General features: G+C 31.5%; 20 protein-coding genes, 1 long non-coding RNA gene, 2 other non-coding genes and 6 pseudogenes across 40 annotated transcripts; 11 read left to right on the top strand and 18 right to left on the bottom strand.

The window, feature by feature from the left end:
• Nucleotides 1–1,800: 1,800 nt before the first annotated feature.
• Nucleotides 1,801–3,906, bottom strand: LOC111287356 (dof zinc finger protein DOF4.6). Its single transcript, XM_022877869.2, has 2 exons — nucleotides 3,683–3,906; nucleotides 1,801–3,130 (listed from the first exon to the last, which is right to left on the bottom strand). Exons 1-2 carry the CDS (start codon nucleotides 3,704–3,706, stop codon nucleotides 2,327–2,329), a joined length of 828 nt encoding a protein of 275 aa, XP_022733604.1. The 5' UTR covers nucleotides 3,707–3,906; the 3' UTR covers nucleotides 1,801–2,326.
• A 15,065-nt stretch (nucleotides 3,907–18,971) lies between these two features.
• LOC111287350 (uncharacterized) lies at nucleotides 18,972–20,200 on the top strand. The gene is made up of 2 exons (XM_022877856.2): nucleotides 18,972–19,177; nucleotides 19,331–20,200. The coding sequence occupies exons 1-2, from the start codon at nucleotides 19,045–19,047 to the stop codon at nucleotides 20,023–20,025; spliced, it is 828 nt and encodes a 275-aa protein (XP_022733591.2). The 5' UTR covers nucleotides 18,972–19,044; the 3' UTR covers nucleotides 20,026–20,200.
• Nucleotides 20,201–25,323: 5,123 nt separating this feature from the next.
• Nucleotides 25,324–27,982, bottom strand: LOC111287346 (short-chain dehydrogenase TIC 32 A, chloroplastic-like). Its single transcript, XM_022877843.2, has 8 exons — nucleotides 27,514–27,982; nucleotides 27,192–27,423; nucleotides 26,894–26,973; nucleotides 26,637–26,793; nucleotides 26,378–26,459; nucleotides 26,144–26,231; nucleotides 25,994–26,040; nucleotides 25,324–25,895 (listed from the first exon to the last, which is right to left on the bottom strand). Exons 1-8 carry the CDS (start codon nucleotides 27,635–27,637, stop codon nucleotides 25,728–25,730), a joined length of 978 nt encoding a protein of 325 aa, XP_022733578.2. The 5' UTR covers nucleotides 27,638–27,982; the 3' UTR covers nucleotides 25,324–25,727.
• Nucleotides 27,983–50,852: 22,870 nt separating this feature from the next.
• On the top strand, nucleotides 50,853–50,923 carry TRNAG-CCC (transfer RNA glycine (anticodon CCC)). Its single transcript has one exon. It is a non-coding gene; the product is annotated as a tRNA-Gly (tRNA).
• Nucleotides 50,924–51,803: 880 nt separating this feature from the next.
• On the top strand, nucleotides 51,804–53,727 carry LOC111279167 (protein kinase C-like zinc finger protein). Its single transcript, XM_022866061.2, has 3 exons — nucleotides 51,804–52,156; nucleotides 52,387–52,875; nucleotides 52,952–53,727. The coding sequence occupies exons 1-3, from the start codon at nucleotides 52,055–52,057 to the stop codon at nucleotides 53,531–53,533; spliced, it is 1,173 nt and encodes a 390-aa protein (XP_022721796.2). The 5' UTR covers nucleotides 51,804–52,054; the 3' UTR covers nucleotides 53,534–53,727.
• Nucleotides 53,728–53,875: 148 nt separating this feature from the next.
• LOC111279179 (ABC transporter F family member 3-like) lies at nucleotides 53,876–60,492 on the bottom strand (annotated as a pseudogene). The gene is made up of 18 exons (XR_016329100.1): nucleotides 60,289–60,492; nucleotides 59,966–60,176; nucleotides 59,607–59,795; nucleotides 59,216–59,424; nucleotides 58,939–59,095; nucleotides 58,354–58,482; nucleotides 58,170–58,271; nucleotides 57,898–58,044; nucleotides 57,342–57,404; nucleotides 57,176–57,222; nucleotides 57,006–57,065; nucleotides 56,697–56,779; nucleotides 56,246–56,340; nucleotides 55,104–55,190; nucleotides 54,833–54,920; nucleotides 54,483–54,568; nucleotides 54,271–54,333; nucleotides 53,876–54,157 (listed from the first exon to the last, which is right to left on the bottom strand). The product of XR_016329100.1 is annotated as an ABC transporter F family member 3-like (transcript).
• Nucleotides 60,493–60,566: 74 nt separating this feature from the next.
• On the top strand, nucleotides 60,567–67,607 carry LOC111279148 (glutamine-dependent NAD(+) synthetase). 3 transcript variants are annotated; one of them, XM_089746226.1, is made up of 14 exons: nucleotides 60,567–60,700; nucleotides 62,224–62,433; nucleotides 62,817–63,122; nucleotides 63,386–63,609; nucleotides 63,842–63,945; nucleotides 64,257–64,391; nucleotides 64,487–64,655; nucleotides 64,851–64,986; nucleotides 65,389–65,527; nucleotides 65,807–65,983; nucleotides 66,139–66,306; nucleotides 66,437–66,532; nucleotides 66,972–67,100; nucleotides 67,195–67,607. In XM_089746226.1, exons 2-14 carry the CDS (start codon nucleotides 62,240–62,242, stop codon nucleotides 67,414–67,416), a joined length of 2,199 nt encoding a protein of 732 aa, XP_089602352.1. In that variant the 5' UTR covers nucleotides 60,567–60,700; nucleotides 62,224–62,239; the 3' UTR covers nucleotides 67,417–67,607. The 3 variants fall into 3 exon arrangements, with proteins under 3 accessions (XP_089602352.1, XP_089602353.1, XP_022721778.2); XM_089746227.1 differs by lacking the exon at nucleotides 60,567–60,700 and adding an exon at nucleotides 60,876–61,113; XM_022866043.2 differs by lacking the exon at nucleotides 60,567–60,700 and adding an exon at nucleotides 62,085–62,139.
• Nucleotides 67,608–67,892: 285 nt separating this feature from the next.
• Nucleotides 67,893–71,525, bottom strand: LOC111279157 (luminal-binding protein 5-like). Its single transcript, XM_022866052.2, has 8 exons — nucleotides 71,347–71,525; nucleotides 70,368–70,635; nucleotides 70,064–70,278; nucleotides 69,724–69,966; nucleotides 69,161–69,640; nucleotides 68,891–69,045; nucleotides 68,695–68,777; nucleotides 67,893–68,602 (listed from the first exon to the last, which is right to left on the bottom strand). The coding sequence occupies exons 1-8, from the start codon at nucleotides 71,402–71,404 to the stop codon at nucleotides 68,107–68,109; spliced, it is 1,998 nt and encodes a 665-aa protein (XP_022721787.2). The 5' UTR covers nucleotides 71,405–71,525; the 3' UTR covers nucleotides 67,893–68,106.
• Nucleotides 71,526–96,097: 24,572 nt separating this feature from the next.
• Nucleotides 96,098–97,049, top strand: LOC149513975 (uncharacterized). The gene is made up of 3 exons (XR_016328953.1): nucleotides 96,098–96,254; nucleotides 96,349–96,404; nucleotides 96,684–97,049. It is a non-coding gene; the product is annotated as an uncharacterized LOC149513975 (long non-coding RNA).
• Nucleotides 97,050–98,898: 1,849 nt separating this feature from the next.
• Nucleotides 98,899–102,247, top strand: LOC111279135 (protein KINESIN LIGHT CHAIN-RELATED 1-like). The gene is made up of 3 exons (XM_022866034.2): nucleotides 98,899–99,712; nucleotides 100,499–101,407; nucleotides 101,781–102,247. Exons 1-3 carry the CDS (start codon nucleotides 99,093–99,095, stop codon nucleotides 102,004–102,006), a joined length of 1,755 nt encoding a protein of 584 aa, XP_022721769.2. The 5' UTR covers nucleotides 98,899–99,092; the 3' UTR covers nucleotides 102,007–102,247.
• Nucleotides 102,248–102,779: 532 nt separating this feature from the next.
• On the bottom strand, nucleotides 102,780–107,539 carry LOC111279128 (protein NLP6-like). The gene is given in 6 exon segments (XM_022866024.2): nucleotides 102,780–104,013; nucleotides 104,016–104,048; nucleotides 104,193–105,126; nucleotides 105,243–105,290; nucleotides 105,489–106,060; nucleotides 107,187–107,539. Coding segments are annotated over 6 exon segments (2,949 nt in total). The 5' UTR covers nucleotides 107,449–107,539; the 3' UTR covers nucleotides 102,780–102,913.
• A 2,578-nt stretch (nucleotides 107,540–110,117) lies between these two features.
• Nucleotides 110,118–112,545, bottom strand: LOC111287332 (protein ABIL3-like). 3 transcript variants are annotated; one of them, XM_089746224.1, is made up of 10 exons: nucleotides 112,405–112,545; nucleotides 112,107–112,241; nucleotides 111,843–111,925; nucleotides 111,608–111,758; nucleotides 111,333–111,432; nucleotides 111,135–111,230; nucleotides 111,000–111,042; nucleotides 110,813–110,901; nucleotides 110,623–110,720; nucleotides 110,118–110,454 (listed from the first exon to the last, which is right to left on the bottom strand). In XM_089746224.1, exons 2-10 carry the CDS (start codon nucleotides 112,200–112,202, stop codon nucleotides 110,290–110,292), a joined length of 921 nt encoding a protein of 306 aa, XP_089602350.1. In that variant the 5' UTR covers nucleotides 112,203–112,241; nucleotides 112,405–112,545; the 3' UTR covers nucleotides 110,118–110,289. The 3 variants fall into 3 exon arrangements, with proteins under 3 accessions (XP_089602350.1, XP_089602351.1, XP_022733556.2); XM_089746225.1 differs by having other exon boundaries at nucleotides 112,107–112,223; nucleotides 112,405–112,540; XM_022877821.2 differs by lacking the exon at nucleotides 112,405–112,545 and having other exon boundaries at nucleotides 112,107–112,336.
• A 2,067-nt stretch (nucleotides 112,546–114,612) lies between these two features.
• LOC111279107 (small ribosomal subunit protein bS6c-like) lies at nucleotides 114,613–115,819 on the top strand. Its single transcript, XM_022866011.2, has 2 exons — nucleotides 114,613–115,099; nucleotides 115,406–115,819. The coding sequence occupies exons 1-2, from the start codon at nucleotides 114,725–114,727 to the stop codon at nucleotides 115,643–115,645; spliced, it is 615 nt and encodes a 204-aa protein (XP_022721746.1). The 5' UTR covers nucleotides 114,613–114,724; the 3' UTR covers nucleotides 115,646–115,819.
• A 438-nt stretch (nucleotides 115,820–116,257) lies between these two features.
• On the bottom strand, nucleotides 116,258–120,722 carry LOC111279117 (cellulose synthase-like protein G3). The gene is made up of 6 exons (XM_022866018.2): nucleotides 119,913–120,722; nucleotides 118,268–118,417; nucleotides 118,048–118,173; nucleotides 117,504–117,948; nucleotides 117,049–117,395; nucleotides 116,258–116,889 (listed from the first exon to the last, which is right to left on the bottom strand). Exons 1-6 carry the CDS (start codon nucleotides 120,645–120,647, stop codon nucleotides 116,344–116,346), a joined length of 2,349 nt encoding a protein of 782 aa, XP_022721753.1. The 5' UTR covers nucleotides 120,648–120,722; the 3' UTR covers nucleotides 116,258–116,343.
• A 1,699-nt stretch (nucleotides 120,723–122,421) lies between these two features.
• On the bottom strand, nucleotides 122,422–129,328 carry LOC111287325 (cellulose synthase-like protein G3; annotated as a pseudogene).
• Nucleotides 129,329–131,080: 1,752 nt separating this feature from the next.
• LOC111274044 (small ribosomal subunit protein bS6c pseudogene) lies at nucleotides 131,081–132,320 on the top strand (annotated as a pseudogene). The gene is made up of 3 exons (XR_016328925.1): nucleotides 131,081–131,084; nucleotides 131,205–131,596; nucleotides 131,902–132,320. The product of XR_016328925.1 is annotated as a small ribosomal subunit protein bS6c pseudogene (transcript).
• Nucleotides 132,321–132,701: 381 nt separating this feature from the next.
• LOC111279067 (cellulose synthase-like protein G3) lies at nucleotides 132,702–137,211 on the bottom strand. Its single transcript, XM_022865978.2, has 6 exons — nucleotides 136,422–137,211; nucleotides 134,766–134,915; nucleotides 134,546–134,671; nucleotides 134,003–134,446; nucleotides 133,549–133,896; nucleotides 132,702–133,391 (listed from the first exon to the last, which is right to left on the bottom strand). The coding sequence occupies exons 1-6, from the start codon at nucleotides 137,154–137,156 to the stop codon at nucleotides 132,846–132,848; spliced, it is 2,349 nt and encodes a 782-aa protein (XP_022721713.2). The 5' UTR covers nucleotides 137,157–137,211; the 3' UTR covers nucleotides 132,702–132,845.
• A 1,720-nt stretch (nucleotides 137,212–138,931) lies between these two features.
• LOC149513974 (cellulose synthase-like protein G3) lies at nucleotides 138,932–145,689 on the bottom strand (annotated as a pseudogene).
• A 2,024-nt stretch (nucleotides 145,690–147,713) lies between these two features.
• On the top strand, nucleotides 147,714–148,816 carry LOC111279058 (small ribosomal subunit protein bS6c-like). The gene is made up of 2 exons (XM_022865965.2): nucleotides 147,714–148,136; nucleotides 148,448–148,816. Exons 1-2 carry the CDS (start codon nucleotides 148,071–148,073, stop codon nucleotides 148,685–148,687), a joined length of 306 nt encoding a protein of 101 aa, XP_022721700.2. The 5' UTR covers nucleotides 147,714–148,070; the 3' UTR covers nucleotides 148,688–148,816.
• A 271-nt stretch (nucleotides 148,817–149,087) lies between these two features.
• On the bottom strand, nucleotides 149,088–196,129 carry LOC111279048 (cellulose synthase-like protein G3). Of its 9 annotated transcripts, none has more exons than XM_089746221.1 (8): nucleotides 162,723–162,859; nucleotides 153,208–153,397; nucleotides 153,036–153,117; nucleotides 151,300–151,449; nucleotides 151,080–151,205; nucleotides 150,537–150,980; nucleotides 150,090–150,437; nucleotides 149,088–149,932 (listed from the first exon to the last, which is right to left on the bottom strand). In XM_089746221.1, the coding sequence occupies exons 2-8, from the start codon at nucleotides 153,387–153,389 to the stop codon at nucleotides 149,384–149,386; spliced, it is 1,881 nt and encodes a 626-aa protein (XP_089602347.1). In that variant the 5' UTR covers nucleotides 153,390–153,397; nucleotides 162,723–162,859; the 3' UTR covers nucleotides 149,088–149,383. The 9 variants fall into 9 exon arrangements, with proteins under 9 accessions (XP_089602347.1, XP_089602348.1, XP_089602344.1 ...); XM_089746222.1 differs by lacking the exon at nucleotides 162,723–162,859 and adding an exon at nucleotides 153,543–153,860; XM_089746218.1 differs by lacking the exons at nucleotides 153,036–153,117; nucleotides 153,208–153,397 and adding an exon at nucleotides 164,640–164,903 and having other exon boundaries at nucleotides 162,723–163,123.
• Nucleotides 196,130–197,489: 1,360 nt separating this feature from the next.
• On the bottom strand, nucleotides 197,490–204,502 carry LOC111287308 (cellulose synthase-like protein G3). Its single transcript, XM_022877784.2, has 6 exons — nucleotides 203,776–204,502; nucleotides 199,538–199,687; nucleotides 199,277–199,402; nucleotides 198,748–199,191; nucleotides 198,296–198,643; nucleotides 197,490–198,205 (listed from the first exon to the last, which is right to left on the bottom strand). Exons 1-6 carry the CDS (start codon nucleotides 204,400–204,402, stop codon nucleotides 197,642–197,644), a joined length of 2,259 nt encoding a protein of 752 aa, XP_022733519.2. The 5' UTR covers nucleotides 204,403–204,502; the 3' UTR covers nucleotides 197,490–197,641.
• A 2,742-nt stretch (nucleotides 204,503–207,244) lies between these two features.
• LOC111279043 (cellulose synthase-like protein G3) lies at nucleotides 207,245–211,764 on the bottom strand. The gene is made up of 6 exons (XM_022865934.2): nucleotides 211,114–211,764; nucleotides 209,228–209,377; nucleotides 208,998–209,123; nucleotides 208,431–208,874; nucleotides 207,995–208,342; nucleotides 207,245–207,901 (listed from the first exon to the last, which is right to left on the bottom strand). The coding sequence occupies exons 1-6, from the start codon at nucleotides 211,729–211,731 to the stop codon at nucleotides 207,356–207,358; spliced, it is 2,232 nt and encodes a 743-aa protein (XP_022721669.2). The 5' UTR covers nucleotides 211,732–211,764; the 3' UTR covers nucleotides 207,245–207,355.
• TRNAS-UGA (transfer RNA serine (anticodon UGA)) lies at nucleotides 209,458–209,539 on the bottom strand. The gene has a single exon. It is a non-coding gene; the product is annotated as a tRNA-Ser (tRNA).
• Nucleotides 211,765–214,042: 2,278 nt separating the features above from the next.
• LOC111279030 (auxin response factor 9-like) lies at nucleotides 214,043–219,602 on the bottom strand. Of its 4 annotated transcripts, XM_089746216.1 has the most exons (16): nucleotides 219,077–219,602; nucleotides 218,847–218,962; nucleotides 218,594–218,689; nucleotides 217,655–217,711; nucleotides 217,375–217,527; nucleotides 217,198–217,282; nucleotides 216,923–217,013; nucleotides 216,623–216,787; nucleotides 216,429–216,542; nucleotides 216,268–216,340; nucleotides 216,049–216,202; nucleotides 215,787–215,960; nucleotides 215,350–215,687; nucleotides 215,056–215,243; nucleotides 214,860–214,957; nucleotides 214,368–214,751 (listed from the first exon to the last, which is right to left on the bottom strand). In XM_089746216.1, the coding sequence occupies exons 1-16, from the start codon at nucleotides 219,129–219,131 to the stop codon at nucleotides 214,717–214,719; spliced, it is 1,992 nt and encodes a 663-aa protein (XP_089602342.1). In that variant the 5' UTR covers nucleotides 219,132–219,602; the 3' UTR covers nucleotides 214,368–214,716. The 4 variants fall into 4 exon arrangements, with proteins under 4 accessions (XP_089602341.1, XP_022721647.2, XP_089602342.1 ...); XM_089746215.1 differs by lacking the exon at nucleotides 214,368–214,751 and adding an exon at nucleotides 214,043–214,342 and having other exon boundaries at nucleotides 215,350–215,960; XM_022865912.2 differs by having other exon boundaries at nucleotides 214,047–214,754; nucleotides 215,350–215,960.
• An 8,476-nt stretch (nucleotides 219,603–228,078) lies between these two features.
• On the bottom strand, nucleotides 228,079–229,185 carry LOC111274034 (3-oxoacyl-[acyl-carrier-protein] synthase I, chloroplastic pseudogene; annotated as a pseudogene).
• Nucleotides 229,186–230,775: 1,590 nt separating this feature from the next.
• LOC111279022 (DCD domain-containing protein NRP-B-like) lies at nucleotides 230,776–233,006 on the top strand. The gene is made up of 5 exons (XM_022865889.2): nucleotides 230,776–231,612; nucleotides 231,806–231,906; nucleotides 232,281–232,364; nucleotides 232,474–232,584; nucleotides 232,682–233,006. Exons 1-5 carry the CDS (start codon nucleotides 230,985–230,987, stop codon nucleotides 232,721–232,723), a joined length of 966 nt encoding a protein of 321 aa, XP_022721624.1. The 5' UTR covers nucleotides 230,776–230,984; the 3' UTR covers nucleotides 232,724–233,006.
• Nucleotides 233,007–234,182: 1,176 nt separating this feature from the next.
• LOC111279018 (Glutaredoxin family protein) lies at nucleotides 234,183–235,670 on the bottom strand. The gene has a single exon (XM_022865875.2). The coding sequence runs from the start codon at nucleotides 235,534–235,536 to the stop codon at nucleotides 234,448–234,450; it is 1,089 nt and encodes a 362-aa protein (XP_022721610.2). The 5' UTR covers nucleotides 235,537–235,670; the 3' UTR covers nucleotides 234,183–234,447.
• A 2,254-nt stretch (nucleotides 235,671–237,924) lies between these two features.
• LOC149513973 (uncharacterized) lies at nucleotides 237,925–238,549 on the top strand (annotated as a pseudogene).
• Nucleotides 238,547–240,894, bottom strand: KELP (transcriptional coactivator p15 (PC4) family protein (KELP)). Its single transcript, XM_022865856.2, has 3 exons — nucleotides 240,480–240,894; nucleotides 240,254–240,359; nucleotides 238,547–238,961 (listed from the first exon to the last, which is right to left on the bottom strand). The coding sequence occupies exons 1-3, from the start codon at nucleotides 240,759–240,761 to the stop codon at nucleotides 238,867–238,869; spliced, it is 483 nt and encodes a 160-aa protein (XP_022721591.1). The 5' UTR covers nucleotides 240,762–240,894; the 3' UTR covers nucleotides 238,547–238,866.
• Between the last annotated feature and the right edge of the window lie 14,023 nt (nucleotides 240,895–254,917).

The raw sequence follows: 254,917 nt of genomic DNA, 5'->3' as shown, positions 1-254,917 counted from the left end.
GCACTAGGTTTCATTGTTTTGTCCTTCCAAGTATAATTATAATATCCCTGTACAGATAATGGATCTGAAAAGGACATTGTTATTTCTCTTTAATGAAGTGAATACATATACCTCTCACCCTTTATGCCAGGGAAAAATACATTCACATAGAGTAATTTCTCTTTTGCAAGCCAGAACTCTTCTACTTCATTCGAACTTATCCTCCCCAATATTACTTTTTTTTTTAAATAAAACTGAGGTTTAGGATTCGATCTTTTTCTTTCATATTTACAATAAAAAAAAAAAAAAAGAAGGAAAAGCAAGGTCTTCATGAATAGTGCCATCCAACCTTTTCACTTCAAGGGTACATGAACATGTCGGCAGTGGGTCACTCCCTCACTCACTTGTCCACGAAGCCTTGAGTGAAACACAGTGTGACTTGAATTACACGCTAAATTAGTACACGGTACTCCTTCTGGTCGTAGATCATACATAAAAAAAATTTAAAACTCGATTTAATTAATTCATGTAACTATTTTAAAAGATAATTTATAATATAATTAAAAATTAAATTTTAATACTTATAATTTTGATTTTTTATCTTCATATTTCAACCTTTTAATACATAAAAATGAATCCTGTATTTGTCGAATAGACATCGAGCAATGCTCTAAATTCTCCCCTTTTGGCTTCGTTTCTAAGTATTGTTTACTTCATATATAGCTCAGACAAGATATATATATATATATATATATATATATATATATAAAGCTACCGTCTTTTGAATAAAAAAGAGTTGAAATAAGTTTAGAATATGCATGTAACATTTGGATATTGCAGGTACTTAGTTATACTATATGAATTCGAATATCCATGTTAGGGCATGGAAAATGAGTTTTATATAATTGCCAACCTCCTCCAAGTAGATCAAAGTCTTACACCAGATGACCTATCCGGGAACAAATAAACGAGCCTTTTTCATCACTTTACCTTTTCCTTTTTCTCTATGATGTTTTCCAAAAATAGCTTCTTTGGGTAAGGAAATATTTTGAATCTGAGCTCCATCCTTGTTGTTCAAGGAAAAATGTTTTTGTCAGGCATTCTTGTTGTTTAGACTAAAATGTAACATGGGGTGGTTTGATGGGTATTCTGGTTTCTAAACAGCACATGGAGAAAGTAAAGCAGGATCAACAGGTCATTAACTTAAAATAAAAGAGAGCCAGTTTAATTTGGGCAGGGGAAAGAGACTTCCATGATAGAGAGAGGAGTGGGTACAGGAGGAGAATTAACACATTTGCCAGATATTATGCACACTTAAGTGGCTTACAGCAAAGAGCAAAATTGAAATAACATATAATAAAAGGGGTGTAGATCTGGATTGATCAACCTTAGTGGGGTGCATTATTCTTCAGCGCACTTGTCGAGGGGAATGTTTGTGGGTCCCTTCTCAAGACCAAAAGAAATTAAGGAGGCTCTCTCAGATCTTTCTCAATCTTTCAATTAGAAAAAGGAAAAGAGGGTGGCTCTCTCACTGGAAATGGGGATAATGTGAAGGAGCCTTCAAAACTGTTTGGATATAGAAAATCAGTAGGTGACCTTTTGGATTGATCAGGCAGGTTTCAATATAGCCTTCCAGAATAGCACAAAACTTTCAATTACTATCCTTATTATTCATTTAGGCATTCTGTAATACAAATTTTCAATGGCATGTGGAAGGATCAGATTTCTTACCTGGCATAACTCTTCTCCCTAAGCTCCCATCCTGTCTACAACATAAAAGAAGAGATGGAGAAAATTTCAAAGTCCCAGAGCAGTAACCAATTTGAGATTATTAACAACAACAATTTGTTTGATAAATCGAAATTAGAAACTTTATGAACAAAGTCTTTTTTCCAACCAGGAATTCCTTACAAACTTGAACATTATACATTATTTTTTGTACTTATACCAAGTCAACCAATGACGCATATGGTTGCTCTTTCTGCTCTCTTGATAGGAGAAGATCAACCTATAATGAAGGACGTAGGGCATGCCTCTCCTCTCCTACATTTTTACCCCAAAAAATTCTGGCTTAGCTTTGATCTCTTCTACCATAACAAAGTATCTGACGTCACCCTTAGTGAAGCCAACCTAAAAAATGCTTCAAATTCCCAGCATAACTAAATAGTAAAGAAGATAACAAAGGGGAAAAAAGAAGGATATGTAGAGGCAAAGAAACCCGTGTATTCCTATTTGTTAGTCACGAAGAAATCCAAACAAGTCACCCACCTTAACAAATTAATAAAAAGTTAAAAAGAAAACCCAGGAAAAGAAAAGGAAAAAAGACCCATTATACTTTTCATCTTCTTTACCATGATCCTCCACCTAACATTCCAGTCCAATATCCAGCTGAATCTCCTTGCTCTTTATTTTGCTCAAGATCAGTTGTGCTTGAGACTTGCTTCATATCTTCAAATGGAAACAAAAGCCTCCCAGCTGTCTCTTGAACCCCCTGGAGACTCCCATAACCACTCCCAAGCCCATCCAGGGAGAAATTTAGCGTTGGTTTAAACTCTTGCATAGGAAACCCAGATGTATAAACTGTATTTGGATCTGGAACTGGAATGGGAATGAAAGAATTTAACCCCCTAGAAGAGATTCCAGTAAACAACTCCAAAGCTGAAAGTTGAGATGTAGGGGATGAAGAAGAAGGAATTTGGTTCTTATTGTTTTCTACGCTATTGGGAACTTGAACCAATTCTGAGATACTTCTATAACCTTGACTATTTGGGAAAGCTAGGTTGAGATCTTGTCCATCCTGGATCTTAGGGTTTTGGGTAGAAGACTGTGACAAGCTTGGTGGTGTAACCAGATCAGGATGTTTTTTTGCTGATGATGAAGAAGAAGCTAATCTCTTGTTCTTTCTTGAACCACCTCCAACAGGAATATTTCTGAGGGAACCGCCTTCAGTCCAGTACCTTCTACAAGTCTTGCAAAAGTACCTAGGCTGTGTGAGACTGTAGTTATTGTAATAGCAGAACTTGGTGTTAGTTGAATTGCACCTGGGACAGTTCAAAGCTTGTTCCTTTTGAGGCCTTGCCTTCCTCTCTAAAGCTGCAGGCTTTGGACATGTATTTGTGACTATCTCTTCTATTGGTTTCACCACAATCTCCTAGAAACATAAACAACGAAAAAGCAAAAGAAGATAAATGAAAACACACACACAAAAAAAAAAAAAAAGTAGGCAAGCAATAACTTCAAGATCAAACAAAGATGATCAGCAGTGAAAAAACTGAAGATTAAAAAGATGATAGCAGACAAACGGAAAAAACCAAACGAGTTAACAGCTTTACACTTTCCAAGATTATAACAAGCCAAATATAAAAGAGAAAAGTAGAAAAGAAAGGTGAAAATAAAAGATTAAAAAAAAGCAGCCTCCTTCCTTTATCTCATAAGCAAAAGATAGATAAAGTGCAAAATGTTGAAAAACTGATAAAAACTAAATTCAATTGAGTGGGGACTTCAACTATAGCCATGAACACCATCATCCTGTTTTTTTTTTTTTTTTTTCTTTTGTACAACATGAACACCATCATCTTTTGCAAAGAAGAGTACCCAATAAACAAGCAAAAAAAATACAATTGACTCTAAATTATTCCTTTGAAAAGCCAAAAGGTCTCATAGAGAGAGCAAGAGCTAGCAGTTAGGTGATAGATCTCTCTACCTGTGGCCATTCAGCAGTATCCATGGATGGAGCTGAAGAGAAGAAAAATCAATAGTAAAACGTTTTTTCCTCTTGAAACTTGTTTGAAAAGCAGTGGAAAATGAAATGTTTGCTGGTTTTTAAGGACGTTCGATGTATGTATCACCTTGCTTTTATGGGTTGTTTGTATATTAGAGAGTGAAAGAAAGAGATGGGGCGTTTGTCTAATAATTTACTAAATATATAATCGATGTCTATTTTATTCTATAAATAACTCCAAAGTGGGAATATTTGTTTCTGCAAATATATATAATAATTCTATATAGTATGTGAATAAAAATTTGGGCGGTTTATGTTACATATATCCTTATGGTTGATGGCCTTCACCTTTCTGATAAAATTTTTTTACATATACAGCTTGTTTAATACGAGGACGGATCAGTTTATTTTAATGTAATTTTTTTTAATTATTAATTTTAATAAATCAAAAAATAAGAAAGATAATTCAAAAAGAGAAAAAATGAGTTAATCTTAATTTTTAAATTTATTAAAATCAATGATTAAAAAAATATGAAATATTTTTGTTTTATACTGATATTAATTAGTTCATTCTCATGATATATATAATTAGAATTTGGTTCCATTACAGAGGTTACCTATTTTTCATAAAAATTTTAATTATTTTTTAATATAATTATGATTTTTTTAACATGCAAATAATAATTTTAATCCAACCTTGAATATTATAAATATATCAAAATTAAAAAATATGTAATATATTATAGTCATGTTTTTGTTATTGGCTTTTGTGCTATATTGTGAAGGTTGTGTTTTTCATTTTTCAAAATTATCATTTATTTAATTACATTTATTATTTATTTAATTTATTTTAAATTATAAACTTTTTTTAAAAAACATTTAGAACAAAAGGAAAGAAAGATTTTTAAAATACAATTAAATCTTTTATGATGATTTTGATTTGATTTTTAAATTTTTTGATCTTTTAAAAATTTTTATTATTATATTTTTTAAAATTTGATAAACAAAAATTAAAAAAAAAAAAAAAAAACTATATAAAATTTGGCTAAAAGACTATCGCGCTTGATTTATTCATGGGTCAGTGGTTCGGAGTGTATGTCGTTTTAACACCTAAAAAATCTAACCTAAAATATAAAAGATAATTTTCTTTCTTATTTTCCTTCTACTTCTTTTTCTCCCTCTAACCCATCTTTCCCCTATCTTTCTCTAAAATCCAATCGTCGATTGCCACCGTGAACTACTGCCCCAGTCACCGTTAGCCGTCATCTTTTTTATATAGTTGTTGATTCCATCCTTAAAGGCAATTTGTTTTGTTGATTCTTCTCATTGACTTAGGTTTGACTAATTTTAGAGAAAAAAAAAAAGACTCATTAAAGAAACTATATGAAAGGTTCATTGATTGCTGCTTAAGCTTGGGTAGGGATGCATCAGGAGTTAAAGCATATTTAATGAATAATTTTGAGTGAAGAAAGAGGCAAAAATCATTAAAACAAAATTTGGGTCCCAACTCTTATAAATGCAGAATGGTGAATTGGTCCATGGAACATGTAATCGAATGAGACCCCATAAGATTGATAAGATTGAGAGAGAAAATAATTTAATTTGATCGAGTACGTACCTTTTCAGAGAGTGGAGCTAGCTAGCAATGCACGTACAGTGACTCAGGATCCACATTTGTTTCGTGCAAATCTTGGTAAATGTGAGGCAATATGAGCTCTAGCAGCCCATTTGCTCTTCACCCAACTGCTGCCTGCTGCATCACTCACTACACATAACCCACCAATGACAGGGCCTGCATCAAAGCAAGACAAATTGTAGTATTGCTGATTAAGCTAACTAGATGCTCGCTAAGTTTACGAGGAGAAGAGGGTTTCAACAAAAAGACAAGAAAATAGCGTATTTCTTTTGTATGTTAAATTTGGAGCTTAGTTTAATTAATTTATGCAATTACAAGATAACATTCAAATGATTTAGAATTTAAATTTTAATATTTATAATTTATTTTTTTAATTTTTAACTGAATTTTTTTCTTAAAAAAAAAACCATGAAAGCAAATTAAGAGATTTCTCATTTTCCTTGCTCATTTATTGATCAATATTGAATGAAATTAAGTTAATTGCATTTTGATTTCTTTTTTCATAAGAAGAGAAAATAATAAATTGATGTTGTTCATGCCACACTCTAAATTAAGTGTAAGGACTTTGAACTAATGAGAGAAAGAAAAGGGGCAAAAACAGAAGGAATTTCCTACACTTGTCCTCCAACACTAAGGTCAAAAGTCAAGTAGAAGAGGTCGAAAAGAGAAGCAAGTAGGAAAGTAAAGGAAAAAAAAAAGATAAATTAGGTAGTATGCAAATAGCTCTATTTGGAGGCAAAATGTTAGGATAGTGACATAATCGAGTTGACGTGATATTATATGTGTGAAGTTCGCTTACAAATAAAAAATATTTTTGATTATGTATTAATAATTTTTAATAAAAAAATTAATTTATTTTCTGAACCTAAAAATACTCCTAACAGATGTAATTTCCATATTATTTTTCATTTTCTTTTTGGTTTTTATCTTTTATGGGGATAAATAATCTAATGGTCATAGATTCACAGGGAAAAAGTTTTCTCATAACAAGTACTTGAGATAAAATCAATTAAGTCATTAGAATACCAAATAAAAATAGTGTTACATGTGAAAAGTAAATGTCGGTGAGATTAAAAATAATAATAAAAATTAGATTAGTTATTGTAATGATGAGAATGAATACTGTAACGGTAAAATTAAAATCAATAATAAAATATGTGTTTAAATATAAAAGCAACAGTGATAATAAAATATGATTATTACCTTTTATTTCCAATATAAATATTATATATATTACTACTAATATAGTACTATTAATATCCTTTTCATATATATACTTTTAATTATTTATTTTTCATGTAAATACTTTTATTTATTTCTATCTCTTTGTTTTCCATTTTTTGGCACCAACATAATAATTATTTAACTTCAAATCCATTTCTTTCAAATTGTTCCCTCTGCACATTATTCACTACAAACATTTGGTTATTTAGTAAGACGAATGCTCTTTCTGTTTTTATCCAAATATCAGTTAAAAGAAAAGATTTTGGATTATAGAACATGTTTTTTTTTTTTTTATGCTTTATTGTATGATGGCAACAGGTTATTAATTAAGATTTCATTTGATTGATTTTTTTTATTTTTTAGTATTTTTTATTTTCAATTATATTTTATTTTTTACATTTTACTTTTTATTAAAAAATAAATAAATAAAATGCCAACCAAACTCGGAGTAAAACCTAGTTTGACCTTATCAAACTTATATGATCTTAAACATAAGAGCCAAAGAAATTAGCAAAACAAAATCGTCCAAGCCAAAATCTACTATTTCAAAAAATTAAAATACAAAAAATATAGTTCAAACACTTCCTTAACCGTTGACATGCAAATAGTTTATTTCACTTGTCACTTAAGTAAGACTAGGGTTTTGCTAAGTCACACACACCTATAAGATACATGAATGAACGGTCGTGATTGGCTTGATTCTTTTTGGTCATGATGACTTTCATTGATTATGTGGGACCTCTATCCATCAACGGTTGGACCAAGGATGTAAGTGAATTGAATAAGAATTAATATTATTATTTTTATGATTTCGTCATCTATTTTTTAAAGTTGTTGAAGTTGAATTTTAGTTTAATAAAAAAAATTTATATTATATTTGAGTACGATTCATTTAAATATTAAAATATTTAAATTTAATTTAAATTAAATTTATTTATAAATATTAAATAAATATATTCACAAATATATAAATCAAACTTAAATTAATAACTAAAAACTTGGTCTAAGAAATCAATTTAAGTTTTAAGATTTATAAATAATAAGCCATGTCATTGTACCTCAATGGCCAATGACGTGGGTTCTAGAAAGAAAGGAACATGTCAACTTATAAAGAGTCTCCTTTCCCAATATTGGTTTTCTAAGCTATCTAGGGTACAAATACCATAAACAAAAAGTCTTTGTTGTCTATTTTTAAGTAATTAAAAATTATATTTATAATAATATTTTAAAAACGTTATGAAAGATTTTTAATATATGTTACGTATAATTTTTTAATGTATTAATATCAAATTTTGATTGAAATCTTGTTAAAAGTTATTTAATTATAAATTAATCACTTTATAAGGAATAAATATAAAATATAATAAATATTTATTGAATTTGTTTACGAATGTTAAATGAATTTGTTTTTAAAAACAAACAAAATAAATTCTATTCATATTTTATTTATTTATTAAATGAATATTAAAATATCCATGATCATTTGTTAAGATTAATAAACAAAAAAAATGAACATGATTATGAATAATTCATTGAATGTTTTATTCGTTTACATTTTTAATTTTTATATCATATTTGATTAACATGTATTAGCTTTACTAAATCAATCATAACATTCTAAAGTAGAAAAAAATTAAATATGAGAATTTGTATATTTATATTGTGTAAATTATTAATAATTTATATAATTATATTGTGTTTTATATAAAAATTACGTGTGATAATTTTCGTCAACATAAAAATATAAATTTTTTTAATTTTTATTAATCTCATATATCTAAATTTTATTAAAATTTTAAATCGTATCATTTTTATGTCATATTATTGAATTATATTTTAAATTATCAAATAAAAAAAACTGAAAAAAGTGGAAAAAAATTGGAGAATCATTGCTAACAAGGCTTGTTTGTCAAATGGGCTCCACATACATACACACTTATAAATAAATATATATATATATATATATATATATCTCCTAGCCAACAAATAAATAGACATTGTCATGGTGATAGTGCGGATAAGCGAGAAAGATGTTTGTGTTTTTAATTCTATATATCATTTTGGACAACGAAAGCGAATAAGAGACAAATCCTTGTTCTATTTACCATTTTTTAGTTCTACTTATCAAAATATATAGTATCCATGAAAACAACACTACCCTAGTAACTATTTGTTGTATTGTGTAATTATTGATAGTGTTTTTGAATGAAGATAGGGGCGTAGCTAGAGGGGGCTGGCAGGAGCTATGGCCTCCCAAAATGTTTTTTGTACCATTGTTATTTGGCCCCTCCTAGAAAATAATAATTTGTGGTTTTACCCTCTATAACTATAAGCATCAATTTCTAACTTTGCTTTGCTTGGAAAAAATAATACTTAGTCCCCCTTTTTTTTTTTTTTCTATAAGCTTAGTCCCATTTTTTTTCTAGTAAAAAATAATACTTAGACCTCTCTAACTATTTGACCCATCAAAAATAATACTTAGTTCCTTTTTTTCTAATAAAATTGTTATTTAACCTTTTTTTTTAATATTTTTGACTTCACCTCTAGATGAAGATGAGTTGGATGATGATTTGAAGGTTAAACTTGATAGATAAAGACTTATAACAAGAATATATGATCAAAGAGCGTTAGAATTTATTCTCCAAAACGCGTTTTGATACTCTAATCAAATAAATATATAAGAGCTGAAGGAGGAAGAAGGAGGTAAAGTGTATAAAAAGCTTCAAGATGAAATACTTGAAGGGTTATTCATGAACATATTTGGACTTCCAATTCACCTTATATGGGGAGTACGTAGTGGCGATAGAGGGTGATATGATAGAATATATAACAGTTGATGAAATTTATGTGAAGTCGGAAGAAAATTCGCATGAGTTAATGTAAACTACATTTAATGATTCTAAAGAAGTTGATAATTTTAAGGTAATTTGAGTTTATATTAGATTGATGTAATGTTAATAGAGATATAGGTTGATGATCTGGCATCTATAATCAAAGAGATCCTGATAGATGAGCCTCTCTATGAACGAGCTTTCGTGATGATTAGGGCCTGAGCATTGATCATCCCCAATGGTGATATAGCACTGAGCAAGTACGTGCGAATATGAGAATTGATCAATTGTTTGGGCAAAACAATACACTACTCTATGGGATTAGTGAATGGCGGCGAAATGAAGCCGTCAGATGTGGGACATCATCTTCAATGTAATGGCCCACCAAAAATAGCACCATAGCCGACCAAAACTCTCATCATCAACGCAAGGCCTATCCATTAATTTGGAACCTGAAAGTCTTCAATCAAAAAAAAAAAAAAAAAAAGAAAAGGACGAGGGCATGTTGAGGGTTGAGGGCTGTGTTTGTGATGGGAACAAGTGGGCGGTGATGCTGTTTTTTTAGTGGACCCCATTTCCACGCGCATGGTCCATCATAATTCCTACGCAACAAAGCAAAGAATCCAACGACAGCCGTCAGATAAAAAACCCAAATAAAAAAACAAAACAAATTCCTCTTCATAATGTCACGTGACTGACCCCACCTTTGACGTGGACCGCATGTGAGTTAGATAATGCATTCCACGTCATCAATAAAAAAATTTTAATATTATGTTACTACTATGCTCTGTTCAACTTGATGACTTGTGTTATACCACGGCACTATTGTATATAGTCAAAGCATAAGTTTTAAATCAATGTGAAGCCGTTCAATTGAAAACAATAGTTAGCAGAAGATCTTCTGATTGGGACCCGCTAAATCTCTGATGAGTTTGATATCCACCCAGAGTTATTCTTTTAGTGGCACATTAAATGGGAGAAAATATGTTTTTGTGGGCCATGGAGAGAAGTCGATCGTTAATCCAATTTGATCGAAGGAATTTCGATTGTGGGCAAGCGTGGGGAATGGTGGGCTTGGGTTGCACATTGTTAAAACGTGTTGAAAACTTGAATAATTGTGAGTCAAACGCGGCTTTGGCGACTCCACGTCACCTTCCCATCAAGCTCCACAATAGCAGCTTTTGTCCACCTCACATCCACGTCACCCGTCCCAATGATCCTCTCCAACAAAAGCTTAGAGCATATTTCTAAATCTTGATTCTTATTGCTTATTTTGGCAGCATGTTGGGTGAAATTTTCATAAATTTTATTTTATGATTGAATTTTTAAGAATCAGTGACAGAGTCAGAATCCCTTAACCTTACGTTATCAAAAGAATCTTATATCTCAATTAAGCTATTATTAATTTTTTTTTGTTTACTTATTTTGTATTACAAATATAGTGATATAAATGGATGCAAATTGTTAATGGAATATTTTAGTTTTTTACAAAAGGGAGTGTCATAGACCGCAGCTGAAACGGGGATCATTTATATATGGCAAAAAATTAAGAAGTGTTTGGTATGAAATAATCACTATAAAAATTATAATGATTTATATATATATATATATGCTGATTAGATCATCATATTTGATAGATATTTATTGATTTTATATAATAGTGATATTGGATCAATGAAAATGATCAAACCATTGTCTTGAAGAATGATTTAATTTTCATAAAAAGTGAACAACTTTTATCATTAAAGTAAAATGATATATAAAATTAATAATAGTTAATATTACGTAAATTAAAAATTTGATTCCTCTTAAAATTATAATTATTTTATATTATAATTTTTTATATTTTTAAATTAGTATTCATTATAACAAATTCAAAAATAATTTGTATCTTAATTTTTTTTAATGTTTTATATATAATATATTTTTTTATTGTGATTTAAATATATTAGTTTTATTTTCTATTTCAATTTTTTTTATTAATTTATATTATAAAAATTAGTTTACTTAATAAATAAATGTATTTAATAATTTAATTATATTTATTGTAAAATAAATAATTGTGAATTATTATTTAAACAATATATAAATTATTAATTTATATAATTATTATCTTATTTTTAAATAAACTAATATTTGATTTTGAATAAATATCAAACACAATATTATTTAATTCATATAAATTAATGATTATTAATTAAATAAAGTGATTTCAAATTATAAATAATAAAATCACTTCAATAATTACATTATCATAATGATAATAAAAATGATATCAAACATTATTTAAAGTGAATCCTTTCACATGGATGATTGCCATGGCAGGGACTCGTTTCCATTATGGCATGTAAATTATGTAATGAGTAGCAAGCCCACAATTATTCTATATAAGCGATGGAATGACCCATTTTTGGACCGCCAGGCCTTTTTCACTAAGCTTGCTCTTCTCCATTGTAAGGGTAGCAAAGAGCGAGTGGGAGAGGGGCCGGGGGAGGGGGGAGGGGAGGAGAGAAAAGAAAATGAAGAAGACGAACCTTGAATTTTCATATTTAAATGCTTATAGTATGACCATATAAAGCTTAGTTTCAATCTATTTTCGTCCTTTTTGAAGAAAAGATTTAGAATTGAAGTTAATATTATTTCGTTTTGCTTTTAAGCGGCAGAACTACCACAGATAAAGTTGTGGACTACATTTCAACTCGAAATCTCATATGGGCCAACACCAATTAGGCCCATATCTTGACAATGTGGTTGTCAATTTCCTCAATCCTTTACTGTCAAGAGGCTCTGCAACAGGCTGGATGTAAAAGATTTCTAGCACATTCGTTCACATCAGCACATTACCATGTTCAAGAATCCAGAATTCAAGATCCAAGGCTCCAAGCTATGCCTTGAAGACCAATGTTGAAAAACAATCTTGGGTTGTCAGTCCAATAATGAAAAGATAAACCCTTTCAAAAAAAATTATTTAGCCTTATGTTGGGCCGCTTTACTCTATGTGGATCAATCTAATGCAAGAGCGGTCCATAAAATTTAAGTTCCTTCAAGAATTAGAATATACAGTTGACAAAAGTACAGATAAAATGAGAATGGCTCCCATTTGAATGAATAAACAGTCAGTCCAAAAACTCTCCACAAAAACAATTTTCTTCTAAGCTACTTGTTCAAAGTCAAAATATCAAAATCTGACTATGTCTACAATCATATACTACATATTCCAATCAAAAATTGAAAAAACAACCGTTGAACTAAAGTAATTTTGGGTTATCTCCTGAAACCTAATAGATTTTGCTAAAAAAAAAAAAACCTCTTCCATTGATTATTGTAGGGAGGAATTGTTGGCTCAATGACTGGCAACTGTCGCTGTTATGATATCAAAGGTATGTTCATGTATAAAAGCCAATTTTTTTCTTACACTTTCTGTTTAGTTCCATTGCACATTAATGGTGCCATTGAACTTTGAATATTCTGATAATATGAGTTACGAAATTTAAAATTAATTTTCTTGTTTGGTTTATTGAAGCAGTTGTATGATATTTGATTTTGAGTTTGCGACCATTATAACTGTAGTAGTGACAAATTGTCCATGACTGAATTTCTAGCTGTTGATAGGATTCGAATAATGGCTGTACAATTGTTTGGTGCCTTCAACAGTGACCTTTATTTATAGGGATGTTGAATGCTTGATATAAGTGTCTTAGCAATCAGTTTGGATTTGGTCAGCAGGAATATTGAAATATATTTTTGAAGAGATTCATAAATTTTATTTTAGATAAGGGGAACCTAAGAAAATAAGGCCCCGAATACCCAACATTTTTATGATTATTTTCCTGAGAAACCTAAGCAAATAAGGAAATGATTTTCGTTATAAGGAAAATAACGAAATTATTTTCATTATAAAGATTATGCTTGAATAGTCCTTAACCATTAGAGTTATTCCCAATCTATTCTGGTCAAGAAGAGAAAATATGTTGATATGATATGAGTGATGTTCTTAATATGCTGTGGCAGGATGCTGTATATTATTCTTGAATTTTCATCACTAATGGAATAAAAACTGTGGATTTGCGCCCTGCAAATATCATCCACCAAAAGTTCTTCCAACTTGCCAAGGTGGTCTGTTTTCTTTCTGAAAAGATTTGAATCAGTTTATTTTAGCAAGAAACATACAGACAGTTCTGCACTAATGGCCCTTTTGTTGCTGGTTTTTTTCCGTTTGAACCTCAGTGAATCATATATACTGTTTGTCAGGTAATCGACTTCAGCTCGATGCGCCAATATACTTACAAGACAAAAACAAGTTACCTGGAAAAAAGATAACTGGATTTGAGGAGGTTAAATTTTATCCTTTTGTCATTTGTGCGTTTCTTCTTCATTAGGTTTTTTGACAGGTGAAGACTTACATATTGTTGTTCACTTTCTAGTTCTCTCCTTGTGATCCAAGCAAAGTGATCGTTACTTCAGCTGATTCATTTGTCTGTGTCTTGTCTGGAAGAGATGTCGTATGCAAACCAAAGGGTGAGTATTTCACTCTTCTGTTCCTATAATTGTTGTTCCAGCAATGACCATCCTGATGATCTTGGAAGTGGGGATAAACATTATTTCTCCCTATGTGAAGAACCAAGGTGGTAGTTGATAATTTTAAATCATTAGAAATACAGCATTTTCATGATTTAGCTTCTTTCATCTTCCAGCATCCGGCTTTCGAATTGCAACAAGTCAGACTTCTGCAACTTTTAGCCAAGATGGGAAACAGATCATCTCAGCTAGCGAGGATTCTAATGTCTACATCTGGAATTACACTAATCAGGAGAAGAACTTTTCCTAGGTGAAGAACGTGTCGTCTTGTGGGAGTTTCCTCTCCCACAATGCATCAGTTGCTGTATCTTGCTGTTGCATTGAAACCGGCCCCGGAACACTTGCATCCCCCGAATTGAGGGGTGATGTGCGGAGAAATGGCCTCGGCAAATGGGAAGAAACATCAATTGATGCCCCATTCTTCACCAGATTGTTTCTCTCTTACACGTGTTCTGTTGGAGTCTTTGACGAAGGGGTCTGCAACATGGCCTGAAGAGACACTTCCCAATGCTATTCGGGCCAAGATTGCATCTGACACGTGCAAATTCGAGTTAAAGGTTTTGAGGAGTGCTTACCAAAGCATGTTAAGTTGTCACAAGTGGGGTCTTGTGATTGTTACTGCAAACTGGGATGGACGCATTCGAGCCTACCTCAATTATGGGTTACCAATTCGATTACAAGAACCCCCCCCCCCCCCTCCCCCCGGCCCTCCCCAAAAAAAAAGATTCAGCAAACTTGCCGGTGCCGTTCCTTTGTCTGTTGAGCACCTCAAAGATAGCAATTCTCCTCATTGCTTACTTGCAACGCGCTTTGGTTCATCTGGCCCTCCCTGCTTGTGGGTCCAGGACCCATCATAGATTTTGATTTTTGAAGTGTATTATGGTCCTATCAGTTCATGCCAATGGCAATGATTTTTTTTTCAATTTCTAATCTATATTTAAATTTCTCTACTTTAATTCGATTAAAAAATATATTATATGCATAATTTTTTTTTAAATTTATAAATTTTAAATATCAACTCAAATAATATATCAATTGATTTAAAAATTTGATTTAAAAGGATAGTCGGCAAACGACAATGATTTATTAATCTGGCTGATTTCCAGTCAGGTTCCAACAAATAGCTGGGGTTTAATTTTGTTATTGGATCACACCATAATAGGCCTATGATCTGAACAGTATGAACTTTTCACTTACTTTATGGGTTAATTTTTACTGCTACCCCATCGTAAAAACTAATGTTTAGGATGAGCTCACAGTTAGAAGTAATAGACTCATATACATATATTTTTTTTTTTTATCGTGATTGAATAGTTACAAAATCATAATAAAAAATTGTAACTGAAATGTTTTCGATTTCTAAACCTATCAACATTAAATAATTTTGATTTAATTAGATAAAAAATTCATATGGCATATGTGTTAATGGAAAAGGAAATATTTTATACATAAATATTTTATTATAATTTTATAATTAATTAATCACAACAAAAAATAATATAAAAAATTATCATTTAAAAGTGTAAATTTTACTTAATTTTTTTAGATTACATAACATTATATTATAATTGATTTTTCAAATTACAATAATCATAAATAATATATTTTTAAATAAAAATAAATAATTAGAAGAAGGTAAATATTAAAAGTTATCTTCAATTTTTTGATCTAATAACAAAAAAATATTAAAAAAAAAAACATATAAAATAGGAGTTCGTGCCCGTCATCTCATTCTCCTGGCCCCTTTGGAAAAAAATTATTAAAAGAGTAATCTGATTTATTTATTTCTTAAGCATTGCTTAACAATCCAAATTAATTGGAAAAATAAGAAAGACAGGATATCATGAGCACATCCAACGTGCCAAAAGAAAATTGTTAGTTCAACAGATCCCAAAATGAAATAAACGTTTACAATCCAAAACTATTGATTTAATAATAAAACCTCGGAATTGAAATCAATATGCAAATTAAAAAAAAAAAAAAAGGATTTTAAGTTCCGGCATTTTCATGTGCCTCGTGTACAGGAAGATGATTCTTTTTGTTGTTTAGCTTTCATTGGTCAATTTAAACAATTATTGAACAAGCTCATGTCTCACGTTGCTTAAACAATGGGAAAATAAAATAAACAAATAAATGAATAAATAATAGATAAATGAAATTTATTTTTATGTGTTTTGGAGTTTGAGTCCGTACATGAAATATATTTATATTATATATAAAAATAATTCTTTAATAAGACGTTTGATTTGCAAATTTTCAATTTTGAAAAAAGAAAAATAATTTTGAAAAAAAGTATTATTGAAAAATAATATGATAATTTTTTAGTTTTATTATCTTAAAAAATATAAAATTTTTGTATTTGATTTAAAATAATATAAAATTATCTAATAAAATTTTTTATTATATTATTTTTATAACATATAAATAATACATAATATTCGTTATATATGAATAATATATTATTTTTATTAAAAGTAAATGATTTAATTTTTTAATATTTAAAAAATAATTTTATATTCTTAATTATCATTCTTATTGTAAGTATTTAAAAAAAAAAAAAAAAAAAAAACCAACTCGAATCAATTTTATACGTTCCGGTGGGCCATATAACCTGGCCAAGCTCAAGAACAAGTTTACTCGTGAATGAATAGTTTACAATATGTTCCTCGTGGGCGATGAGTGATTAGCTTAATTTATAGGTCAATAATAACCTTAATACGACAAATTAAGCGTAGAATATTTTAGAGTCGTAGCTACTACATATATCTCACTTACGCCGTTGGAGTTCATAAGATTGCTTAATTTGACGATTTGCAATATAATAAAATTATATTTGTTGTTAATTATTCTATGGTATACATATATATAATTGCTTCCCAAACCAATTTAATCATATGCAACAACTTGCTAAATGATTTTGACTTTTTGGATTCTTCTCCAATAATTCATTATTGATTTTGCATAGATCTAATCATTCGTGTTATTATATTATATAAAATATTATATTTATATCATATTTTATATAAAAATTAAATAACATAATTTATATAGATATAAAAATATAAAATATAATTTTTTTATTTTATTAAATTTATTTATAATTTTTTTTAAATTTAAATTATATTATTTTTATATATTTTATTTGTATCGTGTTACCGCATTATATTTAAAATTATCAAATCTAATTTTACAGGAAGTAAAGTAATTTTTTTTTAAGAAAGAAATAAAAAAAAAATCGCTTCCTCATTCTTAAAGGCACCAATTCAATGTGATGCTATATATTGCTACGATTAAAGACCGTCTATCTCATACAATATTAGGATAAAATGAGTGTTTTCAGATTTTATTTAAACTTAATTTTTTTTGGAATGATTTTAAAGATGTATTTTTTTGTATCAACTTGGTACATTAAAATTTTATATACTCAAAAATTTATCTATAAAGATTGAACATGATTGACAAGGAAAGGATTTTTGCAATGTATGCAAATTAAATCCTTCATGCTCCATGATCTTAAATTACAACATGATCAGCATTTTTTTCAAATTACCTTTATTTCTTTTAAATTTTGATAGCATGCATGATTTGGCATTTTATTAATTACTACACTAATTAAAAAATGTTATATATAGGCCACAATTCTCATGTCAATTGAAGGGTTGATCAAATCACTTTTACTATATCAAAATTTAGCTCTAAATTTTGAAGATATAGTTTTTCATGGACATGAAAACCATATCAAATAGATAAGCCATATATATATATATATATATATATATATATATGAGTCAGAATTCATTTATAATAGTGTAATTCTTATATTTTTAAAATTTTTGGATCAAAATTGTTTAAATTTAAAAATATTATTTCAATTCAAATAAAATCATGGATTTAATTTTGATTTAAGAGAAAAAAAATATAGAAGTTATATTAATATAAGTGAATCCCTCTTATATATATATATATATATATATATATATATGCGCATGTTCAATTTGATTGAAAAATTGAAATATGAGTAACTAAATTTATTGTTTACTAAATATCATTTTTCAGTAAGAAGAAGGACGATGTCCCCTTTTTCATGATCAAATTCAAATAACACAAATATTTAAATGTGGGTAATTAATTATTTCTTAACGTACACATTGAGGATCTCATTTGAGTTATGAAATGCGATTGGGGATGGGGCCAGGTAAATTAATGGACAATGGGGCAGTGACCAAGGAGATACATATAAACGAAAATGTTAATTCAAAGATTTGAGCCACGCTTTTTGTCTGTGCAATAAAAATACGATACATTCCAGGGCCTGCACATGGAAGGACTAGTTCAAAGAAGAAGGGCAGATATTGAGAAGGGTTGGTGACCATGCCTCTTTCGTTTTGTCTTAACCACATTTTCAAACAAATTTCCTTATTATTTGCCCAAAAAGTTACCCAATCAAATACCTTAAGATCATTTTTTGTGCCCAAAATGATAGGATAATAATTATTTTTTATTATGTTTGGTTTGTCTTTAAAAAAAGAGATAGAATTATAAAAAGAATTAATCATTTTTTTGGTATGATTCAATCATTTAAAAATGAAAAAAATTATTTTTAATCAATGGGATTGAACTTAAATGTCTTATTATATTTTTAAAATTTAAATTATATAAATTTTTTTAAAAAATAATTTTGATCAATAAATATATTATTCTACTTTAATCTTTGCGTGTATCAAATATAAGATAAAATGATATTATTTAATCTAATCATATTCATAATATCATATTATTTTCTCATATGATAATTTTATGTATCAAACACATCATAAGATACTTCTTTTCTATCCAAAAAAATAAAAAAAAAAACCAATTTGGCAGTGATAAAAAAATTTCCAAATTAATGAATAATTCATCAGATGAAATCATAGTGCTATTTCTGGAATAATGTAATCACTTCGATGGCTTTAAAAGGGAGAGACAACTTTGTAGTGTCATGTGCCCTTTCCAGCAGCTGTCTCTCTCTCTCTCTCGTTTACACCTTCTATTTTTTGATATTGTCTACCTGGAATCCTACAAGAGAGGGAAAAATGGGAAGAGCGCCGTGCTGTTCCAAGGTGGGTTTGCACAGAGGTCCTTGGGCAGCCAGAGAAGACACATTGCTGATTAATTATATCAAGGCTCATGGTGAAGGTCATTGGAGATCTTTGCCTAAAAGGGCTGGTAATTCTCTTTCGCAGCTAGCATTTATATTCTCTACTTCTTGGTCTTTCCTTGAATTCTTTATTAGTTATAAATAATTCTCACCGGGCAACATACAGGCTTAATTTTTTAAAAGTTTAATTCATTAATTTTGTGTTTTGGTGCACGCTGCAGGGCTACTTAGGTGTGGGAAGAGCTGTAGACTACGATGGATGAACTATCTGCGGCCTGATATCAAGCGTGGAAACATTACTCCTGATGAGGATGATCTCATTATCAGGCTTCATTCTCTTCTGGGCAATCGTTGGTCTCTCATTGCTAAAAGACTTCCAGGCAGGACAGACAATGAAATAAAGAACTATTGGAATTCTCATCTGGGCAAAAGAGTCAAAAAATCCGAAACCAAGTCAAACACCTCTAAAAAAGCATCAAGCATGAGTCGTAAAGCCAAGAAAACTACTGAAAAGGAGCAAAAAAATAAGGACAAAAAGGAGAGTAGTGCAAGAAAAGAGACTACTACGGCGACGACCAAAGTACATCAGCCAAAAGCCGGCAGGGTTTCACCATTTTCGGTAATAACGAGGAGCAGCAGTTTCGACAGTATAAGTGGGTCATCTAGCAGCGGAGAAGGGAGCAAACTAGGAACCGAAGTTCTTTATTTTCCTCCTTATTGGGCTGAAATTGCAGGTGCTACTAATTATAGCGGAGAGGCACTGGTTTGTGATGAAGATCAAGAACTCCCTTACGGCCTTGATGCTGCTACATTTCTAGATGCCACACCAGCAGGAGATTGTGACATGCTTGACGACATTTTTGAGGAATACGAGCAGCTTCTTAAGGGAAATGGCCCTGATTCTCTCTTGACTTGACTGCATCATGCTCCCTCAATCTGCCTACTGTAGTTAGTGTCAAATAAATTCTGAGCCCCCCCTCCCAAAAAAAAAAAAAAAGAAAAAAGGTAGCCTATTTAGATTGTAGTATATATAATAGTCTTTTTAAAGTTGCCGTTCTGATTGTCCAAATTCAACCAAATTTATATTCTATCTCTCAACCAACGACTAAATATAACCCTAAAAATATCATAACATATGGGATAATGTCATGAATGTTTACTAAATTATAATAATATATTTAATATAATACTCGAATTTTAAAAATTTTTAACGTAAAACCTAAATTATGAATTTATTAATTAATTTGATGAATTATTTATCCATTAAATATAACTATTTCGAGTTAAATAACATATTGCTATCTCATCATAATTTAAAAATCATTTGTAACATTAACCTTATATATTTTTTTCTTTACTTACATGTATATAAATATTTTTCTTTACTTTATTACATGTATATAAAAAGAAATAAGGAAGAAAAAAAAAGGAATAATGAGCTGATGAAGGATGATTCTTGTAGCTAATCAATCTAATTCTAGCCCCAGCTCACTAATTTTTTTTATAGGAAGCCGTAGCTCTCTTTCAATTTGAGCCATAAATCAAGTACATCAGAATTCAGATTTTTCAGAAATTATTAGGCTCCATTTGGATGCAATTGCACCTACGATGAGTGCCGATTGCATCCTTAAAAGCTACTGAAGATTCATTTTGAAACATGACGATGGTACAGTTGAATGTATTAACCGCATTAGAGCACCTTTTTTGCATTGAAAGAAATTGGTCCCATAATGTTTTTTTTGTCTTTTACATTTGTATTATATTACAAAGATAATATTTTTATAATTTAACTTTTTATTTTTTTATTTTGATTTTTATTTAAAAATTATAAAATACTTTTATTAATTTAATATAATAATTGTTTTAATAATTTTAACACTATTTTTGTTTTTAATTTTTATTAGCAAAACTATTAATTTTTTTAAAAATAATTTATTAATTTTATAAATATTAAATAATTTAATTTTTTTATTAATATAATTTTTACTTTATTGTCTTTAATGATAATTTTTTTATTATAATTGATCTCACTATCATTACTATTTTTGAATTTGAACACATATTTTTTAATTAATTTTAATCTCATCATTATAATATTTAATTTTATTACGATAATAATTAATTTTATTTTTATCATAGTTTCAATTTTATCTAAATTAATCTCTCTTCATCCATTTAAATGAATTCTTGTATGTAAATACAAGTTGTTTTTTAAATGTTGGAATTTCTCTTAATAATTTATGTCAAGAATTATCATTTTTTGTAGAAATTAAAGCTAAGTCCCATCTGTGGATATCTGAATATTAACGTTCCATCTAATTTGATGAGACTCTTGAAAAAAAAAGGCAATAAAAAAAAAAAGGCAATATGGGACTGAAAAATAATTTAGCTGATCGAGGACCTGGTGGAGTCGGTATGTGATTCAGGCCACATGACTTGTCCTTTTGGACTGTACGGATGTTGAACTACTGACATTGATAGAACATGACAATTTCTTTCCCAATATTATTGGAAGAGAAAATAGCACATGGTCCTAGCTTCCATGTGCCCTAAGAAACCACACAGACACTGTCTTTTTTGGTCTGCGGCCCTTAATTTCTAGGCATCTATAGCCACCCAGACAAGGAGGATATGGTGAAAATTTTTTTTTTATCTATCAATTATATGACTCTTTACCATATGCTGCTAGAAGAGACGTACAGTAAAAGGAACTGTACTCTCCAAGATATGTCGCATTAGCTTTTTTTATGGGGTACAAATATCTAACATTAATTTGCTCTAAGCATATGACAGCAGGTACTTGCTGAAATTTTATAACATTAATAAGGCACAAATTTAAAATGTTCCTTTTTACTTCTACCTTCAAAAGCAAAAAAAAAAAAATAAAAAAAAATAGAAACATTAAGATTTACTAACTTCTAAGGATGTTAATAATATACTAAGTATAATTTTACTTTCAAAAATTAAATTTTAATTAGTTTTCATTTTTAATCAAATATTTTATTTTTTTCCAATTGACATTTATATTATAATGCCTTTTAAAAATTAAAAATGAATAAAACAAAGAAACTACCAAACAAAGCCTAAGGTAGTATTTAATCTCTATAATAAAAAGTTAAAAACCTATGCAAGTTTTTCTCTGGAGTATAAAATAATTACAATTTTTTTTTTTTTACAAAAAAATTAAAAAGAAGGGTTAATATTTTATGCATTTACAATGTATAAGTGCTATATACTATCATTAATCAATCATATGACATTATCAATCAATCATATTATAATAACTTACTAATGAGTAAAATAAAAAGTAATTAAGTTCTTAAAAATAATTTTGAGTGAGGCTATCATATGATTTATTAATATTTTATTTTTAAAGAGTTGATTTTTTTTATTAATTAATAAAGTATCATCATATGATTGATTTATATTATATAACACTTATATATTATTAATACATCAAATATTAACCCAAAAAAATTATTGAGATTAATTTGAATTTCAAACCGTTAAAACTACAGTTTCAAAATTTGTCTTTACTATCAACAGTCTCGACGGCCACTTTTAACCAAACCGAATTTCATACAAAGACAATTGCCCAGTACAAAAATTTTCTACGGATCGGTGTAAAATTTCCATGTGCCGTGTTTGTGTTTCTCAACCACTTTTTTTATTATTATTGTTATTATAAAAAAAACTAATGACTAATGAGAGTTTGTGGTTCTATATGTTACCAAGAAATCACTGGTCAGTGGTCACTGACGCATTTATCATTGCTATTATGAATTGCAGGGACAAATCGTATGTTTCAGAATTTTCCTGAATAAAGGAATTTTCTTAACTGGGTTTTATATTTAGTATGTCTCGAATCATGTTCAACTGTTGTCTTGTTTTCAATGTTTCTGATTGAGCAAACTCATAACCTTAAACATCCTGAGAAAATTAAAATGGGGCTTCCTTAGGGTATTTGTAGTTATTATTGTTTGGTGTGTGCGGTTTGATGTTCATTAGACTAGAAGTCTACTTGGCGGAAATGACAGACTCAAGAGAATTGGGTCAGTCACTGTAAATTTCCAAATTTCTGACGGCTAGGTTGCTGCCTGAAAACTTCCAGATGATCTCCATCTGAAATTTGAGAAATGGCTTCGGATGCCTTTCCCCAACCTAATCTGGCAGTAGCTTTCTCTTCACTCATGTAAAAGCTTAATTTTGTTCCTGCCTTGCTGGTATCATGAAACGAACCTTCCTAATGAGTTTGGCTGGTTAACAGTTTGGTTAACAAGTTTGAATTTTACTTAATTGCTATATAGCCAAAAGAGCACCCACCTCGACACAATTTTAGTGACCACCATCCGTCATCGGCACCTAAAGCTAGGGAAGCAAATTGTAGTGACAAAGAAAAAAAAAAAAAACATAACAATCATTTAGCTTTAACCTTTACATTCGTGATCATGAGACCGTAGTTTTTGAAGATACTGAACTGGTCAGTAAATTCACATAGATAGATATAAGATGGATTACCTCGGAGGTGCTTTTTGATGGCTCGGCAAAGGCGAACGGGAACGACGAGGCAACGTTCAGATTGTTTGACTGCAGTACGAAGGGTCTCAGGGGTGAAGATTTTTTGGGTTGTTTCTGAGATTAAGGACGCCATTTTTGGAAAGGGATGCTTTGCTTCTGCTACTGAAGCGAGGGAGGGTGTCAAGTCTTCGCTTCCAAGGTTTAGGGTTTTAGATTTTCCTTTTTTTTAAGATGAAACTTGGAAGTGGAATAGTAGAGTTTAAAATCTAAAATACTTTCCAAATTTTGGGCCAATAGTTAGAAAGAGTAACGGTACGCTTTTTTTTTTTTTGTACTTATTTATTTTTGGATTAAACTTATTCTTAATTTTGACATTCCATTTTTTTTTTTTGTTTAAAAAATGAAATTGCATTAAGAAACTAAATAGGTTGCAATAAATAATAGTTCAGAAATAAAATTTACAGTGGAATTAGTCTATTGTTTAGCAAGAGCATCAGCATATTATGAGTTGGCCTCTCTATAGGTGAGAAAGACTTTGAAGTCATAAAATCTACTAAGGGCTGTCCTGCAATATCACGACAATAGGATATTCCATTCAACATACATATAATATATGCCTACAAGTTCTCCTAAGTTCTAATCATCCATCACCTTCCTCACAACAATTAAAAAAAAACATGAATTGAATTTATAAACTTCACTGTTATCAATCTTCATTTTGTGGAGCAAATCTATATGACTGAAAACAAAGAATTGCACATGTTACTGGTGGGGAACAAATTTAGGCAGCTTTGACTCTTTGCTCATAATTCATAAATACGCTGCCTGCCGGCGCCCCTGAATGCTTAGGAAATTAAAACCAATAACAGAACAGAACAGAACCCTTGAAACTAGGTGGTTTTCTGTAACTAGCTTTAATGCAATGCCTTGCACTCTACAGTCTAAAATGTTGCAGATCAAAGACAGAACTAATAATAATGTCTGCAATTCCCACTTTCTGTATAAGCATTGAGCAATGAGCAGGGCATTAAGATGCTGTGCTTAATCAGGCTCCAAAAAGGCCTCTCTTTTGTCAATTATCCACTGATTTAACATTAATATTGTGAAAGAACAAAAAAAAAAAAAATCTAAGTTCTTGCTCTTAAAAGAATTATTTCGTTACCTTAGACGCATGTTTCCCTTCCACCACCCAATCCCCTAGCGCATGTTAGTAGACCCAATTGCATTACCTCAAAGATACTCTTCAAAAATCAACCACCACATGATCCTAACCCACCCCATGTTCCTTATTTCCCTCTTATATATTCTTCTCCATTTCATATTTGTATATTCTTTCTTCTTAAAGAAAACTATCATGTTGTACAATATCTAGCCATTTACTCTTCAATATTAATCCTGACTAGGGTTTCCAAGCACTTTCATGCATATCCTAATCAAAATTCATTAATACTTCATTTGGATGATTGATGGAATTCCCACTATGTTGTTTTATCATTGGACTCCTTAAAAATTCATTAATAAAACGATTTGATAGTAAGATGAGAATTCTTTTCCACTAGTCATTCAAAATGAAGCATAACTCATTATTAACATAACTATATATCCTCCATAATCATTTTACAAAACTACATATATAATTCAGTTAGCTTTCTTTAAATCTCTTATATATAAATCCACTTGTATGATAATCCGGATGCCAAGTCAATCCATCGATTTGAAATTAGGTTAAATTAAACAAGAATTGAAATATGGGGCTTAGGAAACTATAATACACTAGTAATAACAAACAGAAGCATTAATAACTGTTTTAGTACAAAACCCTCTGGTTAATATTTTCTACTATAGATTTAAGTAGACATCCTATTATGTTCCAGCCAAGAAACCAACATAACTATAATTTTTTGTACAAAAACCTTGTATATCTAATTTCTTTAACTGTTGTATGCATACTATATATATATATATATATTCCTATCATCTTTCCTCTTCCAACTAAGATTGATTACTTTCTTTTTTGTTTTCTGTCAGTTTCTAGTCCTTTGCTCTTACATGAGTTTCCTACTCGTCATAATCGAAGGCCTTAAGCGGATCAAAAACCGCTTAAGGGTGTCTGAAAACCATGATTTCAGAGGCAGCCCATAGCCTTGCAGCTTCATTAGAATTAGAACCCAGTTTTGACGTCCATGCTTCGTTGCAGTCGGCAAAGTAGTTCCCACTTACATTTACTAGTCTTGGATGCGTTGCAACGTAACAAGTCGTAGCAGCTGCCTGCAATAATATCCACAAGGCTCATTAATTTCCCATCAAAATGTCCCATTTCCAGCTTCATCTTTAACCAATTCATAGTCTCGAATTAGCTTACTGACCTGAGGGATTGTCTTCAGGAGCTTGGAAGCTAAAAAGAAAACCAGATCTGTAGATTTATATTAACTAAAATATTAGATTTTTTCTTAAGAGAGAGTTTGAATCAGAAACACCAACACGTTTGAGTTTGACAAATGGTATTATTTTCTAACCTGTGATCAATCCTTCACGTTCCCTGGTTAGACGGGTTCTAACAATCCCTGGATGAACACAATTCACAGTCACGTTGGCATCCACTTGCTGCAGTATTGCCCCAAAAAACAAAAGATGAATATGGCAAACGATTTGTGAAAAAATATGAAAAGAAAACAACAAAATTTCGCTTTTTGGGCATTTAGCGAATAATGAAGGATCGTTAAAATAAGCAGAAAATAATGAAGGATCACTTTCAGTCTCTGAGCAAGCTCCTTGGTATGCAATACATTAGCGAGCTTCGAGAGAGCATAAGCACGTGTCGCATCGTATTGACTGGAGACAGATACCCAGACAAAAAACAAACACATAAATTAAAATTCTAGAAATGTCAAATCAAAACCCAATCTACTTAACAATCATTTACTCCTATCATGTTCTTATTAACTGATTCTGTCACTGTTTCCCCGATTCTTTCCTTTCCCTTCACGGTTCTCGGTTCTCAGTTCTCACCTTTTGTTTCTCGATATCTGGCCTAGATAGTGGATCATATCGCCCGAAAACCAGCCGTGGATACTTGACGACACGTTCACAATTCTTCCTTGAACGCCGGATTGTCTTGCCGTTTTGATCATCTTGTTTAGCAACAGTTTCGTCAACAAAAAATGACCTAAAAATATTTATAACATAAAGTTTGAGCTATATTCGGTAAAATAAATACTAAAAATATACGACATAAAACTATTTGCGTAATTAAGTTGCATAATTACCAATATAATTAGTTGCAAATGTCATCTCAATTCCATCCTCAGAGATTGCATGTTCATGCGCAAACTTGCCGGCGTTGTTTCTGGTATTAACCATAAAATAGCTTGCTTTCAGTTCAATAAAGAAAATGAAAGTTTGTTGTCTTGTTTCATTCAAGCTGAAGTTTCAACTTGTGTTAATTCTTTTTCTTTCGCTTTCTTAGCAAACAAACACCAAACATACTTACTATCCGAAAAAGAAAGTTAGTTAACTCTGGTCATGTTATAACTGAAAATTTCACTAAAGAGTTTAGGAGTTTACACGAGGAGATTGAGAGGCAAGTTAAATGACTCGAACTCCAACACAAAATTTCCAACAGAACTGAGAGAACTAAGATCAAGAGCCATGACAAGGATCTCCGAGTCAGGAAACTCGGAAACAATCCTAGCCTTAGCTTCTTCAGCAGCTTTAACGTTACGAGCTGGAAGAACCAACCTCGCCCCTCGCTTGGCCAACACTCTAGCCGTCTCAGCTCCGATCCCCGACGTCGCACCTGTTTCAACCTCTCACATCAAAATCCAAAAAACAATAACAAAAAAAAAAAAGAAGGAAAGTTTGCCACACGACATCGTCTGTTCATTACCTGTGATGATGGCGGTGATAGAACGGAGATCAGGGCAAGTCTCGGTAACTTGCTCGGCGGTTGACTTAGAGCCGAAGCCACTGGCTCCTCTTGAGCCGATCAGATACTTCACGGTTTCTAACATTTGTACTTTTTATACCCTTAAATATTCTTTTCGATAAGAATTTTTGAGAGTTTAAAGTTGACTGAAGGGCACACAAAACACGCAAAAATTATTCAGAGATGACGGTAACAGATAGTAGGAATTACAGCTAAACAGCTTTGTTTGATTTTGTCAGATTTTGCGTTTATTTGTACATAAGAAAGAAAAGATCAGAAAATTAAAGGGTAGGGAGCAAAAAGCAAATCTGTTCAAGGACGAAAGAGAAAAGTGGGAGGATTTGATAATGGAGCCTGTTGGAGAATCAAATTAGAGAGAGAATGGATTATATGTTTGTCATTTGATTGATCAAAGATAATTAAATTATGCATGATTAGGATTTAATGTTCTTTAATTTTCTATTAAAAAGTGGGGTCTCATATTTTAGAAGAATGATTAAATTAAATTTTAGTGTATGGTTTTTACTGATTGCTCCAACTGGTTGGAAAGATGGGGAATTCATGGGCATTGTTAGAGCATTTTAGGCTTAAGAGATGATGAGCCCTAGTACTATATCATATGGTTAAAATCATTTTGGTTTTACTCTAATAATGACACAACAATTAGGTAATGCATATTAATTTTTTAACAAAAATTTGTATAAAAATAAAAGAATTAAATCAATTTAATATAAATTTATTATTAAAATTTTTAATCATAATTATAATAATTTTTTTTATTTTAAATACCATCGTAGTCAATTTTATTATCGAGATTTCTGCGCAGTCAAAAATCGGGCAGTGAATGAACTAGTCAAAGTATTGGTTGGAAACGGGTCGGCGATTAATTAAATCGAATAAATGGGTGGCACGAGTGCCTAGGTAAGAATTGTAAGAGAGTAATCGCACGTGAGGGTTCCAAAATTTTGCACATCGGTCAATTCTACGGCCTCGATCTAGCAATTCCTCGGGATGTAACGTTGCCCCTTTGGTCAATCATTTTTCCATTCCCCAAATTTCCCATTCTGTTGCCCCTCTCCCTTTCCTTGATGCCTAATCCAAGCTGAACTTCAAAATCATTCTAGTATTAAAATAAATAATTAAAAAAAATTTAATTTGTTAGTGGATCCAATTATTATGAATAAATACTATATAAATAATAGAGAAATAAATAAACTTTGTGAAATATTAAATGTAAATTTTAATTTATTTGATTTATATAATTAATTTTATAAAATATAATACCGAGTAAATTTAAAATTTAAATTTTAATATCTATAATTTTTTTAATTATTTTTTTTAAAAAAGGAAATACTGGATATATAATTTTATTAAACTTCATTTAAAATTTTTATCATGTTTTTATTTTATATGGTTAACATCGAATATGATTTTATTGTGTTTTTTAATTATAAAATATATATATAAACAATTTAAAAGCCACAAATTAATTAAAGTGCATAGTGATTCCGATCTTTCTTTTGTTTAATTAATTCTAACAAAGCAACCAACTCAAATCCTTTCATCAATGAATTTCTTAATTATGTAATAAAGTCCTCAATCTATCAACACCACATCTCACTCATGCACTCACATGTGGGATTGTGGGTTAATTTTTTGGCTCTTATATGGATGAGCTTTAATTTCTAAGATTATGATTAAAAAATTATTGCATCTTTAATCAAAATAATGATTAATTAATTAACAAAGATATCACTTTTCAATCAAGAACTTAATGGGAATATATATATATATATTTATATAACCTTATTGAATACAAAGAGATGGTTGTAATTGTCCTCTTCATCGTCTCCACATAATGCAACTAAGCTTACAATAAAGCAAAAGATTATATCTATGATTTCTTAAGCCACGTTTGCTGCTGTAATCTGTCATAATTTTTTTTTAGAAAAATAAGTGGTAGGGTAGGACCTTTACCACCCTAGCGATTAATATAAAAAAGGAAAAAGAAAGTCACGAAAAGCTCAGCTTTTTGGAGCACTTCTTCAATCCCCCCTGCCCCATGCGGGGGACCTTGTATTGCGTATGACATCATAGTCCATTCTTGAGTACAACTGCAAATTTCTTTTTTTTTTTTTTGTTTCAAATCCAAAGTTTTGATATGATCACCCCAGCTTTGGAGAGGTGTCTTGAAAGTATGATGCATGCTGTGAGTTCTTTAAGCTGAGAAGTATCAGAGTGACAAATCTTATATCTTCTAGCTAGATGATTATGTGAGTTCGTGCTGGTGCAAAAGAGAAGAAAAAGTAAGATTTGGAAAGTGGGGCAAAGATAATTAGAATTAATCATATTGAGAGAAATGCCAGGAATTATGGGCAGCTCAACCTGTAGGCCTTCCTTATAAAGTTTATTATAGAAAAAATAAATAAGATAAAAGAAATAATAAAAAAAAAATTTAGCTTTGAAACGTGAAGAACAATTTTTTAAAAGTAATTATATCTTTAGGATACAATAAAACCTCAAACTCTCCAATAAAAAATAGTGAAAATGGTTATACTGAAATATTTATTTATAATGAATGAACAGACATAAATTTTTATTCAGATGGTCATGATCTTCTGTATAATTATAACATTTATGAATAACAATATATTTATATTCAAATATTATGACCATTTGTCATATGATAATTATTTATGCTCAAACATGATTATTTAAAATATGAATAAAATTAATACAAAAATTAATTTTATTCATCAATAATTAAATCTTTTTATCCAATGTGGGATGCATCACATTTTAAACTACCAATAAACTTTCACTAGTTTGGAATGTTGGTGCTTAATTTTTATCTTTCACACAAATAAATATTATGAATATAAGAAGGTATTACTCGATTTAATCCTTCAATTAGTGTATATATCTTAGAATTCTAACGAAATTGATGGTGTCCGCAGATTAAACCTTAACTACTAGTATTAGAATTGAAGATATAACACATATAAACTTATTTATTCTTCTGTCAGAGATTTATGATCGCTTTTAGCACTATTATAGCCATATGCTTATCCTATTCATAAACATTTACAAGAGAGATTCTAATTCTTCTTGTTGAAGTAGCACCACTTTTATATTTATATAGGTAGAGTTTTCATTATGTCTCCATTACTTTAGACATTTAAAACTCTATTAAGAATATAAAAACTCATCCTCCCTACACAATGGATCACACTAGCTTTTAAAATTTGAATGGATTTTACTAGTGTTTAACAGATACATAACAATAATTTATTTTTACTTATTAAACTTTGTAATTAGAGATTACTAATTCAAAGTTGGGTTCCCATTAATGGTGTCTAATAGTAAGGGTTTAAATCTATTTACTTGTAGTACTACTAACCATATGAAATTAAATTTTTTTTTTATGGTAATTACGCCCATTTGAGATTGAATATCTAATATAATCACTTCAGGCTAATATGTCCAAAATTTTTTATTTTGCATATCATTTATATTCTTCAGACATTATTGCCTCATTCTTATCATTTTAAAAAATAGTTGGTTTTGGTTGTGGCCACAACTCTGTATTTATTAATTTCAACCATTTTATTTCCATACTTTTATACATTTTTAATACAATTATACTTCTAGTACAATTAGATAAACTCAATAAATAAATCAAATGATTTTAGTCCTTTTAAGATTTTGAAGGACCTTTTTATGACTTTACTTTAATAAGTGTTTAAACTTATTGGCTTGTATAATTTGCTCATAAAATTATATTAAAATCTTACAACACTATGGTGGTAATTTTTATGTCTTTTGATTTTTATCACCCCCACCATGTGCAAGTATGCATTCTTTTATTAAAGAATATCTCATTTAATTATCAAGATATCATATATACTTAATCAAGTTGCCATTTCATTTATCTTTTCACTATTTGGTCGTTTTTTTTTAGTAGAAGGCTTCCAAATCCACCCTTAGTGAAAAATAATTAGCTGATATATTAATATTTTAATAAAAGTTTCAAAATTTTTATATTTTAACTCAATATAAGAGTTTACATCAATAAGTAAATTTAAATATAATCATGCTTTTATAGTCTCCTTTTAAGACTTTTATGTCAATTCATAAATATTTATATGAATCTATTTCATCATGGACACTATTAATAATTTTTATTACTATGAACAAAACCATTTTCATCACCCAAATGGATCAAATAGCATTCTTTTGCTATTATAAAAGTTTTCAAATTCACAAAATCTTTGAATCGCTCATGGCTTCCAAAGTAAATAACTTTAAAATTTTCACTATATAAAACCATAGATGATAAATCATTTATACAATCCATGAAGTAGACCATATACATAACAAAAATTACCACAATGTGATTAAGATTGTGGCATTAATTTTGGTTTATGGCTATTCTAAGCCAACTATAATAATCTACCTCATACCTACAAATCATGTAGATTTGGCTATTAAAATTATTTCATTTATAATTATGGCTTTTAGTTAAAACCAACCATCTCAAATGTTATCATGAGTTTTTAATGCATATAATAATTGTCCAATGGCCAATTCCAAGTTTATGATTATTGAAACCTCTAAACTTGATTTTAAAATTTTATGAGAATTTTATTTCTCCATCATTATGTAACCTATATATCTATGTTTTTTACCACTTTTAATTGGTCATAACATTTTCTGATATATAATAAATTCAAACTTTACTCGTAGGACCAATATGCCTATAAACAATAAGAGTCCATAGTATATTTAATTTCAATTTCAAATACTTTTACAATCATTTTATGACCAATATATTCATATCTAGATCACCACATCAATGCAAGTCATGAAACATGAATCCAAAGAATCATTTTCATAAAATAGTATAAACAATAATTATAATGTGAGTTCTATTCATATTTCATGTAAAAATTCGTGATAAATTTACATTGGTTAAATAATTGATTAGCTAACTAAGGCTTACAGTTTTCATAAACCAATATTATTATCTAAGCTCATATATTAATATGGTATATAATCATCCACGTCCTTGCCATTGTTATGAAACTATTGAAATCCTCTTAAACTTGTTCACTTTTTATTTTAACAGCTTACAAAAAGCTATTTTCAGGTACAAGAAGCAAAATTACATTCATTGTTTTTAATCAATAATGTATTAATTGGATGTGTTGACACCCTAATCGGTCCGGGCCCAAGCCCATTAGGCTTGGCTCAATACGGCCTAGGTTATCAGGCCCAATTGGCCATTCTTTTATTTTTTTATTATCTTTGGTTGTATTTTTAGGCTGATTTTTTATTTTTTTTATTTGATTTATTTGTTTTTTGGATTGGTTTTTAGGGGATAAAAAAATTAATTAAAAATGTGTTGTGAATGGATAGCGGTAGAGTTAAAGTTGATTTCAATTTCTATTAGATAAATTTGGTGTTTTTATCGTAATTTGAAAGTTTGGTCAATAGTGGATTCTTGGAACACTTCTGTTAGGCCTTTAAAATCACACAAACACAGAAAATGGAGATCACATAGAACACAAAAAAATAGAGGGTAAAAAATAGAAAGCAAGAATAAAAATTTTTTTGAAAGAAGTCAAAAGCAATTTTAGGATTTTTTAAGAAATTTTCAAAATTTTTGGCATTTTTTTTGGAAAATTTTCAGATTTCGATGAATTTTTTTGACCCCGGTTGAATTCTTCGATGATTTTTTCAGCTTTAGTTGAATTTTTCGATAAGGTTTCCAGAATTCGATGAAGATTCTAACGAACGTTAAATTTTGCAATGAACTTTCGGTGACCTAACCCAGATTTCAACGATAAGTTTTAGAATTCGATTGATATTCAATCAATGTTCATCCGACTAGAGAGAAAAAGAGAAGAGAAAGAAAAAGAGAGAGAAAGAGAAAAGGAGATCTGAAGCAAAAAAGTTGAAGCTTGAGCTTTTATAACCTTACCAAAACGACGCCGTTTTGAGTTTAAAGAAGACCCAAGATCTGTGCATTTTTCTTTCGGACGACCCGATCGTAGCGTAACCTACTTTTGACTCGGGTTTGACCCACGCCTCAATCGATCTTTCCAGCTAAGCGAAGCCACCAAGCCGTATCATTTATGCTGTTGTCTGTGCTTGGAGTCGAGCCGCACCAACTTTTCAACCGAGCTGTTTTGATTTTTTTTATATTTTTTTATTTATTTTCTTTGGTTTTTTCTTATAGGTATTTTTTATTTTTTATTTGTCTTTGTTTATTTTTTTAAAATGTATTTTTTGCATTAATAAATTTAAAAAAAAGAATAAAATAAAATTTTCAAGAAAAATAATTTTAAGAAAAAGTTAAAAGTATCAATTTTTCTTAAAAATAAAAAAATCTCAAAAAGTATTTTGAGGAAAAGTTGAAAGTTTGAAAGTATCAATTTTTCTTGAAATTAAAATTGAAAAAAATATTTTGAGAAAAAGTTGGAAGTACAAATTTTTCTTAAAAATAAAAATTTTTAAAAAGTATTTTGAGGAAAAGTTGAAAGTATCAATTTCCTTAAAATTAAAATTTCAAAAAAATATATTTTGAGAAAAATTTGAAAGTACAAAGTTTTCTTAAAAATAAAAATTATCAAGAAAAAAATATTTTTAAGGAAAAGTTGAAAGTATCAATTTTTTTTGTATAAAAGCAATAAGTATTTTTTTTTAAATGAAAAAAAAATTTATATCAAAAGTTGAATAATTATTCCTTTTATTTTATTTTCTTTTCTTTTATTGAAAATTTTTTAATCTTAAATAATCCGACGATGGGGTCTCTGCAAGTGAAATAGTAGTTTTCTTGTATACTCTTGAGGTGAGAAAATTTTCTTAATTTTTTGCCAAAAGTATTGGAGTCAATTAAGAATAATTTTTAATAATTAATTACTTGATAAATTTTTTAAGCTTAGTGGATAACATGAAATCAAGCTGGTACCATATTTCGATGGATGTTATGAGGGTGCTATAATCTTTCTCTCACGTAACCATACTCTCGAACCTAGTTCTGGTTTCGCAGACATTGAATTTACCTTTTAGAGATACCTAAGTCGAACTTAGGAAACCTCTTTAAAAGGTATAAATTCAGTTAGATAGCCAATCACACCTAAAAAAAAATGATTAGTGGCGACTCCTTAAATCAATGTCTAGCGATAGATCCTCAATCTAGAAGTTATGATAGTTTGGTGACTCCACTGGGGACAAGCCGAGAGTCAGGCTAGCAAATAAATTTGTGTTATCTAAACGCCTAATAAAATTAAATTTTTTTTTTGTAAAGATTTTTATGCATTCATTTTATTTATTTGTTTCATAATTATGTCATTCATATGCATATGCATGACATAAGTTCTTTACCTAAACTCCGTCCCTCTATGAGGGAGTAAAGTACCTATACTTTAGTGAGATTCTAATGCCTCCTCAATGGCTAGTGAATTACTCTCACTCAAATTAAACCTTTTTCACTTGCAACCTGTAATGGATGAGAATTATGGTGCCTTACTAGTCTGTGACGGACAATGATGTAAGGAGTAATTTAGGAACCTTTAGACTTTAGCCTTGAACCACATATAGTAAAATTTAAAAGTGCTTAACCCTAAGATAGAGCCATTCCTATCCAATGATAAATATACCTTGAAACTAGGACACAAGAAAGAATAAGTTATGTTGATATAACCATTTTGATTGTTTGACTTTGTGCATTTGCATTATCATGTCATACATCGTTTTTATTGTCATATGTATCATTGTGCATCTGTATTATTTTCATATTAGATTTCATCCATGAAAATGTACATTTCATTAATGCATCAACATATCATACATAAAATATAGCATAACATTTTTAATCATAATTATGCTGCCAAAGGTTCAAGGATAGCTCCACCAAGTAACATCACTCACTAATACAATACAAGAGCTCGAGCCAGACAAATAGAATAAAAAATTTTCAACCATCTTGAAAGGATAAAGAAAGCTCAAGAAAAGCTAGAAGAGGAGTTGAGTAAGATTTTGGAGGCCTTGAACAATTTGAATAAAGGGAGGGTATAGAAAAAAGTACTAGCCAACAAGACCCTTCATCACAAGAAGTGGTCGACCCTTTATATCCTTTCGATTTTGGGCCACATTAAGCCTAACCTACACAATGTCCATCACCACAACAGTTTACCTATCCTGTAGGGTACACATACCTTAAAATGCCATTAGTTTCAAGCTCGGGATAGTATCAGAATTATATAAATCCTGTTTTTACTGATAAGATAGTAGAACCAATACTAGTGCTTAATTTAGATGATCTAAAAGAGAAAGAGAAGCTAAGACCCAAAGAAAATGAGACTTTAGAAGCCTCAAAAGTTGAAAAGAAGATGAACTTGTTAAAGGAAAGGCTTCGAACAGTGGAAGGAGTTAGTTTTTATGGTTCAGTAGATGCAATTGGACTCTATTTAGTCCCGGATGTTGTTGTTCCTTCAAAGTTCAAAGTGTCGGAGTTTGAGAAATATGATGATACAAAATAGTCGAAGATTTACATTACTATGTACTGTCAGAAAATGGGTACCCATACTAATAATGAGAAGCTATTAATGCATGTATTCCAAGACAGCCTCAAGGCTCTACTGCTAGATGGTATGTCCAGTTGGATAAGACCCCGCATTCATTCTTGGAGCGATATAGCTCATGCCTTCATTAGTCAGTATCGATATATTATAGACTTAGCCCCTGATCTTTTTTTTTATAGAATATGAAAAAGAAAGCAATTAAATCATTTAAGGAATATGTCCAGAGATGAAGGGACATAGCCTTTTAAGTGCAACCTTTATTAATTGAGAAAAAGACCATGGTATTATTTGTCAGCACTTTAAAATCTTCCTATTATGAAAAGATGATAGGAAATGTCACGAAAAATTTCGTCGACATGGTAATCTCAGGCGAAATTATTGAGAATACCCTTAAAAATGGTAAGTTAAAAGGAGAGAAAACTAAAAAGATGTTAGAAAAAAAAGAGACCGAAGCTCAAGCTGTAAGCTTTGATAGACAGTTTAAGGGATATCAACTTTATCCACAAGGTTACGCCCCATACTATCCTGCTGTGAACAGTATCTCACCTTACTTTTACTAATCATATCCACAATCAGCTTACTTATCAACTTACCAATCAGCTTTTCAAGTACCTGCATATGATTCTAGTCATATCATTACATCAGTTTCAAAGCTTAACAATCAAGTGAGTGGTTCAAGGGGATCTTGAGATAACCAAGAAAGGGCATATATTAACCCTATCCCCATGACTTATACTGAGTTATTCTCAAAACTAGTCAAAAATAATTTAGTATCTCCAGTTATGCTAGAACCATTGAAGCCATATTATAAAAAATGGTATGATGTTAATACAATGTGTGATTATCATAATGGAAATATGGGTCATTCTATTGAAACTTGTCATGCTTTTAAACATAAAGTGCAAAGTTTGATCCAGAAAAGCTTAGTGAGTTTCAATGAACCAGTGGGGCAAGATGTCAATAAAAGTCTTTCACCTGATTGCACAGGGGCATGATTTTAGAGAAGGGTGTCAAAGCTAGTTGGAAGCTACGTGTCATTTTAGGATTTCTTTTAAAGTAATGTTAGGATTCTTTTATGCAATAGGATTTCATTTGTTAATAAAAGGCAAGGATAAATCATTTCATTACATTTTCTCTTTCATTCAATCACTGTTCCATTCTTTGTCACCTTTCATAACTTTTCATTTCCATTTTTGAACTCCAAACGATGAATGTTTAGATAATGATGCTAACAATAATTTTGAGAACTCATTCACATTGATTTGAGATGATTATTTGAAAAAAGTTATTGATAGATATGAGATGGATATATCTTGAAAATGCAATCTTTTATAAAGATCCATGAGCTTGTTTTTATTCAATAGATGATCTTCAAAAAAAGCATTCATATTTGAGATGAAAAATGGCCAAATTTTTTTTACCATTCAAAAAACCATTCATTGCTACCCCTTTGAGCCTATTATGATTTTTTTTCTAAAGAACCCTGACCAAGGATCACCCTCTACATTGAGGGTATTTAAAAAAAAAAGAGGTAAAAAAATCGTAAAAAGTCTCAAAGATAGAAAGAAAAGAAAAAAAAAAGCAAAACAAAGAAAAAAGAGAAAAAAAAAAAGAAACACATGATTTAAGGTAAAATAAGAGGAATCTTTTTATGAAGAATGAGATCGATGAAAAAGGGAAAAGTAGTGAAATAATGTGGAATGGGACAAAATGTCAAGTTGCATCAAATAATAAATTATCTTTTAGTTCTGAAACCTTTAAACACATGTTTTAAGTCTATTTTATGTTTTTTTATAATCTCTCACCATGGCCTACATTACAACCTTGAAAAGTCCATTTAGATCAAGTGTGAATGCTCAAATTGAATGATCATATATTGAACGAAGGTATGCTCATGATAGAATAATGGAATCACACTATATTACTCTAGAGATTAATGTGTGAGAGATATCAACAATGGATAAAAAAAGTGAAAAAGGGAATGAAAAAAAAAGAGAAAATGGATGAAAAAAATGAAAAAAAAACTCAAATTGAAAACTCGAAAGGGCGATTTGGGTATATAAATCTTTAAGCTGAAAGTTAGATGAACAGTTCAAATATATAGAAGATCAAGGCATCTAAAAGGCTAGGGCAAAGTTTGATGAGTTCAAAATGATTTCGATAAAATGAGTTTTTGAAAAAGAATCTTAGATTAATGTTCAAAATTATCTGAATATTCATTCTTCGCAATGACATACATCTAACTTATTTCTTTTTCCATTTGTTTTTATACCAAGACTTACTATTGATTGCTTTTCTCTCAGTGCACCTTGTGCTTTTTTATTCTTACATCCCTAAAATGAATCGAGAAAATGTATGATTGCATTATGTTTGTCAAGAATTGAAATGATAATAAATGAATGAATATGTGCTTAAAAGGTTCTTGCATTCTTTTGAAAAGAAATCCAAAATGATCGAAGGTAAAAATGATGAATAGATGGTAAAATTTTGAAAAAAAAAGACACATGAGATGGCCAAATGATGAACATAATGATGGATTGCTCAACAAGATGAATAGAAGAAAAAAATCTAGAAAGATAATGTGATTAAGAAATGAATATGATGATAGATTGATCGATATAACTTGTGTATTGTGATCAAATGATAAGGATCAATTCAATCCAGAATGGCTAGTGTTGAGAAACTTGTGAATGGTGATCAAGTGATGAAAATAGTATGGATCAATAGATAGAATTTATTCCGAAACAGTTACTATTGAAAAGCCTATGAATGGTGGTCAAGTGATGAAAATAATAAAGATCAGTTGATGAAACTCGTGAAATGTGAGATGGTGGAGTTTTGATAACCATATTACCATAATTTCATGACATTTATCTACATTACATGCATTATGTTTGCTTCGTCATTTGAACAGTACATGTACATGATTCGATGAATATTTAAAGTTTTGTTTGGATATGCATTAGCTAGTAAACATGGAAATTATGATTTAGGATATGGCATCTACATTATTGTGTGAATCCAGATTGTTGCACTTGCATCATTGATCATGACGTAAAAATTTTGAGTCACCTAAAGAAAAAATTATGAATCTTTTGATAAGAATCCTGATTTTTTTTAAATGAGAATCTTTAAGAAATTTTCAAATGAGAATCTTTGAGTATTAAATGAGAATCTTTAAGACATTTTCAAATGAAAATTTTTTAGTGTCAAATGAGAATCTTTAAATTTCAAATAAAAATCTTTAAGTGTCAAATAAAATCTTTGAATTTCAAATGAGAATCTTTAAATTTCAAATAAGAATCTTTGAATTTCAAATGAGAATCTTTGATATGTGAAACCCAAAATTTATAGAATGTGAATCTTCGAATTCAAATGAGAATCTTTGAGGTGTGAAACTCAAAATTTATCGAATGTGAATCTTCGAATTCAAATGAGAATCTTTGGGATGTGAAACCCAAAATTTATCGAATGTGAATCTTCGAATTTCAAATGAAAATCTTTGAGGTGTGAAACCCAAAATTTATCGAATGTGAATCTTCAAATTCGAATAAGAATCTTAGAATTTCAAATGAGAATCTTTGAGATGTGAAACCCTAAAGTTTGTTGGATGTGAATTTTCGAACTAATGAAAAATTTTAAATTGTTGGATGTGAATCTCCAAATTTTAAAAGCAAAGCTTTGAACTCAACTTTTAGATACGAATCTCTAAATTTTTGAGTGAGAACCTTTGAAGTTAGATATGAAACTCTAAGATTTCTTGGATGTGAATCTCCAAAATTCAAATAAAAAGCTTTGAACTCAACTTTTGGATGTGAATTTTTAAATTTTTGAATGAGAACCTTTGAACTTAGATGTGAAACTCTAAGATTTCTTGAATATGAACCTTCAAAATTCAAATAAAAAACTTTGAACTTTTGGGATGTGAATCTTCAAAATTTGAATGAGAAATGTTAGATGCGAGTCTTACAAATTGTAAATACGAATCTTGCAAATCTGAATTCTTACGTACTTGAAATCTTGCAAGTTTGAATTCTTGTGAAACTGAAGTTTTGATAATCAATTTTCAATAATTTTTTGTGAAATTAAAAGGTTATTACGAATCTGTTCGAACTCAGATTGCGAATCTTCAAGTTTTCATTACAAATTTTATCGGGTCTGATCTATGACTTCTCTGGACATGATTGTCGAGGAGCAATTTATTTTTTAAAAGTTGTGGTCTCTCTGTTTAGAGAAACTTTATTTAATAAAAAAAAAAAGTGTCGAGTTGAGTCTTGCTTGGGTGCATACATCTTTACATAATTTTTGTTTCACAAAAAATATGCAAAGAGAGGTAGCTGCAGACACCCTAATCAGTCCGAACCCAAGCCCATTTGAGCTTGGTTCAGTTGGTCTGGGCCTAAGCCCATCGGGCTTCGCTTAATAAGGCCCAAATTATCAGGCCCAATTAGCCATTCTTTTATTATTTTTACTATCTTTTGGTTTTATTTTTAGGCTAATTATTTATTTATTTATTTTATCTATTTTTTGGATTTATCATTGGTTTTTAGGGGATAAAAAAACTAATTAAAAATGTACCGTGAATGGATAGTGGTAGAGTTAAAGTTGGTTTCAATTTCTATTAGATAAATTTGATGTTTTTGTGGTAATCTAAAAGTTTGGTCAGTAGTGGATTCCTGAAACACTTTTGCTAGACCTTATAAAATTATACGAACACAGAAAAAGGAGATCACACAGAACACAAAAAAAAATAGAGGGCAAAAAACAGAAAGCAAGAATAAAAAAAAATTTAGAAGAAGTCAGAAGTAATTTTAAGATTTTTTAAAAATTTTTTAAAATTTTGGCATTTTTTTCTGGAAATTTTTTGTAAAATTTTTAGATTTCGGTGAATTTTTTTCACATCGTTTGAATTTTTCGATGATTTTTTTAGTGTCGGTTGAATTTTTTGGTAAGGTTTCTAGAATCCGATGAAGATTCTGGTGAACGTTGAATTTTTCGATGAACTTCTGGTGGCCCAACCCATATTCAAGCAATAATTTCTAGAATTCGATTGATCTTCAATCGGTGTTCATCCGATTAGAGAAAGAAGAGAAAAAAAAAAGAGATAGAGAAAGAGGAAGGGAGATATGAAGCAAAAAGGCTGAAACTTGGGCTTTTATAGCCTTACCAAAATGATGTCGTTTTGAGTTTAAAGAAGACCCAGAATCTGCGCATTTTTCATTCGGGTGACCCGACCTGCAACGTAACCCATTTTTGACCCAAGTTTGACCTGCGCCTTAGCCAATCTTTTTAGCCGAGCCAAGCCGCCAAGCCTTATCATCCAAGTCGTTATCTGTGCTTGGAGTCGAGCCACGCCAACCTTCCAGTGGAGCCGTTTCAATTTTTTTTTGGTATTTTTTTGTTTATTTTCTTTGGTATTTTTTCGGTATTTTTTATTTTTTTATTTATGTCTTTGTTTATTTTTTTAAAAGTATTTTTTGCATGAATAAATTAAAATTATATAAAATATATAAAATAAAATTTTTAAAAAATATATTTTTAGGAAAAAATTGAAAGTATCAATTTTTCTTGAAAACAAAAAAATCTCAAAAAGTATTTTGAGAAAAGTTGAAAGTTTGAAAGTATCAATTTTTTTTAAATTAAAATTTCAGAAAAAAAATATTTTGAGGAAAAGTTGGAAGTACCAATTTTCCTTAAAAATAAAAATTTTCAAAAGGTATTTTAAGGAAAAGTTGAAAGTATCAATTTTTCTTGAAATTAAAATTTCAAAAAAAAAATATTTTGAGGAAAAGTTGGAAGTACAAATTTTCTTTAAAAATAAAAATTATCAAGAAAAAAAATATTCTTGAGGAAAAGTTGAAAGTATCAATTTTTCTTAAACTAAAAACTTTCAAATGCTTGAAGGAAAAGTTGAAAGGATCAATTTTTCTTAAACTAAAAACTTTCAAATGCTTGAAGGAAAAGTTAAAAGTATCAATTTTTTTTGTATAAAAATAATGAGTTTTTTTTAATGAAAAAAATTATTTATATCAAAAGTTGAATCATTATTCCTCTTATTTTATTTTTTTCCTTTCTTTTATTGAAAAATTTTTGATGTTAAATAATCCAACGATGGAGTTTCTGCAAGTGAAATAGTTGCATACTCTTGAAGTGAGAGAATTTTTTTTAATTTTCTATCAAAAGTATTGGAGTCAATTAAGAAAAATTTTTAATAATTAATTACTTGGTTAATTTTTTAGGCTTAATGGATAACACGAAATCAAGCTAATACTATCTTTCGATGGGCGTTGTGAGGGTGCTATAACCTTTCTCACACGTAACTGTACTATCGGACCTAGTTCTGGTTTCACAGACATTGAATTTACCTTTTAGAGATACCTAAGACAAACTTAGGAAACTTCTTTAAAAGGGACAGATTCAGTTAGGTGACCAATCGTACCTAAAAAAAAAGATTGGTGGTGACTCTTTAAGTCAATGTCTAGCGATAGATCTCCAGATTTAGACGTTATGACAGGATGATGGCATTCTATCTCTATAGTCCATATCTTTCTTATATGTATAAGAAAGAAAATTCCATCAGATTTAGTTCATTTGTGTAATATATGGTAAACTGTACCAATATTTTCCATTCCATCACAAAATGGAATTAAACACATGTATGTATTAGTGCCTTTGCAACATTGAATTTGTATGTTCTTTTCTAATATATAAACAAGCCTAATTAGACATTGCTGACATCTTTCAAAATGCTAATTATTGACAAATGCTTCAATATTTTTTAATTATATCAACATTTGATTTATAAATGACCAATAAAAATAGAATTATACAAATAGCTGACTCAACTTATTATCTCAATTTTGGTGCCATGATTTAATAATAAAACTAATCTTGTAGCTAAATTTTATTTTTTGCATATATTCTCTACTTGCATCTAATTTCTCATGGTAAATTCTTTTACCCATTTTTGATTATTTTCATAGAAATTATGGGACAATTAACCTATTCTATATATAACGAAGACATGACAATTAAACAATCGATCATTCCATTACAACTCAATTTAATTCATTACTTGATAACAAGTGATAATTTTTTTGGTTGTAGATCAACTCATGTCTTTTTCTTTTATGTTTTCAGGCTATTTTTCATCTCAGTCTTTATACGTATCAATTTTTTAAATAAATATAATACAATTCATTAAACCCAATTGTGGAGTCAATATCAGTATATGCATAAACTTATGCAATGTAATCAATTTTTTTTTTTTTTTGCATAATTGCTAGCAAAAAGATTGACTGAATGAGATAAACACATTAATAATTTATTTCATTAGTATGCAAAAAATAAATACATACCTCTAATGAAGATCTTTATGAAAATTAACATGTTGGTCCATAGAAACATTAATTCTTTAACACCTTGAACCTTCTCTAATATTGATCTCCAAATGATGCCAATTTCTTTTTTTTGTATGTTACTCATACGAAATATAAATTTCTCATAATTGACTTTAAATTGTTAGAAAAAATAAATAAGAGAAGAGGAATAATAGAAAAGAATTTTGGCTTTGAGGCATGAAGAACACTTTCTTAAAGGCAATTATGCCTTTAGGATATAATAAAGCCTCAAACTCTCTAATCAAAAGTAGTGAATATGGTTATGCTGAAAGATTTATTTATAATGAATGAACAGACATAAACTTTTATTCAGATGGTTATAACCTTCTATATAATCATGACATTTATGAATAACAATATATTTATATTCAAATAGTTATGACAATTTGTCATATGATAATTGTTTCTATTCAAACAGAATTATTTAAAATATGAATAAAATTAATATGAAAATTAATTTTATTCATCAATAATTAAATTTTTTTATCCACTGTGGGATGCACCACATTTTAAACTACCAACAGTTTATAGAGTTGGGTATGAAACGTGACTACCTACCACAATAGCTAACTTGTACGAACGTTTTTTCATAATTAACGATTTTTTTCAGATGTACATTTGTTAAAATTAAGAAAATGTTATAAATATTATTAAATGGACAATATGAACAAAAGATTAGAGGTTTTATTGTCTAATTTAAATAGTCTATATTTCGAAGAAATCATTATAAATTTATTTGGAGATCACAACAAAAGGCATTTGATATTCTCGTGTCAGAAATGGATCAAGATATTAAAAACTAACATCTCATACCTAATGTAACAAAAAAATTGAAGTAAAAAATTACTTCCAAAAATACATTTTCAGATAATTGTAATGTTTTGCAAAAATGTACTATAAGATAATTGTAATACTTTTCGAAAATGCATTTTCCAATACAATGAATAAGTTTTTGAAAATAAATTTTTGGTATATTAAAAAGTTTACGGAAATGAATTTATGATATATTAAAAAAAATCTCGAAAATGAATTTCTAATAACTTACTTTAAAAAAAAGATGTAAAGGACAAAAAAATAAATAATTAATGAATATTTAAGTAATTTCATTAAAAATTAATTTTTTGAAATATATTGAGAATTTTTGGGGGTGTAAATAAATAACACCACTCTTTGAGTAAAACTAAATTGCATTGTTGGTTCATTTTTCTAAAAAGAAAATTTTAAGAAAAGCAAAATCACAGTTGAAACAAGGCAAAAGTGACTTGTCATCAATTTAAAAGTAACAATGTACCAATGAAGATACCTTGTTATTAGTGAATAATATATATACTGTGAATGAGTGACACTTTTCTGAAGGCCAACATAAAGAACAACTTTGAGGCCATGAATTTTGTCCAAAGCAGCAGATGGGGATCAAAGATATACGTATACGTATATGTATATATATACATATAATTATACGTATAAATATACATATAAATATGTATGTATATATATATATGTATTCCGCCTGGCAAAAACTCGATGCAGTTCGTTGAGCTCAGAATCCTCGCTACCCTCTGCAAGTTCCAGATTTCCAGTACATCAGCCATCCCTCACACGTACCAATACTTTGATTTATCTTCAAATTTTTTGTATTCTGTCTGTTATCTCCTGGTCTTCTATTTTGTTGTTTAGCCTTTTTACCAAAGGGAAGCTCAGAGCAGGGCAAAACTTTTACTAACATTGATTGATATTAAGCTGATCAGGGGTGAAAAACTTTCCCCTTTATCCTGGTCGGTTTGTTTTTATCTTACAACATAAGAGATAATAATTTCTTACTATATCCTAATCCATTTTTGGTTCAACATTGGCCAAAGGGACTTGCTAAATGACATTTTTTACATGCACTATGGTCTTACCTTGGGGCCCTTGCTTAAAATTTGCTGATCAATACAAAAGTTTGATACTCCATATAAGATTAATTAAAAAAAGACTCAGCCAGATCAACCCTTGGGCCAAAAAGCTGATTTCATTTGGACTGGTTTGGTACAAATATTGGATACAGTGATCAATAGAATCAAACCTTGGATTTTGTATATGATTTCCTTAATTATTTTTTATCCTAAATAAAAATATCTTCTCTTTCTCCCTTTGGTTTAGGTGTTCCATTAGCCAACTCTGTTTGACTAATGAGGTGGCTTTGGAGTGGTACATGTCTCATGATACTAAATTATATGCAGAAAATTTCTGCATTTGGCCATTACTTCCCACTCAACTCGTATCTCAAAAGCATAGATGAATTGTATCATTGAATACTGCCATTCTTCAATGATTGCCACTCTTTTCTTTTGAAGCCTAGAATATTGTAGGGTCCCCTCCCTCACTTAAAATTAGGGTTTAGGGTTTTAAAATTAAGTTTTATATAATAAGTTTTGATATTGATGAGACTAATCATCTCTCCACCTCCTTGATTTGTATACTTGTGAATATGTATAAAATTTTGCAAATGGGTATCTTATTAGACAAGGTTTTAAACTTCACGTTACCTTAGTATTCTTAAGAATTTCAAAAATGCATTCCATCAAATGGAACTCAAAAGAAGGGAAAAGAAGTTAAAGGAATGTTAATTAAACTATTAGATTATCAAATAAAGATGAAGCTTAATCCTATGTTTTCCTTTCCTTTCTTTTCTTTTTTTTTTTTTTTTTTTTCTCTCTAAGAGGAACTATGTTTCCTAAAATAAGCTTTAGAGGTTACTTGATATAATCAATTTAAGATCCAAAACCAAGTTAACATTATTATATATAAGAAAGTATAATCATCTATGAACATGAGATATAACTTAGTTGGTTTAAATAATCAATTTTAAGAGGTAATATTCAATAGATTTAATATTCAAATATCAATATTTGTAATTATTTTTCGATCATCAAGGATGACTTTTTGTATTAAAAAATATAATCATTTACCAACTCATCAGAATTAAAATGCATTTTTTTTTTTGAGTTGCATAATCCTATTAGATTAAAATCTTGTTTTTGGTGTGAGATTTACATTAGTGTATGATATACCTAACTCAAACGGTTATCACAACTTGGAAGGAATCCAATTGATACCCATATGGATCCTTTCGTTTTTTTTTTTCCTTCGATTTCCCAAGAAAACAAGCAAGATATTCTGGTGAAACAGCACATGTGAATTAGATTACTATTCTTTCTCTATCATTTAAGGATCTATAATAGCTAACAAAAAAAAAAAGAAAGGATTGGATCCATCAATGACCCACCACCACCCACCGCTTAATTGCCTTTAAAATATTTTTTCTTTTTCTGATGTAATGCATCCACATATGATTTGGAGAGTGTGAATACCAAATATCCAATCTTGTAAATGAATTAATTATGCAATTTGTCAGTCCATTAGCTAAAGGTGGTGACATAAACTTATTTAAGTAGTATTAGGCAACTAACTCCACTAGCTTTGGAATATTATTGAGTTATTATGCATCGATGCATTTTCAATTTTGTAGTGTTTTCTAGCCAGGCCAGCATCAATTTTATGATAAAAAGCCTAATTTATGGGGGAGTTCCTCAAGTATAGTCCGAGATTACTGAACCCTATGACAGCGACAACAAAAGCAAAGACAAAAGATATCTCCATAATTAATCATCTTAAGAACGATCTTGCTCCGCATCTTCACACTGCTAGAACACGGCAGAGGAATCGATGTCCAACAAATAATTTGAATGGGAGTACTAAAATTTCAACTATTTATGATGATGGAGACAATCAAATGATTGATGTCTTCATTCTCTCTCTCTCTCTCTCTCTCTCTATATCTATATATATATATATATATATATAATGTTCTAGAAACAAGATAATACTACATTATTCTTGCATCAGATGTGGGTGGCAAAGTCAGGAAACGAGAAAAACCACTGCTAGGTGACATATCTATGGATTTTAAGATTGGGACAAGGATTCCAATGAGATTCTACACCTCTCCAATTCCCAATTTTCTAACAATATATTGGTGAAGAAGAATAAGGGATGGAGTTTATATATATGTTTGGATGGAAAGCAATATTGTATGATAGTATAATTGACAGAATTAGGGGCAGCATAATCTTCATATTTAATGATACAATTAAGCCGACAAACTAGGGGAGGGAGAGAGAGAGAGAGGTAGCTGCTCCTTAGTGAGTTTAGTTCCACAATGAAGCTCCAGTTTGATGAAGCTTTCAGAAATTGTTACGACTTGTAGCATTACAAATCGCCGGAGCCCTTGTAAGACGGATTCTCATTAAACAACAAGAACTAGAAATGTCCACAAAACTAACCCTGATTTTAGTGAACGCCCATATCCCACTAGTCTACACTCTAGAAAGATGAGGCCCGAAAAGAAAAGGACTCTACAAAGATAACCGCATTTATAAACACACTGTAGATTTAATGGAGACAAGGACAATGCCTAAAGTCCACTCCTACTTTTGATTTGGGTTTGATTTAGGGTTTGAAATTGGGTTGCCACTCTATTCTTTTTTGCTTTCCCCGGTGGTTGGGCGCTCTTGACAACTTTCTACAGAAGGGGAGTTCAATTGGGTTTTAGGCAGGTCCACTCATGCTTTTCATATAAATTGTCGGGGATTTGATATTTTGTTTCAGTGCCAAACTGAGACGATCTAGCTCCACATGATGGAAGCTATATGAATGAAGAACAAGGCTGAGTTGCAGCAAATTTTGAACCTTACGTTCTGACTTCTGTTATATATTACTACTATAATTTATGAGAAAAAAGAGGCCATTCGTATTTAAAATTTAATATGAAAAAGCCATCATAGCCCAGAGAAATCTTAAAAGGGAGAAACTGCAGCTCAGATTCGACTGTACCTAAATAAATCTGCTTGCTGAGAAAGAGGATAATGGATACAATAATCCTGTATTGATGTCTTCAAGCTACTTAATTATCTAGAACGCTATATGCTCCATTTGTCTTTTTGGCAATAAATCCTGGAAAATGCACACTATCCGGTTGGATAAAGAGACAAATAACCAGGAAGTCCGGCTGCCAAACCAATGATCAAGAACTCAAGTTCCGAAGCCAGCTCCCTTGTTCAATGTACAAGCACAATCAAGTCTTGAGGTCTTTGCTGCTCCTGTTTTAACCAAATATTTATCGCTTTCAAAAGGAAACTGAAATAAACTTTAGTAACTGCTGTAGATGAGATTCCTAAAGGAAGAAACTTATTATATAATCAGATAAACAATTAAGGAGTTGCACCGAAACAAAAACCAGAACGAAGTTGATGGAAATGTCCACAAAAGCAAGCCAATGTTCAGCTACCGAAAAGTAAGATTTTGAAGGGAAAGGCGACGAAGTTGTACATAATTTTCCGTTGTGTATTCATGCTGCTTTATTGTAGGGATCATGGAGACAAAAATCATCTGTGTCTGCCTAAATCTATCTAATCTTGACTTGTTAGGTATATTTTCTTTAGCAAGTGAATACAAGATTGTACAGTCTGACGAGGAAAGTAAGACAAAGCCATTGTGATACCAACATACATATCTCTTGAGAAAATATCAATTTCAGAGTACAGGTATGTGCACTCAAAGAGAAGAAGATGACCTAAGAATGGGTCTCACAGCAAATATACTGATAACAGCTTAGGTTGACATCATTAATAAATTAGAAAGAGGCATTGGTTAATCTATAACAGGTTCCTTTGTTTCAACATAGTTCCTGAGGCTAATAACAGGCCAGTTTACTGTGTTTTTTTTTGTCATACAAGAACATGCAAACACAAGAAGCGAATATCAATCTCCCTTGTGAACCATGACAGAATTTGAAATGAACTCAAAGATGAACAATCTTAAATTCTTAATGGCTGCTAAAAACCTAATTTACTGGAAAATACTGTTTCTTTGAAGATAGGCAGGACTTATTGCTCAATCTTTGCCTAGTTAGAAGTTGCTTTGATCTTCATTTTTCATTATCCTTTTAATTAGTGAAATCCAATAGAGAGCAAAGACCGTGAGACCTGAACACTGCAGTTGAAAACGTGGTAAAATGTTTGAGAAGGTTGAAGTTGAAAAAAGTTAAGGCTAATTGTAATGCAACAGAACCACTAAATCCATGTGTTTATACGGCCCTAAATAGATCTCTATTGGCTACTACTGAAGCACAACATCTGAAGCCTACTGTTCCTAAATTAAGCAATGAGGTCGAATCCAAATCAAGGCCAAACCAAAAATGAGCTAATCCAGAAGCTGTACCACTATACATTTCTGGCAAAGCCAAGCAAAGAATTTTCGGACACAGGCAGTTACTATGAATGTAAAACCAGAAACAGCCTAAAAAGAAAAAGTAAACTTCAGTTATAACAAACGCATGTAAACTTTCTGAATGATTTCGAAGCACTGAAAAAATAAATCCTCATCCCTCACAAGTCATAGCATTCATTCATTGCATAGGTTCAACAATTTTAAATTCACTAATCCAAAAATTTATATTAAAAATCAAAATCAGTAATACCCTTAACTGATAAAACTATGAAAGTCATTACGAAACCTAAAAATCAAACTCAGGAAGAAAATCAAGCTTCATTGTTTTTGATTTAGGGTTTTGAAAACCATCAACTTTATATCATTGAATATCCAAAAAGGAAAAAAGACACAATCAACCTTTATTACATAACAATTCCATATTTAATCAGAAGTATCGACAAATTTAGAAAATTTTACTTTTTTATACACAAAACCCTTAAACCAAAAAAAGAAAAAGACACAATCAGCCTTTATTACATAACAACTCCATATTCAATCACAAGTATCAACAAATTTATAACATTTTAATTTTTATATACAAAACCCTTAAACCAAGAGAAAAAGAAAATAAGGTGTCGGGGCAAGTACCGAGTTTTAAGCGAGTGGGAGACGATTTTTAGGAGTAGGTGTGCGGACGGTCCTTGGCCTTGTCGGGATTACCATCATCGTCAGGGTCAATGGTGGTTAGGTTAACGCAGGAGAAGCACTCGAGAGATGAGAAAAAGGCGGAGACCACGGTGACGCTGACCCAGCTGGCTACCTCTTCCAGCTTCTCGCGAGAGACCTAGGTGGAGGGGGACCTCTCGCTGTTATCCATTCTTGTTCTTGTTCTGAAATCGATTTGATTGGATTAAGAAGATTTGACGGCGGATTGATTGCAGAGGGCAGGAGCCCTGATTGTTTAATCAGGGAGGACTCGGACTACTTTCGTCTCTCGGGGAACCAAAGTACACTTGTTTGAATTTAATCAATTTTAATCTTATAGATCAAATAACGAGCCGCGCATCTGGTGTAGTGGTATCATAGTACCCTCCCACGGTACTGACCGGGGTTCGATTCCCCGGATGCGCATGATTTTATTTCGTTTATTTTTGTTTTTGAAATCGGCCTGTTCAAGCCCAATGGTACCATTGGGCTTGAATTGGATTGAGTCAAGATTTAAGTTTTAGTTTGGTTGTTACTTTTTTTTTTATTATTTATTCCTCGTTTTCTTTATTTTCTATCACAAGAATAAGTAGCAAAAACATTAATCAAATATAATTTTACATAAATTTGAACAAACCCAATCAAAATCAAAAGAGAAAACGACACCAATTATCATTAATGAATTAATCGCCTTTTTTCTTTCATTCTTGGGCTCTAGGTTTGGCTCAAAGAACATGAAAATTATAATTAAGGACCAAACTGCTAGGCTTCAGCCAGAAACTTAGGATGGGGTGCTGCAAATAAATAAGCTTTATCGATCACAATATTGCAGAAACACACAATCATTATTTACATATATTTTTAGTTTTTTTTTTTTATCAAAATAAATGATATACCTTTTCTAGTGGGCTTGACAATAACAAGAAGATCCGTTTTCTTTATTCAAATAAGAGATTGAGTCCAGTAGGTTAGAATATTAAAATTTTAATTTTGATAATTTAAAAAAAAACATAAAGTTAATATTATTTTTATAAAATAATAAAGACGTGACTATGTAATTCACATGCAAAATCCATGTTAAAAAAAGTTAATATTATATAAACTCCTGAATCATGAGCATCAAAATCAAATCAATAACAATAATAGAAATATATAAATACGTTTTGTTGTATGTACGTTTCAATAACTATTTGTTCATTTCAGATGATGTTGAATAAAATAAAGAATATTGAGGTGACATCCAAAAACAGTAAATTCCTTGCAAAATTGTTCTGCATTTTCATCCATCCCTTATGGAATATTCCAGGTTGCTTGTTGACAATCAAATTGGTCATAAAGGAATTGTAAGTTGCGTACCAGAATATGGATACGAGCATGATGATGACGATGACGTAGACGTAGACGCAGTCCCTATCTTCTGTAAGCCTATGAAATTGAGCCAAACAAAGACTGCGAACCCGTCTGCAAATATCGTGTTTTGCCTCGTGATTAGCGAGTTTCAGAAGACAACAGAAGAAAAAGACTAAAATATTAAGCCCACTGCTTATAGTTGTTGCCATGGCCAAGCCTGATCATCAGACTAGAAGTATGACCCCTGGGGACTTTACCACGGTCTTAGCATCTGAGGGGGTTGAATTCCTTTTATCCGGTGAAGGAAAGGTAGGTACTCCTGCAAAGAAACCTTGTTTCCGTATTTTCTCTTTCAACTCTCAGTTGCAATTCTTTTTTTTTTTTTTGGGGGGGGGGGGGGGGGGGGAGATGAGAATAGAAATTTAATTATGCAGTGATTGGATCCTTAGAATGTTTAAAAGGAAAATGGGTTAATTTCTCTGCTGAAAATTAATTTTCAGATCAAATTACTGAACAAATATATACGACTATGTGTTTAGGTACCCTTAACTTCATTTGATAATGAGAAGATGATCTGCCTATTCTTCTCTGCAAACTGGTGCAGGCCCTGCAGAACTTTTACCCCCAAGCTGGTGCTGCTATATAACATGTTAAGAGCACATGACAAAGAGATAGAGATTGTCTTTATTTCATCGGACCACGATGAGGATGGATTCAATGCGCACTTCAAGACCATGCCATGGCTGGCCGTCCCATTCAATGTAAATTTGCATAAAAAATTACGTGAGAGGTTTCATGTTGTTCGCATTCCCTCGCTTATTCCATTCAGCTCAAATGGACAATCAATTGAAGAAGACGACGACTTGATTGGATTAGTTGAAGACTATGGTGAAGATGCATTTCCCTTCACCGGGAAGAGAAGAGAAGAATTGAAGGCTATTGATGATTCGAAGCGTCAGGGAGGAAAAATAGATCAACTTTTGGCACATCAAGGACGGAATTATGTTGTTTCCAGAGATGGTGGAAAGGTAATATATGGTATAGGTGATTATACGCAAACAACATACGTATAAGTTATGAACCTGTTATGTTTGGGTTTTGCAGATATTATCATCTGAACTGGTTGGGAAGACTATAGGCCTTTACTTCGGTGCACACTGGTGTCCTCCTTGCCGTACTTTCACTGCACAGCTTGTAGAAGTGTACAAACAGCTAATGAGCAGCAGGGGAGGAAGTTTTGAGGTTATTTTGGTTTCTACAGACAGAGACCAGAAAGAATTTGATGTCAATGTAAGCGGTATGCCATGGCTAGCACTTCCATTTGAGGATAGGACACGACAAGATCTGTGTAGGATCTTCAACATCAAAGCCATTCCTGCATTAGTTCTGATTGGACCAGATGGGAAACCTATGAGCACAAATGGGAAGAGCATTATCGCCCTTTATGGTGCAAAAGCTTTCCCATTCACTCAGTCAAGTATAGAAGAGATAGAAGCAACCTTGAAAAAGGAAGGAGATTCATTGCCTCGCCAAATCCAGGACAAAAAGCATGAACACTTGCTTAAATTGGACATGGCCAGAGCATATGTGTGTGATTACTGCAAAACACCAGGAAGGTTCTGGGCGTTCTCTTGTGATGCGTGTGACTACGATCTTCATCCAACTTGTGTGGAAGAAACATGTTAAGATTGCTACATACATAAAGGTTTTGAGAGATGAACAGCCTCAGTTATTCTGAATAATGTCTATTTCTAGCTTTTTGGAGTGAATAAATGTCGCTATACTTTGTAACCTCAGTATACCATACGTTATACATCATCATTCTTAATAATCTTGGAAACTGCTATCGGACTTGGAATACATGAATTTGCTTGTAAGAATCGTTTTTTTTTTTTTTTTTTTTTTTTTTTTCTTGTCCACTAATTCCGATCAATTTCGACTGCATTTGCATTTGCATCTGATTTCTTATGCTTCATCAAAATACTATACTGCCATAATCCCTGCGGTGTTCTGAGATTGGGAAATATGTTCAACCTAACACAGATGTCAAACCCTCTTCATTGCTTTGAACAAAAAAAGATATCCAAAAAAAGGAAAGAATTTCCTCTAATCCTGGAAGTTCCTTCTTCCAGAAATCACTTGATGTCAAGTTCCAAGGAAGTATGCTCCAACAGGAAAATAATTTTAGGAAGAGGACTGAAGTAACTTCTTGTAGTCCTGGAAAGTTCCATGGAAAGGGTTCACCTTGCCCTCAGACACCACCCATAGTTCTTCTACACTTCCAGATATCAGGTGTTCATCATGACTATCCTGCAGGAAGAACACACACAATTCCAACCCAGAAGTTCCAAAAAAAAGAGCAATAATAATCTTAAATATTTGTTTAATGTGCTAAACAAAATGACAGAACAAGACTGATATACCATTAGAATCCCTCCTTGGAACAAAACTAGGCCTTGAATTAGAGCCTCCACAGCATCCAAATCCTAATTTTAACACCATTGTCCAAGTCAAATGCCAGAGTCAGTTGTCATAGCACTGTCAGCTGTTATAAAACTTTCCACACAAAACAGGGAACTAATAAAGACTTAACCGTATCTTAATATCAGAATATAATAAAAAGTCAATGACTTACAAGATGATTGGATGGCTCATCAAGCAATATTATGTGTGGTTTTTTGAAAGTATTCTTTGCAAAAGCAACTCTGCTTTTTTGACCACCTAGCATTGCCAATCAAAGAAATTAGAAACACGTAAGCACATATGTAGACACATGCATATATGATAATTCAAAATCCTTGGCTATTAATAGGACTGACTCTTTAATAACATCAAGAAACAGCATCCTGTTACTTTTCAGTGTGGGCCTTCAATTAGCCGGTATAAAAACCTTTCGAGATCCAAAGTTCAGTCCCCTCACTAAATATCAATTAAATACTAACCTCAAATTATCAGTGATATCCTAACTTAAGAAAATAAACATACCAGACAAAGTATACATTGGCTGCAGTGCAAGATTTCCTGTCACACCAAAAGAACCCAAATGGCCACGAAGCTTTTGTTCAGGCACTCCCTGCAAGACAGATACATCAAACAAGAGATCTAACCACATGAAGTTATTTAAAGCCCCACGAACAAGAGCCACCAGAAATAAGAAGGAAATAAAGAAAGATTGCCATGAAGGCCCTTGAAGCACTGTAGATGGTTCTCACAAGTCACATCACACTTAAGGACTAAGAAAAACACAAAAATTTACCGGATAACAGCGCATCATATATAGTAGGGGATTCGAAGACAGGTCTAGCCCATCAACATGGTGCTGACTGAACACAGCAATGCGGACCTGTTAATATAATAATGTCAGTCTCCTTCAGCCTAACATGTATGAAAACTGTTACTATTTTTTTATTACAGGGAACATCTTGTTATTAATCCTTATGTCACATAATTTCAGCCCCCTTTAAAAATGCACAAATTATAAGGAGTGTCTTTCAATGTGTTCTATCTATATGTCATCCAATTTCGAAAATCCTATCCCCTTATAATTACAATCTAAAGGAATGCTACTTTCCTATAGTATAATCTTTCATCTCTTTTTTCAAAACTTTTTTTTTTTAACGCTAAACAGCCTTAAAGATTGATATCATCGGAGAATTTTAAATTTTCTAATTTAGAAAAGAAAAGGTTACACAGCATCTACTGTTTCCCTAAAATTGCATCCAATGTCAAGCACAACATTCAATCAAGGGTGGAAGGAGTAATTTATGATACAATACAGGGTCCAAATGTGGAATAAGTAACTAATGGTTTCTCTTAGTGATGTACAAAACATTTTGGGACAATGACAATCTAAATTTAAAGAAAAACCCATATTATGGGATAAAGGGGTCTAAAGCCAATTACAATGCTGGTCAATAAGGAGAGAAAGATCATTAATGTATGCAGTACAGGATAAATCTCTGAATGGTGCAACTCAGAAGAAATTATAGTGAGTAGTTTAGGTCCGAACATACAGAATGAAGAGGAAGGGCCATAAAAATTAAAAAAAAAAAGGCTTACCCATAGAGCACACTCCCAATTTCCATTACTTGAAGCAGTATGGTATCAGATATCATAAAGAGGAAAAGATTAAAGTGATGATGAATGAAAAGAAAGAATCAAGTATTTATGGTCAAATCATAGGAATAGGTCTCTGATGGAGAGACTCTAGAGACAACACAATAACTAGTTAAATCCACCAACTCCAGAGCGAAAAATAAAACACAACGAGAAGGGAAAAGTTCAATTGTGCAAGATAAAATAACAGTATTAGAGTTGTGATTTAGTAGTGACGAGTGGACTAAGAAAATATGTAACATAAACAAAATCAATTATAGGAAAATGGAAAGTTTAATATACCTTAGCTGAACGAAAAACTGTCCCAGAGATTGGTTGTAGTTCCCCAGCAGTTAGTTTAAGTATTGTTGACTTACCAATCCCATTTGGACCAACCACTGCAAAATGATACACGGATATAGATAGGGTGAAAATAGGAGGAAAAAGTGAACCAGACAAATGGCAAATTATCCAAATCATGCAGCAAAGACACTAATTTCTTGAAATCCATGATTGCTTCAAAATGAGCATTTAGACACACCATAAATTGGAATGACATCTTCATCTAGTTTTTTCTATAAGTATATTACACAGGGTATAAACATATTTTGATATGCAAACCCTTCTCTTTTTTTTCTTTTTTTTCTTTGAGGAGGGTGTGCTATGTGATTGTTTAAGGTGTAGGAAAAAGAGATGGATGTGGCTCTATAGTGGAAAAATTAAAAGAAAAACCTCAAGAAGCAATTATCCTTACTTGCTATGCGGCTGCCTAGATCTATACCAAAACTGAGATTCTTAAACAATGTTGGCCCCCCAGGATAGCCGAATGATGCATCACTGCAAACAATTCAAGAAACATCAATTCTGACCAATAAGAAGCCAATTTAAAACACTTCAAGAAGGACTCAACTTGATAAAACTTGAAGTAATTTGTAGGCAGATGCCAAAACAAAGTGAGAGAAGTTAAATGTAAAGAAGCACCAATTTGGCATTTGGCACTTGAAAAATTTTCAGAACTGACATCGTTATTCAAAATTCCTCCAAAGAAGCTCCAAAAACAAACCTGAAACTTATGATAGGAGCCCCTGGTCTATCATCTGGAGTTGGAAACTCAAACTCGTAACTGAATAACAAAATGGCCAACTCAATTGTAAATAAATAAACTCCAATGGGATCTTAAATCAAATTCAAGGTCTTAAAATTGATAAGATTAAAGCACTGAAGGAGGTATACTCAGGGTCATTAACAATTTCATCTACATGCTCCATCCGCTCCACCGCCTATAGAAGTAAATGAAACAAATCAGCTTACGCATATCCACAGAGAGAATTGGACCAATAGCAGCATAAAGGTTTTAGAAACTACTCTAAAATCATCCCAAATAATATTTAACAATGACCTTGATTCTGGACTGAACAAGGGATGCTCTCTTTGCATTATACCTAAATTTATCAATAAAAGCCTGCAGATCCAAAAAAGGCATTTAAATGTCAAATACAAGGTACTACACTTTAATAGATGCCAAAACAAAAGGAAATATATCATAAAAAGCACCTGGGAGCACCCTGACCATATAAAGCAAAGTAAAAACGAATCTATCACTTAACAATGGAAAATATATCAGAGACAACAGTGAAGGTTATACTTGCAACCATGAATGGAATACCATTAATATGCCAACTTAGTTGGACAGAGATTTATAAATATTAAAAGCAGACTTGCCATTTCACTATGTGTAGGCTGATAATATTACAGGAGAGGGGTGGGGAGGAGGGGCCCAGGAAGAGGAAGAATTAGTTACTCTACAGAAATATTAAACAACATGAAGAGACATAAAAAGAACATCAATGAACAAAAGCAATAGCATTGACTTAATTTTATTAAAATGACCATAATCAGAGAAGACAATGCAGCATCATTCTAGTGTTGTATAAGTTTAGTTCAATGGAGAAAACCTGCATGTGGGATCTTGCTCGTTCATTTGCCTCAATGGCTTTCTATTGGTTCTTAACCTGTTCCTGTCTCGTCTTCTCAAAGGTATCATAATTTCCTTTGTAGGCCATCAATTTTTGCCCTTGTAGATGATTAATGTTAGTAACCACCTGAAAATAAAGGCAAAATTTTAAAGAGAGAAACAGAAAACTCTTGTTTTGTTACAGAAAATTATTATATTAATCAATAATAGTTAATAGGCTAAACTAGAAAAGAAGCAGCTAAAGAGTAATACTGTGTTCAAGAATTCTCTAGCATGAGACACAACTATAAATGTTTTTGGCCACTCCACCAGGTAAGACTCCAGCCATAGGACAGCATGAAGATCAAGATGGTTCTGCAAATAATATAAAAATTAAATACTACCAGGTTCTGAAAAATAATGCATGCCATGAAGCAACATTAGACATATAACTTACAGTCGGTTCATCAAGCAGCAACAAATCAGGATCTATAAACAGTGCATGGGCTAGAGCAATTCTCATTCTCCATCCTCCAGAAAATGTTTTGGTGGCTTTCTGCTGCATTTCTGGAGAGAAACTGAGACCCTGGAAATATTTTCAGCCAGTGAAATTAGAATTTAAATTGAATGAAGTGATGCAATAATAAAACTAAATACAATGTTTTTAAAGGAACTCAACTTGCATGACATATTTTCTTTCATTTATATACTATATGAGTAGTTAACAAGGACCAAGAAAGCAAGCACACAATTAATTCGAGAAATTTTATAATTTGAGTGATTTGGAACCCATCCTAAGTCTTTATCATGCTTTGTCTTGCCGCAGTCACTTTTCCTGACATGATATTAGAAGGTTAGCACACATCGACCATCACAATTCTACAACCTGTCTTCTTTAAATCAAATAAAATTCTTTCTTCCACTGTTTCTTTTTTTTTCTTTCAACTTTGACTTATTTTTTCATTTTCATTTCCAATTATTTAATCTTTGATCAAGCAGGCACTTTTAAGTCACCAACCAAATACAAGATTTGAGAACTTACTGCAAGAATAGAAGCTGCATGAGACTCTGCTGAATCTGCATCAATGACCTCAAGCCTTTTGTATATCTGCCCTAGTCTTTGTGAGATAGAATCCTTACCAGGCACCCCATTTAGATCTTCTCCTCTTTCCATTGTCATCTACAAGATCCAATTCTCTCTTAAGAGAAACAATAAATTTATCAGAAGGATCACCAGATAAGAACATAAACAGTAAATGGATGCGAATCAATACAAGATTCATTGCTTTCTTAGATAAAAAAAGATGATTGTTTTCAACCTGCCGTGCAAGTAAATGAGCTTCCTCTCGCAAAAGCTGGGTTCTTTCAATATCAGAGTTAAGAACACACTGCAAGGCTGTTGTATCATCACCAACTACTTCTTTCTCGACGTGTAGAATCTGGCAGTTTGGAGGAATTCCATCAATAGCATGCATAGCCGTGTGCCTAAGGAATGTTGTCTTCCCAGTACCATTTCTTCCCACAAGACCTGCAGAGAGAATGACATGATAGATTAGAAACAAATAAACAAGAAAATGCTGCAAGAAGAATCGACAAGGCATCTGTTAAGGGAACACTATCCCATATGCATCTTCATAAAGTTTCTTAATTTTCTTCTTTTTCTTGGAATGAGAGCAATACTATGTAGGTTAAATAAGGAACATAACCCACCATAATGCCTTCCAAAAGAAAGTGTAACTGAACCATCAACAATGAGATCACGGCCACCAACAGAAATATTGAAGTTCTCCATACGAATATCCCTAACAGCCGATCCACCAGTATCATGATTCACGCAGACAACAGGCATACCTTCCCTAGCTGCTTGCATCTCTGCTAAATGCATTTGGTACTGCACCTGCACAACACGTGATAGAAAAGCACAATCATAAAAGAACACGAGTACAATAACTAAATAGTTTCTTAGTTGTTTAACATTAATGCAGTTGAACATAATCAAAGGCGCGATCAACATCGTCTAACATTACAAATACAAGAAGATTGACGATTGATATTGATTAGTTATATCTCTCTTTGACGCTCCTCCTTCCTCTTCCTCCTTTCGAGCTTCATTTTATCACGTTCAGACAGTAGTGGACCATCAACCGGCTCTGGCATTTTCTTGGGAGCCTCCTCCTCCATACCTTCATTCATTCTGAATGGAGTTGCTAGACTCTGGACAGTTCGCTTCGGTTTAACCAACACATGCTTTCCAAATTTCTCAGATAGTTTACTACAAACCTACCATAAATTCCACAACAAAATTACAAATACCGCCACAAAGATGTCTGTTTTTTTAACCATTATCCAAGTAATTATTGAATAATGAAAATTGAGAATTGGTGGAAGTCACCTGGAGGCACTCAGAAAAGTCAGAGACACAATCGGCAGCGACGAGGAGCTCGCCGATGGCGTCGAAGGCGCCATCGCCGTCTTCTCCGAAGTCGAAATCTTTGTCGGCGAGGACGTTGATGATGTAATCAATGATAGGTTGATCCACATCCTCCGCTCTGCGGCCAAGCACCTCGTGTACCACTGAGCTCGCCACTTCAGTCATGGCAGCTTCCAATATTTTCTTTCTTTTCCCTTTTTCCCTTTTCCTTTGCCTTTATCTAAGAAACGAATGACGAAAGGGAATCGGAGGAAAAGTTTGGCTCTTTCTTAATTTATATGTAAGGTTTTCAGGTTTTGCTGCGAACAACCGATGAGACGGGAGATATCGGAGATGGGTTTTATCAGTTAAACGACGGCGTCTGCACTCAAAGGTACTACTTCTATGAATCTACTCTCATTTCTATTTTTCCCTCTTTCGGAATAAAATTTGTACGACTCCTAACTTTGTATATAACTTTTACGCTCTGTTTGGTAATCATAAAATTCATTTCTGAAAAAAAAAATTTCTGCGTTTTTGATGTTCGGAGGGGAGAAATTATCATGTTCAACCAGAAAATATTTTCTGGTTAAAAAAAACCAAGCACAACACTCGGAAATTGTCTTCCTTATTTTTAAACGGAAGACAATTTCCAGGAAAACTGTCCTGACAAACCCACAAATCTCACATAAACTTGCTCTCTTTTTCCATCACCAGCCACCGTTGGATATCAAGGGAGATTCTTCACATTTTTTGTTGTTCTCCTCACTTCCTTGTTTTTGCAGCAGCTTCTTTTTCGCTCAGTGGGTAAGGATTTCTTGCTCTACTCTACCTTTTGTTTTAGTTACAATAACTCATTTTTGCTTCATCTCTTTCAAAAAAAACCCACAAGTAACTTCAAATCTTTATCCCTTCTCTCAGAATCCTTCAATCTTTCTTTTATTCTTTTTTTTTTTTATAACCATCATGAAACCCATAGATGTCTCATATTCTTCATCTTTTTGTTTTGTACTTTTATTTTTCTTCATTCCCAAATAATTTTTGTACAAACTCAAAAACTACAAAAAGATCTCCAGCAAAGACTTACCCACATGAAATGATCTTTCAATTTAAAGATTTTGAATGGGTTTTATCAATTTGAAAAGGATATCATGAATTATAATGCATTTTTATGGGTTTTCGTTTGAATTTTTATGAACATGGATGCGTTGAGTTTTGGGTCGACGAACTTGCGTGGGTATTTGATGAATTTTTTATTATTAAAATCATAAAAATTAATATTAAAATATAAAATATTCATGAAAAATGTTAAAATCATAAAAAAAAACATAGACGAATGCTGGTGGAAAATATCTTTGGTTTGTCATCCAAATATAAAAAACTATTTTTTATAAAATTTTTAAAAAAACAGAAAATGCTGCTTTTTTTTTTTATTTCATAAAAAATATTTTACTTTAAAAAATTATTAAACGGAGACTTAGAATTTTGGCTTTTCTCCAAAATATTTTAATAATAATCCATGGAAAAATATTAAAAATACCAAACAAAGGAAAGAAAAACTCCACGAAGAAATACACTGGAGGTTTATGCCAGATTGACACGAATCAACCAACGTGTTTTTATTACCTCCTGCAGTTGTACGTGTTAAAACCGGAAAAAGCAGTCTAACCCGTCCAAGGGTCCTGGAGCCTGAAACCCGCTAACCCAAATTCAACGTCTCCTCATCTTTCTCCGTCAGAAATCTTATATAAACAGAATCTGATTCCAAAACACACCACAAGGCCGATAATTCTAAGTCCTATCGAAACACCCACCTCGTATTTCGTGTCCGCCGTCAGTTCTTCTCTCTATGCTTTTAAATTTGTTTTTTGAGTAATTTTCAGTGAGCTGAAATTTTGTTTTTTCCTTTTTTTTTAGGATTTCTTTTTGGAAGATGAGGCTGTTAAAAGTAGCCACCTGTAATTTGAACCAATGGGCAATGGATTTTGATTGCAACTTGAAGCACATTAAGGAATCCATAGCAGAAGCCAAAGAAGCTGGTGCTGTCATCAGACTTGGACCCGAGCTCGAAATCACTGGCTATGGCTGTGAAGATCATTTCTTGGAACTCGATACAGTCAATCACGCGTGGGTTCCCTTTTTTTCTATATTTTTTTCTGGGTTTTTTCTTCAAAGATTCATGGAACTTTACTTTAATTTGTGATGTTCTTATAACTCGGATTATCAGTCATTTGTTGGTTATTAGAATCGACTTGAAGTACATTGCTTCTTTTATAGAATGCAGCATATGTATATATGCTATTAGTTTTTTTTTTTTTTTTGGGTAAATTTACTGTATATGTAAACTGAAACATTTTGGTATTTTTAATTAGGAAAGTACCCATTTTTTATTTCTCAAGGATAATGATTGGTAGATTCACTGACCCAAAGAATTCTTCATTGTTCTTGTAGTCATGCAGGTGATGATACTTTACTTCTCTGACATGACACCTGGGGTTATTTGTATGCAGGTGGGAGTGCTTGAAAGAAATACTGCTTGGTGATTGGACGGACGGGATATTGTGCAGCATAGGAATGCCTATTATTAAAGGATCAGAGCGTTATAATTGTCAAGTTTTGTGTTTTAACCGGAAAATTGTCATGATACGGCCAAAGATGTGGCTTGCAAACGATGGCAATTATAGGGAGCTTCGGTGGTTTACAACATGGAAGCAAAAGGATCAGCTTGTAGAATTTCAGCTGCCACCTGAAATTTCAGCTGCCTTGTCACAGACATCAGTGCCTTTTGGTTATGGATACATTCAGTTTTTGGACACGTAAGCATAACATTGCTGGTTCTGTTTTTATTAGTTTGCTATTAGGTTTTCTGTCTTAGCCCATAATGATGTCTTAACCGGATTACCTATTGATTAGGCATTATTGACTTATCCTATGTGTAATGATAAGAGTCATGTCTGTTCTATGTAATGATGCAAATGTAACTTCATATGCAAGTAGGTTACACTGCACTTTATAGGAAACTTTGTCATGGTTTCTTGATGAAATGCTAATATTTTAAGCTGTTTTTATCCCTTGTTAGAGCTGTTGCTGCTGAAATTTGCGAAGAGCTTTTTACTCCTATTCCTCCCCATACTGAGCTTACATTGAATGGGGTTGAAGTTTTCCTGAATGCCAGTGGAAGTCACCACCAATTGAGAAAGTTAGACCTTCGACTTCGGGCTTTTATAGGTGCTACTCATACTCGTGGAGGGGTTTACATGTACAGTAACCAGCAGGGCTGTGATGGTGGTCGGCTTTATTATGGTAAATAATATGCTTTTAGTACAGATATACATTTGTTTAATTTTATTATTGTTTCCCACTTTTTACATGGTGGTAACATTACTCTAGGCTTCAGCATAGCATTCACTGGCTATGTATTTTAGTAGCATGCTTTATTTTGTTTTGACTTTATTGGTTCTGCTGCAGTAGCAAATGTTGTCTTTCATGGCAAAGATATTGTTTGGTTTATTGAGCATTAATTTATTTGTTTCAGATGGGTGTTGCTGTGTTGTTGTGAATGGAGAGGTTGTTGCTCAAGGCTCGCAGTTCTCCTTGAAGGATGTTGAGGTTGTGGTTGCTCAAGTAGATTTAGATGCGGTATGTTATAACTTTCACTTTTTAATTATGTGTATGTTTGTTGGGTATTCAGAAAGTATTATTTGTTGAAAGCTTGAATGCTATTAGTTATCTATTATGTCATATTAAGGTTTGATGCAGAAAAGAGAACGGCAAAAAGATAATTTCCGTACAAGAAGTCTTATAAAGAATTAATATGGAGGCAATTATTGAAGACTAACTACTATTAATGCCTAGTAGTCACAAAGAAGATTCTATTTATGCAAATTGGTGGCAGCTTACAGTTCACCTTTTTTCTAATGTTGTGCATTGCATTTCTTTGTTAATGACAGGTTGCTAGTTTAAGAGGATCTATAAGTTGTTTTCAAGAACAAGCAAGCTGCAAAACCAGAGTATCATCAGTAGCAGTGCCTTACAATATTTGCCGACCTTTTAACCTGAAAATGTTACTTTCCTGTCCACAGAAGGTTCGTTCTTGGTCAGAAAATATTGTTGTGAACATCAAAATATTTCCAGTATTACCAGTTGCTTATTACCTAATTGCATTATTTATGAATTGTAGATCATATATCATTCTCCCGAGGAAGAGATTGCATTTGGTCCTGGCTGCTGGCTATGGGACTATTTAAGAAGAAGTGGAGCTTCTGGGTTTTTGCTTCCTCTTTCTGGTGGTGCAGACAGTTCCTCTGTGGCTGCTATAGTTGGATGCATGTGCCAACTTGTTGTCAAAGGTTAGTATTAGGATTTCATAGCATCCTGCAGCTTACTAACATAGTAGCATTGCATCTTTTCTGCTTTTATTTTAGAGTTAAGAAATTTAGTTCCTCAAGGAGAATCCTTTCCTGTCATTAAAAGCCTGGGCAACAAGTCTTCTGTAGCATATTTTCTATTAATAATTAATTTTGTGAATGCATACTGTTTTTCAGAAATTGCAAATGGAGATGAACAAGTTAAAGCTGATGCGATACGGATTGGGAATTACACTGATGGGCAGTTTCCTACTGACAGCAAGGAATTTGCTAAACGTATATTTTATACAGTCTACATGGGTTCTGAAAATAGGTGAGTTCACAGCATGGATCCAATTCTCCTCTTTCTTCAAGCTAGTCATAACTTTGTTGTGCTGAATCTATATATGCTACAAAGTATTAATGCTAAAGGGGGAAAATGATCATATTTCAGTTTGCAGTAATATTTCTTAATCTAGCATGAATGATCATTTGGCACTTGATATGAACTGGTTATTGTTCTAGTAACTCCCCTTTCTGGTTGCTCTTGAAGAAATTTGTGACCTACTATCCCGTTGTTATGTCTTCATAGTGATTTATTGTTTTTACCAGTAAGTTAAGGAGAGCCATGTCACCTACATGTTTTCTGTCAAGAAAAGTACTTTCTGAAGATTGTTTGCAGCTTTACATTCTTGAAATTTTACAGTATATTGTAAGAGGAGTTTTTTTATTGCAGTTCTGAAGCCACAAAGATGCGGGCTAAGTTATTAGCAGATGAGATTGGTTCTTGGCATCTTGATGTTTGCATAGATAGTGTTGTTTCATCTCTGCTATCCTTGTTTCAGACGCTTACTGGAAAACGACCACGCTATAAGGTTAACTTTATGATGACAAGTTGTTTTCTTATTTCCTCTATAGGGTCAACTGGCCCAGCATATGCCATAGCCATTCTGTGGTATCTTAGGTGAAATACATATACATTTTTTCCACGAGTAACAAAATATATCGATAAGAATTTATACATTATTGCCAGCCATCGGCTCTTGGAAATGTCTTTTATTTCTCTTCTTGAAGAAATGTAATGTCTGGGAAATTATTCTTTAACCAATTTTTTTTGAAAGATATGTCTGAAATGATTATTTTCCATTTTGCAGGTTGATGGGGGATCCGCTGTTGAGAACTTAGGATTGCAGAACATTCAAGCTCGAATCAGAATGGTGTTAGCTTTTATGTTAGCATCACTGTTGCCCTGGGTTCACAACAAAAGAGGGTTTTATCTTGTTTTAGGTAGCTCTAATGTGGATGAAGCACTACGTGGTTACCTTACAAAGGTCTACACCTTTTTCTTTTCTTTTTCCCCTAATTAGGTGTAAACAATCGGTGTTTTATTCATGTTTTTTTAGCCATAGTTATCTCAGCTAACAATACTCTTGCTGTATGTGCAAAAAAAGTTATTGCCGGAATTTACTTTTAATTTCTTTTACAGTATGACTGCAGCGCATCAGATATAAACCCAATTGGTAGTATTAGCAAGCAGGATCTTCGGATGTTTTTGCGGTGGGCTGCCAACCATCTTGGTTACTCATCCTTGGCAGAAATCGAAGCAGCTCCACCCACTGCTGAACTGGAGCCTATTCGTTCCAACTACAGCCAGGTATCATTTCCCTGAAACTTCATAATTTTATAAAATTCTTCAAGGCTTTCTTTTTTAGCTTTTTTACTAAAAATCAACATAATTAAGTTTAAAGGATGGAAGATTTAACTGTACATTTTGCATGAAACAGCTGGATGAAGTGGACATGGGAATGACATATGAGGAGTTATCAGCCTATGGGAGGCTGCGGAAAATTTTCCGCTGTGGTCCAGTATCAATGTTCAAGGTTTGATTGCTGAACTCCTTACTCTATCCACCATATAACATTCAATTTTCATGGTCTTTAGATATGTCGATGCCTCTTAGATGTGATGACCATGTATGATCCCTATGGGAGGGGGCTTTTACCCCTTCCAAATTTCGTACTTTCATGCATGGTTGTAAAAAGCAGACTGGCCAGTTGGATCAGGAACTGTACACCAAACTGGCTCAACATCCTGTCTGGTTATCAAAACATTGCTTTCATGGACTCAACTTCCAATTGAATGCTTGGTATATCTGTAGAACCTTGTTTCAAAATTATGTTGTTTAGTTGAATATGGCTAACTGCACAATAAAATCTAAAAATGAGGATTGGCATGTTTCAAAAATAAGTGATAGCATGGTCATAATTGGTTGCTTTTTCTTAGAGACTCATTTTTCTGGTTCTGTCTTATTTGTTGTAGAATCTTTGCTATAAATGGGGTGCAAGATTAACTCCATCAGAGGTGGCTGATAAAGTAAAACACTTCTTCAACTACTATTCCATTAACAGACACAAAATGACTGTATTGACACCTTCATATCACGCTGAGGTACGTCAACTTCAGGCATTGATAATTTTTCCAGTTTCGAAGTCGGGATTTAATGGTGATACTTTTGGTATTCCTTTTGCATTCTTTCCTGCAGAGTTATTCACCTGAGGATAATAGGTTTGATCTCCGCCAGTTCCTTTACAATTCAAGATGGCCATATCAGTTTCGCAAGATTGATGAACTTGTGCAAGAGTCAGACGGTAATAAAGTTGCTTTTACGGAATCAGGTGACCACAAAAAATTGGGTGCTACAGCTGGTGTTGGTGGGATGGGAGTTGTGGCTGCTGCCTCTGGCAATCCTAAAGCTGGCCTTTAATCAAAAGAACAGATTTGAACTTCGCTAGTTCTGTCCAAATAACATTGCTTCCATCATTTATTTTTAGAACAAAAGATCCGCTTTACTTCAGTTTCCATTTTTATTTTGTCCAGTTATGGGAGTTGTAATGAACTTATATAAGCTCAACCTAATTTGTATATCCTTTAAATGATTTTAACCGAAATATATGACATCAAGAAGCGCACAAGAATAAATTTTCTCAATAAAATTGGAATTCTAAAGTGTTTTGGACAATAAAAATGACAAATGCAATATCTATAGGCAGAAAACTAGATTTTTTATTTCAAAATGATAATCAAAATAGAAGAATCCGCACTCTGGCTAAAGTTATAGCCTCCAGGAATTTTTGGGCTCAAAATATGCTGAGACAAACCCAGACCATAAATCAAGTGTGTTGGACATTTACAATGCTCTGAGGAAGGCGTTTAGATTCGAAAGTTTAAGACGCACGGGAATTGGAAAAGTGTCGTTTAACAGAACAGAGCAAAATACAAAGTAATGAAAACAAAAGATCCCTTCAAACGGTGTCTTCACCCATAAAACAAGCGACGAAAGGGGACCATGAGAAAAAAATTACAGTATCCTCATTTCACCTACGCTACGCTCTCATCTTTCTCACTCCTGCTGCTTGTTCAGCTCAGCAGCAGCAGTCAATATAATTAGAGATTTTTATAGTTCGTCATGTGAATCATCCTCTTCAGTTGATCCGCCTCCTGGACCTCCACCAGATCTTTGGTAAACAGCCGTGATGATAGGGTTGCAGACAGCCTCAACCTCCTTGAGCTTCTCTTCGTAGTCTTCCTTCTCAGCACTCTGGTTGTCATCAAGCCACTCAAGGGCCTCCTTCACAGCGGTTTCAACTTTCTCCTTCTCATCGGATTCAAGCTTGTCAGCAAGCTTATCCTTGTCATTAATCTGGTTTTTCATGTTGTAGACATAGGTTTCCAGGCTGTTGCGAGCATCAATCTTTTCCTTCACCTTCTTGTCCTCCTCCGCAAATTCTTCTGCCTCACGAACCATTCTCTCAATCTCCTCCTGGCTCAGACGACCCTTATCGTTGGTGATAGTGATCTTCTCTGATTTACCTGTGCCCTTATCTTCTGCCTTAACATTTAAGATACCATTTGCATCAACTTCAAATGTAACTTCAATTTGAGGGGTTCCCCTGAGCAATCGAGGGATCAAACAGTAAGTCAGTAAATTCAGATGAAGATTTGCAGAAAACAGAAAAGAGAGCTAATGGAGGAGAGAGCAAACCTTGGAGCTGGAGGAATTCCAGTAAGATCAAATTTCCCAAGCAACCTACAATCCTTTGTTAGACTCCTTTCACCTTCGAAGACCTGATATCAAACCACAGAAATTCAAATAAGGTTCAAACTATTCTGGTTCTTAGCATTAAAAAATCCAATTCTCAAGCATTTCTAAGCTTTAATGATAAGCCTGTAACATGTACCTGAATGGAGACAGTGGTCTGCTGATCCTGATAAGTGGTGAAAACTTGTGACTTCTTGGTTGGGATAACAGTGTTTCTGGGAATCAACTTGGTCATTACTCCACCAACAGTCTCAATACCAAGGGTAAGTGGTGCCACATCAAGGAGAAGAATATCTGTGCATAAAGCATTCACACAAAAATCAGCCATAATTGATTCAATTAGAACAGTTTCATCAGCTACAGGCTTGTATAGTTATGATAAACAAAGTTACAGAAGATGAAAATGTACCTTTGGTTTCATCACCACCCTCTCCACTCAAGATGCCTCCTTGCACTGCAGCACCATAGGCAACTGCTTCATCTGGGTTAACACCTTTGTTGGGCTCCTTTCCATCAAAGTAGTCTTTAAGGAGCTGTTGAACCTTAGGAATTCTAGTGCTTCCCCCTACAAGAACAATTTCATCAATTTGGTGCTTCTCCAAACCGGCATCTTCCATTGCCTTCTTCACAGGTCCCATGGTCTTTCTGAACAGGTCATTGTTCAACTCCTCAAAGCGAGCCCTGGTCAGTGGTTCCGAGAAATCAATGCCATCAAAAAGTGATTCAATCTCCACACGGACCTGGTGCTGGCTGCTGAGAGCTCTCTTGGCACGCTCAGCTTCCCTCCTAAGCTTCCCAATAGCCCTGTTATCCTTGCTGATATCCTTTCCATGCTTTTTCTTAATCAATTTAATAAAGTACTCCATAACTCTCTGGTCAAAATCCTCACCTGCAAGAAAATTTACCATAAGCAAAAATCCATAAAAGAAAACAATTTTTTAAAGCCTCAAAGCAAACAAGGAAGATCCTTACCTCCCAAATGAGTGTCTCCATTTGTGGAAAGAACCTCAAATACACCATTATCAATTGTCAAGATACTCACATCAAATGTCCCACCACCAAGATCAAAGACAAGAATGTTTTTCTCACCACCCTTCTTGTCCAAACCATAGGCAATGGCAGCTGCAGTTGGTTCATTGATGATCCTTGCCACATTGAGCCCAGCAATAATGCCAGCATCCTTGGTGGCCTGCCTCTGGGCATCATTGAAGTAAGCTGCAAATCAAACAGAGAGATAATTTAAGCATAATCATGGATCAGATAAACAGAAGCTTTTTCCAACAGAGAACACTGTTTCTTATAATGCACTCACCAGGAACAGTGACCACAGCATCCTTGATTTTCTTCCCAAGGAAAGCTTCAGCTGTTTCCTTCATCTTAGTCAGAACCATAGCACTGATCTCCTCAGGACTGAAGACTTTGGTCTCTCCATCCTTAATCTTTACTTGAATATAAGGCTTTCCATCCTTATTCACAATCTTAAATGGAACAAGTTTCATGTCCTTCTGGACCTCCTTATCATCAAACCTGCGAAGAACAAAAGCACCCCAGTAAGAATTATACCCCAATCAACCCCTAAAACATAAAATAAGAAACATGAGAAGAATGTGAATTACTTTCTCCCGATAAGTCTCTTGACGTCAAAGATGGTTCTCTCCGCATTAACAGCTGCCTGGTTCTTTGCAGCCTCACCAATCAGCCTCTCGTTGTCAGTGAAAGCCACCCAAGATGGTGTAATACGGTTACCTTGGTCATTGGCTATAATTTCGACATGACCATTCTTGTAAACACCAACACAAGAATAAGTTGTACCAAGATCAATTCCAATGACTGTCCCCAATTTAGTGGCTTCCTCCTTTGCAATTGAGATTGCAAAGAGACATCCTGTTTGAAAGCTTACACAATGTTAATACCATCATAGAGGCCCTTTTGATAACACTTTTTAAGATCATTTTTAAGTGCAATCATGATGTTCTCCCACGCGATTAAAGTAAATTATCTTATTGAATTAGAAATCAAGACCAGATTTGGCAAAACTGCCACGTGTAGCACAGATCAAGATAAAACGGAATCCTAACGAACTTTCTAGAACATTCTCGTGCATAACATTAATAATAATTTGTACTCAAATAAACGCTAATCATGAATCAATTTTTTTATATGAAATAAGGGCTTCCTAGCGTACAAATAAAAAAAAAAAAAGCTTATTTGGATACAATAAAAGTATAAATACTTATAACTCTTTCAGTATTTTAGCCTTTTATTAATTAGTTCAAACTTCATTTTTAGATAATAGTTCTAATCAAACTAAGTAGTAAGTCATTCATTCTATAAATCCAGAGGTTTCTATTCTTGAATCAATGGAGAGTAAATCAAACGATATGAGATCGCAGAAACTCTCATTTCACGGACTAACGCACCACTAGAACCAAAGAACTTGAATCAGATCCAAACATGCACCAATTTACCGGCAAGAAAATCATCAAACAAAATTAGATCTACTACGTTTCTTCACAAACAGAAAAATGAATCAGAGATCACGATCACATGAAAACAAGAAGATCTAGCAAAAACCAGGAACAGCACCGCACTCACCGGACAAGACTATCGCTAGAACCACCAAAGAGCCGCTTGCTCTCCACGAGCCAGCCATCGCACGTCCTCAACTCTTATCTCTCTCTTCGAAGAAGTCTCTTGGAGCTTGTTCTCTGAATCGCTGTAGCGTTTAAAATGAAATGAGATTTTTCGACTGAGACTTTCCCTTTTTCCAAGCTGCCAGGTGAGTCGCGGTTCGAGCTTTTTTATATTTGGGGTGTCCGCGTCTAAAGCAGGTTTTTCAGATGGGCACAAAATGAGAGAACATGTCATCAGTGCTGACGTGGACCAATAAGGTTTCGAGACGGATTCGTTGAGCCAATGAACTTAGATCCTGTGTTGGGGAGATCTTGGCCGTTTATTTTCCCAGATGTTTGCGTCTCCGCTTCCCTTGCTTTCCCCGATTTAGATTATTAAAAATAGGATCAGAGTAGGCCGACACCAGAACTCAAAACGCGCCAACACGGAGTCGTTTTAGACCAGCCCACGTGCAAAATTAAAAGCCATTGGTTTCTATTATGAAAAATGGGCTTACTGCCAACTACCAGCACATTGAGTCAATTTTTAAAATAAAATTTACCAAATACATATAATAATAAAATTAAAAGTTGCCATGCAATGCCATTATTCATTCAATAATTGATGATTTTTTTATTTAAAAAGTATAGATCGAAATCTTTCATTTCTCAAATTAAAAAAAACATTTATAAAAAATGGAGATAAAAGGAAAATGAATAATAAAGGCCCTAGTTGAATTTTTTTGACAGTTTTTTTTTATTAGTGTAAAAAGAATTAACTAGCTTTCTTCTTGAGTAAAATAAATCACTTCAGTAATTAGGTAAGGCTTAATTAAGAGTTAATTAGACACAAATTAATGTTGTAAATTATTTCATTAGTTGATAGATCACAAAAACTAACGTAAGACTTGTCGTAACGATTTTAAGATCGTCAAATATAAAGAATTTTAAAATTGAGAAAAATAAAAAGAGAGTCGTCTCACCAATCTTTGTTAGGGTATGATTGATCACCCAAAAATTTATCTTTTTAATAAAACTATAAAAGCGGTTTAAAGTTTATCAAAAAGATAAATTTTGATCTATAAAAAATCAGGTTAGGCTTGGGAGTCAGTTACATGTGAAAAAAGATTAGCACCCCCCACAGGGCTTATAAATTGGTACCATTTAATCATACGTTATTTTCTGATGTTGAATGAAATGGTTTTGATTTGAAATTTAATAATAATCCATTTTTATTATTTTAAAAGAAAAAAAATTAATTTTATCAAAATTCTTTATTTAAGAATATCGAAGAAATATTTAAGTTAAAAAATTATCTCAAAATTCTTTAACATCTAGGCAGAACTTTGAAAATAATATTTTTAACTGATATTTACTAAACTTTGAAAATAATGTTTTTAACTGATATTTACTATGATATTCCTTAAAAATAAAAACAACATTTTTTGAAAAAGATAATTGTTGATAACTCTCTAACATTTAGGCAAAGTATCAAGAATTATTCCCCTCAAGATGTTATTTTTGTTTTATTTCACATTTTTAAATTAAACACATTTTTTATGCGAAAATGCCAACAATGGTATTATTAGAAAACAAATGATAAGTAAAAGCACAAACATGGGAATTGAATGCAATCAATAATAAATAGATGCATTAATAGATGTTGTGTATAATGATGAAATGTAATTTTGAAATTAGATTCTTAAATATAATGAGATTACCTTGACTCTCCAATATCTAGGCAGAGCTTAGGTGTGACTATTTATATTTAAGATCTCATTATATTATTATACTTTTTTATTAATTAGTTATTAACCCTATTGTTAAAGAGAATTAAGGACCCGTTTGAAAAACTTGATGGAATAAAGTTTCTTAAGTACCTCATCATTTAGGCGGCATTTGAAAATAAATTACTCAACTTGAGATTTTCACATGTATCGTTAGAGTTTCGGAATGGTTTTGAGTAAATGCTTGGGTAGAGGTTTTAAAGGTTAATGTTTCAAGATTTTGAAGATTCGAATTTTAAGGTTTTGGTTTAAGTTTTAAGGTTTTTTGGGTTTGGTTTTAGGGTTTAGAGGGTCTTAGGACTTGAATTTTAGGGTATGAAAAGTTTGGGATTTTGATTTTAAGATTTGAAGTTTTTAGGATTTTTGTTTTAAAGTACGAGGTTTGAGGTTTTGATTTTAAGGTTTAGAAATTTTGGGTTTAGGTTTTGAAAGTTTTAAGGTTTGGATTTTAGGATTTTGAATTTAAAGGTTTGGATTTTAAGATTTTGGATTTTAAGGGATTAGAAATTTTGGGTTTTAATTTTAATTTTTTTGAATTTTAAAACGTGAACATCTCTAAAAATCTTCAACATTTAGGCGGACTTTTAGAACAAGTTCAATTTTTTTATCATTTTTCAAAAATTAATTTAAAAAATCTCTCTTTTTTTATGAAAATTTATTATTAAAAAATTAATTATTATTATTATTAAAAAAATGTATATAATTCCTCAACATCTAGGCGAAATTATATTTTTTTTATTCTTTCCATCATCTACGTAGGAAAAATAAAAATATTATATTATTATTTTTATTTTTATTATTATTACTTTTTTTATTTTTTTTCATTTTTATTATTATTAAAAATAATCAAACATTTATTTTAACAAATTTAAAAATTTATCATGCATAAATATTAATAATAAAGCTTAAAATAATAAAAATAAATAACATATAAAAAAATTAGAAAAAAAATGAAAAAAAAACTTGAATCGGACTAATCAACGGTCCAGAACGCTAGTTCGGCCAGTTCAGGTGATTCAGTGATTTGATCCAGTTGAATCGGATGAGGGGTAGCTCAATTGAATTAGTTCTGGGTTGGCGAAAGATAGGTTACCGAGTCGGGTCACGTAGATCCTAGGTCAGATCTGGGTTTCTGGGTGGAGAGGAACTAGGGTTTTTGGATGTGGGTGCTTAGTGCTTCTGTGTTTGTCCGAGAGCTCCCTTGGGTGTGCTGAGCTTAGCATTTAAAGGGAGTGGGTGTTTGGGAAACAGGAAGTGATGATAAAGCTATAGTGCTTTAATGAGGGGACTGGACATAGGGTGGCATGATGGCTAAGATAGGGGGCGCGGACGGCCAGTGGTGCCGTGCACGACACCCATTGGCACCAACCCTTAGCTCTTTGTTTTTTTTTCCATTTGGATTTTTCTATTTGTCTCCTCTCTTCTCTTTTTTTTAAAATTTTTTAATTAATTAATTTTTAATTTTAATTAAACCAATATTATTATTATTATTATTATTATTATTATTATTATTAAACAAGAACTGAAAATGATAGATTCGACAAAATCTGATGTCTACAACTGTCCCTCTTTATAAATTACTAAGAATCAGGAATAGGGCAAAGACAAAGACAATAATTTTGTTCGAAAAGACAATAATTTTGTTCGAAGCTAACTCGATGAATTTTCTAAAAATTTTTGTTTTTGTTTTTATTTTAAAGGATTGAATTACGAATTAAGTGAAAAAGAACAATTGAGATGATATCGCGAAGTAAAAATGATGATAGAGATAAAATGATTAGGGTTAAAATGTGAGTCAGAAAATAATGACGACTGGATTGAACCGCAAGTCAGAAAAATAAAAGGCGATTGGGATTAAATCGCAAGTCAAGAAAATAGAAATGACCCGAATTAAATCGCGAGTCAAAGATTAATGATAATCAAGATTGAACCGTAAGTTAGAAAATAAAAGCGACTGAGATTAAACCGCAAGTCGAAAAACTATAAAAATAATCAGAATTAAATCATGAGTCAAAAATTAACAACGATTGGAACTAAACAGCAAGTCAGAACAATAAAAGTGATTGGGATTAAACCGTAAGTCGGGAAACTATAGAAATGACCAGGATTAAATCATAAGTCAAAGATTAACGATGACTGGGACTGAACCGTAAGTCAAAATAATAAAAGCAATTGGGATTAAATCATAAGTCGAAAAATTATAGAAATAATGGAGATTAAACCACGAGTCAAAGATTAACGACAATTGGGACTAAACCGCGAGTCCAAAAAATAAAAGCGATTGAGATTAAACCGCAAATCAGGAAACTATAAAAATGATTGGGATTAAACCACGAGTCAAAGATTAACGATGACTAAGACTGAACCGTAAGTTAGAACAATAAAAATCATTGGGATTAAACCACAAGTTGGGAAATTATAAAAATAATTGAGATTAAACCATGAGTCAAAGATTAACGACGACTGGGACTGAACAATGAGTCCAAAAAGTAAAAACGACTGAGATTAAATCACAAGTCAAGAAACTACAGAAATGACCAAAATTAAATCACGAGTCAAAGACTAACGACGACTGGGACTAAATCGCGAGTCCAAAAAATAAAAGTGACTGGATTAAACCACAAGTCAGGAAACTATAGAATGACAGGGATTAACTGCGAGTCAAAGATTGACAACGACTAGAACTGAACCGCAAGCTCGAAAAATAAAAATGATTGGGATTAAACTGTCAGTCAGAAAACTATAGAAATGATCGGGATTAAACCACAAGTCAAAGATTAACAACGACTGGGATTGAACTGCGAGTCCGAAAAATAAAAGTGATTGAGAATAAACCGCAAGTCAGGAAACTATAAAAATAACCAAGATTAAACCACGAGTCAAAGATTAACGACGATTGGGATTGAATCGTAAGCCTAAAAAATAAAAATGACTGAGATTAAATTATGAGTCAAAAAAATGAAAATGAATAGGATAACACCATGAGTCGAAAAGTAAAAAACATGATCGAGATAATATCGCGAGTCAAGAAATAAAGAAAACGATAGGGATAACACCACGAGTCAAGAAATAAAGAATGATCGGGACAACACCGCGAGTCGAAAAGTAAGAAAACGACTGGAACAACACCCCAAGTTAAAAAGTAAAAAAATAATCGGGATAACACTGTGAGTCAAAAAGTAAAGAAAACAACTGGGACAACATCGTGGGTTGAGAAGTAAAGAATCAACCAGGACAACACCACAAGTCAAAAAGTAAAAAAAAATGATCGAGACAACACCGCGAGTCGAAAAGTAAAGAATCGATTGGGACAATACCGTAAGTTGAAAAGTAAAAAAATGATCGGGATAACACCTTAAGTCGAGAAGTAAAGAATTGATCGAGACAATACTGCGGGTCGAAATTAAGCCAGAGGTCTTAAAAATCATGCCCGGAGGTCTTATAGAATTTATTGGGACACACTGCAAATTAAAAAATAAAGAATCAATCAGGACAATACCGCGAATCAAAATTATATTCGAAGGTCTTAAAGATTATGCTCGGAGGTCTTACAAATCTCAAAATTTTTTAATGCTCCTCTAATTAGAGACCATGAAAACTTTAAAATGTTGAAAAGTGAAAATGGCTTTTCTTTAATCGGAGTTGATAAATGCAATCATGATATAAATCTATCCTCATCAAATGATGCTAATGGAAATGTCGATGTGAACACAAATGTCAATGCAACTGCAAGAATACGAATGCTTTATGCAAATACATTTGACAATAACAATATTCTTTTTATGTAAATCTCCTACAAATATCTTTTCTTATGATGCAGATGCCATAATGCAAATGCAAATTTTTCTTATATGCAAATGCAAATATCTTATACAAGTGCAAATACAAGTGATGCAAATGTGAATGTCTTTCTTGTGGTGCAGATACAAGTGATGCAAATACAAATGTCCCCTTTATAATGCACAGACAGGTGATACAACTACAAATATCTCTTTTTTATTTTTTTGTTTGCAGGTCAAATGTCTTTCTCATAATACAAATGATGCAAATGCAAGATCTTTCAAAAGGTTTTGCATCGAGAATTTTTTTTATTCTGGATAGAACTTTAAAACTCTAAAACTCTTTTGGGGTCAGATAAACTAGGCTTAAATTTTATTGAAGGTCAGCTAAGCTGGGCTTAAAACCTCATTTAGGGCCAGATAAATTGAGCTTAAAACTTCATTGATGGCCAGATAAATTAGGCTTAAAATTTTATTGATAGTCAGATAAACTAGGCTTAAATATTAGAGGCCAAATAAAATGGGCTTAAGATTTCCTTAGGGGCCAGATAAACTAGGTTTAAAATTAAAGGTCAGATAAACTAGGCTTAAGATTTCTTTAGAGGCCAGCTAAATTGGGCTTAAAACTCCATTAATGGCCAAATAAATTGAGCTTACAACTTCATTGATGCTAGCTAAACTAGGCTTGAATTTTTTTAAAATTTGGCAATCTCTGTCAGAACTGAAAGAGGTGAGAATTTTCTTTTCAAATGGATGTAATGGTTCTATAGATAGAGTTTTTGTTTATTCAGAAGGTTTCAACACTTGAAGGGAGTGAAAAAGGCATATATAATTTTTCATACAAGCTCACAGATGAAACATAAGCTTTTGTGAAAACATGCATTCCTTGAAAATTAAACATATTCAATATTTTTCTTAGTCTCCAAATGCGACATTTTGATATATGTCAAGGTCAACTGTAAGGGCTTAAGATTTTAAAAGGTTATTTGAGAAAGAACAATAGTTGAGATTTTTGAAATCAAACTATCTCAAACTTCTGTGGCTTTGATATTTCAGATCTTTCAAAAAGATTTGGCTTTACCTTTGTTCAACATCCACCATATTTAGCATTGGGAGTGGCCTTTTAAGGTTTGCTCTAGACTGTCATTTTGAAGATTTTCACCCTAGAGTTACTTTTATTTTTATTTTTTATTTCTTTTTTTTGTTTGATTTTTTTTTTTTACACACCATGCACTTAAAAAATTCAAACCAAATCCGAAAGAGGAAAAAAAAATTTCGAAAAAGTTTAATGGTTCAGACAGAAAATTAGGTAATAAAAGAGAACTCAAAAGATTCATGTTCATTTTTTTAAGAGAAACTCTTTAATTTTAAGCCTTCATACTTGATCCAATATAGACTTTTCAAAAGTTGTAATGTAAGTTAAGGTTCAGGGTTACAAAAAAAAAAAAGATAGAAAAGCCCAAAATAAGTATTTAAGAGTATTTAAAATTAAGGATCATTTTTCATTTGAAGGATACACTCTAAGGTATATTCCCTTTTATACTTTCCACCCATTCATTTATTTTCTTTTTCCTTCTTTTATTCTTCATTTCCTTTCATTTTTCTCTTTTGTTTTTTTTACATTCTTTCACTGAATAGATTTAAAATTTTTATGAACTTTTATATTGGGCTTTTGCCCTCATCATATGAGATTTTATTAGACATTCTCATTCTTAACCCTCAAATGCATTCTTTTTTGCCCTCCAATGTGGAGGGTGATCCTTAGTCAGGGTTTATTTTGAAAGAATTCAGTTAGGCTAACAAGTAGAGGTGAGTAATTGGTCGATTCAATTTGAAAAAATCAATAACCGACTTAATCGACTTTCATTTAACAAATAACCAAATCGACCAAAGATTTTTAAATAACCGACCAAAATTAGTTTCGTTCGGTTAGTTTGGTTAAATAACTAATTTTTTTATTATTTTTCTTCCTATTATGAATAATTGTTTAATCATAAATTTAATTCAATAAAAGTCAAACTCAAGTATCATTCAACTAAATGACTAAAGGATTTAATAATTTCAACAATATTTGACAAGAAAAAAATAAATAAAAATATTTATCTCAATTTCTTTTATTTTTACTTATTAAAAAGTCGATTAATTCGATCAGTTCGATTATCAATTTTGAAAATAAAAAATCAATCGAATTAACCAATTTAACCAATTTAAAATATTGATTATAACTAAAACCGAATAAACTAAACTGATTCAATCAAATTTACTTGATTTCGATCAATTTAGTCGGTTCAAACCGACTTTTGCTTCCCCTAGTAACAAGGGATAAATTTATATTTTTGTGAAGGGATAATGAAAGATGGTCATTTGTCATTTCAAGCATAAATGCTTAAATTAAAAGGCAATTCTCTTTAAGAAAATGAACTTAAAGAAATGTTTTTATTTCAAAAATTTTTTTTTAATTATTGGCTCTTTTCTATTTCGGGCTTTTTCTTGTCCCTTTTTCAAGCTTTGACTTTGTCAGACTTTATTTGGATTTGCTCAAATTTTTTAAGTGTATGATGTCATAACCATTTTTTTTCTTTGTTTTTTTTTTCTTTGGCTTTTTTTTTTTGCATGTCTTTTATGGCTCACACATAGATTCATTTTACTAGTAATATGCTCCATGAAAGATGCTCCATTTTAACAGACCATCTTTAATAAAAAAATGATTATGTAGAATGAACAAGATAATGATCATATGGAATGAATTAGAAAATGATTATGTGGGCTGAAATTGTTTAAGGTATCAGATGATTTAAGTTATTCCACAAAAAGAGAACAAAATGGTTTATCATAACTCAAGTTATCTTTTAGAGGCAATGAGGTCTTTCTTCTCTGACAAACATGCTCCTAGGACAAAGGATCAGGTCGATTTTAGGGTAAAAAGCTGAAAAGTTAATATTTTTGAATTCATTCCAAACTTGAGTTTGAAAATTTTAGAACTGTAACATAATCTTAACACATCAAATTATCGCATTTGAATTCTTAAATATATCATATATACTTGATTTTTTAGGAACCATACATTTTTTTAATAGATGTTTCATTGTTCATTGCCTTAGAAAAGAATACCACTTTTTGATATAATAACAGTATCAAGTGAAAGCAAGGTTCACAAATTCAAATTCAAGGCTGTCAAAGCATTATGACTAAAGAATAGGGTCAATTGAATGATTTAAAAAATTGGTATTTAGGTATTTAAAAAATTCCTAATAGTGATCGCTAACTCATCTTAGACTCAAAACTTTTTTTTTTTGCTTTTTTATATTTTTTTTGTTTTTTAAGGCATTGTTGTAGCCTAGGTACTTAACCACGTAGGGGTTTTATTCATATCTAATATCCTTCCTTTTTTTACTATTTTTTTTAAAGAGAACTAACCATATATCGAAAACTTATACAAAATAAAAGACATCAAATGATAATATAACCACAAAATATTATGATGCATAATGTTCACTCATGCAACGCAGACCTTTGGATCTAACAAAAAAATTTACCATCTTGATAGTACTCTTGAGATGACATTCAAAGTTACATAAATAAAAGTTTTCCATTTGATACTTCAACTTTAGCATCACCAATTTGTAACTCTACTACTATCAATCATCAAGACCACCAACCAACTCTTTAAACTTTACAGCATCCACATCGATCAAAACTTAAATTGTATCTTTGAAGGTAGTACAATATTCTATGGAATGCACTTTAACTCCATCATGAAATTCACATTTAGCATTAGGATCATACTTTGGGTATAGAGGCTTTCTGAGTCTTGCAGAGACAACAAAGATCGTATGATTTTTTATCAGTAAGGTAAATAGCTCAACATAAGATATTGGAAGTGAATGATACGTTTTGACTCTCTTTCTCTTACGGCTTCGTGAATGGCTTGAGTTGATCCTTGGTTCTGTAATTGTTTATGGCAAAAAAATTGGAGCACACAGATGAAGTGGTTGAGAAAAATCACCAATCTGAAATATCGGTTGAGGATAATATGGTGACCGTTACGAAAGTCATCTATTAAATCTTCTTGTATCCTAGTGAAGTTTCTCTCATTTTTCCCTTTAATAATTATTTTTTGGGCTTGTTTTACAAAAATATATCCCCTCATTTCATCACTAACATCTATCATTCTTTTTCTTTTTATCTCATCCTTAATTTTACCCACAGTAAACAATAAATCCATAAACTCTGATGAAGTATTGCTGATCAACTTATCATAATTAAGAGAAAGAAAGGTATCCACAAACAGGGAATTTAGTTCCCTATTGGTAAGAGGTGGTTGCACTTGTGATGTCATTTTATTCCATCTAACAGCATATTCTTTATAACTCTCATTGGGGCTCTTTCTTATATTTTGAAGGGTTAATCAATCTGGGGCCAACTCTAACATATAGTGATATTGCTTTAAAAATGCCTGTGATAGAGTACGAATTTGATTGCTCTTCAGATTATTATACCAATTAGATGTTGCCCCAGTCAAACTTTCTTGAAAAACATGAATAAGTAACTTTTTATCACCAGCATACCCAATCATTTTGTGACAATATTGAGCCAAATGTATTTTAGAATATCTAGTTTCATTATAATTTTTAAACGTCAAAACCTTGAACTTGAGCGGGATAATTACATCTGGAACTAGTTGAAATTCTTTTACATCACAAGATTCATCCTTACTTTAAATAGCTCAAACTCTTTCTTCCAAGAGATTATACCTTCTCTGTTCATTTAGATTCTCTAGTTTTTCCCTTATGAATCTTAAGCCAGGTCCTTCAAGATGATTATTTCCCTAAGCATATTGTTCATCGTTGATCTTCTCCATCTTTCCTAAATCGATCAATATTCTTCAAATCTTTAGAAAAAATCACAAAAATTATTCTCAAAAAAATTATTTCTTTTAAAGCACGTAAGAATTGTATAATATTGAATGAATACGTAAATGGATGAATGAATGAATGCACAAATGAATAAATGAATGAATGAGTGAATGCACAACTGACAAAACTCTTTAGTGAAAACTATGAAAATTGACAAAAGGGTAAAAATGAAAGATGAACCATAATTCACATATCTAAGTTCAACAGACAATGTCATGTCAACATAAAAAAAATTTTAAACAGAAAAAATTCATAAAGCATTTTATTTTTCAAATAGCCTATCATTGGAAGACTTTTTTTAAATTAAAGTCTCATCCATGTTTATCATCTTACAATCTTTTCTCATTATTCCTAGATCTTTTAATCTCCTATTGTAGTTAGATCAGACCATTTCGCATCTATGAATGACTATACCTTGTGCTTGAAACTATTACAATTCTCAATAGAATGTCTTATATTCCCACTATGATATTCACATCTTGCATTTAGGTGAAATTATTTTGGGTATGGAGGCTTTAAAGGCTTTGAAGGCATAGGGACAGTAAGGTTTCTTTCAAACATATAGGAAAAAAAAAATTTTATGAAATGAGGAGAAAGCATCGTTGTTTCTTTTTCTTAGGTAATTTTTGGGTAATAGGTTGATTAAGAGTCTTAGGATTTGACAGTGGTGCAAAGGTTCGGACTTGAGCAATTGATTGAACAAGTGGTTGGGGAAGAAAAAATTGAGAATTTTAGTTCAAATATGAACTTCTTAGAGATTGTATGAATTTTTAAGGTCTAATCATAGATGTTTGGAAAGAAGGTCGAAAATAGTCATGAGAAAGATTTGCATGCAAGTTTGAAGTTGGAACAATTAGCGAAAGTTGCACAAAATCTAGTAATCCCATTAGATCACTCATCCCACTCATGATCTTATCGAGACCTTCATTATTGCTCAAACCATTGAATGATTCAGCATGCTTTAAAAGTATACCAGACCCAATGAGAATTGGTTGATTATGACTCTATAAATTCATAGGACTCACTTGGGTTGAAATTGGTAAAGACTTTTTTGAAAAGGTGTTTAAATAAATTCTTAAATCTATCCATGATTTTCATCAACTCAATAAGCTATTTTGAATGTCATGACCAAACTCCTCTTGATCTCGTTTTAACGCACTAAGTCAAACTTCCAAGTGATCTTTCATATTTTGGCTTCTTATACCCAATAACAACAATATTATTTCAAAGGTTTAACACCAACAATGCTTATGCTATTATTCTTACTGAATGAATGGTACAATTCCTAATTTATATGTAACATGTTTGTGAATGCTTGAATATGATAATGATGTAAAGATATATACAAAGATGGAATAACCCAAAAATATTCAAACCAACCTAATGATGAAGGGATTGACTAAATTCCAAAAAGAAAACAAAACTTCTTACTTAGCCAAATCCTTTTTTTTTTCTTTTTTCTTTTTTCTTTTTTGTTTTCTCTTTTTTTTAATCTCTTTTTGTTTCTCCTAACTTTATTTACACTATTATTCTTAAACACAAACTGTATCCAAATGTCCCACATATCCTACTTTGAATAATTTTTATGAAAGAGAAAGAAAGAAAAATGGCATGGCTTTGGACTTCTAAATGATTTTTACAAAAGGTTGACACCACTAATGGCTTCATGAGAACTTTTTTTTTTCTTTACCTTTCTTTTTTTCTTTTTTTTTTCAATGACTGACTTAAAATAAATAACACATCTTAAAATATAATGCACACAATCAAAGAATATATAAAAAAATAAAATGACTCAAGAATTCAAAACAAACAAGTAAGATAAATAATATAACTACTATACAACAAAATAATATAATGTATAATGTCCTAACTTTTGGTGATTTTCTAAAAAGATGGCATGGCTCTATCCTAGGTAGGCTTCCTATGGCTCTCAATATGCTGGGTTAGGATTTATTAATCCAAGGTTCCCAGACCATTCCTTACATCATCGTTTATTATAGATTAGTAAGGCTCCCTGATCCTCATCCATTACAGGTTACTAATGGAAAAAGTTTAATCTAAGTTAAAGCGTTTCGCTAGCAAATGTGAAGGTTATTACCTCACGAGAGCGTAGCTACTTCACTTCCTTCTAAAATGGATGGAATTCGGGTCTAAAGCTCATGCATGTAAGTGCATATACACGATGTATTAATTAAAATAATATGAATAAATCATAAGTACAAAATCAAAATAAAGTAGTAACAAACATGCAGTTTATTTTATTGGTTAACTTCTATATTTTTGAAAAATAAAATAAAAGAAATTAAATTAAATTAAATATCAAATAAAACTAATTAAATCCAACAATTATTAATAGCATATAATTAAAGTTTTGGCCTAACTCTCAAAGTCCCCAGTGGAGTCGCCAAGCTATCATAACAGTTTTAGAACCGTCAGACATAAAAAATTTTAAAATCGAGAAAAATAAAAGGAGAGTCGCCAAGCTATCGTAACAATTTTGGGATCGTCAGACGTAAAAAATTTTAAAATAAAAAAAAATAAAAGGAGAGTCGCCACAAATCTTTATTAGGGTGTGATTGGCCACCTCAAAAGTTTATCTTTTTAATAAACTATAAAAGTGGATTTAAAGTTTATCAAAAAGATAAATTTTGATCTACAAAAAATCAAGTTAGGCTCGGGAGTCGATTACGTGTGGAGAAGGATTAGCATCCCCATAACGCCCATAAATCGGTACCATTTAATCATGCTCTATTTTTTATGTTGGATGAAATGGTTTTTATTTGAAATTTAATAATAATCTCTTTTTATTATTTTAAAAGAAAGAAAATTAATTTTATCAAAATTTTTTATTTAAGAATATCGAGGAAATATTTAAGTTAAAAAATTATCTCAAAATTCTTCAACATATAGGTAGAACTTTGAAAATAATGTTTTTAACTGATATTTATCATGATATCCCTTAAAAATAAAAACAACATTATTTGGGAAAGATAATTGTTGATATCTCTTCAACATCTAGACAGAGTATCAATAATTATTCTCTTTGGGATGTTATTTTTGTTTTATTTCACATTTTTAAATTAAACACATTTTTTATGCAAAAATGCCAATGATGGTATTATTAGACAACAAATGATAAGTAAAAGCACAAACATGGGAATTGAGTGCAATCAATAATAATAGATGCATTAATAGATGTTGTGCGTAATGATGAAATGTAATTTTGAAATTGGATTCTTAAATATAATAAGGCCACCTTGACTCTCCAACATCTAGACAGAGCTTAAGTGCGACTATTTATATTTAAGATCCCATTTTATTATTATATATTTTTATTAATCAATTATTAACCACATTGTTAAAGCGAATTAAAGACCCTGTTTGAAAATTTTGATGGAATAAAGGTTTTTAAATACCTCATCATCTAGGCGATATTCAAAAATAAATTACTCAACTTGAGATTTTCGCATTTATCGTTAGAGTTTTGAAATGGTTTTGAGTAAAGGCTTGGGTAGAGGTTTTGAAGGTTAGGGCTTCAAGATTTTGAAGATTCGGATTTTAGGATTTTGGCTTGAGTTTTAAGGGTTTTAGGATTTGGTTTTAGGGTTTAGAGGGTCTTAGGGCTTGAATTTTAGGGTAAGGAAGGTTTAGGGTTTTGATTTTAATGTTTGAAAATTTTAAGGTTTTGGTTTTAAAGTTCGAGATTTGGGGTTTTGATTTTAGGGTTTAGAAATTTTGGGTTTAGGTTTTGAAAGTTTTGGGGTTTGAATTTTAGGGTTTTGAATTTAAAGGTTTTAATTTTAGGGTTTTCGAATTTAGGGTTTAGAAAATTTGGGTTTTGATTTTAATTTTTTTGAATTTTAAAATGCAAACATTTCTAAAAATCTTCAACATCTATGCGGACTTTCGGAGCAAGTTTAATTTTTTATCATTTTTCAAAAATTAATTAAAAAAATCTCTTTTTTTTTATGAAAATTTATTATTAAAAAATCAATCATTATTATTATTATTATTATTATTAAAAAAATTTATATAATTTCTCAACATCTAGGTAAAATTATATTTTTTTATTTCCTCCAACATCTAGGTAGGAAAAATAAAAATATTATATTCTTATGATTATTTTTATTATTATTACTTTTTTATTGTTTTCATTTTTATTATCATTAAAAACAATCAAACATTTATTTTAACAAATTTAAAAATTTATCATACATAAATATTAAGAATAAAGCTTAAAATAATAAAAATAAATAACATATAAAAAAATGAAAAAAAATACCTGAACTGGACCGATCAATGGTCTGATCAACGCTGGTTCAATCGATTTGGGTGGTTCAGCAGTTCGGATCGGTTGAACTTGATAAGGGGCGATTCAATTGAACCAGTTCTAGGTTGGCTAAAGGATGGGTTGCCGGGTCGGGTCACGAGGATCCCCCCTTAGTCCAAAACGATGTCGTTTTAGGCTTTATCTTTCTCTATATTAGGGGTGTAATCGAGTCGAGTTGAGCCGATACAGTGAGAAGCTCGAGCTCAAGCTCGACTACCAACTCGCGGCTCGATACTTGGCTCGAACTCAATCGAGTTTTATTTTTTTTAGTTCGAGCTCAATTCGTGATCGAAATCGAACTACTCGAACTCGTTTGATTAAACTCGATTAATATATAAAAATAAGATCCATTTGTATACTCGACAAGAGTTCGATTATTTGTGCTTGAGCTCAAACTTGAATTTGCGATATTTTATTAATTAAAATAATAAAAATATACTTAAATATAAAAGCTCGATTAGGCTCACGAGCTACTTGAGTCGGATATAAGAATACTAGAACTCAACTTGATCGATTAGTCGAGCTACTCAAGTTCAAGGTCGACTCGATAATAATCGAATCAAATTCAAATTTTATTCAAATCGAACCCGAGTAGCTTGCGAATACTAATGTATCATTTACACCCTTACTCTATATAAGCTCAAAAAAATTTTTGGCTCATTTCTTCTTATGCTCCAGGAAAAAAAAAATCCTTCAAAACTCTAAGAAAAGCTCCAAGGGTCTGCCAGCATCCAACCTTCAGTCGCCACGTCGGTCGCCGTTTGGGGTCACCGCTGGAGGTCATCGGTGATCGAAAAAAGACAAAAAGACTTCAATGTGATTTTTCCAGATTCGGTGTCTGTCTTACTAGAAACAGCCCTGATTAGTGTAGATCGGGGCTTAAAGTTTATGTCTTTTTCTTTTTTCTTTTTTTTTTTTACTTGTAAAACTAAAACTGGTGACTCTTTTTTTTTTCAAGTAGCTTCTTCGATGCTGATGGTTTCTCGCCTACGACTGGGATTGTGTTTTTTTTTTTTTTTTGTGTTCTGGGTATGGGTTTTTGGGGTATACTGTGAGTGTGAGGTGGGTTTTTGGGTGGAAAAGAACTGGGGTTTCTGGGTATGGGTGCTTGGTGCTTTTGTGTCTGTCCGAGACCTCCTTTATATGTGCTAAGCTTAGCGTTTAAAGGGATTTAGTGTTTAGGAAATAGGAATTGATGATGGAGCTACAGTGCTCTAATGAAGGGACTAGATAAAGGGTGGCATGATGGCTAAGACAGGGGCGTGGGTGGCTAGTGGTGCCATGCACGACACCCACTAGCACCAACCCTTATCTCTTTGTTTCTTCTTCCATTTGGATTTTTCTGTTTGTCTATTCTATTCTCTTCTCTTCTTTTTTTTTTAATTTTTAATTTTAATTAAATCATTATTATTATTATTATTATTATTATTAGTATTAAACAAGAACTGAAAATTGTAGACCCGAATAAAATTTGATGTATACAAGACTTAAGCAATATCATTTGCTATTGAGAGGAATGATTTTATAAATTGAACTAACTTGTTATTACTTAATTTAATTATTAATTATAAGAAATAGAAAGAAATTTAGAAAAAAAAAAAACATATACCAAAGGATATGCTAAATATATGCGTTAATGATTTTTTTTTTAATTCAATAAAAATTACTAGTAATAGATATGTAAAAGATTACAAAATTAATTTACGATGTTAGTTTTAAATAGATTATTGAACTATGATTTATACCTATGCGGCTTTACCTATATATTAAAAAAATTCATAGAATCTTTGCTTAATATCTGTTCAAGTCTAAGAATATGAATGATAATGAATTAGATCGAGACAAAATTTTATTCTATCTTAAATCTGACCCTATTTTATATACTCAATACCCAAATTCAATCTTATATATTTTTTTATTTTTATACTCGAATCTAATGATTCAATATTGTATAAAATTATACTTAATTTAACTTGATACGAAATTAATAAAATATTATTTTTTAATATAAATATAAAATTAAATATATAAATATAAAATTAAATAAATAATTAAAAATAATTTTTATATATATACTTGATTGAGTAAAAATTTATCTAAAATTCCCGATCTAATCTTAACTTTGTTCTATTATTATCCAACCAAAAACTTAATTTAAAAAAAATATATCTTAAAAAGTTGCGTTAAATCAGAATCTATCAAGTACGATTTGGATCGTCATCCCTATCTAAGAGTTGGAAAAATGTTAATGGGTTGGATAGTTATTGGGCTAGATGGAGAAATGACTTTGTTTTACTATCATTCAACCCAAAACTTAACTAAAAAGAAAATCTTAAAAAAAGTCGTGTTGAATCAGAATCTATCAGGTACGGTTTGGATCGTCATCCCTACCTAAGAGTTGGAGAAATGTTAATGAGTCGGATAGTTATTGGGCTAGATGGAGAAATGTTAATGGATTGGATAGTTATTGGGCTGGTTAAACAAGCTGAATATTTATTTGGCAGTTGGTTGATTGAGTGGACGATGTGATCTTTGCAAGAAAAGTTTGTTAATAGAAAGCCCTGGTTGAATTTTTTTGACAGTTTTCTTTGACTAGTGTAAAAAACAAAATTAACTAGCTTTCTTCTGGAGTAAAATAAATCACTTCAGTAATTACGTAAGGCTTAATTAAGAGCTAATTAGGCACAAATTAATGTTGTAAAGTATCTCATTAGTTGGATGGTATCACAAAAACTACAATAAGACTTGAATAATATCATTTACTATCGAGAGGAACGATTTTATAAATTGAACTAACTTGTTATTACTTAATTTAATTATTAATTATAATAAATAGAAAGAAATAAAAATTAAAAAAAAATACATGAAAGGATATGCTACAATACCTGTGTGTAATAATTTTTTTTTAATTTCAATAACAAAATTCTAGTAATAGATGTGCAAGAGAAAAAAAAAAGTTAATTACAAGATTAATTTACAATATTAGTTTTAAATAGATTATTGAACTATGATTCATACCTATTCGTATATGTTAAAAGAATCATAAAGAATCTTTGCTTGATATTTATTCAAGCCTAAGAGTAGGGCTGTAGGAGAAATCTTAATGGGTTGGATAGTTATTGAGCTGGTTAAACAAGCTGAGTATTTATTAGTGTGGCTTTCAGTGAGCCACAATTGAGGCTCTTAATCTCATCGTAGAGTCATTTGGTATACATTTCGGTGATGACTGAATGCCTTTTAAGTGAACAAAAACCACATTTAGCCACTAGAATTTCATTCTTCCAGTGAAAATTTTAATTGCCACCGCACCTTTTTTTTTTTTTCATTAATATCCCTATTCTCATTTTTTTTTTTTCCTTTTTGTCCTTACTTTTATAATGCATGGGCTTTTCTTGTTGGATTCTTCCACGTATCTTTTTCTTTATTTTAATTTTGCTTTTCTTGTTATTTTATTTTTTTATTAATTAAACGTTTTTTAAATTAATTTATTATAATTATTTAACTTATCATTTATATAATTATTTAATAAATTTTAAATAATTAAATAAAGCTATTTTGTTAAATTTAATACATATATATTATTAATTTTTGACATAATTTATATAAAAATAATTTTATTAATTTTTAATTATTTATTAAATTTAATATCTTTAATAATTTTTTTCATTATCCTTCATCTCATCATTATTATTAATTTTACATCTAAATACATATTTTATTATTAATTTTTATCTCATTATTATAACATTTAATCTTACACTATAATAATTAATCTTATTATCACTGTTATTTTTAATCACATTAAAATTAATTTTATCGTACGTCCAAATGCATCAATCTTACGGTCCCTTGGGAGTAATTTAGGAGCCTTTCCCGCTATGCCTCTGCGTTTTATGATTGGACCAATGGTGAATCATAGGGGTAGCCAGAGGATCTTGACTCCCAAAATTTTGAAAAGCCCTTTACTTTATTATATATTTATATTAAACAAATATGAATTGAGTCCTCAAATTAAAATTATTATATGTTAATTTTATTTATTTATTTGTGTATTTTAATTTTATACATTATAATTTATGAGTTAAAATTTTATTTTTATTTACTTTTTTTTTATTTTTTTCAATAAAACTCAAGTTTACAATAAGTATTACAGATACTATAAAAATAATTTAGTTCCGCCCGGGTTGTAAATTTTTTTTTAATATTTTTTTAAATTTAATAATAAATTAAAAAATTAAAATTTTGTAATATTTTTTATTTTTTTATTATTGGAAAATGTAATCTCTTAAAAAAAATAAACTTATGCTCTAATTGTATTACTCAATTGCAATCGGACATGTGTTGATTTTTATTTTAAATAAAGGAGATTATTTTTAAAAAAATTATATAGATTAAACCAAAATCCAATAATATATACATGACAATCCAATATACTTATACAATATTTACTTGTTACCAATATTGATCAATTATCAAATTCAAACTCACTTACCAATAAAATGAAAGGCCATTAATATTATCACTCATTCAACTTAATTTTTCAAAGAAAAAAAATTAATAATTTTACTATAGCATTATAATAATTTTGGCCAATGATAATAAGAGAGTATTTTCATAATTATGGCTAAATGAGCATTATTGCAACTTTGACTAATTATGATAGAAGGACATTTTAATAATTAGATAGGAGAAATAATATAGTAATTTTAGTTTATTATATAATGAATAGCATTACAATCAATTTGGACACATGTCGTTCAATTGTCAAGGATAGAGAAGAGCATTATAGTCATTTTTAAGAAAATTACTTTCATATTATTATATAGATATTAAAATTTAATATATAATTATGAAACAATCAAAATGACACTTTTGTAATTATGGTAAAAGTTTATTGTAGTACTTTTGACCAATTATAGTATAAAGAGCATTTTTGTAATTATGACAAGAGAAACATTATAATAATTTTAATTAATTATGGTAGAAAGGATATTTTCGTAATTATAATAAAGTAGCAATATAGTAATTTTGGCTATTTATGAGAAAAAAGGCATTATAGTAATTTTACATAATATAATTAAATTGGTATAAAAAGGCATTTTTGGTAAAGGTAATATAATGTGTCAATGAATTATGAAACAATCAAAAGGGTATTAATGTAATTTTGGTGGGATATTTTTATAATTATGGTAGGAAGAGTATTTTTATAATTATGATATGAAGAGTATTATAATAATTTTGAAAAATTATGACAAGGGGGACATTGTTATAATTATGGTAGTAAAGCATCATTGTAATTTTGTCAAATTATGGTAAGAAAGACATCATCCTAATATCAACTAATTTATGGTAAGAGAAACATTTTTATGATTATGATAAAAGGGTATTAAAATCATTTAAGAGACATGTCAACTCTTAATTAAAAAATCATAAGGGCATTTTGATAATTTGAATGAGATTAATAATTTAATATGTAATTAATTTTATATTATATTAAAAATTGAAATACGTAATTTAATAAAAGTATTATAGTAATTTTCAAATAAAATTTTACATTTCAAATTTCTATGAAACTATGATAAAAGGTATTTTAGTAATTTAATATGTGATTAATTTTATATTATTATATTAAAATTTATTACATAAATTAAAATGGGTATTATAATAATATTCAAATAAAATAGTACATATCAATTTCTTATGAAGCAATCATAAAGACATTTTTGTAATTATGGTAAGGAGCATTATAATTATTTTAACCAATTTTGATAAGAATGTATTTTTATAGTTATGACAAGAAGATATTATAACAATTTTGATCAATAATGATAATAAGGATATTTTTATAATTATGACATAAGAGTATCAAAGTAATTTGTCATTTAGAAGAGAGATATTTTCATTATTTACATCATAAAGGCCGTTATAATGATTTGACATTTATAAGAAGAATAATTTTATCATTTAAGAAAAGAAAGGCATCATAATAGTTTATCATTTAAAAGAGGGATATTTTTGTAATTTTAACAAATTATAGGGTAAAAATATTTTCATAATTATAATATAAAATATATAATAATTTATCCTTTATAAGAAGAGTATTTTCGTCATTTAAGACATAATAGACATTATAATGATTTGATATTTATAAGAGGGATATTTTTGTCATTTAAGAAAAAAAGGAGCATTATAGCAATTGATCATTAAAAAAAGAAGAAGATATTTTTATCATTTAATACATGATGGGCATTTTTGTCCTTTTGACAAGTGTCAATTATAAAGAAATTGAAAAGGCAAAATGGATTTTTCTTGGAGACTATCTATTTATTGAAAAGATATATTGCTTTTCTTTCTACTGCCTATTACTACTTTTCTTGTATATTTCAATTTTGTTTTATATTTTTGTGGTTATTTTTAATGTGTTTTACTTAGTCATTCAAGGTATCATTCTTACCAACCACTTTTATAAAGCTATAAAATTGATGTTAAGCTTTGTCTTTTTTTTTTTTTTTTTTAATTTGAGATAGTTTTTTTCTTAATTTTTGCTATAGTACTATATAAATTGAGTTGTCATTATCTATAAATAATTCTTCTCTTACAAAACTCGACATTTATATTTTTTGAGATTTTGCTATGGAAATTAAATTAATTAATAGATTTATAAATTGATAAATTTAATAATTTTATGATATTTTATTTTTAATTAATATATTATTTGCATATCTTTTTGATATTAATAACTAAAATACTCCAAATTAAAAATAATATATAATTTGAATTGACCTCTTAAAATTTAATTTTAAAATCTGTCACTAAATTGAATAATAATATATAATTTGAATTGATCCCTCAAAATTAAATGTCCAGATCTGTCATTAGATTGAATCCATTGTGATGCTAAAAGCACTCTTATATTTAGTTTAGTAAAAAAGATAGAAATGATGATGATGAAAAATTTACTAATTTAGTGATTAAAATTCATAATTACTTTTTTATTTTATACCGTAACCATTAAATTAATAAATTTTTTATTCTCATCTCTTTCTTTTTTTTTTTTTCTACCAAGTAAAACCTTGATTTATGGACAGAAGATGTAATCTAATTTAAGCTGGTGAAATTCTACAGCTGGCTGGCCTCTTCTAGAGGGCAAAACTTAAGTATGTAAACCCTTTTGGGGGATAGTACTTGGTGGACACTTCTTTTTGGTAGTTAGTTAAATTTAAAAAAAAAATAAATAAATTAAAATGAAGGGAAATCCGACAATTACAATGCATGAACCTGAAACAATGGATCTGTTTCCCACTGGTTTTTAAGCAATCAGGTTGTTGATCTTCCTACATTGCCATTGTTTAGTGCTTGTCTAACTGGAAAAGACCTGCTTCTAAAGTAGATCAGGCAGCAATCCTGCATTTAATGTGTCCCCAATTTAATTCCTGACAATTATAATGACCCCTCATTTGATCATTTTCTTGTCTGAAAGAAGCATCACAACCAACATTCGGGAAATCTGCTGGTGGTGGAGACCACTTATCTGGAGGGCTTCCCTTGCCTCTAGAACCGGATGAATCTCATTCGTTACTTTATTTTGTCTTCCAACATTGATGGGATATGTATTTTTACGTACTCTTTTGAGCCTTGGAAATCATATACTTTTTCGGGATAAAGTCACTTGACACTCGAGTTTCAAAATCTTTGATTTCTGAGCTAGTATTTTACATACAATTGCATTTTGTAAAGGTCATTGTTTGCTTTCGACCTAGTTTTTATAGGAAAATAACATGTGGGATTCATTGATTGTATGAATGTAAGCAAAAATGATGGGTGAGGCTTGGGGGTAACATACAGATTACAGAAAGTATCAAACAGGCAGCCAATGAATTTCAATCAAACGAAGGATTAATAAAGAAGAGAGGGATAATAAGGAGAGTGAGAAAGCGTGAGACTGCCATTATCATCACTGTCCTCCACAACAATGATGATTCACACTGTCCGTAGGCTTTCTTTTAGAGGCAAATCGCTGCTCGTGGCCCCCCAGCAAAAATAATATTGCTTTGACTTTGGGAAACCATGTGCTGTTTTAAATTATACCCACCTGGTGTGGTGCCATTTCCTGACTCCTTCCGTGGTTCACAGGTCACATAATGAATGCAGCTCACTGATCAGGATTTTTGGTTTATCATATTCTTTTCTGACCACTTATATCTAATTATGAACATCAGAACATATTCCAAAATGAGGACTAAATCTAGATTAAACACCCTTTTGCCTACCTATCACTATCCGATGATTTAATTAGAGAATCTTAAATGTCTAATACACCTCCTAAAAATATTAGCCCTTGTCTCCTGATATACATTTTTAGAAGAAAATAGATAATTGCACAAATCGCTTGCACATAAAGTTAACTAGTCCAATTAAATTTTATGGTACGAACGGGGTTGGTTGAGTTGGTAAGGTTCAATACTTGTAAAACCTAAGTTCGAATGTTGCTACCAGCAATTTCTTTGATGAATGATCTGTAAATCTAAAATAAATCATTTATCTAAGGTCTGTCTTGACCTAGGGAAGTCTCCCCTCATCATAAACTTTTTTGTACCAAAAAAAATTATGATAAGAAAGAAAATCAATCTTGTTTGCATTATATCTTTAATGTCATGAATGTCCATAGAGTTGGGAATAGTTGGTAGTATATTCCAGCAGCGGGGACTGAACAGTTACATTTAGCAGAGTCGAAAGGTAAATTTCTTACCCAATTATAAGCTCTTGATAGATTGCATTAATGGAAACGTACAGGGACTTGAAGTGATAATGATTCGTATCAGTCGGTTTGTGGCCAGAAAGTGAGTAGAGTGATTTTCGTGCAACAAGAAAAGTAGACTAATGAATGGTATGTTAACTTACCATTAGGCAGATTGATTAAGAGTGGATTTTTTAGGGAAAAGGTGGGAGGTTGAGTGGTCAACTTAGGCTAGGTGCTGTAACTTATTGTGATGTGACTGCCACTTCTGGCCATTGTATGTTGATTCAAGTGCATGCCAACAGAAATCCAAGCAATGGATCAGGTTCCATTTCCATTTTTTGTGAAGGACCTCTACATGAGAGATGGCCTTTGTCCTATTGCAAATGTGACAGAGAAAAAGCTAACCAATATGTAGAGCTGCTGATTTTGTACTGATATTGATGATGCAGGTAAGCATTGAACATGAATAGCAGATACCGAACGGTAAGCTATTCCTGTATCGTTTGACGATCAATTGGAGCACCTATCTACCGAGGGTTGACATAATCAAGTGCCTTTGTAAATCCTCGAAAGACAAATTAACTTGATCTGCCACTACATAGACTATATTCTGATAGGGAATCAGAAAGAGAAATCAACCATTAATTAATATATGTAACAGTAAAACTTCTTGGCCACAAAAAGCTGTAATGTAATAAGAGCAAGCAGGATGGAATAATTATGATTAGCCAGCTGTTTAGTTTCTAATCATAACCTCGGTAGTGCCAGCCATCTGGTACTCAGTAAAGTACTAGGGTATTGATTTGAACATGAAAACAGCATTCTCCTGATATTTGCCCTTGTTAAAGACATTCTTTGACAAAACTAATAATGGATTAGAGGAAATTGTATGTAATTCGAATAAACAGTAAGTCAATAGGGGATCATTCACAAAATTCTTGAGACTTTTAAGGCTTCTGCAATGGCTACAAGATAAAAAAAAAACCATATAGAGCTAATTGATCCATGCAAGGTTGATTGCTACCTAACAATTTCTTTTGGAAGATACATATAAGGTAAATAAAAATTAAAAAAAAAAAACTCATACTTTTGAGGTGACAGAAGTTAGTGCATTTGACTTTGTGGTATTTTGCTAATGGACGTTGCATTTTCATCATTATTCTACAAAGCTTTCGAGTAGTTTGCCATAGGAACAGTGGGCTTGGCTCCCTTCTGAACCAATATAAATCTGCATTTCTATCCTCCATTTTTACAGCACCACCTGCATCATCCAACATGGGTCCTTGTGCTAAAACCATGATTCTCCTTCTCTTTTTAGTCTATATTGATCCGTTTATAGGTGAGCAAAAAATTCAATGCATTCAAGTCAAGTATTTAAGTAAATTTTTAAACAGTTCTAAAGTGGATTAACAAAGTTTTGTTACATTCTGCAGGCAGAGTCAAGGGCTTGGAATATGGTGCAACTTTAGCTAACTCTGCAACTAATGAGGTAACTTAACAGCAATGATGTGAAAATTCCATCTGTCATAAACATCTCTAAAAGACGCATTTACCAAAAAAAAAAAAAACTACTTTTTAAGGTAAATTTCATAACTTTCTATTACTACTACTAATTTGAATATCATACTTTAATAAAACTGATTAGAAATGAGTATAGATAAATGTATCTCTAGCTCACAATCAACAAAGAAAGGAAAAAATGATCTCCAAAGTTCATCTGATGATTCAAGGCGCTTTAATTTGCTAATACATGATGACCGCTTTGAAGGGCATGATTCAAGTGAAGATGAGGAAGCTGATACTAGAGGTTGACACGGTAAGGGACTATTCTCCATTTATTCCAAATCCTAAACATGAACCACCGCCCAGAGGAAAACCTGGAACATCAGCTGGAGGTAGTGGCAGCTGAACCTGAGCTACTATATTTTTGTTCACAGTTGAAGGCCCTTGAGAATTACTACTACTTTCTTGTATTACTAAAACATTCTCCTTAAGTTATTATACGAGTAATTAAGTGCTTTTAAGCTATGAATAAATGCAAATAATCTGTATCTCATAGGGCATATTTAAGACTAGTCAACTTCCTTGTATACAAAACTATTACAGCAATTAAGAAGCAGAGATCTTTGAATCAGGAGAGAATTAATCCGAACCCCCCCCCCCCCCCCCTTCTGTCTTTTCTTGGCAACACCTTTATAGTCTTGACCTTCATGTCACTACAATTTTGCCAAATGCAGAAATGGTGATGGTTAGTTACAATAGGAGGAAATTAGAAGTAATTAGAAGAAAAACTTATGTAAGGTTGAGGGAGAGCCTGAGAAAATGCTAATTTTTTAGTGCAGCAAACTGTTGAAACAAAACAAAAGAAACTTCCAATTTCCAATCCAGAAAGAAAACACAAGAGCACCTTTTGTGGTGAAGAGTGCACCAATATTTCAGCATTAATTCTATGGTCCAAAAGATGATATTTTTCAACGAATTAAGAACATTCATATTTCATACCAAATTGTAGGAATATTATTTTGGATTAAGATGCTGCCCATCCATGCCACTTAGTCACCCATCACCCTTCTTCCTCTCGTTTCCCCTCCCAATTAAGCCAATAAATTTCTCTAAATTAATTTTAAGATTTGAAATGACATGACTGACACATAAATGGTGGAAAATATCAATGGAGGTCGAGATTTAAGGAAAAAAAATATGATTAATTTAATAAAAATAATATATTAAATGTAAATTTTTTATAATAATATTTTAATTATTTATAAACCGTGCCTATAATCACACCATAAATGATATCATTAATCTTCATAAACAATACGGCGAATTCAAGAAGTTTTGAATCAGACAATGTTATTCCTTTATATTTATAGTTAATTTTTTTTGTCATATTAGTGTATTTATATAGTTTTATTCCACTAAATTTGTATGTCAAATTATTTACCATTTAATCTACCTATAATTACTAAAATAACTAAGAGTCCCTTTTGTATTCAAATGCACCTCCCGTGAAGGTATGACTATCAAAGGATTTTGCACTAAGCAGGCATTTGGATTCAAACCAACAGTGCAATTCGTGTCGGTTGATCAATGATAATTTTTTATCCAGTGGCCAACTGATGATTGTCTTTATTTTTTTTTATCCCTTACTTTATATTATAAATGAAAAATATCTTCATAATTTAATTTTCTTTTTTTTTAATTTTGATTTTTTATTAAAAATAAGAAATATTTTGTTTATTTAATATAATAAAAAATATTATTTGATGTATTTTATTAATTTTTAATTATTTATTAATAAATTACTGTTTGACATTAAAATAATTTAATAATTTTATAAATGTTAAAAATTTTAACTTGTTATTATATATAACTTTTAATTTAATATCATTAATGATTATTTTTTTTATTATCGTTCATAATTATTTTTATATTCAAATATGTATCATCATTAATATTAATTTTACTATTAAAAATAATTAATCTCATTGCTCATTTAAATAAACTTTAAATTATATTACTAGTTTATAAATTCATAAATATGTATATACATCTTTGGAAAAATTCTCAAAGTCAAATAGTTCTCTGGTTCTTAATTATAAAAATAAAATTATGAAATGAAAAATATTTAATCTATCGTAGTTCTGTTAAAAAAAAAAAAGCTTATTTCATAGTACAACATTTCATGTGAATGGGCAACCTTTGACTCGTGATTCATGCCATGAAAATTAAAAAGGTTCATGGATTCACAAAGCCAGCGTCCCCGTTTCGAAGTTAGTGCTATAAAAAACGACAGTTGACAGGAGGGAGCAGTTTTAAACGTGGCGCACGGTAAGTGGTCATGTCCGAGAGCGTCCGAAACGGCACGGATTCAGCAAATCTTACCGCCATCTACATCTACAAGTTCTACTACTACTTACTGTCGTCCGTCGGTTGGTTCGTTCCCCGTCTATTACACGAAACTTTCCTCAATTTACCATTTTGTCCTCGCACAAAAAACATAATTACGAGACTGACCTCAAACCTTCCTCTCAGCTGAGCTTCACAAGGAGGCTGGTGACCTGTTCCAATCTTAAATCTCTCTTTTCGGTTTTTTTAATCTATTTATCTGCTTTATCAAATCAGCTAAGTATCCTTTCCTCATCCAAATCAACTTTTCTTATTCTTCTTTCAATCAATGCCGGGTCTCGCCTCAGTCAAATCTCCACCCGACGCGCCACCGCTACGGATTTCAATTCCGGAGCCACCGCCGCATAATCCACCGCAGACTCCTAATAAAAAGCCTCCATCTCCTTCCCCTTCCCGATCTAAGCCTTCCCCCGCCCGCTCCGCCAAGAAACCTCCACCCGAGTCACCCAACCTGGATGATTCCTCACTCGACAATCCGGATCTCGGTCCTTTTTTACTTAAATTGGCCCGAGACACTATCGCTTCTGGTGAGGGTCCTAGTAAGGCTTTGGACTATTCAATTCGATCGACCAAATCGTTCGAGAGATGCGCCGTGGAAGGTGAGCCTAGCTTGGATCTGGCGATGAGCTTACACGTGCTGGCGGCGATATATTGCAGCTTGGGGAGGTTAGGTGAGGCGATTCCGGTGCTGGAGCGGGCGATTCGAGTACCCGATGTGGGTCGAGGCCCCGATCACGCGTTGGCTGCTTTTTCGGGGCATATGCAGCTTGGGGACACGTATTCGATGCTGGGTCAAGTGGAGAAATCGATTGGGTGCTATGAAGAAGGGCTAAAGATTCAGATGCAGGCGCTGGGAGAGACCGATGCCAGAGTTGGCGAGACTTGCAGGTTTTTCTTACTCTCTTTCTAAATGATTTATTGATAAGATATAATACCAAGCTTTGAGATTTTCTTGGTGTTTGTGTTAAATCGGGAAAGGCGCAGATTTGTAATATTTGGGGAGAGATAGAAAGATAGGAATTAGGATGGACAGTGACAGAGTGAAAAGGGGCAGCGGTTATTTGGTAATTTTGGTTGACTGCAATTAAATCAGCTCCTTCTTTTTGAAATTCGAATCATTAGGGAAAGAAATTTTAGGGTTACTTTCTTGGAATTGGAAATGGCTACCATTTCCATAATTAGCTTACTATCATTCCTTTTGAAGAATTTGTCGACACTTCCTTTAAATGACTGAATTTTACTCCGTAATGCACTTGGTATATGGCCGATTGCTGAAATCTGGAGATCTAACGGACTGATTTTATTCTGTTTTCGTAAGGAGTGTAACTTTTGACTAGCAATATAATAAACTTAAAGCCATGTAGCTAGCAAGGGGTTGAGAGGTTTGGCTATGTGGTTCTTTCTTGGTTCTTCTTGAATTTTAATACGGTTCATTATCACTATAATTAATGAATGGATTATGGGCTCTAACTTTAAATGGATAGATATTAGTGGAGGTTTAGTTCTAGCTGGGTGGGTTTATTTTTCCCTGTATGGATTCGTGGTGTTGGATTTGTATTATAATAGATTTGTTTTGTTTCCAGGTTTTCCCCATAATGATTTTTTGTGGTTTTGCATAAATTGTAGGAGTTTTTGTTATATCAATAGTATGTTTTTGATTAATGGAAATGACAGGTACTTGGCTGAGGCCCATGTTCAAGCAATGCAATTTGATAAAGCAGAAGAATTGTGCAATAAAACTCTTGAAATTCATCGTGCCCACAGTGAACCAGCATCACTCGAAGAGGCAGTTGACCGCCGGTTGATGGCACTCATATGTGAGGCAAAGGGAGATTATGAAATAGCCCTTGAGCACCTTGTCCTAGCCAGCATGGCAATGATTTCTAGTGGGCAGGAGAATGAAGTAGCTTCTATTGATGTCAGCATTGGCAATATTTACATGTCTTTATGTCGCTTTGATGAGGCTGTCTTCTCCTACCAGAAGGCGCTAACAGTATTCAAATCATCGAAGGGTGACAACCACCCCTCAGTTGCCTCTGTCTTTGTACGTCTTGCTGAACTATACCACAGGACAGGAAAGCTCCGAGAATCAAAGTCCTATTGTGAAAATGCTCTGAGGATCTTTGCAAAACCTGTGCCTGGAACGATGGCAGAAGAGATAGCTGGTGGGTTAACAGAAATTTCTGCCATATATGAATCCGTGGATGAGCCTGAGGAGGCATTGAAGCTATTGCAGAAGGCAATGAAGTTGTTGGAAGATAAACCAGGACAGCAAAGCACAATTGCGGGAATTGAAGCAAGGATGGGGGTGATGTTTTACATTCTTGGGAGGTATGAAGAGGCAAGGAACTCTTTTGAGAGTGCAGTAGCAAAGCTTAGAGGAAGCGGGGAGAGGAAGTCAGCCTTCTTTGGGGTTGTGTTGAACCAGATGGGCTTGGCTTGTGTTCAATTGTTCAAGATAGATGAGGCTGCTGAGTTGTTTGAAGAAGCAAGAGCGATACTTGAGCAGGAATGTGGCCCATGTCATCAAGATACTTTGGGAGTTTATAGCAATCTTGCAGCAACTTATGATGCTATGGGAAGGTAACTAATAATTTAAACTACTCTACATCAAATTCTATTCACAACCTAGCTTATGATTGATATACCTGGAGATCATTACCATTACTTACTGGATTGTAGGCCTTTATTGCAGACAAAATGGATAATAAACTTAGAAGGAATGAACTGGATATGAGAGTGAAAGTTTGATATATTAGTTTCCATTTTAGTTCTATCATTATTCTTAAATGCTTGTAGCATCTAAGGAAGACATAAGTAAGCATGGATGAATTTGATATGCATTTATGGTGCAATGCATCTAATTCATCTTAATGTTTTATTTTATTTTTTTTAATTTCCTGTTTACCCGTTTAAATCCAGAATTCAATTACTTATCTTTTGATGGAAAAATCAGGGTTGAAGATGCAATTGAGATATTGGAGTATATACTAAAATTGCGAGAAGAAAAACTTGGAATTGCAAATCCTGATTTTGAAGATGAAAAGAGTAGGCTGGCTGAGCTCCTGAAAGAAGCAGGCAGGTCTCGAAACAGAAAAGCAAAATCACTGGAAAATCTCATCGATCCTAACTCAAGGAGGACGAAGAAAGAGGGGACAAAAAGATGGGGTTTTAGAATTTGAAGTGTTCCAACCAGCGCATCTCTATTCCTTTTTCCAACATATGCACATTCTGTAACATAGAAGATCATGTATAGTGTTTCAAGTTGTAATTTGTTTAACTTTCCTGTTTTTCGAGCTAAGATCTCTTTTTTTTACTATTGTTAATTGTTTTTATTGAATGTCTGTGATGTGCTCTTGAATTGGAAAGAAGACTGTTCATTTGAGTGAATAAATCTGATCATGATGTTTTGATTTCTTTTTATTCATAACTCAAGGATGTTTAACTTTGAAGACTTTGGTTAATCAAATCAAATATCCACAATCTTGTAGTATTTACTATTCATTTCTCCTCGAGTGTGATTGTTGGTTTGGGATTGAAAATATTTGAAATTTCAGGACTGAAAGTTGGCAGAAAGTTCTTGGACAAGGTGTTCATCAAACAGTGAATTCCTAGGGTAAATCAACCGATTAGCTACATCTAATTCAACAATACCAAACTTAATCGAAACAGCATTTATTTACCAAGTGAGTCTTTTGACCCATCAGAGGCTTCCAAAATTCAAGGTTACAGATCTCAGACGTTTTCACTTTTCGTTCTTACAAGGGAAAACATAGCATCTTCATCTTTAGCTGTTCTTTCACAAGGGGTCAATCAAGTAGGGTTAGAAAAATCTTGAACGGAATTTCTAATCAAGTTCTGGTAATCCTTGACCTTCAAGACGTTAATGGATAAACAACTGATTTACAAGGACCCAAATAGAGTTTAGCTCAGTCGTGAAAATTCCAACTAAACGTTCTTTTTTTCTTTTTCTTAGCAAAGACAAGTAGGGGGATTTTATAGCTTAAAAGTTGGAACCAAAATTTACACTTTCACTCTCCTAGAATTCTATGACTACAAGAATTACAATCTAATATATCTACAACCTAATCATAACTCTCCAGTGCTCTCACAGGAACTCCCTAGATTGGCCATCGCCTCATTAACAGACAATCTGATGATATTGCAGCCTGATGATCTTGAAACATCTAGACACTCCTGAAGATCGGCATCACAAGCTATCAAAACCAATTCATTATCGTCATCCAAATACTTGATATCAAAAGTACCCAACTCCAGCTTCAGCCTCTTGGCCACTTCCTCTTTCAGTTTCACTATGCCAGAACTTAAGGAGATCCGAAATCTAATTATATCTTCTCTGTAGGTAGCCTTAATGGTCACACTCTTTATTTCCTGCCTAGCTGTTACAAGGGGGATTGTCTGAGCAAAAGTAGCCATGGCTTGCTTGAGGGCTAGATCAGAACATGGAGGTGGCGTCCAACTAGATTCTGGAAATCTCTCATAAACACCGACTTCTGCTGCTGAAGGACATAGGTTTCTCAAGTCTTTTGAACTTCCGGCATCCCCCACTAGCATACCTCCAAATGGCTCTTGAGGTTCTGTTGTCACAAGGGCTTTAGGCATTGAGAATGTGGCTGATGTATTCAGTTCCCCTAAAGGTTGGAAGGCCAATTTAAGAGAGCCGTGTGCTTTAAGGCATTGCTCATGGATGTAACCAAGTGGATCCTTAGTAGCAGCACTTTCAATTGTATGGCTACCTTGGCATGAAGGATGAGAAGTAGGTGTCCAAGCACTCTCGTCTGTTTTGGATCTGTTTGCCCCTTTATCCAAGTTTGATGAAAGCCCATTCTGATGAAGGAAAAGTTCTTCTTGGCTCAATGTCCTCCCTCCCAGCAACTGTTCTTCCATCAAAGCTTGTCCAGTACTTCCTGGCGTCCTACATGTGGGTGAGTCAATTGTTTCAACTTGAGGCTCAGATGGTTTGGAGTTTGGTGAGTTTTGTTGACCGGACTCATTCAATCTGGTTGGCCATGAAATGGAACCAACAGCAACTGGGAGTGGACTTGTGGCAAGTGAAGTTAAACCACATGCTCCACCAGCACCTTGTACAGATTCGATAACCTGCTTTCGCTTAGTGAGGGAACGGTTGACTTTGTTGATCTTACGAGATGGCCAACGGGAGATCCCATCTGCCTGCAGATGCGCTTCATTGTTGTAGGACACACTGTAAAGCAAGAATCTCCCTGAGCATAGTCCATTTCAGTAGGTATTGAAAAATATATCCCAGTTTATATTCATAAAAATCACATCTTTTAAGTAATGTAAGTTAAAAGGCAAAGAAAATATTTAAAAAAGAGCATATGCATACCACCAAGGCTTTTTGCAGCGTCTTTAAGACTCCCGGCAAAATACTGTTGGAGCACCTCCAGACTAATTGATTTCTCAGTTTTCCCACGTTTTCTCTTTGATTTTTTTACGTCCTTTTTCAGAGGAAGAGAAATAGGATTTTGGCTTCCACTAGCAACATCGATGCCTCCATCAGTTGCAGGGTCAAAATTCATAGATAATTGCTGTTCTGATGAATCTAATTGCAGTTCTCCTCTGTCTGGCGAGGTGTTAGTCCCAGGTAGTGACTTCACAGATGGAGGAATTGGAATAGATTCAAGTCTTGAATCAAGCCTTTTATCTGAAGAATCTTCAATGATTTCAATAGATCCTTCATCCTCTTCAAGTTTAGCTCCAGAAGCAACCTTAAGAGATTGGAAATGCTGCTTTATTGTTGCCAGTATAGAGCCCAATAAAGTCTGTTGTTCATTGCCATCAGCAATAGTAGGGGGCAAAAAAAATTCAAGAACATAATCATCATCTCCAGTATAAGTACTCTGTAAGCAGATTGCAAAACAGCTGGTTAATCCAAACATGCGTGCATAGTGTACTAGGGGGTACTTGGTTTTGCAGAATTGGGTAATGTCTGCACAAAAGCATGAGTTGCGGGATAAAAATGCCCTCCCAGCAACACCCTGACCCTTTTGTAGGTGATGCTCAAGACAAGCCTCTCGGAAACCCCACATGTGAGCATCTACAACATAGAATGCCACATCAGTTGTTGACATGCAGACCTGTCCCATGCAGCTAACATCAAAGCTTGTACAGCGTTTCTTTAGACCACCACCAAAGGCCAAAACTCTTTGATGCCTGCAAGGGACCCAGGTCTGAGCCAAAGGCAGTTTGTGAGTTTCACAGACCACTGTCAAAATCTCCAGAATTTTGGCCAGCGCATTTTGACGACTTTTATTGCAAATCTGATAAAAAAGCATTAGTTTTTCAGAATAGAAAGAAGAAATGAGAAAAACCACAACAATTTTTTTAGGTATCCAAAAAGAATAACACATTTGACAAAATAACTATTGAAGCTCACCTGGGTGCTTGGATAATCCAATATTTCTGAACTTTTCAGATTCACTGCCTGCATAAGAACTGAAATCACGTGACTGAGGAATCTCACGGCATTTCAAAACTAAAAATATTAGCTAAAAATCAGTGCTTAAGAATGCAAGAAAAAAGGTTCTCCCAAAAGTTTCCAAGGAATGGCTGATGATTTAGCACTTATCAAATAAGAAAAGAATATGAGGCTAGGATGTGTGGAAAGGGAAAGAAACCCAACCTCAAGTGCTTTGCATACTTTATCAACCTCAGGTGCATAGTTAATCTTCTGTGAAGTCATTATGAGTTCAAGTACACCAACACAGGACTGTCTAGAAGTTTCAAAGACTGGCAATGCCAAGGTTCACTGAACATTGTAATGCAGAGCATGATCAAGCCGTGAATACTCTCTGCTGGAATAATACCGTACATTTGGAGTCCATTCTGGCAATTTTTGTCGGAAAACACGGCCAGGAAGCCCTGGCTGTCCATCACTCTCTCCATCCACAGAAAACATGTACATCAAAGAAATCATCCTATACTGATGTAGACCATTGCTATGCGGATCAAGGACAAAGGGTTGCCCGGAAGTTGTTAGCACATAGCGACCTCCACTCTTTACAGGTGCCCAAACCTGTGCTAGAACATGTTGCTCAGTTGATTCTTTGAAGAAGCGTAGTGCCTGAGTCATCCTCTCTTTAATTACACAATAACTATCCGGATTCTCAAGAGGCAGCAATCCTAAAAATGGAGAAGACAGCCCTCTATTATCATTGTCCTCCTTTGGATTTTCATTTACTGGATTAGAAGTACCTGCATTTAGAATAATTTAAAATACAGATCAAGTCAGTTAAGCAACAAATGCTCCATCCAATTAAATATGTACAATTTATAGTATGATGATGTAGACTAAGAACAAAAAATTATACAAATTCATGTGCTGGACTATCGAACTTGAATACATGGTGTATCCAAAAGACAACCAAAAAGGAAAAAAGCAAACATACTAAAGTAACTAAAGCATAAGGCTCTGTTTGGGTTGAGAAAATGTTTTTTATTTTTATTTTCTATTTTCATTTTTTAAAAATATTTTTTATTTTTTGTTTTTTGTTTTTTAAAAAATATATTTGATAACCAGAAATAAAATTTGTTTTCTAAAATTGTAAAAATAAGAAAATAAATAAATATCAATGATATTACCAGTAATGGCATCTAACTATAAATATAATATTTATTAATTAATGATATTAAAAAAAATTCAAATATGATAACTTGTAAACCAAAATAATAATAATAATAATAATAATAATAATAATAATATACATCCCCTAATTTCATAATTGAAAAAATCCATTTTTTTTTTATATTTCAACTCATTTTTATTTTTATTTTTTCAAATTTTTTTTCATTTTAATTACAAAATACACTTTACTCTTATTTTCTATTTTCCAAAAAAATGAAAATAAAAAATGACTCTGTTATCTTAAACCAAACACTATCTAAGTTTTCAATTATTGTTTCGATTTCCTAGTTAAGACACCAAAGAAAATTGGAACTTGATTATATAAGCTTTATATTTCCATTGAACAATCCTTTTACTCTGCAGGTCTTGAGAAACCAAATGGAGCTTTAAAAACCCAGAGACCAGAAGTGATGTCGGAGGGATCAGCTACATCTTAACAGAAGAAAATATCCAAATTTTCAGGGTTACCAAATTTCAAGAACAAAAAAGGATCAAATTCAACCAAGACAGACCAAACCAAATTCAAGTTCTAAATCAACCAACTAAAACATAAAAAACCCAAAAAGGAAAATGCTAATCCAAATCAGAAAATCAAGACAAACAAGCAACCCATATGATATGATAAAAGGATATGGAAAAAAAACAACAAAAAGGAAGAAAATGTTGCAAATTTATCAAGTTAAAAAAAGGACTAACACGTGACAAAAAGATTGTAACCGGCGTGAGACACATGCTTTTCTTCATCAGAGAAAGCCCAGAGAGGAGAACAAGGCTGCTCAGAAGAAGATACGATGAAAGGAGAGGTGGGGTTACTATTAGAAAGGAAAGTCAGCTGATCCAACGGCCAGGAACTCTCCAGATAGAGATCATCCAAATCCATAATCCCTTGGTGTTGTTGGGGCTGTTGTTGTTGTTTTGGCGGGAAAGGACACGCGTTGTCTTCCTCTGGCTCGCACATTTTCGGGAAAGAGCGGAAATGAAATTTGTTCCTCAAAATTTTCTTATTTCTTATGGAGGAGGAAAGTTGCTTTCCTCTATGTGCTGTTTGGTGGGGAGAGAAAGACAAGAAGGGAAAAAAAAAAAAAAAAAACCATAATACAATAGTGAGATGGTAATGGTAAATTTTGCAGAGTGTGATTCCATTTTTCTTCTTTTTTTTTTTTTTTTTTTTAATTGATGGAATCCAATCCAACAGTTGGGTTGTGCGGTAAGTTTGCTACAATTTGGATAAAAATTTTGGGAGGGGATGATTCTGTGGTGCTCCCTTCCATTATCACCACCCAACATTCCTCTTTTTATCTTCTTTTACTTTTTTTTTCTTTTTAAATTTTTTAATGACTATAATATTTACTTTAAAATATATATATATATATTTATGATTGCATAAAAAATTAATTCAAATCAATTTACATGATTAAATGTAGCTGATGTACTTATGTTCATCTTAACCATTTATTAAAAGGGTTTAAATCTTTAAATAAATCAAAATTGAACGTAAAATTAAAAACAAAATGTAAATCCATAAATTGAAATCTTTTTATATAAATAATCTAGCATTCAATTTCTAATAATATAATTTATATTTTAAAAAGTAAAATAACGGATAAAAATATTTGATTTAGTAATTAATATATGTATATCTTGTTTAAAAAAAATTAGACTATCAAATTCATAAAAAAATTGATTTAAATCTACGATCAATTCAGTTGTCCTCAGCACTTAATCCTTGTTTAATTAAGATTGTGATTGATGCACCACCAGTCCCCCAGGCCTCGAAATGACAAAGTTATCCCTGACAACATTTCTTTTCTATCCTTATGAAGAAAATTGGGAAATTTGCTGGTCAAAGTGGTGGCATAATGGAGAAAAGGGTGCCTTAATCATACCCATTTAATTAATTTTTAAGAGAAAAATATCCCATAATAAATTGATTTAAAAAGCTTATATTAGTGTTGTTTATTTGGATGGGATGAATGAAAATGATTTTAAATGGATACGATGGAGCCATCACCAGACATCAGACATTAATCTTATCGATCTTAACTTTGGAAGTTTAACCAATAATAATAATAATAATAAGATTTACAACTACTGAGTGTGGGCTAATAATATTCACCCTCCCACTTTTAAAGCCATTGTCTCCTAGTTGCTGCTGTTTGTATAAATGTTGGACATTGTCCTTGTCGAAGATACACTTGCTTCCAATAGAAATTTGTTGCACAATTTGCAATTTGGGTTTTTTTAATTTGATTTAACTTTGTTATTACATTTTATCAACCTGATTTTGTTTGTGCTTTATTAGATTTTCAAGATTCTTGATAGGAAGGAATACTGAATACATGATCTACCAGCACAGAAAATCTGGTGCTGGCGGACAGATGATCGCTCACAATCTTTCATTTCAAGTTGAACAAAATCCCAAACTCCAAAAGCCAAAATTTCCGTACAGACCCCGACACATATTCCATGATTCTAGATCAAACTTCTCCTTACTTATTCTCTTCAGCCGCCAGGGAAAACAAAACAGGATGTGAAAGGAAATTCAATAGAAAGTGCTCCAATTTGTCAGTGTCCACAAACTTTTGATTCTGATGCTGGGGGGAATACTGGACTCTAGATGGATCCTCCTTTACTCGACTCCAACTTTCTCAAGAACATTTTGGTCACCGATATCCCACTTTCAATTATCATTGATGCTCTCATGATCTCATCTCAAAAAGATTAGTCGGCGTTAAAGAAAATAAATAAATAAATATAGGAAGAGAAGATCCAGTGACATACCTTTACTTATGCTTTGTAACTTTTACGATTAGTGTTTGATTACGTCAAAGAAAAACATAATAAAATGAAGAAAACTTTCTAGTAATGCAAATCTAAGTCAACCAATATTAATAAAATCACAGTTCATCATTCTTGCTGGTCGGCGTTGGATCGAAAGAATCAAGTTGTCAAGAATTATATATATTTTGTCTCAAAATTTAAACAATTGAATTTAGAAATGTGACATGAAATATTTGCATCACAGATTTTCCAAGAGCTTGATATATGCTTGAGGTAAATAGGTCAATTTTCATATCCACACCCATGTCTACAAGATTAGTGAACAGGAACAGGTTTAAGCGGAAATGGATTATGGATGGCTTTGGACTTTCAGGATTGGTTCTAACTTCCAACCGTGCCTGTAGCAATCAAATTCATTGTCGTTGCCTAACTGGAAGCAACCCCTCTGATGCATATCCCAATTCCCAGGTGGTCCGAATTTCATCTGTTAATATATCCAGGACTTTTTGAGAAAGGACCATCATTTTTATTGTAGCTTGAATTCCTATTGGGTGGCTCATCTGTCATCGATTACCATCCCCTGACTTCACCCCATTGAGTGCAATCCCCATGTCTAGTTCATATGTTGATTTAAGGCAGTGGATGGAAAGTACCTACTTAAAAAGTTAAAAAGTAGAGAAATTAATTAACAGAGCAGAATGGCAGACAGACAAAACTTATGGGCAGGGCAGATATCTGATGTTGGATTTGGCTGCCATTGCTGCAAAGTCAAACCCCCTTTTAGATTTGAGCTTTAGAAATACTATATTTCCGTTTGACTGTATGAATCAAATTATATCCAATCCAGGGCAAAAAGAAATGCCTTGCATGTAATGAAATGTCAATCTCTTTAAATATACAATGAATTTAAGGACGTGAAATCAACATTATATTTCTTTTCCGTTGCATGTAATGTAAATCTCTGATAAAGAATTAGTATATTATCGGAATTGTTGAATTTAATCTTTGCCCCTCAATTCTAATCCACGAATTTGTACAATGTGACATCCTTTTTGGACTTGCGCAAGCTGAGCATAGCCTTGAATAGACGTTTGCTTTTGCTAGAATATTGTTCCATATCTTTAGACCTCTCTCTTTCAGCCAGGGTGGACAATGAAACTGTTCTCCGAGGCTCCGACGGGTACTGTTCAAATCAAAGAAAATTGTCATAAAATTAACGCTCGATTGCGCCAAACATCGCAAAGGTAAAAATATTTTATGAAAAATCTAGTATCATCAACTTTGAATGTTGATGTGAGAAATTGAATTTGAAATGTGCAGCATAGGCTAGTGATAAGTTTTTGGTCAGTACCCGCTTTGTAGTATTAGGATTGCTTGGAAAGGTTGATCTCTGCATAAGAGATCCTGAGCGTGGGAGTGGAAAGTGTCGAGGAGAGGTTGATCGATTCTCTTATTTCAAAATTAGCATAAAATCAGCAGATTGCTTTCCAACAGTTAAGTGCAACAATTCAGACAGTGTTGAAGCCAATGTACGAACCTACCTGATCTTTGGTTCATTGAAATACTCGAGAACAAATGGGGGCCTTGTCTTGGTAAAGGTTGTGGAGAGCGTAAGACAAAGAATTCATCCCTACATAAGAATTCAGAAATCGTAATGGTAATGCTTGGATTTGGAATATAGAAATTTATCATTAGAACGAACAAAATACTATAATAGTTCAAGATTACCCGACACACTCGGAAGGGGTCTCTGCTGCTATTGCTTGAATACCTGTGGGCGAGGGTGTGAAAGTATGACATCAAAAACATTATCATATTTCTTCGGCAAGTAAGTTTCACTCTGAACATGAAGGTGAATAATACCAATATTCTTAAGCTGATGCAAGTCTAATCTAGCACACATGCTAGTGGGGTAGGATTTCAGTCTGGTCTGGGCAACATCATTCAGGGTCTCCTCCACTGCAAGAGAAACTATGATTGATCAGATGAATTGCAAACCCAATTTTCTAACTATGCTCCAGATTTACTCTTCTTGCAAGCAAATTCAGAAGAATTACTTGCCTGGAAAGATGTACCGCTTATGGTGCTTGGGTGCTTCTAACACCAATGACTGCTGAGAGAGACCCCCTAAGTTAACAAACTCTTGGCATGTTCGCAATCTCTAATACCCCATCCGCCAAAAAGAACAATGTTAAACAGAAAATCAAACGAGTTCAAAAGATTTAAGTTCCTATAGTAGTCATTATTATGTAACTTTAAGCTTAAGGTGATCAGATTGTTAAAGAGTAATGTTACCAAGCAATTGCCTATACAAAGGGAGAGCCCTGAAAAGGTACCTGCTGCAGGCAAGATAAACGAAGTTCCATTCCAGAACTTTCGCCCATCTTTTCATCCAAAAAATTGTTAACCTTGCATGCTACGGAACCCAAGTGGTCCACAGTATTGACCAAAGCTTTAATGGCATAATCTTTCAAAGTATCCTCCACTCTGCTCATGTCAAACAGAAATCAAGAAAGGAAAAGACTTCAATCTCTTGTTTCTCATCATCATAACTTTAATTGTATGACTTACATTTGTTTCTGTTCTTCTTTGCTATAGGCTATTTCAAAATATTCTGCTGCAGAATACAACTGTTTCCTCAGACCCTTCAAATCCTGAAGTATACATGTGGTGAAAGAGTTATACGGGAGCGTATTCATCTTTATTGATAGCATGATTGTAATGTCTATGTCTAAACATAATTTTTTTGTAGCCCTTAAAGATGTTTCTTAGTAAATGAGAGAACCATAACTGGCAATAAAACTGAACAGCGTCAAGATGGTTGGAGTAATTCACCTTAAGAGTATCTGTAAAAAGCAAGCTCTGCTGCATAAAGAACTCATCACGGTGGGAAGATTCTTGAGGAACAGAAACTGAAGCGGCTGAAGTCATAATTTCCCTTGATACAGAAACCTGGATTTTCTCGGGTGTCTAAGTCATCAAACCAAAAGGAAATTCAAAAACTGTACACATGTATTCATTAATCCATAAAAATCATCCAAATTTCAGACGGACTTATAAAGCTACATAAAATGGCACAATTAAATGGCAAGACAAGTATAAGCGCTGAGGGTCTGCGACAAATAGGATTCACCTTGCTTTTTTGTTCTCAATATGGCACTGCAAACTCAAAAACCTCCTTTTCAAGCTCGCTTCTCCATACAAATGTCCAAGATTTTTATAAACAGTGACAGATTTTCCCGACTTTCTACTAAAAACAAGAAGCAGATAGCAAAAGACGATGGTGAAATTACTTGAGGCTGTGGTCCAAAAGATATGTAGGTGTAGTATTTTGTTTTGCAAGTGTTTCGGATTAAAATAAATAATTATTGGAAGGAGACAAAGATGAATAAGAGCGGGATAACAAGGCTGGGAAATCTCGAACGTTAATGTTTGCAGTCTTATATAAGCTTAGACTACTCTTCTGAAAGCAACATACCAACAATCTGTAACTTTTTTAGCTGTTGCAAAGATGACATGACTCCCCTAAGGTTGAGGACAAGGCTTTGATTTATTATTATTGTTTTTTTAGAAATAGCCAAATGTCGGCCATGTGGTGGTTTGACAACTTTCCAATTTGGCACCCCACTATATGAAAAGGAAAAAGAGATTGGAAAACATGTCCTGAATCCATCCCTGTAATGGGGATGAATTTGAGAAAGAGAAAATTAATTAACCACCTTTATTGAATGAATTTAATTGGCTAGTTGGAGTTGGTATATTGCACGCAAACGCCTATGAATAGATTTAATGTGAGTAACCTCATTTCAGAAGTAACCCTTAGTTTGGTGTATAAAATCTCAACAATGAACAATGATGATTTCCAACAGACTCACCTGTGAGATTTAATTCCAATGGTCATCATTGACTCAGCTCAAGTTTTATTAGTACTACTACTACTACAACCATTTCTTACCTATTTATTTTTGATGGTGCTTTTCTGTCCCTCTTTGGTTCTTTCTAGTTGTGCAATAAATTTGGAGTTTGGGGCTTCATTTTCCTGTGAATTATCATCCCACCACCCGCCATAATAGACAATGACAGGTTGATAATTAATAATTTAAGCTTGTTAAGACCTTGGGGGAGTGTTTCATTTATGCAAAATTTTTCAAAAATGTGAAAGTTAGGATATATTCTTGATCTCTGATGCAAACCTCTCATGAACAGATGATTCTATTGGCAATAAATTCCCCCCCCCCCCCCAAACGGAGGGTAGGGTATCTTATGACTTTAATGTTTTTAACTCGATTTGAATTTTATAATAATTGAACTCATCGCATTATTAATTAAATTTAAATATTAATAAAATTTATTTAATATAAAATTTTTATTAAATTTTTTAAAATAATAACTATAATAATAATACTGTTTATAATCTCATAAAATTAATTTTACCTTCACCGCAACGAAATTTTAATTACAGAAAAATTGTAAAGCGGTGTGAACACATAACATAAGGGGGTAAACCAAAATTGCCTTGACCTATTAAAAACGAAGGGAGCCAGGCCATGGTGGTTGGAAATTCATTTTCGGATGGTTGGATATTATTATACTCAATCTATCCATATATAATATTCGTTATTGATAGGCTCCGTTTGCTTTAAAATAAAAATTGTTTTGTAAAATGTAAAAATAAATAAGTAAATAAAATATTTAATAATATTATTATCAACGTCATTTAATTATAAATATAATATATATTTATTAATTAAAAATATTAAAAAATATTTAAATATGATAACTTAGGAAACATAAAAAAATAATGTATATATTTTATTTTCATAATTAAAAATATAATTTTTTTTGTTTTTACATTTCAATTTCTTTTCATTTATGTTTTTTAAAAATTTGTTTTTATTTTCAATTATCACGTTTTCAATTATTTTTTTATTTTCTTAAAAAATAAAAATAAAAAATAATTTTATTTTTCGAAACCAAACATTACTTAATTTTTTTCATTTCTTTCTTTTCCTAAAGCATCCTGCATCCATTATATCAGTATTATTATTTTTTATAAGGCATTCATTATTGAACGAGGTTGAATATTCGATATAGGTACTTTAATTTGTAGACCGTAACGAACAGTCATATTAAATTGTTACTTTTAATAATTATAATTAAAATTCTGACGATTTTAAATATTAAAAAAAATTGTAGTGTTGATTAAAAATTAAGGAGAAATGTTTAAGGTGCCCCTAAACTGCACTTTATTTTTTTCTCCATTCCCTTTAATAAACCAAAGCAATGGGTAAGAAAAAAGGAAATAGCCCAATAGGACCAAGCCCAACCAAACATAAAGGCGTAGAAGCCACCACCGCCTCCGGATGCGCCTACCCTCCATATCCTTTTCGTTTTCCTGTTCTTCTTTAACTTATCAATAAGCCTCAGCTGAGCTCACATCAGAAAAGAGCGAAATGGCATCTCTAACCAAATCCCTGTTTTGCACCCACCATCTCGCCCAATTCCCACCTGTGCCTCTTCTCTCATTCACTCAGAGCCTCAAACCAATCCAGTTAAAGCCAAGGTCTCTGACTTCCCTTAAAAGAAACAACCACACAACCTTAGCGGTGAAAGCCCAGACCTTCGACTTCTCTGGTTCATTCTTTGAGTCGGATGAGTTTGGTTCGGACGATGACCCTCCGTCCCAACCCGGGCCTGGCATAACCGCCTTGGAAGATAAAGAGGAACCCCAGTGCCCACCGGGACTCCGACAGTACGAGACAATGGCAGTTTTAAGACCCGACATGTCGGAAGACGACAGGCTCGCTCTTACCCAGAAGTACGAGGAGGTAATGTTTTGTAAAATAACTCTCTTTTTTTTTTATTTTCTTTTGTTGTAATTTGTAAATTCTCAGTTTGGTTGCCAACGTAATTTAGGATTTTTTTTTTTTTTCATTTCGGGATTGAGAATTGTATGGAATTTGGTACATTTTTGCAAAGTTTTTGCTTTTAATTTCATTTTATCTATTGAAGATTGGTTTTGAAAACATGGCATTTAATAAAATAGTCTGAACTCTTGGGTGAATTGGAAAGGGTTGATGACATGTTATTGCAAGTTTATTCAAATCCTTTTCCTGATTGGGTTCGTCTTGCAGCTTCTTGTCGCTGGGGGTGGCATGTATATTGAGGTATTTAACAGAGGGGTCATCCCACTGGCCTACAGCATCAAGAAGAAAAATAAAGATGGGGAAACCAACACTTACTCGGATGGCATTTACCTCCTCTTTACCTACTTTACGAAACCGGAATCAATGGCAGCTCTTGAGGTGGCGCTGAATACAGATGATGATGTTATTCGATTCTCCAGCTTCAAGATCAGGAAGAGGAAGTATTAGTTTAGTATGTATGTTTTCTGTATCTTTGAGATGAAGATGATTAGGAAAGGAAGAGCCCCATCAACTTTGTGATTTAATATGGATCTTTTTCGTTCCTTAAATATTGCAGTTTGCTTTCTTTTTGTAAAATTTTATGGATCAATGACAATAGAAGGTACATATGCAATTGCTGAACCAAGGAAAAACGTTTAGAGGGAATTTTATAACTGATTGGAGGGCATATCGAGCGAGCTTGATCAATCTTATTTGCACATTTTGATAGATTGGCTGCTGGAGGTGCTCGAAGGCATGCGTTATTCCCATCCAAACTTGCACGTGGCAATGTGCAAGAGTGTATATATATAATCATGGGGTGACGAGGATGACTGAGCTTGTAGCTCTATTTGCGATTAGAAGAGAGCTTGAAGAAAGTTATAGCGAGGTGGAATTTGTGCGTATAAGATATTTTCAGCATATTGACAGAGAAAAGTAGTTCCTTTATGGTTGTTATTTACAGTCAATGTGCGTCAATGAACCATGCATTGTGTTTCGCCGCCCCTGCTCATACCGTTTGAAGTACCAATTCCCCAGAAAATATATAAGCCATTTCTGTAGCTGCCTGCTGCCCAATAATTGCCATATAAAACTAAAAATTTCATTTCAGTCAGAGAAAATATTGAAAGGAGAAGCAAAAAGGCAAAGGCCCCTAAGTATTTTCATCACTTGAAAATAAAAGAAGTTGCAGTATAAAGAGCCCCCGCCAGAAGTGTCGCAATGATGGTAATCTTGGTAGGCATTTTTCCTTTGTCCTTCCTCAGGGCAATTGCTTCATAAATTGGGAAGAAATTCACAACAATGCACCCTGCTAGTAACATCTGCAAAAGCAGGCCTTCCTCGTTGCTGCCACCGAAAACTAAAATTGTTCCCCAGATGAATGAAAATAAGTTGATTATTGCTGCCATTGTGAGTGGCACAAACAATGGGGATGGGACTCCAAACTCAAAGATCCCTTGGGAATATCTTTTGTTTTGTTCATCATCGACCACTTTGTTGGTCACATTGAAACCACAAGTAGACAGGCCTATGGACTTAAGAAAGTACTCTGCTGTACCAAACGAGAAACTCGAAAGGCTCGCGATCATCCACATCCTCTGGGCGTTCCACCACTTTCGGAAAGTTGCTCCCTCCAGAACATATTCAAGGAAGTCTTGTCCATAAGCACCGAGGACAAGAAACAAGTACAAGAGAAACCATGGTTCGGTTACCTGCAACATTTTTTTCTTTACCATAAGTGGAAGCATTGAATAATATTCAACTTTCGAAAATTTTGAATCAATAGCATTCATGTTATAATCCATTTAACATGAGGGAGAGAGAGAGAGAGAGAGAGAGCAACTACAGCTACAATGAATGCCGATACATACCTCTGGAAAGACGGAGACTCCACTGACGAGAACTAGTTGAGGGAGGAAGGCATAGACGGTCACTGGAATGGACAAAATGGGCCAGAGTGCATAGTAAGAATAGCCTAGGCCCATGAGGAGACCCATAGATTTGGTCCCAAAGGTTATGGGAGGATATTTGGACGAGGCAATTTCAAGTAGGCCGATGGCCCCTCGCTTGCCTTGACTCAGTACATCAACGAAGTTGATTGGTGCATTCCCTAGAAATGCAGCCCTTTTAGGATTGCAAAATATGGACCTCCATCCGTCACATTGCAAGCGGTAACCTGTGTAGATGTCCTCAGCCAATGATCCATATCTAAACCCCATCCGCAAGTTTTTTTTTTTTTTTTTTTCCATCACTAAGATCAATGTTTGGGTGGAGGAAAGAGCTTAGGGTGCTGCTGAATTTTCAAATAGCGAAAATGGTTAGCTTACCTTGTATCCCCATTTGTTCTGATTTTCATAATTGCAGCTTGCTACATGATGTGCTAAAGCTAAAATGTCCGGAGATTTAATAGGTTTGTTCATAATACGGTCAGGGCTGAGTTCAAGGATTTCTGATTTTACAGAAGTTGATGGATCACCAAAGAGAGCTTGCCGAAGGAAAAAGGTTCCAGTTCCACAATAACATGGGCCCCTAAGACCATCAAAACCCATAGGATGTATCTCGCCTAGACGTTTGTACTCGCATCCATAGGTGTCATCTCTGTTTATGCCACGAAAGCGCTGAGGAAATTGCACAAACCCCAAAGTTCGTTCGATTGCAGGGTCACATATATAACATAGCATCCTCAGAGGTGTTTGGGGGTCATTTGAATGCATGTCACAGTCTTGGGTTAAGAATATTGGGGCATTGGTCATGATAGTTGATACACGAAGCTGCAATATCCAAAAACAAGGCAAATGTTAGGATAAAAAATGTACAAGAATGAGATAATTGTTGATTGGAAATATTGTAAGATGATCAGTATACCATACCAGAACATTTAGAGCACCAGCTTTAAAATGGTGGGGTGAGGTCTTACTTTTCTGTCTGGAGACATAAATGAGATTTGGCAGGCAGTGGCCAGTGATGTCTTTGTCGGTGCTGTTATCTAATAGAACCTGCTCATATAAGTGTACAAGAAAGGGGAAATTAACAAGCTCTTACAAGATTTTGAGTTACGAAAATATGGAAGATTAAAGGCTGAATGCAAACCTGAATGACAGTAGGGTGATCTTGGGGGGTAAATGCGCCTCTCCATTTGTCAAAAGCTTCACGTTCTTGATCCTTGGTGATGTAAATTTCACTAACTTCTCCTCTGTTGACAACATTTCCTACTCTCACTTTCATGCTCTCGTATATTTCCTGGCACATGATTAAGATTTAAGATCCAAATGTTATTTCTACTATCTTATAAACGAATATCTCATGAAATTTTAAAATTGAAACTTTTTTTTTAAATAAGAAAGAACTTCAATGAACAACAATTTTATTTAACAAGTTTAAAAATTTGAACCATTTAGGAATCAATATATGAATTATTTGACTTGCATGTTGTACATTTTAAATTTTTGGAAAATTAAAAATTTTACTAAGAGTTAGCAGCTTAAAAATTGATTTTATCATGACCATGAAGCCATACGTTGATAATACAACAAAACATGATGAGAAATTTGGTGCATATGCATGTCCTAAAATAGGATAATATGAAAATAATTTAGGGATAGATGTGTTCATGGATCAGGTTAGGTTCATGTTTGGAATTAATAATTTATATGTTTATTTAGGTCTAATCTGTTATGATATTTTGGGCTTAAAATTTTTTCAAAGTTCAATATATGTTATAAAAATAAAATACAAACTCACCCATTAAACCTAATATATAATAAAAAATAAAATATTAAAATAAAAATTTACATATATATAATTATAATAATTTAATTATATTTATATTATTTGAGCTAAGTTAAGCTAAGTTTGAACTTTAATTTTTGTATTCAAAGCCTGACTCAAGCTTAAAAATTTTGTCTAAATTCATTTAATAGATCTTAATTCTGTGTCAAAATATTTTTAAAATTAACTTGACAAGCCTTTGGACTCAAGCGGATAGCTCGACCCTTGAGTGGTTAGCTTGATCTTTGAGTGAGTTTAATAATTAATTTTATTTTTATTATATTTTATTCAAAACTTAATTAATTTATATAATCATTTTTAACAAGTTGAATTCAATCATCAATATTTACTGCTTTTATTTCTATTTTCAGGTTAGACCTCTTCTATATATACAAAAAATTATTGAAAAATTATATATATATATATTTATATACACACAGCAAACACGACTTAACATCAATATCTAATTTGACCATTCGTTCATGTAATTTGACTTTAGACGAAAAAAAAAAAAAAAAGAGAAGATATCAATAAGACAAGAAGTGATAATTAATTTCATGTTTTTGGGAAATTTAAAAGGGATCCCATTCCATGGAACATGGGACAAAAATAAAGATACGAAGGATATGCCTTTTTTCCTTTTTTTTTTTTTATATCATGAAGGATTTGCTATCATTGTTTAGATATTGTATATACCACAACAACAGCCAAGCTGAGATCAATGATGACATAACTTTTCGTGTCGCCTTATAAACTTCCGACAAGAAATCTTCTCCTTGTTGCTGCAGTAGTCTTGCCCTTATCTCTAGTGAATTTATTTTTCCGGTAATGAAGTTTTTTTATAGTCATGTTGTTTGAAATTTTGATCGTTGAAATTAATTATACATGTAAAGTTTGGAGTTAATTGCAATTAAAAATGTTAATTGACTATCATTCTTTTAGAATTTAACTTTAAAAGTGGACTTACCTTAATCTTGTGAGCCTTAGAGCTCCAAGAATGAGCTGACGAAAAATAAATATCCGGGCTTCTATCCATAAGGTTATTCTCCCTGCAAAATGGTAACCAGTAGCTAGCAAACTTAGCAGCCTCCATGAAAGCAAAGAGTGTCAAAGCTGATCCTCCATCGTCCGATACATACACCGAAATCTTCTCCGTTGGATAATCATAAGCCATCAAGGACAAAGCCGTGTTCACCACACTCATTGGCGGCTCCTTGTAAGGGTCAGCCGTGCATATGAACACGTCCAACGCTGGAAAATCTTGCTCCGTCACGTTCTTTTTCAGGTTCTCTGGGAATTGCTTACGATGAATTGGGTACATGCGAAAAGCTTGTGAAGCTCCCCACATGAAGGCAAGAATGAGATCAGAGACAAGCAAAGAGAGGGTTATAAAGAAAGAGACTAAGGTTGTGGAATTGATAAGTGTTTGTGCATGGCGGTAGAGTAGAGCTAGGATGGCGCAAGTGTAAACTACCAAAAAGACGCGGTTCACGGCCGTGCGTGGGAGGCGTTCCACGGTGTGAAGAGGAGTATCGATGGGTGCCAGGGGGGTGATGTAGTGCTCTCTCCGACTTAGAACCTCCATTTCTTGTGTGGGTAGTGATGATGGCAATGGGCAGTCGAAGGCTGAATTTCTCTGTATAAGTGGGCAGTAAGGGTGAAATTTAAGAGGTTTGTACCAGCTATTCAGGGCAGGTGCCATTAATCACATGGTGATTTAAGTAATAATTTGTAATAAAGTGGCGTATAGAATTTTTTATATCAAAAAATCCAAATTAGAATGAAAATGGTACTATTGTTTAGTGTGTATATATATATATATATATTATATTTATATAATTTGATATCTTCTTAATGACTTCCTAAATTATTTAGTTGGAAATGTTTGAACAATAAAGTTGGGAAAAGAAAAGTATCCTTCAACCAACTTGGCCATGTGCACTGATAAGTGGTGTCAGACATTGTGACGATGGATGCTCTATTGAAGGGTAATAGAAAAGACAGACAATTAAAGGTGTAAACCAACCGAGTTGAATAGTAAAAAATTCGAGTTCGAGTTCGATTCATAATTTGGGGTTTGATATTCGGTTCGAATTCGATCGAATTTTATTTTTTAAGTTCGAGTTTGATTCGTGATTTAATTCGAGCTATTCGAGTTCGCTCGATTAATATATAACAATAAGCTCGATTCATATATTCGAAAAGAGTTCGATTATTCATGTTCGAATTCGAACTCGAATTCAGATTCGAAATATTTTATTAATTAAAATAATAAAAATATATTTAAATATAAAAATTCGATTAGACTCGCGAGCTACTCGAGTCAGATATAAGAATACTCGAATTCGATTCGATCGATAAGTCGAACTACTCGAGCTCGAGCTCGACTCGACAATAATCGAACCGAATTCGAGTTTTTTTCGAATCGAATCGGAGTAACTGCGAATACTAACATATCATTTACACCCCTATAGACAATCGAGAAAAAAATTCAATAAATTTAAAGTTATAGTGTTTAATTTGTTTTGAATTAATTTTTTTTATTTGGTTTTAAATTAAAAATAAATATTATATATTTATATATTAAATTTAAATTAAAAATTAAATTTTAAATTTAAAAAATCGAATTAAATCTAATTCCTACAAGATAAGATATGAGTTATGAAATATAATTATTTTTGCTCTTTTTTAATTATTGTAGATTTAATTATAAAAATTTATGTATTTATATTATATTTTATATAAAAATTACATGTTATAAATTTGTATTATTATGAAAACATGAAATATATATTTTAATTTTGTTAAATCTAAATATAATTATTATTAAGATCTTAAATTATATCATTTTAATATTTTTATATTATATTCGTATTATATTTTAAATTATCAAAACCTAATTTATTACAATAATATACACACTTACTTTTAAAAAATTCTAAATATTTAAACACATACCATAAGGTATTGTGATCGAAATAATACAAGATTAAAAAAAAAAAATCATTATTTAAATTATAGCAATATAATAATGCAATTATTTTTATGATTTGGAAAAGAGAATTTAATTTTTTTTATTAAATCAAATTCTCGAATATAATTTTTTTAAAAAAGTGAATATGCTTTTCCTTCCTTTTGTGTAGTTAATTTGTGGGGCAAACAACAAATCGACCTTTCAGTGCTCAAATTATCTATCAAACCTAAATTACAGTATTCATATAATATATTAATAAAAAATAATTGTATGAAATGAATATTATATTATTTTCATTTAAAATATATTATATAATTATATTATTTAAAAATTGATTATTTTATTACACATCACATATATATAAATTTATTAACATAATTATTTATTATTTATTATTTAATTATTACATTTGATAGGTAATAAATGATTGAGTTTTTTAATAATTTAGTTATATAGCATGGGTTGAATGAAAACGAGGTACATTAATGTAAAATAGCTGTATCTTATATACTACCAAACGAAAGGGAAAAAGAAACTTCAGCCATTAATTATTTCATCAAGGAAAAATGCAAAGAAAATATGCTAGTAATTGAGCGGAAAAAGCCCTACTTTAGTACTTGGAGTCATTACTTCTAAAACAGAAAGAAGCAGCAATATAAAGAGCCACTGACAGACATATTGAGATAACGGTAATTTTGGTGGGCATTTTTCCATTGTCATTCCTCAAGGCAATGGCTCCATAAATTGGCTGGCAATTCACCACAATGAACCCTGTTAACAACATCTGCATACGGAGACCTTCCCCATTTGCTGCCAACCAAAAACTCTGTCAATCCCCATACGAATGAGAATAAGTTGATTATTGCAGCCATAGTTAATGGAACAAACATGGGGGAATGGGACTCCGAACTCAAAATTGCCTTTGCTGTATCTCTTGCTTTGTTCATCATCAAGCACCTTGCTTGTTAGGCTAAAACCATGCGTGGAAATGCCTGAGGACTTGAGAAAGTACTCAACTGAAGCAAACAAGAAACATGACAGTCCCCTTATCATCCACATCCTTTGAGCATTCCACCACCTTTGGACAGTGCCTCCAGCTAGGACAAAGTCAAGGAAATCTTGCCCGTAAGCGCTGAGGAAAAGAAAAACCATGGTTCTGATATCTGCAACACCATTTGCCATTTTTTACTTGATCAATATACTGAATTTAAATAAATATTTCATGATATATACAAATTCATGAATGTTCATACCTTTGGGAAGATGCTAACTTTATTGAGGAGTGCTAGCTGGGGTAGGAAAGAATAGAGGGTAACTGGAATGCACCATATGGGGCAGAATGCATAGTGAGAATAACCTAGGCCCATTAAAAGGCTCATAGAATGAGAACCGAAGATGAGAGTGTTATACTTGGAGAAGGTCACTTCAAAAAGTCCGATGCACCATCTCTTGCATTGATTAATTATATCAAAAAGGGTAATTGGCACATCCCCTAAAAATGCAGCCCTCTCAGGGTGGCAGAACAAGCCCTTCCATCCTTCACACTGAAACCGATATCCTGTGTAAAAGTCCTCAACCAGAGATCCATATCTGAAGCCACACTGCATACATGTCAAAAGAACTCTTAACATACTGCCTATAAATTTTAACCTTCGATAGCATTCTGGAGAGTGATTGATGAGTTTACCTTTGATCCCCATTTGGTTTGGTTCTCATAGTTGCAACCTGCTACATGGTGTGCCAATGACAAAATTTCTTGAGATTTAATGGGCTTTTCTACTACATGGGTTGGGCTGAGTTCTGGGATTTCAGGTGGTAGCAAAGCTGATGGCCCACCAAAGAGAGCTCGCCGGCGAAAGAAGCAGCCGGATCCAACATAATTCGGGCCCTTTATCCCGTCAAACCCATAGGATTGACTTGGAAGAAACATTTATACTCAGAAGCGTAGATGTCATTTTTGTTAAGGCCATGAAATCGTTGAGGAAATTGAATGTATGCTAATTTTGATTGAATTGCAGGGTCTGATAGATAACATAGCACACGAAGAGGTGTTTGGGGATCATTTGAGTACATATCACAATCTTAAATTAAGACTATTGACGCATTTATCATAACAATCGATGCACGTAATTTTAATGTCTTAAATTCAAGGAATTAAAAATGATAATAAATAAAAATTAATCAATTGGATAGCAACCAGAAACAATACTCATACCAGAACACTAAGAGCTCCAGCTTTAAAGTGGTGGGGTGAACTGTTGCTTTTCTGTTTAGAGACATAAATTAAATTTGGCAAACAATGGCCAGAAACGTCTTTGTCTTTGCTCTTATCTAAAATAACCTGCCCATGGTTCATGTCCCGTGCATTAGTAAATCGAGTGTAGTTGCAAAAGGCTTGTTTCCTGTACTGAGCAATTTAATTTTTTATTGATCATTGGATTGAATTTTGAGCTTGGAAAATGTTGAATGCATACCTGGACGACAGTGGGGTGATGTATGCGAGTAAACCCTTTGGTCCATTTATTAAAAGCTTGGCGTTGTTGATCGTCTGTAATGTATTCATCACTGATTTCTCCTTTATCAACAATATGTTCTACCTTCACTTTCATAATCTCGTACATCATCTGCAATTAAGATTAGTATCCCAAAAGTGGCAGATGTTACATCCATCACTTCTACAATATAGGCCTGACGAAATAAGCTACTACAATATGGCCGAAATCTATGCTATCTACATGGGGTTAAAATTAGGTAGAAGCATGGTTGCAGAAAAATTCTAGAATCAGATTCTTTATTAGGCGCACAAAAAATTTTACAAGCTCTGTATGATAACGACCTCTTTTATCAGGTTTTATATGGCTGCAAACGACTCCTTCAGTTAGATTAAGACTGTTTGCTTTTTCATATCTATTGTGAGGTTAATTTCTGAGTGGATTTTTTTTAGAGGCAAATTTAGTTCATAAGAATAACTTTGATGTTATTAAATTTTTATTAAATTATTATCTTCTTCGAGGTAAATTAATATAAGATTAAAAATATAAATAATATATTAATATTTATAAATTTTTCGAAGTCAATTAGAATAAAATTTAAATTTGACTCGATTATTATCGAATCGAGTTAGTAGCTCGACTTATCGATTGAGTCGAGTAGCTCGTGAGTCTAATCGATCAAGTAGCTTGTGAGCCTAATAAATCTTTTATATTTTAATATATTTTAATTAATAAAATATCTCGAATTTAAATACAAATAATTAAATTTTTATTGAATATAAAAATTAAACTTATTTTTATATGTTAATTGAATCTAATCGAGTGAACTCAAGTAATATAATTTTTATCTCTAGTTGAGTTTAAAATTAAAAAAATAAAACTCGATTGAATTTGAATCAAATTTTAAGTTTTAAAATTTTAATCAATTTTAAATTTAAATTTAATATTATATCGATTTGAACTCGATCGATTGTACCGTTATAAAATACAACAAATAGGGTGTTGCAACGAGGGAGCAATTTTCACTCTTTATGCAACCCAAAAAAAAAAAAAAAAAAAACTTCAATGAAAGACATAATTTGGTAAAAATTAGGTTAAATCATCGCACGCAATTATCAAAAAGCACCAAATGCTGATAAAAAAATCAATTTTTTAAAACAATTATGAAAGTATTTTTCTATATTTTTCTATTCATTATTTTTTATTTTTATAATTTAAAATTTAAAATAATTTTTATGATTGAAAGCTAAATTTATTTTTTAAATACATGAAATTTTCAAAAAAAGTACATTGGTTTTTTCAAAAAACATTTTATTAAAAAAAATTTTTATCTTATTTTCTATTTCTCCTTTTATTTTATTTGTATAAAAGTTTCTTTGTTATTAAAACAAGTACATTGGTTTCTCCTTTTCGTTTTTTTTTGACAAAAAAGGAAAAAAATTAAAAAGAAAAAAATAATTTGAATTAACCAATTATATAATGATACTAATTATTTTATTAAATATTTAAATCAAATTTTAAATGTAAAATTAGCAATAAAGTAGATTATAATATATGTATTAATTATCTAACTTCTCATAGGATTGAATCATTCTATTTTAAAATGATAATTAATCTTTTTGTAATTCAATTTTTTTTTTTATATGTGTGCATCGACAATAAGATAATGAGATAATCATTCCATCGGCTTCATCATTCTATTTATCAATCATATCCTTAAAGTGTCTAAATATTTTAACTTTATTTATTTTTCTTTTTATAATAAAAAAAAGAGAAAATAATAAAAAAGGTTTATTCAACTACAAGGGACTTAATTGGCCAAAAGAAACTACTAGGGACTTCGTGGCAAAAAAAAATGTAGGGGCTTGCAGCCGAAATGGCAAAAGCTAAACTATGCCATGTGTTCTTCAGTTGTTTATCCTAGTTCTCTAAAAAATCTTAAATAAGACATTATTAAGGTCGAAGTTTGAATTCCAACCTTTCTTTCTTTCCCTTACTGTAGGGCTCTGCCCCTTTAAATAATCAAAAAAAAAAAAAAAAACTATGCCATGTGAGAAGCCAAAACAATAAATACGTCAACATAAATAGATCTGAGAAATATTTAAATAAAGTTTTTTAGATAAAATTGGTGAAGTTTATTATTAAAAATTATTAAATTAAAATTGATAAATTAAAAATTTTTGTTATATAAGTTAAATATGTAAATTTTGAAAAAAAAATTAATAAATTTATATATATTTTTAGATAGATATTTTTAATAAAAATATTGATAAAATTTTTACTGTAAAAAATTTTTTAAATCTAATTTGAACTATAAATAATATTTTTAATAAGTTTTTACATATTATTAAGTTTCATATTAAACTTTATTAATTTATCAATTTGAATTTTTTATTAAAATTTTTATTAAATGATATTTTAAAAAAAAATTTATAAATTTCACTTAAAAAATTTCATGTAAATTTTGTCCATCTAAATCTAGCTATGACTTGATATATGGCATTGCCAGCACAAGCAAGCTATAAATGTTCTCTTCTTTAAGAAAAGCATAAAATAAACTAAATTATTAATAATAAAAAAAACTTTGAAATTATATCTTATAATTATCTATTTACAATTGATACATTTATGTGCATGAAAATAATATATATATTACCCCCCAAATAAAGAAAAGTAATATATTATATATTTGTATAGTTGAAATGAGTTGTTTGGATTCATGCACAAGTTAACAGTCTATACATGATTTAGACATATGGATTAGTACTAATCCTAATCTTTAATTTGAAGGATTGGCTAAACCAAAATGATGTGGTCTAAATGACAAAATTGGTTGTAGGGGTTCTTTTTCTGAATCTGCCCTAATTAATTGACTGACATAACGAAAATTATTTCATATGTGATCCAATGTTCAAATATGTCAGAGATAAGCTGCAAGATGCAACAATTTTTTTTTTGAAAAAAGAAAATTAAAACTCAACTTTTAAAGAAATAAAATATATACATATAAAATTAACACAAATACCAACAAATATTTGATTACTTTGAACCTCGAGATTAAAAAATTGATTCATACGTAAATTTTTAAAAATTAACATTCATTGAATTTTAAATTAATATTTAATATTTTTAATTTTTTTATTTTTAATTGCGTTTTTTTTTCAAAAATAAATATTTAATTTTAACTGCTAATATAATTTTTCTTATTTTTCTTAAGTTAAGTTAACATAAATATGTCTAAGAATGCTTACTTAATAATGCCTAGAAACATAGGTTAAGACATAATCCTTTTTTTATCTCTCAATTATATTCAAATTAAGTGTTTAATATATATATATATATATATTGATAAATACTAGTAATTTTCATCATTAATTTTTTAATATATAAATTATAATAAATTATATTATTTTATATAAGCTCATATTAATCAATATCACATATTTCTTCTGTTTTATTTTCTTTATTCATCTTCTTTAGATGTCTCAAAATTATAATTTCTTTTCTTTTTTGAATATCTAAACTCTTCCTTTTTATATTTAAAATTTATTTTTTATATTCTTTTTTTAGTTTTTGACATTTAAAATCATAAAACTTTAATTTTATAATTTTAATTTTAATATTAAATAGACTAAAATCAAAACTTTTTTTTATTATTTTATGAAAATCAATCACCCAAACAAATTGAAACTGAGGGAGTTTAATTATTTTAGATTAGCACCGACCATTGGCTCATATTATAAATAATCTTCTAGTTTATCTCACCAGTCAGCTCCTAGATTCCACCACCCTTTTATTATATATTTCTTTAATTTCCTTTTTTCAATATTTATGGTACGTAGATTCCATCTGCCCCTTTGTTATATATTTCTTTAATTTCCTTCTTTCAATATCTATTGTGGACTATATTTAGCATTTTTTGAAAGTAATGATGCATTAATTATGATCATGGTGATTATAAAATTAGATTTGATTTAAAAATCAACTTGACCTTTTTTTTTTCTTGTCCATGCAGGAATTTAATTTGCACACCCAAAATTAAATTACTTTATTAATATAATTTTGCACAAAAATTAGGCATGGACAATTAGTCAATTAAAGTTTTGAGATAGAATTAGCAAGTGTTTGAGTGTATTAATTACCTTAATCTCCTCAATCTCTGGGCTCCAAGAATGATAATTAGACGCAAAATACACTTGAGGGCTCCTATACATTATATTGTGCTTCCTGAAAAATGGTAACCAATGACATGCAAACTTAGCAGCCTCCATGAAAGCAAAGAGAGTCAAAGCTGACCCTCCATCATCTGATACATAGACGGAAAGCTTCTCTGTTGGATAATTATAAGCCATCAACGAGAGGGCTGTGTTTACCACATTCATTGGTGGCTCCTTGTGAGGATCAGCCGTGCATATGAACACGTCCAGCCCTGGAAAATCTTCTTCTTTCATTATTCTTTTGAAGTTTTGAGGGAACTCTTTACAACGAATTGGGCGCATTCGAAAAGCTTGTCCGCATGCCCACATGAAGGCAAGGACAAGATCTGAGATGAGCAAAGAGAGTGTCATAGAGAAAGAGAGTAAGGTTGTGGAGTAGAGAAGTATCTGCGCATGGCGATAGACTATAGCTATAATTGCACACGAGTAAACCACCGCAAATACGCGGTTCAAGGCCGTCCGCCGTAGGGGTTCAAACGTGTGAAGAGGAGCATGGGCGCTGCATCCTCCTCTTAGACCTCGGCCTTCCATCCTCGTTTGCTTTATGGAATGTATGTGCTCAATACTATGAGTTCTCTTGCATTTAGTACAGGTAATAAGTTTGTCATTACTCATTAATTTATGGGCAAAGGGAGGAAGAGTGATGTACCAGCACTGTATTCAGCATATAGATACACTTACTAAAAATGTATGGAAAATGGAGTTTTAAATAAACAGTAAATAAATGGATATTTATTATTATTCAACTATTTTATGTTTGGACAATTGTAAATAAATAATTAATAAATTTGGATAAAAAATTTATTATCTGTGACAAATTCAGATAATTTATAAATAATATATTCTAAATATTCAATATCCGAATCCATTTAAATTTTAATAAATAATAATAGATATCAAAATCCGTTATCCATTTTAGTATGTAAAATATATAAAATTTTATATTTGTGAAAGTTTTTAACTTTAATAAGTAACTTTTACTTATTACTAATTAAGAGTGAACTTGACTTTTAATATAAATTCTTATTTATTTTATATTTTTATAAAAAAATTTAAATAAACAAATATTTTAACATATTCAAATATTTAAATGAATAGTATTTATTTAAATAAATTTAAATTGGGATAATAATATTAAATTTAAATAGATATTTAAATAAAATTAAATATTATAAATATTAAATGAATTCAGATACAAATACTTTTAAAATAATGGATATTCGCTCTACTACCATCCACAATGAAAAATGGAATTGTTACATGAGATTCGGATGGAAATAATTTTACTTCAAATTTTTTATAACTTTCATTTTTTATAATAAAATTAAAATTTTTATATAAATGAGACAGCAATCTAAAAATAATATAAATGAAAAAAAATGTTGCATATATTAAATTTTAAACTTTAAATTTATCAAAAGTCATTTACATAAATTCTTTAGATAATTTTATAAAATATAAATATTGTTAAAATTCAAATCTCAATTACTTTTGAATAATTTGAACATTCAAAATTTATATTATATATTAAAACTAACTCATTCGACACTTTGTTCAATAAAGAAAACAACTATTACACTCTTTTAATTAAAATAAAATACCCTAAAATATAATTAATAAAAAATTTAAAATGTAAGAAAACAAAAAAAAATAAAAAAATAGATCTTCAAATTTTCTTTGTAGATCAAATATGTACGTGCAAATTTTTTAATATGAAATCTACATCATCTATACCCACACCACCATTAACTACCACCAAGTATGTACAGTCACCATATATAATATTCGTTATTGATAGGCTCCGTTTGATTTAAAATAAAAATTGTTTTTTAAAATGTAAAAATAAATAAATAAATAAAATATTTAACAATATTATTACTAATTTCATTTAATTATAAAAATAATATATATTTATTAATTAATGATATTAAAAAATATTTAAATATGATAACTTATGAAACATAAAAAAAGTAATGTATATATTTTGTCTTCACAATTAAAGATATATATATTTTTTGTTTTTACATTTCAATTTATTTTCATTTCTTTTTTTTAAAAATTTGTTTTTAATTTCAATTATCACGTTTTCAATTATATTTTTTATTTTCTTAAAAAATAAAAATAAAAAAATAATTTTATTTTTCGAAACGAAACTCTACTTAATCATTTCATTTTCTTTCTTTTCCTAAAGCGTCCTGCATCCATTATATTAGTATTTTTTTTTTTTTTATAAGGCATTCATTATTGAATGAAGTTGAATAGGTACTTTAATTTGTAGACCGTAACCAACAGTCATATTAAATTGTTACTTTTAATAATTATAATTAAAATTCTGACGATTTAAAATATTAAAAGAAAATTGTAGTGATGATTAAAAATTAAGGAGAAATGTTTAAGATGCCCCTAAACTACACTTTTTTTTTTCCTCCATTCCCTTTAATAAACCAAAGCAATGGGTAAGAAAAAAGATAATAGCCCAATAGGACCAAGCCCAACCAAGACGCCACCACTGCCCCCGGATGCGCCTACCCTCCTTTGCTTTTCGGTTTCCTATTCTTCTTTAACTCATCAATGAGCCTCAGCTGAGCTCACAAAACCCTCATCTCTAACCAAATACCTGTTTTGCACCCACCATCTCGCCCAATTCCCACCTGTGCCTCTCCTCTCATTCACTCAGAGCCTCAAACCAATCCCGTTAAAGCCAAGGTCTCTGACTTCCCTTAAAAGAAACAACCCCACAATCTTAACCGTGAAAGCCCAGACCTTCGACTTCTCTGGTTCATTCTTTGCGGATGAGTTTGGTTCGGACGATGACCCTCCGTCCCAACCCGGGTCTGGCATAACCGCCTTGGAAGATAAAGAGGAACCCCAGTGCCCACCGGAACTCCGACAGTACGAGACAATGGCAGTTTTGAGACCCGACATGTCGGAAGACGACGGGCTCGCTCTTACCCAGAAGTACGAGGAGGTAATGTTTTGTAAAATAACTCTCTTTTTTTTTTTTTTTTCTTTTGTTGTAATTTGTAAATTCTCAGTTTGGTTGCTAACGTAATTTAGGATTTTTTTTTTTTCATTTCGGGATTGAGAATTGTATGGAATTCGGTACATTTTTGCAAAGTTTTTGCTTTTAATTTCATTTTATCTATTGAAGATTGGTTTTGAAAACATGGCATTTAATAAAATAGTCTGAACACTTGGGTGAATTGGAAAGGGTTGATGACATGTTATTGCAAGTTTATTCAAATCCTTTTCCTGATGGGGTTCGTCTTGCAGCTTCTTGTCGCCGGGGGTGGCATGTATATTGAGGTATTTAACAGAGGGGTCATCCCACTAGCCTACAGCATCAAGAAGAAAAATAAAGATGGGGAAACCAACACTTACTCGGATGGCATTTACCTCCTCTTTACCTACTTTACGAAACCGGAATCAATGGCAGCTCTTGAGGTGGCGCTGAATACAGATGATGATGTTATTCGATTCTCCAGCTTCAAGATCAGGAAGAGGAAGTATTAGTTTAGCATTTATGTTTTCTGTATCTTTGAGATGAAGATGATTAGGAAAGGAGGAGCCCTATCAACTTTGTGATTTAATTTTTTATGGATCTTTTTCGTTCCTTGAATATTGGAGTTTGCTTTCTTTTTGTAAAATTTTATGGATCAATGACAATAGAAAGTACATATGCAATTGCTGAACCAAGGAAAAACATTTAGAGGTAATTTTATAACTGATTGGAGGGCATATCGAGCAAGCTTGATCAATCTTATGTGCACATTTTGATAGATTGGCTGTTGGAGGTGCTTGAAGGCATGCTTTATTCCCATCCAAACTTGCCTGTGGCAATGTACAAGAGTGGTATATATATAACCATGGGGTGACGAGGATGACTGAGCTTGTAGCTCTATTTGCGATTAGAAGAGAGCTTGAAGAAAGTTATAGCGAGGTGGAATTTATGCGTATAAGATATTTTCAGCATATTGACAGAGAAAAGTAGTTCCTTTATGGTTGTTATTTAGAGTCAATGTGCGTCAATGAACCATGCATTGTGTTTCGCCGCCCCTGCTCATACCGTTTGAAGTGCCAATTCCCCAGAAAATATATAAGCTATTTCTGTAGCTGCCTGCTGCCCAATAATTGCCATATAAAACTAAAAATTTCATTTCAGTCAGAGAAAATATTGAAAGGAGAAGCAAAAAGGCAAAGGCCCCTAAGTATTTTCATCACTTGAAAATAAAAGAAGTTGCAGTATAAAGAGCCCCCGCCAGAAGTGTCGCAATGATGCTAATCTTGGTAGGCATTTTCCCTTTGTCATTCCGCAAGGCAATTGCTTCATAAATTGGGAAGAAATTCACAACAATGCACCCTGCTAGTAACATCTGCAAAAGCAGGCCTTCCTCGTTGCTGCCACCGAAAACTAAAATTGTTCCCCAGATGAATGAAAATAAGTTGATTATTGCTGCCATTGTGAGTGGCACAAACAATGGGGATGGGACTCCAAACTCAAAGATCCCTTGGGAATATCTTTTGTTTTGTTCATCATCGACCACTTTGTTGGTCACATTGAAACCACAAGTAGACAGGCCTATGGACTTAAGAAAGTACTCTGCTGTACCAAACGAGAAACTCGAAAGGTTCCTGATCATCCACATCCTCTGGGCGTTCCACCACTTTCGGAAAGTTGCTCCCTCCAGAACATATTCAAGGAAGTCTTGTCCATAAGCACCGAGGACAAGAAACAAGTACAAGAGAAACCATGGTTCGGTTACCTGCAACATTTTTTTCTTTACCATAAGTGGAAGCATTGAATAATATTCAACTTTCGAAAATTTTGAATCAATAGCATTCATGTTATAATCCATTTAACATGAGGGAGAGAGAGAGAGAGAGAGAGCAACTATAGCTACAATGAATGCCGATACATACCTCTGGAAAGACGGAGACTCCACTGACGAGAACTAGTTGAGGGAGGAAGGCATAGACGGTCACTGGAATGGACAAAATGGGCCAGAGTGCTTGGTAAGAATAGCCTAGGCCCATGAGGAGACCCATAGATTTGGTCCCAAAGGTTATGGGAGGATATTTGGACGAGGCAATTTCAAGTAGGCCGATGGCCCCTCGCTTGCCTTGACTCAGTACATCAACGAAGTTGATTGGTGCATTCCCTAGAAATGCAGCCCTTTTAGGATTGCAAAATATGGACCTCCATCCGTCACATTGCAACCGGTAACCTGTGTAGATGTCCTCAGCCAATGATCCATATCTAAACCCCATCTGCAAGTTTTTTTTTTTTTTTTTCCATCACTAAGATCAATGTTTGGGTGGAGGAAAGAGCTTAGGGTGCTGCTGAATTTTCAAATAGCGAAAATGGTTAGCTTACCTTGTATCCCCATTTGTTCTGATTTTCATAATTGCAGCTTGCTACATGATGTGCTAAAGCTAAAATGTCCGGAGATTTAATAGGTTTGTTCATAATACGGTCAGGGCTGAGTTCAAGGATTTCTGATTTTACAGAAGTTGATGGATCACCAAAGAGAGCTTGCCGAAGGAAAAAAGTTCCAGTTCCACAATAATATGGGCCCCTAAGACCATCAAAACCCATAGGATGTATCTCGCCTAGACGTTTGTACTCGCATCCATAGGTGTCATCTCTGTTTATGCCACGAAAGCGCTGAGGAAATTGCACAAACCCCAAAGTTCGTTCGATTGCAGGGTCACATATATAACATAGCATCCTCAGAGGTGTTTGGGGGTCATTTGAATACATGTCACAGTCTTGGGTTAAGAATATTGGGGCATTGGTCATGATAGTTGACACACGAAGCTTCAATATCCAAAAACAAGGAAAATGTTAGGATAAAAAATGTATAAGAATGAGATAATTGTTGATTGGAAATATTGTAAGATGATCAGTATACCATACCAGAACATTTAGAGCACCAGCTTTAAAATGGTGGGGTGAGGTCTTACTTTTCTGTCTGGAGACATAAATGAGATTTGGTAGGCAGTGGCCAGTGATGTCTTTGTCGGTGCTGTTATCTAATAGAACCTGCTCATATAAGTGTACAAGAAAGGGGAAATTAACTAGCTCTTACAAGATTTTGAGTTACGAAAATATGGAAGATTAAAGGCTGAATGCAAACCTGAATGACAGTGGGGTGATCTTGGGGGGTAAATGCGCCTCTCCATTTGTCAAAAGCTTCACGTTCTTGATCATTGGTGATGTAAATTTCACTAACTTCTCCTCTGTTGACAACATTTCCTACTCTCACTTTCATGTTCTCGTATATTTCCTGGCACATGATTAAGATTTAAGATCCAAATGTTATTTCTACTATCTTATAAACGAATATCTCATGAAATTTTAAAATTGAAACTTTTTTTTTTAAATAAGAAAGAACTTCAATGAACAAAAATTTTATTTAACAAGTTTAAAATTTTGAACCATTTAGGAATCAATATATGAATTATTTGACTTGCATGTTGTACATTTTAAATTTCTGGAAAATTGAAAATTTTACTAAGAGTTAGCAGCTTAAAAATTGATTTTATCATGACCATGAAGCCATACGTTGATAATACAACAAAACATGATGAGAAATTTGGTGCATATGCATGTCCTAAAATAGGATAATATGAAAATAATTTAGGGATAGATGTGTTCATGGATCAGGTTAGGTTCATGTTTGGAATTAATAATTTATATGTTTATTTAGGTCTAATCTGCTATGATATTTTGGGTTTAAAATTTTTTCAAAGTTCAATCCATGTTATAAAAATAAAATACAAACTCACCCATTAAACCCAATATATAATAAAATAGAAAATATTAAAATAAAAATTTACATAATTATAATTATAATAATTTAATTATATTTATATTATTTGAGCTAAGTTAAGCTAAGTTTGAACTTTAATTTTTGTGTTCAAAGCCGGACTCAAAATTTAGAAAAGCTTAAAAATTTTGTCCAAATCCATTTAATAGATCTTAATTTTTTGTCAAAACATTCTTAAAATTAACTTGACAGACCTTTCGATTCGAGCGGATAGCTCAACCCTTGAGTGGTTAGCTTGACTTTTGAGTGAGTTTAATTATTAATTTTATCTTTATTATATTTTATTTAAAACTTAACTTAATTAATTTATACAATTACTTTTAACAAGCTGAGTTCAATCATTAATATTTACTGCTTTTATTTCTATTTTCAGGTTAGACCTCTTCTATATATACAAAAAATTATTGAAAAATTATATATATATATATATATATATATACACACACACACACCAAACACGACTTAACATCAATATCTAATTTTAACATTCGTTCATGTAATTTGACCTTTAGACGGAAAAAAAAAAAAAGAGAAGATATCAATAAGACAAGAAGTGATAATTAATTTCCTGTTTTGGGGAACTTTAAAAGAGATCCCATTCCATGGAACATGGGACAAAAATAAAGATAGGAAGGATTTGTTTTTTTGTTTTTTTTGTTTTTTTATCATGAAGGATTTGCTATCATTGTTTGGACATTGTACATACCACAACAACAGCCAAGCTGAGATCAATGATGACATAACTTTTCTGGTCGCCTTATATACTTCCGACAAGAAACCTTCTCTTTGTTGCCCTTATCTCTAGTGAGTTTATTTTTTCGGTAATGAAGTTTTTCTATAGTCATGTTGTTTGAAATTTTGATCGTTGAAATTAATTATACATGTAAAGTTTGGAGTTAATTGCAATTAAAAATGTTAATTGACTATCATTCTTTTAGAATTTAACTTTAAAAGTGGACTTACCTTAATCTTGTGAGCCTTAGAGCTCCAAGAATGAGCTGACGAAAAATAAATATCCGGGCTTCTATCCATAAGGTTATTCTCCCTGCAAAATGGTAACCAGTAGCTAGCAAACTTAGCAGCCTCCATGAAAGCAAAGAGTGTCAAAGCTGATCCTCCATCGTCCGATACATACACCGAAATCTTCTCCGTTGGATAATCATAAGCCATCAAGGACAAAGCCGTGTTCACCACACTCATTGGCGGCTCCTTGTAAGGGTCAGCCGTGCATATGAACACGTCCAACGCTGGAAAATCTTGCTCCGTCACGTTCTTTTTCAGGTTCTCTGGGAATTGCTTACGATGAATTGGGTACATGCGAAAAGCTTGTGAAGCTCCCCACATGAAGGCAAGAATGAGATCAGAGACAAGCAAAGAGAGGGTTATAAAGAAAGAGACTAAGGTTGTGGAATTGATAAGTGTTTGTGCATGGCGGTAGAGTAGAGCTAGGATGGCGCAAGTGTAAACTACCAAAAAGACGCGGTTCACGGCCGTGCGTGGGAGGCGTTCCACGGTGTGAAGAGGAGTATCGATGGGTGCCAGGGGGGTGATGTAGTGCTCTCTCCGACTTAGAACCTCCATTTCTTGTGTGGGTAGTGATGATGGCAATGGGCAGTCGAAGGCTGAATTTCTCTGTATAAGTGGGCAGTAAGGGTGAAATTTAAGAGGTTTGTACCAGCTATTCAGGGCAGGTGCCATTAATCACATGGTGATTTAAGTAATAATTTGTAATAAAGTGGCGTATAGAATTTTTTATATCAAAAAATCCAAATTAGAATGAAAATGGTACTATTGTTTAGTGTGTATATATATATATATATATTATATTTATATAATTTGATATCTTCTTAATGACTTCCTAAATTATTTAGTTGGAAATGTTTGAACAATAAAGTTGGGAAAAGAAAAGTATCCTTCAACCAACTTGGCCATGTGCACTGATAAGTGGTGTCAGACATTGTGACGATGGATGCTCTATTGAAGGGTAATAGAAAAGACAGACAATTAAAGGTGTAAACCAACCGAGTTGAATAGTAAAAAATTCGAGTTCGAGTTCGATTCATAATTTGGGGTTTGATATTCGGTTCGAATTCGATCGAATTTTATTTTTTAAGTTCGAGTTTGATTCGTGATTTAATTCGAGCTATTCGAGTTCGCTCGATTAATATATAACAATAAGCTCGATTCATATATTCGAAAAGAGTTCGATTATTCATGTTCGAATTCGAACTCGAATTCAGATTCGAAATATTTTATTAATTAAAATAATAAAAATATATTTAAATATAAAAATTCGATTAGACTCGCGAGCTACTCGAGTCAGATATAAGAATACTCGAATTCGATTCGATCGATAAGTCGAACTACTCGAGCTCGAGCTCGACTCGACAATAATCGAACCGAATTCGAGTTTTTTTCGAATCGAATCGGAGTAACTTGCGAATACTAACATATCATTTACACCCCTATAGACAATCGAGAAAAAAATTCAATAAATTTAAAGTTATAGTGTTTAATTTGTTTTGAATTAATTTTTTTTATTTGGTTTTAAATTAAAAATAAATATTATATATTTATATATTAAATTTAAATTAAAAATTAAATTTTAAATTTAAAAAATCGAATTAAATCTAATTCCTACAAGATAAGATATGAGTTATGAAATATAATTATTTTTGCTCTTTTTTAATTATTGTAGATTTAATTATAAAAATTTATGTATTTATATTATATTTTATATAAAAATTACATGTTATAAATTTGTATTATTATGAAAACATGAAATATATATTTTAATTTTGTTAAATCTAAATATAATTATTATTAAGATCTTAAATTATATCATTTTAATATTTTTATATTATATTCGTATTATATTTTAAATTATCAAAACCTAATTTATTACAATAATATACACACTTACTTTTAAAAAATTCTAAATATTTAAACACATACCATAAGGTATTGTGATCGAAATAATACAAGATTAAAAAAAAAAAATCATTATTTAAATTATAGCAATATAATAATGCAATTATTTTTATGATTTGGAAAAGAGAATTTAATTTTTTTTATTAAATCAAATTCTCGAATATAATTTTTTTAAAAAAGTGAATATGCTTTTCCTTCCTTTTGTGTAGTTAATTTGTGGGGCAAACAACAAATCGACCTTTCAGTGCTCAAATTATCTATCAAACCTAAATTACAGTATTCATATAATATATTAATAAAAAATAATTGTATGAAATGAATATTATATTATTTTCATTTAAAATATATTATATAATTATATTATTTAAAAATTGATTATTTTATTACACATCACATATATATAAATTTATTAACATAATTATTTATTATTTATTATTTAATTATTACATTTGATAGGTAATAAATGATTGAGTTTTTTAATAATTTAGTTATATAGCATGGGTTGAATGAAAACGAGGTACATTAATGTAAAATAGCTGTATCTTATATACTACCAAACGAAAGGGAAAAAGAAACTTCAGCCATTAATTATTTCATCAAGGAAAAATGCAAAGAAAATATGCTAGTAATTGAGCGGAAAAAGCCCTACTTTAGTACTTGGAGTCATTACTTCTAAAACAGAAAGAAGCAGCAATATAAAGAGCCACTGACAGACATATTGAGATAACGGTAATTTTGGTGGGCATTTTTCCATTGTCATTCCTCAAGGCAATGGCTCCATAAATTGGCTGGCAATTCACCACAATGAACCCTGTTAACAACATCTGCATACGGAGACCTTCCCCATTTGCTGCCAACCAAAAACTCTGTCAATCCCCATACGAATGAGAATAAGTTGATTATTGCAGCCATAGTTAATGGAACAAACATGGGGGAATGGGACTCCGAACTCAAAATTGCCTTTGCTGTATCTCTTGCTTTGTTCATCATCAAGCACCTTGCTTGTTAGGCTAAAACCATGCGTGGAAATGCCTGAGGACTTGAGAAAGTACTCAACTGAAGCAAACAAGAAACATGACAGTCCCCTTATCATCCACATCCTTTGAGCATTCCACCACCTTTGGACAGTGCCTCCAGCTAGGACAAAGTCAAGGAAATCTTGCCCGTAAGCGCTGAGGAAAAGAAAAACATACAAGAAAAACCATGGTTCTGATATCTGCAACACCATTTGCCATTTTTTACTCGATCAATATACTGAATTTAAATAAATATTTCATGATATATACAAATTCATGAATGTTCATACCTTTGGCAAGATGCTAACTTTATTGAGGAGTGCTAGCTGGGGTAGGAAAGAATAGAGGGTAACTGGAATGCACCATATGGGGCAGAATGCATAGTGAGAATAACCTAGGCCCATTAAAAGGCTCATAGAATGAGAACCGAAGATGAGAGTGTTATACTTGGAGAAGGTCACTTCAAAAAGTCCGATGCACCATCTCTTGCATTGATTAATTATATCAAAAAGGGTAATTGGCACATCCCCTAAAAATGCAGCCCTCTCAGGGTGGCAGAACAAGCCCTTCCATCCTTCACACTGAAACCGATATCCTGTGTAAAAGTCCTCAACCAGAGATCCATATCTGAAGCCACACTGCATACATGTCAAAAGAACTCTTAACATACTGCCTATAAATTTTAACCTTCGATAGCATTCTGGAGAGTGATTGATGAGTTTACCTTTGATCCCCATTTGGTTTGGTTCTCATAGTTGCAACCTGCTACATGGTGTGCCAATGAAAAAATTTCTTGAGATTTAATGGGCTTTTCTACTACATGGTTTAGGCTGAGTTCTGGGATTTCAGGTGGTAGCAAAGCTGATGGCCCACCAAAGAGAGCTCGCCGGCGAAAGAAGCAGCCGGATCCAACATAATTCGGGCCCTTTAGCCCGTCAAACCCATAGGATTGACTTCGAAGAAACATTTATACTCAGAAGCGTAGATGTCATTTTTGTTAAGGCCATGAAATCGTTGACGAAATTGAATGTATGCTAATTTTGATTGAATTGCAGGGTCTGATCGATAACATAGCACAAGAAGAGAAGTTTGGGGATCATTTGAGTACATATCACAATCTTGAGTTAAGATTATTGACACATTTGTCGTAACAGTTGATACACGTAATTTCAATGTCGAAAATTCAAGGAATTAGAAATTATAATAAATAAAAACTAATCAATTGGATAGCAACCAGAAACAATACTCATACCAGAACATTAAGAGCTCCAGCTTTAAAGTGGTGGGGTGAACTGTTGCTTTTCTGTCTAGAGACATAAATTAAATTTGGCAAACAATGGCCAGAAACGTCTTTGTTTTTGCTCTTATCTAAGATGACCTGCCCATAGTTCATGTCCCATGCATTAGTAAATCGAGTGTAGTAGCCAAAAGGCTTGTTTCCTGTACTGAGCAATTTAATTTTTTATTGATCATTGGATTGAATTTTGAGCTTGGAAAATGTTGAATGCATACCTGGACGACAGTGGTTTGATGTATGCGAGTAAACCCTTTGGTCCATTTATTAAAAGCTTGGCGTTGTTGATCATCTGTAATGTATTCATCACTGATTTCTCCTTTATCAACAATATGTTCTACCTTCACTTTCATAATCTCGTACATCATCTGCAATTAAGATTAGTATCCCAAAAGTGGCAGATGTTACATCCATCACTTCTACAATATAGGCCTCACGAAATAAGCTACTACAATATGGCCGAAATCTATGCTATCTACATGGGGTTAAAATTAGGTGGAAGCATGGTTGCAGAAAAATTCTAGACTCAGATTCTTTATTAGGCGCACAAAAAATTTTACAAGCTCTGTATGATAACGACCTCTTTTATCGGGTTTTATATGGCTGCAAACGACTCCTTCAGTTAGATTAAGACTGTTTGCTTTTTCATATCTATTGTGAGGTTAATTTCTGAGTGGATTTTTTTTAGAGGCAAATTTAGTTCATAAGAATAACTTTGATGTTATTAAATTATTATTAAATTATTATCTTCTTTGAGGTTAATTAATATAAGATTAAAAATATAAATGATATATTAATATTTATAAATTTTTCGAAGTCAATTAGAATAAAATTTAAATTTGACTCGGTTATTATCGAATCGAGTTAGTAACTCGATTTATCGATTGAGTCGAGTAGCTCGTGAGTCTAATCGATCAAGTAGCTCGTGAGCCTAATAAATCTTTTATATTTTAATATATTTTAATTATTTTAATTAATAAAATATCTCGAATTTAAATACAAATAATTGAATTTTTATCGAATATAAAAATTAAACTTATTTTTATATGTTAATTGAATCTAATCAAGTGAACTCAAGTAATATAATTTTTATCTCTAGTTGAGTTTAAAATTAAAAAAATAAAACTCGATTGAATTTGAATCAAATTTTAAATTTTAAAATTTTAATCAATTTTAAATTTAAATTTAATATTATATCGATTTGAACTCGAACGATTGTACCGTTATACAATACAGCAAATAGGGTGTTGCAAGGAGGGAAGCCTGGATTATATGAGCAATTTTCACTCTTTATGCAACCAAAAAAAAAAAAAAACTTCAATAAAAGACATAATTTGGTAAAAATTAGGCTAAATCATCGCACGCAATTATCAGAAAGCACCAAATGCTGATAAAAAAATTAATTTTTTTTAAAACAATTATAAAAGTATTTTTCTATATTTTTTCTATTCATTATTTTTTATTTTTATAATTTAAAATTTAAAATAATTTTTATGATTGAAAGCTAAATTTATTTTTTAAATACATGAAATTTTCAAAAAAGGTGCACTGTTTTTTCAAAAAACATTTTATTAAAAAATTTTTTTATCTTATTTTCTATTTCTCCTTTTATTTTATTTGTATAAAAGTTTCTTTGTTATTAAAACAAGTACATTGGTTTCTCCTTTTCGTTTTTTTTTTTGACAAAAAAGGAAAAAAAAATTTACGAAGAAAAAAATAATTTGAATTAACCAATTATATAATGATACTAATTATTTTATTAAATATTTAAATCAAATTTTAAATGTAAAATTAGCAATAAAGTAGATAATATATATGTATTAATTATCTAACTTCTCATAGGATTGAATCATTCTATTTTAAAATAATAATTAATCTTTTTGTAATTCAATATTTTTTTTATATGTGTGCATCAACAATAAGATAATGAGATAATCATTCTATCGGCTTCATCATTCTATTTATCAATTAAATCCTTAAAGTGTCTAAATATTTTAACTTTATTCATTTTTCTTTTTATAATAAAAAAGAGAAAATGATAAAAAAGGCTTATTCAACTACAAGGGACTTAATTGGCCAAAAAAAAACTATTAGGGACTTCGTGGCAAAAAAAAAGTAGGGGCGTGCAACCGAAATGGCAAAAGCTAAATTATGACACATGGTCTTTAACTGTTTGTTTTATTGGTCAAAATAATCTTAAAAAAGATATCAAAGTTGGAATTCAAACTCCAATCTTTTCCCTTCTCCTTTAATGTAGAGCTCTATCCCCTTGAATAACAAAAGAAAAAAAAAATTATGCCATGTGAGAAGCCAAAACAATGAATGCATCAACATAACTAGATCTGAGAAATATTTAAATAAAGTTTTTTAGATAAAATTGGTGAAGTTTATTATTAAAAATTATTAAATTAAAATTGATAAATTAAAAATTTTTGTTATATAAGTTAAATATGTAAATTTTGAAAAAAAAATTAATAAATTCATATATATTTTTAATAAAAATATTGATAAAATTTTTACTATAAAAAAATTTTTAAATCAAATTTGAACTATAAATAATATTTTTAATAAGTTTTTACATATTATTAAGTTTCATATTAAACCTTATCAATCTATCAATTTAAATTTTTTATTAAAATTTTTATTAAATGATATTTTTTAAAAAAAATTACAAATTTCACTTAAAAAATTTCATGTAAATTTTGTCCATCTAAATCTAGCTATGACTTGATATATGGCATTGCCAGCACAAGCAAGCTATAGATGTTCTCTTCTTCAAGAAAAGCATAAAATAAACTAAATTACTAATAATAAAAAAAACTTTGAAATTATATCTTATAATTATCTATTTACATTTGATACATTTATGTGCATGAAAATAATATATATATATATATATATTACCCCCCAAATAAAGAAAAGTAATATATTATATATTTGTATAGTTGAAATGAGTTGTTTGGATCCATGCACAAGTTAACAGTCTAGACATGATTTAGACATATGGATTAGTACTAATCCTAATCTTTAATTTGAAGGATTGGCTAAACCAAAATGATGTGGTCTAAATGACAAAACTGGTTGTAGGGGTTCTTTTTCTGAATCTGCCCTAATTAATTGACTGACATAACGAAAATTATTTCATATGTGGTCCAATGTTCAAATATGTCAGAGATAAGCTGCAAGATGCAACATTTTTTTTTTTGAAAAAAGAAAATTAAAACTCAACTTTTAAAGAAATAAAATATATACATATAAAATTAACACAAATACCAACAAATATTTTATTACTTTGAACCTCGAGATTAAAAAATTGATTCATACGTAAATTTTTAAAAATTAACATTCAATAAATTTTAAATTTATATTTTGATATTTTTAATTTTTTTATTTTTAATTGCATTCTTTTTTATCAAAAATAAATATTTAATTTTAACTGCTAATATAATTTTTCTTATTTTTCTTAAGTTAAGTTAACATAAATATGTCTAAGAATGCTTACTTAATAATGCCTAGAAACATAGGTTAAGACATAATCCTTTTTTTATCTCTCAATTATATTCAAATTAAGTGTTTAATATATATATATATATATATATATATATTGATAAATACTAGTAATTTTCATCATTAATTTTTTAATATATAAATTATAATAAATTATATTATTTTATATAAGCTCATATTAATCAATATCACATATTTCTTCTGTTTTATTTTCTTTATTCATCTTCTTTAGATGTCTCAAAATTATAATTTCTTTTCTTTTTTGAATATCTAAACTCTTCCTTTTTATATTTAAAATTTATTTTTTATATTCTTTTTTTAGTTTTTGACATTTAAAATCATAAAACTTTAATTTTATAATTTTAATTTTAATATTAAATAGACTAAAATCAAAACTTTTTTTTATTATTTTATGAAAATCAATCACCCAAACAAATTGAAACTGAGGGAGTTTAATTATTTTAGATTAGCACCGACCATTGGCTCATATTATAAATAATCTTCTAGTTTATCTCACCAGTCAGCTCCTAGATTCCACCACCCTTTTATTATATATTTCTTTAATTTCCTTTTTTCAATATTTATGGTACGTAGATTCCATCTGCCCCTTTGTTATATATTTCTTTAATTTCCTTCTTTCAATATCTATTGTGGACTATATTTAGCATTTTTTGAAAGTAATGATGCATTAATTATGATCATGGTGATTATAAAATTAGATTTGATTTAAAAGTCAACTTGTCCATGCAGGAATTTAATTTGCACACCCAAAATTAAATTACTTTATTAATATAATTTTGCACAAAAATTAGGCATGGACAATTAGCCAATTAAAGTTTTGAGATAGAATTAGCAAGTGTTTGAGTGTATTAATTACCTTAATCTCCTCAATCTCTGGGCTCCAAGAATGATAATTAGACGCAAAATACACTTGAGGGCTCCTATACATTATATTGTGCTTCCTGAAAAATGGTAACCAATGACATGCAAACTTAGCAGCCTCCATGAAAGCAAAGAGAGTCAAAGCTGACCCTCCATCATCTGATACATAGACGGAAAGCTTCTCTGTTGGATAATTATAAGCCATCAACGAGAGGGCTGTGTTCACCACAGTCATTGGTGGCTCCTTGTGAGGATCAGCCGTGCATATGAACACGTCCAGCCCTGGAAAATCTTCATCTTTCATGATTCTTTTGAGGTTTTCAGGGAGCTCTTTACAACGAATTGGGCGCATTCGAAAAGCTTGTCCGCATGCCCACGTGAAGGCAAGGACAAGATCTGAGATGAGCAAAGAGAGTGTCATAGAGAAAGAGAGTAAGGTTGTGGAGTAGAGAAGTATCTGTGCATGGCGATAGACTAGAGCTATAATTGCACACGAGTAAACCACTGCAAATACGCGGTTCAAGTCCGTCCGCCGCAGGGGTTCAAACGTGTGAAGAGGAGCATGGGCGGTGCATCCTCCTCTTAGACCTCGGCCTTACATCCTCGTTTGCTTTATGGAATGTATGTGCTCAACACTATGAGTTCTCTTGCATTTAGTACAGGTAATAAGTTTGTCATTACTCATTAATTTATGGGCAAAGGGAGGAAGAGTGATGTACCAGCACTGTATTCAGCATATAGATACACTTATTAAAAATGTATGGAAAATGGAGTTTGTAATAAACAGTAAATAAATGGATATATATAATTATTCAACTATTTTATGTCAGATTTGGACAATTGTAAATAAATAATTAATAAATTTGGATAAAAAATTTATTATATGTGACAAATTCAAATAGTTTATAAATAATATCCTCTAAATATTCAATATCCGAATCTGTTTATATTTTAATAAATAATAATAGATATTGAAATCCGTTATCTATTTTCATACGTAAAATATATAAAATTTTATACTTGTGAAAGTTTTTAACTTTAATAAATAACTTTTACTTATTATTAATTAAGAGTGAACTTGAATTTTAATTTTAATTCTTATTTATTTTATACTTTTATAAAAAAATTTAAATAAACAAATATTTTGTCATATTCAAATATTTAAATGAATAGTATTTATTTAAATAAATTTAAACTGGGATAGTAATACTAAATTTAAACAGATATTTAAACAAAATTAAATATTATAAATATTAAATGAATTCAAATATAAATACTTTTAAAATAATGGATATTCGCTTTACTACCATTCACAATGAAAAATGGAATTGTTACATGAGATTCGGATGGAAATAATTTCACTTCAAATTTTTTATAATTTTCTTTTTTTTATAATAAAATTAAAATTTTTATATAAATGAGACAACAATCTAAAAATAATATGAATGAAAAAAAAAAGTTGCATATATTAAATTTTAAACTTTAAATTTATCAAAAGTCATCTTTTAAAATGGATTACATAAATTCTTTAGATAATTTTATAAAATATAAATATTGTTAAAGTTCAAATCTCAATTACTTTTGAATAATTTGAACATTCAAAAATTTATATTATATATTAAAACTAACTCATTCGACACTTTGTTCAATAAAGAAAACAACTATTACACCCTTTTAATTAAAATAAAATACCCTAAAATATAATTAATAAAAAATTTAAAATGTAAGAAAACAAAAAAAAAAAAAAATAGATCTTCAAATTTTCTTTGTAGATCAAATATGTACGTGCAAATTTTTTAATATGAAATCTACATCATCTATACCCACACCACCATTAACTACCACCAAGTATGTACAGTCACCATATATAATATTCGTTATTGATAGGCTCCGTTTGATTTAAAATAAAAATTGTTTTTTAAAATGTAAAAATAAATAAATAAATAAAATATTTAACAATATTATTATTAATGTCATTTAATTATAAAAATAATATATATTTATTAATTAATGATATTAAAAAATATTTAAATATGATAACTTATGAAACATAAAAAAAGTAATGTATATATTTTGTCTTCACAATTAAAGATATATATTTTTTGTTTTTACATTTCAATTTATTTTCATTTCTTTTTTTTAAAATTTTTTTTTAATTTCAATTATCACGTTTTCAATTATATTTTTCATTTTCTTAAAAAATAAAAAAATTAATTTTATTTTTCGAAACCAAACTCAATCATTTCATTTTCTTTCTTTTCCTAAAGCGTCCTGTATCCATTATATCAGTATTATTATTTTTTTTTTTATAAGGCATTCATTATTAAATGAAGTTGAATATTCGATATAGGTACTTTAATTTGTTGACCGTAACCAACAGTCATTTTAAATTGTTACTTTTAATAATTATAATTAAAATTCTGACGATTTTAAATATTAAAAGAAATTGTAGTGTTGATTAAAAATTAAGCAGAAATGTTTAAGGTGCCCCTAAACTACACCTTTTTTTTTTTCCTCCATTAATAAACCAAAGCAATGGGTATGAAAAAAGATAATAGCCCAATAGGACCAAGCCCAACCAAACATAAAGGCGTAGACGCCACCACTGCCCCGGATGCGCCTACCCTCCATTCTTCTTTAACTCATCAGTAAGCCTCAGCTGGGCTTACAAAACCCTCATCTCTAACCAAATCCCTGTTTTGCACCCACCATCTCGCCCAATTCCCACCTGTGCCTCTTCTCTCATTCACTCAGAGCCTCAAACCAATCCAGTTAAAGCCAAGGTCTCTGACTTCCCTTAAAAGAAACAATCACACAACCTTAGCCGTGAAAGCCCAGACCTTCGACTTCTCTGGTTCATTCTTTGAGTCGGACGAGTTTGGTTCGGACGATGACCCTCCGTCCCAACCCGGGCCTGGCATAACCGCCTTGGAAGATAAAGAGGAACCCCAGTGCCCACCGGGACTCCGACAGTACGAGACAATGGCAGTTTTGAGACCCGACATGTCGGAAGACGACAGGCTCGCTCTTACCCAGAAGTACGAGGAGGTAATGTTTTGTAAAATAACTCTCTTTTTTTTTTTAATTTTCTTTTGTTGTAATTTGTAAATTCTCAGTTTGGTTGCTAACGTAATTTAGGGATTTTTTTTTTTTTTTTCATTTCGGGATTGAGAATTGTATGGTATTTGGTACATTTTTGCAAAGTTTTTGCTTTTAATTTCATTTTATCTATTGAAGATTGGTTTTGAAAACATGGCATTTAATAAAATAGTCTGAACTCTTGGGTGAATTGGAAAGGGTTGATGACATGTTATTGCAAGTTTATTCAAATCCTTTTCCTGATGGGGTTCGTCTTGCAGCTTCTTGTCGCTGGGGGTGGCATGTATGTTGAGGTATTTAACAGAGGGGTCATCCCACTAGCCTACAGCATCAAGAAGAAAAATAAAGATGGTGAAACCAACACTTACTCGGATGGCATTTACCTCCTCTTTACCTACTTTACGAAACCGGAATCAATGGCAGCTCTTGAGGTGGCGCTGAATACAGATGATGATGTTATTCGATTCTCCAGCTTCAAGATCAGGAAGAGGAAGTATTAGTTTAGTATGTATGTTTTCTGTATCTTTGAGATGAAGATGATTAGGAAAGGAAGAGCCCTATCAACTTTGTGATTTAATATGGATCTTTTTCGTTCCTTAAATATTGGAGTTTGCTTTCTTTTTGCAAAATTTTATGGATCAATGACAATAGAAAGTACATATGCAATTGCTGAACCAAGGAAAAACGTTTAGAGGGAATTTTATAATTGATTGGAGGGCATATCGAGCAAGCTTGATCAATCTGATTTGCACATTTTGATAGATTGGCTGTTGGAGGTGCTCGAAGGCATGCGTTATTCCCATCCAAACTTGCACGTGGCAATGTGCAAGAGTGGTATATATATAATCATGGGGTGACGAGGATGACTGAGCTTGTAGCTCTATTTGCGATTAGGAGAGAGCTTGAAGAAAGTTATAGCCAGGTGGAATTTATGCGTATAAGATACTTTCAGCATATTGACAGAGAAAAGTAGTTCCTTTATGGTTGTTATTTACAGTCAATGTGCGTCAATGAACCATGCATTGTGTTTCGCCGCCCCTGCTCATACCGTTTGAAGTGCCAATTCCCCAGAAAATATATAAGCCATTTCTGTAGCTGCCTGCTGCCCAATAATTGCCATATAAAACTAAAAATTTCATTTCAGTCAGAGAAAATATTGAAAGGAGAAGCAAAAAGGCAAAGGCCCCTAAGTATTTTTATCGCTTGAAAATAAAAGAAGTTGCAGTATAAAGAGCCCCCGCCAGAAGTGTCGCAATGATGGTAATCTTGGTAGGCATTTTTCCTTTGTCATTCCTCAAGGCAATTGCTTCATAAATTGGGAAGAAATTCACAAAAATGCACCCTGCTAGTAACATCTGCAAAAGCAGGCCTTCCTCGTTGCTGCCACCGAAAACTAAAATTGTTCCCCAGATGAATGAAAATAAGTTGATTATTGCTGCCATTGTGAGTGGCACAAACAATGGGGATGGCACTCCAAACTCAAAGATCCCTTGGGAATATCTTTTGTTTTGTTCATCATCGACCACTTTGTTGGTCACATTGAAACCACAAGTAGACAGGCCTATGGACTTAAGAAAGTACTCTGCTGTACCAAACGAGAAACTCGAAAGGCTCCTGATCATCCACATCCTCTGGGCGTTCCACCACTTTCGGAAAGTTGCTCCCTCCAGAACATATTCAAGGAAGTCTTGTCCATAAGCACCGAGGACAAGAAACAAGTACAAGAGAAACCATGGTTCGGTTATCTGCAACATTTTTTTCTTTACCATAAGTGGAAGCATTGAATAATATTCAACTTTCGAAAATTTTGAATCAATAGCATTCATGTTATAATCCATTTAACATGAGGGAGAGAGAGAGAGAGAGAGAGCAACTACAGCTACAATGAATGCCGATACATACCTCTGGAAAGACGGAGACTCCACTGACGAGAACTAGTTGAGGGAGGAAGGCATAGACGGTCACTGGAATGGACAAAATGGGCCAGAATGCATAGTAAGAATAGCCTAGGCCCATGAGGAGACCCATAGATTTGGTCCCAAAGGTTATGGGAGAATATTTGGACGAGGCAGTTTCAAGTAGGCCGATGGCCCATCGCTTGCATTGACTCAGTACATCAACGAAGTTGATTGGTGCATTCCCTAGAAATGCAGCCCTTTTAGGATTGCAAAATATGGACCTCCATCCGTCACATTGCAACCGGTAACCTGTGTAGAAGTCCTCAACCAATGATCCATATCTAAACCCCATCTGCAAGTTTTTTTTTTCCATCACTAAGATCAATGTTTGGGTGGAGGAAAGAGCTTAGGGCGCTGCTGAATTTTCAAATAGCGAAAATGGTTAGCTTACCTTGTATCCCCATTTGTTCTGATTTTCATAATTGCAGCTTGCTACATGATGTGCTAAAGCTAAAATGTCCGGAGATTTAATAGGTTTGTTCTTAATACGGTCAGGGCTGAGTTCAAGGATTTCTGATTTTACAGAAGTTGATGGATCACCAAAGAGAGCTTGCCGAAGGAAAAAGGTTCCAGTTCCACAATAATCTGGGCCCCTAAGACCATCAAAGCCCATAGGATGTATCTTGCCTAGATGTTTGTACTCGCATCCATAGGTGTCATCTCTGTTTATGCCACGAGAGCGCTGAGGAAATTGCACAAACCCCAAAGTTCGTTCAATTGCAGGGTCACATATATAACATAGCACCCTCAGAGGTGTTTGGGGGTCATTTGAATACATGTCACAGTCTTGGGTTAAGAATATTGGGGCATTGGTCATGATAGTTGATACACGAAGCTGCAATATCCAAAAACAAGGAAAATGTTAGGATAAAAAATGTATAAGAATGAGATAATTGTTGATTGGAAATATTGTAAGATGATCAGTATACCATACCAGAACATTTAGAGCACCAGCTTTAAAATGGTGGGGTGAGGTCTTACTTTTCTGTCTGGAGACATAAATGAGATTTGGCAGGCAGTGGCCAGTGATGTCTTTGTCGGTGCTGTTATCTAATAGAACCTGCTCATATAAGTGTACAAGAAAGGGGAAATTAACTAGCTCATACAAGATTTTGAGTTACGAAAATATGGAAGATTAAAGGCTGAATGCAAGCCTGAATGACAGTAGGGTGATCTTGGGGGGTAAATGCGCCTCTCCATTTGTCAAAAGCTTCACGTTCTTGATCATTGTTGATGTAAATTTCACTAACTTCTCCTCTGTTGACAACATTTCCTACTCTTACCTTCATGTTCTCGTATATTTCCTGGCACATGATTAAGATTTAAGATCCAAATGTTATTTCTACTATCTTATAAACGAATATCTCATGAAATTTTAAAATTGAAACTTTTTTTTTAAATAAGAAAGAACTTCAATGAACCGATATTTCATTTAACAAGTTTAAAAATTTGAACCATTTAGGAATCAATATATGAAGTATTTGACTTGCATGTTGTATATTTTAAATTTTTGGGAAACTGAAAATTTTACTAAGAGTTAGCAGCTTAAAAAATTGATTTTATCATGACCATGAAGCCATATGTTGATAATAAAACAAAACATGATGAGAAATTTGGTGCATATGCATGTAACATAATATGAAAACAATTTAGGGATAGATGTATTAATTGATCAGGTTGGATCCGTATTTGGAATTAATAATTTATATATTTATTTATATTTGATTTGCCTTGATATTTTAGGCTTAAAATTTTTTTCAAATTCAGTCCATGCTATAAAAATAAAATATAAACTCACCTATTAAATCTAATTTATATAATAAAAAATAAAACATTAAAATAAAAATTTACACATACATAATTATAATAATTTAATTATATTTATATTAGGCAAGCTGCATTAAGCCAAGCTCAAATTTTAATTTTTGTGTTTGAAACCTGACTCAAAATTTAAAAAAGCTTAAAATTTTTGTTCAAATCCATTTAATAAATCTTAATTCTTTGTCAAAACCCTCTTAAAATTAACTTAATAAGCTTTTGAACTCAGGCGAATAACTTAACCCTTGAATAGGTAGCTTGACCTTTGAGTGAGTTTACTCATTAATTTTATCCTTATTATATCTTTTTCAAAATTTAGCTCAATTAATTTATACAATCACATTTAAAATATGTCATATATATATCTATATATAGTTTTCAATAAATTTTTTTTATATATATAAAAGAGGTATAACCTGAAAATAAGAATAAGAACAGTAAATATCGATATTTGAACTCAACTTATTAGATGACATATTTTAAAAGTAATTGTACAAATTAATTGAACTAAATTTTGAATAAGATATATATATATATACACACACACTAAACACGACTTAACATCAATATCTAATTTGACCATTCGTTCATGTAATTTGACCTTTAGACGAAAAAAAAAAAAAGAAGATATCCATAAGACAAGAAGTGATAATTAATTTCATGTTTTTGGGAACTTTAAAAGATATCCCATTCCATGGAACATGGGACAAAAATAAAGATGGGAAGGATTTGCTTTTTTGTTTTTGTTTTTTTTTTTTTATCATGAAGGATTTGCTATCATTGTTTAGACATTGTACATACCACAACAACAGCCAAGCTGAGATCAATGATGACATAACTTTTCTTGTCGCCTTATATACTTCCGACAAGAAATCTTCTCTTTGTTGCTGCAGCACTGTTGCCCTTATCTCTAGTGAATTTATTTTTCCGGTAATGAAGTTTTTTTATAGTCATGTTGTTTGAAATTTTGATCGTTGAAATTAATTATACATACAAAATTTGGAGTTAAATGCAATTAAAAATGTTAATTGACTATCATTCTTTTAGAATTTAACTTTAAAAGTGGATTTACCTTAATCTTGTGAGCCTTAGAGCTCCAAGAATGATCTGATAAAAAATAAACATCCGGGCTTCTATCCATAATGTTATTCTCCCTGCAAAATGGTAACCAGTAACTAGCAAACTTAGCAGCCTCCATGAAAGCAAAGAGTGTCAAAGCTGATCCTCCATCGTCCGATACATACACCGAAATCTTCTCCGTTGGATAATCATAAGCCATCAAGGACAAAGCCGTGTTCACCACACTCATTGGCGGCTCCTTGTAAGGGTCAGCCGTGCATATGAACACGTCCAACCCTGGAAAATCTTGCTCCGTCACGTTCTTTTTCAGGTTCTCTGGGAATTGCTTACGATGAATTGGGTACATGCGAAAAGCTTGTGAAGTTCCCCACATGAAGGCAAGAATGAGATCAGAGACAAGCAAAGAGAGGGTTATAAATAAAGAGACTAAGGCTGTGGAATTGACAAGTGTTTGTGCATGGCGGTAGAGTAGAGCTAGGATGGCGCAAGTGTAAACTACCAAAAAGACGCGGTTCACGGCCGTGCGTGGGAGGCGTTCCACGGTGTGAAGAGGAGTATCGATGGGTGCCAGGGGGGTGGTGTAGTGCTCTCTCCGACTTAGAACCTCCATTACTTGTGTGGCTAGTGATGATGGCAATGGGCAGTCGAAGGGTGAATTTCTCTTTAGAAGTGGGCAGTAAGGGTGAAATTTAAGAGGTTTTGTACCAGCTATTCAGGGCAGGTGCCATTAATCACATGGTGATTTAAGTAATAATTTGTAATAAAGTGGCGTATAGAATTTTTTATATTAAAAAATCCCAACTTAGAATGAAAATGGTACTATTGTTTTGTGTATATATATATATATATATATGTATTATATTTATATAATTTGATATCTTCTTAATGACTTCCTAAATTATTTAGTTGGAAATGTTTGAACAATAAAGTTGGGAAAAGAAAAGCAAAGAAAGTATCCCTCAACCAACTTGGCCACTTGCACTAATCAGTGGTGTAGACATTATGAGGATAGATGCTCCTTTGAAGGGTACTAGAAAATGGGCAAGACAAAGACATTCAGGGTGAGGAAAAAATTCAATAAATTTAAAGTTATAGTGTTTAATTTGTTTTGAATTTTTTTTATTTGGTTTAAATTAAATTTAAATACTAAATATTTATATATTAAATTAAAAATTGAACCAAATCTGATTTGATTCGTTATCATTCCTACAAAATAGGATATGAGCGACGAAATATAATTATTTTAGCTTTTTCTCAACTGTTATAAATTTAGTTATTAAAATTTATGTATTTATATTATATTTTATATAAAAATTATATGCCATAATTTGTATTGTTATAAAAATATAAAATATATTTTTTGATTTTATTAAATCTAAATATAATTATTATTAAAATCTTAAATCATATATGTTTTGTATTTTTTATATTATATTAATATCGTATTTTAAATTATCAAAATCTAATTTATTACAATAATATATATTGCACTTTGACTTTAAAAAAAATCTAAATATTTAAACACATACCATAAGGTTTTGTGATCGAAATAATACAAGATTCAAAAAAATAATCATTATTTATATTATAGCAATATAATAATGCAATTATTTTTATGATTTGGAAAAGAGAATTTAATTTTTTTATGTGTGCATCAACAATAAGATAATGAGATAATCATTTTATGGGCTTCATCATTCTATTTATCAAACATATCCTTAAAGTGTCTAAATATTTTAATTTTAATTTAATTTTCCTTTTGAAATAAAAAAGGAGAAAATAATAAAAAGCCTTATTCAACTACAAGGGACTTAATTGGGCAAAAAAAAACTACCAGGGACTTAGTGGCAAAAAAAAAAAAGGGACTTGCAGCCGAAATCGCAAAAACTAAACTATGCCATGAGCAAAGCCAAAACAATAAATGGATCAACATAAAGAAATATTTAAATAAAATTTTTTAGATAAAATTCTTGAAGTTTATTATTAAAACTTATTAAATTAAAATTAAAATTGATAAATTGAATAATCTTGTTGTATAAATTAAATATGTAAATTTAAAAATTTTTTAAATAATTTTTTATATATATTTTTAAATAGATATTTTTAATAAAAATATTGATAAAATTTTTACCATAAAATAAGTATCAATTAAATTTGAAGTATAAATAATATTTTTAATATATTATTATTTTTCACATTAAATTCTATCCATCTAAACTTTTTATTAAAATTTTTATTAAATCACTTAAAAAAATTTATAAATTTTATTTAAAAAATTTCATATAAATTTTGTCCAGCTAAATCTAGCTAGGACTTGATACATGGCAGTGCCAGCACAAGCAAGCTATAGAGGTTCTTTTCTTCGAGAAAAGCATAAGATAAACTAAATTACTAATAATAAAAAAAACTTCCAAATTATATCTTATAAGCATCTATTTACATTTGATACATTTAGGTGCATGAAAATAATATATATATATATATTACCCCCCAAATAAAGAAAAGTAATATATTATATATTTGTATAGTTGAAATAAGTCGTTTGGATCCATGCACAAGTCAACAGTCTAGACATGATTTAGACATATGGATTAGTACTAATCCTAATCTTTAATTTGAAGGTTTGACAAAACCAAAATGATGCGGCCTAAATGACAAAATCGGTTGTTGGGGTTCTTTGTCTGAATCTGCCCTAATTAATTGACTGACACATCGAAAATTATTTCATATGTGGTCCAATGTTCAAACATGTCAGAGAAAAGCTGTAAGATGCAACATTTTTTTTTTTGAAAAAAAAAATTAAAACTCAACTTTTACAGAAACAAAATGTATATACATATAAAATTAACACAAATATTTGATTGGTTTGAACTTCGAGATTAAAAAATTGATTCATACATAAACCTTTAAAAATTAACATTTAATAAATTTCAAATTTATATTTTGATATATGTAACTTTTTTTTATTTTTAATTGCCTTCTCTTTTATCAAAAATAAATATTTAATTTTAACTGCTAATATAGTTTTTCTTATTTTTCTTAAGTTAACTGAACATATAAATGTCTAAGAATGCTTACTTTGTTAGGAAAATGGGGTCCAGTCCCATGTAAGTGGTTTTGGACCAAGTAAAGGCCATGGGCCTTGATCTTTTATTTTACACAGAGCCCTAGCTACTTAATAAAAAAGAGGTGGGGTTGTTTAAGGTGGGTGTCGACAACCAAGCAGAGAAAGAAGAAAAGCCAGGAAAAGCAGAGAGAGAAAAAGGAGAAGGGAGAGTTGATTAAACGGAAGTCGATACGTGGTCCGATTGAGTTGGAACCTTGTCAGGAGGTTTATGATTCAGAGTTATACATTCTGAACGGTGAAGATCGGGTTTGAAGCTCTCTAGGAACAAATCCAGGGTGTATTTGTTGAGTCACTTATTTGGTGAGATTTCTCCAATTGTTTCTTTAGTTGTTGATTAGCTCTAGTTTTAGCTAGAGAAGAACTTTGTATAACTATTATTTGATAGTGAAGATTTTTCTGGTGGCCCGTGGTTTTTCCCTCTACACTGGAGGGTTTTCCACGTAAATCTTGGTGTGCTTTATTTTTCTTGCGCATTTGATTATTGATTGTTGTCTATTGCTTCTGTATTGTTGTGATTATTGCTTCAGGCGCAACAAGTGGTATCAGAGCGAGGGTTATTTTGAGACATCGATACAGAAGCAACCCAGGATAGAAGTAAATTCTGTTTGAGATCATGGAGGGTGATACAGGTTCCATGATAAAATTGACAGCATCGAATTATTCAATTTGGAAGCCTATGATGGAGGATCATCTATACTGTAAAGATTTGTATGAGCCAGTATTGGGTGATTCGGCTAAACCAGCAGATATGAAAGATGAAAGCTGAAAGAAGCTAGGTAGAAAGACGCTGGCTACAATCAGAAAATGGGTTGATATCAGCGTGTTCCATCATGTAGCGCAGGAGTCAGATGCTCACATTGTTTGGGAAAAATTGGCAGCATTGTATGAGAGAAAAACAGGTATGAATAAAGTTATGCTTGTTAAAAAGATTGCAACTTTACAGTACAGGGATGGACGATCTGTTACAGAGCACTTGAGTGATTTTCAAGATATATTTAATCGGATGACTACTATGGAACTTAAGATGGATGATGAAATGAAGGCATTATTTCTTTTGGGTTCATTGCCAGACAGCTGGAATACTCTAGTTGTGACTGTTCTTAATTCAGCTCCTGATTATAAGGTGACATTGGAGATGGTAAAGGACAGTATGCTTAATGAAGAAGCGAGGCGAAAAGATGTAGACCCTGGGAATCAAGCTTTGGTCACAGAGAACAGGGGTAGAAACATCGACAGAGGTCAGGACTCAAAAGGCCGTGGTAAGTCTAAACATAGATCCAAGTCTAGAGGTAAAGTGAAGTGTTTCCATTGTGGTAAGGCGGGTCATATAAAACGAAACTGTAGAATCTTAAAGCAAGAGCGAAAAGATGAGAAAGGCAAGAGTTCAGATGATGGCAATGTTGCAGCAGTGAATTCAGATAGTGATTCAGTTACTTTGATTTGTACACATGGTGATTGTAATCATGTTAGTGATCCCGGCATTGAGTGGATAGTTGACACAGGAGCGGCATATCATTGTGTTCCTAAGAGAGAGTTGTTTACAACTTACAAAGCAGGAGACTTTGGTTGTACCAAGATGGGAAACAAGAGTGTGTCGCAGATTGTTGGGATTGGTGATATTGGTGTACAAACTAGTACAGGCTGCATGTTGACTTTGAGGGATGTCAGACACATTCCAGATATGAGAATGAACTTGCTTGCTATTAATGTCCTTGATAAGGAGGGATATGAAAGCCGACAAAAGAATGGACAGTGGAAGCTTCTCAAAGGATCTATGGTAGTTGCAAAGGGAAAACTATGCTGCACAATGTATAAGACATGGATGCAATTGAACGGTAACCAGGTAAATACCGTTGAAAATGATGCTTCAGCAAACTTGTGGCACAGGAGGCTGGCACACATGAGTGAAAAAGGGTTACAGGTTTTGGCAAGGCACTCTCTCATTCCCTTGACCAAAGGTATGTCTCTCGATTCATGTGATTATTGTTTGTTTGGTAAGCATCATAGAGTTTCTTTTCGTAAAAGTTCTCAGAGAAAAGAAAATAGATTGGAATTAATTTATTCTGATGTATGTGGTCCCATTGAGGTTGAATCATTAGGTGGTAGCAGATATTTTGTTACTTTTATTGATGATGCTTCACGTAAAACTTGGGTGTATATGTTGAAATATAAAAGTCAGGTACTGCAGTATTTTCAAAAATTTCATGCCATGGTTGAAAGGATGACAGGGTTACCCTTAAAGTGTATTCGAACTGATAATGGTGGGGAATACACATCTAAAAGCTTTGAAGAGTATTGCTCAAAGCATGGGATCAGGCATGAGAGGACAGAACCTGGAACACCGCAGCATAATGGTATAGCTGAAAGAATGAATCGCACCATTGTGGAAAAAGTCAGATGTATGTTGAGGATGGCAAAATTATCAAAGCCATTCTGGGGTGAAGCAGTCAACACAGCTTGTTATTTACTTAACAGGTCACCATCAGTTCCTTTGGGCTTTGACATTCCAGAAAGAGTGTGGACAGGAAAAGATGCTTCATACTCTCACTTAAAAGTTTTTGGGTGTAAAGCATTCATGCATGTACCGAAAGAGCAGAGATCAAAGCTTGACAGTAAAGCTACACAGTGTGTGTTTGTAGGATATGGTGATGAGGAATTTGGCTACAGGGTATGGGATCCAGTAAAGAGAAAGACAGTCAGAAGCAGAGATGTGGTCTTTCATGAAAAAGAAACCATAGCAGATCTTGAAAAAAATGAGAAGACTACACGAGTTACTGTTGAGTGTGATGTTTCAACACCGACAGGGATTTCACAGGAAAGAGCCACAGATGGTGAAAATGAGCCAGAAACAGAACTTGGGGATATGGATGAGCCAGCTACAGTTGGTGATGAGCCAGATGCTATTAGTTTTGAGCAGGGGGAGCAATCCTCTCTACCTGAGAGTGTTGAGCAGGGGGAGCTACCTTCAGCATCAAGTGATGTAGAGTCTCAGCCCAGAAGATCTACTAGAGAGCGCAGGCCATCTACCAGGTATTCAAGTTCAGATTTTATTTTAGTTACCAGTGAAGGGGAGCCAGAAAGCTTTCAAGATGTGCAGGCTACTCCGGATAGAGAGCACTGGTTAAAAGCAATGAAAGAAGAGATGGAGTCATTGCGAAAGAATGGTACTTATGATCTTGTTAAACTTTCAACAGGAAAGAGGCCATTAAAGAATAAATGGGTGTTCAAGTTGAAAAAGGATGGTGACAAACTAGTGAGGTACAAAGCTCGATTGGTAGTAAAAGGTTTTTCTCAAAAACCAGGCATCGATTTTGATGAGATTTTTGCTCCAGTTGTAAAAATGAGTTCTATTCGAGTGGTACTGGGATTGACAGCTAGTTTGAATCTTGAACTTGAGCAACTTGATGTTAAAACTGCATTTTTGCATGGTGATTTGCAGGAGAACATTTATATGAATCAGCCTGAGGGTTTTGAAGTGAAAGGGAAAGAGCACTTAGTTTGCAAATTGAAGAAAAGCTTGTATGGCTTGAAACAAGCTCCACGACAGTGGTACAAGAAGTTTGATTCTTTTATGGTGAGTCATAGCTATAAAAGAACAGCAGCGGATTCTTGTGTGTATGTTAAACAATTCTCTAATGGTAACTTCATTATCCTATTATTATATGTTGATGATATGTTGATTGTAGGACAAGATGCTAGTATGGTTTGCAGGTTGAAAGAACAATTGTCTAAGTCTTTTGATATGAAAGATTTAGGTCCAGCAAAGCAGATTCTTGGTATGGACATTATCCGGGATAGGAGAGCTGGAAAGCTGTGGTTGTCACAGGAAAAGTATGTTGAACGAGTGCTTGGTAGATTCAACATGCAACATGCTAAATCAGTTAGCAGTTCACTTGCCAACCATTTTCATCTAAGTAAGAAATCTTGTCCAGTGTCTAAGGAAGAGCAACTAGCTATGTCTAGTATTCCTTATTCTTCTGCAGTCGGTTCTTTAATGTATCTTATGGTTTGTACAAGGCCTGACATTGCTCATGCAGTTGGTGTAGTGAGCAGATTTCTTTCTAATCCAGGGAAGGTTCACTGGGAAGCAGTAAAATGGATTTTTAGATATTTGAGGGGTACCTCAAAAATGTGTTTGACTTATGGAGTTTCACAACCAATTCTAGAAGGGTTTACTGATGCTGACATGGCAGGCGATCTTGATGGTAGGAAATCTACTTCAGGGTATTTGTTCACTTTTGCAGGAGGAGCTGTATCTTGGCAGTCTAAGTTGCAGAAGTGTGTTGCTTTGTCAACTACAGAAGCTGAGTATATTGCAGCAACTGAAGCATGTAAAGAAATGCTTTGGATGAAACGTTTTCTTTTTGAATTGGGGTTGAATCAGAAAGAGTATGTGGTATTTTGTGATAGCCAGAGTGCTTTAGATTTGAGTAAGAATACCATGTACCATGCTAGAACAAAGCACATTGATGTTAGATATCATTGGTTACGTTCAGTGATTGAAGAACAGCAGATGCTATTGAAGAAAGTCCATACTGATAAAAATGTGGCAGATATGTTGACTAAGATACTTCCCAGGGAAAAGCTTGAGCTTTGCAGTAACTTGGCCGGAATGAGTTCCCTGGCCAAGGTAAGTTCCAAATGAAATTGCTATGGTGATGAATCTCCTTCTAATGGGACTGGAGGGGGAGATTGTTAGGAAAATGGGGTCCAGTCCCATGTAAGTGGTTTTGGACCAAGTAAAGGCCATGGGCCTTGATCTTTTATTTTACACAGAGCCCTAGCTACTTAATAAAAAAGAGGTGGGGTTGTTTAAGGTGGGTGTCGACAACCAAGCAGAGAAAGAAGAAAAGCCAGGAAAAGCAGAGAGAGAAAAAGGAGAAGGGAGAGTTGATTAAACGGAAGTCGATACGTGGTCCGATTGAGTTGGAACCTTGTCAGGAGGTTTATGATTCAGAGTTATACATTCTGAACGGTGAAGATCGGGTTTGAAGCTCTCTAGGAACAAATCCAGGGTGTATTTGTTGAGTCACTTATTTGGTGAGATTTCTCCAATTGTTTCTCTAGTTGTTGATTAGCTCTAGTTTTAGCTAGAGAAGAACTTTGTATAACTATTATTTGATAGTGAAGATTTTTCTGGTGGCCCGTGGTTTTTCCCTCTACACTGGAGGGTTTTCCACGTAAATCTTGGTGTGCTTTATTTTTCTTGCGCATTTGATTATTGATTGTTGTCTATTGCTTCTGTATTGTTGTGATTATTGCTTCAGGCGCAACATACTTAATAATGCCTAGAAACATAGGTGAAGACATGATCCTTTTTTAATCTCTCAATTATATTCAAATTAAGAGTTTAATATATTTTATCTGTTAATAAATTGCTATAACTTATAACTTCATCTTTGATTTTTTTTTTTATATACATAATGATGAATACTAGTAATTTTCATCATTAATTTTTTAATATATAAATTATAATAAGTTATATTATTTTATATAAGCTCATATTAATCAATATCACATATTTCTTCGTTTCAATTTTCTTTATTCATTTTCTTTAGATGTCTCAAAATTATAATTTCTTTTCTTTTTTGAATATCTAAACTCTTACTTTTTATATTCTTTTTTAGTTTTTGACATTTAAAATCATAAAACTTTGATTTTATAATTTTAATTTTAATATTAAATAGTCTAAAATCAAAACTCTTTTTTTTTTTTTTTAATTTCACGAAAATCAATCACCCAAACAAAATGAAACTGAGGGAGTTTAATTTGTTTTAAATGTAATTTTAATTATTTTAGATTAGGACCGACCATTGGCTCCTAGTATATATAATCTTCTAGTTTATCTCACGAGTCAGCTCCTAGATTCCATCCACCCTTAATTATATATTTCTTTAATTTCCTTTTCTCAATATTTATGGTACGTACATTCCATGTACCCCTTTATTATTATATATTTCTTTAATTTCTTTCTTTCAATATTTATTGTGGACTATATTTAGCACTTTTTGAGATTAATGATGCATTAATTATGATCATGATGATTATAAAATTAGATTTGATTTAAAAATCAACTTTACCTTTTTTTTTTTGTCCATGCAGGAATTTAATTTGGATATACGAAAATAGCGGTAGTTGCAAATATAAAATTAAAAGTGTTTATGGAGATTCACAAAGTTTTAAAAATTAAAAAAGAATTGAAAACTTTTTTTAATACTCTTAAAAATTATAATATATCTTTTTTAAATCCTTTAACCATTCTATTTACTGTTACTACTCAATACTCAATTATAGCTCACAGCCAACCAATATCCAACATTCAACAAACACTCACCGTAAAGAGTGGACACACAAAAAAAAAAAAAATCTAGATCTACCATTGTATATGAAAACTTACTGGCATATCTACTGTTATTGTTAGACATAAGTAATAGTGAACACCCAAAATTAAATTACTTTATCAATATAATTTTGTACAAAAATTAGGCATGGAAAGTCAGTCAATTAAAGTTTTTGAGATAGAATTAGCAAGTGTTTGAGTGTGTTAATTACCTTAATCTCCTCAATCTCTGGGCTCCAAGAATGATAATTAGACGCAAAATATACTCGAGGGCTCCTATCCATTATATTGTGCTCCCTGCAAAATGGTAACCAATGACATGCAAACTTAGCAGCCTCCATGAAAGCAAAGAGAGTCAAAGCTGACCCTCCATCATCTGATACATAGACGGAAAGCTTCTCTTTTGGATAATCATAAGCCATCAACGAGAGGGCTGTGTTCACCACATTCATTGGTGGCTCCTTGTGAGGATCAGCCGTGCATATGAACACGTCCAGCCCTGGAAAATCTTCTTCTTTCATGATTCCTTTGAGGTTTTCAGCGAACTCTTTACGACGAATTGGGCGCATTCGAAAAGCTTGTCCGCACGCCCACATGAAGGCAAGGACAAGATCTGAGATGAGCAAAGACAGTGTCATAGAGAAAGAGAGTAAGGTTGTGGAGTAGAGAAGTATCTGCGTATGGCGATAGAGTAGAGCAATAATTGCACACGAGTAAACCACCGCAAATACGCGGTTCAAGGCCGTCCGCTGCAGGGGTTCAAACGTGTGAAGAGGAGCTTGGGCGGTGCATCCTCCTCTTAGACCTCGGCCTTCCATCCTTGTTTGCTTTATAGAATGTATGTGCTCAATACTATGAGTTCCCTCGCATTTAGTACAGGTAATAAGTTTGTCATTACTCTTTAATTTATAGGCAAAGGAAGGAAAAGTGACGTGCCAGCACTGTATTCAGCATATAGACACTTATTAAAAATGTCTGGAAAATGGAGTTTGTAATAAATACTAAATAAATCTGTTATTACGCAATTAGTTTATGTTAGATTTGGATAATTGAAAATAAATAATTAATGAATTCGGATAGAAAATTTATTATCCATGACAAATTCGGATAGTATATAAATAATTTATCTAAGTATTCAATATCTGAATCAATTTAGATTTTAATAAATAATAATAGATATTTGAATCCATTATTCATTTTCGTATGTAAAATATATAAAATTTTATATTTATGAAAGTTTTCAACCTTAATAAATAATTTTTACTCGTTATTAGTTAAGAGTGAATTTTAATTTTAATTTTAATTCTTGTTTATTTTATACCTTGATAAAAAATTTAAATAAATAAATATTTTAACATATTCAAATATTTAAATGAATAATATTTATTTAAATAGATTTAAATTTAGTTAGTGATATTAAATTTAAATAGATATTTAAATAAATTTAGATATTATAAATATTAAATAATAAAAAATGAAATTGTTATATAAGATTCGGATGGAAATAATTTTACTTCAAATTTTACATAATTTTATTTTTTATAATAAAATTAATTTTTTTATATAAATGAGATCGCAATCTAAAAGTAATATAAATGAAAAAAAATGCATATGCTAAATTATAAACTTTAAATTTGTCGAAAATCATCTTTTAGAAAGGATTACAAGAATTTTTTAGATAATTTTATAAAATATAAATATTGTTAAAGTTCAAATCTCAATTACTTTTGAATAATTTGAACATTCAAAAATTTATATTATATATTAAAACTAACTCATTTGACACTTTTTTCAATAAATAAAAAAAATATTATACCTTTTTAATTAAAATAAAATACCCTAAAATATAATTACTAAAAAATTTAAAATGTAAGAAAAAAATAAAAAATAAATCTTCAAATTTTCTTTGTAGATCAAATATATATGTGCAAAATTTTTAATATGAAATCTAAATCTTCCATACCCACACCACCATTAACTTCCACCAACGATGTATGTACACTCAGCTAACAATTAATCCAAAACTCAACCACTAACCAAAAAAAATCAAAATCTACCACTTAACAAAAAATAAAATAAAATAACATAACATAAAAAAATAATAATAATACAACAACTAGCATCATTACCTTGGAAGCCAAGGAATAAGGACAAAATAGTAAGAGATGGGGCTTTTTGGAGTGGCGAGTGTAAGTGTTACAGGAGATTTTTAGGCCGTGACTTGGGTTGTAAATCTACATTTTTAAGGACTAATTTTGAAAAATCAGTGCTTGGAATAGTGAGGAAATTGAGGAGAATCTGTGATGAAATTTTAGGTTGAAAGGGCTCCGATGCGGACGGTGGACGGGAGTTGACACCACAGTTTCCAATAATTAAAAATCGCCTAGATAGAGAAGCTTCAATTTTAAAGGGAGAAAAGAAAAAGAGAAGTGAAAAAAATTGACTTTAAAAGAACAAACGGTATGTTGAAGAATGAAATCAAAATAAAACATAAACATCTTAAAATTAAAAATATTTAAATAAAAAAAATTATCACGCAAGCTGCATTGTGCAGCGGAGCGCAAACCTAGTTACTTGCAATTTCTCTCTCAATCAATCTCAATATTGCTGTCCCTATCTTAATCTGATGGTGGGACAGGGAGTGATGATCTATCTATTTGTCGTGTAGGAATGCTATTAATTATTCCACTTGTCTTGAAAGTTCACTTTGGAAAAAATTGTTTGCTCTTCGGCAGTTGCAGTTTGAGATACGAATGATACGTTAATATTTATAAATTATTTAAATTTGATTAAAATAAAATTTAAATTTTATTTGATTATTATTAAATTAAATTTAAATTTGAATAATTTATTTATTAATTAAATTAAATTTAAATAATTTTATATTTAATTCAAATAATTTATGAGTTTAATTCAGATTTTATAATTTAATATATTATAATTAATAAAGTATTTTAAATTGAAGTATAAATAATTAAATTTATTTTTATTTATTAAATAAATTTAAATAATTTAATTTTTATTTCAAATTAAATTAAAATTAAAAAATAAAATTTAATCAAATTCGTATTAAATTTTAAATCTTAAATTTTGAATTAAATTCGATCTCAAATATCGATTATTAATCTTGTAATTGTAGCAAGCCATTGCTTATCTCAGCTTCAATAATTTGATTATTGACCACGATAGACCAGTTTGATCTGACCTTTTCACGCCATTGCTTATCTCAGCTTCAATAATTTGATTTTGACCACGATGGACCAGCTTGATCTGACCTTTCAGGCCCTCACATTAAGTTTTTCACTTTTCTAACTTAATAATTTGATTATAAGAAGACTCAAAAAGATTACATAAGATTTGGAATATTATATAGAGAATTGATCTAATATAATAAACAAAGTTACAAATTGATAAGTATTATATATATATATATATATATGTATCTTAAAATTTTAATCTCTTGAGATAAAAAAGAGCATGATAGAATTAAAGAGAACTATCGGAATAATTTTATGTTCATCTGATAAATTTAAAAATACAATAAAAAAATAAAATTATCATCAATTTTTTTTAATTAGATATGATTGATCATCTATTAAAATATATCTTTTTAATAAAATTTTAAAATTAATTAAAATTTATTAAAAGGATAATTTTAGGGTTTACACAACTGTCTGAGTTCGAGAGTCGATTACGCGTGAAAAAAGATTAGCACCCTCACAACGTCTGTTTAAATAGTACTGTTTAATTATGTGTTATCCATTAATTTGATAAAAACAGTCTTATTTTCAGTATTTGAAAATAATTTTCTTGATTTTTTATTTATTAGAAATTGATTTTTTAATTTAATTTAATTTTTTTTAATGTTTCATTTTTTTATTCGAGAAAAATAAATTAGAACATTTTTATTGAAATAATTCTTAAAATGTTCTAATACATTTGTAACATTAGAAGAACTTTTTTTCATTTAAAGATTTTTTAAGCATCGTTTCTCAAATATCTTAGAATCTCATCTTCGGAGATTCAAAATTATTTTTTGTAAAAATCATGTTATGCATGCAATGCAAAAAATACTAATATGTTGATGCACACATTTTAGTATTGATTTTTATTATCTTTTTATTAGTTATTTAAATTTTTGAAGAAAAGAAAAATTTTTATTATATTGAAGATTTTCTATAAATATTTTAATACACTAGTAATATTAAAAAAATCTTCTCACCTAGAGATTTCTTAAAGTATCTCTACTCAAAATACTCTTACAATCCGTCATCGAATAAAATTTTTTTTCCTCATATTTTATCACCTTTTTTTAATTTATTAGTTAATTTTATTTTTTATTAAAATTTTTTTATTGTATTGAAAATCTTTTACAAATACTCCAATACAGTTGTTGTATTTAAAAAAAATATTTTCACCTAAAGATTTCGTAAGCATCACTACTCAAAGTATCTTTGAATCTCATCGTCGGATAAAATTTTTATTTTATTTTATTGCATTTGTTATTATTTTTAGGTTTATTATTTTATTTAAAAAAAACAAAAATTATCACAAAATTTTAATTATGTATTTCATTGTTTATTTATATTAATTATTATTATAAACAACATAAAATTTATTCTAGTAAATCTAAATATTTTAACATGCATAAATATTAATAATAAAATTTTAAAATAAAAAAATCTAAAAAAATTCAAAAAAATTTTTTTTTTACTTGAACGTGATTGGTCAAAGGTCCGGTTAACGCATGGTCTAGTCCTGTTAGTTCAGGTTCAGCGGTTTGGTTCCAGTCTAATTCGGCCTAGGCCGATTTAGCTGGGTCGATTCAGCTGGACTGGTGGGGAGTCAAAGGGAGAACGGGTTCGTCGAATCAAGTGTGCGGACCTCAGGTCTAGTTGCGGGTCTATGCACGGATTCTTTGGGTTAAAACGATGTCGTTTTGCTTGTTACCTAAACAATGTTATTTTGAAAGCCTATTTAAATGCCAAATTAGTTATTTTTTTTAGTTTTCTTCTTATTCTTTCTCTCTCTTCCTCTCAAACACTTTCCCTTTCTCTAGAACCCAGAATCTGGTGACTATTGCGCCATGTCGGTCGTCATTTGTCAGTTGTCAAAAAATCCTAAAATTCACCAAATGAATGTTTCCAGTCTCTTGAGTCTAGATCCGAACCTAGTTTTACAAAAAAAAAAGCTCTCAACAGCAGGGATCTGGCCTGAAAGGTTCAGTTAAACTAATTTTTCTTATTTTTGTAGATTGACGTTGTTGTTCCCGTTCTAGAGACAATTTGTTTTTTTGTGTTTGATTTTTTTTCATAGGAAGCTTTTTTTTTTAATCTAGCAGTGAGTGTGTCTTTTTTATCTATTTTTTTTACAAGATTTTTGGGCTTCTTTTTTTTCCTCTCCCTCATTGGTATTTTTACAGCTCTATTTATAGAGCAAAAAGAAAGATCAAAATCTCAAAAAATTTGAGATTTTGATTGCCTACAATTAGGACAGCCACCGATTGTTAGAATGGTTGTCAGTGGCTATCAGAGTCGCTGACAGCTGTAGGCAACTGTCAAAGTCGCTGGCAGTGTGACTACCGACGGTTAACAAAAAAGCTGTTAAAAAAAGAAAAAAAAATAAATAAATAAACTAATAAAATTGTGTCTATAACTGACTTTTTTTGCCTATTTTTGAGAATCAGGAATAAGACAAAGACAAATACACAACCATTTTATCCGAAAAGAAGAAAAAACTAGTCTAATCAGAGACTCAATTTTTTAATTGATGTTTTTAAAAATTTACAAGGGCTCATCTCAATTGAGGCTCAATGACTTTTGAAATTTTAAAAGGGCTCTTCTAAGCAAAGGTTTAACGACTTTAAAAATCCATATTGAAAAAGCTCATCTAGGCATAGGCTCAACAACTTCAAAAATCCATTTTGAAAAAGCTCCTCTAAACAGAAGCTTAACAACTTTAAAATCTATCTTGAAAAAGCTCCTCTAAGCAAAGTCTCAATAATTTTAAAAATTCATCTTGAAAAAACTCCTCTAAGTAGAAGCTCAACAACTTTAAAATTCATCTTGAAAAAGCTCTTATAAGCAGAGATTCAATAACTTTAAAAATCTCATCTGTTCTCGAAATCGAGTTTTCATCTTTGAACAAGTAAATCTCTCTCTTTTGAAATCTTTTGTTTGATTATTATCTTTATCTGAATATCAAAATTTTATTTTTCATTAGGAAATGAGAGAAATGGAAGAAAGAGAGAGAGAGGAGAGAAGGTTTCTGTCGAAAAACGAAGGAAATAGCCTTATATACCCTTTCAAAACGACGTCGTTTTTGCGTTACATAACCCAGAAGATTCGCGTATTTTGCCAAGATCCGATCCGACCCGAGTGTCGACCCGCGTGTGTTCTACCTCCCTAAGTCGTTAGCCGAGCCGAGCCCAACTTCCCGAGCCACTTTTTCGAGCCGTTTTTCTTCCTTGAGCTGAGGCAAGTCGAGCCGTTCTCCGAGCCGCTCCATGTTTTTTTTTTAATTAATTATTTAATTTATTTATTTATTTGTTTTTTTATTATTAGATTAGGTTTATTTAATATTCTTTTATCTTTATTTTATTTTTATTTTTGTTTTACTTTTTTTATTTTTTATTTTTTTATTTTCACTTTTATTTTGTTATTTTCTTTAAACAAAATAAAAAAAAATATTTTTGGGGAAAAGTTGAAAGTATCAATTTTCCTTAAAAATAAATTTTCAAAAAAAAAAGGTTTTTTTTAGGAAAAGTTGAAAGTATCAATTTTCCTCAAAAATCAAAGTTTCAAAAAAAATATTTTTGGGGAAAGTTAAAAGTATCAATTTTCCTTAAAAATAAATTTTCAAAAAAAAGGTTTTTGAGAAAAATTTGAAAGTATCAATTTTTCTCAAAAATCAAAGTTTTAAAAAAATATTTTCAGGAAAAGTTGAAAGTATCAATTTTTCTCGAAAATCAAAGTTTCAAACAAAAATTTTTGGGAAAAGTTGAAAGTATCAATTTTCCTTAAAAATAAATTTTCAAAAAAGGTTTTTGAGGAAAAGTTGAAAGTATCAATTTTCCTCGAAAATAAAAGTTTCCAAAAAATATTTTTGGGAAAAAATTGAAAGTATCAATTTTCCTTAAAAATAAATTTTCAAAAAAATAAATTTTTTAGGAAAAGTTGAAAGTATCAATTTTCCTCGAAATTAAAGTTTCAAAAGAATATTTTTGAGAAAAAGTTGAAAGTATCAATTTTTCTTGCACAAGAACAATCATTCTTTTCTTCTTTTCTTTTTTTTTATTTTTTTATGCTAAATAATCCGACGATGGAGCCTCTGCAAGTGAAATAGTAATTTTCTTGCATACTCCTGAGGTGAGGGAATTTTTTTAATTTTCTGCTAAAAGTATTAGAGTGAATTAAGAATAATTTTCAATAATTAATTATTTGGTAAAATTTTAAGACCCATTGGATAACATAAATTTAAGCTAGTACCATCTTTTGATGGGCGTTGTGAGGGTGCTATAACCTTCCTCACACGTAACCGAACTCTTGAACCCTATTCTGGTTAGCAGACTTGAACCTATTCTTTTAGGGACCCTTAAACTTAGGTGTTCCCTGAAAGAATAGATTTCTTAGGTGGTCAATCGCACCTAGATAAAAAAGATTGGTGGCGACTCCTAAAAGGCAATGTCTAGCGATAGATCTCCGGATCTAGACGTTATGACAGCTTGACGACTCCACTGGAGACTTTGAAAGTCAAGTATGCAAATAGTCTGTGTTATCCAAAAGCCTAATAAAATTGAACTTTTTTGTATATATGTGTTATTATTCATTCATGTTTATTTATTTTATTAATTATGTCATTCATATGCATGTACATAACATGAGCTCTACACCCGAGCTCTACACCCGAGCTCCATCCCTCTAGGAAGGAGTAAAGTACCTATTGCTTTCGTGAGGTCTAATACCTCCGTAATGGCTAGCGAAATACTCTCACTCAAATTGAACTTTTTTCGCTTGTAGCCTGTAATGGGTGAGGATTAGGGTACCTTACTAGTCTGTGATGGACAATGATGTAAGGAGCAATTTGAGAACCTTTAGACTTTGACCTTAAAACCGCATATAGTAAACTTTAAAAGTGCTTAAACCTAGGATAAAAGCCCTTTCTACCCAATGATAGATATACCCTGAAATTAAGACACAAAAAATGTGTTTATCTAATCATTTTGATTGTTTAACTTTGTGCATCATTTTCATTATCATATGTAACATTATGCATCAACATCACTTTCATTTCATCCATGAAACTAACTATGTTGTTTGTCTGATTTTATGCATCTGCATTACTTTCATGATCGTATTTTAACATAATCATTTGCATCCATTTCATATTAGATTTCATTCAGGAAAATATACATTTTATTCGTACATCAAAGCATCATACATAAAGCATCGCATAACATTACTAATTCTAAGATATGGTACTCAAGGTTCAAGAATAGCTTCATCAAGCGAAAACCCTGCCCATCGATACAACACAAGATCCAGAGCCAGACAAATAGAGCAAAAAAATTCTCACAGATTTGAAAAGATAGAAAAAGCACAGGAAAAGATGAAAAGTGAATTGAATAAAATTTTGGATGCTCTCAATAAGCTGAATAAGGGAAAAAGAGTTGAAGAAAATACAAACCAACAAGTTCCCTTATTACAAAACGTGGTTGACCCTTTGTATCCTCCAAGTTTTGGCCCCCCTCAAACCCAGTCTGCTCAAGAGGTTCCACCGCAGCACTTCACATATCCAACATACCCTGAAATACCATCAGCTTCCAACCTAGGGCATTATAATAGCTATGTAAATCCTGTCTTTACTGAAAAGACAGTAGAACCAATTCTTGATCTAGATGATTTAAAAGAGAATGAGAAAGAAAAGATAAGAGTGAAAACTCAAGAAAGCTCTAAGATTAGCATGCTAGAGCAAAGGCTACAGGCTGTAAAAGGATTTAGTTTTTATGGGTCAGTTGATGCTGCTGGGCTCTGCTTAGTCCCTGATGTGGTCATTCTTCATAAGTTCAAAGTACCAAAATTTGAAAGATATGACGGTATGAAGTACCCCAAAACTCACATCACCATGTATTACCGGAAGATGGTAGCTCATGCTCATGATAAAAAATTATTAATGTATGTCTTTCAGGATAGCCTTACAGGCTCTGCCGTCATGTGGTATGTTCATAGGGATAGAACTCGCATTCACTCTTGGAGCGATATGGCACATGACTTCATCGGTCAATATCGATATATTATCGATTTGGCCCCTGATTGTTTATCTTTACAGAATCTAGAAAAAAAGACAAATGAGTCTTTTAAAGAGTATGCCCAAAGGTGGAAGGATATTGCTTCTCAGGTACAACCTTCTCTGACCAGAAAAAAGACTACAGTGTTATTTGTTAGTACTTTAAAACCTCTCTATTATGATAAGATGATAGGGAATGCAACGAAAAACTTTACTGATATGGTGATTTCGAGAGAAATTATTGAGAGTGCCATCAAGAATGACAAGCTAAAAGAAAATGAAGCATCTAGCAAGAGAGCCCCGAAGAAGAAAGAAATTAAAGCTCAGGCTGTGAGCTTTGATAGACAGCAATTTGGAGGTTATCCACCCTACTCACCACCGAAATATCTACATATTAGCCTACTGTAAATAACACTTCTCTTCACCTATACCAACCATTTGTACAATCACCATACCTCAAAACATATCAAACCCCTCATAGGCCTCAAAATACCATGTATAGTCCTAACAATCAGCCTACCCCAAGACCTCAAAATCGCCCAACTAACCCCATTAATGGTTCACGAGAGCAACAAACTACCCGCGAGAAACCTGTATTTGACTCGATTCCAATGACTTATACAGAATTATATAAGGAGCTTTACAACAGTCATTTGATTGCTCTAAGTAAATTGGAACCCCTCAAGCCACCTTACCCCAAGTGGTACGATCTTACAGCCCACTGTGACTACCATTATGGGATTGTTGGTCATTCCATCAAAAATTACACCACCCTGAAACATAAAGTGTAACGGTTGATCAAGGATGAAATGATTTACTTTGATATGGGAGGGGTGACTGTACCGAATGTTAGTGGCAATCCCTTACCAAATCATAATGTGAATGCTATAAGTGAAAATGAGGAGGGGCTTAATCAAGAGGAATGGGTTCACCTTTGTCTGTCGGATTATGAGCTGAATAATTGGAGTGCCATCGAGATGCCTATGACTTTTGATACTAATACAATGTAATTGTAATATCTCAATAGCTATTGCCCAAGGCATTAGGGTGATCTTTCTTGTTTGGGCCATTCATCATTTATTATTTTTAATAAAAATATGAAGGATGTATTTTCATTCATTTCTTTTTGTGTCTTCATTATTTCCATCTTTTCAAGCACATCTTACCAACATATCTCATTTCATTCAATTTCAGGTCTTTAAATGAACATGAAGATAATCATGATAACAATCAAGAGGTTAACTTTGAGAATTCAATTAACACTGATGAACTTGACAATGAAGAGAATTCTGAAGAATATGTTATGCCTCCGGACCTAATGAGATTGATTGAACAAGAAAATAAGCCAATTGAGCCTCATTAGGAAGTAGTGAACTTAATGAATTGAGAGATGAAGAGAATAAGAAAGAGGTCAGAATGGGCACTTCACTTTCATCAGGAGATAGGCAACGATTGGCAGACCTATTTCAAGAATTTATAGATATATTTGCTTGGTCTTATCAGGATATGTCAGGACTGAGCACAGAGATAATGGAGCATAAATTACCCCTAAAGTCAGAATGTAAGCTAGTTCAGCAGAAACTGAGACGGATGAAGCTCGAAATGCTACTAAAGATTAAAGAAGAGGTAAATAAATAATTTGATACAGATTTTCTACAAGTGGCTAAGTATCCAGAGTGGGTAGCCAATATAGTCCCAGTGCCTAAGAAAGATAGAAAAGTACGAATGTGTGTAAACTATCGGGACATGAATAAGGCTAGCCCAAAGGATAACTTTCCTTTGCCTCATTTCGACACACTGGTAGATAACTCGGCTAAGCATTCGATTTTCTCCTTTATGGATGGTTTCTCAGGATATAATCAGATAAAAATAGCTATAGATGATATGGAAAATACTACTTTTATGACTATGTGGATAATTTTTTGTTACAAAGTCATGCCTTTTAGGTTAAAGAATGATGGGGTAACATATCAAAGGGCCATGGTAACACTCTTCCATGACATGGTGCACAAAAAGATCGAGGTATATGTAGACGATATGATTGCAAAATCATGTGAGGATGAAGATCATGTCACTAGCCTCAGAAAGTTATTTGAAAGGTTAAAAAAATTTCAGCTCAAATTAAACCCAGCCAAGTGCACCTTTGGGGTAAAGTCAGGGAAGTTGCTAGGCTTTGTGGTCAGTGAAAGAGGAATTGAAGTCGATCCCGATAAGATACGGGCCATTCAAAATCTGTCACCTCTAGTACGCTAAAGAAAGTTCGAGGTTTTCTGGGGAGATTGAACTACATTTCTTAGTTTATCTCTCAGCTTATTTATAAATGTGATCCTATATTTAAGCTTCTTCGTAAGAATAATCCTAGGAAATGAAATGAAGAATGTCAAGAGGCATTTGATAAAATTAAGCAATATTTATCGAACCCTCCAGTATTGGTGCCACTATTTTAGGAAAACCTTTAATTTTATACTTAATTGTATATAAAAATTCAATGGGATGTCTGCTGAGGCAGCAAGACGAGGCTAGCCGAAATGAGAGAGCTATTTCCTATCTGAGTAAAAAGTTTATGGAATATGAATCCAAGTATTCTTCATTAGAGAAAATATGTTATGCATTAGCGTGGATTGCCAAAAGACTCAGACAGTATATGCTCTATCATACTACGTGGCTCATAGCGAACTGGATCCTATTAAGTATATCTTCGATAAGCCTTCTTTGTCTGAGAGAATCGCTAGATAGCAAGTAATGCTCTCGAAATATGATATTATATCCGTGAGCCAAAAAGCAATAAAAAAAGTGTTATAGTAAAATTTTTTACAGATCGTGCTACTGAAGAGTATGAGCCAATGAAGCTGGAATTTCTTGATGAAGACTTAATAACTATTTCTCAACTGAAAGAAGAGGAGCATGGAAAAAAATATTAGAGAATGTACTTTGATGGAGCTGCTAATGCCTTGGGGCATAGAATTGGGGTAATTCTGATCTCTCCAGAAGAACAATACTACCATGTAACAGTAGGGTTAAATTTTAATTACACAAATAATATCGTTGAATATAAGGCATGTGTCATGGGCTTACAAGCTACTATAGATAAAAGAGTGAAAGTACTAAAAGTATTTAGAGACTCAGCTTTAGTTATATATCAGTTAAAAGAAGAATGGGGATAAGAGATTCAAAACATGTTCCATATCATAAGTATATTCTAGAGTTGATGAAATAATTTGAAGATATCCAGTTTGACCACTTACCTCGAGAAGAGAATTTGATTGCTGACGCATTGGTTACTCTAGCTGTAATGATTTGAATTAATGATAATACCGACATTCAGCCCATCAAGTTAGATGTTAAGGATATACCAACTTATTACTCTAATATAGAGGAAGAAAAAGATAGAAAGCCCTGGTATTATGATATCCTACAGTATATTAAGGATCAACAGTACCTAGTGCAAGCAACAAAAAATGATAAAAGGGTCATCCGAAGATTGGCTATGAGCTTTTTTCTGGATGGGGATGTCCTGTACAAAAGAAACAGGGATTAAGTATTATTGAAGTGTGTAAATAAGATTAGAGTGAAATGAATCATTGAAGAGGTGCATGATGAAATATGTGAGGCACATACTAGTGGATATATGATGACAAAACAGATCATGAGAGCAAGATATTACTGGTTGATGATGGAGAATGATTGCATTGATTATGCTCGTAAATGTCATAAATGCCAGATATATGCTGATAAGATCCATGCTCCACCATCTGCTTTACATGTTATGGCACCACCATGTTTATTCTCAATATGGGGCATGGATGTCATTGGTGCAATCACCCCAAAGGCTTCTAACGGGGCACAAATTCATTTTTGTGATGATAGATTACTTTACAAAATGGGTAGAGGCAACATCATATACAAGTGTGATACGCTCTATGGTTTACAAGTTCATAAAAAAAGAGATCATCTGTAAATATAGACTTTTAGAGAGAATTATTTTAGATAATGCCAAGAATTTAAATAGTAAAATGATGCAAGAAATATATACTCAATACAAGATCAAGCATCATAACTCGGTACCATACCGTTCGAAAATGAATGGGGCAGTTGAGGCAACCAATAAGAACATAAAAAAGATTTTGGAGAAGATGACTGAGACTTATAAAGATTGGCATGAGAAGTTGTTATTTGCATTACATGCATATCAAACGTCAATTCGCACCTCTACTAGGGCAACCCCATTTTCTTTAGTTTATGAGATGGAAGCTGTACTACCAGTGAAAGTACAAATCCCCTCCTTGAGAGTTCTAAAAAAAGTTGAGTTGAAAGAAGCTGAATGAATTCGAGAACGTTATGAGCAGTTAAATTTCATAGAAGAAAAAAGATTAACTGCACTGTACCATAGTCAGCTATATCAAAAAAGAATGATGAGGGCTCATGATAAGAAGATTCGACTCCGTTGCTTTGGAGAAAGAGAGTTGGTCTTGAAAAGAATTCTCTCAATCTAGCACAATAGTAGAGAAAAATGGACTCCGAATTGAGAAGGCTGTATGTAGTGAAACAGGCTTTTTTAGGTGGAGCACTAATACTGACTGAGATGGATGGAAATGATTTACCCCATCTTATAAATTTCGATGCTGTGAAGAAATACCATGCTTGAAAAAAATGAAAAAAATAAAAAAATAAAAAATGAAAATGAAAAAAAAAAGTGAATGAAAAAAGAGGACTCAAGGCGAAAACCCTAAAAGGGCGGTTTGAGTCATAGGGGGTTTGTCTAAGTTGAAAACCTAAAAAGGCAGCTTAGATAAGGAGAATACAGCATCGAATTTGAAAGTCCGCTGACGTGGAGGCTAGCAAATTCGAAAAAGTTCCAAGTTGTTAAATACATAAAAATGTTGGGTTTTCAGAGAAACCTTGAGATATGTTATCATAATCATCCGATTGTTCATTTTTTGACTTGTCTCCACACTTATCCTTGTAATTCTTCTTGGCCAAAGTTTGCCAACATTTTGCTAATAAAAAATATTTTATTTCATTTTTTGTGCCTTTTTTTGATGACTGTTTATCAACCATTCATATTCCTTTCTTCCTAATACCCCACCATGGAAGAAATGTGCAAATGCATTCTTACTTTTTGAGTTTAAAATAATGATTGATGAATGAATAACAACATGAAAGATTTTTACATTACATTGAATAAGTTAAGAGTGATAAAGGCATAATCAAGATGTTCAGTTCCTAATTAGGACATTGAATCTGGGAAAAGATTTCTTACAGGAAGAATGTGAGTGGAAAAGACAATTAAGAGCTACACTGGCTCGATCTTAGAAGAGCAGTGTAATTGAATCTTTGAAGAATCAAAGGGCTTGATGTCTAAGAAAAGAGCTTGAGAAACTTGAGTACCATACATTGAATAGGAATTAATTGGCCAACATTTGCATAGCATGCATTGAAATTCATATGCATTGCATAGCATACACTACTTTCAAGAAAGTATAATGTATAAATTCAAGAAGTAGGGATGTTTCAAGATCCAACATAGAGAAGATAGATGTGAAGACATTTTCAAAATTGAAAAAAAAGCTTGTCAGGTAAGTTCTTAATCCTTGAAATAGGATGTCTTTTGGTATCAGGGTTGATTTATAAGACCTTTGGGCATAATCTCCTGAAATTCTTTCAAACACAACTTTCAACTCCTTTGGACATGATTGTCAATGAGCAATTTACTTTCCAAAGTCGTGGTGCCTCTGTTTAGAGGAGCAATTTACTTTTTCAAAGTTGTGGTGCCTCTGTTTAGAGGAGCAATTTACTTTTCAAAGTCATGGTGCCTCTGTTTAGAAAGGCAATTTATTTTCCAAAGTTGTTGAGCCTCGGATTAGAGGAGCCATTTATGTTTCTCAAACTCATTGAGCCTCTGCTTAGAGGAGCTTCGGTCGAAAACAAAAAAAAAAGCAAAAAAACAAAAAATAGAAATGTCGAGTTGAGTCTTGATTGGGTGTCTACGTCTTTACGCAATTTCTATTTCACAGAAAATGTGCAAAGAGGGACAGCTGTAGACATCCAATTTGGTCCAGGCCCGGATCAATTGGGCCTGGTCCAAATAGGTGCGTCTATTTTCTTTCTATTTTTCTTTTTATTTTTTTTTTGTATTTTACATTTGTATTTTATTTTATTTTTATTTTATTTTTATTTTTTATTATTATTTATATATATATTTCTTTTATCTTAGGTATTTATTATTTATTTATTGATCATTACTATTTATTAATATATATATCTTTATTTTTTTTTCTTTTTCTTTTTCTTTTTCTATTAATATTTATAGGTATATCATATTATATATTATAATTTATCTGTTATTTAATTTTAATTTATCTGTTAATTTTTTTTATTTATCTGATTTATTTTTATTTAATTTTTTTATTTTTTTTATTTATCCGACTGGAAATTAGATTGGGATTCAATCAAAAGAGTCTATGTTGGATTCAATGATTGAATCCCGATCCAAAGAGGAATTGGGATTGATCAGAAACTCTTCTGATCAATCCCTATAAAAAGGATCCTCAAGAACAGAACACAGAGACAAAAAACAGTGAGGAAAGAAGCTACTGGTTGAGAGAAAAGGGCATATAAAAGATTTTTGAAGGCTAAAAAAAGGTTTAGAAGTGTTAGAACAGCTGTAGGAATCGAAAAAAAATTTTGGAGATTTTTTACGAAATTTTTTTCTAGAAATTTCTAGAAAATTTCTAGATTTCGGTGACTTTTTCGATGGACGTTGAATTTTTCGACGACAATTTTGACCAAGTTTAAAGTTTTCGATCAGCTGCCTAGTTTCTAGTGAAGATTCTCAGAAATCGATCAACTTTTCGATGAACTTTCGACGAAAAACTCAGATTCCGACAAAAAATTTCAGAATCTGGTGAATATTCAACTGGAGTTCATCGGGCGTTTTAGAGAGAAGGGAGAGAAAAGAAAAGAAAAGAGAGAGAGGGAAGAAGGTTTCTATCAAAAAACAAAGGAAACAGCCTTATATACCCTTCCAAAACGACGTCGTTTTTGCGTTAAATAATCAGAGGATCCGTGTGTTTTGTCAAGATTCGACCCGACCCGAGCGTCGATCCGTTTTTCGACCTGTGCGTGTTCTGCCTCTTCGAGCCGTTAGTCGAGCCTCTTCTCTGAGCCGTTTTTCTTCCTTAAGCCGAGCCGAGTCGAGCCGTTCTCCAAGCCGCTCCAAGTTTTTTTTTTTTTGAATTAATTATTTAATTTATTTATTTATTTATTTGTTTTTTTATTATTAGATTAGGTTTATTTAATATTCTTTTATTTTTATTTTATTTTTATTTTTATTTTACTTTTTTTTTCATTTTTATTTTGTTATTTTCTTTAAATAAAATAAAAAATATATATTTTTGGGGAAAAGTTGAAAGTATCAATTTTCCTTAAAAATAAATTTTTAAAAAAAGGTTTTTTGAAGAAAAGTTGAAATTATCAATTTTTATCGAAAATCAAAGTTTTCAAAAAATATTTTTGGGAAAAAGTTGAAAGTATCAATTTTCTTTAAAAATAAATTTTAGAAAAAAAAGGTTTTTTTTGAGGAAAAGTTGAAAGTATCAATTTTCCTCGAAAATCAAAGTTTCAAAAAAATGTTTTTGGAGAAAAGTTGAAAGTATCAATTTTCCTTAAAAATAAATTTTCAAAAAAAGGGTTTTTGAGAAAAAGTTGAAAGTATCAATTTTCCTCGAAAATTAAAGTTTCAAAAAAATATTTTCGGGAAAAGTTGAAAGTATCAATTTTCCTTAAAAATAAATTTTCAAAAAAGGTTTTTGAGGAAAAGTTGAAAGTATCAATTTTCTTTGAAAATAAAAATTTCAAAAAAAATATTTTTGGGAAAAAATTGAAAGTATCAATTTTCCTTAAAAATAAATTTTCAAAAAAATAAATTTTTTAGGAAAAGTTGAAAGTATCAATTTTCCTCGAAATTAAAGTTTTAAAAGAATATTTTTGAGAAAAAGTTGAAAGTATCAATTTTTCCTGCACAAGAACAATCATTCTTTTCTTTTTTTTTTTATGATAAATAATCTGACGATGGAGCCTCTGTAAATGAAACAATAGTTTTCTTGCATACTCCTGAGGTGAGGGAATTTTTTTAATTTTTTGCTAAAAGTATTAGAGTCAATTGAGAATAATTTTCAATAATTAATTACTTGGTAAAATTTTAAGGCCCATTGGATAACACAAATTTAAGTTGGTATCATCTTTTGATGGCCGTTGTGAGGGTGCTATAACCTTCCTCACACGTAACCGAACTCTCAAACCCTGTTCTGGTTAGCAAACCTAAACATATTCTTTTAGGGACTCTTAAACTTAGGTGTTCCCTAAAAGGACAGATTTTTTAGGTGGCCAATCGTACCTAGATAAAAAAGATTGGTGGCGACTCCTAAAAGGTAATGTCTAGCGATAGATCCCTGGATCTAGACGTTATGACACAAGGTTCAATGATAGCTCTAGCAATAAAAAATCTCACACAATCAAGTCACCAATATAATATAAAAGCTCGAACAAGACAAATGGAACAAAAAAAATTTTAATCATCTTGAGAGGATAAAGAAAGCTCAAGAGAAGCTAGAAGGGAAGTTGAATAAGATTTTGGATGCTTTGAATAAGTTAAAAAAAAAAGAAAGGAATAGAAAAAAATACTAGCCAGCAAGACTATCCATTACAAAAAATGGATGACCCTCTGTACCTTTTTAGTGTTAGGTCGTATCAAGCCTAATTCATATAAGACCCACTACCACAATAGTTCACATATCTTGTAGGGTATACATATCTTAAAATTTCATTAGCTTCAAACTCAAGATAGTGCCAGAGTTATGTAAATCTTATTTTTATTGAGAAGGTAGTAGAACCAGTATTAATCTCCAATTTAGATAATCCAAAAGAGAAATAAAAGCTAAAGCTTTAAGAAAAAGATATTTTAGAAGGCTTAAAAACTGAACAGAAGATGAACTTATTAGAGGAAAGGTTACGAGCCATAGAGAGAATTAGTTTTTATGGATCTGTAAATGTTATTAAGCTCTATTTAGTCATAGATGTCATTATTCCTCCAAAGTTTAAGGTTTTGGAGTTTGAAAAATATGATGGTACAAAATACCTAAAGATTTATATCATCATGTATTGCTAAAAGATGACTGCCCATGCTAATAATGAGAAGTTGTTAATGTATGTATTCCAAGAAAACCTTATTGACTCTACTGCTAGATGGTATGTCTAGCTAGATAAGACCTGTATTTAGTTTTAAAGTGATATACCCTATGACTTTATCAGTCAATATCAGCATCTCATAGAGTTAGCCTCTGATCATCTATCTTTACAAAATATGAAAAAAAATGATTGAATCATTCAAGAAATATGCCCAAAGGTGAAGGGACATAGCTACTCAAGTGTAGCCTCTTCTGACTGAAAAAAAGATCATAGTATTATTTGTCAGCACTTTAAAACTACCCTATTATATGATAGAAAATGTAACAAAGAATTTCATCGATATGATGATATCAAACGAAATCATTGAGAATGTCATTAAAAATGACAAGGTAGAATGAGGGAAAATTAAGAATGTGATAAAAAAGAAAGAGACTAAAGTTTAAATGTGAACTTTGATAGACAGTTCAGGGGATACCAATCATATCCACCACAAGATTATTCTCTATAGTATCTTACTATGAACAACACCTTACCTCACCCATATCAGCATTCTTTACAACCATCTTATCCATAAACATATTAGCCCATCTTTAGCCCCTAAACTCTCATATACAACTTTAACATTCAACCTTTTGCAAGATCTCAGATTTATTTTGCTAACACAATAAGTGGTTCACAAGAGCAATGAACTACCCAAAAAAAAACTCATATTTGACCCAATCTCTATTACTTATACGAAATTATACTAAGAGCTCTATAACAATCACTTGATTGCCATAGTCGTTTGAAGCTGTTTAAGCTACCTTATCCCAAGTGGTATGATCTTATAGTTCACTGTGACTACCACTATGAAATTGCTTATTATTCCATTAAAAATTACATTGCTCTAAAGTATAAAGTGCAACATTTGATCGAGGATGGAATGATAAACTTTGATACAAAAAGGATAATAGCGCCTAATATCAGTGGCAATCCATTGCCTAATCACAATGTTAATGCTTCAACTAAAAATCAAGAATAAGTGTGATCTGAAAAAACTTGGAAAGCCGTAACAAATCAGAGGGTCAAATGCTTCAACTGAAAATCAAGAATAAGGTTGGATGTTGTTTGTCATTTTGGATTTTCTTTCAAAGTAATGTTAGGAATTCTTTTCTGCAATAAGTTTTTATTTTTTTTATCATTTTAATAAAAAATAAGGATAATGCATTTCATTTCATTTTTCTTTCATCCCAACCGCTATTCCGTGCTTTGTTATTTATCATATCTTTTTATTCCCATTTTTAATGATAAATGTTTAGATAATGATAACAATAATTTTGAGATTTAATTTTGAAAACTCATTCACATTGATAAAATTCAATTTGTGAAGACTATTTGAGCAAAAAAAATCAACTGTTATAGATGTGAAATAGATATGCAATCTTTTATAAAGATTTATGGGCTTATTTATGTTTAATAGATGATCTTCAAAGAAAGCATTCATGTTTAAGATAAAAAATGATTGTCTTTCTTTTACCATCCATAAAACCATCCATTGTTATCCCTGTTAAGCCTATTATGATTTTTCTTTTAAAGAATCTCAACCAAGGATCACCTTCTATACTGGGGATAATTTTTGAAAAAAAAAAGATAAAAGATCGTAAAAGGTCTCAAAGATAAAAAGTAAAAAAACAAAACAAAACAAAACAAAGCAAAAAAAGAGAAAAAATGCCACAAATGAGTTGAGGCAAAATAATGAGAATCCTTTTGTGAGGAATGTGGTGAATAAAAAAAGAAAAAAATAGTGAAATGATGTGGAATAAGGCAAAGTGCTAAATTGCATCACATGATGAGAAATTATCTTTTAGTTTTAAACCCTTTAAACATGTGTTTTGAGCCTATTTTATCAATTTCTTTCATAACTCTTCACCATAGCCTACATTACAACTTTTAAAAGTCTATTTTGATTAAATATGAATGCTTGAATTAAATGATCATATATTGAGCAAAGGCATGCTTATGATGAAATAATGGAATCATGCTATTTTAGATTGATGTGTAAGAGATATCAATAATGGACAAAAAAGAAAAAAGAGAAACAAAGAAAAAAATGAGATGAAAAAAGAGAAAAAATGAATACTCAAATTGAAAACTCGAAAGTGCGATTTGGATAGAAAAATTTATGAGCTGAGAGTTAGATAGACAGTTCAATATATAAAAGATAAAAAATATATGAAGATCCTTTAAAGCTAGGGTAAAGTTCAACACACTCAAAATTAATTTTAGAAGTCAAGGAAATGAGTTTTTGAAAAAGAATTTTGGATTAATGTTAAGAATTGTCTAAGTATTCATTGTTTGGACACTATAGTACCATTCAATACCATTCATCCTAATGAAATGCTTTGAATTTGTTCCTTTGTCCATTTATTGTTACTATACTCATTTCTTATTGATTACTCTTCTCTCAATTTACCTTGTATTTTCTTATTCTTGCATCTTCAAAATAAATCAAAAAAATGTTTGATTGTGTTATATTTGTCAAGAATTGAAATGATAATGAATGAATGATAATATTTATAAAAGATTCTTATATTTTCTTGAAAAGAAATCTAGATGATGGAGGTAAAAAAATGAAAAGATGATTTGAAAAGACGTTTGGGGTGATCGAGTGATGAATATAGAGATAGATTGGTTGATATAACTTGGGGTTTATGATCAAATGATGAAAATGATGAGGATTAGTAGACGAAATTTATGTTAAAATTGCTAGTGCTGAATAGCCTATGAATGGTGATCAAATGATGAAAATGATATGGATCGGTGAATGAAATTTATGTTGAAATTGCTAGTGCTGAGTAACCTGTGAGTTGCGATCAAATAATGCAAATGATATGGATCAGTTGAAAAAATTTACTTTGGGATAGCTAATGATGAGCAGCTAAAAAGGGAAAAGATGGAATGAATGAGTCTTGAGAACCATATTACCATAATTAATTAGAATTTCATGACATTTATGTTACATGCATTATGTTTGCATTGTCATTTGAACAATACATGCACATAATTTGGAGAATATTTAAAACTTTGTTTGGACATGCATCAATTAGTAAACATTTGAATTATGACTTAGAGCATGACATCTACATTATTATGAGAATTCAGATTGTTACATTTGCATCATTAATCATGACATTCATTATGTACATAATTTTGACTTTAATAAAAGTTTGAAAGTCATCTAAAAAAGAAATTTTGAATCTTTTGATGAATGCTCTTAAAATAAAATTGTGAGTTTCAAATGAGAATATTTGAGTTTCAAATGAGAATTTTTAAATTTCAAATGAGAATCTTTGAGTTTTCAAATAAAAATCTTTGAATGAGAATTTTTGTCTTTAAGTTTTAAATGGGAGTCTTAAGAATTTGTGTAGATCTCCAAAGTTTTTGAATTTGAATCTTTAAAGAATTGGATGTGAGTCACCAAAAGTTTTCAAATGAAAAGCTTCAAAATTTTAGATGTGAACCCCTAAAATTTTCAAATGAGAACCTTTGAATTTAGATTTTTCGGATGTGAATCTTTTGAAAACCAAGTCAATTTGTTCGAAGGTTGAAGAGCTCAGAATTCAAAGAAAAAGCTTAAGAAATTGAAGTATCACAATTGAAAGAAATTGACATTTGCATAACATGCATTGCATTTCTGAAGGTTTAATGTATAGCATGCATTGCATGTGAGAATGTCCAGCGCATGAAGTAAGGATATTTCAAGATTCCCTAAAGAGAAGATAAATATGAAAACTTTCTAATGAAAGAATTTTTAATTTTCAATTGAAGAAAAAAAAAGACTTCTGAGGTAAGATTCGATCCTTGAAAAAGGGTATTATGAATAATTTGTCAGACCTTCAAGCATAATCCCCTAAAATTTTTTTAGACACAATCTATAACTCCTTTGAAAAAGATTGTCGATAAGCTTTATTTATTTTTCAAAGTTGTTGAGCCTCTGATTAGATGAGCTTTATTTACTTTTTCAAAGTCGTTGAACTTCTGATTAGAGGAGTTTTTTTTATTTTTCAAAGTCGTTAAGCCTCTACTTAGAGGTTTTTTATTTATTTTTCAAAATCATTGAGCTTCTAATTAGATGAACTTCATTTGTTTTTCAAAGTCGTTGAGCCTCTGTTTAGAGGAGCATTATTTATTTTTTAAAAGTCATTGAACCTCTATTTAGAGGAGCCTTATTTATTTTTTTCAAAGTGGTTGAGCCTCTAATAAGTAAGCTTTATTTATTTTTCAAAATCGTTGAGCCTCTGTTTAGAGGAGTCTTATTTATTTTTTCAAAGTAGTTGAGCCTCTGATAAGATGAGCTTTATTTATTTTTCAAAATCGTTAAGCCTCTATTTAGAGGAACCTTGTTTATTTTCTAAAAGTTATGAGCCTTTGCTTAGAAGAGTTCATATTATTCAATAAGTTTAAGTGTCTAACTTAAAAAAAATGTGTTGGGATGATTATCTGGATATGATGGATGTCTACGTCTTTGCACAATTCTTGTTGCACAGAAACTTTGCAAAGAGGGATAGCTATAGACACTATAATTAGTTCAAGCCCAAAACTATTGGGCCTGGTTCAATAGGGTCCGATTTCCAAGTCCACTAGTTATTGTACGTTTTATTTATTTATTTATTATTTATCTATTTACTTATTTATTTTTGGGTTTATCTTTTTGGTTGATTATTATTTGTTTTTTATTTTTGTCTTTGATTTTTTGTTGATTTTTCTTATCTAAGTTATTTTCAATTTTCCTGGTGTTAAGATAATAAGATAGTAGTAAAAAAAATAAAAAAATAAAAATAATGAGGATTTTAGCTGTGAGTTGGGGCTGGTAGAGTTATGGGTGGATTCAATCTATATAGGATAAAGCTTATGTTTATGATAATATTGAAACCTTATCAACAATGGATTCATAGTTAATTAGAAACTCTTCTGATTATACCTTATAAATACAGGATTGAATCCAATGGAACAGAATAGACAAAAAACATAGAGGAATACAGAAACACAAATCAGAAAAACATAAAAAAAAATCACACAAAAGGAAGCTAGAAGGCAGTCAAAAAATTTTGAGAAATTTTTTGGTTAAAAAAGATTTTTTTTGAAAAATTTTCTAGAAATTTTTCAGTTTTCGATGAATTTTTAGATGTCGATTGAATTTTCTGGTGAGTTTTTTTATGTCGGTTGAATTTTTTAGTAGTTTTTCAAAATCTGGTTAAAGATTTCTACGAAGGTTGAAGTTTTTAACAAACTTTCAACGAACCAACCCAAATTTCGATGAAATTTTTTAAAATTCGGTGAAGATTCAACCGAAGTTCTTTTGGTTTATAGAGAGAGAAAGAGAAAATAAAAAAAAATGAGAGAGAGAGGGGAAAAAAATCTGAAAAAAAAAAGCAAAAACTTGTACCTTTTATACTGTTATGAAATGACATCGTTTTACCATTTAAAAGGCCTCAAGATCTGCGTGTTTCTATTTGGGTGACCCGACTTGTAACACTAACCCACTTTTGACCTGCGGTTAACTCACCTTCGGTTTTTGACTTCATTCGAGCTGAGTCGTGAGCCGAGTTGTCAGGTCACGTATCTAGAGCCACCGTTTTTACTTGCAACCAAGCCAAGTTCTCTAGTCGAGTCGAGTTGTTTTTCTATTTTGGTATTTTTTTTAATTTTTTAATTTTTAAGTATTTTTGTATGATTAAATTTAAAAAAAAAAATTTTTTTGGAGAACAAATACTAATTATCCAATGATGAAATTTTTAGGAATTTTAAATGGTAAATCTCTATAAATTTTTTAAGTGATAAATTTTTTCTAAATTTATCCCAAATGATGGAATAATTTAAATAAAATTTTAATAACAATAATTAATATTTATTTTCAAACAAAAAAGAAAAATAATAATAATAAGTTAAAATAAAAATTTTTGGTTGAAAATATTTGATAATTATCCAATTATGAGATTTTGAGAAATTTCAAATGGTAAATTTTTTTAAAAATCTCTAAGTAAGAAATTTCTTTAAGTTTATCTCAAATGGGTGGAAGAATTTAAATGAAATTTCAATAAAAATAATTATAATATTATTTTCTTTCAAAAAATTAAAAAAATTTCTAAATAGACCAAAATGGTGAAAAATTTAGAAATTAAAAAAGAAGATATTTCTAATTTGGTCCAAATGATGAAATAATTAGATATATTTTCGATAAAAATAAAAAATAATTAATTTTTTTTTCGACGACAGAGCCTCAAGAAAACAAATGAGATTTTTGAATATTCTTGAGGTGAGAAAATATTTTTAAAAATTCTACCAGATTGATGGAGAATCTTAAAAGTTATTTTTAATATTCAATATTAAAATTTAAAATCATTAGAATCAAGACTTTATGATAAATTTAAAATAAAATATACCATCCTTCAGATGGATATGTGAGGATGCTATAACCTTCTCCATATATAACCGAATTCTCGAATCTTGTTCTGGTTAGTAGACCCAAACCTATTCTATAAGAACCCTTAGTCAAATGTAGAACTCCTTAAAAAGATAAATTCATTAAGTGACCAATCACACCTAATTAACAAAGATTGATGGCGACTCTTCTTGTTAAGTCTCACTATAAATTTTTGAATCTATACGTTATGACACTTATCATATCAAATATTGCTTAGACTTCAAGAACCTGATAGCTTGATTGTAATTAGCCCCAGTAGATCGATACCGCTGGTTTAACTATATGCTTTATTTTCTAAATTTTTAGCACCAGTGGTATTTCTTGTGAAAACATGACTTATTGGTCATGGCTGTATATCCAAAGATCAATCTTTTTTGAAAATGAACTGAATGGAATTTAAGTTTAAATTTAAATTTAAGTTTATTGGATAGCTAGCCATAAAGAAAAATTTTTTGAAAAAAAAATTATATAGGAAACTTGACAAAATGATAAAAATTATCCTTTATCTTCGATCATTTTAGAGAGAAACTTTTGATATATATAGTAATACTTTTTAATAAGATATATTAAATTGGATAATTTTAAATATGACATACATAATATTAAAATGATATAGATTGAAGTTTTAAAATAAAAATTTATATGAATTTTTTAAAAAATAAAAAATATATCTTGTACTTAGATATTTCAAAATGAATTATAAAACGATAATTTTTATATTTTATTTATTTTTAACATAAGTAAACATGATACAAATTTATGAATTATAAGATCTAATATATATAATGTCACAGCTATATGGATAACGGATAAGAAACTTAATTTTGAGAAATTGTATTTAATTTTCAGTTAGCTCAGTAAAAAATGTTTGCATACTTTGCGCATGAAATTATCATGAAAACGGCTCATTTCTTCATGGTGATTTCTATAACTTTAACTTTTAATTGCAATAAAAATCACTAATAAATAAATATTGTAAATATTGCAATAGCTATTAGCTAATTAATTAGTTAGATGGTTTAAGAAAGGGTTTACCTTAATCTTCCCAGTTTAAGAGCTCCTTGAATGATTAGATGCAAAATATTCATCCGGGCTCCTCTCCGCTATATCGTTCTTCCTACAGGAAGGTAACCAGTGGGCAGCAAACTTAGTAGCTTCCATGAAAGCAAAGAGAGTCAAAGCCGATCCTCCATCGTCCGACACGTAGACCGAAATCTTCTCCGTTGGATAATCAATCATAGGCCATTACCGATAGGGCTGTGTTCACCACACTCATTGGCGGCTCCTTGTATGGATCCGCCGTGCAAATGAAAATGTCCAACGCTGGCAAATCACTTGTTTTCATGACCTTTTTTATGTTTTCGGGGTATTCTTTACGGTAAACCGGACGCATGCCGAAAGCCTGTCCGTTAACCCACATGAAGGCGAGGATAAGATCAGAGATGAACAACGTTAGAGTTACGTAGAAAGAAACTAGGGTTTTGGAGTAGAGGAGTCTCTGTGCATGGCGATAGAACAAAGCTATGATGGCACACGTGTAAACTGCCGCAAACAAACGGTTTGAGCCCGTTCTGCGAGAGGGCTTAAGCGAGTGAAGTGGCGGAGAAGCATGGGAGGCGTAGGCGGCGCTGCACTCTCTTAGACGAGGCCCCTCCATATTTGTTGGCTGATCGAAATTAGCTTGAGTATATCATCGCAGTCACGGTGTTATTTATAAACCATCCAGTGAAAATGGAATGGAACAAACACGTGTGAGTTCATGACCCACACGAGTGGGAAAGTCTTTGTTGGAATCTAGAGCAGAACTCTGTTAAATTCTCTAAATAAATAGTATTTACCTATTTAGAAAATTAGAAAATTGAATTTTGCAAGAAAAAAAGGAAGTCAAGTTTATAAATATTTGGAAATACCCATAAAGTTAGGACTTGTTTGGATAACAATGAAATCCAACCCTTTTTGAAACTGATTGTAACGTGGGGTGCATTTGTATATAAATTTTTTTATTATTAATTTTAATTTTTGCCAACACATTGAATGAAGATATAAAAGAGGTTCATTATCACATCATTTATGTTCAACAATTATTACAACAATTATTACAGAAAAGGCCAAAATGAATTTTAAAAAAAAAAGTATATTGGCATCTCAAAAACTTCCCATTAATTAAACAATTTATGTAAATTGATCCATATGAGATGTATATCACATTATAAGAATTTAGGTTTTTAATGATATTTTTTTTAATATTTAGTGACGTTTATAAACGTCGTTAAAAGATTTACGACGTTTGCAAAAAACATCAATTAAAATATTTACTATCACGTGTCAGGAAAATAACAATATTTTTTATAAAACGTCGCTATATTAACGGCGTTTATATCTGAAAAATATTACTATTTTGGTGGCATTTATATATTTAAAATGTTGTTAATTTAGTAACATTTTTATCATAAAAATACTATTAATATGATGACGTTTATATGATAAAAAGTCACTAAATTAGCAGTACTGTATAAAAAAATGCTGCTAATTTAGCGACATTTTTTTTATAAGAACGTTGTTATTTTTAGTGGCATTTTATTAGATAAACACCATTAAATTATTCATTTAGTGGTATTTTTTAACGCAAACGTCGCGAAATTAAGAAATTAAATATTTTTAATAAAAATTTTCTGTTAATATTTATTATTTTCATTAATAACAAGAAAATGTTAAAAGAAATAAAAATGAACTTAAATTCAGAAACCGAAATTAATAAATACTTAATTTACGTTCAAGTATGTATCTAATTAACATAAAAGTTTAATAATTAGTATAAAAATATTCAATTTTTTTAATAAATTAACAAAAAATATTAAAATATATGAAATTGATGACTACATAGATTTGAAAGATTATCAATTGATTAAAGAATTTTTTCACCTTAGTCACTAGCGTGCTCAAGAACCTATTAAATAATACTAGACAATTTTTAACACTTCATAGTAAACTTTTTTTTATATTAAAAAATATAAATATTTACTAAATATAAAACATAAGTTGGTAGACCATTAAGATCAGTTTCTGAAAATTATTGTTGCACAAAATTTATAAAATGATTGAATCGATCATGTAACTGTTAAAATTTTACACAATTTTGCTCCATTCTAACATGTTTTTCCTCAATTTTAGTACACTCATATTCTCTTTCTGCTTCCATTTGTTGGAAACATTGTTGTATATTTCGTAACTCCTCTTTCAATATCGAAATGTCTCACGAAGACTAACTTGCTAAGAATGTAAATTACTAAAAACTACATCTATAGTAGGTAGATGGTGTTGGACCCAATCTAAGGCTTCAAACCTGTCAATGCCTTTCTTTTCCAGCAAATTTTATAAATATCTGATTTTTCAATTCTTACATGTTGATAGAACCATCAGATGTTATTTCAATCTCAGCAGTCATTTTTCCTTTCACTTTCTCCTGTAAATTAGTCATATACAATTATCAAGTTTAATTATTAATTGATAATATTTTAAAAAGAATAAATATTTACTTTCAGTTAAAATAGATGTTACAAATTATCATAATTTTTTGTATTTTGATATTTATGTAAGATTAATCTTTTTTTGTATGTGTTAAGCGAAAAAATTTCACGCGTCCAATTTTACCACACATCTCAATCTTTTGTACAAAAACATATGTTATTATTAAATATATATCAACAGCAACTTATTCATTCATATCAAACCTGTCATCAAGTTCAAAATTTTTGAATAATTTTAATATCATGTATTTAATTTATCTAAATTGTTAAAATATAAATATAACCGTAAATTTATATTTTGACCACTTAACAATACAATAGTCTTAAACAAACACAAATAATAAAAGTATTTTGGCCTTTCACACATATCAATTATGGAAACCAAATTCAATTATTTGGACAAATTTAATATTATGGATTGAAGCCAAACAAACTTTCAAAACCATCCAAAAGTTTATTTTGTATTTTTGCCTTTTAAAGGCAAAAATAATACAAAATATACATAAACGATAATTTTTTCACACATATCAACCGTAAAAATCAAGTTCAATCAATCAGATAAATTTAATATCAAGTATTGAAGCTATTTAAACTATTAAAATAGAATAATAATAACAATTTTATATTTTTACCTAAATAGATATAAACAATAATTTTTTTATATATATCAACTGTGTAACTAAGTACAATACTTTCAATAAATTTTAAATTTTTAATCAAATTCAAATTTAAATTTAATATTACATCGACTCAAATTCGATTGATTATATCACTATACAAAATGAGGGTATTGTAAGGCCTAGGGCCTGGATTATATAAGCAGATTTTTGCTCTTTATGCAACCAAAATAATAATAATAATAATAATAATAATAATAATAATAATAATAAAATTACAATGAAAGATATAACTTCGTAAATTTCAGGTTAAATAATCGATGTTTATGTCAGGATGATACTTTTAGTTTTTAGCACCGATTAAAATACTCTGATAATATGCCTTAATTATTAACTATTTATATTTAGTGATCCCTTGTGAAGATGTCTTAGAAAAAGGATAGAATTGCCGGTCAAGGGCAAGTGCATACTAGATAGTACTGGCTGCTGACTAGTGCTGTTCCATATTTGTAAATCTTTTAAAAGTTAGTGGCATCGCATGCAATTATTAGAAAGCACCAAATGCTGATAAAAAAATCCATATTTTTAAGACAATTATAACAGTATTTTTCTATATTTTTTCTATTCATTATTTTTTTAATTTTATAATTTAAAATTTAAGATGATTTATATGATTGAAAGCTAAATTTATTTTTTAAATAAATGAATTTTCAAAAGAAGTTAATTTTTATATAAAAAAGTACATTGGTTTTTTCAAAAAAAAATTATCAAAAAAGTATTTTTATCTTATTTTCTATTTCTCCTTATATCTTATTTTTATAAAAGTTTATTTGTTATTAAAACAAGTACATTGGTTTCTCCTTTTCGTTTATTTGAAAAAAAAAATAAAGAAAAATAAATTTTTAAAAGAAAAAATTAATTTAAATTAACCAATTATATAATGATACTAATTATTTTATTAAATGTTTAAATCAAATTTTAAAGGTAAAATTAACAATAAAATAGATAATATATACGTATTAATTATCGAATTCTATGATATTAGAAATGATTTTCTCTTAGGATTGAATCATTCTATTTTAAAATGATAATTAATCTTTTTGTAATTCAATATTTTTTTTTATATATGTGCATCAACAATAAGATAATGAGATGATCATTCTATCGGCTTCATCATTCTATTTATCAATCATATCCTTAAAGTGTCTAAATATTTTAACTTTATTCATTTTTCTTTTTATAATAAAAAAAGAGAAAATAATAAAAAAGGCTTATTCAACTACAAGGGACTTAATTGGCCACAAAAAAACTACTAGGGACTTAGGGGCAAAAAAAAGTAGGGACTTGCAGCCGAAATGGCAAAAACTAAACTATGCCATGCGAGAAGCCAAAATAATAAATGCATCAACGAAGTTTATTGTTAAAAATTATTAAATTAAAATTAAAATTAAAAATTAAAAATGATAAATTAAATTTTTTTTATATAGATTAAATATGCAATTTTTGAAAAAAAAATAATTTTTGATATATATTTTTAGATAGATACTTTTAATAAAAATATTAATAAAATTTTTATTATAGAATAAATATCGATCAAATTTGAATTATAAATAATTTTTTACATATCATTAGTTGTCACATTGAACTATATCAATCTATCAATATGAATTTTTTATTAAAGTTTTTATTAAATAATATTTAAGAAAAAATTTTACAAATTTCACTTAAAAAATTTAATGTAAAATTTGTCCATCTTAATCTAGCTAGGACTTGATATATGGCATTGCCAGCACAAGCAAGCTATAGATGTTCTCTTCTTCAAGAAAAGCATAAGATAAACTAAATTACTAATAATAAAAAAAAAAACTTCGAAATTATATCTTATAATTTTCTATTTACATTTGATACATTTTTGTGCATGAAAATAATATATATATATTACCCCCTAAATAAAGAAAAGTAATATATTATATATTTGTATAGTTGAAATGAGTTGTTTGAATCCATGCACATGTTAGCTGTCCAATGTTCAAATATGCTCTTGATCATTGGTGATGTAAATTTCACTAACTTCTCCTCTGTTGACAACATTTCCTACTCTCACCTTCATGTTCTCGTATTATATTTCCTGGCACATGATTAAGATTTAAGATCCAAATGTTATTTCTACTATCTTATAAACGAATATCTCATGAAATTTAAAAATTGAAACTTTTTTTTCAAATAAGAAAGAACTTCAATGAACAAATATTTTATTTAACAAGTTTAAAAATTTTGAACCATTTAGGAATCAATATATGAATTATTTGACTTGCATGTCGTACATTTTAAATTTTGGAAAATTGAAAATTTTACTAAGAGTTAGCAGCTTAAAAATTGATTTTATCATGACCATGAAGCCATACGTTGATAATACAACAAAACATGATGAGAAATTTGGTGCATATGCATGTCCTAAAATAGGATAATATGAAAATAATTTAGGGATAGATGTTTTTATGGATCAAGTTAGGTCCATGTTTGGAATTAATAATTTATATGTTTATTTAGGTCTAATCTGCTTTGATATTTTGGGTTTAAAATTTTTTCAAAGTTCAATCCATGTTATAAAAATAAAATACAAACTCACCCATTAAACCCAATATATATAATAAAAAATAAAATATTAAAATAAAAATTTACATATATATAATTATAATAATTTAATTATATTTATATTATGTGAGCTAGGTTAAGCTAAGTTCGAACTTTAATTTTTGTGTTCAAAGCCCGACTCAAAATTTAAAAAGGCTTAAAAATTTTGTCCATATCCATTTAATAAATCTTAATTTTTTGTCAAAATATTCTTAAAATTAACTTGATAGACCTTTGGACTTGAGTGGATAGCTCAACCCTTGAGTGGTTAACTTGACTTTTGAGTAAGTTTACTCATTAATTTTATTTTGATTATATCTTATTCAAAACTTAGCTGCATTAATTTATACAATCATTTTTAAAATGTGTCATTTAGCCAATTGAGTTTAAACTTTAGTATTTGCTGCTCTTATTCCTATTTTTAGGTTAGACCTCTTTTATATGTAAAAAAAAATTTATTGAAAACTATATATATATATATATATATATTCACTCATTAATTTTATCTTTATTATATCTTAACTCAATACTTAATTCAATACTTAACTCAATTAATTTATACAATCACTTTTAAAATGTGTTAGCAAGTTGAGTTCAATCATTAATATTTACTACTTTTATTTCTATTTTCAGGTTAGACCTTTTATATATATATAAAAAAAATTATTGAAAAACTATACATACATATATATATATATATACACACATATACACACCAAACACGACTTAACATCAATGGCTAATCTGACCATTCGTTCATGTAATTTGACCTTTAGATGGGAAAAAGAAAAAAGAGAAGATATCAATAAGACAAGAAGTGATAATTAATTTCATGTTTTTGGGAACTTTAAAAGAGATCCCATTCCATGGAACATGGGACAAAAATAAAGATAGGAAGGATTCGTTTTTTTGTTTTTTTGTTTTTTTTTTATCACGAAGGATTTGCTATCATTGTTTAGACATTGTACATACCACAACAACAGCCAAGCTGAGATCAATGATGACATAACTTTTCGTGTCGCCTTATATACTTCCGACAAGAAATCGTCTCTTTGTTGCTGCTGTACTCTTGCCCTTATCTCTAGTGAATTTATTTTTCCGGTAATGAAGTTTTTTTATAGTCATGTTGTTTGAAATTTTGATCGTTGAAATTAATTATGCATGTAAAGTTTGGAGTTAATTGCGATTAAAAATGTTAATTGACTATCATTCTTTTAGAATTTAATTTTAAAAGTGGATTTACCTTAATCTTGTGAGCCTTAGAGCTCCAAGAATGAGCTGATGAAAAATAAACATCCGGGCTTCTATCCATAATGTTATTCTCCCTGCAAAATGGTAACCAGTAGCTATCAAACTTAGCAGCCTCCATGAAAGCAAAAAGTGTCAAAGCTGATCCTCCATCGTCCTATACATACACCGAAATCTTCTCCGTTGGATGATCATAAGCCATCAAGGACAAAGCCGTGTTCACCACACTCATTGGCGGCTCCTTGTAAGGGTCAGCCGTTCATATGAACACGCCCAACACTGGAAAATCTTGCTCCGTCACGTTCTTTTTCAGGTTCTCTGGGAATTACCTACGATGAATTGGGTATATGCGAAAAGCTTGTGAAGCTCCCCACATGAAGGCAAGAATGAGATCAGAGACAAGCAAAGAGAGGGTTATAAAGAAAGAGACTAAGGTTGTGGAATTGACAAGTGTTTGTGCATGGCGGTAGAGTAGACCTAGGATGGCGCAAGTGTAAACTACCAAAAAGACGCGGTTCACGGCTGTGCGTGGGAGGCGTTCCACGGTGAGAAGAGGAGTATCGATGGGTGCCAGGGGGGTGGTGTAGTGCTCTCTCCGACTTAGAAACTCCATTACTTGTGTGGGTAGTGATGATGGCAATGGGCAGTCGAAGGCTGAATTTCTCTTTATAAGTGGGCAGTAAGGGTGAAATTTAAGAGGTTTGTACCAGGTATTCAGGGCAGTTGACATTAATCACATGGTGATTTAAGTAATAATTTGTAATAACGTGGCGTATAGAATTTTTTATATTTAAAAAATCCCAAATTAGAATGAAAATGGTACTATTGTTTAGTGTATATATATATATATATATATATTATATTTATATAATTTGATATCTTCTTAATGACTTCCTAAATTATTTAGTTGGAAATGTTTGAACAATAAAGTTGGGAAAAGAAAAGAAAAAAAGGTATTCAACCAACTTGGCCACTTGCACTAATCAGTGGTGTAGACATTATGAGGATAGATGCTCCTTTGAAGGGTACTAGAAAATGGGCAAGACAATGACATTCAGGGTGAGGAAAAAATTCAATAAATTTAAAGTTATAGTGTTTAATTATTTTTAAATTATTTTTTATTTGATTTAAATTAAATTTAAATATTAAATATTTATATATTAAACTTAAATTAAAAATTAAATTTTAAATTTAAAAAATCGAATCAAATCTGATTTGATTCGTTATCATTCCTACAGAATAAGATATAAATGATGAAATATAATTATTTTAGTTCTTTCTCAGTTGTTATAGATTTAGTTATTAAAATTTATGTATTTATATTATATTTTATATAAAAATTATATGTTATAATTTGTATCGTTATGAAAATATAAAATATATTTTTTTATTTTATTAAATCTAAATATAATTATTATTAAAATATTAAATCATATCTGTTTTTTTTTTATATTATATTCATATCGTATTTTAAATTATTAAAATCTAATTTATTAAAATAATATACATTGCACTTTGACTTAAAAAAATATATAAATATTTAAACACATACCATAAGGTTTTGTGATCGAAATAATGCAAGATTAAAAAAAAATCATTATTTAAATTATAGCAATATAATAATGCAATTATTTTTATGATTTGGAGAAGAGAATTTAATTTTTTTATTACATCAAACACTCGAAAATAATTTTTTAAAAAATAAATATGCTTTTGCCTTCCTTTTGTGTAGTTAATTTGTGGGGCAAACAACAAATCAACCTTACAGTGCTCAAATTATCTATCAAACCCAAATTACAGTATTCATACAATATATTAATAAAAAATAATTGTATGAAATGATTATTATATCATTTTCATTTAAATTATACTACATAATTATATTATTTAAAAAATTAATTATTTTATTACACATTATATGTATAAATCTATTAAAATAAATATTTATTATTTAATTATTATATGTGATATGTAATAAATGATTGATTTGTTTTAATAATTTAATTATATAGCATGGGTTGAATGAAAACGAGGTACATTAATGTAAAATAACTGTATCATACAGTCTGCCATACCAAACGAAAGGGAAAAAGAAACTTCAGCCATTAATTATTTCATCAAGGAAAAATGCAAAGCAAAGATGCTAGTAATTGAGTGGAAAAAGCCCTACCTTATTTCTTGGAGTCATTACTTCTGAAACAGAAAGAAGCGGCAATATAAAGAGCCACTGACAGACATATTGAGATAACAGTAATTTTGGTGGGCATTTTTCCATTGTCATTCCTCAAGGCAATGGCTCCATAAATTGGCTGGCAATTCACCACAATGAACCCTGTTAACAACATCTGCATACCGAGACCTTCCCCATTTCTGCCAACCAAAAACTCTGTCAATCCCCATACGAATGAGAATAAGTTGATTATTGCAGCCATAGTTAATGGAACAAACATGGGGGATGGGACTCCGAACTCAAAAATGCCTCTGCTGTATCTCTTGCTTTGTTCATCATCAAGCACCTTGCTCGTTAGGCTAAAACCATGTGTGGAAATGCGTAAGGACTTGAGAAAGTACTCAACTGAAGCAAACAAAAAACATGACAGTCCCCTTATCAGCCACATCCTTTGAGCATTCCACCACCTTTGGACAGTGCCTCCAGCTAGGAGAAAGTCAAGGAAATCTTGCCCGTAAGCGCTGAGGAAAAGAAAAACATACAAGAAAAACCATGGTTCTGATATCTGCAACACCATTTGTCATTTTTTACTTGATCAATATACTGAATTTAAATAAATATTTCGTGATATGTACAGATTCATCGATGTTCATACCTTTGGGAAGATACTAACTTTATTGAGGAGTGCTAGCTGGGGTAGGAAAGAATAGAGGGTGACTGGAACGCACCATATAGGCCAGAATGCATAGTGAGAATAACTTAAGCCCATTAAAAGGCCCATGGAATGAGAACCGAAGATGAGAGTGTTATATTTGGAGAAGGTCACTTCACAAAGTCCGATGCACCATCTCTTGCATTGATTAATTATATCAAAAAGGGTAATTGGCACATCCCCTAAAAATGCAGCCCTCTCAGGGTGGCAGAACAAGCCCTTCCATCCTTCACACTGAAGCCGATAACCTGTGTAAAAGTCCTCAACCAGAGATCCATATCTGAAGCCACACTGCATACATGTCAAAAGAACTCTTAACATACTGCATATAAATTTTATAAATTTTATAAATTTTAACCTTTGATAGCATTATGGAGAGTGACTGATGAGTTTACCTTTGATCCCCATTTAGTTTGGTTCTCATAGTTGCAACCTGCCACTTGGTGTGCCAATGACAAAATTTCTTGAGATTTAATGGGCTTGTCTACCACATGGTTTGGGCTAAGTTCTGGGATTTCAATGGGAAACGAAGCTGATGGGCCACCGAAGAGAGCTCGCCGGCAAAAGAAGCAGCCGGATCCCACATAATTCGGGCCCTTTAGCCCGTCAAAACCCATGGGATTGACTTGGAAGAGACGTTTATACTCGGAAGCGTAGATGTCATTTTTGTTAAGGCCATGAAATCGTTGTGGAAATTGAATGTATGCTAATTTTGATTGAATTGCAGAATCTGATAGATAACATAGCACACGAAGAGGTGTTTGGGGATCATTTGAGTACATATCACAATCTTGAGTTAAGATTATTGACGCATTTGTCATAACAGCTGATACACGTAACTTCAATGTCGAAAATTCAAGGAATTAGAAATGATAATAAATAAAAACTAATCAATTGGATAGCAACCAGAAACAATACTCATACCAGAACATTAAGAGCTCCAGCTTTAAAGTGGTGGGGTGAACTGTTGCATTTCTGTCTAGAGACATAAATTAAATTTGGCAAACAATGGCCAGAAACGTCTTTGTCATTGCTCTTATCTAAGATAACCTGCCCATAGTTCATGTCTCATATGCATTAGTAAATCGAGTGTAGCAGCAAAAGGCTTGTTTCCTGTACCGTGTAATTTAATTTGTTATTGGTCATCGGATTGAATTTTGAGCTTGGAAAATGTTGAATGCATACCTGGATGATAGTGGGGTGATGTATGCGAGTAAACCCGTTGGTCCATTTATTAAAAGCTTGGCGTTGTTGATCCTCTGTAATGTATTCATCACTGATTTCTCCTTTATCGACAATATGTTCTACCTTCACTTTCATATTCTCGTACATCATCTGCAATTTAGATTTGTATCCCAAAAGTGGGAGATGTTACATCTATCACTTCTACAATATAGGCCTCACGACATAAGCTGCTACAATATGGCTGAAATCGATGCTATCTACGTGGGATTAAAATTAGCCAGGAGCATGGTTGCAGAAAATTTCTAGAATCAGATTCTTTATTGGTTATACAAAAAATTTTACAATGATAATGGCCCCTTTTATCAGGTTTTATTTGGTGCAAACAAGTACTCCATCTAGATTGAAACTGATCGCTCTTTCATATCTATTATGAGGCAAAATTTTGCGTGAATTTTTTTGACAAATTTAATCCATAAGGGTAACTTTTTTTTTTAAAAAAAAAAGTAGAAACCTACAACAAAGAAGGAGGAGAAAGGCTGAAGTCAAATCTCAATTTCAATGTTTTTTTAAGATGTTTTTGACTACTAGATCAAAAAATCGAAGACTATAAGGGTAATTTTGATGTTCTTAAATTGTTATCTCCTCTGCTTCTCTAGGTAGATTGATACAAGACGACACGGTAGGTGTTGCAAGGCCTAGGGCCTGTATTACGTAAGCGGGTTTCCGCTCTTTATGCAAAAAAAAAAAAAATTATTACGATGAAAGAATGATACTTTGAATTTTTAGCATCAATTAAAATATTCTAATATTATGCATGAATTATTAACTATTTATATTTAGAATCTCTTGTGAAGATATCTTAGAAAAAGGATAGAATTGCCGATCATGGGCAAGTACATACTGGATATTACTGGCTGCTGACTAGTGCTGTTCTAGATTGGTAAATCTTCTAAAAGTTTGTGCCATGCAATTACTAGAAGCACCAAATGCTGATAAAAAAAATCGATTTTTTTAAAAATAATTATAAAAGTATTTTTCTATATTTTTTTCTATTCATTATTTTCTTATTTTTATAATTTATATGATCGAAAGCTAAATTTATCTTTTAAATAAATTAATTTTTCAGAAAAAGTTAATTTTTATAAAAAAAAGTACATTGGTTTTTTCAAAAAATATTTTTTATCAAAAAAGTATTTTTATCTTATTTTATATTTCTCCTTTTTATTTTATTTTTATAAAAGTTTATTTGTTATTAAAACAAGAACATTGGTTTATCCTTTTCTTTTTTTCAAAAAAAGAAAAAGAAAGTGAAATAAATTTTAAAAAAGAAAAAAATTTGAAAAAGAAAAATATAATTTAGATTAACCAATTATATAATGATACTAATCATCTTATTAAATATTTAAATTAAATTTTAAATATAAAATTAGCAATAAAATAGATATTATATCCGTATCTATTATCTAATTCTATGATATTAGAAATAATCTTCTCTTAGGATTGAATCATTCTATTTTAAAATGATAGTTAATCTTTTTGTAATTCAATATTTTTTTATATGTGCATAAAAAATAAGATAATGAGATAATCATTTCATCGGTTTCATCATTCTATTTATCAAACATATCCTTTAAATGTCTAAATATTTTAATTTTATTCATTTTTCTTTTTGTAATAAAAAAAGAGAAAAAAATAAAAAAAGGCTTATTCAACTACAAGGGACTTAATTGGCTAAAAAAAAACTACTAGGGACTTAGTAGCAAAAAAAAAAGTAGGGGCTTGCAGCCGAAATGGCAAAAACTGAACTATGCAATTTGGGAAGCCAAAACAATAAAGGCATCAACATATCTGGGAAATATTTAAATAAAATTTCTTAGATAAAGGTCATGAAATTTATTATTAACAAAATTAAATAAAAATAAAAATTGAAAATATTTTTATATAGATTAAATGTGTAAAATTAAAAAAATAATAATAAATATATATAGATATTTTTAATAAAATTTTTACTGTAAAATAAATATTAATTAAATTTAAATTATAAATAATTTTTTAAATAATTTTTTTACATATTATTAATTTTCACATCAAACTTTATCAAATTATCAATATGAATTTTTATTAAATTATTAAAAAAATTACAAATTTCACCTAAAAAATTTTATATAAATTTGATCCATCTAAATTTAGTTAGGACATGATATATGGCATTGCCAGCCCAAGCAAGCTATAGATATCGTCTTCTTCAAGAAAAGCATAAAATAAAATAAAATAATAATAATAATAATAACTCAAAATTATATCTTATAATTATCTATTTACATTTGATACATTTATGTGCATGAAAATGATATATATTATACCCCTCTCAAATAAAGAAAAGTACTATATTATATTGAAATGACTTGTTTGGATCCACGCACATGTTAACTGTCTATTCATGATTTAGACATATGGATTAGTACTAATCCTTATCTTTAATTTGAAGGTTTGACTAAATCAAAATGATGCGGTCTACTTGACAAGATTGGTTGTTGGGGTTCTTTGTCTGAATCTGTCGTAATTAATTGACTGACATAACAAAAATTATTTCATATGGGGTCCAATGTTCAAATATGTCAGAGATAAGCAGCAAGATGCAACATTTTTTTTTAAAAAAAAGAAAATTAAAACTCAACTTTTAAAGAAATAAAATATATACATATAAAATAAACACAGATACTAACAAATATTTACTTAGTTTGATCTAGAGATTAAAAAAATTTATTTGTATATATATTTTTTAAAAGTTAACATTTAATAAATTTAAATTTTATATTTTAATATTTATAATTTTTCTTTTATCTTTAATTACGTCATCTTTTATAAAAAACAAATATTTAGTTTTAACTGCTAATAGAGTTTTTCTTATTTTTCTTAAGTTAACTAAACATATAAATGCCTAAGAATGCTTACTTAATAATGCCTAGAAACATAGGTTAAGACATAATCCTTTTTTTTATCTATCTATCATATTCAAATTAAGAATTTAATATTTTATCTGCTAAGAAATTGCTATAACTTGTAACTTCATCTTTTATTTTTTTAATATATATATATATATATTGATGAATACTAGTAATTTTCATCATTAATTTTTTAATATATAAATTATAATCAATTATATTATTTTATATAAGCTCATATTAATCAATATCACATATTCCCTCCGTTTCATTTTTTTATTCAATTTTTTTAGAAGTCTCTAAATTATATCTTTTTTTTTAGCATCTAATCACTTACTTTTTATATTTAAAATTTATTTTTTATGATTTTTTTTTTACTTTTTAACATTTAAAATCATAAAACTTTGATTTTATAAAAAAAATTTAATTTTAATATTAAATATATTAAAATTATTTTTTTTAATTTCATGAAAATTAACACCACCCAAATAATTTAAAACTGAAGAAGTTTAATTTATTTTAAATGTAATTTTAATTATTTTAGATTAGGACAGGCCATTGGCTCATATTATATATAATCTTCTAGTTCATCGCGCCAGTCAGCTCCTAGATTCCATCTACCCCTTTGTTGTATATTTCTTTAATTTCCTTTTTTCAATTTTTATGGTACGTAGATTCCATCGACCCTTTTACTATATATTTCTTTAATTTCCCTCTTTCAATATTTATTGTGGACTCTATTTAGCACCTTTTGAAAGTAATGATGCATTAATTATGATCATGGCGATTATAAAATTAGATTTGATTTAAAAATCAACTTTACCTTTTTTTTTTTTGTCCATGCAGGAATTTAATTTGGATAGACGAAAATAGTGGCAGTTGCAAATATAAAATTAATGTGTTTATGGAGACTCACAAAGTTTGAAAAATAAAAAACTTTGAAAAAAAATTTTTAACACTCTTAAAAATTATAATATATCTTTTTTAAATCCTTAACCATTCTATTTACTGTTACTACTCAATAATCAATTATAGCTCACTGCCAACCAATATCCAACATTCAACAAACACTCACCGTAAAGAGTGGACACAAAAAAAAAAAAAAAATCTAGATCTACCATTGTATATGAAAACTTAGTAGCATATCTACTGTTATTGTTAGACATAAGTAACAGTGAACACCCAAAATTAAATTACTTTATCAATATAATTTTGTACAAAAATTATGCATGGAAAATCAGTCAATTAAAGTTTTTGAGATAGAATTAGCAAGTGTTTGAGTATATTAATTACCTTAATCTCCTCAATCTCTGGGCTCCAAGAATGATAATTAGACACAAAATATACTTGAGGGCTCCTATCCATTATATTGTGCTCCCTGCAAAATGGTAACCAATGACATGCAAACTTAGCGGCCTCCATGAAAGCAAAGAGAGTCAAAGCTGACCCTCCATCATCTGATACATAGACGGAAAGCTTCTCTGTTGGATAATCATAAGCCATCAACGAGAGGGCTGTGTTCACCACATTCATTGGTGGCTCCTTGTGAGGATCAGCCGTGCATATGAACACGTCCAGCCCTGGAAAATCTTCTTCTTTCATGATTCTTTTGAGGCTTTCAGGGAACTCTTTACGACGAATTGGGCGCATTCGAAAAGCTTGTCCGCATGCCCATATGAAGGCCAGGATAAGATCTGAGATGAGCAAAGACAGTGTCATAGAGAAAGAGAGTAAAGTTGTGGAGTAGAGAAGCATCTGTGCATGGCGATAGAGTAGAGCTACAAGTGCACACGAGTAAACCACCACAAATACGCGGTTCAAGGCCGTCCGCCGCAGGGGTTCAAACGTGTGAAGAGGAGCATGGGCGGTGCATCCTCCTTTTAGACCTCGGCCTTCCATCCTTGTTTGCTTTATGGTCATAAATGTATGTGCTCAATACTATGAGTTCTCTTGCATTTAGTACAAGTAATAAGTTTGTCATTATTCATTAATTTATAGGCAAAGGGAGGAAGAGTGATGTGCCAGCACTGTATTCAGCATATAGATACACTTATTAAAAATGTTTGGAAAATGGAGTTTGTAATAAATTGTAAATAAATGGATATCTATTATTATTTAACTAGTTTACGTCAGATTTAGATAATTGTAAATACATAATTAATAAATTCGAATAAAAGATTTATTATCCATGATAAATTTAGATAATATATAAATAATATTTCTTGAATATTCAATATTTGAATTCGTTTAGATTTTAATGAATAATAATAGATATCTAAATCTGTTATTTATTTTTGTATGTAAAATATATAAAATTTTATACTTGTAAAAGTTTCGAACCTTAATAAATAATTTTTACTTGTTATTAATTAAGAGTGAATTTGAATTTAAATTTAAATTCTTATTTATTTTATATAAAACTTAAATAAAAAGATATTTTAATATATTCACATATTTAAATAAATAATATTTATTTAAATAGATTTAAATTTGAATAGTGATATTAAGTTTAATCATATATTTAAACAAATTTAGATATTATGAATATTAAATAAATTTAAATATAAATACTTTAAAAATAATGGATATTCCCTCCGTTATCATCTTAATGAAAAATGAAATTGTTACATGAGAGATTCGGATGGAAATAATTTTACTTCAAATTTAACATAATTTTTTTAATAATAAAATTAACATTTTATATAAATGAGATCACAATCTAAAAATAATATGAATGAAAAAAAAGTGCATATGCTAAATTATAAACTTTAAATTTGTCGAAAATCGTCTTTTAAAAAGGATTACAAGAATTTTTTAGATAATTTTATAAAATATAAATATTATTAAAGTTCAAATCTCAATTACTTTTGAATAATTTGAACATTTAAAAATTTATATTATATATTAAAACTAACTCATTCAACACTTTGTTCAATAAATAAAAAAACTATTATACCTTCTTAATTAAAATAAAATACCCTAAAATATAATTACTAAAAAATTTAAAATGTAAAAAATAAAAAAAATAGATCTTTAAATTTTCTTTGTAGATCAACTATATATGTGCAAATTTTTTAATATGAAATCTACATCATCCATACCTACACCACCATTAACTACCACCAACAATGTATGTATGTCACAGGTCGAGACTTAAGCTCTAACTCGCGCGACTCCGAGATCTGGATATCCACTCATCCGACTTCTCAAATCAATCTTTCTGTTTCGATTCACACCCTTGTGAGGTATTGTTCACTCTGGTCCTCTTGGTCTCACTGTTTTGTCCTACAAAAAGCACCTCATAAAGAAGAGATGATGTGAACCCTTTTATGTCCCAGTGACCCTCCTTTTATATTCGATGTGGGATGCAAGACTTTTTCTTATATCCATAACATTCTCCCCTACCCAACCTCGTAACGCCCTCGTTATTGAGGTTGGTTACCCTACTTACCTCCCTTGAGGTGCTTGACGTGAATCAAACAGTATAGGGTTGGCTCTTATACCACTTGTCACGGGTCGAGATTTAAGCTCCGAACCCGTGCGGCTACAAGACCCGAACATCCACTCATTCGGTGTCCCAGATCAACCTAACCGTCACGGTTCACACTCTTGTGAGGTATTGTCCGCTTTGGCCCCCTGGCCTCACGATTTTGTCCTACAAAAGGCGTCTCATAAGGCAGAGATGGTATGAACCCTTTTATACCCTAATGATCCTCTTTTTATATTCGATGTAGGATTCAAGACTCCTCCTTAGGTCCGTGACATTATATCATCAAACACTCTTCTGTTTCAGTAATACAGAGCATATTTTTAGCATTCTACCTTGTTATCTTGTTTCTTTTTAACTTACGTAATTAGTCCTTCCCATTATTCTAGTGCCCGTATGCTTATATTTTAGGCTGACTTAGGTATAAATGAGGAGATTTCAAGCCTAAAGTCGCACGGATTCTGAGTCTAAGGTCGGAACCCGTTACAGTTCACCTCGAGAGAGGTAGGCAGGGTGACCAGCTTCCGTAACGAGGGCATCACGAGGTTGGGTGAAAGAGAATGTCACGGATCTAAGAAAAAGTTATGAATCTCACATCGAACATAATAAAAAGGTCACTGGGACATAAAAAGATTCACACAATCTTTTCTTTATGAGATACTTTTTATAAGACAAAATCGTAAGGTTAGGGAGGTCAAAACGGATAATACCTCACAAGTATATAATCGTGACGATTAAGCTGATCTGAAACATTAGATGAGTGAATACCCGAGCTCTGTATGTTTAAGAATGAAAAAAATTGACTTTAAAAGAACAACAAACGGTATGTTTAAGAATGAAAAAAAAAAACATTTTAAAATTAAAAAGTATTTAAATATAAAAAATTATCACGCAAGCTGCATTGTGCAGCGGAGCGCAAGCCTAGTTACTTGCAAATTCTCTCTCAATCAATCTCAATATAAATAATAAAATTTGATCGAATTTAAATTAAATTTTAAATTTTAAATTATAAATTAAACTTAAACTCAAACAATAATTCGAGTGCCATCGATTAGACTTTAATTGCAACTTTAATTGTGACACGCCATTGCTTATCTCAGCTTCAATAATTTGTTTGTTGAGCACGATAGACGAGCTTGATCTGACCTTTTCACGCCCTCGCATTAAGTTTTTCACTTTTCTAACTTAATAATTGGACTCTAAGAAGACTCAAAAAGATTACATAAAATTTGGAATATTATATAGAGAATTGATCTAATATAATAAACAAAGTTACAAATTGATAAGTATTATATATATATCCTAAAATTTTAATCTCTTGAGATAAAAAAGAGCATGATAGAATTAAAGAGAACAGAAAAGAACAGTGTTCCTGATCTGCTAGCATCACTTGAGAACGATAGTAGCTACTGCATAAATAGCAGATGCCAGAACTGTTGCAGTAATGGTGGTGCTAATAGGCATTTTTCCTTTGTCACTCCTCAATGCAATGGCTTGGTAAATTGGCAGGCAATTCATCACGATTGACGCTGATAGGAACAACTGGATAAAAAGCCCTTCCTTGTTGCTGCCATTGATAAAATGTATCAGTCCGTAGGAGAATGAGAATAGGTTGATTATTGCTGCCATTGTTAGTGTTACGAACATGGGCGATGGTACTCCAAACTCAAAAAGGCCTTGGTCATATCTTTTGCTTTGCTCATTGTCGATTACCTTGCTGGTCACATTGAAACCCTGAGTGGGAATGCCAATGGACTTAAGCAGGAACTCAGTTAATCCAAACAAGTAACATGAAAGTCCTCTCATCATCCACATTCTCTGATCACTCCACCATCTTTGGATTGTTCCTCCACCTACAACAAAGTCCAAGAAATCTTGCCCATATGCTCCAAGGAAGAGGAACATGTAAAGGAGAAACCATGGTTCTGAGACCTGAAAATTAAGCAACTTTTTAACCTCAACCAATGTCATTCGTAAAAATTAATAATCTTGTTGTTTGAAACTAATACAAGTAAGAATATGTACCTTTGGGAAGATACTGACTCCGTTAAGGAGAGCAAGCTGAGGGAGAAAGGAATATGTAGCGATTGGAATTGACAAAGTAGCCCAGAATGCATAGTATGAATAACCTAGCCCCATGAAAAGCCCCATAGATTTGACACCAAAAGTTATGGTACTGTATCTTGAAAAAGCCACTTCAAGGAGGCCGATTGCCCACCTCTTGTTCTGGCCAAGAACATCAAGAGTGTTGAAGGGTACATCTCCCAGAAATGCAGCCCTTTCAGGATAGCAGAATATGGACCTCCATCCTTCACATTGCAGGCGAAAACCTGTGTAATAGTCCTCCACAAGTGACCCATATCTAAATCCAATCTACACAGATCATTGTTCCACACAAATATAATTACAACAGGCATTTTATCAAAGAAAATGATAGATTACTCAAATTTAATCATATTACCTTACAACCCCATTCGGTCTGGTTTTCATAATTGCATCCAGCAACTTGGTATGCCAATTCAGCAACTGATTGGGCAGTAATGGGCTTGTTTACGATATAATCTGGACTTATTTCCCTGATTTCCGGTAAAACCAAAGTTGATGGGCCACCAAACAAAGCTCGCCGGAGAAAAAAACAGCCCGTTCCCACATAATTAGGGCCGGATAGCCCATCAAAGCCAATAGGATTAAGTTTAAACAAACGCTTATGCTCACAAGCATAAATGTCACTCTTATTGAGCCCATGGTATTCTTGAGGAAACTGAATGTAAGCCAAGTTGTTCTGAATTTCAGGGTCTAACATATAACACAGGGCACGGAGAGGTGTTCTCGGATCATTCGAATACATGTCACAGTCTAAGGTTAAAATTATTGGTGCATTGGTCATGGCAGCCGAAACTCGAACCTTTATATATATATATATATATATATATATAGAAATACAACATTGACCATTTAGCGAAGATCAAGAAGATAATCATAATGAATGGTAAACTTTAATTATTCCGTGTGGGCATATAATATATACCAGGACATTGAGGGCTCCAGCTTTGAAATGGTGAGGAAAGGTCTTGCTTTTCTGCCTAGACACATAAACCAGGTTTGGCAACCAATGGCCTGTGATGTCTCTGTCTTTGTTTTTCTCCAATAAAACCTGATCATTACCAATATCAACGTTATAACAACAATACTATCACTCGTTTGGCACTGATTAATTTGAGATCAAAGAGAAGCTCGGGAAATGTTGTGTTGCAAAACCTGAATCACAGATGGGTGATTTTGACGGGTAAATCCATCAGTACTCCATTTACTGAAAGCCTGACGGTCTTGATCGTTGGTTATGTATTCATCAACTTTTCCGGTTTCAACAACGTGTTCAATTCTCACTTTCATGCTCTCATACATTGTCTACAACAAATTTAACACAAATTCCAAAGATAATAAGTATACGAAAGGAAGTCCAAAGCAAAATAAATAAAGAAATGGTGCGTCGACAGCAGGGTTCGAACCTGCGCGGGCGATGCCCAACAGATTTCAAGTCTGTCTCCTTAACCACTCGGACATATCGATGAATTACTAACTAAAAATTAGCATTTTACCTTTTTTAATTTTGTTAAAAACATTTTTATATTGACTCCAAAGGAGGATTTCACAATTGTGAATTGAAAATCAGTTTAAGTGCTGAAAATAATCATGTATTTGGTTGATAAAATATTGAATTTTTAATTTTTGTAACTAAATTTAATTTTTATAACAAGTTAAGTACTAAAAAAAGAAATAGTTTAAGTGATAAAAATCCATCGAAAATCAATTTTGTAAATAAAAAAGCTCTAAAGAAATAAAATATTATTAACTTTAAAATATATAAAGCAATTAAAACTTTTATCTCAATTTTAAAATTAAAAATTGTCTTAATCTTATGAAAATTAGCTACTTGGGATGGCTTTTAGTTGGATGAGTTGTCATGTGTTATAGAACTATACATATTTTAGCAAATTGCGGGGGATTGGATCATCATTTCTCAGCCTCTCAGGCATCATCCATGTGGAAAGCTGGTACAATAAAATATCACCATTTTCATCATTCTGTTTTCCATTACATCCACGTACATGCAAAGCATAAACCAGACAACTTGACATTTCCGTACTGTAATTTGTTCTTACATCATCATCCATGTGCCTTACTAGGAATTTGGACAAAAATTCCAGCAGTTAGGGAGAATGGCGATTTTTTTTTTTTTTTTGTTTTTTTGCTTAATTTGAATAAAAGTCCTAGCTAGCTAATTTTGACTAAGTGACGACCTCATCATATCAAATATTGATTGACTCCAAGAATCTAATAGCTTGATTGTAATTAACCCCAGCCGATCATACGGCTGGTTTAACTGTATGCTTTATTTTCTAAATTTTTAGCACCAGTGGTATTTCTTGTGAAAATATGGTTCATTGGCCATGGCTATATATCCAGAGATCAATCTTTTTTGAAAATGAACTGAATCGAAATTAAATTTAAACTTAAATTAAAGTTTATTGGACAGCTAGCCACAAAGAAATATTTTTTGAATAAAAAATTAGATTGAAAACTTGACAAAATGATAAAGATTATCCTTATCTTCAATCATTTTAAAGAGAAACTTTTGATATATAGTAATATTTTTTAATAAGATATATTAAATTTGATAATTTTAAATATAACATACATGATACTAAAATAATATAGGTTAAAGTTTTAAAATAAAAACTTATATGAATTTAAAAAAATTAAAAAAAATATATCTTGTACTTAGATATTTCAAAATGAATTATAAAAAGATAATTTTTATATTTTATTTATTTTTAACATAAATAAACATGATACAAATGTATGAATTATAAGATCTAATATATATATAATGTTACAGCTATATGGATAATGGATAAGAAACTTAATTTTGGGAAATTGTATTTAATTTTCATTTAGCTCAGTAAAAAATGTTTGCATACTTTGCGCATTAAATTATCATGAAAACGGCTCATTTCTTCATGGTAATTTCTATAATTTCAACTTTTAATTGCAATAAAAATCACTAATAAATAAATAAATACTGTAAATATTGCAATAGCTATTACTAATTAATTAGTTGGATGGTTTAAGAATGGGTTTACCTTAATCTTCTCAGTTTCAGAGCTCCTTGAATGATTAGATGCAAAATATTCATCCGGGCTCCTCTCCGCTATATCGTTCTTTCTACAGAAAGGTAACCAGTGGGCAGCAAACTTAGTAGCTTCCATGAAAGCAAAGAGAGTCAAAGTCGATCCTCCATCGTCCGACACGTAGACAGAAATCTTCTCTGTTGGATAATCATAGGCCATTACTGATAAGGCTGTGTTCACCACACTCACTGGCGGCTCCTTGTATGGATCCGCCGTGCAAATGAAAATGTCCAACGCTGGCAAATCACTTGTTTTCATGACCTTTTCTATGTTTTCGGGGTATTCTTTACGGTAAACCGGACGCATGCGGAAAGCCTGTCCGTTAACCCACATGAAGGCGAGGATAAGATCAGAGATGAACAACGTTAGAGTTACATAGAAAGAAACTATGGTTTTGGAGTAGAGGAGTATATGTGCATGGCGATAGAACAAAGCTATGATGGCACACGCGTAAACTGTCGCAAACAAACGGTTTGAGCCCGTTCTGCGAGAGGGCTTAAGTGAGTGAAGTAGCGGAGGAGCATGGGAGGCGTAGGCGGCGCTGCACTCTCTTAGACGAGGCCCCTCCATATTTGTTGACAGATAGAAATTAACTTAAGTATATCATCGCAGTCACGGCGTTACTTATAAACCAACCAGTGAAAATGGAATGGAACAAACACGTGTGAGTTCATGATCCACACGAGTGGGAAAGTCTGCTGGAATCTAGAGCAGAACTCTGTTAAATTCTCTAAATAAATAGAATTTACATATTTAGAAAATTAAAAAAAAATGAATTTTGCAATACAAAAAGAGAGTCAAGTTTATAAATATTTGGAAATACTCATAAACTTAGGACTTGTTTGGATAACAATAAAATCCAACCTTTTTTGAAACTGATTGTAACGCGGAGTGCATTTGTATATAAATATTTTTTTATTATTGATTTTAATTTTTGCTATATTTATATTTAAATATATATTTTTATCATTATTTTTAATATTAATATTATTACAATACTCAATCTCATCTAATTTTATCATCATTATTATTTTTAATATTATCAGAATGAATCTTATAGATCATTCAGATAAATCTTTATTCAATAAAAAAATATATATGCATACGTATAAATCTCACTTAGCTGGGTAAGACACGCATGTTTCCGACTCACTGTCAATTTGAAGATGACATCACATCATTTATGTTCAATAATTATTTCAGAAAAGGCCAAAGTGAATTTTTTTTTTAAAAAAAATGTATATTAGCATCCCAAAAGCTTCCCATTAATTAAACAATTTATGTAAATTGATCCATATGAGATATATATCAGGAATTAAGAGTAAGAAAACCCCTGCCAGTTTCTAACTTGATCTCTGTTATAGAATGAAAGAGTCCAAGCCCGAAGTGAAAGTGGTTTTGTGTAACACTTGTATAACATCGTGATATATTTAGATTTTGTAGTCAAAGTGGTTGTCTCAATATTTTGGTAGGACGCCACAACTCTCAGTGATAACCAAGTTGAATGAAGCTGAAGGAACTGACAATCAATTAGATGATGGATTAACAGGAAAAAAAAAAAAAGATTGGAAGAAGAGAAAAGGGTTCGGAGCAGAAGGCAGGCAACAGTTCACAGAAACAAAATCATGGGGGTCGATAATGCGATAATGCTGCTTTCTTAAGCCTCGCTTCTGACGGTTTAGAAACGTCATAGATAGTAAATACTAGTACAATCAATAAACTACAAAGTCATCTCCTATCGGTCTCAGGCGTATGGACCACGGAGACCAATCATTCAATAATTTCTATTACTAGTCACGCCGACAGGAAGATGCTGGCGTACGTGCTGAGACTGTCTTAACATTGTTAGTCAAACACATGCTCCACTGGGATGCCGACGGCACATCCATTGAGATGCGTGTGATTTCGATGTGTGAGAATGGAGTGCTTCTGATCATGCATGCATCGTGGGGCTACAATCTGCCCAAAAATGTTGTTGGATAAAATATCATAGTCCTATTATTTTCGTCTATCTCAACGTCTTTAAGAATTCACTCCTCAACATTTAAAAATTTTAAAAATAATTATAAATTATCAAATTATTTTTATGATAAACAATAATTTTGTTTATTAAATAATAATTAAAAATTAATAAAAAATAACTGTTTGTTATATAGTAATAAATTTTATCTATTAATTAATTTATTATATAATAATATTTTATTATATTTCATAATTTTTAAATAAAAAATCAAAATAAAAAAAGAAAAATTAAATCAAAAGGACATTTTTATTTATAGCATAAAATAAAGGATAAAAAAGAAAAATAAAATTAAAAGTTGAGCTTCAGTCCATCACTGGACCAAAATCTATCAATGGGCAAACGGGATTTAAAACCCCAACCGTCCTGCTGCGATGACATCCAAATAATTGTCTGTCACCGGTTCGCACAAAATTTTTTAGTAACTGCACCTCCGAGGTGCAGTTGATTCCAAATCCAGCTTAAGATGCTACCTTTGGACCACTTTTTTTTTGCGGCCATAGGCCATAGCCCAAGCGTTTCTTTGTTTTTATGGGCCCATCTTTTCCACTTTCGGTTTTTGCCCGTAACTGCATGTTTCTTAAAACGCAGACAAATGTTAGTTTCTTACTTATTTGTACCTAGAAAAAAAAAAAAAAAAAAAAAAACCCTTCACTTGGACTAATTTTAATCAGGTTGCTAGAAGAAATATTAGCATTTTTAGTCCATAATTTTCCACCTTGTTGATCACATATAAGACATTTATAGTAGAACCTGAAACTTTAAATTCAAGCCAGTTTATATGATTGTCATGTTCACAAAATGCCAAGAAAGGCCACCCTTGATTAAGGGCACAGTGATAGGTGGGCTATGACGCGAATCGGTTGAACTTTTTAAGATTGACTAAGTATTGTTGAATAATTGACATGATAATGACCCAATGAGTATGTACAGATTTAACCCCTCCAATGAGAATTGAGGAGCCATGCAGATTTGGCCAACGTTCGTTGCGCTGTTCCAACTTACGAAACAGGTTCAAAGTTACACAGAGCCATACATTTATACAGAGGATTTGACTGCCTCGGCGTCCCGGATTGACATCAATTCCTCAGCGATCTCTACGCTTACTAGCCAAGCTAGGAGCTGCTGTCAGGCCTCCTATATCCTAATCCAGGCTTCCTTCTAAAGATCAGAAACAGGAATTTATAAATGCAAGGGAGATGTTGACAACAGATTGATAAAACCAAAACAACGAAGCTAAAGATAGAAGAGCACCATAAGCTCTAAGTAGGTCCACTTTCACTCACTACTGACAAGGATTACACAGGCAGAGCACATTTCATATTTTACAAGCACAGGAAACACCAACATTTTAGAACCCCCCCCCCCCCCCCCCCCAACAAACCACAAAGATCAAAAGTATTCACATTCTCCTAGTCCTAACCTCCAACCCAAACTAATTCATCAAGATCTCTCGGTTCTTCAAACCCAGGTGATGTCTTTTAGTCTCCTATGATAGCTCTAAAAAACGAGCTAGTGATTGGCGTCCGTCAACTTTAACATCCTCCAGAGCCCAAAGTAACACAAAAAGCTTCTACCAGCAATAAACAAACGACAGGTACTAAAAATCAGGAAAAGAAAAATAAAAGGTTCTCATTTTAGTTTTCAGCTGAGTCTGAGCTTATGACAGTCCCTTCACCTTCAATAGAAGCCATTGGAAGTTTGCCTCCTGTACTCATCTTCTTCACATCCTGGCTTGAACAGATAAATATTCTTCTTACCATGTTGCAGAATTCCCTGCACGAACATAAAATCAAAGTCAATAAACTAAATTCTAGAAAAGAATATTTAAATTAAATAAAAGGAAAAACTAAATGCATCATCAGGTTACTTACAGCCATGGGTCATCACCTACGAGCATCATATCCCCTTCATCATCAGTGTAGACAATCTCCCACTTACTCCTGGGGCAGAGCTCTCCCTTAATATTAAACATCTCCTCTAGTTGATCCATAAGCTGATCGTACCCTTCCAACATGGCCAAGTCCACAGCACGACCTACAGCTACCCCCTGCATCTGAACCTGTTCACATAAACAAAAAAGAGAGTTTAATGGAAATTCTTCAAAGAAGCAAATAATTCTTCAATTGAATGAATTATTAATTGCACGAGTATTTTACTTTCAATACCTTTGTACGACTTCTTGTAGAGCTAGAACAACTTTGCCTGCTCTGGATCTCTTTTGCTGATAACTGTAACTGCTCCTGCTTCTTCTCTTTAGAATCTTTTGAAATGTCAGACTTCAGGTCAGAATCAGTGGTTGACAGTGTACTTGGGCCATGTTTTTCGGATGTACCAGTAGTCATAGTAGAAAGTTGTGTATGTGTCCTTTCCAATGGAGTTGAGTTCCCAGAGTGGTTTATCAACTCAATACCAAACAATCTGCAACTTGCAGCTGTCTCAGATTTCTTTACCTTTTCAATTGGATCAAAAGTTGAATCATTGTTTGGTTGTGGGTTTGAAAACCCTGAAAGAACAGGCCAAGCAGATACACTTTTGTTATCCTCTCTTGCAGCAGGAAACAGATGCTGAGAAACACTCATGCCAGGAGAAGATAGCCAGCTACCTTCATTCCGAGTCTTCGAGACAGAGCTGCAACTACTGTTCATCTCTGTCTGCATGTGACACCACATAGAAGGACTTTCATTTCTTTTTCCTTCAGCAGTAATGTTATGTCGAATTAGATCAGGGGAATGCATAACTCCAGGATTCCAAGGAGCTGATGCCGTTGAAGATAAATCTATATTATTCAAACAAAGTGGATAAGTCAGACATAAAAAACAAAAGTATAACAGAGAAGGCATCAAACAAAGAAAAATATGTCTCACCATGGGCAGGAATTTCAGCGTGTGGTCGAGGCCTTTTGTTCTTAGCTGCAACTGGTTGAGCCAGAGTTGGTGGAACAGGAGCAGCAAAAGGTTCTATCTCCCATGGTGAAACCCTGTCAGGTCTTGGAAAAGAGGCAGGTTCATCCCATTGTACCTGTTGACAAGTAGTAATTATAATTATACTGCCAAAATAATTTAAATTAAAGTTGAAGAAGTTACTTTCAATGATCGCCATTTTGAATCTTGCCAGCGAGGAGAAAAGTCTTCAACCCCAACAATTGTGCCAGAAAACCTTATCAATCAAGGTACGTCAAGTAAGTATTTACAAAAGAGATCAAACAATCACCAATCCAAAGCAATCATGTGGTTAATTCCACTACCTTCTCTCAGGAGAATCCTCCCCTTCAAACCTCATCTTAAATCTCATGCCAACTGTAAAATCACTGTTAAGAGCCTGTAAATATTTGTTCATCCCGACAATGAACTGACTTGTCCTGATATTTTACACAAGACATTTAATAAGTAAAGAAATATCATTTTCATCTCATTTTTGGCAAATCTGTAAATATCATACCTTGGCTTATAGTAGACGACAAAGAGGGTTTGCGTTGAAACAGCATGAGATGCAGTTGCAAGAACTCCTAAGTGCATGCTCTGACTTGAAATCACTGACGACGGCATGTTGCTCTGTTGGCGAGAAACACACCTCACCCCAACACGTAGCTCCTCATTTTCCCCTCTGGATAACCAAGTATTAAATGAATAGCTCGTTAGCTACACGAGAAATGAACATAACCAGCAAAGGCTGGAACAAATTCAAGGTGCACACAAACAAACATCAAAGTGTAGAAAAAAAATGCAAAATCACTTCTACCTCAGGAACACGAAGGAATCACCGGCAACTAATCTCTTTGAGGTAACAAACGTACTCCATCCTGTTGTGAGCAAATGCCTCCTAGGTTGGCCTGTTCATTGAATCATATAAACAAAAATAATATGTGACAATCAACAGTGGAGGTGTGTTTTGCACAGAATAGACAGAAAAATCATTAAGGCTTAAAGTATCTCACATCTACCAAAACCATAGAAACACTTTAATATCAAACAACTGAACAAGCACGACAATAAAAAATCAGGTGTTTTCATTACCTCTGAAAATATGCTTAAAGCGCCACTCGTAACCATGAAGATCCTTGGCAACCAATTCCTGGGTTGGTGTTGCCTGGTTCATGTCCTGAAAGACATCCACGATAGAAATCAATAAAAAGCAGATTTATGATAGAAGAGGAAAAGGCCAAAACAAATAGCATGATCTAGAAATTGTACCAGTGGAGGAAGGCATTCAGTGGCATGTTTGCGAAGAACAGAAAACCCTCCATGGGTGCTCGTATCTGAGGCAGTTAAAACCTTGCAGAATGAGTGGACAGTAGGTCTTTGAGACTCAGGAGGGCATGGATCAGGAGTTGTTGGCTCTGGTTGCTATATATGCCAAAAACTTAATTGGAAATCACTAATTTCAAATAATAAAATAAAAAGAAAAACCAATTTTTTTGCATTTCAATACAGAAAAATGTTCAAATCAGAAAGGAACAAAACTGGTTCTTACATTTGGTTCTGGCAACAAAGTTATTTGTGCATAAACTTCATCTGTTTCTTGTTCAGCCTACAAATAGAATAAGTTCATAAAAGTTATCCCCAAATCACATGTTGACAGAATAATATAATGGTCCACTTGGTCTACATCACTTAGCATCTGACTGAAGCCCCATTTTATAGAGCCAATAAAACTAATTACTCAAGGAAAATTAATTATTTAAAGCTTAAGGTTTACAATCAAGATCAAAAACAATAATAGGATCCAATAATTACTCCAGTTCTTTTTTTCTTCTCCATTTTCGTAGCAACCAAACAAAGAATCAAAACACAACTAGAAACCATAGTTGCTAATATCCTAAGATGCTCCATACATATATTCACTACAAAATCGATACATATATTTATGATGAATCGATTTTATCATGAATCAGTAGCATATCAATGAATATACAAGTGAATCCATGGGTATCAAAATACACTTCCTTGCATTTCTGGTAAATTTGGGTCAGGCCCAATTACCTAAAAATGCAATTTTAATAACTTTTTTACCAGAAAAACTTATAAACATATTCTCCAAAGGTTTTAAATTAAATAATATGAAAATTTTAAACTTTTAATTAGTAAATTAACATGTAAAATATAAGAAAATTTTTATTTAAAAATATAGTATTAATAAGCATGTTAATCACTCAATCTTATTAACATATATAATAAACTTTTTTTTACATTTATTTTACATGTTATTTACCATACACACTAGGGTGCATTTCACCTACAATTTTTTTTTTTTTATAATCCTACAATTATCCAATCATAATAAAGAATTATGTAAGCATCACCGCTTATAAGTGTGGGCACTAGGCAAGATACTCAATTCGATGTAACAACTATTGCTAGAAATTACTACAACCTATACAAATCAAGTTAAAAATCAGATAGAGAAGATCACCAGCAACTGAATGTGAAGAACACGGCAAAGAATCTTCGATGGAAGATTAAACAACGGAATCCTCTGATTCAACTCCTGATTCGTGGACGCTTCCAACTAAAACAATCCCCCACCAAAAATAGCAATATTTCAATCAACAACCCAAGAAATTAACCATTTCCATAAAAAGGCAACAATTTTCAAATAAGACACAGGAAAAAAAATCCAATCCAAAAAAGAAAAATAAAAATAAGAAAAACGAAAAGATACTTGCCTGTTCCATATGTCCTTGAGGAAAATAATAGACTCTCTCTTTAGCTCGAGGAACCTCAACAAGTGGTCCCGCACATAACTTCCATAACTCCATATATAGATCATCTCCTCCATTTCCTATTACTCGAAAGAAAAAGAAAAGTTTCAAAAATTTCCAGGAAAAAGCAAACAAAAAGAAAAGAAGTTGAAGAAAATCTCAAATCAACAGTCAATTTTGTGCTTTCTTTTTACCCTCAGAGGAGACATTATTTGTCTGCGAAAACGACCCTCCACGATTCGCCAACATTGAACTCTCTCTAATCTCCAAGTCAATAACAAGCAGCAGCAATGTTCAAAAACCTCCAAAAACAAATTAAATCCTCCGAACAGCTCTAATCCTTGAATGGATATACCTTATTATATACATTTAAGGACCATAATAAAACCAAATAATTACGATTATTAACAAAGATAATTAACACGATTTAACTGCTCGACTCTTCGATTCCAGAAAAACTACACTTTCTACACACTTTTTTCTTCTCCCCCTCTTTGCCTCTCCGTAAAGATCGCGAGATCCAAATACCGTAACTGAAAACCGCTTTAACCGTTACAAAACCGCCTTGCTTCACCTCGCAAAACGGCTTTTCGCTTCAGCTTTCTAATCTCTCAATCTCTCTACGTCTATCTGGAAAGAAAACGCCGTTACAGAGAATTCCCTTAAAACCGCTTCGCGCGTCCTATATTACGCGACCTTGTTTGTTGTCTGCCTTTTAACACCGATTCTTTCTACCCTTTCTTCGTTTTTATCGTGTGTGTAACGCTAATTTAACTCTGGTTCGGATTTAACCGGAGGATGAGGGGAGGTCATGGCCTCAGGGGGTTAACGTGACGGACCATTTGACGGTAAACGGTGGAATGCCGTTTTCTAACGTCGTTGTACGTTTCGAATTTGGATGAATGGGCATTGGAATGCGTGTGGCTGGGGTTAACGGAGAGCGTTAGGTGTGATTTCGACGTTAGATATTGCCGTTTCTTGCCGTCTCTTTCGTTGTCTGCTTCGAAACAGGCAACAAGGTTGGCTCGAGTTAACCCGGCAGAAATTTGGGGTCTTTTCATTTTTTGTTTTTTCTTACATTTTATATGGTCTATTTTTTTATTTTTTTTTTCGCATTGGAAGGAAGAATTGAGGTTAGTGATTTGCCCTGGGAAGGTAGTGAAAATTACGGACTTATGCCACAGAGGACTGTGGGATCCACGTGAACACCTGGGAAGTGTTGGATCTTGATCCTGTAAAACCTGTTATTTTTCCCAGACAATCTGCGCGAGCAGGTCGGTGGTTCTCGTCAATACACGTCACACCTATTTGCCAAAGTGGAGTTTACACGTGGTTGAATTTATGTGGGTCCCTGTCCAGATGTACTGTTCCACAAACGTTGTCGTTTAGCGATTATTATTATTATTATATCATCATCATGTTTTTCACTTTTTTCTTCGGCAAGTAGCAAGCAGTGACCCCCTTGAACCGTCGAGATTTCATTTTTTCAAAGTAAAATTTGAATATTTGACCTCAGTCAATTTATAATATTTCATTTCGTACTAAGTTTGATTTCATTCAAAACACCCACAAAAAAACAATTTTGACGGTTCAATTTTTCTGGAACATTTTCACTTCAAGAAGACTCACCTAAACGCGCGTATTATGCTAACAAATCATAAACCATTTAATTCTTTTCTTTTTTTTTTTTTGTTTTTGTTTTTGTAGGTCACCTCATTGAATTTACATGGAACTTTGACATATAGACCAAATTTTGTCCTTACAACAAATTAAGTTGGGAGCTCACATCATTAGTAGTTGAGATTTGAGAATCTAAGTTTTTGCAACCAATTACATCTTCAGCTCTCATGATGACCAAATTTCATTACTATTATGGCGATGCATTAACGTAAAAGTTAATACTTTGACTTTTTTAAAAAGAATTTTTTGAATTATTCTAATTTTTATGTTAAAAAATTATATATAAGAGAAGGAATTCAATTATATTAATATAAGTTTTACATTACTTTATTTTTAAATTAAATAATTAAAATTAAAATTATTATTTTTTTCTTAATTAATAATAATTTTAATTTTAATCTAATAATAAAAAATAAAAAATTTATATAAATTTATTCAATCTTCAAACTAGAACATTAAATGTCAATGCTTGTAATTATTCCTTACACTCAATAATAGTTCTAAAATAAATCACTTGTATCACGAAAAAGAATATATTATTTAGTGTAAAACGAATTTATCAAAAGATCTCATATAAAGATCGAAGTTTTAGAGAAAATAAAAGAAAAAGAATCGCAGGTTTGGCATTCCACAAGTTGCGATGCATAATGACAATTAGAGCTCATTTTTGTGGAAAAAAAATTAATATGTGAAATGCTTTTGTATTATATATATATATCTTTTGTCAATTTGATATTTAAAAGAATAAATTGTATATTTTAATACTTTAATTTTAATTTTGTCAAATATTTTAATATTTTATATTATTATTATCAGATAAATGATTAATATAATATTAATATTTAATAAAATTATGTCACGCAATATAAATATTTAGTTATCGCCATATTAGTTATTCGTAGTAAGCAACAAATTTTTTTTACCTATCATCAATTTTTTTATTTTTTTATTTTGAATTAAAAATATATATTTTTAAAAAATTTTTGAACTTTTTATTTAAATGTTAAGTATGAATTTTCTATTTAAATGTTAAGTCTTGGGGAGATCAGTAGCAAGTAAGGCATGCAGATGAACCGGTACTAATCTACTTGCTTGGACAGCCATACCTAAAACACCAATGACCCATACGCCATAATAGGCTGATGATGATTTGTTTTTTTAATACCAACTTTAGTTTAATTTAATTAATATGGATCCTATTTCTCCTTTAATTAGCATCTTTTGTAGTAGCACAATAAGCAACTGCTTTGTCCCCCTCCCTATGAGGAGAAAATCTAATACCAATTTGAGATGCCTTCCACACTAGCCATCCTATGTTCTCTTTTTTTTATTATTATTATTAATTAATTAAACCACACGACTTTAAATATTGAAATAGGATTATACTAATAAACATTTTATCATGATCCCTTCAATCATAATGCTAGTGCTAAATGTTTGATTGTTGGTGGCCAACTATAGGCTGCTACCAATGCCAATTCAACAACCAATACTAAAAAAATCAACTAACTTAATGAATAAGAAAAATTAAACTGTGAGTAACAAACTTAACCCTTTTATAGATTAATTTTAACTTAAGAAAACTTATAAAAGATTTTATGTAATTATTGATCGCAATCAATCTTTACACTAATGTTATGTATAGTCGATCAATCTGTTGTAAAATTTGTGTTGATAGATCCAAATCCAAGACATTATTTTGGATTAAGCAAATTAATCAGATATAATCAAGTCCATGTCAGCCTAATTTGCTAAATAATTAGCTTTAGTGGTGTGGATAAGCATGCTAGCTTAGGGGTTAAACCTCTTTTAAAAAAGAACATGGACAAGAGATTAAGACAAACCAATACCCATTAGGGTTTGTGTATGTTTGCCTGTACACTGCGTATAATTATGTAGCAAAACTAGATTTCTTATGCTCAACTTTATTGCTTGACACATCTTATTATTCTCCTATTTATTTATTTATTTATTTATGGCAATGAAATATAGGGTAAGATATGGCTCTTTCTCCTTTCCAAGGGTCGATATTCTCTAACTTTTTTCTTTACTGTCTTCCGCTGGATTGGAAGAGTTTGTATAAGAAATTTGTAATGGAGGATTACGACAATGAGAAAGTGCATCTTAGATGGTAGTGAACTTGAGAGTATTTCAACCAGAGAAACTTGCATAAATAATTTAAGTTCAATCTGTTCTATAAGATACATAGAATATAATTATAAGATCATCATGATCAGCCATGCAACTAAATATATTTTGTAGTTATTTTGATTAATTAAAATTTCAAAATTTTTTTTAATTAAGAAGGAAAGATTAATATTATATACTGGTGCCTTTAATGGATAATTTATACTAATACTAAAGCGTCTTACTGAATTAGTGTTTTAAGAATTAATAATAAAGACAAATCATAAAATAAAAAGATGTCTATGGTGCACTTATAGTGTATACTGATATAAATTTATAAAAAATAATAAAACTAGAGTCTTAATTTTGAAATATGCTTCTTACTTTTTTTTTTTTTTTCATTTTAAAAATTTGCACGTTAGTTATCCATTTTCTCTCATTTACATTTTGGGATATAATTTTTTAATATTTTAATTCGTATCTAAATAATAAAACTTTTATTTATTTCACCCACATAATGAGTATGCATAGGACTCGCTTAATTGGGGATTTTTTTATTTAGCAAAAGCATAATACTTTTTCAAACATGTGATACATTATATTATTGACATATTATATAAAATAAAATCAATCCATACATAAAAATCAAAAAAGGGTTTAGTCCAATTAATACTAATTATATTAATATAGCAAAATCTTAATATTTGAAACTAAGATCAAAAGACTTTTGCTTATTATCCAATTAAAGCCGTAGATTTATAGTAAAAAAAAAATAATGATTTTGATCAGAGGTTTGAATTTTTTTTTTTTTTTTTTGGGGTGGCTGCAGCCGGCAGTACGTGGGAGGGATCATGAGCTGAGCCGCTGAGGAGAGCTCTCCTAGGGATCCCAGCTACGGTGTTGAAAGGGGAACATGCCGCGGATTTCCCCACCATCCCCTCAAACAGGGGATACCCCTTTCGCCGTTTCCCAACTACAAGACTAAGCCGCAATTATAATTAAAGAGTGATATTTGGGCAAATTGATATTTATATTGGAGGTTGTGTTTAAAAGATATGGATTCCAAAAATTTTATATACAATTTTTTAATTAAATAAATAATAAAATAAGAGATTTAAGGATAAATTAAATTCTTAAAAAAAAAAAACAGTTATAATTTGCACAATAGCAATTTTATGTGCTCGCTGAGAAAGAGCGGGCTTCTTTGCTGTATGCATCTATTTTATTAGAATTTAAAGAAAGAGAGAAATATGATTGCTGGGTTATATATTTTATATTCCCATCGTCACGTGGAGAGCAATTTCCGATGTGATCCTTGCTCAGTCTAATAAACTTGCACACATTAAATAAAAATCGAATAAAATAAAACATTTGTGAAGAAAAATCTGTTTATTGCTTAGATCATACTTGTTTTTTTCTCCTCTTCCTTCTTTTGATTGCTCAAACCCAGGAGAAAGTAAAAGAATTCAAACTTTGAACCCTAACTCTTTCAAACTCGAGAAATTTGAAGAGCATTTCATTTTTAATTTTTTATTATAATTTTATAATTATTTAATTATAATAAAAAATAATATAAAAATCTATCATTTATAAATAAATTTTTTTTATAAAATTATAATAGATCTTACAAAATTTTAATTATAGTACAATAATTATAAATAAAATTTTTCTATTGATCAGATCTCGCCTCACAAGTTAACAAATGCATTTCAAAATTAAAAAAAAAAAAGTGATATAATAATTAATATATAATCTTTATTTAAAAAAGGAAAGGCCCCACAATATGATGAAATTTCCAGCCATACCCTTGGTCTTGAGGCTGCCCACCTAAGATTAAAGCACTGTTAAATGTGGGGTAACCTAAGGGAATTAACACTATATATTAAAAAAAGGGAGATGTAATTAAGGTTTAGTCTATGTAAGGTGGGATACCTTAAAAATCACTAAAGAATGAGCCACTTGGGGTTGGAATCCATGTTAAGACAATCATTGAGGTTTAAGAAAATGGTTTTTTAAAGCCTTTTGAGTGGCGCCTAAACCAGCAATCGTTTCCTTGTAAGCATTATTATTCATTTTAATTTACTTTAAAGTTTCCGACAAATGTGTGGAGGTGGGGCTGGAGAAGCATAGCGGGATTTTGGTCCCCCTAGATAATACAGGTTTTGACTTTTTGTTTGACTAGATTAAGAGTTTCCCAACCGTTGGATCAGATAACTTTTGTGTTAAAGCTAGTGTTTGCCTATGGATGATGATTCTCGATTCCTTTTTTGTACAAAAATCTTGAGTTTTACTGGATCCTCTTTTTTCTTCTTCTAAATAACGACACGGAATCCACCGTGGCACTTACCATTGAACTCCAGACCCGTTGGCGTCCGCCCTAAGATTGTCTCACAATTTTGTCTTTATACAAAGCAGTAATTTATATTAAAAATTTTTTATACATTATCATTATATAAATTTCATATATTGTGAATGAATTACATTATAATACATCATAAAAAATAATTTTAAATATATTTTTAGTATTAATTGCATTTTTAATAAAATTTTAAAATTATTTTTTTATAATGTCATTATTTGATTAAGTGATAATTATTTTTAATAGGATATTAATGTGTGATCTATTGATAATATATAACACTTATTATTTATATATTGATAATTTATTAAATAATAATAATAAATTAACTATTTATATAATAATAATAGTGATGATGACGATGATGGTTCTTTTTCCAGACATTTGGCAAGATATTATCGGGTGCACATGCACACCAGGTGTGTTGGAATATGTATACAAAAAAACCCATTATTATTCCTTAACCAAGCAATAATCCCAGGAAAAGGAAAACCAAAATCTTGAAATGTGGCAAGAACAGATCCCTCATAATTGAGAGTTTTAATATAATTATTTTACTCAGCAAGTCATTTAAACCCCAAAAGATTGGTCAAAATGAATAAGCTTACCAGTTACCACTAATCTAAAATCAAAGTCAAATTCCATGTTACTACCCTTTAATTGGCCTTCATCTTCGTTTCTTTTCCTCTTTGCCCTAATTGAAACCCTATTGGCTCCACCATTTTAGTGCTTCAAATTAGGTGAAGGAGGAATCCAACGGTGGAACTGTACATTACACATTTGGGATATGCCTTGTGCCATTCATATACAATATGACGCTTTCATTTGTTGTTTCAAAGTTTTAATTTGTACTACTAAACATTTGAGTAACCAAATATACTCATGAGTGCACAAAGTATGGTATCATTGTCAAATCCATTTATGTGTGAGTGTTTTTTTATGGGATTGGAATCAATTATTTTATGTATAACTAATGATATTATTATTATTTTTTATATTGATGTAGTTACATACATAGAAATACGCGAGATAGTAGTGTACGAGAATACGAGCTTGATGTTAGGCTGTTAGCTTACCTACCAACAATATGAAGATCATACTAATCAACATCCTATAGTTTTAATTAATTACTACTAATAAATTGTCATGTTCATTTGGTCAACTGGAGAAGCATGACATAAGATAAGAAGATGTCTAATTATTTCAGTAATCATGTAACTGCTGACATATATGTGAAATTGAAAATTTCAAAATCCTGCCATATAAGTTAAAAGTCTGTAACAACCGGCTGATACCTCAAACAATTACTTGAATCAATTAAAAAACTATGGTGATGGAGTTGTATTATTTGCTTGCAAAATGGAAATACCCACTGCCATAAAACTACAATGAAAGGGATTGAATCTTAAAAGTTTGAAGAGATTAATGGCATTACTGCTCAGTGCAAAAAGAATCTTTGAATTAAACCAAGTCTGAAATAAGGATTTTTTAGAGGCATATCCTTGTACTAAAATTATAAAACCCAAAATTTATATCAATTGTTCATTATAATCACTTTTAAAAAATAATATTTAATAGATCTGAGATTCAATTATATCTATCATCTCTATCTGTCTTTAGAGACTAAAGTCTCTTTGTACTAAAAAGATAATATATAAAAACGATAAAGGTGATCTCACTAAAGGTCACGCGATGCCTTGGGCTGCAGTCCTAACAATGTGGGCTTTCTAAAATGAGAAAAGGATTAAAAGTAGGAGGAGTTAGCCTAAGGATGGTCTAATCTAGTCTTAATAATAGTTTATAAGAAAACATTATGGAGGGATTAAGGGACAATAGAGCAGGTAGCTAAGTTCTCCTCAACATCAAGTTGCTCATGCGCATTATCGGATTCATGAGCCACAACAGTTAACGGCACCAAGCAAGTGGGTTTGTTAACTTTAATGTCAGTTTAAAAGTAATATTATGATAATCTAGTGTTTAGTACTATCAACAAATAGAAAGTTGAGGGGATAAGCAATTTCATCCAAGGTAGAATATTTTCATGGGAGTAATTTTCAATTGTCTTTGTCTAATTGTCTCCAGCAAGTTGCAGAGAATTGATGTGTCAAAGGTAATAAAGATAGATTATATGAATCTTACTCCTCTCTGGTTATATCGTGTTGTAGAGAAGAAAGCATTGAGGTTTCTTTCATTTAACATAATCAAAGTTATTGATGTTCTGTTTCATAAAAATTCTTAAGTCATGATTAACGACAACAGTATAGGCTTCAGATTTAAAGTAGCAAGTGGGCCATGAGGCAGTGTAAGATACTGGTGTAACAAGGCAAAAACCTTTGTTTTATAGAAGAACCAGGGAAAGAGACCATAAACTCGTACACATTTCAGGAAATTCCTTAAAAATGAATTTTGGATAAAGGGGTGGAAACAGAAATGACTAAAGAAAGCCACAACAAAGCTGTGATAAATATAGATATTTGCTTCCAGGTTGCTGCACTTAGCTTGAATCAGTACGAATATTCGTTTGGCAAAGATTAATCTAATTAATAATATCTTTTCCTGAAGAATACAAGAGATTTTAGTCAATTGCCTATGGGGATGGTTGCGGTGATTCAATTCCATGCCCATTGCTTCAACTCGAAACAGAAAACAGAAAACAGAAATCGAGTATAACTTTATTGTAAGCAGAGGAATGAGTCCATCAACAAACACGAAAATATAGAGAAATGACCTATATATTTATTGAACAAAAAGATACTGAATCCATTCTCATGCAATGCAGCCGCCTACAAGATTAACATCAAAGGGCCTCTTTTCATTGCATGCTCCAAGCTCTCCATAATCTGTATGCAAGGAAGAATTATGTAAGAAAAGACTAATTCACAAATGCTAGCGATACCAAATACCAATACAACTAAACTCAAAACGAGAGAGTAATGTCACTAACTTATTATTAACAGTAAACCAGAGCCTTCTCCCATAACAAAACCATCGCGATCTTTGTCCCAGGGTCTTGAAACCCTCTTAGGTTCATCATGCATTTCTTTCAGACAATGCCCGACAAGCTATAAACCCATCAATCCCAGTTGGCATGATAGCAGCCTCAGTCCCATCAGCTACCATGATGTCGGCTTCACCTCTTCTGATGTGATTTGCAGCTGCATAAAAGCAGTAATTTGCAATTGCACAAGCAGCTGAAATGGAAAAATTAGGTCCCATTAAGTCAGTATCTATGGCTAATAATGCTGATCCCATGTTGGTGATAGAGTAAGGGACTGAAAAAGCGGTTAGACCTCCCATGCGGCCATGCCTGTACCCACTAGCACCCCAATTCTAGTTCTGTCCATCTGTGGTGCATAAGAACAGAGGGGTTCTATTAGTTCTTGTCTAACGCAATACCATATTTTGTAAAAGTAGTCAGATACTACAAAAACACAAGACTTACTTTCTAAGGACATTAAAACCAAGGTTGGCATTATGGAGGGCCCTTCTTCCAGCAACCGAGCAGTACCTCCAGCAATTATCTAGTCGGCCATCATTCTTCCTATCACTGTATCCTTTAGAAGAAAAATCACGAATTTGACCTGCAAACCGGACAGAATAATTTGAAGCATCAAACCGATCAATTTGTGTGATACCACTGTCTCCCTTAAGAAGTTCGTTATAGAAGTTATCAATATCACTGCCAAAAACTGACACGAGGCCCTTTACTGTTATAACTATTCATTTATTTTGGATATTTTTCTCTTTTGAGAGCTGAGACTGTTGGCGACGGCATAGCCCTGATTGTTCCACACATTTTGGAGCTGAGGAAAAGAGACTCAATTAGAACCCAATAATTAGGAGTCAGAAGATCGAAGAAAGAATTTAGCAAGAAGGTATAGCGGTTGTTTGCTGTAAGAAAAATATGTTGGAATTATTAGATAGTGCAAGAATGTATCATAATGTTCTCATTAACACGTTTGATGCTAAATGAACTTTCGACTACCTTAAATCCTGACTCTGGAGAGAATCAGAGAAGAGAGTGCAAGGTGTGACATTGATACATTTCATGCGAGAAAAGTACAATGTTGAGAAGGGCCTCTTTTCATTGTACGCTCCCTTCAAGCTCTTCCTTTGAGGCCCATAACGTTGAACCATTGATTCAATTGAGGTAATTGGACCCCAATAACGCAATTGAGAAATTACCAAAGAAAGAAAAAAGTCTAATGTGGGAAATAAAAATATTCAACTGATAAATTGATTCAATTCAGTAGGGATTTTAGTATTAATTAAACATATTACAAAGCTTTGTGGAATGTTAAAAACAATCTTAACTTGAAACTCTATTCTAATTTAATTTTTTTTTGTCTAAAATCCTAAGTTTTATATTAAGGATTGGAATTAATATCCTTATTTTCTGAAATTTTGATTACTTATTTAATTTTCATTAAAATGATCAATTTTAGTCTCTCCAATTCAGTAGATTCCAACTTAATTATTGACTTAATATAGTAAAAAAACATTAAGAACCAATTAGAAATAATACATGTATATAAATTTGGTACTAATATTGAAAAGATTCTCCATAAAACCAGTTAAATGAAACTACATTCTAGAGTTTGACTTTTGATTTTGTAAAATATGATTAACTGGAAAGATCTTTTTTATGAAGAAGAAGGTGTAATATCATGATAACCAAATATTTTAATTATTTTTTCAAAACTTATGCTAACTTAATAATTTAATTATTATTTTTATAATATCTTTAAATTTTGCTACAATTTGATATTTTTTTAAGTGATTTTAGGAGTTCAGTTCTCTACATTCGAAATACTTTCATAGAAATCGAATTTTGATCCATAAAAAAAATTATTTTTCTTCCTTCAAAGGTGCCAATCAATTTATCTCAAAATGGACCATCAATTTGGGCCAAAAATAGGCCATCCAATTCCTGGATAGGCCCACAAACCTTATCCCACGTCCAGAAAACTATCGACAAACGCGCGAGTTTCACACGCCCCCCCCTCCCCCCTTATAAAAGCTTCACAGACCAAACAGTGTTAAGTAAACGCGCATTTTTTAAGCCTTAGCACCTTGACAAAGAGTCTTCAGACCAAAAAACTCTTATAAAATGCAAAAATTAAAGTTCATCCCAACCGCCTTCTTTGTTGTAAGGCTCTACTCTTTAAAATAAAAAAACAAACCTTAAAAAACCTTAAGAAAGACAAATGTCAACTCAACCAAAATGAAAGGTAAATGTGAACTAAAAAAAAAATATCATAAAAGAACCTCTGAGAAGACCTTCTAGAAGTCCTTCAGTCTTTAGTGCTCCCAACTTCTGCCACGTAAAACCGCGTTTCGCCGTCATCATCCTCGTATTCACCCAATTATACAAAAAAATTGTTATTTATGAAAAATTATACAAAAGATTTTCACAAAATCAAAAAATTAGAAAGAAAATTTGTCATATGTCGGAAAAGAGAAGGAGAAAAAGAACCCAAATTAAATTTTAAAAATTATTATTTTATATACCATTGATGAAAATTTTAGACTTTATTAATAATTTAAAATTTTCTTAAAATTTTCTTGAGATAGTTTTTCAAAACTAAATCTCAAAACTTGAGATGAATTTAAGAATTTTTTAATCATTTGTATTTCACCATCCATGTAATTTTCCACTTTGACAAGTTATCACGCAATCTTAATCACCCATTTAGTCTCCCCAACTCAGTTTCCACGAAATTTCTTATTCTCTCTCTTCAAAAACATTTTCTTTCGTTTTCCCTTTCCCCTGTTTTAAACCATCTTAGATGCCATACCAGTTTATACGTACATAGATTAAATTCTATATATTTGTACCATCCAGTTAGAGAAACTAACTCATCTTTGATACCCAGGTCCCAGTTTTTTTTTTTTTTTTTCCTTTTGAAGGTTTTGAAAGGGAATTGTAGTTGAGGATGGAGAACAACCAGCAATCCTTTTGGCAATTCAGTGATCAACTTAGGGTCCAAAATTCGAACTTGGCTAATCTTTCTCTTAATGATTCGATTTGGAGCAACAGTTACGTTTCGAAGAGGCCTGATGAAAGGAGGAATTTTGATATCAGAGTCGGTGGTGAAGTGAATTCTGTTAACAACTTGACGTCGAAGGTCTCTGATTTTAATTCTTTCAACAATGATGGATGGAAAATTGGAACCAGTAGCAACAACATCGGGTTCGGTCCAATTGGTCCGATGGGGTCTCAGAAGAATGATGGAATCAACGGAGGGTTCAACAAAGGAATTTATTCAAAGCCAGGGAATAACAATAATTTCAATGTTAATTTGAAGGGGAATAAGAATAAAGCAGAGGATGATCATGGAATCAAAAGCAGGAAGAAGAACAGCAACAAGAAGAACAATAACAATAACACCGACAATAATAACAACAATAACGGAGAAAATAATGATGGTAAGAGTGCTGTTGACAAGAGGTTTAAGACACTGCCACCATCTGAGTCTTTGCCTAGGAATGAAACTGTTGGAGGCTACATCTTTGTTTGCAACAACGATACCATGCAGGAGAATCTCAGGAGACAGCTCTTTGGTATGTCTTTGGCTCTCTTTCAATTCCTGTGTTTTACCAGTATTTTTCTTCTAAGAAAAATGGTCTGCTTTTGATTTGGTTTTAACTTTTTGCTTTTCTATTGAAGATTAGATTAAGTAAATTTTTATGGAAATTTTGAAGTGATATTTATGTTGATTTGTATTCCTAATTTTTTGCTATGTATTATTTATAGGTTTGCCTTCACGTTACCGAGATTCAGTCCGGGCGATAACTCCAGGCCTGCCTCTATTCCTCTACAACTACTCCACCCACCAACTTCATGGAATATTTGAGGTTTGGATTTCTATTTTCTCATATTTCTACATGTAACTGCTAAATAATTTTCTGTCAATTTATGTGATTAACACAATTTCCAGTTTGTACTCGATCTGGGATTGGGTGAAATAATGACTTTTTTCAGTCGTTTAATGACCATCATGGACTTCTACCATTACCGAATTTCACAAGTTCACACTTAAAATGTACAAACGAGGGTGATCAGAATGGTTGCTGTGCAACTTTCACTGTAGGGTGGCTCGTAGCTTTATATAGTTTTCTTTAAAAGGGGCTAGGGTTTGGTCACTTGTTAGCCTGTCACTATTTCTTAAATGTGATTAGCGCTGAACTGTGTTTCTAACGATGTTTTAATGATCTTCTATTTTATTTAGGCTGCAAGCTTTGGAGGAACAAACATTGATCCAACAGCCTGGGAGGACAAGAAATGCCCTGGCGAATCACGGTTCCCTGCTCAGGTATGTGCCAAAGGAATTATTTGTTTGTTATGAAAAGCAATATGATGTTTTCAATATCTTTCAAGCAAAGAAAAAGAACAAGCAATGCTAATGCTTTTTTTCCCTGCAGGTTCGAGTTATTACAAGGAAATCCTGTGAGCCGCTTGAAGAGGACTCCTTTAGGCCAATTCTCCACCACTATGATGGTCCAAAGTTCCGCCTTGAACTAAACGTGCCTGAGGTAAAATTTCACACGATAAACAAGTGTTGCTAACCAAGAAAATTTCCTACCTAGCCCATTTTGTTCTGATCTTAATTTCTCCTGTTAAAATCTGCAGGCACTCTCCCTATTGGATATATTTGGTGAACAAGAACCTTGAGCAGTATCCCATACTACAAAGGCGTACAGATAGTAAATACACAAAGAGTTGAAGAATAACTGGAGAAATAGAGAGTATATTGGGAATTTAAGACAGTATCTAGGGTGGGTGAACTGAATGCATAGATCCACAGCCTAGGAGATGTAAAACTTTTTTATCACAGGATTGCTATGGTTGCCCTTTTTGTCACTGGATTTGGCTTATACATACATATTACATAAAAACTAATGATAAACATCAACTTTATTTGTGATGTTTTTATATAATTTGAGTTCTATTTGCAGTTTGCTGCCGTGAATCTAAAGCTATAATTACATTTTCTTTCTCCCATTTGCCTATTGGGCAGTGGTCACTATGTTTTTGCAAGTTCTTATTTGGCATAAGAGCTTGGGAAACAAATGATGATTTGAATGACTTTGCGTTAATGCTCATTCTCCTGGCAATTGTATATGTTAGCCATATACAGAAGTTTAATCCCAGAACATGTTGTATCATTCGTATGCAAAATAAAACAGAAGGGGTAAAATTGATCGTTACAATCTTTCTTAATATGTAGAGTTAGTTCACATGATTTGGTTTAAACATGTTCCACTCTCTGTTGGCCAAGGGTAGCTTCCATCTGCACAGCTTTTCTGCAGTCAAAGAAGCTAGGCAGGTGACCAAAAACTTGTAAGCGGATAAACGTTTTTATGTACCGGGTGGTTAACTTAGGCTATATCAGCCCAGGCCCTGGAAGTTTCCCTATCTCTCTCAACAAAATTTTTTACCTACTGCAACTATCGGATGACTCCTCCAATTAAGGGCGGTAACACTTTTATTATGCCAAATTTGTTGCTGGAGAGATGTTGACTGTCCTAAGTTGTCCTCTTTTTTATCTTCAATGGTGATTTGGTCAGAAAAGTGAAGTTCTAAGGACGTCATTTTGATTGTCTATATTTGCTTTTGCAATTACTTGAATCGTTTTACTTAAATCTAGAATGCCCTTTGCTAATTTCCATTCGTTTGGTTTTAAAACTTAATGACAATTTAATGGTTATAAGTTAAGCATTTAAAAAAAAATTCTTGACTTCAAGTTGAAATTTCGAGTTCCATTTTCTTCAACTTGAAATTCATTTTTGTTCCAATTTCTTGTTTCAAGATGCTATTGTTATCCTCTCCATTTATTGATCTGCTTGAATAAGAGAGCAAAAATATCCAAACAATGGTGTGTGAGAGTTTAATTAGTCTTAAATAGAGAAGATGTTCCTGCAGGTTAAAATATCTATTCCTATTCATTAAAGGATCTATCGTTCAGTGGGAGGGCAGTGGACTGGATTCCGTTGAGCCTTATATGAATTATATATTTTTATTCCACATTTCTACTATTTTCTTTGCTTCGCATATCTTTTTCATACGGTTAGCCTACCAATTTCTTCCCCTTTACTTATAATCAAATAATTTCTACAAACAGACGAAAAACTATCAAATATTATTATATGATTACATTTCATTAAAAAGGTAAAAGAAGAAGGAAAAAACGACACTCACAGTAACAATCTCAATTCTATTACATTACATATGCTAGAAGCCAAACATGTGAAATTTCTTCGTCTTCCTCTCTTTTATCCCACTTGTCTTTCAAGTTTCAAATCTAAGCCTTTTCACGTACTCCCCAAACTATTGATAACACAAAGTTACAAGAAAAGAAAAACCCACGAGAAGACACAAAGATGTAAAAGCTCTAACTAAAGACAAGCGGGACAATGAACCAACCCATTTTCATTACACTTGCCACACCTCTCCCTCTTATCCCCACTCACCACCACTTTACAGCTTCCTCCACACTCCAAACACGGCACGAACCTTGCTCCTCCGCACCCTCCACACGCTTGTCTCCCCAACCCTCTCTCTGCGCGTGCCATACTCAGTATCTTCCCCAGTTTCCCCGTCTCGTTCAGCTCCCTCACCTGCTCCTCTCCCCCTAGGTATCTTCCCTTCACGAATACCCTCGGCACGCTCGCTTCGTCCCCTAGTAAGTTTCTTAACTCGTTCAGGTACTCCCCATGCAAGGACACGTCTCTCTCGTCAAACACCACGCGTTGAACTTCGAATATCTCTCGGATCTGGGTGCAGTCCTCGAACGTGCGACGAACGCCCCTCAACGACGTAGTGTAAATGACCACCGAGTCTGCCCCGCCTGGTGGGCACATCTCTGGGAACTCGCTTAATGGGTCTCGTTTGCTCATTAACTTATCGTAATTCACCATCCTTCCTTCTTTTTCCCTCTCTTGCCTGTCCCTTATTATGAATATATTCTCTTTTACTGACTGGAACCCTGTTGGCTGAGCTGAAGCTTGCGGCTCCGGATTCTTTAACTCGGTGGTTTTCGTTTTTATCTCCTTTCTTATTGACTCGGTTTGTCTTAACTCGTTTGCAGCTGGTTTTGAAGACAGTTTTGCGTCTAACTCTTCTAAGGTATGGAAAGTTAAGCTCTTCCGTGGCTGTTGCTTGTTAACTTGTTTTGCTGGTTTTGGAGGCGACGTGGGAGCTTGGAGATTCTTGTCATCGTTGTTTTTGTTGTTAATGGTTGGCTTGAGATCTTCTAGGGCTTTGCTAACCTCGTTCCAAGAGTGAGGAGCAGTTTCAAAGGTGTCGAGTTTCTCAAGAATCACGGCCGGCAAGTGGGTGGGCTTCTCTTTTTTCTCTTGCGGGGCTTCCTCCACCTTAACCCATGGTTCATCTATGGCGTTGATGTCGAAGACCGCAAAGCTTGATGGTGGCGGACGGTAGATATCCACGGTAGCCTTGCTGCGTTTGGAGGCGGAGCAGCCCATTTTTTGAGAGAATTTTGAAGAATTTTGGTTTTTGGATGATATTTCTCTAGAGGGTGGGATTTGTATGTATTTTTATGGAGGGAAGCGGTACGTGGTACGAGAGAATTTGTGTGGTATGGAATTATGGAGGAAGGGTTGTTTTATCTTTGGGCGTTATATTTTGAAATTGATGGGATTATTGCTGTAAGCCTTGGGATGATCTAGTGGTGTCTGGTTTAGCCATGTGGACGTGTCAATAACAGACATGTCAATTCATGATATCTTGAAAATGGCTCTGCCGATTGGTTATTGGATATGTAAGGTGGGGATAGCGGATTTCTCTCTGTTCAAAATGTCCTCCTGAGTTTGGGCTCATCAAGCCCACTCTGAGCCCATTTTTCAGTTTATCTGCCTTAAATATTTTAATCGTAATATATACAAAATAAATTTAATTCAATTAATTTAAGTAATTATTTTTAATATTTAAATTTAAAATTCAAAACCCAATATTTATAATTCTTTCACTATCCTCAAATTTTGACTTTTTTTGAAGAAAAAGTCAACCAAATATTTCCCGTTCATTCACCTATGACGTTTGCAGAAAATAATTAGATTTTTTTTTTCAGCACATTGAATTAGACTCAATACGTAAGCCATGGAGTTAAATTTTTTGCATCAGACAGCAATTATGTATTATTCATAAGTAATAAGACCTAGGATCCATTTAAATAGACAATAATATTAATTTTGATGAAATTAAAAATAAAAATGAGATTGATTATTTTAAAGATAAAATTAAAATTAATTATAAGATATGTATTTGAATATAAATATAGTGGTGATGGTGAAATAAATTATAATAAAAAATAATTATTAAAAATATTAAATTAAATTTTGTGTATAATGAAAATTTTAAATTTTCATCTATAAAATTAATAAATTTTTAAATATAAATAAAAAATAAAAATAGTATTTATAAATTTGTAAATATTGTTTAACAAAATAATATTAAATATATGAAATATAAAATATAAAACAAAATAATTTAAATATAAATATAAAATAAAAATAGAAACAAAAAACAAAACAAATAAAAAAATAAAAAAATGAATTATGGGCAAAATATCCAATCCAATGAGTATGTAGACATTTTTGTTTCACTTTTAAGGGTTTATTTGTATAGTTAGTGAAATTAGTTTCAGTGAGATTAAAAATAATGATAGCAGTAAAATTAGTTATTATTATAATAAGATTAAGTATTATAGTAATGAGATTAAAATTAATGATAGAATATGTATTTGGATATAATTGTAGTGGTGACGGTAAGATAAAGAATAATAAATATAAAAAATTATCATTAAAGACATTATATTAAAATTTATATCAAATAAAAAATTTAAATTATTTTACATTTATAAAATTAATAAATAATTAAAAATTACTAAAATTAGTTTCATTTTAAATAATAATTTTATTAATAAATATTTAAAAATTAATAAAATTGATAATAATATATAAAAACTATTTTTTACAAAATTAATATAATTATTTTATATTAAAATATTAATTTTGTTTCAAAATAAAATTTAAAAATAAATAAAATGAAAAAATCTTTTAAATACAAAAATCAAAATAAAAAAATGGATAGGAATTGACTAAACACATTTCATTGCTACATTAAAATCTAAAAAAAAAAAAAAAGACAACAAGGGCATATTTGAAAAGATAGGGTCCACTGGTGGTGAGCTTTTTTCACTTGATCTCGAAGAACCAGTCAGATTTTAGAGCTATGGGACAGTGAACATGTATTTCTACTACATTATTCATGTAAGCCAAATGCATTTTTCTGCATAAATTTTCATTATAAAAGCAGCACCATTTCAATCCATATGCAGCCTAAATTTATTACTGCGGTGCAGTGCTTAACTGCACTGATTGTCATCCAAACGATACAATCCCACTGAAAAGGTGCTTAAGTGTATCACACTGGAGGAAAAGTGAAAACCAAATGGAACCTAAAAGCAGAAATCCTTGGATAGCTGACAATTTTCCCGTGAGCAAGTTGATCTCTTTTGCTTGCTTAAATACATGAACCAACCAATAGGCAACAGGCAACATAAACGAGAAACACTAAAAATTGAGAAAATTGTCCCCTTTTAGTCCGAGGCAAACATAATTGAAGGAAGATCCCAAAATTTGCCTTCAAATTTTAGATGCAAAAATTTGCCAACGGCCTAGTATCATATGGCGCCGATCAAAATTTTGAAAACAACACCACTTAAATTGTCTCCCCCTTTCATTTTCTTTCCACTAGTTTTTGCAATGATTCCAAGTTTTGAATACTAGTTGCAGCCCTGTGAGTGAAGGTGAAGGTGAAGGTGAAGGTGAAGGCTTAAGAAAAAATTTTCAATGGGGAATTGTTCTCTCAAAGGGGTCACTGGGGAGTGCGGCAACTCCATCTGGTTTTTTAACAGATGCTGGTGAAATCATTGATGTCAAGGGCCCTAAACTAGCTTGAGAGATTGTAAACAATTTTCCAGGGTATGTTATTTGCAGAAGAGGTCAAGATTCATTTCCATTGCCTGAAGATGAATGCTTGGTTGATGGGGGATTTTACCATCTTCTCCACCTGGAGATGGCTCAAAAGTCTTGTGACTCTGGGGTAAGAAAACAGGTTAACAAAGAAGCCGTGAAGAAAATTGAAGAGGATTGGAAGGATCAGATTGAGCCACCAAAGATGTCATCAACAGATTTTGTTAAAAGTTTGTCACGTGTATCGGCTCTGGGAGTGCTGCCATCGCAGAAGAATGGAGTTCGGAAAGTGAAATTGGTGGTTAGCATTCAGCAACTGGAGGATATTTTGTCAGAACTAGTGAACACTGAGGCCTTGATTGAGAAGATGGAGGAAAATGACGGTGGATCTTCACTATTTTTTTTAGGAATAAAAGACTATCTTAGCAAAAAGAGCAGCTTCGACGTCAAAGCCTGGTGGTTCCCTCTGCTACCAGGGAAGTTACAGCAGTTCAATATATAACAACTTAAATCCAATCCGCACTCAGATTAAGTAGGCCGAATAAGTTACAAGTACAAAAATACGTGCTTTCCAGCCAAAGTATTTCACATACATTCTTGTTAAGTATCTCTGTATCCGCATTGATTAAACGATCCACATAATTTCCAAGGAGCTATATCAGCCCTTCATTCTAAAATGAGATTCAAAAATAGTCCAGACTCGAAACAGTGACTTAGTAAAAGGCACATAGCCGCCATGCCATAGATACTGAGGTTAACTTCAGGATTAAAATTACACATTTCAAAAAGGGCTTCACAGTCAGTCACCAGATGACGCTGTCACATGGTCTGTGACTCCATCTTCCTAACAGCTTCCTCAATGTTTGGCATATTCTTCCTAAAGGCTGACCATTGTTCTTGTGTCAAACTTATTCCTATTGATACAACACCAGAATTTAAAACTAGTATTAAACATGAAATTCTTCACATCAATGGTACAAGCAAATGTTAAAACTGGAAATCAAGTTCAATCATGAAGAATATATTAACACTTTAACTATAATATCCAACAATCATGCACAATACACACAAAAAACACAGAGAGAGAGAGATAAAACTGGCAATCGAGTTCAATCATGAAGAATATATTAACACTTTAACTAGAATATCCAACAATCATGCACAATACACACACAAAAACAGAGAGAGAGAGAGAGAGAGAGAGAGAGGGATTGTTTCAGGGCCATTATGATAGAAAATTTGCCTTGAAATACCTGCATAAACTGCATAAGGCTTACAAACCAAAATAATTACATTTCTATTTAAACAAACATTATCCTAGACATATACAGCTAGTATTGAACTCATCTGCAAAATCCACCACGCAACAAAAGACAAACAAACTGACAAAACAACGAAACTCAAGATACATAACAAAGAAATAAAACCCACCCATAAAAAAATGCAGCTTATAGAGATAGCATATTGCAGGTAACTGAAGAAAAAAAAAAAAAAGAGATAAGGCAGTGTATTCACATAGATTTAGTAAAGAAAAAAAAATAGCCTATTTGATAAAAATAAAAACAATTTTCCTCTGCAAGTTTGAAATAGAATTCACTGCACATGGGTGGAAGCATCCATGAACTGAGTTATGCAATCGGAATCACTAGAATACAATACAAGTTGAGTGACAAATCAGTGATCACATTTACCTGAAGAGCACATAGAGAACAAAAAAGTGTAACCGGGCACAGATCAAGAAGCATGATACATTGAGACATTAGCAACAGTATGTGAAAGTTAATAAACACTCATAGCAACATCACAAAAGTGGCAAATATCAGTTACCATTCGAGCAGATTTTGAAGCCAAATTTCCTATCAGTTAACATTAAGTTAAAAATATAAAGTACTTAAGCACCATAAATTTGTTGATCTCGTAGAACAAAATAGCAGCAATCCAGAAAATTACTGCAGATTCAAGTCATCTTTTATTCCATTTACAAGTTGAACACATAGTAAAACACAGCAAGGGTTAACTTCAGCCGCATACCTTGTTGAGAAGAATAAGTTCAACATCTTTTAACTACTATAATAAGTCTTCTTTATTTATTCTTCATCTTTTCCAGTTTAACTTTAACTTGAAATCTTAGAAGACAAAAGAAAGAAAACCAAGACATACAATTAGCCTGAAACAAACTAAAATTGAAGCTAAGCAAAGCATTTACCTTTAGAACTAGGAAGTTCTTTGCCGTCCTTTTTGTAATACTCCCTTATGGAAACCAAAGTTTTCCCTCTGAATTCTTGAATCGTCACCCTTCTCTTCTCAGACAGCTGGGAAAAGAGCAAAAGAAAACAATAAACAGAAAACCCTAAAAACACAAACTTTACTTAGAACCCACCAAAAGAAGAAAAAAAAAAAAGACAAAAAAAAACCCAAAGAAAGAAACAAACCCTGCAAACAATGAGATCACCATCATCATCAAACTCTTTGTTGTTGTTATCATTATCACCGTCTGCTACAGCTTCTGCTTCTTCTTGTTTGGCCTTTTGTTCTTCAAGGAAAGAATTGACGACATGTCTAACATAAGCCCTGTACTTGGAGTCGGAGAGGTTAAGTTCCAGTTTCTGGGAAGCCATTTGTCGAATCTTGTACTCTGTCATTTCATTCATGTCCGCTTCTTCCAGTATTTCCCTCACCGTTTTCTTTATCTTCTCTCTCGTTTCTGCGTCCATTTCTCCGCTTTCTTGACTGTGGGTATTCGGGAAATCTAACAATAGATCGTCAGATGCAAGAGTTAAGCTTCGGGACTGATTTTATCTGATATAGGGAAATTTTTTATTATTTTAGGGTCCGGCACTGTCTGGGTTTTCGTTTGTTATTATAACAATAATTTTATTTATTTAATATGAATATATATAAATTAATTTTTTAAAATTATACTCAAATCTTTAAAATTTATAATATAATATATATATATATATTGATTTGTCAATAAAAAATAAATTTTATAAAAATAGTAAGAAAAAAATTAAATCTTTCCTTTAGATATTTTTGTTTATAATAATATTTATACATATAGAAATTATATCAAATAAAAATAAATTGTCTTTTTTAAAAAATAAATATTTATATTATTAATGATAAATTAAATAATAAAATAAGTATTAACACATTTTTACTTTAGTAATTTTGATTAAATTATCATACAAAATATGAAAAATATTAAAAAATATGTGAGAAAAATAAATTAAAAAAATATTATTTTTCATAAGAATGAAACTGTAATAATAATAAAATATAACTTAGAAAAAATTTATAAACAAAAAAAAAAACAAATTATAATAGTAATAGAATATACCTTAGAAAAAAATTACTAAAAAAATAAAAAATTTGATATATAATACATTTTATTTGTAATCTTAAATTTGTAGAAAGTTTTTTTAGTAGCAATTAGGATTAAATAAATAATTTTTAAATTAATTTTTTAAAATTTAAAAATAATATAATAAGTGATAAAGATAATATTAAATTTTTTGTATTTGTTTGAAATATAAATTTAATAATTGGAGTTCAAATGAATATAATTATTTTGATAATTTTATTATTTAAAGATTTAAGATAATTTTTTTTTTAATTTTTAAAATCTTACATAAAATAACTTGAATTTTTAATAACTTACATAAATTTTTTAAAAAAGATAATTTTTTAAATCAAGATAAAAAATATTGTTAAAAGATTTAGATAAATTTAATCTTTGTAATTTTTAAACATGTTTGAAAATTTTTGATAATTAAATAATTTTTTAAATAAGGTTATTTAGTAAACAACTAAAATTATTTATTAAAAAAATAAAATTCATTTTCATATATTTAATTTTAGAATATATATCTCTAAATTGATTTGATTTTTAATTATAATTTGAATAAATTTAAAATTATTTAATTTGTAATTAAAAAAAATATTTTATTTTTTAAAAAATCTATCTTATGTGTCATTTAAGAGAGTTATCCATATAAATGTTTATGTAGTAAATTTATTTATGTATGTTGTTATATAATATATATATTAAATTTGAGAAAAGAAAGACACGAGCGTTTTTTATTCCATACGCATTCCACGGGACACACTTTAAAATAATCTATTATTTTATTATTTTTTAAGATTTATATTTGATATATATTTTTAATAGTCATAAATTGTTATATTATTAATTTATTTTAATATAATTAAATATTTAAAATATTAATTTTTAAAGATTTTAAAATTTTAATTAATAATACGATGATTTATGATGCATTAATAATATATAATATTTATACTGATAATATATTAAATATAAATTTTATTAATTAAATATATTATTTTATTATTAATTTCAATCTCGCTATTATAGTTTTCAATTTCAGAATATCAATATCATCATTTTAAGTTTTAATTTTACTAACATCATTATTTTTAATCTCATTACATTTAATTTTGTTATTACATGTAATTTTTATACGATGAATTAAAATGTTTTTTAAATAACAATTAATATCCATATACTTTTCTTTTTGAGCAAAATCGAAAGCAATCTAATTGTCTTGGCTGATAAAGCAAAATGGAAAATGATTAGTATCCAAGGATCATGTGCACTGATAAAGGTCAAGCATGGCTGATGTCACTGTGCACTAGCCTTCTCTCCTAGCCTTTTATTCCAACTATATATACTGTGTTTTTTTTTTTTTTTAGTCTATTAAGATGGAATTCTTGTCTTTTTGTTGCTGTAATTACATGGATGTTGGGATTGTTTGTTAAAAGGGCAAAGTTTTAGGGTTGGAATACCATTGTAGTTAAAATGCCTATTATACAAAGCTTTAATTTTAGGGTATTTTGAAAAGATAAAAAAGAAGGATGGTTAGAGGTAAAAGTGTGGAGTATTTTTTATGTTTGCACTCTAACACATAAGTTAAAATGAGTGAAGTCGAAAGAAGAGTAGTAAAGAAAATTAAGAACAGATTGAACTTATCTTAATGGTGTTTGGACTTTCGTATTTATAGATAAACGATAAGGGACCATTAGGGGATAATAAGGATGTAGGTAAGTTGATGTAGCATTAGGTGTGTCAGATTGACTTGACATGTCAGGTTAACACAAATATCAGAATTACTTTTGACTGTCTATTGGAGGCTTCTAACATAAAAAAGACCACTATATCATTTTGACCACTAAATGCCTCTAATATTCTGTACTTTTATCAAGTAATCTGAGTATCAGACGACTAGGTATGTGATTGACACATTCTATGCAAGACAGATAGGTAAAAGAAAATGACATCAAATGTGATTCTTCGTAGCCGATGTCATAGAGGAGGTTAGTGTTATGAGACCATTAGTCCTTAAATCGTGGTCCGACCTGGTGGGGGTCTATTCTTGGGTTTATATTTTGGTTTAAGTATATAGCCAACTTAAAGGTTATTGAAGTGTCAATTATTCGAGATGATATGAGATTACTGTTAGAGTTTGTCTGATCGATGTGAGACTTGTGTTTTATTTCAAGAGTTTAGATTAGAGTCTTTACTTTGAACTTTGACAACGAATTGGGCATTCGGCTTGTCAAGGGGAGTTGTCCGGTTTGGTCAGTCTAACTTGTAGTTTATTAGGTTTGGTTGGTTTGGTAGCTTTAACTGAGAAAAGAGGTAGTTTGAGCGAACAAATTTAAAAAGGGAAGATGAAAAAATGTCTTCCCATATTTGCTTTGACATGTGGCATAGTCTATGTCATTCATCAGATCTGAGGCATGATTATATAAAAGGCTTTGGTGCTTTCGTTTTTCACTTTTTTACTTTCCTTGTTCTCTGTTTAATCTAAATTTTTTTATCTTAAAAGCTTTCTAGCCTTAGGGTTGTTCTTGTAATCGCTCGTTTTCTCCATTTTTTGGGGTACATATTTTTAATTATGTCTTCTAGTTTTATTTATGAGGAAGTCAAGAGTTTTAGGGTAGAACCTAAAGGGGTAAGCTCAGCCAATACGACTATGACCTTATTCTGTTAGTCATCGGAGGTCGTGATTGTCAGAAGATGGCTTTTTGGTTTAACCCAATGTTTAAAGAAAGACAATAACAAAATGAAGACAATGCTTGGGTAAAAGGAAAATAGGTCCTGATCATAGAGGAACGGTGTTGTCAGATAGATTTTGACATATGAAATCCACCTTCTTTTCTCATCTTTTAAATTGGTCCATTTTCTATAACTGACTTTCTTTTATTTTTAGTTGTTCCCTCTTCTGGAGTTCAGTCTCATCAATTTTTTTTTACTTCTGCTTTTCCACCTATGATGCTCTCGTTGTCATTCTTATTCATCTTCGATCAATTTTTGTTAAGAGTACTTTTTCTCATAGAGGTTCCCACCTCATCTTTTTCCCCTAAAGTCGTGTTGCTTTCAACCACAGTTTAACCTTAGAATCTTACTCCTGCTCAAAAGTTAGCTTTCTGACAGTAAAAACTCTGATGATGAGAAGAGTTTCGAGGAGAAACAGAAAAAAATAAGTACCTTGGCTAGGAAAATTGATGGCGAAGAAGGGAATCTTGTAAAGTAAGATGAGTTGATCGAGGTTCCAATATATACTCATTGTGATCTCGGTATGATCTTTAAAGGTGTGATAAGGAAACTAAAAGAGTATGGTTAATCTTGAAGACTATCCTAACATGTATTCAACTCATCACGTTCACACTTTGGTGACGACCTTCTTTTTTCCTAAAGAGGAGTATAACATGTTAATGTTGAATTTCTTAGATTAAGTCACTGATAAACTATAGCCATATCAACTCTATGTATATTGGGATTCATTTGTGATTGATATGAGGTTTTCACTTTATTTTTTGTTTATTTCAATTTTTAATTCTTATAATTTAACTATCACTTAGCTCATTCTCAACTCCATATGGTATATAATAGGCTTTATCATTCTTTATCAACATCTAAACATTCTTCCCACTCTTCCTCTATACAAGAAATTTTTTGCCATTATAAAAAACCTTAGTAATAAAAGGTTGGTATTATATAATAGCTTGGCCCAATAAAAAATTATCCGTCGATTGCCTAAGCTCTATAAAAAATTGTAAGCTGCTCTTTTTTTACCTTTAAAAGCAAAAAAAATAAAGATAATGAGATCGAAGTCGAGATAGCTACAAAGATGGAGCTATTGGAAATAATAAATAAGTCTGTTATTTTTGTGGATGTACTAGTAACTCTCTTTGTCTTAAATCTATCATATCAAGATAAAATAATAAAGTACACCTGTAAGGGGAGCTCATCATTGATTCCCATAGGCTAACCCTTCCCAAAGTAATAAATGAGACGAAGTACTGTGTTGGTGTAAGGTAACCTCATAGGATTTTATTTTAATTTGATTTTTATCCAACTTTTTTAACTTGGTTTTACAAAAATGTCCATTAACAAAGACTTCAACTTTTCTTTTTTTCTAACACGTCCCCAGGCCCAAAAGGGCCTAGACCAAAAAAATTCAACTTGGGGCCTCTTCTTGCAGAAGGAATAAGGTTATTAACCCCTCAACTTAGTGCCTTCCACAGTCCGAAACATGAAGTCCATGGCTCATTGAGAGCTCTTTGCAGCACCTCCTCCTACCAAAAAACAAAGGGTTGAGGTCTCTTTTTCCATCTTAAAAAATTTTAAAGAAAAAGTGTTAAGGTCCAACTTGGAGAGGATTTGCACAAGGTTGGCGTATACTCCTACCGATGACCTCATCAAGAACCTCGACGTAACGAGAAAGTTCTGCAAGATCATGGTTCCTTCCCTTGGTAAGTACTACTTGACTTCAGCTCAATTTTTTTATTATTCTTCATTTTACTTAAGTCTGAATTCATCTTATGCAGTCCAACAAAAGCTCCCACCTTAGCCCTTGGATAACACCAGCCAGTCCCTCCACCATGTCTACCTTACTATGGCCTGTCTGTTCAAGGCCAAGAAGGATGTCGCTATCCTAGCTAAGGAGCACAAGAAGAGCTCAAACACTTTGGGCAATGTTAGATCTAGCCTCAGTTCATCTAATAAAAAAAAGGTTGAGTAGAGGAAGAGGAATGATGAGTTAATAGCAAAGTTAAAGGCCATCATAATTGAGAAAGCTTCGATCAATTTTATGAAAAAATAGGCTAAGCTTAAGCTTAATGAATCTTAGGTCGAAATAGCAAGGTTAAGGTCTGAGTTAGAGGCTAGAGAGAGGGAAAAGAAAAGTTTGAAAAAGAAAGTTGTTGAGGACTTCAAGGCTTTCAATGAATTCTTCCAACTCCAAGTAGAGTTCTTTAGGGTCAACATGTTCAGTGCCTTTGATTCGGCCAAGGATGAGGTATAATTCAAATTTATCGACCTTAACCTCGATCTCTTTGATATTGATATCAACAATATCATATCAAAGCCTTTTCCATGTTTAAGAATGTCAATAAGACAGGTTTGAGAAGGGTAAAACATTCATCATTCCCATCCCTAATTATATAATTTGTTCCCATTCCTATCCACGAGTTTTTAATTTGTCCTCATCCTCATCCCCATCACCATGGATATCTAATGGGTAGGGTAATCTTTGTACCAACTTTTTTAAAAAAAAATAAATATTTCAATATTCCTTAAAATAAGTAAAAACTTAACAATAAACATATCAAATAAAATACGATACACACGCTAATGCAAATACCAATTTAGATCATAAAAATTCACTCAATAAAATTTATGAAAAAGTTTAGTTCAAATGATAATTCGAATAATGTCTTCTTGAGAATTTCACTTGATGGATCTACAAATACTCATAAAAACATGTTGAAAATCAAATAAAAAAACATTTATAATAATAATAATAATAATAATGTTAAACAATTTAACTTAAACTTAATACATAAAATTTCTTTTATTAATATATGTAATATATACCTATTACAACTCTTCTTCAATTTTAGAATCATTAAGAATAGTGCCACGATATGCATCATTTTCTTTAAAGATAAGCCTAAAAAAATATATATCATTTAAAGTTATACATAATATTATAAATTAATAAAATCACTAATTCTTGTCAATTAAATTCATTACTTTCTATATCTTTCAACAACCAATTTTGTGCACACATTAGAGCTTCTAAAGTAGTTGCATAAAGCTTACTACAATGAAGACTCACCAATCTACCACCAATGCTAAAAGTAAATTTTGAAGCTACTATGAAAATCGAAACATTTAAGATATCCCTAGCAATCCTTTGCAAAGTTAGGTAACGAAGTCCACCACTTTTTCACTAAGACAATATATCAAAATCTAAAGTTCTGGGTAAAACTTTCTCCTTCAAGTAATGATCTAACTCAGAATTAGGTAATGAATAATCTGAATTGCTAATAAAAGAGTCATATCCATCAAGGAAGTTATGATTGACAAGATTATTAACCTGTGAGACATTAGATGAAACTCTATCTCTATAAAACATATTTTTAGGTCTTGCAGACCTTTTATATTCATTCAACAAGTCATAACAAAGATTTTTAATCCTTTGAATCTCAAAATCAGCTAATGTTCCATAAAATTGAGGAAAGAAATATTATAACAATGTTAGCTTATATCTTGGATCAAAGACAGTAGTCACTCCCATAATTTCATAAACTGTCTCCCAATATTTATCAAACTTATATAACATACTTGTGGCTATATTTCTAATAGTTTTAATAGGAGATGTAGTCCAAGTGTTTAAAGAAAGTTTGATCTCGCACATCAACGGAAAAAAACATTGGATGTTAGATATTTTATCCCTGAAAATGCATTACTGGCATTATAAAATACTTTCAACCTTTCACAAATCTCATTAGCTAGTATCTAATCTTGTCCGGTTACTACAATAGTATATAAAAGGCTCTTGTTGTAGCAAATGATCAAAGACATCCTTATATATCAAAGCAACATTAAGCATCAAATATGTGAAATTCCATCGAGTCTTATAACCAAGGATTAACTTTTTGGAAGAATTAATGTACAAATGTCTCACATTTTCTCTAAAAGTTTGTTCCCCTTTTGGTGTGGCTATCCAAAAGGTAACACTATCTCTAATTCTTTCTATTACATCACCCATAACTTTTAACCCATCTTGGATAATCAAATTCAAAATATGTGCACAACAACGCATTTGGAACAACTTTTCATCTAATAAAAGATTATTAGGATTGAGCTTGGTCATGATGATGTCAATTATAACATCATTAGTAGAATAATTATCAGCAGTCAGTGTGGATAATTTTCTATCAATATTTTAATCAAACAAGCAATTCAGGAACTCATTGGAAAGAGCAACTGTTGTATGTGGAGAATACACATAGACAAACATAAAATTCAAACATAACAAGTATAAGACTAATAAAGCAAAACAAACTTATAAAATAAACTATTCTATTTAGCAAAGTATAGTACTATACCTTACGATCAAACTTTGCAAATCCCAATTGTTATCAATGAAGTGTATAGTAACAACCGTGAATCATTTTTTTTCTTTTTTGGTTTGAAGCTGTCCACATATCCGTAGTTATTACAATTATACTTGAATTTTTCTCCAACAACTTATAGTCGTAGACTTTTTAGATGCATAAATCTTCATGATGTCATTTCTAACTATATTTCGAAAAGGAATCTTGAATAATGGTTAAAGACTAGCTAAATACTTTTTGAACCCAATATGTTCAACCATTGAAATTGGATATTCATGTATTATATTATCATACTAGCAAGGTCTTTTCTTGAAGATTCTTGATCAAATGTATAATTACTTATAACCATTTTTCCATTTGCCTTCCACTATTGTTGCACCAATGTTTGTTGCCTTACACTCCTATGAGGCCTAAGTTTACAAATGTTGTTATGATGATGCAAATGGTTTGTTTGATATGTGATTTTTCCTCTAAGTCTTTTGTTGCAATAATTGCACTCTACTTTATAAATTACATCAACTTTGATCTTCTTAACATGTTGTCAAACCTCATATTTCAACCTTTTTTTACCAATTATTGGATTTCCTTCCTCCTTGTTGGACATAAGAGTTTTGCGTTCATCATCCTCAACTTCAATAAGTGACTCAATAGGCAAGTTGATAGGAGTTAATGAACTATTACTTTCCATTGTAGCCTAAATAAGAGCAATATCTGAAAAAATAAAATATAAAGAAATTAAATCACTATATTCTATGAAATTGGTAGATCTTAATAAGATTAAATTGAACTAACAACAAATTCAAATTACTCTCTTCATCACAATATATTGACTAAAAAATAATTGATTAAAAATAAAAAATCAAAGCATGTACATATAAAAAGTCTCGATAAAACTAAAAAAAAAAACTACTTGATTTTTTTTTTTTACTTTATAACATAATTCGAAAAGGTAATTCAAGTATAAATTTTTATTTAAAAATTCATTCCATCCAAATTCTCAATCATTGAGAACAAAACAATACTTTTAATATTTTTAACAATACTTTTGATATTTTTAATAATTCTAAACATAGTAAGTGACTTAGTATTGGTTGTTGTGCATTATACAGATATGGAAGCTGGAAGTAGGGCTAAGTTTGAAATCCAATGGATTGTTGACTTAGTGACTGTTAGCTTTATCTTTAGAAAATTGGTATTACAATGATGATATACAACCTAAATGGTTCATGTTTTGGATTATGTTTATACAAATTAAGTTTGGCCAAAAATATAATTCATGTGATTAGATAAATAGTATATTTTATTAGCAAGAATAAATAGTATAAAACAAACACAATGGAAGTGACAGGAAAACTTACTCTCAATTGGCAAAAGCTTTAGATTCCTTAAGTTTCTCCTCAAGTAAAGGTGGAGCCACAATTTTTTAGATTTAGCTTTTGCAGCCTATTAGACAACTAAAGAATAAGGATTAAAGAAAAATTTTTACGAAAAATAAAAAGAGCAAAGAAAGAAATGACTTTAATTTTATCAAAGTATAAAATAGTGAAAAAGACGTAGCCCTAAAAGCTAATTAATTTAAAATAAAAATAATAATATTAAATAAAAATTTTATTTATTAATTATATATAATTATATATAAAGCTAATTAATTTAAAATAAAAAGTTATAATATTAATAAAAATTTTATTTACTAATTATATATAAATATATTTGGCACGGGTGCAGGTTCCTCGTCCCTATCCCCATACCTAACGGGATTTTCAAAATCATATTCATTCCTATCTCCATCTCTAAAATTTAATACTCGTACCCATCCTTATTCGGGTAAACTATTGAGTTCCCTATCGGGTTTGGATAAAATTAATATCCCTATCTATGCAACCCGAGGAAAAGGAAGAGGAAGAGGACGATGATGAAGCTATGAATGCCAAACTTGAAACAGCTCTAGAGGTTGAGCATGAGGTGGACGAGGTTGTAAAGGCTGAGGTCATTGCTACTGCTCCTGCTGTGAGGGTGCTTCTACTACTGCTATTATTGTTGATATTGCTGACACATAGTTCTTTTTTCCTTTTAACTTTTGTAAATTTTTAATTTTAGAAATGCTAATGTACAAGGTCGATTTTTGTGGTGACTTCAGATAGGAATGATTTGCTAACCATTTTTGTACCGATCATGTTCACAAAGAATCAAATATATATTTTGTTCATTTTATTTAAGTTTCAGTTTGGTTCTATTATTATAGTTATTTTTTTATTCATATAAGTTTAAGCTCGTTGTTTGATTTGGCTAAAGTTAATTCGATCGATCTCGATTAAGTGGGCTAAAGGTTTACCTAATTGTTTAGGAATATCTTGAATTAAATTAACCTGAAAATCCATCTAAGTTTTAGGTCTAATTTTATTAGATTAGTTGGGATATGAGCTCAGTGTGAATGTAAGCATCAACGGGTGAGCGTAATTTGATTTCTATATTCAAGTACAAAATACATGTGTGAGCTCGATTTAGTTTGAGCTATTGGTAATAGACTTTTAAGTTATTCACATTTCATGTCTTTAGGATGGTGTTACCATCGTATCATGTAGCTTGTAGGTCGCATCATAGACAATCTTTTTAACTACATATGGTCTTTCTCAAGTCGAGGCTAATTTGTGATCTCGATTATCTACTCTTAAGGCTTCAACTTTTTTAAGCACTAGGTCACCTTTCTTGATATAATTATGTCAGACTCTTTTATTATAATAGCTAGACACCTTTTGCTGATAAGCTATTATTTGTGTTAGAGCTATGTTTTTCTGTTCTTTGACGAAATCTAGGTTGACCTTGAGCACTTTCTCATTTCTTTTTTCTAACCTTAATTTGACATTTAAGCTCAGAAGGTCAATCTCAACAAGTACCATGGCTTTTGTTCTAAATGCCATGGAGAACAGGGCTTAACCTCTTGGTACCTTAGTGGTCGTCCTTAGGGCCCATAACACCCCTGATAATTTGTTGGCTTGCTTCCTTTTCGTTACATCCAATCTTTTCTTTAGGGCTTCTAATATTGTCTTATTCACTGTTTTAGCTTATCTATTAGACTGAGGGTGGGCGACTGACATGAATCTCAGATTGATGTAAAGGTTTGAACACCATTTCTTGAACCTTGAATTTTTAAATTATTTGCCATTATCCATTATTATAGATTAAGTTAGGCTGAATCTACAAACTATATTCTTTTATACAAATTTTTTGACTTGGGCCTTTATTGTAGTGGCCAAAGCCCTGACTTCAAACCATTTTATGAAATAGTCTATTGCTACTAAAATAAATTTTTTTTGACTCATGATCGGGGTGAATGGTCTAAGAACATCCATTTCTCACTACATGAAAGGCCACGAGCTAATGATAAAGGTGAGCTTGATCAAGGAAAGATGTTGCACGTAAGCAAACATCTTATATTTATCACATCTCTTAACTAGTTCAGTCACATCCCTTTTGATGATGGGCTAATAATAGTCTTGCCTAAGCACTTTATAAGCTAATGATCGAGATCTAAAGTGGCTTTCATGTATTCTTTTGTGAATATTTTACAAAATGTAGTCTGCCTCTTTCTTATCTATGCATCTTAGATAAAGTAAGCTAAAAGATCTTTTGCATAATTTTTCCTTGATCATTGTGTATCGAATAACCTTTCTCATCAATATTTTTCTTGGATCTTATCTTCGGGTAGCATTCCCATGGTTAAATATGTTTTGATCGGTGTCATCCAAATTTGTTTTTCCATGATATACTTTACGAACTCTTTTTCAATGCTTTTGTGCTTTAGTTTTTCTATCAAGGCTTGATTCAAGGATTTTATCATTATTCTTGAAGTCAGCTTAGATAAAGAACTTGCCAATAAATTTTTAAACTTCGGTATCTCTTTTACCTCGACCTTAGTAAAATCAGAAACTAAAGCCAGTGCTTTATCTAGATATTTTCAAATTCTTTTTTCTTAAGCTCTCAACTTCCCATTGATTTGGTCTACAATTAATTGAGAATCACTTTACATAGTTATATATTGAACAATCAGCTATATCAATGCCTCATACTCTACTTTATTATTAGATGTCCTGAACTTAAATCTCAATACGTATGAATATTGTAGTCCTTCCAAGCTTATTAGAATGAGGTCAACTCTTCCATTGTGGTTTGTGGCTAATCCATCAACAAAAAGCTTTCAGCTTTCCTAGTTCAGGGTTTTCTCTTTTTCTTCAGATTGTCTTTCAAAATGAACTAAAATGAGCTTTACAATGAAGTTCATTAGCACTTGAAATTTCAAGGTCAACCTGGGTAGTACATGTAAGTCAAACTTGCTAAGCTTTACTACCCATTTGATTAACCTCTTTAATAATTTTAGCTTTTGCAAGAATTATCTTAGTGGTTGATCGATCAATACATGGATCATATGAGCTTGGAAATATGGTCTGAGTTTTTTGGCCTTAGTGACAACTGCATAAGCTAAGGTTTTTGTATTGCTGTAGTTAATTTCTGGCCCTATCAATACTTTATTCATAAAATAGACCAATCTTTGTTTCCCCTCTTTTTTTCAGACCTAAATCAAGCTAATAACCTGGTTTGTGGTGGCTATATATAGGTACAAGATTTCATCAAGTCTTGACTTAGATAAGATAAGTGAAGAAAATAAAAATTCTTTGAGCTTTTCAAATGTTTTTTTGACATTGAGGGGTTCACCTAAAGTCAAAAATGTTTCTAATAATTTTGAAGAATGGCAAACATTATTCTATCGACTTGGATATGAATCGACTTAGGGAGGCAAACTTTTCAATTATTCTCTATACTTTTTTTATCGAAATCAATGCTTTCATGTTTAAAATTGCCTTTAACCTTTTCTGGGTTCATTTTTATCCCCTTCTTATTAATCATATAACCAAAAAACTTACCCAAGTTGACCTCGAAAGCACATTTGCTTAGGTTAAGTCTCATATTATACTTTCTTAAGGTGTTAAAGGTCTCTTTGAGATTTTTTAAATGCTCAGTCAAGCTTTTACTTTTAACTATCATGTTATCCACATATACTTTCATGTTACGGTTGATCTAATTTTTAAACACCTTGTTGACCAACTTTTGGTAGGTTGCCCCTTGTATTTTCAATCTGAAGAGCATCACATCTTGTAACAGTAAAAATCTTTTTCGATAATAAAAGTCATCTTTTTTTCATCATCCTTTAGCATCTTAATTTGATTGTAACCAGAATAGGCATTTATAAAGCTAAGAAGGCCATGTTCAGTAATATCATCTACTAGTCAATCTATGATATGAAGGGGAAAGCTGTCTTTTGAGCATGCTTTATTTAAGTCGATGAAGTCAACACACATTATTTTTTATTATACTTTTTTATCATGATCACATTAGTTATCCATTCGAGATAATAAACCTCTCTGATAAAATTTACTTACAGTAATCTATCAATCTTTTCCTTGATAGCCCTTTGTCTTTCTGGGACAAAAGTTCTTTTCTTTTGTTGAACTAATTTTACTTCGAGATTAGTGTGTAACCTATGGATCATCACCTCAGTATCAATTTTAAGTATATCAAATGGTGTCTAGGCAGAGAGGTCAACATTATTTCTCAAAAGTTGAATTAACTGATCATTATACTGAAGTTTAGTTTCGATCTACATGTGTTTTTTAGAGATGCTATCCCAAAATGGTATAACTATGAGATCCTTGATCAGCTCAGGTCAGTTTACGTCCGAGTTTGATTTTTGGTCAATTATCTATTTTTGTTCGGTTAAGTCAAAATCATTTCCTATAAAGATAGGTTCTGACTTTATGATTAGTACATTATTGGTGACTTGCTAAAATACATGGTTGAATTGGTACATATTTTTCATTTCAAGCTATATTTTGGCTGACATATTAGCTTGGTCCAAATGACATGTAATTATTTACGTTGACTTAAGAGCTTAGTGGTCTTTAGAGTTACTTTAAAAATTTTTAAAAATGAAATAAAAGATGTCTTTTTGTTAGAGCTTAAGAGCTCGAAGCAACTTAAGAGCGTGCTTCCTTTAGGTTAGTCTTACATTGTATATTTTTACTCATGATTTCCTGCTTCTTTTTTATTTCCTCAATTTATCTTTTTTCAGTGGTTTTGGTTTCAGTCAAACTGCCAGTTTGCTTCTTAGTCTTTTTTTTCATTACTGTGACGTAATACTATTATGCCGTAGATTGCTTTTTCCTAACTTCTCCAATCCCGTTGAGTGTTAAAAATTTTACTTTTAGATGAGAAACTGAGTTTATGAGTTGCATAACAAATTAGCTAGGTTAACCTAATATTATATTGTAAGTAGATGGGACATCCACAACCATAAATTCTATGATCGAGGTGATAGTTCTCAGTTTTGTCCCCAATGAGATTAGTAGTTTGATTGTTCCTTTCGCTGGCACCTGCCCATCCCTAA

This window comes from Durio zibethinus, chromosome 17 (assembly GCF_047325235.1).
Source record: "Durio zibethinus cultivar Kanyao isolate XHJ-2024 chromosome 17, ASM4732523v1, whole genome shotgun sequence".
NCBI lineage: Eukaryota > Viridiplantae > Streptophyta > Magnoliopsida > Malvales > Malvaceae > Durio > Durio zibethinus.
The sequence above is the reverse complement of the archived record's forward strand: the minus strand, read 5'-3'. Positions and strand labels throughout refer to the sequence as shown.

Coding starts and splice junctions, on each gene's coding strand:
- LOC111287356 (XM_022877869.2), bottom strand. CDS start 3,706: ATGGATACTGCTGAATGGCCACAG. Junction 3,131..3,682: donor ATACTGCTGAATGGCCACAG/GTAGAGAGATCT, acceptor TTATGTTTCTAG/GAGATTGTGGTGAAACCAAT.
- LOC111287350 (XM_022877856.2), top strand. CDS start 19,045: ATGGGAAGAGCGCCGTGCTGTTCCAAGGTGGGTTTGCACAGAGGTCCT. Junction 19,178..19,330: donor ATCTTTGCCTAAAAGGGCTG/GTAATTCTCTTT, acceptor TGCACGCTGCAG/GGCTACTTAGGTGTGGGAAG.
- LOC111287346 (XM_022877843.2), bottom strand. CDS start 27,637: ATGTTAGAAACCGTGAAGTATCTGATCGGCTCAAGAGGAGCCAGTGGC. Junction 26,460..26,636: donor CAGATATCGAGAAACAAAAG/GTGAGAACTGAG, acceptor ATCTGTCTCCAG/TCAATACGATGCGACACGTG. Junction 25,896..25,993: donor TCCTGAAGACAATCCCTCAG/GTCAGTAAGCTA, acceptor ATATTATTGCAG/GCAGCTGCTACGACTTGTTA.
- LOC111279167 (XM_022866061.2), top strand. CDS start 52,055: ATGGCCAAGCCTGATCATCAGACTAGAAGTATGACCCCTGGGGACTTT. Junction 52,157..52,386: donor TTTTATCCGGTGAAGGAAAG/GTAGGTACTCCT, acceptor CTATGTGTTTAG/GTACCCTTAACTTCATTTGA. Junction 52,876..52,951: donor TTTCCAGAGATGGTGGAAAG/GTAATATATGGT, acceptor TGGGTTTTGCAG/ATATTATCATCTGAACTGGT.
- LOC111279148 (XM_089746226.1), top strand. CDS start 62,240: ATGAGGCTGTTAAAAGTAGCCACCTGTAATTTGAACCAATGGGCAATG. Junction 62,434..62,816: donor CTCGATACAGTCAATCACGC/GTGGGTTCCCTT, acceptor ATTTGTATGCAG/GTGGGAGTGCTTGAAAGAAA. Junction 65,984..66,138: donor TACGTGGTTACCTTACAAAG/GTCTACACCTTT, acceptor TTTCTTTTACAG/TATGACTGCAGCGCATCAGA.
- LOC111279157 (XM_022866052.2), bottom strand. CDS start 71,404: ATGGCTGGCTCGTGGAGAGCAAGCGGCTCTTTGGTGGTTCTAGCGATA. Junction 70,279..70,367: donor AAGAGACTTATCGGGAGAAA/GTAATTCACATT, acceptor TGTTCTTCGCAG/GTTTGATGATAAGGAGGTCC. Junction 68,778..68,890: donor AGACCACTGTCTCCATTCAG/GTACATGTTACA, acceptor GTTTGATATCAG/GTCTTCGAAGGTGAAAGGAG.
- LOC111279135 (XM_022866034.2), top strand. CDS start 99,093: ATGCCGGGTCTCGCCTCAGTCAAATCTCCACCCGACGCGCCACCGCTA. Junction 99,713..100,498: donor AGAGTTGGCGAGACTTGCAG/GTTTTTCTTACT, acceptor TGGAAATGACAG/GTACTTGGCTGAGGCCCATG. Junction 101,408..101,780: donor ACTTATGATGCTATGGGAAG/GTAACTAATAAT, acceptor TGGAAAAATCAG/GGTTGAAGATGCAATTGAGA.
- LOC111287332 (XM_089746224.1), bottom strand. CDS start 112,202: ATGACTTCAGCCGCTTCAGTTTCTGTTCCTCAAGAATCTTCCCACCGT. Junction 111,231..111,332: donor TAAGCGGTACATCTTTCCAG/GCAAGTAATTCT, acceptor TTTCTCTTGCAG/TGGAGGAGACCCTGAATGAT. Junction 110,721..110,812: donor TTCAATGAACCAAAGATCAG/GTAGGTTCGTAC, acceptor TTTTGAAATAAG/AGAATCGATCAACCTCTCCT.
- LOC111279107 (XM_022866011.2), top strand. CDS start 114,725: ATGGCATCTCTAACCAAATCCCTGTTTTGCACCCACCATCTCGCCCAA. Junction 115,100..115,405: donor TTACCCAGAAGTACGAGGAG/GTAATGTTTTGT, acceptor TTCGTCTTGCAG/CTTCTTGTCGCTGGGGGTGG.
- LOC111279117 (XM_022866018.2), bottom strand. CDS start 120,647: ATGGCACCTGCCCTGAATAGCTGGTACAAACCTCTTAAATTTCACCCT. Junction 118,174..118,267: donor ATCACCCTACTGTCATTCAG/GTTTGCATTCAG, acceptor TTATATGAGCAG/GTTCTATTAGATAACAGCAC. Junction 117,949..118,047: donor CTGGTGCTCTAAATGTTCTG/GTATGGTATACT, acceptor TGGATATTGCAG/CTTCGTGTATCAACTATCAT.
- LOC111279067 (XM_022865978.2), bottom strand. CDS start 137,156: ATGGCACCTGCCCTGAATAGCTGGTACAAACCTCTTAAATTTCACCCT. Junction 134,447..134,545: donor CTGGTGCTCTAAATGTTCTG/GTATGGTATACT, acceptor TGGATATTGAAG/CTTCGTGTGTCAACTATCAT. Junction 133,392..133,548: donor GAGTCTCCGTCTTTCCAGAG/GTATGTATCGGC, acceptor AAAATGTTGCAG/GTAACCGAACCATGGTTTCT.
- LOC111279058 (XM_022865965.2), top strand. CDS start 148,071: ATGGCAGTTTTGAGACCCGACATGTCGGAAGACGACAGGCTCGCTCTT. Junction 148,137..148,447: donor TTACCCAGAAGTACGAGGAG/GTAATGTTTTGT, acceptor TTCGTCTTGCAG/CTTCTTGTCGCTGGGGGTGG.
- LOC111279048 (XM_022865946.2), bottom strand. CDS start 153,653: ATGGAGGTTCTAAGTCGGAGAGAGCACTACACCACCCCCCTGGCACCC. Junction 150,981..151,079: donor CTGGTGCTCTAAATGTTCTG/GTATGGTATACT, acceptor TGGATATTGCAG/CTTCGTGTATCAACTATCAT. Junction 150,438..150,536: donor AGAACAAATGGGGATACAAG/GTAAGCTAACCA, acceptor AAAAACTTGCAG/ATGGGGTTTAGATATGGATC.
- LOC111287308 (XM_022877784.2), bottom strand. CDS start 204,402: ATGACCATAAAGCAAACAAGGATGGAAGGCCGAGGTCTAAAAGGAGGA. Junction 199,688..203,775: donor CAGAGATTGAGGAGATTAAG/GTAATTAATATA, acceptor TCTAAATTGCAG/ATGATGTACGAGAATATGAA. Junction 199,403..199,537: donor ATCACCCCACTATCATCCAG/GTATGCATTCAA, acceptor AACTATGGGCAG/GTTATCTTAGATAAGAGCAA.
- LOC111279043 (XM_022865934.2), bottom strand. CDS start 211,731: ATGGAGGGGCCTCGTCTAAGAGAGTGCAGCGCCGCCTACGCCTCCCAT. Junction 208,875..208,997: donor CTGGAGCCCTCAATGTCCTG/GTATATATTATA, acceptor ATATATATAAAG/GTTCGAGTTTCGGCTGCCAT. Junction 207,902..207,994: donor GAGTCAGTATCTTCCCAAAG/GTACATATTCTT, acceptor CTTAATTTTCAG/GTCTCAGAACCATGGTTTCT.
- LOC111279030 (XM_022865902.2), bottom strand. CDS start 219,131: ATGTTGGCGAATCGTGGAGGGTCGTTTTCGCAGACAAATAATGTCTCC. Junction 216,788..216,922: donor GATTCCTTCGTGTTCCTGAG/GTAGAAGTGATT, acceptor TTGGTTATCCAG/AGGGGAAAATGAGGAGCTAC. Junction 216,341..216,428: donor GAGGATTCTCCTGAGAGAAG/GTAGTGGAATTA, acceptor TTGATTGATAAG/GTTTTCTGGCACAATTGTTG.
- LOC111279022 (XM_022865889.2), top strand. CDS start 230,985: ATGGAGAACAACCAGCAATCCTTTTGGCAATTCAGTGATCAACTTAGG. Junction 231,613..231,805: donor TCTCAGGAGACAGCTCTTTG/GTATGTCTTTGG, acceptor TATTATTTATAG/GTTTGCCTTCACGTTACCGA. Junction 231,907..232,280: donor AACTTCATGGAATATTTGAG/GTTTGGATTTCT, acceptor TATTTTATTTAG/GCTGCAAGCTTTGGAGGAAC.
- LOC111279018 (XM_022865875.2), bottom strand. CDS start 235,536: ATGGGCTGCTCCGCCTCCAAACGCAGCAAGGCTACCGTGGATATCTAC.
- KELP (XM_022865856.2), bottom strand. CDS start 240,761: ATGGACGCAGAAACGAGAGAGAAGATAAAGAAAACGGTGAGGGAAATA. Junction 240,360..240,479: donor GTGATCTCATTGTTTGCAGG/GTTTGTTTCTTT, acceptor CTCTTTTCCCAG/CTGTCTGAGAAGAGAAGGGT. Junction 238,962..240,253: donor AGAACTTCCTAGTTCTAAAG/GTAAATGCTTTG, acceptor TTGTATCAATAG/GAATAAGTTTGACACAAGAA.